A 281,900-nucleotide genomic window follows, 5' to 3' on the forward strand; every position below is an offset into this window, starting at 1 on the left:
CTGTTGTGTTTAACACTAGAATAAAGAACATGGTTGACATTGTACCTACTAGCATTAGCATGTTAGCATTGCCATTGAGACCATGTTGTCATTCCAATGTTGGCATTTGATTTAAAGCACTGTTGTGTAAATATAGAGCTTCAAAGAAATGCAAACATTGCTAAAGAAAAATTGGAAAACTTCTCAGGCTGTTTTGTTTAAGCTCACTAATACAACCTGGTAATTATTCCGTCAACATCAGCCATAAAGAAATTATGAAAAGAAGCCATTTTCTCACAGCTGGTACAGTGTTACTCATGCTGTTAATGATGATTGTTCAGTATCACTGATTATGTGCGTGTGCTGCTACTAGGTTAACTGTATTGATCCCTAATACCTTCCCAATGGTTCTCAGTTTGAAGCCATTACCGCTTTATTGAACAGTATGTCAATAGCTATCAGCTCACATCTCTGTTTCCTGTTATATCTCACTATTGATCAGCCTGACCTCTGTCTGCTCCCATCATTAACAGTCCTATGTGCCAAAGTTGAGATGTTTAGTTCATACAGTTAAAAAAAAAGATAAAGTTCATTTAAAGTGTAAGGTTAGGAAGTGAGATTTGTTTTTATTGAGCATCTCAGCATGGATATTAATTATTGACCTTGGGAGTAGTACATTTAACCTCATCCAACAGTCTTCATTGGCAAATAGCTTCAAGTGTTATCCCTTGATCTGGAATGTGGGAAGTCTGTAATGTGATAGTAAGTGGTCAGAAGCACCCATTCATAAAGTGTAAAGGCTAGTGTATGGACCCTTTGGATTTGAGACTATTTTGTCACAAGGAATGATTTAATAATGATTGAACAAAACCATTTTTTTTCCAGTTTTAACCATGATTGTCATAAATACAACGGATCTACAAAGAATAACATTCCCTTCTCTCCTCTCCAGGATTCCAAGAACGAGCAGAAATCCACGATATCTTCCAGACAGAGTTTCAGATGCGTCTCCTTTGGGGCAGCCGCGGCTCCGAGGGCAGCCAATCAGAGCGCTACGAGAAGTTCGACAAGGTCCTCACTGCGCTCTCATACAAGCTGGAGCCTGCTGTGCGCCACAGCGAGCTATAGCACCTGCCCGAAACCCAGCATGGACACTGAGAGGAGAGTGAGAGCAAATGAAGAGGCAGCTAACGGAGCATGTGCAGTGAGCAAAACAGAAAAGAGGGTGTCACATATAGCACGCGTTGCACTCACTGTGGAGTTCCTCACTTAGCGCTAAAATATTCAAATGCCATCGGAGAAGACAAGCTAAGTGGAAAAGAAGATGGAGGAGATGGGTGACGAGCTCATCTGAGTGATACGAACAGTAACATGATGCGTCCCGACGGCCAAAAGGAGCTTGGCTTTGCTCCAATAAAACACCCTCTTGTTTCAAACAACGAGAGTCTGTCACACACTGTCGCAGAAATGCTAACAATAACTTACATGGCTCATATATAGATGTTTCGTCTGCGTGAGTGAGTGAGTGTATGTGTGTTTACATTCCTTCATTTTTGTACTTCATTCATGTTTTATGTATTTTTAGTTTTGTCTTATTTATTTGTTGTGATCAAAGGATATCTAATCATCATGGATGTTGCTTCACCAGATGTGAATCTGTCAGTCCTCATTCTGAAGGAGCCATGTTCATAAAGCCTCATTAAATATGCATCAAGCAGTCCCATTGAATCCTATTAATAAATGTATCAGGCATGCATTAATAAATGTATCAGAAATGAAACATTTTCAGAAGCAATGCAGCAATATGAGGACTTTGTGAATTGTTAAAAATGTTAAAAGAACAAAGCAACTTCCCTCTGTTGTAGCTGTTTGACTATTACATTTGATATTGTGTGTTTTGTGCACATAATTTAGCTTAAAAGGACACCAAGAGACCGAGAGAAAATGGGATATATACTCTTTAAATTTTGTTTAAGCAATGTTTCACTTAGTATTAAAACATTTAAGGACATGTGGCTTCAGCTTGTAAAGTTGCAGAAATATCTGAAATGGTTGATGCATGCGGCTATAAATGTTATACCAAGCAAAATGTTGCTTTAAACTAATAATTTAAATGTGTGTCAAGCTTGATAATATGCAGATGATACAGTGAAGATCCTTCAGGTCTGTGGATAATCTTGAACGACACCAAACGTAGAGAAATGTTTTCTTTAAGCTTTATTTTTCCAGTTTCAAAATCCAATGATTTACTTTCTCCAAACTGAGTCAAATAATGACATAGCCCTGTTTTAGAAAATGTCTTTTGATTGTATGTTTTGAATTTGTGTTTCAGCAATAGAGCTAATCATTTTATTGCTATGGAATTACATTTTGGTTGCTGTTTTTACAGCATGTGGGCTTGGGAGGGCTGCAGCCGACTCTCAGAGCTATGCAATCATTTCAACTAAGGGCTGAGACCCCTGCGGAGACACACAGAAAAATATTCACTGTTTTCCCCCAACATCAATCTCTTTAAAAATGCATATCCTTCTTCTTCCTGAACTTAGCCAAACCGATAATCAAACTGATATCAATGACTCGGATATCATTCTTAAAATAACCTGGCCCAGAGCTGCATAGCAGAGATTCTTTAATGGTTGTTTGATTTTCCCACTTTCTAGTCTGAATTTGTACATATGAGGTGGGAGCCATTTGCCAGTTTCCACTGCTGTCCAACAGGGGGCGGTCTTAAGTCAGCAAAACACACTTAATCATGAATTGTAAAACGAACAGGAAAACACATACAAAAACACATGTATTGTGTGTATCAAACCAATGTTTGATATCAATGTTATTAGGTATCATACTAACTGGTTTAGGTTTGGTATCTGATATCACTGAAGAGGAAAAATTTATGATGTAAACGTTTTTTCTTTGTCCTCTGCTGAATGCTGTACAGGAATGCTCTCTGAAAGTGTGTGGATTCTCCTGTTTTTTATGACGGGACTGCGTGAGATTAACGTGAAAAGCAAAAAGGCAAGAAATGTTTCAGGAATGATCTCATGTTTTTTTACGTACTGTATATAGCAATTCACTTTTTTTCAAATAAAATGATTGCTCGTGTGACTTGTCTAAAGCTTTGGTTTGTTTTTTGGGGGGAATTGATTAGTAGAAAAGGTGGTAACACTTTTTGGTCACCATCATTACTAAGTAGTAAATCAAAAGTTAATTCAAACATAGTTGCTACTTATTTTAACATTATTATCTTTTGTAATGGTTTATAATATATTTGAAACCAACTACTATTATTTCCTGTTGCAGTGAAACAATTTATAGATATTTTACAAATCACGTTTAATAGTATTATGGATTCAAAATGTTGGTGATTTGTATTGTGTATCAGCTATGATTCAATATATACTTTTTCAAATGAATTGTCATATTACACAAAATAATAGAAAATAAAACGTAAATTAAAGCAATTATAATTCTAAAAGTAAAAACAATAACCTTAACAGTGAAGTCATTTTTAAACCAGGGTTTAACATACTTTAAATTGACCATTTATTAATGATACAAATTAGTTTTTTGTAAAGTGTTAACTTGAAGAGCATTTTCCTCAAGGAGTCAGTATCTTGCGATGCACATTGGCAGCCAGTAGGGGGCCTCATTTGACTGTTAAATCAAAGCTGACCCTTCTCATATACACTGTGTACAGTCTTACCTTCCCCATTTAGCTGCAATCATGAACATCCTGGTTCCTGGTTAGGTGGCTGGCAGTCCTGAGTGTTATTGGTTCTGGTCCAGAAGGCCAGAACATCCTTAATCTAGTAGTTGTTTCAATCACGGACCCCCCTTAAGCTACTATTAGTGTCTTTAATTTTCATAATGCATATCAATATCTCATGCTTAACTGAAATTGCACCCTATAAATTCAGCACGCGTGTTTGATGCACCACACATGGTTGTGCAGACCGACCCACCGTGATGGCAATGGGAGGGAGACAAAGACAGATGGACTGTGTGTGTGCATGTGTGTACCCATACCCGTGCATGTGTGTGTTTTCGTTTAAACGTGTGCTTTTGTCAATGTGTGTTGCAGGTATACTGCTGTCTCTCTTGCCGCCTACCCTCTTCATGAAGGAAGCAGTCGTGCGGCCTAGCACCTGTTTTACGGTTTGGGGGGGTCCTGTTTATTCCAGGTGAAACATTTCATGGGGAAACACAGAAAGTAGTGAATTTGTGACATAAGGAAAGTGAAAACGTAGACCTGAAAATACAGTAGAATCAGACAGAAGAGAAGAGAATAGGATGCTCTGTAATCTGCTACGACAGAAAATTATCATTCGCTCTGCTCTTTGTCTCCCCTCTCCATACAGTTCCATAGGCGTAGCATGTTATGGATGTAATCTCTAAGAGGATTCTCCCTGCTTGGTATCAGCTCTTTATGTTCCTCATTGAAACAGACCCAAGATCTCAGAGGCCTGCCTGCCAGCCAGCCATCCAACCAGCCAGCCAACCGTCATCAATTCTCCCCTAATCTCTCCCCCCAGTCCTTTTATAGCTAATCCATTGTGTGGGTCATTGTCATCTGATCATGTGTGACCCTGGCTACGCTATAGCTGGTGCCTGGCAGCGTAGCAATGACTTTGGACGTCCATCTACAAGCAGATATGACACTCTCTTTATTTGAAGAAATGTCTAAAATCACATTGACCCTTGAATATAGAAGGTTCTGATTAAGATGGCTGAAATGTATGATTTAGGAAATCCAACCCGATAAAATGAGAAAACCTTGTATTTGTCATTAAATAGTAGTCAATAAAGAAATAATCAAAGAAAATAGTTTGGATTCATGAATTAGGAAGTGTTTTATGTTTTTATTGAGTCCATGGAGGATACATTTAATATATAAATATTGGCAAAAACATTTCCTTTCATCGTGTGTTCAAATTGTACAAACACATGACGATTAAGCGTGGCCACAAAGGTTTAATGGGTATTTCAAAGTGTCTTCAACTGAATACATTTAAAATATTAAAATATCTAAAAAATCCTCACGATTTGAATCGGAATATGTACACCTGATCAAATCATATTAAATATAAGTATTGTAACTATTTGTGAACACTTATCCAAGTCATAAAGGCTACAACAAAACAACAGAAGCATGGCTTACTATCGGCAGCTACTTGAACCTCAAAGCAGCTTAGCAAATATGATGTGACACCCAGTGACAGTGAGATCATTCCTGGGCAACTCATGCTCACAGCCATGAAAATCCCACCCACAGCCCATCTTCTGCCCTTTTGCCTCCCTCTGAGCTGCCTGTATACTCCTCATCCCAGAACGAAAGGCTGGTCATGTCTTCATCATCTTTCAAAACTACAACTGCGGCCTCCACAGTGAGAGGACCCCCTAGTTTTCCCGCCTGTCTCCCCACCCTCGCCTCATTCTCCCCTCACCCCTGCCACGCCAGGCCCCTGGTCGATCTGTCTATCTGCCCCTGCACTGACTCCTCATTACCACATGAATGAAGACAGGAAAGGGCCCGCAAAGGCTTGGACGCCAACAGAAGGCAGCGGATTTGCAATTCAAGCCTCTGACCGACCCCCACCTCATCCTCGCGTCCCTGTATACTGGGACTGGGACTGTCACCAGTATGATTGAGCATGTACGTGAGGAGGGAGAGAGGGACAGAGAGAGACAGATGTGTATTCACACACTCATGTCATGCTTCTGCACACTTTCATTTTGGCAAACACTATGCAAATACATGCAGACATGCACATGGCGTGTGTGTGTGTGTGTGTGTGTGTGTGTGTGTGTGTGTGTGTGTGTGTGTGTGCGTGCATGCGTGCGTGTGTGTGTGTGTGTGTGTGCGTGCGTGCGTGCGTGTGTGTGTGTGTGTGTGTGTGTGTGTGTGTGTGTGTGTGTGTGTGTGTGTGTGTGTGTGTGTGTGTGTGTGAGAAAGAGCACTGTTCATAGGTTACTAATGACTTTCCAATATAATAATTTTCTAAAATAAAGTTAAGTCCAGGGAAATATCAGTTCACAAATGGGGGCACCTTCACACATTATCAGTTAAAGCGTCGCTTACTGTTCCCACAGTGCAAGGTAATATGAACAAGTAGCATTTAGTTATGCACCACAGAGTTGGAACAAAGGTCCAGAGGATATTAGACTTGCACTCATTTTGACCCCCTTTCTTCTTTAAAACTGAACATCTTCTTTTTTTTCATATTCTGTCATTCTGTCTAAGATTTTTTTAATTTGCATTTTTATTTCTTTATCGACTTTTTTTTATTATCTTGTAAAGATAACAACCAACATTTTTTCTTTGAGGACTTCCTAATACAGAATTACAGTTTTGTTTATTTTGTTAGTGTTTATAAATTTGAAAGTCTCAATAAATTATTTAAGTTCAAATAAAAATAGGTCTACATAAACATTGGAGCTAAATCTTTGTATTTCACAGGTGAAATGTAATCATGTTATCAACTATTTCACAATGAATTCGATTTCATATTTATGATGTTCCAAATCCATAAAGAGAGTTTCGGATATTATGATTAAGTTTACACAATAATCTTTCTTTTAACTGATTTCATAAAAAGCTTCCCCGTGTATGGAAATGATATCAAAATGCGTCACTTCCGACTCCCCGCCACAACTTCCTGCATGTGCCGACAATATGGCAGCGCCCGTAGCTATTCACCTGGAGTTTGGGTAAGCACATTTAAAAGCCTTTATGATGGTTAAGAGTGCCTGTTTTAGCAGTCTTTCAGCAGTTTCAAGGAAAAAATACATCGGGTGAATGCTGCTTTAAGTTTGCTTTTCTTTCGTTTGCCTTTTATCATTTAAAAAGCAAATCACTTCCGGGTAACAGCTAGCTCCCTGCTAGTTTTGAGTTTGTTTATGAATCATTATCCACCGTTATGTTGTCTCTTTCTTTCTAATTTAACAAGACAACGAGAGGTTGTGTGATTGCTTAACAGATGACGTTATTTAAGATAATAAGAGATACAATACTTCTCTTACGCTGCACAGCAACAGAGCTGCCTGACGAGTTTCTTCCTGGCTATGCTAACGTGTGCAGCCTGTGAAACTGTAAAGCTATTTCTCACTCCTCCATGAGAAGCTCAGAGACTGTCCCTCTGCAGCAGCTCTAACCCTGTCTCCTGGCTCCTCCTGTAGCTCAGCCAGATGTACAGTCTGTCTGCAAAACATGCCAGAGATTTGACTGAGCACTATCAGAGACCAAAACAAAAAGAGAACCACCCTCCATGGAATCTATAGACCTTAGACTCAGGTTAGATCTGCATCAGAAAGATGACAGTAATCCATGGGAAGGGTCTTTCCTTATTCAACAAGCGTACAGAAGGTCACAAAATGTGTAATTTGACAATAGACAATCCCAACATTTAAGGTGTGGAGAATGGATTTTGTAATAATAATTAATATTTTCTTCGATTTTAAGTTATCTTTGTAATCTTTTCCAATCATTAAGACTTTTTCCAATTATTAAAGCGTTTTAATCTGAAGTGAGTTCTTTTTGACTGACATTGAGACATTTTGGTTGATATAAATTTATAGATTAAGCAAATTCAATTAATTAAATACAGACAACTCGGAGTACTGTTACTTGTTGAGTACCTGTTCAGATCAGCCTATTTATTGTAGTGCTACATGTCCCCTGTTACTGTCCTTTTTTACTTTTCTTTATTTCTTTGAGAATATGTTTTGAATTGTAAGGTGTCCTTGGGTGCTTTGAAAGGCAGCTCTAAATACAATGTATTATTATTACTGTATCACATTAATGCAAATAAATATAAATGATGTTTGGCTAAAATCGTTGAGAAAAATCTTTCAATTATTTTTGACTTATTTCTATTACTATACGATTTGTCATGTAAGAGGGAATACACATTTTTACATGATTTTTCTCAGTTTCATTGAAAAACACATTAAACCTATGCTATGTTTTGGTGGCATTTGTGTTGCTCTCTACTGAACAAGGATATTTTTATGTTTTCTCAAGTCTATAGAATATGATGTATGGGCCAGAACATCTCTGTAGCATGAACATATTACATTTGTGATGGTATTTTGACAAATACCACAAAAACTGATAGTTGACCAATCTGACTGTTTGTTTGTGTAGGGGTGGAGCAGAGCTGCTTTTCAATGGTGTGAAGGATCATCATGTGACCCTTCCAAGCCAACCTGATCCTTGTGAGTACCACCTGTCTGTGTCAGAATAAGAGTCTCAATGTGATGAAGTGACAGCCACAAGATTTAGATGTAGAGACACAATGTCAGATAGCTGCGAATCAGGAAACCCAAGTATAAGAAAGGCTGCTAAAGAGTGTTTATTTAGAATTGCCATAGTTTGTGTGTGGTATGTGTTCATCTCAGCTGCCAAGTTACAACTTTTTAATGCATATTCCTTTGCATTCAACCAAAAAATCATGTTCGCCCCATCCATCCTTTAATTTTATTTGTCTTAAGATTTTTTTATTTCCTCACACAAATCAACACTCAGTCCACCATCATTTTGAAATAAATGTTTTTTAGCTGCTTTACCATTTTTTGGTGAAGTAAATTAAACTTAATATGAGATTCACTGCGATGGTTTACGTATCATCTTTACAGTCTTGACTAGGTAGAAACGTACCAAAGAATCCCTCACACTGTCGATCACTTGTATTAACTTTATTTATTACATTGCTATCCTTTATCTGATCAACAGTGTACAGGATTCTTTGGTCCTATCAGTTATTTTAGTCAATAGTTTGTAATACTCAGTGTCGATGTGTAACTTAGGGAAAGGGTTTTTATATCACAATGGCTAAACATGTATTATTTTTTACCGGGAAATACTTGAAGACTGGCCTACATTATTTCCTTTTAAGAGAGTCATTGTAGCAATAGCTTAGACCAGTGCTTCTCAAAGTATGGTCCGTGTCCGTGAGCGCCCCCTAGTGGTCCGTGAGTATGTTGGTAAAATTTCACATTTAAAATAAATAAATGAATTTAAGTTTTCCGCACTCTCTCGGGAATATCTCCGCAATTGAGCGAGCTTAAGTTTCACTTTCGATCGCATGATATAGCCCAGCGCAACACCTTCATCACACATGTTGCCTCTTGTTTGTACCATGTTCAGGCGATTAGTAATCTGTTCTACAAAAACGATGTGATTTTGGATATTTGTGGAGTTAGGTGGTCCGCGAGTGTTTTGTTATTGGTTAAGTGATCCTTGGTATGAAAAAGTTTGAGAAACACTGGCTTAGACCTATGGCAGTGAAATATGATTAATCAAGTATTTGTGTATAAGTGGAGACACGTGTTTCAGTATGTTTGCTTGTGATAGATATTTTTGCATTATATTTTGCGTAATTTATTTATATTAATGTAGTGTAGCGCTCATAGCACTGGTGCAACAACATATTACATGTATTGTTACAAAGCAGGCTTTATTCCTCAACTTAAAACATTAGTATTATAAGAGCTGATATAACAACAATGTAATGTTAAAACTTCAGATTTTTTAATATAATGTATTTTGCGTTCCATGTTTTGAGGCTTTGTTGGCACTATGCTAGTATCATATAACACGAACATCTGCCAGTTGAATGGTCGTTTTTAAATGTTGATGCAAGCTCTATTATAAATCTTTTATCAGCATTTAAAACTTATTTAAAAAAGCCTTTGTAATAGCCTTCCCTTTGGACTTCCATCATAACCCTAACCCTATTCTTCTCTCTCCTCCCTTTCATCCTCACCCCTAAACTGACCCCTTCTCTTGTGAATGTTGCCCCCTGCTTAGTAACATGTATGTGAATTAAGGTAGTAAAGGGTGTGAATGTTTAAGATTTGTTTCTGTGGGTTGTAGAAGAGCAGTCGGGTGGGTGATTCGGCATTGTCTTGTCTTAGAGCATGTTGACTGACTCAGCAGGCTGTGCTGGTTTCTCAAATCATAACGTTTTCCCACCTCAGGATCCAAATTGATTAGATTTTATTTTGCTGTGGGATCCAGGCTCCCTCCAAAATGGGTCACTAACTCGGCATGGAGGAGTCGAGGGAAAACCTGCCTGAAGCCCAGTTTTATTTCTGAAAATAAGGAGAGGGAAAGGGGTGTGTGTGTGTGTGTGTGTGTGTGTGTGTGTGTGTGTGTGTGTGTGTGTGTGTGTGTGTGTGTGTGTGTGTGTGTGTGTGTGTGTGTGTGTGTGTGTGTGTGTGTGTGTGTGTGTGTGTGTGTGTGTGTGTGTGTGTGTGTGTGTGTGTGTGTGTGTGTGTGTGTGTGTGTGTGTGTGTGTGTAATATGTGTCTTTGGTATTTGACTAAACAAAGGGTGTTCATGCATGGCGCTGGTGTAACCACGACAACAAAAAGACAAAAGTTGACCAGAACGGGGAATGTCAGAAAGATGTGACCCTGCTGCACAGCCGACCTGTGTGTTTGTGTCTGTCCATAAGGTTTGCCATGTTATGCAGGAAGTTCATAAGTTTTACGTCACATTTTGACATTACGTTTCCTGGGCCTATTCGCTCGTTGTGATCTTAAGTCTGCCGTGTTTGCTTATCCTGAAAATGTCGCTCCAAACTAATTTTGCCTTGTACATCAGTGTGTGTGTGTGTGTGTGTGTGTGTGTGTGTGTGTGTGTGTGTGTGTGTGTGTGTGTGTGTGTGTGTGTGTGTGTGTGTGTGTGTGTGTGTGTGTGTGTGTGTGTGTGTGTGTGTGTGTGTGTGTGTGTGTGTGTGTGTGTGTGTGTGTGTGTGTGTGTGTGTTTCTACGAGTGTGTGTTAGTATAGAAGGGGTGCAGTGAAGGCAGATATAATTGGTTCTGAATCCTTCGTATTTCTCTTTGACCCCAGCCGGTGATTGATGACCCTCGACTGAAAAACCCCACCCCCACTCTCTCTTTCTCTATCTAACTCTCTCCCTCATCCACACACACGACAAAACCCCCGTGGTCTAAGGATCACACAGTTTTTACCCCTCGCATCAGCAAAAAGATGGATAGCTCACACCCCCCCGCCCCCACCCCTCACATGGCTGTCATAATCGCACAAAGACAAAAAAGAAGAAGAAGGGGGGGGGGGGGGGGGGAAACTGCGCGCACAAAAGATAAACGGGCACTTTTTTTGAATCGGCGTCAAAATGGCGCCCTTTCCTCTCCATGCCTCCTTTCCCCCCACGCATTGAGCTATCCCAAGATGCTTCAGGAGCCTGTGACGCATTTTGCCCCTTTCCTGTCTGTTGGTTCCCTCATTTTCGTTTCCCCCTTACCTGGACTGCAAAGCGCCACCATTTTTTTTTTACATTGTCCACCATTCTTAAAACCTTTCATTTACTAGCCTGTCCTTTTGCTTCTGGGTGATTTAAATGTGCAGCCATATGTGTAACCTTTTACGAGAAAGCCATTAAAAGGGCAGCGCCTGATGACTGTTTCTCTTATTAAAAAAGCTTAAATCATAAAGTCTGAATTATTATCGACCTGTGTATTGAGCTTAGACATCCTATTTATTTTCTATGTGCAACTTTTAACATGTTTGCTTGTGACTGGGTCTCTAGGGAGGGAAATAAAAAAGAAGGGGAAAGATGGAAAGAGATGAAGAAGGGAGGAGAGCAGGTTTTACGAGACGGTGTGAGAGAGAGAGAGGAGAGAGCAAATGAAAAGTAAACGGGCGAGAGGATGAAAGAGCGAATAAGGGGTAATGGTGGAGAAAAATTACCAATAGTTAAAGAGAGAGCAAAGAAAGGAGTCGCCACAAAGGAGTTATGACTGCTGGAGTGATTAGTTCTGTTTTTAGCCCTGCAGAGGTCCAGGTGTGTGTGTGTGTGTGTGTGTGTGTGTGTGTGTGTGTGTGTGTGTGTGTGTGTGTGTGTGTGTGTGTGTGTGTGTGTGTGTGTGTGTGTGTGTGTGTGTGTGTGTGTGTGTGTGTGTGTGTGTGTGTGTGTGTGTGTGTGTGTGTGTGTGTGTGTGTGTGTGTGTGTGTGTGTGTGTGTGTGTGTGTGTGTGTGTGTGTGTGTGTGTGTGTGTGTGTGTGTGTGTGTGTGTGTGTGTGTGTGTTCGTGTGTGTTCGTGTGTGTTCGTGTGTGTTCTGTCTTTTTATATGGAGGCCTAGAACCGTAGAAAATCAGCACTATCATTATACTACTGAGCTGGCCGACAGCACTGCAATTATCCTGAGCACCACACACACATATCATCCAGACAGTCTACAGGCCAGGCAGGTGTCTCAATACATCTATTTTTCCAAGCTAAATGCTGCTAGTAGGCCTTTTTAAATATTTCTTTCAAAACACGTTAATATTTATTAACGTGGATTTTTGTTGCGTCTTCTGGGAATTTGTTACAAGTTTTTTGTAATCAGTAAATTAAGCCTTGAATTATATAAATGAAATGTATAAAGTCTTCAGAAAACCTTTTTTGAATGGACCTAGTTTTAATATAATCACTCTTTCAGAATCATTTTATAATCTGAAAGGATTTTTTGAAGACAGTGTCTCAGTTATTTTAGATATGCACAAAATGTATACCTGCATTCTCTAATAGAATAATTCATTGTAAAGCAAAGAAAATCCAAAATGTGCAATATTTTTCTCCCTTGAATTCAATAATCTTTCGAATGTATGTCATGTATAAAACTGTAGTCTTAGCCCAGATATGATATTGTTTCTGCCCTTGATCCAGCTGAACTCCTGAATCCCATGTGGTCAGACGCCTACCTGCCACGGCCTCACCGCCCTCCTTACACCTGCTCTGGAGGACTAACTGTCGTCCTCGTATCTGCTCCATCTGCTCCTCCTTTCTCCTAACCCATTTGCTATCCTTGTCTCTCCATTTTCACCCCCCATCTCGTGTGTGTGTGTGTGTGTGTGTGTGTGTGTGTGTGTGTGTGTGTGTGTGTGTGTGTGTGTGTGTGTGTGTGTGTGTGTGTGTGTGTGTGTGTGTGTGTGTGTGTGTGTGTGTGTGTGTGTGTGTGTGTGTGTGTGTGTGTGTGTGTGTGTGTGTGTGTGTGTGTGTGTGTGTGTGTGTGTGTGTGTGTGTGTGTGTGTGTGTGTGTGTGTGTGTGTGTGTGTGTGTGTGTGTGTGTGGCTATGGTAGTGCTGCTATCAAGGGTCGTCGTGCGCATGTACATTAAGACCCCAGCTGTGATCATACACACACTCGAACACACAACCAGGAAATGGTCAAAAGAACATTTTCTGTGTTTTTCTGCATTTATCTGGTTTTTGTTATGTTTGTGTATCCCTGTAATTACACTGTTCCCCATTTCTTAAAAAAACAAATGTACTAGGAAACGTACCACACACACACACACACACACACACACACACGCACACACTCAAAAGCCCTTACACCACCTTGAGTCTTAACGGTAACAGCGGTTAATATATTCATAGTTGGTTGTTTAGTGGGGATTTATCCTAAAACCTCTCATTGTCATCGCCTTTGTGGCTTCCTGTCAGTCGGGCGGAGTGAGGCTCAATCTATTGTTGAGACAAGGTCACTCTGATTGTTCAGGAGGTCAGACTCATAGAACATTCAAGCATTATTGATAGTCAAGCTCAAGCCAGAAGCAGTGCATTTAACAAAGAAAATTATTATTATATATATCTTTGCGTTTTCTGATCATTTTATTAGTCCCGCATTGAGAAATTAAATGTTCTATTCAAAGAAAATATAAGTGCATTTTGACAAGCAGATGCTTAATATTCTTTTGAGCTGCAGATGGGTTTTTTTTTTACTCGTAATTTTTTCAATTTACACACACAAAATCATTAATTGTATTTCTTTGTAGCCAAGGTGAACGACGCCGCTCTTGGCCGTTGACATCAGTCGACCCTCCCCCCATTTCCAGTGTCCTCTCCTTTCCCCCCCAGCATACACATACACTCATAAATATACATGCACCCAGACACACACACACACACACACACACACACTCATATACACCGCCTCGTCCCGCCTGGTGCTTCTGTCGCGTCACATCGACCAGGAGGCTGGAACCCTGCACCTTGACCCTTAACCCCTGACCTGTGACCTCTGTTGTCTGACTGTGTATGGGCTTTGTGTCTGTGTGTGTGTGTTTTGTAGGGGACGTGAAGCAGCTGCTGGTCTGGATCCAACAGAACCTGCTGAAGGAACGGCCCGAGCTCTTTGTCCAGGGAGACTCCGTGTGAGTGTGAGCGTGCACTTGACATACACTTGGAGCTGTGTACAACAATATGTCCTGAAAGACCACTGGAAATCAAACCCTAACTGCCAAATATGACTGTAATATGTGATCAAAATAGCTTCATAAGAACGGTTGAAAACGAACGTGCAGTATTGTGCGTGAAGCCGCTTTCTGAAGCATTTTCCCTGCAGTTCAAATCTGCTGAAATGCCGGAGAGAAAAAAAAATCCGTCTAGCCTTCAGGTTAGTGTGTGTGTGTGTGTGTGTGTGTGTGTGTGTGTGTGTGTGTGTGTGTGTGTGTGTGTGTGTGTGTGTGTGTGTGTGTGTGTGTGTGTGTGTGTGTGTGTGTGTGTGTGTGTGTGTGTGTGTGTGTGTGTGTGTGTGTGTGTGTGTGTGTGTGTGTGTGTGTGTGTGTGTGTGTGTGTGTGTGTGTGTGTGTGTGTGTGTGTGTGTGTGTCACACAGCATCGTTATAGGACTGGCTGACTTTTACAGCTGCCTTTGTGCAGGACTATTTATAGCTCCACCTATCCAATGAATAGAGGAAAAAGCTGGCCTACCTATAAACCTTATAGATTAGATGTGTGTGTGTTCTTTCTGTTGGCAGCACACAGGTTTTTAAAGCTAACCATCATTAAGGTGTTTCTTCATTATCTAAAAGGAAATCTATTGGTGCTGTGTGTGATGGGTTGACAATCTTTACGTTTTTGATTATAATTTTGTTCCTTTTCAAAGCTGTTTCTCTGTGTGTGTGCATGTCACTGGTGTGGCCGTATGTTTGCTCTCTCACATGGCCCTTTTTGCATTGACGTCATAGAGCATCTACAAGGTGCAGAGGAGCTTATTTGACCTGCTTGAGGCATTATCCTCCCATCGACATGACCTAAACCGCTTCCTATGCGGCTTTCAGAAATAAAATGCACCAGCGTATGTTAAAAACACTGCACCCATAGGTACTTAATGTTACCCTCCTCCTTTGCCCTTATCGTCCCCCTTTGAAGGGTGGGGATTTTTTTAGGGTTTATATGCATGTTATTTTTGGGCGCTCATTAATCTTCAGTGACAGTTTGTTTTCCCCTATCATCACTGTCCTCCGTGACTTACTGTATGTGCCTTTTACTTCAAATATGTATTATATATTTTTTGATTTTGATAACCAGAAGAAAAAAGGTGGAGTTTGTGATTGCTAGTACAAATGCAAAATGCATATCAGCAGTCTATAATTGCATATGGGCTGTAACATGGACATAGCACACATGCAGTCACATATACTGTTAGATCTACTGTCATATATATATATATATATATATATATATATATATATATATATATATATATAGACCAGTGTGTGTTCTCAAACATTACACTGGTGTTATATTCATTTCAAATAATATTACAAAAACACCAGATCTAATTTCCAATCAATCATCATGCTTGCAAATAAATAACCTATTTTTCCTAATCCACCATTTCAAAAAATGTCATTTGTATAAATGAAATTAGTAATGCTTTTAAATTGTTTTATTCTACCAGCTTACATTTAGAGAATGCAAGAAAAATGATATTCCTCTTTAGTGAAATGTTTATATTTTTTGTGGCACTTTTATTTAAACTCATTTAATAATATTTCAATTGAACGTTGGTACTTTTGTGTTGACTTTTGTATCGTCTTTTTTTAAAGCAGGACGCAGACACTTATTTTAGTTTGTTTACATGCATCTGCCAAGACATTCCTGCTCTAACTGTCTGTATCTTTTACACACGTGTGTTTGCATCTGCATTACCTTTGGGAAATAAGTCTGACTCAAAACGGTTTGTTTTCCCACAGGAGACCTGGGATTCTGGTGCTTATCAATGATGCAGACTGGGAGCTAATGGTGAGCACTGGGAGGTGTGTGTGTGTGTGTGTGTGTGTGTGTGTGTGTGTGTGTGTGTGTGTGTGTGTGTGTGTGTGTGTGTGTGTGTGTGTGTGTGTGTGTGTGTGTGTGTGTGTGTGTGTGTGTGTGTGTGTGTGTGTGTGTGTGTGTGTGTGTGTGTGTGTGTGTGTGTGTGTGTGTGTGTGTGTGTGTGTGTGTGTGTGTGTGTGTGTGTGTGTGTGTGTGTGTGTGTGTGTGTGTGTGTAAAAGAACAAGCTTTATTTGTAGCTCTTTTAAACCTTGTATGCCTGTTTTCAGGATGTACTATTACATCGAGAAATTGTTTGAAACCACACAGCTGTTTTTGTGTCTTCATGCATAGATCCCTCTAGCTATATCACATTTCATTCAGCAGTGTGGATGTGAATGTTAGCCCGTATGCTCACTGATACCGTGATTGCTCGTTTTCTCAGTCAGTTAATGTTTCATATAACGTGAAAAAAGCAGCTGCAAGAGAAGTTTGTCCTTGGGGTCTCATATGTGAGCTCATATTTACATGCACACACAGTATGAGTGCTTCAATTTCAATCCATTGATTAAATGACAGGACGCAACACAGGATGTAAATGAAATGAAAAGTTTGTCATTGATTGGACCCCGATGGGAACACAGGAGCAATACACATATTTGTATTAGTAAAGACAGAGATCTCTCCTTTGACTCGCAGATATGTTTGAATATTTGTGTGTTTTCTAAACCTCAGGGGGAGCTGGAATACCAACTACAAGACCAAGACAACGTTGTGTTTATTTCTACTCTTCATGGAGGGTAGAGGAATACAAACATCCCTAACATCCCTGTAACAGCCTTTTCTCCAGTTCCTCTGCACCCCCCGCCCCACATCTCAACAACACGCCAGCCCATTGGACGCTGGGGATGTGTCGGCCTGCCTGCACCCTGAGGTCTGACCATGATGGATGTTCGTTGCAGGAATGAGTGGAAATTCAGAGATGGTCACTGAGAAAAATGTCGAAAACTGTGACATGGGCCTTCTGTTGACATTTTAATTTTAAATTGGATAGGTGTAAAGGGAAGTCACCTGAAGCTCTGGTTACCTGGCCTACTATTGGTGCGAGTGTGAATACCTACAGATGAAGTGTAAACCTTCATCTACCTACATCCTCTCTTACAGTGTGACCGTGACTGATATAAAGACCTCATCTTCCATGACCAAGTCTATGACAAAATAAAGCGCTTTGTTTTAACCCCCACTAATAAGCATTTGTTAGCAGTATATAAAGTGTGTGGTACTGTAAGCCGATATAAGGACATCTTATGTGGTAAATAATGTATTCATCAACTATCATGTCTTATCCTATAAAGAACATATTTATCAGTTTTTTACTAAGGATTACAGGTAATGACAAATAAAGAACAAAAATATCCTTTTATCTGCTTACAGGCACAATAGTGTGTATGTAATGGTTATATAATGCGTAGAATAAAGCTGTCAAAAGAAAGTAGTTTTTTTTCAGTCCAATTTTGATTTGAGAAAAATAAATGTTTCTTCTAACTGCTTTTTACATTTTGCTCTCAAAATAGAAACGATTATTAAAAGTGTTCTGTTTTTCAAAACAGTCTTGTCTGCTTTTTTACCACAATTTCTGTACTGAGTTTTTTTTTTTCTAAAATGTTAAACAATTTACATATACTTAATTTTGCCTTAATTCCTGACAGGGGTCAACATATGTGTGCGAGTGTGTGATCACACACACATATATACTATATATATATAGTAAAGTTATAAACACAGCTGTGACAAATTAAATAAAACTAAAGTAACGAATTAAATGTATATTCAATTGCATTTGTATGTACTCTACACTTTCATTTATTAAGTAGGCTATGTATTAAGTATGTAAATGAGTATTTAAATGACCCTGTTTGGCGTTCTTCTCCGCTATGTTAAATGTTTACTCCCCAGATAGTGCTTCTGCACTTTACAAACTGCAGCATCTCTTTGGACTTTATCACTATTAAGTGCAATTTTGGCTGAAAGCCCCCTGCAGCGCACACAGGGGCTGATAGCCAAACACGTTTCTCAATTAGGATTGTACATCACGTTTCGATAATTTCTGGTGATAGCTTATATCTGATCGATTTAAGCCTAGCTCTGTGATCACACTGCAGTTTTAGGCTGATTAGACCAGACTTTGGGGACATTTCACCGTCCTGTAGCCCCACTCAGCTACAATATGCATACAAAGTGGGGGGTGTAGCGTGTGTTTGAGTATGTGTGTGTGTGGGGTGTGAACTACAGGACCACTGCGGGAGGTCGAGGTCTTGCCTCCGGGCTGCCCTTCCCTGAACGCCCGGGGCGACCTTAAACCTTTTCTCGGTTGTGGAGTCCGATTTGCAACGGGAAACCGGACAAGAATGGCTGCTAGAAAGGAAATGCTAATGAGGCCGGGGGTTACAGAGAGGAGAGAGAGGGGCTTCTGTGTCAGCTGGTGCAGGCCTAGGACACTGAGCTACTGAGAGTGTTTCACACAGAGAGGATCAAAGACATGGTTCTGCATGGGCTCCATGCCTCCTATAGGCCTCCATTTGACATTTCTGGAGCAACTTTCAAAAAAGCTTTAGATTATGATCTTTTAAAAAAAATGCTTGTAGCCTATTGTGTCTATTAGATCCTATAGATTATTCTTACGTGAGGCACTTTTTTTTCCTTAATTCGTGTCTGTACCCACATTCCCTCTTTGTTTCCATTGCAATTTTCACAATTGATGCAGGGTTGGACTATTGTCTGGGCCTGTACAGTTTACAGATAGTTCCCCATCCTGCACAGCACATGAGGAGACGTGGTGAGTGGATGTATAATAACGAATCATTTCAGGGGGAATACAATAAAACAATAAAAAAATCGCATGTGATCTCCAGCCTGTCATTAACAGCCATTCAGTAAACTCTAGTCATAAAAACAAACTACTAGATTATGTTTTAACATAAAAGCATTGATTTTGTTTTTTATTTTAAACCTGTCACAGGAAGAACCTTTCGTTTATGTTTTTTTATGTAAGGAGAGAAGGAAGAAATGCATTACTGCACTAAAGAAAACGTATAGTAGCCCTTAGTATTTTCGATTATGTTTGCCAAAATAACCTTTTTTTTCTTTCTATTGCACTCAATTATACACTAACTATGCAACAAAAACATAGTAGTTAGAGATTCATTCTCTCTAAGCTTATTATGTCCAAATAAGTATTACGTATTTCATAAAAATGTAATTGTTAATACGTATTTTTTATTCTATTTTCATAAAAGGCTGAGCTTTATTATAAACCTGGTGATTATTAATTTAAAAAAACGTAGTCCTTTATTTCTGAGAAAAATGCTCCTGTTGTGTTAGCACGCAGAAAAAACACGTTCAAGTATCCTTGCATTTGTGCTTCACATTTTAAAATAGATCAAATGCGTTTGTAAGTTAGAGGCTATTGATGTTTTATTAAATAAATAAAGACAAACAGTTGCAGAGTCCATTTCACACAGAGGCATTTTCTGCAAGAGCAAACAGCACTGATCCCTGGAATTAAGAAAGGTTAGCCTTTAATGTGCAACAACAACACACGTTTTCTGTGTGTCTGCTGCTGTTTTCAATTCAACGTTGAAGCTAAACATTTATGTTATTTTTAAACATTATTTTAAATCATAAAATGCATTTTTGAATTCAAATATTTGTACACTAACCGTTAAAAAACGTCAAACGTTTCAATTAGGCCTATTTGATTCATTTTGGTTGAAATGTTTAATTTTCTCTTTAGAAAGAAGAATAATTGGATACAATTTTAGGCAGTAAATCCGTTAAATTAAGAAGAAACTAAAACGATAAAAACCCAAATGGACCAAAAAGTGCCCCAAGTGATTTTTCAGTGACGCTGTTTGGCTCCAGAGATTTGGCAGCATCAGTCATCAGGCCTCTGTGTGTTCTCTGTTTTTACAGCCCTTTAACATATTAATATGTAGTAATTCTGCCTTAAAAGCACTTGGGAAAATTGTGTTTTGAGTAATATATCTGTGGTTAAGTGCCTTTATGCAGGATGCACTTTAGGATTTGCCTTAATTGGCTTTAAATATGCTCTTTAGTAATACATTATATAAAATGATCTAAGAAGCTATTTTTACAACCAAATGTAGCTTGTAACGAATTTATTTTCTAAATTCTATTTAATCTGACTTGTTCATTTGTATTTATTCTCCTCGTTTGTGCACACATGCATATTAAGGTCCAGTTTTGTAGCTTTGCTCATCTCACGTGCATCCGGTGCTGCATGCAGGCCTCACTCTGGGAGCACTCAACTCACTGCTTTCTACTATTTGCCAAACACAGTCGATACATCAATGCTTTTAGTCGATATTTGCCATTTAAAACAAACAGTCTTGATTAGATCTTCGACAAAGTGTAAATACCAATCGGGCCAACCACAACGTGCACCTCAAAAAACACATTACACGAGGCAGAATAAGGTTTGCTCCACTTTATTGGCCCAGTCCCGCGTCTTTCTCCTCCATAACATGCCAAATGTGCTCTGTATCTTACCTGAAATGAGACAGTTACAAAACAAACCGAGACTAAATGCCTTTCAGTCGCCTCCTTTGTGGTTTGGAGGCCTACATTCTTGATGAGGCGTTTGGCCAAAAGGCAGCAGTGATGAATGTGAGTCTGCAGCAACAGATGTCCATACACAATTCTTGGGGTTGAATTTGAGTTTACTCAAGAATTGCGTTTGGACAATCAGTCGCTAAAGACTCTGTATGTCCTCTGCCAACATTAAAAAGAGGAAATTAAGCATGTGGTTATTTAAATAGCTAGTGTTCAGGAGCAGTTATTGTATAGGCCTCGTGGCTGCACCTGCTACGACTTCCTAAATGCCCTTTGACAGTGTTGGCTGCGTCTGACACTGCAAACAGTTTACTTTCCCTTTTTACAGGATAGAGAGTTGCAGTACTGTGCATTATTTTTTGACATTCTCTTTGCTCAGCATTGCCTCGAATTCGGTTCCCCTGTTGCAGCAGAAAACTAAACATCAAGATTATTTTTTGATTAAAAACATGGAAATATAGTCTAGTGCAACCTACAAAAGTACACCCCAAATGCTATACTGCTGGACTGATTATAAAAACATATAATTTGTTCAATTGTTTAATAATGCTAAAGAATCATTACTGCACCCACAACCACTTTGTGACAGTCTCTAATGCTGTTCAAAAGCATCACTATTCCTACATTTTCTCAAAGCTGCCTTAATATCTTATTTACACTGGTTGCTAGTTTAAAAGTTAACCCCAAGTCTCTTCAGATCTCTGGGCCATTTTTAAGATGGCTGAATGACCATGGCATCTTAAAGTAAAATGTCATCTCCATTGCTCAAGTGGACTTGCACCTGTGTACTGTCATCGATTTAAAGGAAACACTGTTCAGTTCTGGTGCTTTAGGATGCACAATGGTTTTCCACGAAAAAAAAATCCCCTCCTATTTGAAGAAAGGAACTTCGATTATCTTTCCTGTGGTGATGAAAACGTAATTTTAAAAAATAGGAAGCCCCTTTAGTTCCCGGTGGTGCGTCCTTGGTTCAGTTCCCACGACGTGCGTTCTCTCGGGTCCGCCTCGTCGAAATGCCCCCCAGCGAGCACCGGAGGATGCGGGGGCTGAGGAGCCGGAGAGCAGTGGGCTTCGTGCGTTCATTCCCGGACAGACGCTGCTGCCTTCCTCCCATCCTCCCTGTACGGGTCTCTCGGACTGACTGGATGGATGTGTCTCTGCCCTCCTGGCTCTCTCTTAACGCTGCTCCAACAATAACGCTGCGGCCGCGACGCAAGGCGGAGAGAGGAGTGGAGAAGGTCCTCGCTTGGTACTGAATTTGAATAACACCACGGGGTGATAAATGTCCATTGTACTGCTTAAGTAATGAATCTCCGCTGTCCTCTATCACACACACACACACACACACACACACACACACACACACACACACACACACACACACACACACACACACACACACACACGCACACACACACACACCCCCACACACACACACACACACACACACACACACACACACACACACACGCACACACGCACACACGCACACACACACGCACACACGCACACACACACACACGCACACACACACACACGCACACGCGCACACGCCAGCAGCTGCGATGAGGGACCAGCAGCCCCTCTTAAAGACACAACAGCCCTATTTTCTACCCAAAAAGAGATTACAATCCCGACACTGTTTACTCTCTGACCGCACTGCATGACGTTTGCTGTTTGTCTTGTGCCCCCCTCTCTTGTGTGAGCAAACTAGTGCAACGCCGTAACCAGGCACTTGGACATAAAGCGGTGCCTTCAGCGCCATGTGCAGCCATTCTGCTGCAGAAAGGGCTGCCTACTGTAGGCCTGTGTGGCAAAGGGTGGTCCGGAGTGGCAGAAAATGAGTGGATTATATGATGCTTATGTGACAGGCCATTGAAGGGGCAACAGAGACCATGCTGTCTTATATTTTAAATAATGGCACATCTTTATTTATATAGTTAATTCAAAGATTTGTAATGGAAAACAAAGATTGTTCAGAACTGTATTTGGCCGTTTTGCACATTATTTTGCACATCTTATAATTTAAACTCACATCATGCATTTGTTGAGCAATTCTTTTTTATTTAATAAAAAAAAAAAGATTCAGCCCCCCAAGAGCACGTGATCATACCATGAAAACTGTGCCTAATGTCATCGGTCTATTACTTTTTACACGCTTAAAAAACAGAAATGGAGATGTTTTGAGGGTTTCCTGCTCCTATACCCACAAAAACTGCAATTTAAGCACACTTAAGAAATCCAAATTAGAGACTTGACACGCTTTTGTGTTTTGCGCAACCTGGTTTTGGGTGTATGCCCTAATATGTGAGTTTCATTCAAGAGGTTAAGAAGTGTTAAGCTTGTCTCTTTCTGGAAAATGGAATCCCATCCTCATGTCGCGCATATCAGCAGTTTTGAATGCTGCGTTTGCTCTGCAGCTTTTTGATGCTTACAAACATCTCTCTCTCTCTCTCTCTCTCTCTCTCTCTCTCTCTCTCTCTCTCTCTCTCTCTCTCTCTCTCTCTCTCTCTCTCTCTCTCTCTTTCTCTAATAAATCATCCTGTCTGATCCCGCCCCAGGCGCATAGGGGATCCTCCTCTTTAAAGCTCAATCCGTTTTTTGCCCTTTTCATCCTTCTGAAGAAGCCGAGTTAACCTCTGCTGATCAACAGGGCCGGAGCCCCTCTCAGACCCAGCCCGCCTCTCATTCATTCAGCCAGTCACTCATTCATTGCTCTCACTTTTTGTTGGGTAGTGAAAAGCAAACCCCTCTGTCTCACCTCCCCTCTCTCCCTCTTTGCCTTTTCATGCCCTGACTCGAAGAGGCGGGAAACCCAGTTAGAAGTCAAGAGGGTCCACTTTCCCTCTCACCTTGACACCCCTCGCTTATACTCAAGATCTGGAGAGTTTTCCCTCTTAGTTTTGTACCAGCACCAGAGTGCAAAGATGTTTTTGTGTTACCTTGAAACAATGAGCATATAGCATTAACATAACTGACAGTTGTTGTTATTTGTATCTGAAACTGTTGCCTATGTGTTTGGCAAAAAACCCAACAGCTCAACAAGTGATGCACATAATACATCCTTTTGATTAATGTTGACAAAAATATATCTGTTAAACCGTAAAAGATATCAGAGAACAAGATGTTAAAATTATTATATTTTCCTTTGTAAGTGTTCTATCACTTTAAGAACAAGCTCTTAAAGAAGTTTGTCCATTTAATATGTTGTTCCTTTAGTTCCTTTAATGGGAAAATTTGCAATTAAAAATCTAATCAAGACAATTAAAGTCTTAATAGAAACGCAAACAACATTTTAAACGCTGTGTTAACCATCTTCAGTTGTTAAATTAAGGCCTTTTAGCTCAGTAGCTTTCATGTTGGCTGTTAGTCTTGGTGGTGTATAGTAGGGGTGTGTGTACACACAGAAACAGTAGGGGACTGCTGCACTCCACGCAGGGGCCACTGTGCTTCCCTCCATTCACAAATCAATGTTTAACCCGCTGGCTAAAAGGCCTGGCAGGGGAGAGGGAGGCCCAGTCGGCGGGGTGGGCTATGAAACCATCCCGGAGAGAGATGGAGAGGAGAGAGAGACAAAGGGAACAGGGGAATCCTTAAAATAAACCTCCTCTGGTGAAGGTACCTCCTCCCCGCTGTTGGAGAGCATGGCTAGAACGAGAGCAGAGCAGAGCGAGGCAACGATGTGGCAGGGAATGTCATTTCAATTTAATGTAGGACACGTGTTATGGCAAAGCAGGACTTCAACGATCAAACGGTCAAAGATATACATTTGGAGAGGAGCTTCTGAACAGGACAAACACAAGTCCATCTACCTGCTGGACTGTGCCCTTTACAAAAGATCATTATAAAAGCAGCACAGTATACATTCATCCATGCAGCCATGATAAAAGTGGGACTTGTTAATCTTTACTTAGGCTACAGGAAAAAGGATTCACACATTGGAGCATTTAAGGAGAAAGCAGCAAATGCAGGAAGCTTATTATAGAGAGGCAAATAAATGTTAAGGCTATGGCACAAAAGAGACATAGTCAGTCAGTCATGCAGTGTCCTATAGTTTCATGCAGATCATCTTTTTTCATTTTCGCACATTCATTAACTTTCTGAAGCTGTTATGTTGCTTATGGGCGAATTATTTATTGAATATGACTGAAGAAGTATATACACCACTTGTTACTTGACTATCCATTGTAACTGACAGTACGTTGCTTCACAGTGTTGTTGGGGGTCAAGAATGTGAAAACACACTTCAAACATCAAAAACTAAATGTGAAGTATTTCACAGTGTGTGTGAGAAAAGTTAACTCATCAGAGATCAGAGAGGTGTACGGTGTGAAACTGATGAAAGGCAGGATTGCAAAATAAATCTTTGCGAATCATCAAATTGCATAACAGCTGAGATTAAAAGAAAGTTCACATATAAATGCACACATGAGTATTCTCTGCTTCTCCTCTGACACACACACACACACACACACACACACACACACACACACACACACACACACACACACACACACACACACACACACACACACACACACACACACACACACACACACACACACACACACACACACACACACACACACTCCTTCCCCCCAAGCATGCCGCTGCCTAAACATCCCCCAGAATTCTTTGACAGTGGCTGCACTGTTGCTTGGCAACGAGGCGACAGACAGCGTCATCCGGGGAGTAGCAGCGAAGATGGGAAGCAGAGACACTAATCTTACCCTTTACTTTGTAGAGATCACAGGGCTCCTCTCAAGGGTGTTCACAAACATCCTGTCATTTGTGACTTAGAAAATACAAACGCACATTTAAATTTGATTAAATGTGAAAGATTTTAGGTTTCTGTGAGTTTAAAAGTTAAAGACGGTTAAAGTCCTAAATCCTGCCTCGCTTGGCAACCAGAATTGACTCTAACCTGTAGCAGTTTAGAGATAGAAGATGAGTTAAAGAGAACGTCCAAACATCTCATTATTTCGAGGCTTTTCTTCACCACACTGTAAGACTCATTGTAATCATATACTGCTAAATCCATTTAATTGTTTTGACAACACTAAAATTAAATATACTTTTGATAAAAATTATAACAAAAAGTTTGTTGATGTTCTTTTTCATATTCATGAGAGCAGATAATGCAATCACACTTGTATCACTGACATCATCATCTCATTATTTCAGGCATGGCTGGTACATTCGGTGCGAGCATCAGTTTTCTTTGTGCTGACTAAGTGGTGTTGAGTGAAGACTGGACTTGATGGGCAAAGGTCATTTTTTTTACTGAAGCAATTCTGTTTAAATGCTTGAGTCAAACAGCAGTATTGGCCACCTGGGGTAAAAAAACGCCCAGCCCTCCGGCTAGTCAGTCAATGTATCTATACTGCTGCCTCTTCACACTGACCACACCAGAAACATGGCGACTGGAAGGGTGAGTATTGGCAATTAAACACAAGTTTATTGTAAAACACTCTAGTTTACTGTCAAAAACTTTAATTTAATTTAGTGTACTGTAATATTTTTTACAGTAATTTGTCATATTTGTACTGTTTTTTTTGTTTCTTGTAGAAATGCATGTGTGTGTAATGTGTTTTTTTATTTGTATTTATTTTCTTCCAGTATTTGCTCTTATTTCTCCATTTCATTTATTCTCACTGTGTTAATCTATGCACCAAAACACCAAAACAAATTCCTTAAATGAGGAAACCTATTAAACTGAATTGGTGGGAGTGGTGGGAGTGTTTTGAACTAACATATTTAATCACAATTAAACAATTTACCATTACTTGAGTTTAGTGCTAAAAAGATTTGCAAGCAATTTCACGATGCAAAACATGAAATGATCATTATTATGATAAATTACTCATGTAAATGTAACACCATGTTGGATAAATAGATAATTCAAAAATCCTCAAGTCCTACTTGAGTCACTTTAGATTCTCACACTGAGCAAAGAAATCAGGTACGGTGGCTCAATTGGACATGAGTTTAAATAAAACACACGACTCCTTAAATTGAGAAAGCATCCCACTCCTGAGATACATGAGAAGAGATGGGAGGAGGGGAGCAGACAGAGGAGGCTGCTGAGTAAGAGGGTATGTGCCACGGCTCAGAACCTGAGTGACAGATATTGACCCGCCCAGCCAACAGACGTCTCTGTGGAAACGCTATTGATTATTGCCACGGCAATAAAGGTCCCGGAAGCTTGTGAGAATGTCACGACTCTCTGCTGCCTATACCAGCCGCTGGTCCCAACACACAAAGACAGAAACACTTTCTCACTGACACATCCTCACCTACAACCACTCATTCTCTCACGCTAAGTAAAACATTCTGCCTGATGAGAGAGAGATTAGTGACACAGTGACTGCCAGGCGGGTTGAGATGTGTGTGACTGTGTGTAGGTCATTTTTGGTAACTCATCTTCAGTGGCATATAAATAGTTTTGGCTTGTTTTGCTTAAATATTGAGATATTTGTCATTTTGATTTATGTTGCTAATTACAATGGAGGTGAAGGGAATACATTTTTTGGTGCTCCTAATATTACTTTTATTGCAGTACTTGTTGTTGTTCAGTTTCAGTTTACTTATCTCACAGCAAAAAAGACAAATTGTCGGATTTCAGTTATTTGATGATTGATGCAGACACAATTCCATGTACCTCTATTGAATTGGGAGGTAGACATCTTGGAAAAATCTCAGAAGACTCAGGGTTTGAAATTTGAAAACCTGCACAACCTTCCACTTCATACTCATCAAGATTTATCTGCACAACAGCAACAGCATGGGTTTTGGCAATTTAAGTCAACATACGGCGTACTTCAGACATAAAAGAAAGTAAAGAAACAAAGTAGTGCAGTAAACCTATGATCACCTATTACTATAGAGGCTTGGTGGCTCCATATGTAAGTCAGAATACATGTGTCTGATCCAACTGTTTATGACAACTTCACATAAGCTTCAACAACTGCAGTTTATCGACTTTTCTTTCACCCCCTCTCCTACAATCTGGTCAAAACAATGAAGATTTCTCCAATCTATCGCTTTCCTTCTCCCTCTGTCTTTGATTCACACACCCCCAAACACAAACGCCATCGCCACCCTTGACCTCGCTGTGAAAACTTAGTGCAGCCGAGGTTGAACTCTCCCAGATCTGCCATTGCCACAAGCGCTGGGAAAGTGCCCCTGACATACGTATATGTGTGTGTGCAAGTGTGTGAGTTAGGCAACACTCGGGGTGTCATGAATAGGAGGGATTTGACCCTCAACCCAGCTGACCTGTCCACACAAAACGACCCCTTTAACCCAACTCCGCTATTGTCAGCCATGACTGCCTTCGTTTATTCAGCCAGCCCGCCAAAGGAGTCAAAATTCATTATATACCAATTGGCTTATTATTTTCCTCCCACGTTTATGTCTTTATGCCTCTCCTAATTTCTCAACCATTCTTCCCCTCATCCTCTTCTCCGGCGTCCAGCTCTTTTTTCACAGCATCTGTCCTGTCGACTTCAACTTCTGATTAATGAATTCCCCCTCTAGAGCTGAACAGATTGAGCATTGGTAATAAATTATTTGCATCGCTAAATTCACACAGGTTTAGCCTAATTACTCAGATCTCATCTAAAAACCGTACTGTTTTCAAAGATTATTTTTCAACTATGAGGATTTAAATGTGTGCTATACTTGTGTAAGTGACTGTTGAACCTAATAGACCTGTAGTTGTAATAGTTATAGTTGTCTAACTTAAAAAATAATAATAATATATTCACAGTTCATGAATGAATAGGATCAAAGCACAGAAACGTTGCAAGTACATTTTTAACATGTTTCTACGTACCTGTACAGATGTGTAATCAGTTTGGACATAATAGATTTTACATTGTTTATACAGTATAAATAGGTGTGTTTGTTTAGTGATACTATATGTAATTTATCTAATTTAGATTATTTGTTTGTATTATGTTTACCCACACATGTAATTTGTTAAAGAGCGATGGCACACATTATACAATAATTGTTTTACAATGTTCTCTACAAGCTGAGAAGATGATTCAAACTTGCTGGATGTACTTTGTGATGTAAGTAGTTTGTGTATTAATTACTTTCTTTTGACAACAGCTCCAACAACAGCTGTCAAATGAGTTTCTGAAAATGTTCCTCAAGGACCTCCAGGGTTCACTGAGGAGGTTCAAGGTGGTCCGCTGCAGCAAAACGTGGACTGAACACTTGTCTGCAGGAGGTACCAGTTCTGATCTCATCGGGAAGATACTTTTTAACAAGAGAATGTTGAGCCTTGGACTGAAATATACCATTGGGTATTTGTTTAACTGTGTAATGGAAGCGAACTTGCAAGTCCCATCAGTTCCCTGTTTTGAGATTTCTGCGTGGGTTATTGAAAAAATACTTGCAAAATGCACTTAAAGCATCAAATGCAATCACTATGCAGAATGTCCCCTCTTAATTGAACTGTTTTATAATGTATGAACTGCAATACTTAAATGCTTGATTGATCATGTATTGTGTAAGAAAAATAAAATACAGTACTATTACTTCACTGATTAGTAACAGTCTGAGCAATGGAGCTTCTTTTGGATCAAATCCTCCCTCTGCTGGTGAAACTCTGAAACTGCTGCCAGAAAGAAACCCAGAAAGAAACCATCCACTGTTGTCCTTCCGATTAGTTATACATCTCTCATACAATTGATATGCCATAACAGTAAAGAACAGTGTTTCTGACATGATAAACTATTTACATTTAAACTATAAAAGTATACGTGTTATGATAAACACAGTTAAAAGTTATTGGGCCTACAATACAATACACTGATGTTTTAGTGTAGAGGATAGAGTGTCTGACTGCATGATGACTGATAATCTTTATAGTGTATGTCACAGTTGTCTGCAGAGATTTACGAGTAACTACAATTGGGCAAAATCACGCCTTCTCATTCACCGATGCTCAACGTTGTCAGACTTTTCCTGATGCTTAGCAAGCGGAAGTTGTAATGTTGCTACGCTTGGATGTGTTCATGGAAAAAGCCCAGCTCTTACAAAACGAAGGGGGGGGGGGGTTGAACATTTGGGAAAAGCCTTTTTTTTTTAACTTGGACTGCTGACGCGTCCACCGGCTGTGTAGCTGGAGCACCGTGGCACAGCTTCCACCATGTTTCTCCAGTTTTTGGTGTTAGGGGCCTTTGTTTTGCATTCTGAATGTTACTTTTCGGAGGAAATATACCCGGAGGAGTCGCAGATTCAGCCTCCTACGGTGGTGATTGCGATCCTAGCCCGAAACACAGCTCACTCCCTGCCGTACTACCTCGGGGCTCTGGAGAGACTCAACTACCCCAAAGATCGCATCACCGTGTGGTGGGTTTTCCTGCATGCTGCTGGGCTGTTTGTGGAGGGGGTCCTCCTTTTATCCGACTATAGCAGCCGTTCAAAAGGTCAATAGCATTTAAATTAGTTTGAGGAAGCAGCAGAGTCCTACCCCTCCCCTCCTCCTTCTGTGCCTTTCCCAGTCCTGCTGCCTATTTCTCTATCACTCCGCCGCATGCATTTCCTACTGTGTGGTCTATGACATTTTATCCTAGCTGTTTGTTTATTACTGATTTCTGAGCGAACTTTTTTTTAATACAAATGTGACTAACAATAGTGATTGTATGGAAGTGATTAGTGCCAAATGAGAACAATGTTTTGGGCATTTGAAAACAAATCTGAATTCTGAGATTTAAGTCAGAACTCAAAACAATAATCTTTTTGTCAAATTCCACATTTTTATTTGTCATGTGGCCCTAATCCTCTTCCATATAATTTACCCCAGTTTATTTAACTGTCTTTTCAAATATGCTTCTGTGGGGGTTTATAATTATAGTTGTGTCATAAAGTTGTATCATTTAACATTTCGGCTTGTTTGATAAGATTAACCTAGTTCCAGGAAAAAATACAGTTACCTGGTTGCAGTTACCTGGTTGCCTTGCAAAATAGAGCTGGGATAATCCAGACATTATCTAGGGTGTACTAGAAAACTGTTGTAGTATGTTTACTTCATTGATTTATATATGCTTTTCAAAAATAGATATTCTATACAGTAAATGTTGTCACTGTACATTTTAGAACGTTAACATATTAAGCATGTCAATGTATTTTTCGATATTGGTGTTATAAGAGTGTATAGGCAGCATTTTGAAGTACACTTTCAACATGGAAAATCTGATTCACAGTGTGAGTCATTCCATATCAATATCATGACAAAGTGCCTTTTCCCAAAACATATTGAGAAGTTGAAGTTGGATAAATTAGCAAGAAAGGGGTAACTGTTTTCAGATAATAAAAAAATGACATAACTGAAAAATCACATTTCATCTATTTGATGCAAAAACCATAAAATACAGTATTGCAATGGAGAATCATTGCTAAATGATTTATATTTAGGCCCAAAATGACCTTACATAACCCAAATTATTCTGGAAAACAACTCTTTTGAAGAATGCTCTCTCAATTTTGCAATAACTCTAGGTTACTCTACCAAATCAAGATGTGCTTAAAAAGAAAAATGAATCACAGAGATCCGACTAGAAATTCATTGTTTGTGTTAAAGTTGTTGTAATTCATTGTCCCTCAATGAAACCACAAACATTTGAAGCTTCAGTTCTTCTGTCATCATTCTGCATTCATCTCACACCTTGCCTTCTCTGTGCTCCTCAGGGCAGCCACGGATCACAATGTGGATAACACCACAGCAATACTGAAAGAGTGGCTGACTGTCATGCAGCAATTCTACCATTATGTTGAGTGGAGACCAATGGAACAGCCCACGTAAGTACAAATGAATGAATGTATTGAACCTTATTTACATTAGGGATCTGGGTAAGCAAAGATCCTGCCCTGTAGGTCATGATTAGATAGAAGTACATCTTACCCAGCACACTTCAGCTATTTTTATTTATTCCGGATAAGTTACATTTAGTATTTTACATGTTTTGTCTTTTTTAAAAACACCTTTATAGCCTCTAGTTTACATACAGTATAAGTCATAGTGGAGCGACTGTGTTCCCAAAAAAGAAAACTGTTTACGTTGCAAAATGAGGAATGATGCAGCACGCCCCTGCTTGTCCATACAACCTGACTGTGTGGACGTCGGTCTGAGTTGAAGAATGCATTAGTGGAATTTGTTTGTGCATGTCAAGTATACACTCTACTCTGCTTAAAGTCACTTAACTCTATAAACTGTCAATAGTGGTGTGCATATACTTGACATACACAGAGTTAGCTATATGTAGTAGAAACCATAAAGCCTTAACATAATTATAAATGCTGAAGTATTAGAAATGGGGAAGCAATGCAACTAACAACTTTTTTATAATTGATTCATCTGGTTGTCTTTTCTTGATTTATTCTTTTGTTCTATAAAATGTAAGACATACTGTATATATCCATCCCCGAATATCAAAGTACAAGGTTATGTCTTTACAACTCTGGATTTGTCAGTCCAAAACCACAAGACATTTGATTTAATATGATATAAATCAGAAGGGCAGGAAATCTCAAGATTTGAGAAGCTGAAAGCACCATTTTCTTCCGCTTTAGCTAAAACATATGGATATCAAAAATGTTGGCAATTATTTATCCGTTTATCACCTTTTCATTACAACTTTTATGAGGATTAGGCCAATTAGTTCCACAATAACCTACAGTATATCGTCTCTTTATTTCCCTCTCCCTTAGGTCCTATGCAGGAGAGATGGGTCCTAAGCATTGGCCCAACTCCAGATATGAGTATGTGATGAAGCTGAAGCAGTCAGCTCTCGACTTCGCCAGGAAGCGCTGGGCCGATTATATCCTGGTACATAATAAGATATCCCTTGTGACAGCTCTATAAGAATCCTTTCAGCTCCTTCCCTTGATTTATCCGATGAGATCTTGTCCCTCTTTGTTATTTCAGCCAAGAAAGAGATCTGGCAGCGGCCTGTTCGAGAGACACAACAATAATTCTCACATTTTTTTTCTCTCTTTTTTCCTTTGTGTCCTTTCTGTGTCTGTCTCAGTACGCTGACACTGACAATATCCTCACCAACCCGGAGACCCTCAATCTTTTGATAGCCGAGAACAAGTCAGCTATCGCTCCCATGCTCGACTCTCAGGGAGCGTACTCCAACTACTGGTGTGGTATCACTCCACAGGTGAGGGTGAAAGGAATGGTGATTAATTATCCACAAGAAAGGAATGAAAATACATGGGGAGAAAAAGTCAGTAGGACTAATAGGCGTGAATTAGTAAGAGAAAGTTTTATTCTAAATAACCATACTTTAAGAAAATAGATGTATGTATATTCCTTACACATAGGATCCATAGGAAGCATACAACAATGACTACCAAAAAGATCCCTTCCTAAAAGTTGTTTTCAGGAACTTTAAAATAACATAATACTCCATGTCTCTCTGTCTCTCTCAGGGATATTATCGGCGAACAGCAGAGTATTTCCCCACCCGGCACCGTCACAGACTGGGCTGCTACCCTGTGCCCATGATCCACTCCACCTTTCTGCTGGATTTAAGGAAGGAAGGCATGAAGAATCTGGCCTTCTTCCCCCCCCACGAGGACTACTCATGGCCCTATGACGACATCATAGTGTTCGCCTTCTCCTGCCGGGCTGCAGGTTTGTTTGTAGCGTCAGGTAGAATCATGTATGTTTTAAAGGGGAAACAAACTAGGATGTAACGGAATGAATGACTCATACTTTCTTTTGTTATGCTTCTCAGAGGTACAGATGTACCTGATTAACAAGGAGCGATACGGGTACGTGAACGTACCGCCCAAACCTCAACACACCTTGGAAGATGATCGCCTCAATTTTGTCCACGTCCACCTTGAATCCATGAGTAAGAGCTGAGACTGTTTTCACTGTTTTTAGTAAAAGAGAGATATTAGCTATGAAAATAGGATAGAAAAAATAAACTGATACACCGTATTTATTCTGACTGCAGTCCTTTTTAAGTTCATCCTGGTTTTTTTTCTTCCTTTGTCAAACAGTTTTTGGTCCTCCAATGCAGCACTCAAAATACGTCCATATGTTCCAAAAACAGAGAGACCTCATGGGCTTTGATGAGGTAAGAGACATCTCCTTGTTTTAGTACATTCTCTCATAAACATGTCAATGAAATAGCCGAGGTCTAGTAGTAAAAAATAATACATATCAAACATGGTTTCTGGCAAAGAAATAGCTATGGCTTAAGGAAAACACCATTTCTATATATTTATATATTGTTTAAATTGTGTACATAGAGATTCAATTGCCTATAGTAGATTTAGCATCTGTGAAAAGAATATACTCCTAACTTTTAAGAAATGAAAGACTTGTATAAAGTCAAAGCTGGGAGTTAATGGTATTTGTCCTCTCTTCAGATTTATCTGATTAATCTGAGACGGCGTGAAGACCGTAGGGACCGGATGTTGTTCTCTCTCAATGAGCTGGAGATTGACGTCAAAGTGGTGGACGCTGTGGACGGAAAGTGAGCAAACTCTCAGGGAATCACTGGCTTTAGGGAGAAAACTCAACTGGTTTAGAGTATGTTTTAATTGTTAGTGTGTGAGAAAGAAAAAAGGTTATAGCAGAACAGATATATTGGAGGATAAAGAGAATTCCTCACAGAAATGAACTGATGAATTGGCTTGTGATTTGGATCAATTGTACTATTATTTAATGATGATGATTTGAAAATATCTTGATTATGGCCATTTATTTCAAAAGTAAAGTTTTAGCATACTGTTCACTGTACCTGTGCACAACATTTTGAAGGCAGTGGTTGCATTGAGGTTGTCCGTGGAATGATTTGAATAAAACAATATTCAATAATATATTAATGAATTTGTTTGTGTGTGCAGTGCACTGAACAGCAGCGACATTAAGATCCTGGGTGTTGACCTCCTGCCAGGATACTACGACCCGTTCTCTGGACGCACCCTGACCAAAGGGGAGGTGGGCTGCTTCCTCAGCCACTTCTTCATCTGGAAGGAGGTGAGAAGAGATGCCAAGTGTACAGACATGAAGGTTTTTGTTGACATGACCCAAAGTGGTTTGTAGAGAACTATACAGGTAGTATGACCATCAGGACTTAAATTGAAATTACGCTGTTGGGTTTCACTGAATATAATTTCTCTGAATGTTTTAACTTTTCTTAGTTTTCTTTTAAAGAAGTCTATGAGAAAAGGACCATGAAAATGAAAGTAAAACAATTCTTAGTGCAATTATTATTTCAAAAACTAATTTGAAGTGTTCTTCCTTAGAGTATGGTTTTCAAGCATTTAATTTATGGGCACATTTAGAGTAAAATAGACGATACAGAATGTATTTTTTGGTTGTACTTTTGGTTGTGAACCAAATAACTTGATGGAATTTTCAGGTTACAAATCATTAAATTGTTACAATATCCTTACACACCGGGGACACATATTTATGTATTAAAGACATGAAAAAGTGAATTTTGCATAATAGGTGACCTTTAAAATATATTAATATTTGGTCGACTGAAATTCACACTCAGAGTATTTTTTTTTACTGTTTTTGAGTCTCACCCCTATTAGTCACTGTCCAATCTTTGTTTCTCCCTCGTTTTTTGTTTTTGTTTTTCTGTATTCCTTAACCCTCTCTTGGTCCTTCTGAAACTGATGTATTCCCCTCTTGTCGTCAGATCGTGGAGCTGCAGATGGACAAAGCCCTTGTGCTCGAAGACGATGTTCGTTTCCAGGCCAACTTCAAGCGACGGGCCCTCAGACTGATGGAGGAGGTGGAGCAGGAGGATCTGGACTGGGACATCATGTAAGAAATGATGTATTGATGCAGTTGTTGTTCTGGCAGGGATGGCTAAGGTTATGTTGAGTCAACAAAGTCTCCTTAATGGTATGTTGTGTGTGCCTTTGTAGAGGAATGAAGTAAGAAGTCATTGAACATTTTTATTTCTAGGAATTCATTCCACACAGTGTTTCAGGTATCTAAAGGACATAGAAACACATGGTTTTAATTGTAGTCATATTTAGATGATCAGACGCAGATTGAAAATAGTTTATTGGCAGGAACATGTGAAGTGTACAAGCATCTTCTTTGCGTTGTCTGTATTGTGGTTGCCATGACTTTCTGAATTTGATTCAAAACACATGCAGAACAAATGCTGCAAAAAAAAACGTTACTTCTACCCTGATAACCAACACATGGCAGCAAAGAACAGCAGCACATATCAGGACTCAGTTGTTTGGGACATTGCGTCCTTCACTATTGTTTTTGTTCTTTTTTGTTCTCATTGTTGCTTAATCCTGCTACAGATACTTTGGCAGAAAGCAAGTGAATCCCGGAAAGGAAAAGCCGGTGGAGAATGTTCACAACTTGGTAATGGCCGACTACTCGTACTGGACTCTGTCCTACGCCATCTCCCTGAAGGGAGCGCAGAAACTGCTCAACGCTGAGCCGCTGTCCAAGATGCTTCCTGTGGATGAATTCCTCCCCATCATGTACGACAAACATCCCAAGTATGTATGATGACGAAAATACGTTGTACCTTCTTTTTTACTTGTTTTTATCTTTGCTCTTCACATTCAGCGACTTTTAGGACCAAACCTGTTTTTTGTACTTTACAACCTCCGTGCACTGTCAAACCCATAAACCCAAAACCAGCTTCATAAAGGAAACATGCATTCTTTCCTATGGTTGCCTAGACTTGCGTACACGCTATATACTGTATTTAGTATAGTTTTTTGTGGAGTAAGTAGATTAAAGACTGAAGTGAAGTATGGTTTCTTTAGGGAAAATAAGTCTGTTGTGGCCATAATCTCTATTCTTGTTTTTTTAATATGTAGTTATTTTCGAGTTAAATGAGAACAATACATCTCTTTATGAGCTGCAGGTTACATTGCAGTATGTCTTTAATTGAATTATTATCTGTATTTGGAGCAGTATGGGGGCCAGATATGCTTTAACAGCCAGAGTTGATTTAGATCTGTTTGTGGCAGACTTGTACTGATCTTTTGGAAAATAAATTCAAGTTCTTTTTTGGCATGGTTTTGGAAGGAAATGCTTGCTTGTATGACAGTCGTTTCAATACTTGCCATGGAATTTTTACAAGACATTTGCACAGTCAGTTTGCCCAGAGGATGAATCAAATATTACATTTTTCATCAGTCAAATACTCGCTATCTTCCCTCCATATTTTTCAGAATAATAATAATCACATTCCCATCAGCATTGGCTTTACTTTGTCTTGAGTGCTAATAAGCAAATGCGAGCATGGTCACAAAATCAACTAAGACGGCAAACTTAGTGAACTTTATGTCTGCAAAACAAAGCATGTAAGCAATGTCTTTTTTCAGATGTTAGCATGCCAACAGTTGCATTTTTCTTAGAACAGCAATGTGCGTAAGTATAGCCTCACAAAGCAGCTTGTATGGCAGTAAAGTAGTTTACGTTCTTTCATTCACGTTGGCTTACCTCAAGACTGTTGTATTTTTCGACTACATCTTTATGCAACCCTGACCCAATTTCGAACCCTAATCTTTTTGTCATTAGCCCTAAGCAAATGAATTTTCTCATCACCCCACAGTCATTGTCTAACAGAGTAACTGAGACACATATGGGGCACTGACTGTAGGAGATGAAATGCACCTTGGGGCTGAAGGGCCTGCAAACCAGAAGGCTTGGCAGTGTTTGTGTGCTCCATCATGTGTGCAAAACTGGCTCAAAGCCAACCCACTTTCCATATTCTCTCTCTCACCTCTGTGATTCTAATTCGATATGCTTGACTGGTCCGCTAAGAATGCACAACGACTGCACAACGACCGCACGCTATACATCCGTCCTGCTGTCGCCCTCTATACTAACACTAACTGAAATCAGCCTCTGTCTCTATCTCTTGTCAAAACGGTGTATTCCCAAAAAATCAGGACATACTACCAAAAGCAGAGATGGCAAAAGTAAACACATCCTTTACAGATACTCGTGTTTAAAAATACTATGGTAAAAGTAGAAGTACTGACTAAACTTCTTTACTCAAGTAAAAGTAAAGAAGTATGGGCTTCAAAATGCACTTAAGTAAAAAGTAACCATAACTACCAACTGTTTTAAAGAGTAACTGACCTCCCTTTATATTAATAGAACAATAATGTCATTGATAGCTAATGAATGTTTCGATGCTGAACAACGGCAAAATGACAACGTTTTCATTGGTCCCTCTTCTTTAGAGAAGACCAGGGAATGAAGGATACACGGATCGTGTTAAAATCCATAGGCACGCAATGACTCTAAATAATAATGATCACGCCACCAAACACAGATTAAAACTAAAGCAACTAACCTGTTTTGAAAATGTAAGAAGTAAAAGTAAAAAATTGTCAGAAAAATAAGTAGTGGAGTACTGATACCAGAAAAATGTACTTAAGTACAGTGACTAAGTATTTGTATTCCACTACTTCCCACCTCTGACCAAAAGTGATAACTGAATTGTTGTGAAATAAAAATCTGAGATGCAGTTTTCCTTCTGTTATTAGGAGTTAAATATATATTAAAAGGAAGTCTAATCTCTTTCACTGTTCTCTCTCTGCAGTGAGGACTACAAGTCCCATTTCCCAAACAGAAGCTTACAAGCCTACAGCACACACCCCCTGCTGGTCCAGCCGTGTCAGTACGCCGGTGATCCTGATTGGGTGAGCGACACGGAGACGTCGACTCTGTGGGACGATGATGCTGTCCGCACAGATTGGAGGGGCTCCCACAAGACCCTGAAAGGGGCTTCGCCGCCTCCACTGTCTGCCGCCTACAAGGATGAACTTTAGAGAGAGCAGACGTATCGGCCGAGATCCTGCGGGTCAAAAGGCCACGAGGTTAGAGAGACAGATGCTGAGGGGATGAAGTGTTACAAGACTGTGTTTCAGTCCACTCTGTGTCACCACACTGACACGCTCATGTTTTTTTGACTGGACTTTTCAAAGCATGCGGCAAATGTGTGGAAAATGGATGGAAACAGTATAATGGACAGTGTTAAGTGAGGCTGTTTTGTAAAGACGTGTAAAACCTTTGGTGTTTTAGTTCTCGTATGAACATCGACACTTTTAGTCAGGCATTTTTTCTACTTGCATTCTGTTGGGTGCTGACTGAGGCTCCAGAAGCTGCACTGCTCTAAACTCCAGGCATGTTTGGACAAAATATGATATTCTTTTTTATTTGTACCTTGTTGGTAGATCAATCTTTCTATCCATTCCTCCATTGGTGCATGTCTTTCATTGGAACTGTTAACAGTTATATTTAACACAAGGCTTGGCTGACCCTAATTAATATTTCCATTGGCTTTATTATTAGTTTTGAAGCTGATGTACCTGATGGTTTCTAGGGACAGTGTAAGACTGAATGTTGGCATTTGGCAATCAAAGCATTTTTTATAAATCTTTCTTTATATAAAGTCACAGTGAGATTAACTGAAACAATCTCAAGTACTAAGACCAATTCTCCCCTTTGACTGTCTTTTAATATTTTTCTCATTTCACATTGAGTTACAGAAATTGGATATCAATTTTGAAGTTTGCACAATATTTTTCAAGCACTCCATTTTTTTGCCCAATATAGTTTATATTGTCAAACCCTTAAAGTGGTTCATACATTTCATTTGAATCAGCAGTAATCACAATTCCTCTAGCTGTTTGCAGGCTTTTCAAATTACAGCTACATTTTAAGTATTTTTTTACTTATGGTGACATCTTTATACACCCTACTCTGAAATTAATAGTATTTTGGGAAGTCATTTTATGGAATAAATTCAGCATGTTGATATGTTACCTCCATATGTTGGCAGTCTAACTGTTATATCTTGTTAAAAAAAGACCAAAGAAGAAATCTTTGAAAGCCATATCACGACACAGCCTTAAATAACCTATTTGTAACATCCTTGGGATTCTTAAATCTAGAAGTGTTTTGACATTTGTCTGCACAGCAATGCAAGTAACTGATATGGTAATTTAAATGGATATATTTCAATTAGGATCATCAAGTTACTCTAAACTTATATTATGGATTTCCATATTCATAAGCAAGTGCAATGGCCTAATTTCATGTATTACTTTTCTATCTGTTATTATGAGTGTTGCTTTTCCTTTATATGTCTTAATTTATTTTTTGATGCAGAAAATGGATGAGTAACAAAACATGATGTAAAGCATGAAATCAAAGTGCAATGGCTTTTCTGACAAAGCCTCTCTGTTCGTCTTCTAGCAATACATTGGTATTTCAATGTTGTTTAACAGAATGTTTGATGTACTGTAAAGCAAACTTTTAACATTTTGAAAACATGAAAGTGTAGTTTTGATGTAGGATGTTATTTTACTGTCTGACTGTGATGAATATTATGTTTTATAATTTAATAAACACCAAACTTTCTGATAAAGAATTGTCCAAGTATATGGTTATTCAAAGATGATGTACTGACAGAAATCCACCACGTCTTTTTTATTTTTTGACTGGAAAACATCATCCAAATGAAAACAAAACAAAGGGGGGACTACTTCTGCTTAGCTTTTGTTTCATTTACAAACATGCACATAGGCACATACACTTAGTTATGCAATTACATCACAGGGTTTTAAGAAGTCAACAAAGTTCAAAGGTTGGTGTAGACAGATTTTTTATCAGTTTCAGACGTACAGCCACACACAGAGATAAAGCACAGGGATTGACTGCAGCTTTGAGATTAAGCAGCTCTCCTGCTCAAAGCTGTATTAACTGGAGAGAACCTCCTCTCACAGGAGGGGACCCAAACTCAGTGCCTCATTGGCTGTTGGCCTGGAGGTGGAGATTCACGAGGTAAACTTGCACATGGTTCAGGGCAAAAGCTCCTGAGGTTTCATAATGGTAAGGTACGTAGGCAGGAATATGTCTGGCTTTAAAATTGCGTAATATCTCACCATTTAGTTCCTTACTGCAAGATTATACGACTAGGCATCCAATGCCTCACATCTAACTACATACATGATGTCTTGTGCATATCCGATGTTCCACTTCTGCTCATTTGGTCTCTGGACCGTAAGGACTCTCAACAACATCTGCTATCCTGTTTCCCCCCCCACCCCCCCACACATATACACACCTACAGTTTACATAATTCAATGTAAATAGAACAAAAAACAAATTGACTGCTTCAGTGTAAACATCTCATGTAAATACTATTACCTGGATGTAATTCCGGATCTATGAGTACATGTATAGCCCTCTCTAACAGATCCTATTGGTTTACTCCATCCTGAGGTAGATCAGGTTATAACATAGCATGCATGCCTTATAGAATAGCGGCACAAACGTCTGCTCCCTTTTTAGCACAGCAAAGGCGGGAGGGGCCAGCTGGGCATGCAGTTAGAGAGCATGTGTTCTTAGAATGAATGTTACATACTATTATTACTATAATGTATATGCTTTGCCTTATAATTGGCTTTGCTATTGGTAAACCCCTGAGCCTAATGCTTGATGTGCTCCCAGCTGGGACACAATCCATGCATATAGCAGCCAAGACCCAGCTGCTGACCGAGCAAAACAAATGTAAGCGGCCAGGCCACTGAAAACTGCTCGCCTGAGAGTCCCAGAGCCAAGTAAAGTGTGTCAATCACTATCAGATGGTCGCCACACACACTTTGCACCAAGCATGAGTGAGACATACATCAAGGCATCATATCCCAGTAGAGGTTGGTTCAAGAGGCCATTGGCTACGGCTCTGTACCATTAAAGGTCACCTATTATGCAAAATCCACTTTTTCCTGTCTTTTATTCATAAACATGTGTCCCCTCTCTGTCAAGAGATTCTGACATTTTCAGGAAAAAGGATTCGCTCACTTTTTGTCCTGATCCATTTATATAAAAACCTGTCTGAAAATGAGCTGATCAGATTTTGGCCACTTTATGATGTCATCACGATTTTTTTGGGTTGTGTGACCATTGGCCAATAACCAACCAAGGTAACACCCGCCCACCTTATCGCCTGTATCTCCTCCAAAAGCAGGGGTTCCCAAAGTGGGGGTCGCAAGATGATTACAAATTAAAAATGTAATTTAAAGACTTAATGTATTATTATATTTGTATTATTATTATTATTAGTAGTATTATTATTATTATTAATAATAACGTGTGCTTATTTTTATGTAACAGACAGAGAATCAGCACTTTTGAAACAGGGCTGAAACAGAGGGGACTATGGGATGCTACGATCTGGTTGGTATTTCGATGCCAAACACTCCAGCAGGGCCGAATTCACCATATACATTGGGGAGACACACATCCCTCCCAATATTCAGATACGCTCAAAATGTCTCCCCCAATATATAGCCTAAATGATATAAAGCAATTAAAATAAAATTGCTATTCTATGTATGAGACTGACCGTTGAGCGGCCCGAGCAAGCAAGGAGGCAGAGGCAGAGAGTTCAAATACAACCCGGTGTGGGCATTTATTCAAATCATGGGCACATGATTCACAGCCTCAATTGCTGTCCACCTGAACACAGTCAGCAGCCACAAGGATCTCACACCAAAATCAGAGAACACACAGAGCCTAAATTCCCACAGACTAATCAATCAACAAGACACAGGTGAGGGGGGAGGAGACAACACAGGGCACCAGGTGAACACAATCAGGAGCAACAGACAAAGCGGGAGGGGAACACTTCCAAACTAAACCACATGTGCGATATTACAAGGCCCGAAGCCATCAGTCCACAGTGACCTTCGTAACACTATGACTTTTTTATTTTGGCTATTTGTATACTTAAACATCTTTATTTTCTTCACCAAAATGATATTTTCTTTACATATGTAAATTGGGTCCGCCTTTGTTTGTTTATGCATACTTTTATTTTGTACCCGGGGGGTGTATTTCGCTGTCGCACGTCCGAGTCCAGCTTCAGTTAGCTTTGATGCTCCAAACAGGCCAGTCATGTTTTAATTTGCCCTCCGTCAGTTCTGGTATCTTTTTCTAGTTAGCCCTAAACTATATTATTTTATTTCGTAATGTTAATGTTAATGAACCCTCCCGTTTAGCTTCTTTGTGTAAATAACTTATAGTTCTGATGTTAAAACCGAACTTTTCAGGAATAGTAGCTAGGGGACTGATTTGTAAAATATGCACAAAGAAAAGGTAAATCTGTTTACAGTTCTGTTTCATATGGATGTTGAGAGATGTATCCATAGATTTAGTCCATAATGTTGCTCTCAAAGTGCACCACATTGATGCATTTAACTTCAACATTTAAAAAAAAAATCTTCCCGGGGGAGCATGCCCCCAGACCCCCCTAGAGCAGGGTAGGTCCACCACCTGCCCACACCCCCTGTCAAATTGTCCCACCGACATTGAGGATGCTTCCTACTCCCATGCTTGAGACACAGTTTTGTGAATATTGTTGTTTTTTGCAACAACAGGTTTTAAAGTATCCCATGTGTTAGTGAAATTTTATATATTTTCCTTTAGAATGGCAGGAAATTAGTATTCAAATTTGTATTTAATTTTTGCCCCCCCCCCCCCCCCCAAAGTTGACTCCATGGTTACGTCCTTGCACTCCAGAGACATGTTTTGTATCTGAGACCTATAATAAAGTAATGGCAAACAGTATAATAGGGGACCTGCTTTATTAGCAGACTAAAATGTGCTTGAGTCGTGTTGGGCTTTAAAAAAATATTTGATGTTTTTGCCCAATATCAGCAATATTGTCCCTATTTGACTCCCCAACTGTGTAGGTTGTGAACAAATTGCACGCTCCATTTAGCACACTTTGGGCTTTCCATAGTATACGGGGAGGGGTCAACACAGGAAATACAACTGCACTCCCACTGCTGCTCACGTTTTCTGACAGCTACTGAACTGCACACTTTGAAACGCTGTCTATCTGCACTAGTATTCGGACATTTCCCAAGACTGCAAATCCCGTCTTTCTGCAAACTGTTTGTATCGTATTTACCGGAACCGAGTGTAAGTGGAAACAACTGCCTTTATATTAGGTGGAAACCGAAGTGTTCTCGTGCAACAAAGTTACTTTATGATTGAACGTGCATGTTTCGTAAAGCTGTTTTGAATGCCATGCGTGTGGCGTGAGAGATCACATGGCGCGTTAGTGCCACGTTAGCTTGCAGCTGTTCAGGCTGTTGTTATTTTTTTTTTATAGGACGTAGCGTTTACATGTATTGCATATAGTCTATTCAATGGGTTTTCTGTTATGTACTTGTGTGTGCTAACGTGCTAGAGTTTATCCTCAAGTTGTGCACAGGCTATATAACTTTACAGTGCGTAAAAAGCGCAAGACGTAGCGGTTGCCAATGCAACAACGCTGTTTATCTCAAGCAGCCACTCTGAAATGTGTTGGGATTTGTTTTGCTTTTGCTATTAGATTTTGCACAAGTAAGACAGGCCAAATAAGGAATTAGCATAGAAGGATAAAGTCCACAGTTCACTTAGCTAAAACCTTTTTCTCTTCATATTGAAGACAGGTTTAATCCAGCTAGTTCTCGCCAATTCACAAACCAGCTAAGCAGTGTGGAGGAGAGGGCATTTAACCTAGCAGTATTTTTACAACACTGTATTTGATTAACCGTGTTGTTTAATGCAAAGCTTAATATAATTATATTTGATGAAGTGGCTCTGTGAACCTTAAAGTCCACAAAGAATATTATAGTCTTTGCTGCCTGGAATAACATGATCTCAAACCACCTGTTTTACAAGTAAATGGTTTTACTTGTACACACTAAGCACACACTATTTGCATATGTATATTTAATAACTATAAATAAGCTACATATTCTGCAACCATAACATGCTGATTTAGGATATGCATTTGATTTGTGTAATGTCATCACTTATTTGTATATATAACATAATAAGTCCAGGCAGGGAAATTATCTATGATTTCATACACAAATACACACAAAAACATACACAATGTAAAATCACAGAAAACAGAACAAATATCTCTCAATTCTTACAACAAGTATTGCAATCAAATCCCTGCTGAATATTCTACGCTCCCTTATGTAATTGTACTGTTGTTTGTTGCCCACTCTAAATGAATTTGGGATAAAAGGACCTTTTGTTAATCTTATCTCTTTGGCAGGAGCATTCTAGAGCGTCACCCTGAGGGGAGCAACCTGAAAATCAAGTTTCATCACAAAACAATATGATTCATATACATAAAGATTATTTCGAGAACAAATGAAGACATTTGCTGCAGCTATATGATTGGGCCTTGCGATGACAATTTAGTGTGCCCATTCCTTAATCACTGAATCCATTCATCCATCTAGATCCAAGGGTTGTAACATGCTTATCTTTTATGTAACCATGAAGTTCACGCATGTTTTACTGTAAAACTATTATGAAACAGGTCATAGGATATACAGATGATACAATACTTGACTTTGACCTTAACAACACTGCAGCCTCACACCTTGTTACTCTCCCTTTTAGGTCCCTTGACTGACCACAGGGGCCATGGCCTTCCTTGGGAGTGCAGTTAGGAGGGTGGTCTCTGCAGTGCGGCCCCCTCTCTCTCCATTGAGCCGGACAACAGCTCGATCTTACAGCTCAGAGCCCACCTCGGAAAAAAGTGTTCCCTATGAGAAGACACTCAAACAAGAGGTCGGCAAGTCCTCTGGACCAACAAAGCCTTTACCCAAGTAAGCTCAGGGGATAAATAGATAGATTCTGTTAATTAATCATTTCTATTGTTCTTCAAGTATACTTCTTATTAAATTCTTACTTCATGTTGGGATGATTAGGCATCAGGAATACGCACATATGAGGGTTTGTGCAATTGATCAATACATAGGACCAGTTGATGTAAGAATAATAGTCATGGTGGCCTCCGCAAGGCCTGAACAGATCTCAGGTCTGAAAATGTAGATCGTTTAAACAACTTTTAAAATTCAGGCAAGAAAACTACAATTTGAAATCATAAATCTATATTTTTGTAAATGGTTTTATTTGCTTATTGTGGCAAGACATGACTAGAAGATCAATAACACTGTTGAGTATGAAACTACAGCCATTAGCCAGCTAAGTGTTAAGACTAGAAGAGGAGTAAACAGGCTAGTGTGGCAAAGTTCCACATAAAACAAGCCGCTGTTTTTACACGTTTTTTCCTTGTTATTTTAAAGGTGCATCTAGGAAGACTTTGTTACCTCCAGGCTGATTATTTCCTCCCGTTTCAGGTCTTTATGTTTACAGTAGCTGAACTAATCAGATTCTTGCTAACTCTTAACATAACAGACAATGTGTTACCCCCAAAAACTTTTCCTCAGCTTAAATGACCTTAAGGTTTGTCACTTGGTTTGATTCAGTGAGTGGTGTGGCTGGCATTGTCCTTGTCCCACTTTTAAAGTCGTGTTTTCAGCTCACCTGTAGTTTCCTGCCACCTGCTACAGGTCAGCAGAAGCAGTGGTGATCGGAGGAGGCAGTCTGGGCTGTCAGACCATCTACCACCTGGCTAAGATGGGGATGACCAACGTAGTTCTGCTGGAGAGAGACAGACTGACTTCTGGCACCACCTGGCACACTGCAGGTAACACACTAAGTTCACTGTTACTGTTTAAACAAGTCACTCTTACTCTATACTTGACTCAGAGTATCTTCACTCTCCTTATGTCAAGTGCTTAAAGTTGTATGTTCAACTGCAAACTGTACACACATCTTTCTCTCTCTGCTTACTAGGCCTGCTGTGGCAGCTCCGTCCCAGTGATGTTGAGGTGGAGCTCTTAGCCCACACCAGAAATGTGATCAGCAAAGACCTGGAGGAGGAGACGGGCCTCAACACGGGCTGGATCGAGAACGGAGGACTCTTTATTGCCTCCAACAAACAAAGGCTGGACGAGTACAAGCGCCTCATGTCGGTATGTAGTGAGATTGCTAATTTGAAAATGCTAAGCTTTGAGGTAAAATATTTAGGGCTGAATTAGCAGAGGTGGAAAAAGTACCCAGATCTTGTACTTGAGTAAAAGTAGGAGTACCAGAGTTTAAGAATACTCTGTTACAAGTTAAAGTCCTGCAATCAAAATGTTACTCAAGTAAAAGTACAAAAGTATGTGCATCCAAATATGCTTAAAGTACCAAAAGTAAAAGTACTCATTATGCAGATTGGCCAATTTCAGAATAATGTATATTATATGTTTTGGTTATAATTCTTGATGCATTAAAGTGTTATCAAAGCTGGTAGAGGTACAGCTAGTTTTAATGACTTTGTATACGGCAGTATACTCCAGGTGTAATTAAAGTCTTATTAAAGTGTTGATTATATTTCACGTTATAAATCCAAATCTGCAAAGTAACTAAAGGTATTCGATAAATGTAGTGGAGTACTGTAAAAGTACACCATTTACCTCTGAATTGTAGTGGGGTCGAAGTACAAAGTAGCATAGGATTGAAATACTCAAGTAAGTAGTTCAACATTTTACTTAAGTATCGTACTTGAGTAAATATACTTAGTTACTTCCCAGTCCACCTCTGAGAATTAGTATAACTTGTGTAACTGGTTTTCATTTGAAACAGCATTTTGAAGTACTGCATTATAACTTACCCTCCATGAAGTGTGGCATTCAGAACGAAAATCATAATATCATATGAATAAAGACAATGCAGTTTGCTCACTTAACTTTTTTTCAAGTTGGCAATCAATTAGTCTGAATATTGCTTTGCACAAAGAAGCCATGGTAAGAGATAATATCATTAATGGTCTGCTGAATTTACAACACACTCATGCATAAGAGCAGGGATAAGGCTGTGTTTACCCTGATTGTGTGTATTTGAGGTTCAAAGTTCACTGGAAACTTCACCTAACCATTGCATGGTGTGAAACAAGGAAAAAGCAGCACACATGTTTTAGATAAACAATCTAATTAATATCATGCTACTAGTTACTGTAACTTAACGCCTCCACCATATGTCTCCGGAAATGTTATGCAATATGTTCTCATATTATGTAAAATAAATGTGATTTTAAACTGATCAAAAATCCATGAACCATGCCTTGTCCCCTCGTTTCTAGCTGGGTAAAGTTTATGGTATCGAGTCCCATGTTCTGTCACCGGCGGAGACCAAGGACCTGTACCCTCTGATGAACGTTGATGATCTGTATGGAACCCTGTATGTACCTAAAGATGGCACCATGGACCCGGCAGGCACCTGCACCACCCTGTCCAGAGCGGCCACCGCCAGGGGGGCCACGGTAATGGGCCCTGTTTATAATGCTGTGTACACAAGTTCTTTTAATTGATAAGTATCTGTATACTAAAGTAGTGATGGGAATTACGGCTCTTTGAAGGGAGCCGAATCTTATTGCTCCGTTCCTTTCCGAGAGCCGTTCAAAAGAGCCGTTTTTTTTTTTAAGGGAGCGGGGTTAATAGGTTTATCTGCAAAAGAATCACCAAGATAATGATTGACTGTATTACCAGAAATCTACTTTTACTCACAGAAAATGTATAACTTGCTACATGTCTCAGCCAGCCAAACTACTACTCAAGCAGCACGCGTTATGCCATCATATATGGCAAATTTGGATTCAGGAAAGCAATTTCCTTTAAAGGCGAGTGGATTTATGACAGGCAGACTTTGTTCGTACCAAAGTGCCGTTCAAAAAAATCAGATCGTTCGCGAACGTGACATCACTATACTAAAGGGAATGTTACTATTTGTAATTGCAGTCTCGTCAAACAAATTAAATATTCTTTGTAAATTGTAGCGGGATTTGAGTTTCAGTTAAGTTTTGCATACTTTTACGTGTGTTTTACGTCATGGTAATTGTTCACATTAGGTAAATCCCACTAATCTCTCTGCAAATAGCTTGATGAGAAATGCTAGAAATAATAATAATTTAATGAGGTGTAACTTTTCTGTTTGGGAAATTTTGGTAGATCTTTGTCAAAGTTGGTAAAGAATTCTACTTTAGTTCAGCCCGTCTACCTGCCACTCCCGTTTAGCAAACTTTTTTCTTTATAGCACCCTTATCTGAACACGAGAGAGCAGTGTAGAAATCCATGTCACAACCTTTTGTACAGCTAAACATGTATTGCTCTTTGAACATATTACGTCTTGAATAGCAATGTGTAAATGTAACGAAACACTGTTTTAAACAAAAAATAGAGTACAAAATGTAGGTTTAGGCTTTATGTTTACATGTACATTAGTTAGAGGCAAGCCTTTTAGTGATTAGATTCTAACTTTAAGCTTAAAGGGAGCTACTTGTGGGTACTTCACAACGATAACACAAACTGCACAGCTTTCCAGGAAACCTCAGGTCACATGTACTTTCAGATAACTACTACATGTGTGTATAGCATTTTAAAAGTATTTTACAACCTACAGTACTGTAGTAGTTCTAACCTGTAAGAAACGGTGATAATATGAAGTGGACTATGGCAAAATGGAGAAGAGTGATTGATTCAGTAAATTGAACCCCTGCCGCTGTAACTGCAACATTGGATAACATAGAATATAATTGGGAGGGATGAAACCCTCTTTAATGGTCACACATGCAGAGCACACAGCACACAGTGACATTTGTTCTCTGCGTTTAACCCATCCTAGTACCAGGAGTCTAGTACTAGGAGCAGTGGGCAGCTATTGTACAGCGCCATACGTGAATATACGTAGATATTAAAGGGCTCTTATATTAATGTTTCTTACAGAAAATTTCTACACTACAAACAGGGCTTGGTGCAAATCGGATTAACTCATTATCTTTATTGTTTTTCTTTACATCAGGTGATTGAGAACTGCCCTGTGAGTGGTATCCAAGTGCGGACTGATGACCTCGGTGTTAAGAGGGTGAAGGCAGTGGAGACCCCTTATGGGACCATTGAGACATCTTGTGTGGTCAACTGTGCAGGTGCCTAACTATTCATCCAAATTAAAGATTAAAAGCTTTTTGGTTTTATTTGACATGTAAATTAAACATTTGTTAATCTACATTTAAAAGGAGCTTTTTCTATTAAATGTTTTCTCTCTTTGTGTTATATGCAGGTGTGTGGGCCCCCAAGCTGGGAGAGATGGCTGGAGTAAAGGTTCCTCTTGTTGCGATGCATCATGCCTATGTGGTGACAGAGAGAATTGAAGGCATACAGGTAGGTTCATGATGTACTGTATTATAGTAAGAATAAAACAACACAATTAGCACAATGTTCTTTGACACAGAACTTGTTCCACATAAAGTGGAACCAAAAAGTTCAGCAAGTCTGTATTTATGCTTCTTGTGTTTGTTTACTTTTATTTAACTTGTAGAATCTGCAAAGTGGGTTTTATTAACCAAAGGAATTTATACTATGATAATTTGTGTACTTTCACTTTATGGGAGACACTTGTATTAGTATGTTAACCAGGGTGCCTTTTCCTTTTTCCAAAATAAGGCTACTTGGATCTTTCTGATTATTTAATTCCTTGTGGTAGCAGGAATACCTTCTTCTGTCTGTATCATGTCAGTATGACCAGCAGGGGGCACTGTGACCTAATAGGTTTACACCTGTAATGGTACAGGATGCTTTTTGTGAGTGCTGGAATGAGATGTGTGTGTTTCTACGAGAGGGAAAAGGATAGTGTCCTGTTTGTGTACTTTAATGCTGAAAACGTTTGCCTTGGGGAGGCAGATATACATGATCCACTGTACCTCTGATTGTTGATCTAGCGCATGTTAGTTTTAGTTAGTGTACACACACACACACACACACACACACACACACACACACACACACACACACACACACACACACACACACACACACACACACACACACACACACACACACACACACACACACACACACACACACACACACACACACACACACACACACACACATACTGTGCTCATCCTCTAGAGGCCAGTGGTTTTAGGGGGGCTGTCAGAGCTTCTCTGTGGTATGTAGTTTAAGAGCAGCTTAACCAGCATTACTGCTACATCATGTACACACAGACATCAGCCCACACACACAGAATGACACACTCACACACCATACCCTGCCGTCAGAGAATCTGTTCTCATCGGGGTGTCCAACTTGTCGGATCAAGCATCTCTGCCGACCACATATCTGTGTGTGACTAGATGAGTTACTGTGGAGGGTTTACATGTATGTTTTTATCTGTGTGAGTGCATGAAGGACAGTGTATGGATCACAACAAGCTGCCTGACTGTAAGCATCGCTAAAGAGAGGAAAGCAGCAGTTTGGATATTATTACATGTAGAGGGCTCTTTTTAAATGTCAGCTTGGTATTTTGTTTTTGTACCGAGAGAGCCAATTGGGTTTAGATTGACAAGCACTCGTGACAAGATACAAAACCAAAGGGTACAACATTCTTAAAGGGTACCAATTCATTATACACTTCTACAAGAATATGTATTCAGTCTGGAGGAGGGTGAATGCTTCCCCCTTTTGAAAGAGGATTTCATGGTGTGTCAGTATCTGACATACCATACATAAAGAAACTCTATGGTTTGTTAAGGCATGTCATTGTATATGGCACTGAGGCTGTTAAGAATGTTTACGGTTGTTATGTTGCATATTTTATACCCTTTCTGTATGTCTCCGTAAAGTACCAAAAATACTAGAAATCCTCAGAGAATTTGGTAAACAGCATGGTAATTATCTTGTTTGTTTCAGCAGATTTTTTGTTTCGGTTTCCTTGTGATAAGCAGTTATGTTGAAATTAGTAGTCCAGTTAGTTGGTTGACATAAAGTCATCCAAGAATGTTGGTTCCAATTTTACTATAATTGTAATCCATTACCTGGAAGGATATGCTGTTTTTGTTTTACAGTGTTTTATAGTTTTAGCTGCTATAAAACTAAATATTGAATTTCTTAGATACGGAAATAATCCACCTCTTGTTCATGCATATGAATCTTCCCATCATATTGTTATTACATCAGAATATGAATAGACTAATCCATGTTTTAAATGTTTCCATCTTTATCTTTGCTCTGTGCAGAACATGCCGAATGTCAGGGACCATGATGCATCAGTGTACCTGCGCCTCCAAGGTGACGCCCTTTCTGTCGGTGGTTATGAACAGAACCCCGTCTTCTGGGATGAGGTGAGCTTCCATATTATTTCAAATGTTAACCGTATTATACCAATAGCTTTGAGACTTCATATTGACTGTCTATGTGCGTGATTGAGATTGATGGCACACATTTGTCTGGTTTGACACAAAATCAAATACTTTAATCAGGAAGCTAAATAGGGTTCAATCAATGTTTATTTATATAGCCCAATATCAGAAATGTTACATTTGTGTCTCAGTGGACTTCACAGTTTGTACAGAATATCAGTATGACAATACGACACTCTCTGTCCTTAGACCCTCACATCGTACATGGAAAAACTTCCAAAAAAAGAAAACCCACAGTTTAAAGGGGAAAATGGGAGAAACCTCAGGGAGAGCAACAGAGGAGGGATCCCTCTCCCAGGACAGACAGACGTGCAATAGATGCCGTGTGTAAATCGAAAAGATAATACATTTAAAACATAGGTAGACCAAATGTTTGGAAATGCATGTGTCTATAATAAGAAGATGAATCCATGAGGATGTCATCAGTCCTGTGGGAGCCATCAGGGAAGTAGTATGATGAGAGTCAGGCAGGACCACAGTGACAGGTTCAGCCACGACTCGAAGTCCAGGACTCAGATCAGGACTCAGGATCAGCCACGACTCAGGATCCCGCTGTAGATAGACACCAAAAAGAAATTTGGGGAAGCTGAGTTATTCGGAACATGAGAGTACACAGGTACAGACAGAGAGAAGGAAGAAGTAAGATGTCCCCCGACAAACTAAGCCTATAGCAGCAAAACTAGGGGCTGAATCTAATCAGCCCTAACTATAAGCTTTATCAAAAAAGGAAGGTCTTAAGCGCACTCTTAAAAACTGATAGGGTGTCTGCCGCCCGAACACAAACTGGAAGGTGATTCCACAAATGTGGAGCTTGATAAGAAAAGGCTCTGGCTCCCATTGTACTTTTAGAGACTCTAGGAACAACCAACAACCCTGCATTCTTGGAACGCAATGCCCTAGTAGGACAGTAGGGTATAATGAGTTCTTTAAGGTAAGATGGCGCCCGCCCATTAAGGGCTTTGTTGGCGAGAAGAAGAATTTTAAATTCTATCCTGTGTTCTATAGGGAGCCAATGTAAGGCAGCCAGAACAGGAGTAATGTGGTCCCTTTTCCTAACTCTGGTTAGTACACGAGCTGCAGCATTTTGAATCAGCTGAAGCGACTTGACTGACTTCTTGGTACACCCTGATAATAAAGAGTTACAATAATCCAGCCTTGAAGTAAAAAATGCATAGACTAGTTTGACTAGGGTTCAATCCTTTTTTACACTTTGACAGTTTAACATCATCTTTTTAAGTCTGTTATTCGTTCTCTGTCTTCATCAGCCGCTGCTGTAATAGCTTTGAGATCAAACTGTATTATAACATGACTCATAAACTGTGAGGGTTAGTTCACTAATCTACCAGCGGTTAAGAGAAGAAATACATTTCCATTGTTTCAATATCATAGTATCATGAAAAAGTATTACTCGATTTCAAGTAAAAGTCCTGCATTAAAATGGTTTCTTAAATATATTTTTAAAAAGTGTTGCTGCCAAATGTAAATAAAAGAAAATGCGTCACATTTTGGGAAATGAGCTTTGCTTTCTTGCCAATAAATGGATACAAATATTGATACCGCTCATCTCTGTAGCATGGAGGCTAGTTAAGCTATAAGACTGGAAGTAAGGGCAGCTAGCCTTGCTCGCGTTTAAGTAATCTATAAAGTTCACTAAGAGAACAATATTTCCCCTTTTGGTGTAATCAAATGTCAAAAACTGAAATGTAAAAGTCATGTTGTGGTTTTTACATTTTAGAGGATTTCTTTGTGCAGTAGCAGCTCCTTTTGTTCTCGTTCTGCAGCTGAGCGTTACTTTGATGTCTTGAGGCGAATGGAGGAAGAAAGAGGAGATACAGAAAGGAGAATTAGCGGGGAGACAGAGAGAATAGAGAAAGCCTTCCGAGTGAAGATGAGCAGGATCGATGGCTTGGGAGGCTTTGAGAGAAGTGGGAGGTCTAGGACAAAGAACTCTGCTCCTTAGATACTCCGCTTGAGTGTCAGACCTTGGTAATAATGCAGAAATTCTTTGTTCACATGAAAGCGGTTACTGTCAGCTCGCACATCCCTGTGACATTTAAGTCTTAATCAGAACTGAAAGTGAACGCGCTGACGCTAATTGTAAAGCCGTAGGAAGTGTTTTCTTGCTCTACCTTCCTGTCTAGCTCCTGACTTAAGGTTCACCTATATTTAGCAGTGTACGTTGCTGTTATTTGGTATGATATGTCAGCAATGACTCAGAAAGCAGTCACCCTCTGAAAGTAAAAGCTGAATGACTGAAATTCCAGTGGAGAGGCACTCGGATCATTGCCAGTGTACATGAAGATATGCATGACTGATAAAATCATTGCATTGATGTGCTGCAATTTTATTTTGTGCACCCTAAATCAGTCAGATTAGTGTAGGAGGGGAACATTTGAAGGCGAGGCGGTCATCACTGCCCAGTATGAGATGTAAAAGCATTTGAGCCAGGCTGCAGGAGGTGAAGTCCAGATGGGAGTAAATTAACGCTTGGACAGGAAACAGAGAGGGGTTTGACAGATGTCTATTCCCTGGTGGGAAAGAGTCGATTCAACAGATGCTACAGGACTGTGCTGACTTACTCACACAGTCGCTGGTCTACAGGCTCATGCCGTCACTTGGACCAAAGTCACAGTGTTCTTGTCACCAGTGATGAGGAAGAAAAAGGGAAGAGCACGTCTTGGTGATGCACCAACATTACACATCCAACCATCCACTGAAGTAGAGTAGAATCATTTTGTGGGGAAATAAACCAAACAGCTAGACCTGAGTATTTTGTTTATATATATTTTTAAATGGACCTAATCAAGATTTCAGGACATGTCGATGTTCCAAATAACAATCTGAGATGGAGTTCACCCCTAGTTATGGACCTACAGGGAAAGGTGGTGACCCGTCAGTGTTTACAACTTGTTTACTACTGCCCCCAAGTGGTCAAACAAATCAGTTATTCCAGCCTGGACTATATCTATTTTTTTTAGTCAAATCTGAAGAGAAAATGCACAAATACACAATCTTCTACACATGCACTCAGTAATCAACCTGTGAGTGCTCAATCAGTTGCTCATTTACATTTCCACAAAATGGATCTCTTGATCTTTCTTGATGGAAGATGCACCCCCTTGCTGGAGCACCTGTTTCTGAAGATCACTGTGTTCCTGCAGGATGTCATTAACTTGAACAGTGATTCTTAGAAAAACATCCAAACATGGGCAGATAAAATGGCACACTTATGTTTGGCCCGAATTAGAAAACTAAGTCCTCACGTACATTACTGCTGTTTTATTTCCCAGGTGTCCGATAACTTTGTCTTCAGCCTGTTTGACCTGGACTGGGATGTATTCACGCAACATATTGAGGGTGCCATCAACAGAGTTCCTGCTCTGGAGCAGACTGGCATCAAGTCCACCGTCTGTGGACCAGGTACTAGCACACACACAGACACACACAGATACACACAGTAGTTCCACAAAATCATCATTTTTTAATAAAAAATCCTGCATGCACATTTTCTAACAGTAGGTTTCAAAACCAGGATCAAGCAGCCTTCAATGGTCGAATTAGACGCATTAAAATGAATAGAATGTGTCCATCTGTGGAATACCTTATGCACCGCTGTACTGTATTTGCTCATGAATATCTAACCTAGCAGGCTATGAATGTTTGAAGAGGAGCCTGAGTTTTTATCCAGGCAATATCAGGTTTCGAAAGTGGTTGAGTAAGCCAATCTGTGGCTAGCCTGAATAGTTTCAGTATCGAATTGGGTTTTTCATCATCATAGTGTGATGCAGCTGTTTTCGAGGGACAACATTACAACCAATTGTAGGGATGAATGACCAGAAGAAGACAGAAAAGGAAAAAAGAAAAGACAATTGAAAACATTGATGCATACTTAAAGGAATAGAAAAAACATAAGAAGAGGAGAGGGGAGAGTTGAAAATGTAGTGAGTGGCGAGAAAAACAGAAGTCAAGGGGGAGAGAGCTCCGATGAAAGAGAAACAAAAATGATGGATTTTATCAAAGTTGTTGCTTCTCCTTGGGAGTGGCCCTCGCTTTGAGGCCGGCTTTTGTTTCATTTGAAGTTTTGAATCATAATAGTGCGCTTTCTTCAAATCCTGCATTGATATTGAGTCATAAGGTCACATGATATGCTATCCAATAAAGAAGTAGCTGAAATGTTATAAAAATATTCATATAAAATAGGAAAACTTAAAATAATATTTAAAAAGGTGTGTAGAAACACATTATGGTATTTTGTTGGAGTCACTTGGTCAAATAACCATGAAGCAATTGAAAGAAATTCAAACTTTTCAATGAAAAACAAATGTTTATATAAAATAATACGTGGACGTAATTCCAATTAAGAGATGTATGCTGCTTTTTCAGTGTATAAAGAATATATTGTTTAGATTTGCAGTTATATGTTCATATGATATGAATGCTATTGAAAAGATCCAATATTAAGCACATTTTTTCATAAAAATATTACAAATAATAATGCTTAAAAAATTGAATTCGCATACAAATGGTTTTCTCCTGCCTGTCTAGTTTTGTAAAAAAAAAATGCTGCTTTGATTTGTAGCCAGTAGGTCAAATTACATGGTAGCTATTAAAAAAACTAAAATGATCTTCTATTAAAACCTTTATGCGAAATCAATAGATGACACATCAATGTAATTATGTAATGAAATAGAACAGTCTTTCTGCTGACATAAAAAAAACAACTATTAAACTTATAGCACAGGAAAGACTTTAGGGACCTGGACAAAACTGTATCGCTGTCACTCATCTTTTACACATAGTAGAAAAATGTGTCATGTGTGGTCAACCAACTTTCATACAACGTTTTTCTTGCTTCCTTCTGTTTTCAGAGTCATTCACAGCCGACCATAAGCCTCTGATGGGAGAGGCCCCGGAGGTCAGAGGGTTCTTCTTGGGCTGTGGCTTCAACAGCGCTGGTAAGTGCTGCAGGGACGGAAAAATCAAACACGGAACAGGGGAAGATTGTTAAGTAGAGAAAGGAAAGCAAAGGGAGAAAAAGAGCGTACTTATATCTCCAATACACAGTTGTAAACAAACGATAGATACGTGTATGAATGACACTTTCAAATACTTAGTGTGTAAAGCTTTTCCTTAAGGGAACCATGAAATGATAGAGATAGAAAGGTCGAAGCAATCATCAGTACTTGGCAATATAAGCAGGGAGGAAAACAAGCAAGGAGAAGCGGCCGAAGAGTGTTTTCACCCATACTTTGACCCAGCCTTCACCAATCTCTGTGCACACTCTCAAGGCACAAATGAATAATGTAGGGGAGCATACCTTTGACATTAGCTGGGGGAGGAATGTAAGTCTCTCAGATGTCTGAATACCAGAGAGAGAGAGGGGGTGTAAAGGGTAAAGTAATCGCCATCAGTGCTAACAGACGTTTGAGAACAAGCTTAATAGCTAAAGATCCCGGGGTCGAGAGGTGGAGCGCTAATGAGCGAGCATACAGTCGTTTTTACACTCATACATAACAGAGACCATTGTTTTTTGCTTCAGAAGTGTTTTTTTCCACGTTTGATGCAAACTGCTGATGGATCCCTGCTGCTGTTGAAAAGCGCCTCGTTTGCTCTCTTATGCCCTTACCACTTATCCATGAGACACTCGTTCTGTCCATTAGCCTGATCGTAGGTCAGTTAGCAACTTGTTATCCATTGTCAGGTTAACCAGGGCGCACACACTGCGTTCCCTGAGCCGCTGGTTCCTTTTATAACTCTATTCATTAGATTGCATAAGGTTTTTACATAGGATTGGAATAAGGTGATTTAAGCAATTTGTTTATTTTGAGATCATTAATCATCAAGGACATTATGGTACATTTCTGTAACTGATTTGTTGTTTAAGTCCAGACAAAACAAGTGATTGACTTCAGATTAGGCTTTTGGGAATTGTATTCGGAATATCCTTGGTAAAAATGAATAAATAAATACCTTTTACTTTTTTACATGTGTTAATAATAACCTTTATTTGAACATTTAGAAATAAGAATAGAAAGGGATAACAAACAATAAAAGTCCCAAGGTCAGAATCGAACATGGACGTTTAACCCTCCTTCTAAATCTTTATTTTATTTCTACTTGACGCAAATAGAAATGTCACATTCCCATCTGAATCCAGGTTGATAAAATATTGCATTCCCCTTGTCCTCTGGCTTTGATGTGCCAAGCTTTCACCAGGCTCATTGAAATGGGCCCAGCGTCCCCCAGCTATCACACCATCGGTAACGGGGACTTTATTCTAATAAGGAATTTCTTCCTACCATGCAAAGCAAGGGTATTCTAAATGCCTTTCACTTGCCTGACACACACATATCTGCATTCAGCATGCAAAAACACAACAAAACATCAGAGTCCGATCAAAGCAGGAGCTTAAAAACGTCCACCTTTCCTCATGTAGTCCTTTATTTACCCTTCTCACTTTAATTTCTTTCTTTTCCCTCTGCGCCCCTTTGTCTTCTCTCTATTACATCCATCACAGAATAACTTTTAAAGCCTCCAGTTGTTTCGGCTATCTTGGTGTTCATTTTAGTTTCCAAGCAATCAGTAACTCTACGTACTGCAAGTTATTTTTGTTACCTGAAAACATTAAGTTAGTTAATTTGTGTCAGAACAACCATGCTGAACTTTTAGTTATTTATTTTCATTATGGTTCTTTAATTACTTTGAACTGCTGAACCTCTTACATGTATTACCAAGTTGCTTATAGTCATTATGGCAAGCAGAGTTAATTTACAGGTCTGGTTGCTTCTTATTTTACTTTACAGGTTCCACAAGTGAGATAGATTGTGTAAAAAGTTGTCTTTACAGATGCTGGTATTAAACGTTTGACATAACCTTACTAGCAATCTTTATGCTAACAAATCCTCCAAGGTGTTGGAATGTCGGACCTACAACTCATAAAAACGTAAATATTTAAATCAAATGTATCACAGTTCGTCCTAAATAGAGATTTAATTTGTTTACGCTACTATGGCAGAGAAGGATAAATACAATTTGGCATGTCTGCTTCGTCTTCAAAAGCATTGTTTTAATCACTAGCGGCATCACTTTAAATGTCAGAAGAGAGCAACTATCTAAAAAGAATCTGATGGCAATACAGAAGAGGGGAGAAGGGGTGATATATAATGACATGGAAAGGAACAAATGTTTGCGCAGCATAAACGAACAATCATAGAGCGAGATAGCGATAGCGGGGAAGCAGACAGAGAGTACAAAGGCAGGAAGGAGGGGTGATGAGATGAGTGGAAGCACCAGCGTAAGGGTTCACACGCAGATCCGCGCTCACACATCAGGGCACTTATCTCGGGTGACATTTATCAGTGCCACCTCGCCTTCTTGGTTGTCTCCACGTTGTCTTGGGAGAACTCCATCATCGCCCTACCGCGTTCCTCCTCCCTCCATCCCTCTTCCTCCCTCTCCACCATTCAAACATCCACCCCGGCTTGGCCCGGAGTGACAGTGTCCGCAGATGAGTGAAGCGATGAGAGATGAAGGGAGAGGGCCTGCTGTGAGAGATGGGGGTGAAGGAGGGATGCAAGGACAGTGTGTGTGTGTGTGTGTGTGTGTGTGTGTGTGTGTGTGTGTGTGTGTGTGTGTGTGTGTGTGTGTGTGTGTGTGTGTGTGTGTGTGTGTGTGTGTGTGTGTGTGTGTGTGTGTGTGTGTGTGTGTGTGTGTGTGTGTGTGTGTGTGTGTGTGTGTGTGTGTGTGTGTGTGTGTGTGTGTGTGTGTGTGTGTGTGTGTGTGTGTGTGTGTGTGTGTGTGTGTGTAAAAAAAAAAAAGTATGCAGATGACCAGCAACACAAGAAGGTTTTTTTTGGAAGAATGCGGCTCATTAACCCAGCTGTTTTTGGAACAGACGGATAAAATATTGAATTGTCGGGTTGAAAAAAAACAGCATACTTCAACTGATGAGTTCAGATTGCTCAGAGGCGAGGGTCAAATCACTGACATAGGTCAAAACCATCCTCTGTATGTCGGATGACCTATAGAGGCATTTCTTCTCTTTTCCAAACTAATGAGACATACTCACAGCCCTCCAGGTCCTTTATGTTGTTCACATCTTGTTTTCTAACCAGTAATCTGTGACAATTGGATGTGATTTGGGTAGAGATTTTGAAACCAACAATCATTTTCATTAGCAGTTATTTTTCTCTATTCGTTTGATATTTCATCGACTAAACAATGATTTCAATACAGATAAATGCATAGCTAGAATTGTTGAGTTGAGAAGTTCTAATGAGTCCGATTGTGTTTAGCTTTAAGTCGTAATGTGGAAACAACATCGATGCTTCAAAGAAGATTATTGTATTATTATTTAAGAAGTATTGTAAGTTATTCCTCAAAGCGTTCAAAAACTTGTTTATAGTAATATGATAACTCTTTATAAATCGCTTTTCATGCCTTGATGAGGCGTTCACATGAATTTACCCAGTAGAGAAACAACATTTCCAGTTATTCCAACAACACATTCAACCTAAGTTTCAGGGCCATTCGTTTTTCATTGAATCCTGCCGATAAAAGAAGAAGCAGACAGACAAATGGAGATGAAAACACACCATCCTTGGTGGAGGTCATGAATATTAGTATTGTTTAGTAGTGCCCTAATCCATAACCAAAGACATTCAATCAAATCCTCACTTTCAAATATTAGATAAAGCTAAATTGCCCTTTTTTTGCTTAATTGACTTGTTTAAGTTATGAAATGTTTTATATAAGGAACTGAAAATGACATCTGTGTTATCATTTCTTTCCCTTTTTGTATTTGTTTCTGTCAGGCATGATGCTGGGAGGTGGTTGTGGACAACAGCTGGCTCACTGGATCATACATGGCCGCCCTGAGAAGGATATGTACGGTTATGACATCAGGTACATCCAGTAGGCATTAGGATCATTTATAATGGGGGCTGCACCCTGTGTATTTTGTTAAGGGCCACTAAAGGATGGAGAGAGAGAGCAGGTGGCAGGTTAACCCTTTTGAAAATGTTGCTAATCATGTGAATGACACCCCGCCCCCCCCTTGAATCACCTGCAAGGCACATCAAATGCAGACTAAGCCTGTATTCAAACAAACAGTGATTAAAGTACGTTTCATACAGATGGCGCCACCCTACGAAGCAGAAACATGCTTTTAATAATCAGCTGAGCATTCTAGCAAAGGACAGCAGGAACCAGAATAAAAACGTTTTAATGAAATCGGAATGCGTGTGACTTCTAATGAGCGTTTCTCTCTTGAATTCGTCTCCCTCCCGTCTCAGGCGTTTCCATAACTCGCTGACAAACAACCCAAAGTGGATCAGAGAGAGGAGCCACGAGTCGTACGCTAAAAACTACTCTGTGGTGTTCCCGTTTGATGAGCCGCTGGCCAGCCGCAACATGAGGAAGGATCCTTTTCATCAGGTAAATGAACGCCTCAGCGGTGTGTATTGAAGAGTTCAAGGAAACATCCAGTTGTGTGTCTTTCCTTGTGCGATCTAATCAAGCTGCTTTCAACTGTGGTTTGATGAGTCATTTAAGTTGACTCACCTTGGGTTTGAAAGCAAATACATATTTTTCTCTTAACATGTTATAAATGATGCAAAAAAGGGATACTCTAACATTGACAATACTGAGCACTCAATAACTCCACTTTGTCTGTCCCTGTTATATTTGTAGACTGTTGTTTTTTTATTTATTTATATTGTGACTACACACAGTTTGTGTCTTTATTGGAAGAGTATCATTAGTCAAACACATTTAATTTTTTTCTCCTATTCTGGCTTATTTCCCCCGAGATGTTACAAAAACCATATTCATAAATAATGTTCCTCCATCTGGTAAACATTAAGTATAACCTTGGCTCTATTCTAACACTCTCAGTTAGGTAAGCACGGCTTTGACTTTCTGCGTAAAAGTGTAGGCAGAGCTGTGAATCTTTCAGGATTTACACCTTTTGGCTTGAACATAGCTGAGGGGGAATCTTTCTGGACCCATATTGACTAGGTTTCCTAACATAGATGAAACCTGCTTCACTCTCTAAGTCTTAGGAGCTTCTCTGCTGCCATATAACCTTCCTGGCATCTTCAATCTCTTCCTATATTTGTAGAGGTCGCATGACTCACCTCTTTTTCTCGTTTTCTTCTCAAGCCATTTATTCCTCTCTCTTTCCCCCATGCATCTACCCACGGCATTCAATTTTATTTCTCTCTGGTATTCTCTTTTTGACGTCCTCCAAAATCAGTTTTCTCTCCTATTCATCCTTCTATTCAGACTTAATGTCTGCTTCTCCCTCTCTCTCCTCTGGGATCGCCACTGTCTTTGTTCTCGCTCCAATTTGTGTTTTTGTTCGAGAAAAGAAGCGGTTACGGCATTTCCCTCCCTCTTCTGACCTCTTTAACCGCAGCATCTGATTGGATAATTGAGACAGTAATGAGGCGAAATCAATATAGTAACAATGCCACTGAACCCCAGGTTCTGCAGGCTTCAACAGTGCAGAGAACACATTGAATTGAGTTCATTTCAGCTGCAAATAGGATTGTAGAACTGAATGTACACTTTCATGTCTCTATCCTTTAATATTTTTGCCGAGCTCGTCTTGAAGCACTGTTGATGTAAGTGTTAAAAAGATATCATCTGTCAAACTGTGACCCCTTCTCGCTCGTTACTCTCAGTATGTTTATATGTGTCTCTCCTCCTGTCTTCTCTGCACAATTCTGGAGGCAAAAAGCTGATTCTGACTCTGGCAGACAGCAGTGTAACTTATCCCCTGCAGCTACACTTATTAATGCCATCCTTGCCAACATGAGTATAAATGATACACTTAGCTTCGGTTACCGGTTCTCGGATGTCTTTCTGCTTCCTTTCTCTCCTTAGCCAGACACAAACTCCTAATGGGCCTCGCCGCCATATTTTATGCATTAATGACCCACATACCCTTGCTTTCCTGTTCCAGACTTTATTTACCTGTTATTTAACTGTTGCGGTTTTCCCCCCCGCTTACGCATGAGGGCATTCTTTCAGAACGGATTACTGTCAAACAAATTGCATTAGTGATGCTGTCAATGTGTTTTGTAGATCATGCTTACTGCTTTCTTACAGCTTGTTTTATTAAGCTTCTCTGACACCTTTCATGCATAATCGACCAGATTTCCCAGAAGGTTCTTTAAGATGTTGTAAATAATGAGCACTAACATTACGTGATGTTGATTTTTATTTAAATGTTTTTCAGTAAGTAGATTGTGTCTTCATAAAAAGTGTTTGAATGTACTTCTGTTTTAGATTCATAACTGTGTGCTTTATTTTTTGAACTGATTTTAAAAACACATGTTGTACTTCAAAAGGATGGACTTAATTTGTATGATTGACAGCTCACAAGAACTTGAGATAAAACAGATGGACTGCTTTTTCTTAGAAAGCCTTACTTGCAGCATAATCCAAGTATTGCTGTCAAGGTCACTTTGTATCCCCTGTGTTTTCCAAAAGAGAGTACCATCTGTCTTGAGAGAATCACACCATTAACGTATGACGCGCGTGCAGGCAGCAATAGAAATACGTGAAAGATGTACCGTGGCCAGAGTTTGCTTCTGTGTTCCACTGCAGTTCAAACTTAATCATTACAAAAATGTGTAGGCCACATTTAATTGGTGATTTCCATTTGCAATAGCATTTGAAGATACTTTTGAACATAGAAATTGGTTAACACTTCAAATGCTCAACAGGTTGTCAGCATGCAGTGTTATATACAGGCATATCTTCCATCCTGTTGTACAACACTGTATCAGTATGACTCAATTTCTCACTATTACAGATCCCTCTAGCTAGCAATGAATATTTACATTTGCATAACAAGTGCCGGTTCAGGTATTATCATGTTATGTTCAGTATAATTATGACATCAGATCTTATGCTAGCCGGCTACAGTACAGAGCACTGAAAGGACACAAATAGTCGCTCTCAGGTAGACGGACTGTTGCTTGAAGGAGAGCATGCTCCCTGTGAGAGTGGGTTGGTCCAACCCTAGGCTGCCAGCCCATTAGACCCCTGCTAATCATTCGTCGAGGGCCATCACCTAGCAACTAGCCTTCCTGCTGTCGGAGTGCCTCAGATAAATGCAAGGGTGGCTGAGTAACTCAGAAAGAAAAATACAAGAAGTCTAATTATTATTTTTTAAATGAGCTTTTTGTTAAAGATACTCTCTCTTGCTCCTCATCACGGCGCCATGTATTGTGGGTAAGAGCTACTTAAGGAGTTTGATCCGCCAAGGGAGCTCTGCAAATAATGAGACTGTCTGCTTTTAGGAGGCAATTCGAGATTATTTCAGAAAACAAACAGGCCAGCTCTGACACTGCTGCTTCCACGTTTTCTCCACCTCGGTAGCACAGAGGGTAATTATAGCTCGGTGTGGGAAGTTTTGGCAAAAGACAGCTAGCTGCCTGCTAGGAGGAGAGCATAGCAGTACATACCTACCAACTGTGGGCGACTGTCAATTTTAACAAGGACGATGGGGAGCGCGGAAATATCTTGTTTTAACACTGGTCAAGAAATCAAGGATTAACAACTGTACTATATTTGTTGTGTTGTAATCAGTTAAAAGCTGCACTTCCTCATCATCATTGATTGTATATATTTTATCTTAAAGGTCCCCTATTATACTGTTTTTCATCAATATATTATAGGTCTCAGACATATACAAAACATGTCTCTGAAGTGTTTGGCTCCAAACACCAAACAGATCATTGTAGCATCCCATAATCCCCTCTGTTTCAGCCCTGTTTCAAAAGTGCTGATTCTCTGTCTGTGTCTTTAGATGAAAATAAGGAGCCACTCCCCTCTGAGAGAGATTTGGTTAAAAAGAACACAATGGTGCTCTAGGAGGAGATTCAGGTGATCAGGTGTGGGGGGGGGTTACCTTGGTTGGTTATTGGCTAATGGTTACACAAGCCAAAAAAGACCATTAAGTGGTCAAAATCTGATCAGCTCATTTTCAGACAGGTTTTTATATAAATGGATGAGAACAAAAAGAGAGCAAACATTTTTTCCTAAAACTTTCAGAATCCCTTTCCACAGAGGGGACACATGTTTATGTATAAAAGACATGAAAAAGTGGATTTTGCATAATAGGTGACCTTTAACATGGGATAAAATCAGTATGCGTAATGTGAAGGGTTGTAGTGTTTGAACTTTGAGTGCCTTTCAGCCCCACGGAGCGTTTTAGTGTCCTTCAGCTAAATGTTTTGGATCAATGTTACTCGTTGGTTATGTACCGATTCCCGATTTGTTAACGGTTGTATATATGTCAGCTGCATGTACTGATTTTAAGTCTTTGTATGTGTGTTGTTGTTTGTCCTAGGTGCTGACAGAGCAGGGCTGTGTGTTCCAGGAGAGGCACGGCTGGGAGAGACCTGGCTGGTTCAACAAAGATGGGGCCGCTGCTGTGAGACACTTTCACTGCACTCATTTATTGTACACAAGCATGTGCACGCTAATGATTTATTCACATCTGTGTATTGACATAGGCACTTGGAGAAACATAAACAATTAGGATGCAAATTCTCCCACAAGGCTTGCCAAAAACGGACGACAAAGAAACAGAATCTGGCTCACTGCTTTGTCCTCTGCTCACATGGAAACAGGGATGATTAATTAGCCTCTAACTGCTTGTTTGTCTGTTTCGAAGGTTAAAGACTACGATTACTATGGGGCTTATGACGTTAAGAAGAATGAAAACTACAAATACAACGAGTTGCTGGGCAAAGAGTACACCTTTGACTTCCCTCCGCATCATGAAGTGGTGAGATATCAAGCGTAAATGTGTGAAGATGAGTGTGATTCAGTAGAGTAATGTTTTTTGATTACATGACGCTTCCTTTTTTGATAAACGTGAATGGGTCAAAAAAGAAACTCATGGTCGCCAGATGAGTGTGAAGGCTCCCGTGAGAAAAGGGCACATGTGTCCTCATGGGAAACAATCATGATAGTGACGAGAGAATAGTCAGAAAGGCTATTGGTGCATCAAGTGCAAACAAACACATTAGCTCCACGCCACAGAAGGAAATTGGCAACCTTAACATCAGCACCACTCTGTTTTTCATTTAAAATCACAGTTGTAATGAAGTTTTCCTTCAAGGATCTAGCTTTAAAAATCTTTAAAAAGTCACGGACTGTTGATTAAATGTGTGTTGGATTTTTTCTTTTATGATTGCAGATTAAGAGTGAGTGCCTCACGTGCAGAAATGGCGTGGTGGTGTTCGACATGTCCTACTTTGGAAAGTTCTATCTGACTGGACCAGATGCCAAGAAGGCAGCTGATTGGCTGTTCACGGCTGATGTCAACAAGAAGTCGGGTCAGTGTGCTGCAGCGAGAACACACACACACACACACACACACACACACACACACACACACACACACACACACACACACACACCCACACCCACACCCACACCCACACACACACACACACACACACACACACACACACAGATGGGCGAAAGATTGACAGAATGAAAAGGGCAAATTCATGGAAGGAAGGACTTAAACAGATGCCAACTTCTTAGGAAAACAGTAATCTTTGACAAAATCTCAAATACAAAAAATATTAAATGCTTGTTTTTGGTTTTTGTAGCTGTTCCTGTTTTCTGCAATGACAGCTTTGTACGAATGGTAAAAATAGTTATGCGGATATTCTATTATTTCTCCACTTTTTCCTCCAATTTCTCACTTCAACCACTATCTGTTTTTATGCCTGAATAGGATACCTCTCCTCTGTGTTGACAGGGATGTCAGAAACTCAAGTTCTGAAAGAATGCCATGACAGATATATCTTTTAGTTTTAAAGTCTCTTTGTCTGGGATTGGAAAATGTCTTTCAAAGGTTCCACCACTAAAAGGAGACCTGCACATGCCACCCTACTTGTCATGGGGAGCACTTAACTTGTAAAAGCAGTTGTGTAATATCAAAACAAATTCAAAGGGAAAAAATTGTTCCAACAGTATTGTCCCCTGTCATGCAACAGTGTAGCGACATGGTTTAAATGGAATCTTTAATCATTTAAGTCTTCTTCTTTTTGAGCAAAAACTATTTCAAATGTAAATAAATACATTTGATGACTGAATTATGTCGTAATCTTATCTTTGTTATAATAGCAATTATTAAAGGGACCAAGAAAAACATAGGTATAAGAGGTGATTCCAGTTTTTAGCAAATTGATCAATAACATCATAACGTTATTCTGTGTCTCTACAGACACAATATAATCGGTTTCAATTTATGGATGTGAAGTTTTTGCCATTTTTCAATTTTAACTATTAAACTCAGCAGTGTACAGTTTTGAAAATACAGTAATAACCAATTTAATAGCATAACATATAAAAGGTAGACATACATTTATTAAATACAGCATTATTCACTCTCAAAGATAATAACCGCATATTCCCAATTTAGGAATATGCGGTCTATGGAAAAGTTTTTCATAAGCCACCGCTTTTCCATCTTAAATTACATCTTAAAAAGTGCATTCAATTGTTTGAGTAACCATTTCAGCTTGCACTGCTGCTGTTTATTTTCTGTAAACTGTTTTCATATTTTCTTTTGTGCTTACATCTAATACCACTTTGTTATCCTCCACTCATTATGCCATCTACTGTAGATCTCACCCCACCTACGAAGGTGGTTTTTCAAATGCTTTCTCAACATCTTAAATGACGCATCATTTGACCTTGCTTTCCCACTTACAGCAATCACAGTGGTCACACTTGCTCCGAGAATATTTAATGTCTCAGCGGGCCGACTTATGCTACGCTAACTAATTCACACAGCCTTTCCTTTAGTAGCAGTGACAGTTTACTTGTAACATCAATCATTTATTTCAATGAGTGATGACAGAGGGACAGACACACATTATCACATCACTGAAGATCTCGTTGGCCGTGGATGACGGGAATGTTATTATTTGTCTTCTGTAAATAAATACAGACTTCTACCATAAGTGAAATATTTCAGTCATGTTGTCTTTATGAATATGTTCATTAAGCTATGTAATCATGTTTCCTTGGTACTATTTCACAAAAAGGAAAAGGTTGAATTGTTGTGTATTTCTAAAGGCAGAGGTTTACAATTATTGCCCCTTTAAAGCAAGTTGTGAAAGAAGTAAAAGAACACTTGAGTTTATTAAAACATATTATATTCCTACTCAAAGGTGGGGGCGGGGGAAATGCAGACAAAAGGTCAGAAGCTGGTTAACTCACAAAGAATGGGTTACTGAAGATTGACCTAAAGTTCGGGTTTATTTTTCGTTTTGAGATTACGTTCTGTGAGACTGCACACTTTAAATTGGCCCACAATTTCTGCCAGAGGAATTCATTGTTTATTTGTGTGTTTTAGGCTCCACTGTGTATACCTGCATGCTGAATAAGGGAGGAGGGACGGAGGCTGACCTGACGGTGAGCAGACTGGAGCCTGGTGCCGCCAACATGCCCCTGGCCCCACAGTCCAATGGTGAGCCACAGTGTGTTTTCTCTGTGATACTGCTAGATCTGTTGCTCTCTCCATTGTTACAGTTTTCTCTTTATCATCACATCAGTGTTGTTTATTTTAATTTGAACAATTTATTTATCTGTTGTTGGAAGTATCTGTCATTGCATTGTATCCCATTTTGGATTTATGGTTCTTTAGCTCTGTTTAACGTATTGTTGTGTATTTATCCACCATTTTGCTCCTACCTGTATCTCTTTTGTTGTGTTTAATGCCATCTTATTTGTCATTGTACTTAAATTCCCTCTCCATTTTATAATGTGTTTTCTTATTTTTAAATCCCCTAAAATCTACAGTATGAACCTGTCTAAACTGAATAATACATGTGCAGAGAATATCACATTTCTGTGCTGAAAAAGGGCGATGCCTGTGCACTCTCCTAAAATCTGTGTTTCAAACACAGCTAGATTTGGTATGTCATAACATTGAAAGGCAATCGTTGTTGTGTAGCTGTTGACACAACATCGGCAAAGAAACAGGAAACCTTCAGCGCAGAGCAGTAGAGAGTTTACATCAATCAAATCTTTGACAGCAAACGTTGTAGTGTGGCCGGTTTTTGCATGTAAACCAGACCCTGAAGCTTCCTTCCAACAACTACCAAAACATCCCACTAGAGATACTTGGATATGTTTAAAACCAATAACTAAGTAAGCTACTGCAAGCAACAAGCTAACAAGCTAACCTACAACATAAGCAGGTAAAAAATGGTTATTACTTTCCACTCTGATACTGTTGCTTGTCGCAGATGTCTCAAAACGGAATCTTCTCCAGACATGTATTACTGAATCTCTCTGGAGTTCCCTCTTATGGAGAAACAGAGACCAAAACTTTCGGGAGCCGGTTGCAGAGCTCTGTGCTGCCATTTTGATGCTATCATCGTACTGTAGCACAAGTAGTGTTTGGGAGGGAGAGGCGAAATAAAGAGTAAAAAATAGATGTGGTCCCAACCCCTTTTTTTGGAAGCTATGTTCAACAAAATGTGTAACAGCAGAATATGCCATAGTATTTGTATTGTTGTTCTGTGTTTCTTCTGTCAGCCGTGTTTACTCCACTTAACCAATTTTAATGTATTTCCTGTCTTTGCTCCAGGTGATGTATACTACCTGGCCATTGGAGGAGGCGTGGCAGAACACAACTGGAACCACATCAGAACCGTTCTTCAGGATGAAGGCTTCAACTGCCAGCTAACGGACCACTCTGAGGACATGGGGATGATCAGCATCCAGGGACCCAAGAGGTGAGGAAACAAAAGAGTGATGGAAGACGGCTACGAATGAATGGAGACATTTTTATGATTCATGGATCCAGGTGAAGAAAAGGACAAAAGAAGAGGGTTGGAGAAGAGAGTAAAAGAATAGAAGGGTTATGATTCACATCCTAGACACAAGCAATTGTGAAACAGAAAGGAAGAGCTGAACGATCAATAAGAGGAAAGCGGGTTAAGTGCTCATTCTCGAGGCCATAGGCGTAAAGGTGAGAGGCAGTGTGCAGGGACGGAGGGTGATTGAAAACAGGAGACAGAAACATGGGGGTTAAAGAGTACTTCTGCCGCTTAATGGAGCCATTGGCTGCTTCCTGATGCTGTAAACCGTTCAAAGCTCATTTAAATCTATTTCTCATCTGGGTGAGTGGTAATGATAAAAATCAATGGCGCTCTATGTGTCAACAACAGTTTGCATCTTGGGTTAGAGGTTCATGGGCCTGACTCGTCAATATTTCACCTGAATCATGCTAACGCGAAAAGTTAAAGGCATGAGCAACTACATGGCAATGTTTGTCTATTAGTAAGTCACCTACTGTAGCAAAGATCTAATACTATCATTTGTATTAATTCGTTTTTTCAATTGCGGCATCATTTCATCTGCTGTAAAGAATTACTTTGTTCATTTTCTGTTGTTTACTCAAGGAAGAATTGAAAGAAATTCATACTGTCTGCTTTTATAGGAAAACAACTGGAACCAATTCTTTATAATCTATATCATTTATTTTTGTTTAAACCAGAAAAAACATTGTTCGGTTTATTTTTTCCAAAAGGCCATTAAGTTCCATATTATGACAATATTTGTCACTGCTAACTCTTACAGTTTTAGCTTAGGTTTATGTTTGTTTGTTTGTTTGTTTGTTTGTTTGTTTGTTTGTTTGTTTGTTTGTAGCCTTTATTTAACCAGGTAAAATCCCATTGAGATCAATGATCTCTTTTTCAAGGGAGATCTGCAGCACATTATGATTATAACCCTGAGTGGAATATCTTATCAACCATCCATCATTTTATGAATTGTAATACATTTGGTGATTGCTTAACTTCCCCTTCATTTGTCTAATACTCTGCGCTTCTCTGGGTTATGACCTTTAAAATGACTCAGCTTTATTTATTTTGTAATAACTTTTTCCTCATGACCAAAGAATTAATCCAGGAATATTATAGGATAACCATTATAGTAGACACTGGTGATGTTATCTTAGGCCTCTAATCCGTACACTCTACTGTTCTCTTCATGATATTAGTAATGAAAGGTAATCCTATAGAATCATATCTCTTATCCCCCATCCCTGCCATAAGGACTCCCCTGTGTTAACACTACAGTGATGACCTTCAAAGTATAAATGTCAAAAGCTCTGTTTACTGAATTTATATTACACCTGTGACATTTTACAGCCTGCTGATTTTACTGATGGAGGACAACCAGGGACTGTGATGTCTTTTCTCCATTTAACTTCAGTTTTTTAAATGAAACATAACCGAACATAAGACTCACAGTTTCCCTTTTACCCTCATCCATCCGAACCATCATCGATTGATTTATTTGTCAGGAGGAGAAATCTTGTTCTGTACGTGGGAAAACAGTACCTCACATTTGGACATGGGCTGTAGTCCAAGCTCGTCACTCTCTTCTTGCAGTTTTCCTTTTGTTGTACTCGGATAGCAAGCAGGGCCACCTTTTACCTCTGCCCGATCTCTGTCTCTGAACTCCTCGTCTATCTTTTCCCCCCCTCTCACCTCGTCTGCCCCCCCCCCCCCCCCTCCATGCACCCTGCGTCTTTGTTCTTCCCTCTCCCCAGCAGCAGGGTTAGGCCACACTGTTTTCTGTGTGGGCTATGTCGATTTCTTCTTCTCCTTGAGGCTTTTCTCTCATCTTCTGTTCTCCTCTGTTTCTTCACTGTCAGACACATGTCTCTGTAGATCTTATCCAGCTCTTTTTTAAATCTCTCTTCTCAATCGCCTATTCTCTGTGTCCTCTTTCCCTTTGTCAGATTGTTCTGTTACTCTTGCTCTTATTGCTTACGTCAAACCAGAAATCAGTGCGTCACTAGCAGCAGAAAGCCAATATATACTGTGTGTGTGTGTGTGTGTGTGTGTGTGTGTGTGTGTGTGTGTGTGATTATGACTTCTCACATGCTCATAAAAGGTTGATTATGTAGCTCATTAAGTTTTTCTGAACATCCAAAGTGCATTTAGCTTGTGAGTGTCTGTATTAAAATCAAATGTTTGCGTATATCAGTAATATAAACAAGATTAGCGTCTGTATTGCATCTCGTAATGAATCCCAGCTACCATGTTATTGTTTCTGCCACAAATGAGGATTTGCTAAAATCGACCCTCTAATGTTTGGGGTTTGTTTTCTAAGATAGCCAATTGATCTCTTTAAAGTTTGAGGAGATGGAAAATTGCTGCGTTAAAAAAAATTCATTTCTCCCCCAGAGAATTCCAATTCTCCGGAAGAAGGAGTATCTGGATTTGCAGCTTTTTGCTCGCACAGCTTGCAACAGGGTGCTCGTCTGTTGCCTTGTAATTATGAACCATATTGATAATATATTAAATCATGTGAGAGAAGACATATGTGTGTCTGTACTGTATGTATTCATAATCTGATTCACAGCTGAGAGCCACAGTTAAGTGGCAAGTCAGAGAAACAAATTGGTGGTTTGCTAGACTCCGGCTACACACACACACACATATACACACACATATACACACACACACACACACACACACACACACACACACACACACACACACACACACACACACACACACACACACACACACACACACACACACACACACACACACACACACCCGGTCACTGATTGCATATAGCTAATTGGCCTTGCTCTTGGTCCTGGGAGTTCAGTGAGTTACTCAAGGGAAGACAGAAACTGGAGAACAGCCCGAAGAGAATATTAGCCCGTGCATTATACAGTACTGGCTCACCCATGCATATATGCAAGAAAGGTTTTATTCACATACGAACGTCCCCGTTTCTACATCCAACTATGAACACATCAATTGCTGTAGGAACAAAAGTAGGACGCCCCCACACAGATACACAAGCATGTACATCACACGCAAGCATAACCTGGACCTCCTCCCCAAATATCTTCAGCCTTGGCTTCATGCCACACTGTTTCAAAAATATTGCCTGTATACCTGCCCACTCACAAACACACACACGCAGCATAGGAAGCTAAACTTAGTGTTTCTTTCTGTTGACTCATCTTTATGTAATATTCATTCTTGGTGTGTTTGTGGGAGAGGGGAAAATGGTTCTATAGCAAATATAATAAGTGTTGGTTTTTTTTGCTTTCTTGAACATCTGATATTTGAGTAAGCAAATCTAGTATCTTTCTCCACAGCAGTTGCACAGGTGCCGGTGCTAAATATTTTTGACTGAGCATCTCTGTTTCTGTGTTTCTCTGTATGTGCAGTCGAGAGGTGCTGCAGGAGGTGTTGGACGCCGACCTGAGCAACGAAGCTTTCCCCTTCTCCACCCACAAAGTTGTCAGTGCAGCAGGGCATCAGGTGAACACACACACATTAAGTGAGCTGAAATCTGAAACTATGTGCATGCATGTGTGTGATGAATGTCTGTCCTGACCTTTCTTTTCTAACCCTCACTGCCTTCTATCTCTTTCTACTTCCTCCCCTCAGGTCCAATAACTCCAAACTCATAAATAGAGTAACTGCACAGCTGTTTACAAGCACTTGGAAAACCATATATTTATACTTTATTCGGTTTTCCAAACAGTTGGGGGAACGGTCCAATAAGCCAAATTAATACTGGCAACAACCTCCCGTTAAATGACGCTCTATATGTGCGAAGGGGCGAGTAAAGCATTTGCTTCTGGCTGCGAAGCAAATTCTAATGGAGATGTCTTAACTACAACCAAAGGCAATATATGGTTGACCCCACTTCTTACTCAGAATCACAAGAATCAGAAACAGGTATATTAACACATACGAGTAATTTGACTTGCTGTTGTGCTGCAACAAAACAAAAATGTAAAACACAGATAGAAAACTATTTTAAGAAAACTATAAAAATGTAAAAAATATATATTCCTGCACAGTTACTGCATTCAGCATTCTACGAAAATGAACGAAGGCATACAACAAATATTTGTTTGTGTACTGTTTGGCCTTAAACTGAGAATTTCTTTGCCAGCCACCATGTTGGAAACAGTCCAGCCAAAAGCAAGCAGTTTGGCTCCAGCATGCGGTGGTCACTCACTAGCATGCATACACCATCAGGTGCTGTAAGGTACTGAAGCCTTGGCCGCTCAGTTTGACCTCCACATTGTTCCTGGCCTTGGATCAAACGGAGCATGTAGTACCGGCCCATGCAGCGACGCATATGTCGACACACATTCGCTCTGTCTTAGTTGCTTTTGAATACATTTTTCAACGCTCCGGTGATTGCAGTCAGCATCTTCTCACAGCTCTGCAGAAGTGTTAGTGTGCACGCGTGTGTGCGCTGCTTGTGCTGTGTTCCAGCTGGTTGCTGGCTTCGTCCGGGTGACATTTTAATGGCTGCACTCCTGCGAGAGTAGAGCGCTCTTTCTCTCTCTCTCTCACCCTCTGCCCCATGCCCCCCTCGTATCTCATTAGACTCTCTCTCCTCCCAGTTGATGCAGTGTGCTGGCATGCGTGTTCGGTGATTAATTCATGTTTGTATGCAATATTTTACTTGTGTCTGTGCTCTGAGTCTATATTTCATGTTTGCCTGGTAGATGTATGTGCATAGGGTTTGCGTGAGTTTATCGACTGTGTATCTGGCGGAGAGTTTTTTGTTGCGTGGGCCTACATGTACTGTCCTCCCCAGAGTTTCATGGCGTACATATGGGGCCCAGGGTGATCCCTGGCTGGCCAGATGGCCTGGCTGTCACAGCACCCACTGGGGAAACTGTTGGAGAGTTTTCTCTCTTTTTCTCACTCCCTCCCACATTTTCTCGCTCGCTTCCTTTCCTTTTTTTTCTTAAGCATTCCTACTTGTTTTAAATAAATAATTTTGCATCCTAATCATTCTGGTATCCTTGAACCTAGGTGTTATTCTCAGTGTTTGTATTGTGATTATATATGCCTGACACAGAAGTCATCTTCAACTCTTGAGAAAAGATTAAGCACTCCCATGGAAATCCACACAGCTGTTGTTGCAAACTGCATGACATAGTGGATTATTTTCTATTCACTAAAGTCAAGTTTCAGCCTGCCTTTGATTCAACGTTAGTGAGTCCTATAGATGTAGGAGAAACACAAGGAAGTCGTTTTTGTTTCAGAAGTGCAAAAACAAAAAGACAAGATACTCTCTCCTAATTGATTGCTTCCATAAGTTAATTGCAGTATCTTCAGCTATTTCCATCCTTTTTGTAGTTTACTTGTAGTTTTAAATACACCATTTTGCATTGTTATATATTACATTTAGTAGTTTTGGGGGAAAGCTTTGCCGTATTTAACACTGTTTGTGCTGCATTCTTCAAAACTCTACAATGGAAGTGTTGAGTAAAATGTTTCCATGCCAAATATTCACAATGGAGTAGTTTTTGATGATAACATTCATCCTTTTTCTTTTTTGATCTGTAGCATTTACTTTTCTTCCTTCTCAGCTGTATTGTTCATTATCTGGTACACCTTTTCCCGCCTCTCAGGCCCTGCCAACTTCCCTGCTCTTTCTGTTTGTATTCTGTTTTCCCTGTCACCTCCATCCCCCTTAGTCACTGCAGTCATTTCCACCTTTTATCCCCATAAAGGTCTTTTTTACGATTCAACCTAATTGGACATTCAATTCTAAAGGGAGATTACACTTTCAATGTGTTTGAACCTTATCTTATCCTTGCATCTTTTTCTATTCTATTCCATGTATTCTATCCTGATGTATTGACTTTCTCTCTCCAGTTGCTGCACATGGTGGCTGCTGTTTATATTAAGATTCATTACCGGTAGATCTGCTCATTTAAAAGTAGCGTGTGTGTGTGTGTGTGTGTGTGTGTGTGTGTGTGTCTGAACACAAGCAAAGGCATGACAGCCTCTACCAGCCTCTCTCCATCTCTCTAAGCCTCCTCTCTCTGGTCCAGGTGCGGGCGATGCGTCTGTCGTTTGTCGGAGAGCTCGGCTGGGAGCTGCACATACCCAAAGACTCTTGCCTTCCGGTCTACCATGCTGTCATGGCTGCTGGGGCAAAGCACGGCATCATCAACTCAGGCTACAGGGCCATAGACTCACTCAGCATAGAGAAAGGTAACTATTTAAATAAATCACTAACCCCTAAAATAACAGTCCCTTGGTGCCTCTCATCCCTAATGTCTACCTTTTCCCCCTAATAATCAGGCTACAGGCATTGGCACGCAGACCTTCGCCCCGATGACACACCCCTTGAGTCAGGGTTAGGCTTCACCTGCAAAATGAAGAGCTCCATCCCATTCCAGGGCCGCGATAGGCTGGAGAAACAGAAGGAGGAGGGGCTGAGGAGGCGCATCGTCTGCTTCACCATTGATGAGTAAGTAAAGACTGAGATTATATGCTACTAGGAATTAAATTATCTTTACAACAATCGCACATTTGAGCACTGACGTAAAAAAAAAAAGTTAAAATAAAGCTTCCTGCAGCCACTTAGACTTCCTCCATAAATATATTTCTTAACATAAGCCTAAAATAACTTAAAGAATTGTCTTACTTTACTTACTAATACATTTAACAAATGTGCAGTGATACTGATTTTGAAGAAGACCATGTGTACGGGTATATTGTGTGTCAGGATGGAGATGCAGTTTAATTTAATATTTATAGAGTTTCCCTTCTGTGGTTTCTGTTTTAAGACATTTAACACTCTGCAAATAATTTTATTCCATTAGATCTTTGTCCGAAAAAAACATTAACCATTCAAAATGTTCCACTTGGTTCAGACGCTAGAATGCAATTATACCAAATCACGGTTCGGTTGATATTCATTTTTAATCTTCAGCTGGAGGTTTACACTCTCGAATGAGTTGTGGGAAGACAAATCTTACAAACGCATGATGGTCAAACAAAAACAAATGTTTTCCCTCTGATCTTGAGGAGATTTTCTGAGATGAAAACATTGCTTTCTTTACGAGAGAGACTTTTTATCAAAGTGGGCACATTCTGTTTGGTCCCGACAGATATAATTAGTGTGAATATGCGTATTATAATAGTATTTGTATAAGAGGGATTTTGTGTATGTGTGTGCATGAGCGAGTCAGTGTTGGAATCAGATAAAATTAATTGTGTTTTTAAAGAAACATTCCAACATGACAATAAATTAGCTGAGTGTTAAAAATGAATGTGTATTTGTTTGACTGTTAAACACTCTCCTCCTCTGTCTCTCCCTCAGGAAAGTACCCATGTTTGGTTTGGAAGCAGTTCACCGTAACGGCACTCCTGTTGGTCACCTACGTCGTTCAGACTATGGCTTCTTTATCGACAAAACTATCGGATATGGATATATCCGCAACCCTGATGGAGGAGTGGTAAAGACCTTAAACACACAACACATGAACATATACATACACATTGTACACACTGTTTACCTATCATCACTTCCTTTTTTATGTTTTATGCCGTTGTTTTTTGGGCTTATTTAATGTATTTTTACTTAATTTTCTTCAAAAAACATTATGTCAGTATTGTGAGATAATCCCATTTGAACACAATTCTAGGTTTTGAGTAGAAGTGTGCATAGAAATCCTGACAACAGAACTGATTTATGTCAAGCATTAAGAAACAAATTCTAGAAATCCTTTTTTTAAGATTGAGGACTGATTCTTTTATCAATAATAGCCTGCGACTGAATCATAAGTGTTATCGGCCAGCATACAGGTTTTTTTTGTGTGTTTCTCTCATTAATAATACAGACGCATACAAAATAACAGCAGGAAGAGAGAAACACAAAGTTATTGGTGGAAGTGGTGTGCTCCAAGGCAAAGCACCTATTTTAGTTCATTAAACAGAACAATCCTTAGTTTTTTTGGCTTTATATAGATCCGTATCTACAATTCTGTGCTCATGGACGCACAACGTTAGACACACACTGCGTTGCGAGCACATCTGTGTGATCGAATGTGTGCCCTTGTGTGTGCTCATTTGGTTAATATCCATCCTTGAGTCGTGACCAGCAGTACAAAACAAAGCGGAATGACTCCTGGCTTTGACGAGCACTACAGTTTGGAGATGCACTCACTCGAATGCAGACATGTGTGCACACACACACACACACACACACACACACACACACACACACACACACACACACACACACACACACACACACACACACACACACACACACACACACACACACACACACACACACACACACACACACACACACACACACACACACACACACACACACACACACACACACACACACACACACACACACACACACACACACACACACACAGTCAGACAGGTCTGAGCGATCTAGTGTCCTGTCACTCAGGATTGCAGAGCACATCCCCTTCAATCACATCACTGACTTCAACAGAAGTAACTTTGTAAGAGTCTTCTTTCATTAAACAGACCCATGTATAGAGAACAATATAAATGTCTGCTCTCCACGGTACGCTTGATCGCTCTCTTCTCTCTTTCCTTGCTTCCTACCGTATTCTTTTTTTAATTCACTGTTTCACTGCTTTGTGGTATTAAGGCAGTGGGTACACCATTAAAATGTATCAAAATATTTCACTGGCTGTCAGACTGAGTTCTGTACATGCATCAGTGGTTTGACAAGTGAATGTACTCCTTGAAAACAAAGCAGTTATACTTCTATGCCTGTGTGCAGAATGCCATCAAATAATGCCTAGCAAGATGGAGTATGAAGGTAATTCATTTAAGTTACAGCCCAAAAGCAGTTTAACGTCTTTAAAGAGGCCCTATTATGCTTTTGGGAGGTTTCCATTTCCTCTAGCGTGTTGTATAGGTGTTTGGTGCATGTCAATGGTCTGCCCCCCCCCTGCCTGAAACGCCTCGATTGGACTCCTTTGTTTAATTCCAAAATACAATGACATCACTATGTAACACGTGCGCTTCAATTGGCTAGCGCTCCAACAAACTGTACGTGATTAAGTTGTGGGACTAAGCGGTTGACAAATCCCAACAGAGCCGGCCAGCTAACCAATCAGAGCTGAGGGTGAAAAGAGATGCTGCAGCACACATTAAAGTGTGAAAACACGTCACAGTAGAGACACAAAATAGAAATATGAACCTAAAGATTAGCACAATAGGGACCCTTTAATTGTTTTCGTTTTTTATTTGAGCGCTCAAACGTGGCAGAAATAATATTTGTAAATCCTTCTGTGTTAATGTATTCATTATGATACTGTTCTGAAAATGCCAGTGGGAATTGCATTATCCTTAACAACTTGGACTGGGCTTTGAAAATTACAGTAGAAGACTCTGACCTGCAAGTTTTCATATACATGTCTGCAACAGGTGCTTTGAATAATTTGGACCCGCACACTGTTATTTCATTGTGTGGTAATAGGAGCACCTGGCTAGAGCTTTGGATTTAAATATACTGTGGAGTCACTTTAGAAACCTGGGGGCATTCATCTTTGAAAGTGCTGCATGGTTGCTTTTAAGAATCATGGTCTAAATGCAGCCAAATTCAGGTAAATAATGGATCTGGCAAGTGTGTGTAACACTTCACCATTCCAAGTGAGACAAGGGCATCAACGCCATTCCTGGAACATGGAAGTAGTTGAAATTAAATGGTGATGAGAGAGAGAGAGAGCTCTTTTATGTGTGTGTGCTGCGGCAGGGAGGGAGAAGGGAGTCAGTCTGTGAAAATGTGCTCTTACTGTGGGTTACGAGGATCTGACATTGACTCATGAGTGACTGGATTGCTTTCAGCGTTTTATAACTCCAGCGCCGTTCTCTTCTGTCAGATACGACTGCTGTGAAATTGTCTGCTCTGGAGTTCTCCGTCAGCTGGGAGAAGTCCATCTTTTTTTTTTACTAAGAGCGTGGATTAATTGGTCGTCTCATTTCCTCTCTGTTTTAATCTCCGTCATCCTCCTCATCTATATCAAATGTAAATTCCCTCCCCACCTCATATTTCCATGCTCTGATCTCTCTCTTCCTTTCTTTATCAGGTGAGTGCCGATTTCATAAAGAGCGGCGAGTTTACCCTGGAGAAGATGGGAGTGACGTACAAGGCCAAGGCCCATCTTAAATCTCCATTTGACCCTCAGAACAAACGCGTCAAGGGCATCTATGATTGAGAAGGACCACACATGTGAAAACTGAAGAAAACACACTGGTTGGAGAAGTGCAGCTTCCAAATATTATGCATTATAGCTTAGATTCAATGTGATAGGAAATAACTGGTGGAGATAAAATAAACTTTTTTAGGTCTAAAATGTAAATCAAAATACAAAAGAGGTGCTAATTTAGTTATTATTGTACAAATGTTGATTGTTAAGCTTTACATTTTAAGCCTGCTCTGGGTTTAAGAGTAACACTTGTGAATGCTCTCATGTGAGAAATATTAGTATGAAAACAAACTATTGAGGTGAACTAAAGTGTCTTTGCTCTAGTAATCAAAGATGTTTTTCCAGTACACCTGGATAAGTCCCTCGCGTGATCCTGCTATCTTTGAATAAGCCTGAGCTTTTTTCTGGATCACTTTTTAATTACTAAAATAACCTCACGTGATTAGGTCGTTTTTAAAAATAGAAACTAAAGTGAACAATATTTGCTCTTTTCAAACTATCAGAAGTATGTTTTTAAGCCTTAACACTAGATAACTCAGGGAATCTATTTACATAGTTAATACTGTGAATTCTCTATTGGCAGCACAAGCTTTGTGTACTGGTGCTAAAAAGTAAATAACTTTAAATATTTAGGCATGTATAACTGTCAAGCTTTTCCCTTTTTTAAAGTGCTATATTTTAGATATTAAAATAAAGAATTTCATTTATCCTATGAGGCCATATTGGGGAATCAAAGTGTTTCCAAACCATTCACAAGCCCTTCTGGCAGTTTGAGTCAGATTACAGTGACTGATGCTGTTGTTGACAACAGTGACTAAAACTGATTTTCACTCTGTAGTATGGTATCTAAATCTTAGGCAGACAAGAGTGTTTATCAACAAAAAAAACCCTGAGGCATAGTTGATCCAGCCAGGGAGGAAACACTGCTGTAGAAACAAATACTGGATAAAGACAAGTTATCAGAAAGCAGCTGTTACAGATAGAGCCTTTGTTTTCTGAGCCACCCCCTCCCCCCTCTCCGTCATTGCTGTCCTCTTCTGCTCTATACTGCCGTCGCTGCTGATTGCAAACTCAATTCTCTTAAGTTTGTTTCATACCAAATGCCATTGTCATTTAACAAGAGTTATCTTCCAATCCAGGCACTTATTTGCTGTTGTTCTGCTGCTAAATCAAACTCAACCATTTGTACATCTGCATAAGGCGACAGCACATTTACCATCGCCTTGGCCTTTTGACATTTCAAAATGTGATCTTGGTAAAATGGACTAGTGAGTTTGACAGGACTGTTTTGTAGATTTCTTGTAATTAAAATGTACATTTTGCTAATACAACTAGCTTCATCTGTCATCTCACTCAGTCATTTAGTGTATGCCACATGTATACGCTGTGTGTACTGTATAGATATACACTGCTAACTAATCAGCTATTATTTTATTTGTCGCCATTTCATGGTTGTTGTAAGGAAAAGTCTTCAAAGTAAAACTGACAGAAAAAGAGAAATCACCAGTCAAACTCTTTGATGGCATAATCATGTCTTAAATGCAAGTATGTGCAGTAATTCAAGATACTAATTCTGCTAGTTATGTCTTAAGTCTAACAACAAAAAGATTTTACATTCAACACCTGTGCTTGTACCCCCTTTCACTAACAGTTCAGGCCAAACAAGAAACACATACAGTGTGAACAGCACATTAATAATTGTGTGAAAGCAGGAAGTCCTCTGTGTGTACAGTATGGCTACTACTCGCCTCTCCAATGTGTGTTGCTGCACGTTCACTAATGTGGAATGATTCATTGATTTCGCCCAGAAGGCCATTAATCATTGAAATGGTTGTTCTGTGCAGCGGCTTAGGTTAATAACAAGATTTATTTGGGAAATGTTAAACGGACTGACATAAACTATCACTACTGGTCCTCTACACAATATGTCAACAGGTATTTGTTCCTAATTCAGTTTATAGAATGTCTCTCTCCATGATGGGAATACTACAAAAGTACTGATGATAGAAAGCAGGTGATTCTTATACTGTATGCAACATGTCTTAAGTGAATTGTTAACCAGTTAAATTAACAGTAAACGTGTTAAATGATTGTTAAACCAGACTTATTTAATCTGTCCCAAGGAATTTGTGTATTAATAAATCCCTTTTATCTGCCAACATTTTTGTGACATTTATTATTCAACACACAAAAACAAAGCAAATACACACAGGACACAAAAGAGTGGGAAAAATACAATGCTGAACTGAAGAAGTGGTTAAAATAATAAGTTATTTACTTTTGAATAATGTTACACTTTTGTCCAAAGCACTAATTAATGAGTCACATTTTTGTGTTACATGACCATTTCCATTTCAAGTGCTAAAACATTACATAGGAATCATCATTGGGAATACTCATAACATATTTTATAGATATTATACAATAACAGCGAGTAGAGAACATCATTCATCCAAAACTATCAATTCTTTAACTTTCTCCAGGTTAGCAGCCCTCTTGTGGGCTGAAGCAGGCCGTGGTGACCCCCTCGCTCAGACTTGGGGTGTGGGGGGTTTGCTGGTGGGGGGCGCCCCTCCCTCACAGGGGTAGCGAGGCTTATCCAGGATAGAGGTGACTACTGGTACAGGCTTCTTGTCCCACTCCCCCTGGAGAAACAGATATATGATGTTGGTCACATTTGATCGTTGTTTGGGGGGGGGAGGAAGTGTTTTGTCCTTGATATTTTGCAGGTTTTATTATGTGACAGTTTTTAATGTACAGTTCATCAAACCTGCCCAAAAAAAGTATTTGTGGTTTCTAGTGAACTTTCTTTTACGGCACATAGTTGTTCAACTTATTACAGAGTCGAGTCCAGTTCCCCCCATAAACAGTGTTTGTGTGTATAGTTTTTTATTTCAGTTCTGTGTTTTGTCAATTCCTTCCTTTTGCAGTGCTTATCTTTGCCTATAGCTACATTTAGTTAGGTGACCCTCCAGCAATTTGCCAATGATTGCAGTATCACTAGATGCTGAGAAAGCTTTTGACCAAATAGAATGGGCATATCTGTTTTACACGCTCCAAAAATGTGGCTTTGGGCCCAAGTTGATTAGCTGGGTTAAGGCTTTGTATAGCGCTCCCTTCTCTTCTGTTAGAACTAATGGGTTAATCTCAAAACCTTTCCCCTTATACCGTGGTGTGAGGCAAGGGTGTCCTGTTAGTCCCCTACTTTTTATTATGGCTCTAGAACCATTAGCCTGTGCAATTTGCGCTAATGGTGACATATATGGTGTGAACATTCATGGACACGATTTCAAATTAAATATGTACGCTGACGATATACTTCTTACTTTGAGCAAGCCAGCACTCTCTATACCCGCAGTTCTTGATATTATACATTTATTTGGCAGCTTCTCTGGATATAAGATAAATTGGAACAAGAGTGAAGCAATCCCACTTAACTCATATACATATAAACACAACCTAATGAGCACCCCCTTTATTTGGAAAACAAATGGAATGAGGTATTTGGGAATTAACATCGTCTCTCCTATCTCTAAAATCTTTAGCCTTAACGTCCCTGCTATTTTCCAGTCCATTAAGAAGGACATCAACAGGTGGATGGCCATACCACTTTCTCTATGGGGCAGAGCAGAAACCTTGAAAATGAATGTTCTCCCAAGGCTTTCTCATATTATCTCCTCTATCCCTCTTGAATTCCCTCTAAAATGGTTTAAAGATATCAAATCCCTATTCACTCAGTTCCTTTGGAATAATAAGAAACCCAGAATCGCACATAAGTTGATCATTCCAAGATCAATGGGAGGTTTGAGAGTCCCAGATGTATTCCAGTATTATCTGTCCTTCAATGCAAAGTATCCATTATCGTGGGCGTACAAAAGTGCCTCTTCGGTAGGCAGTTGGCAATGGCTGGAGCAATCCATCATGTCTGTAAACCAAAACATATCTCTGGCATCAATATGGCACTGCCCAAAACCACCACCCTCAATGGATAATACCATCATCCGCTTTTCATGCTCTATTGTAAAGCAACTGCACAGGAGACTCAACATAGAGGGGCTCTCTTTACCATCTTGCCCCATTTGGAGTAACCCCTGTATTTCTGCAGGAGGCGGCACTTTAAGTAATAATATCTGGCAGAAGGCTGGTATTACTACAATTGGACAGATATATAGAGACCAAACCCTTCCATTTCAACAACTCAAAAATCAGTATGGTCTCTCAGGCTCATATTTTCTATCATATGCACAACTAGCATCTATTATTAGTACAAAATGTAAGGAGGGAGCCATGCCTGCTTCATGTATGGAAGAGGACCAGCGCCTCAAGAAAGCAATCATATCATCAGGTGTGGTCTCTAACATTTATAAATTATTATCTAGGGCTGCCCTGATACCTATTCTCCTGTCCTACTGTCCTGGGAGCATGCCTTGAATATCTCTCTGTCTGCTTTGCAATGGAACTCCATTTGGCAGTCAGCTATGTTCTCTTCTAAATGTGTAAGATTCAGGATCATACAGTTCAAAATTCTCAATAGAGCTTACATCACCCCTGTTACAAAATCCAAGATGGACAATAAACACAGAGACTTATGCTGGCATGAATGTGGCAAGCGAGGTACATTGTTGCACCTACTCTGGGAATGCCCAGCGGTAAAAAAACTTTGGTCAGAAGTAATATCCTTATTGTCTGAATCTTTAAAAGTTAATTTCCCTACATGTCCCATCGCATGTCTACTGGGTCTCAAGCCAGATGGCAATCTTGCAAGGACTACCGATCGGCTCTGGACATTGGGCTGTTTAGCCACAAAAAGACTCATGCTATTAAACTGGAAGGAACGCAAACCAGCCTGCTTTACTAGGGACTCATGGCTGAGGGAGTATCTGGACCTACTGAACATGGAGCGTGCAGCTTCTCTGCTGGGGGATTTTGAGGGGATACAGGAGGATTGCGGTTCACTGCCCGCAGCTCTCCTATCTAACCCTGTCAATATGGCATGTCTTGTGTAATGTATAATGTATTGTGTATTGTAATGTCCTGTGTATGTCACAATCTGCTGTCTTAGGAAGTCATTCTTGCATCCAACCCCCCCCCCCCCCCCTGTTGCGTTTTGTTTAGTTGTTACATGTTTTGATGTACGGTTTGTTATCTGGAGCAATGTCTGTTTATTCATTTTTTTTAATTAAAAAAAATAAATAAATAAAAGGATGGAGGTGACCACTGGTACAGGCTTCTTGTCCCACTCCCCCTGGAGAAACAGATATATGATGTTGGTCACATTTGATCGTTGTTTGGGGGGGGGGAAGAAAGTGTTTTGTCCTTGATATTTTGCAGGTTTTATTATGTGACAGTTTTTACTGTACAGTTCATCAAACCTGCCCAAAAAAAGTATTTGTGATTTCTAGTGAGCTTTCTTTTACGGCACATAGTTGTTCAACTTATTACAGAGTCAAGTCCAGTTCCCCCCATAAACAGTGTTTGTGTGTATAGTTTTTTATTTCAGTTCTGTGTTTTGTCAATTCCTTCCTTTTGCAGTGCTTATCTTTGCCTATAGCTACATTTAGTTTTCAGCATTTATTAAGAAATCTAAATTATTGCTTTGTTAGACAATGATTGTCATTCTTTAGTGCTTGTTTTTAATTGAATGTATGTGATTAATAGCTGTACTCCAGGTTGATTTGATTATTATATAGATCACCTGTTGCGCAGGGGTTGGCTCATAATGAATAATTTAGAGAAGCTTGGTGCATTTACCACACAACGCCCCTTGTATTAGGGCTTGAGAGAGGCGGGTACACCCAGCACTTTTGATCTTTTACCAACTTATCCTAATTTTAGCAGATTTTGTCACGTAGATGCTCTGATCTTTAGGTGTTATTGAGACTTCTTTGCCGTCTTAACTTTTCTGACTGACGGTGATTTAGAGCATTCTGAAATGCCAGTCACTTGTGTAGAACAGGTTTCAGGCCGTGGCTTTCGATTGTGGATTTCAGCTTTCAGATGTCTCTGTTGAACTTCACAAGTTTAATTAAACTCTTCTTTTGGACAAACTCCAAACAGTTGGTGTTCATCATTAATTTCTAAGCTTTCCCCTGCGTTATATTAAGAATCGACACCACAATGACGTTAACACTGAGAGTCGACTGTAACCTTGGCCGCTAAATTACTTTTAGAATATTTCACGCTTGACGGCCTCACCAAAAATATATTGTTAACAGTCTCTCAATTGCCTTCCAGTGGTGGCATTGATAATGAAACACATGCCAGTTTTGTCGTAATTAAATACACCATAATAAATACTCTTGCAGCTTTGTAAAAACATCAAGCCATATGCTATCTTTCAAGAACATGAGCCTAATGTTTCGAATGAGGTTTTTGATATTTTTTCTCCCAGACACTGGACCTGATGTTAGAAATCAAGGAGGACGTTTTTTGCTCTTACATAAAACCTTGATCAAGGCCTCTAACCATGTTTGATCTCGGATTTATTTATTCACTCTGATCCAAACATACTGTGTGTGTGTCTGTGTTTTTGTTATAGGTTAACAAGCGGTCCGTTCAGCCGATCTGACTATCTTGTCCGACTGATGCCTGCCTTCTGATCTGGATAATTGGCGGCTTGGCAGTCGATTGCATTGTGTGTGTGTTAGTGTGTTGTCTGGGACTTACAGGAAAGAGGCGTGCACTCGACTGGTTGCAGTGCATGGAGATGGGGGCTGTGTTATAAAGGGAGTCCAGCACTTCTCCACTGAATGCGTCCCACTGTAGTTTAGAATACTGCTCCGTCACGTCCACATCACACACGCAATGGTCATCTCCGTGGAACCTAGAGGGAGGGCAGGATGGAGGGAAGAGAGAGGTTGAAGGAAAGTCGATAAAGAGGAAGGCAGGGAGATTGAGAAAGGAGGAAGAGATTGAAAAAACACAGTTTCACTTTAAAGGACAAAACATCAGTTTTGTTTACGATTAAAAGGAGTAATCACAACTCTGGTTCCCGGGAGCGAAGGACAAGAGTGACTGTTGATGCCAAGAATTGCTTAGTCATACAAGAGATGAAGGGGAAGATGTAAAATGAATGAAGGACGAGGGGCGCACGCAAGTGATTTCCGAGAGAGATAGATGAGTTTGTGCTAGTGTTACCTGTTAATGAAGTTAAAGTATTTCTGCAGGTATCCCGAGTCAACGTGGCTTTTGCAGAGCTCCAGCTTAGTTCGAGGGTAGTAGTGAACGTAGTTAACACACATTTCATCCATGATGCCAAAACCTCCCTGAGGATAGAAAGAGATTTAGATGAAGATGGAGGAATGTGGAGTATAAAGAGCAGATGTAGGTATTAAGGGGGGAGATATGGAAGGATTAAGAGAATAAAGGAAATGTGTTGGGGAAAGAGAGATTAGAGAAGGCAATACTCAAGATTATTCCTTATACTGTCGCCCAAGGTGAATTTAAGCAATATAAAAATAGTGTGCCGCTCACCAATGTAGGCTTGCTCCTATCTTCTGTGTTATAAGTACACTTAGTTATGAGGACATCACCCTGCAGGATTAAGCAGAAACACAACGCCATGTTCACCATATTTCATTTCTAAAAAAGCGCAATTGGACAGTTTAAGGTTATTGACAAAAGCCACAGATCCAGTGGCCAGTATTTGTTTTTTGTTGTGCTATGTGGAGCTCAGCTGCTGTGTTATTGTCTCCAGAGAACTTCCTATCACATCACACATTATTACAGCCTGTCCCTACAGTATTTTCACTCCATTTAACCTGTTAAACCCCACGGCGCGGCGGGAAGGGGGAAAACGCAACATCTTGCAAGAAACAGCGTCTGAGGGCTTCTTCACTATGAATGTGTCATACTCGCTTAAAGGGAAGAAACTCAGCTCAGACAATACTAACCATGTTTAGCTAAACGAAACAAAAGGGTAATAACAAAGGCTCTGAATTAGCCCTGAGCTAAAAAATGCTAACGCAATTAGCACAGAACTAAATGTAAAATACCCTTATTACTCATCAAATCTGCACAAACAAGATATCGATTAGCAAACTGAGATTTCACAGATTCCAGACATATAATTATCATCACTGAGTGATCTGAACTCGCGACAGGGGAAACAAAAACAGACATCACACCACGTAGCATTACGGAGCAAACACGGGAGAAATTCTTACCTATGCTGTTGTTCGGATCAAAAGTTGTGTTCAATGGCATTAAAACGATAAAAACGCTGCTGAAGGTTAATCCATAGGTTAATCCAATGTGTCTGTGTCACTTTGAAATGGTACTGATAATCCATCTTCATATTTAGATCAATAACGGAGATTTCATATTAGCTGCTACGAGAGTGTATGACAGCTTCCGGTTTTGGGCATTCTGGCTACGCATCACTCATTCACCAATGGGTAATGTTTAGATGGATTCTAGGAACTTCCCCTCGATTCTATTGGCTCTAACGGTTCAAAAGAGATGTCAATCCTCAAAATCGACCAAGGGGGGCCATAGATATGGAAAATGCACCCAAATGACCCCAGAAGTGTTTGTTTTTTTCAAAATCTCTCTAAAAAGGTCAAGTGTCAATTGTTTTGCATCAATCTTGATACAGGGTACTTATTATATGTTATAGTTTGGATTCCTATAGCTTTTAGTCTACTACCTCATCATTCAAGGGTGGTTTTCACTATAAGTAATGTTTTTTTGTTTGGACAGACTATAATTTACATTTTTGTTACTATGTTCAATCTGAATTTACTTTAAAATAAAACAATTATATATTGATTCTGACTTTTCTACATCCAACTCACAGGTTTATCATTGCTTTGAGAAAAAATATTATTAATTTACCCCTTTTAGAAGTGAAGTTATAGTTAATTGTTCTGGGAATGTCATTTTCGAGCCTGAGGCCTGAAAAATAGGCTCGCAGTTCAAGCGTGGTACTCTAATTCAGAACTTCAGGAAAAATACACCTGGGGCTTGACCGTTTAGCCTTCATTCACCATTTACTGTGAAACATTAAATAATCTAATCTTCTCTGAAAACAAATTCTGCACAGAGAAAAACTAAAATAGGCAATGCTTTATTAAATTGCAAGCGTAGTGATCAACATGTATACTTACAGGTAAAACATTTGTCATTTTCCTCAGAACTCGGATTGTCTAAAGGCAAGAAGAACAAAAAACAAAATTAAGTAATTAAAGGGAAAATCCACCAAACATTTAATTGTGTTCATATCTTTTTACACCACATTTCCCTCTCCATCATCTTGAGTTTGGACATAATCGTAATTTATTTAAAATATGGAAAGATAATGTATTGATTTTGAGGATTTCCTTGGAGGCAGCTTTCATAGTTATTAGCTGTGTTGTATGTGTTTCTATAAGATTTTCAGAAAGCGGTTTGTTTATACGTCTATAATGATGATGCAGGGTTTGAAACAACACTTCCACACAGGTACAGTACACAGATTAGTCAGACATCAACAGCAGCTGGAGATTTTATCTGGCAGTCTAGCATATGTCCTTCTCTGCCCTCATTGTGTGTGTGTACCTGCCCCGGGATATTTAAAAAAAAAAAAAAACACAACAGATGTCGTCTGCTCTCTCCCAACAATGTTGATGTTGTTGTTTGTCAGTTTTGATGTTGTTTTGACTATCAGGAAGTTATTTTATTCTGCTTTGAATGGAATTATTTACTGCTATACCTAATGAGGCTAAATCCAGGTCAGAACAATTGTGACTGATAAGAAATAGGTTATAACTTTCTGTAGAAACACTGCTTTCATTAAAAAGTAATCAGTTATCTGCCACCTATTAACACCTGTTTGATTAAATACTAAAACACTTTCTATGATAAGTAATTCCCTTAATTAGCAGTATTTTAAAGAAAGGTTTTAATAAATCATTTGAAACTCCTCATTTGCAGCAAGTACACAAAAGACCATCAAGCATTAGCTTATCATTTTCAGCTAGTTATAAAACATGCAAAATCAAAGACCCTTTTTGAGCCTTTATTGTAATGAGGTGGCAGCTTATTATTTTAAAAGGTGCAGTAGAAGCAGAGGATAATCTGTGGCATGTGGCTCAGTGAGATATGAAGTGCTACTACCTTTTTTCAAATCTAATGAAGTATAAGATACACTGCACAAAGAAAGTTCTGTGCACAGATTTCCTCTGGGTAAACTGAGCTCCGCTGTGTCTCACCTGGTAGTGTGTACTGAAGTGCTTGTCCTCCTGGACCACCTCCAGCTCTTTGCCTGCCCTCACCAAAACAGTCCTTACCCCCCGCCCTGCCAGGTGGGTGTGCAGCTGGGATGCAAATATATAGATTCCTCCTGAAGGCAAAGCCTAGATATACAAACAGACGGACGTAGAAACTTTCAAGGTCAAGTTCCAACTGAGATGTCTGTGCTTAAGGGACCAAAACTTGAACAAAAATATGTGGCATGCTAGATGAAATATTTATCCATAATTCTTATTTGAACGTTAAATAATGCAGTGAATATGGGGGAAATGTATACATACAGTCTGGGTACACTCGGAGGTGCAATATCCACTGAGGTAGAAGTTGTTTTGTTTAGGTGGGACAGCCATGATGGGAGTATAAACAAGACCCAGCTCCATGATCCCTGCATCGTACCGCCTCAGACTTGGGGTGTAATGCAAGCGTATCCCTGAAGAGTCACGACGGCCTACGAGAAACAAAATCATGCAATATTTAAATATGTAGCAAAGTCAGTTTACTTGTAGGTTAAGGATATGTTCGGAACAATTAAAAGGAAGTGTGCATAGAAGAATAAGAGTAAGTACAGTGTTTCAGAATGTGGTAAAATGTGTGAGTCTAAGTGTGTACTTTATATACCAGATATAATGAGAGGGTTGTGGTAATGGACCTCCAGACGAAGGAACCTTGAGGAACTTGGTCCACCCAGAGGCATCCCTGCATCAGGAGGATAGTAAAAAGCCTGCAAAACACACACACACACACACACACACAATTTTTTACTGTGAAGAAACTATAATCTGCTAATTTCCCCAACTGAAAAACAGATTTAAATGTTGTATTTTCTGAGGAAGGAGCTAAAATTCATTAATGTTTCCATCCTTGCTCATTTTGTTTAAGACTGAAAATGTCAGAGGATGATAAAATGAAATCACCCAGATGTAAAACTACTTTTCAACCATGTGCCAAGAAAAGGTCGAAACACAAAACTGGTTATTTGACGGTTGTATCTCAAACTTCCAGACTTACTTCCATTCTGAAAATGTATTACAGGATTACCCATCCACCTCAATTATTTGCATATTAATTACTCGCCCAATTTTCTCCTTCAAAATGTGATTCTATCTTGGTAATCGCTACTATATTAATCTTATTGATTTTTCTTGCCCACCCTGCAGAGATAATAGATTGTCTCTCTAGCTCTACTAATGTGGTACTGATAGTCTTCCTTTTCTTCTGGGGTCCCTCAGGGCTCACACCTGGGCCCCCTTATCTTTCAGGTCATCATCATTCACTCCACAGTTCACTCCACAGTTACGCAGATGACACTCAACTAATTGTGTCCCTGGTCTTGGACAATTGAGACCAATGCACCAACACTTGTCCTAGCAAATGTTCTTTCATATTTCTTGCCGTTTGAGTTTGTATATAAATGTTTTTTGCACTTATTGTAAGTCACTTTGTAAGTAATGTAATGTAATGGTTCATTCCAATGTTGGAAAGTTGCCACTAAAACATGCCTTGGCACAAACTTACATAATCAAATATTTTCTTTGCATCAAATGTATTCCTTGAAAATGACTTTCAAATGTCTTCATGGCCTTTTGGAAATGTATGAGCTGGCTAAAACAATGCTTATTGATTATTTCTACACATCGAAAGGTTGTCTTCTCATATGGACGCACACTTTGAGGCACTGGTTGAACGTGTGATGTATTTATTTATTTATTTAATGCTCGTTGGATTCTGAGATATTCTGCTTAGCATTGGCAAAAAACTAATTTTCACTCACTTCTGGCCCCATGGGCGTCAAACCTCCTCGCTTTTATCGAGAAAAATTGATTTAATCTTCATTCATCATCGGTCTTTTAATTTTTCAGACCACTTGAAGACTCTGCTGATACACACAGTTTGTAACGGAAAAGAGAATTGTTTTATTTAATCTTGTTAAAGTTGTAACAGTAAAATCCTTGGAGACTTGCTTTCTCCACTACAAACACACCACTTTTTCTCTGCCATTTCTTTTCACTTCCCATTCTGGCAGTGGAGTTCATTACTGTTTCTCTCCCTTTTCAAACTTCCCTCCCTCTATTTTCCTGCTTTCTCTCTTGCATTGTTTACGCAGGGCCACGTTTTCCTTCCGATGCAGTCCCGGGGAGAATGAGACAACACTATTAGGAGGTGATGAAAGAGGCCTGAATATTTCTCACCTAATCTTGTCTTCACAGCTCAAAGCCCACAGAAAGCATCCTGCTTGTTTTTGTTTGGCTGGCAGATAATCCAATCAGAGAGGGGCCAGGCTGGCTGTGATACAGTGGGGAGCGGAGCAAAGAAATATGGTGACAGGCGCGCCGTTCCCTGTCCTCTTTGCTTTATGTGACCAGCCGGCTGCCTGCCTGCTTGGTCAGCCGGCTGGTTGGTAGCTGTGGTACACAAGTGGACTGAATTAATGTCTGATAGAGGACCGACTAGCCGCCTGAAGACACAGGCGCCATTTTCTCTCCCTACTATTTCAATCAACAGTTTTCCCTAAAAAAAAGAACTGCAATGTGTGTGTTTCTTATAGAATAAAAATTCAAGGAAAAAAACAACTGTGATTTTTTACTACATTTTTAGCAGGCTGACTCATAGGCTAGATGACTGTCGGGGATGCAGCCATGATGTTGGATATATTCGTCATTTTGCCCCCTTGGGGACAGAAAAATAAGATGTCACTTCACACTGACCTAAAAAGCGCTCACAGAAACTTTATAGACTAAGGTTAGCATTGGTTTTACAATTATAGAATGCAATTGTCCCTGTCATTACCAGAAAAACTATCTTGCACACAATCTTAGTTTCCTCAGTAGTGTTCAGTTATTCAAGAATATCAGCCCATGATAAGCACTTGTTTTTAGGCTACAACTGTAAATATTCATGTGGTTTTCATTCTTTGACTTTGTGTCAAGTGTCGACAAGTTTGTGATTATTTGCATCATGTGAGCGTGCTTCCCACATACAGACTGTTTCCCAGCTCTTAATAGACGTGTGCTGTGTGTGGGATCCTCTTTACAAGGTTTTTTGCTCAAAGTGGTAGGCTTGGATATTACTTGCGTAGGAGTATTTGTTTATCTCTCATAATAGGAATGAGGACACGACCAAAATTAAGATTTATTCCAACTTTTTTCAATTAGACACACTATTATGTGTAAAATGTGTCAATGTATATGTGTTTCTGCTTTATCTAAAACATTATTTGACTTTGACTTGTAAGTGTTGCGAATATGTTTGTAGCACTGTTGTTTTAAGAGTATAAGGAATAAACGTAGTCAGTGGAAGGTGCCAATGAGGACTGATGTAAGAAGATGTGTGTGGGTGTCTGTTTCCCATCATACCTCAGCACCCATAGCCCATGCAGCGAGCACATGGCGGCAGAAATCGAGCTTGTTCGGCTTCATCTTGTCATCGCAGGAGCCGCTGTACTCTGGAACGTCGCCTTTATCTGCAGAACATTCGAACACTTCCATGTGGTGCACGATGGCCTCGTTACCTGGAGTTATCACTGACTCATACTGACAGCAACAGAGAGAGAAGTGGAAAAAAGAAAACAAGTCATGTTGTTTTATGTGTTTCTACTTCTAAAAGCTTTTACCTTGGACAGGTACATCAAAAATGAAAATTCTGAAATAATTGTATGCAACATAATGTGTGAAAGCTTCCATATCTTGTAATTCAAAGGCATTCATACCATAACAATGTGATTTTTGGGCATATTTTCAGGCAGCTTCTGTATGTAGCACCAGTAGGTGGTCTCCTGATGTGGGATGATGACGTTTGGCGACAAGACATCCAGCGTCCGTACATCTGGAGGCAGGATGGGTGGCAGCGTGTCGGGGCGCAGCATCAGCACAGTCTGCATCCCCGTGTGGATCCGGGACAGGTTCAGCTGCTCCAGAGAGGCAAGTGGTTCTTCCAAAAATCCATAGATGACGTGCACGGTTCCCTCCTGACAAATCCCACCCAAAAAACAGACTATGTTTAGTTGATACTAAGCAGAAAACCAACATCAGTAAATTAATAATCTTGTGGGGTTATTCATTGGTTGAATTTTCCTATGAAGGCAAAAAGAGAACTTCTCTCATTTTGTTGTCATGGTAATGACCATTAGTTTTGTGTCTGCAACTTGGAGGTTTTATGCGGCACCATGGAAACCATAATCAGTATATTAAATTTGAAGTGAAACGGCAATGAAACGCACACACACACATGAATAAACTTTCACATACAGGGTAAATGTTCTGTGCTGTTATGTTCCACACGTGTGCACTCAAATGCCCTCTTTACCGCCTTAGTACTCTCTCTTCCTCGCCACCTGCTAACTGTCAGGTTCCCTCAGTTCAGGACTGACTGACTAAATCAACAAGTGTGCTCGCTCTTTACATGACCTCTTGGAGAATCGACAAGTGACATAAATGTAGAGGAGAGGATCATCTTGTAAATCAGTCAAATATTTATCCAGCTCAAGGTTTCCTACAGGTTTCAAAAGGTGACAATGGGAGACTATGGACAGCAGAGCACTGCATTGGAGCATGTATTCTACTGTACTCAAGTACAATTTTAAGTACTTATTATTATAACTAAATAACTTATTAAGTTATTTACCTGAAAAAGCTCTTCCATCACAAGCTTCCAACACATTAACACATCAATAATATAATGTGAATGTTTCTGAAAAAGGAACCTTGTGCAGAAAGAGTACTTTTAGTATATTTTGATGCTAATACTTGTGTACTTTTACTCAAGTACATTTTGAAATGCAGGGCTTTTTCTTAAAAAAGAAGATTTCTGCAAAAGTATAACCAAGATCTAAGTACTTTATACACCTCTGTAAGGAAGCCAGTAAGGTTAAGAAAACCAGAGCTTTATGCTTTTGTTTGTACAGGATTACATAGAATTATCTTCACATTTGCATAAACACACACACACACGCACGCACGCACGCACGCACGCACGCACGCACACACACACACACACACACACACACACACACACACAGTCGAAAGTCTTCACACACCTCTATGAGGTAGTCTCTGGGATCACAGGTGCTGAACGGTCTTTTGAAGAGCAGGTGGAATCCGTCAGGTTTGTGTTTGGCATCCAACAACTCGTAGTCTTGTTGGCTATCCAATGAAACGTGGCCCTCACTGTCACTCCACGCATCCTGAGGGACACATGTTGACTTTTAAAAAAATCTAACCTGCTCAAAGTATTTAAAAGCACATTTTTATGAGCCAATCACATTTAATCAACCCTTCTTTACCTGAGAGTTTGAACAGTTGAACAGCTCATTTCAAAAGGAGGGGATCAGGTTTCGCAATGGAAAAACTCATTATTCACCCATTACCTTAAGACATGTTGTCAAATCAAGCAGAGAAATAATAAAGTGGCTGTTCTTTGTTTATTTTCAGATTGACACAAACCTACACGATTTTCGCAAAAGGAATCAGTGTACCTTCCCCACCTGGTGTTCAATATTCCTGTTCTCTGCCAGGAGGTTTTTCAACAGCTCCGTCTATCCGCTCCTGCTATGTTTCTCACATTCATATCTGTCCAGAATAACACCTAAGATCTCGGTATTTCTGTCTCCCTCTCTGAACATCTTATATAACCACTCAAAACAAACGGCAACATATTTTTATACATGATTCTAAAAAGAAAGAAGTGGGCAGTATACAGTATGTGAGTTGCACGTCTGTGTAGAGAATTTCTAAGACTTGGAATTGTTAAGTTTGTGTATAAAGGTTATCTTTTGTTATGTTTAAGTTAATGGCAGTTGGGTCCACTTTGTGTAACCATTTTTGGTCACTTTCGCCTTTAAAATCCTTACATTATGATTCAATTGTTTTGCCAATATCAAAGTTAGTTTATTATGGTAATGGTATAATTACAGTTGATCTATATTGTAGTATTAGCAATGTGGAACGTGTTGCCATAAAAGACTGCTTATGGATTTGTGAGACAAAAGTCTCAGCCATCCCTTCTGAAGTTGAACTGAGAGCAGTGTATGGAGTCCTGCTCGCCTCAGATCTAATCTCAGCAGAGAATCACAATATGGTGTATGTCTGCACAGAAAAATCAATAAAAAGGAGTCAACTGCCCATTTTCTGTAAAAATAAAATAAAAAACAGCATAGATAGTGGTAATGTTGGTTTTGGGTGTTATGTTTTATTATTCAAAAGAATGGTGTTGGTCTAAGAAAGTAGAAGAAGAAATCTGTGACCTTTTACTCCTTTTTCATTTTTAAAACCATCAAAACTTTACATTAACATTCCTCAGTTCATATTACATTTATATAAAATAAGATTAGTTCTAGATTCAAGTCCCTTTCTGCTGATTACTTCGACCGAGGAACAATTTTTTATAAAAGTTTAAAATGTCCTTATTTCTCGGCATTGACGAAAGGAACTATTTAACTCTGCACACATTGCTTTTAGTTGTGAGGGCTTGCTCAGCAAGACATATGGACAAAAAGAGAATGAGATGTAAGAGACATTTTATACTTTAGCCTTCATTTAAGAGGGAAAAGGTGTACTTCAGAAGCTGTCCCTGCACTTTATCCCATGTATGACCTGATAACTAACCTGCTATTCATGGTGAAATCACAAACCCTACATAGCAAACAACTGAAGTCTTTGTTTGCTGACCGATCCCATTTGGCAAATACTTTAACAAACAGGTAGTTTTGTCCACACAGGATCCTCAAAGGTTGAACGCAAATACACTAACCGACCAGATGTTAGTCCTACTGCCTACAGTATGTCAATAATATAAGACAAATGATAAATTAGTCAGAAAAGTTTTTTTCCAAGGAACAGTCAGAACTGCTGCTCAAAAATGTATCTGCAATTTGTATTCACCCTGCTAACTTTTATTCATATTTCCACATAACCCTTGTGGACAAAATGTAATTTCAAAAAAGATAAATTGAAATTTACAGCAACATAAATTCTAAATTGATTAATTTATCAGGGAATTTCATTTGTTAAGGAGGCTTGTGTTTGGCAAATATAAAAATGAGACATTTTACACATCTTAATCAGCACAGGATTCAATTTTGATATGCTAATACCTGCTAATGATTCCCCAGTGAGCTTCAGCTATTAGTGACGTTTGAGTGATTTCCAATTAGCTAGGGCCGATAGCATCCTTTGTGACTCTGTGATCATGAAGCAAGCAGTCCGCCGGCTCCTCGTGCAAAAAACACCAATCTCACGCCCCGGGGACCGCAGACAGATGAGGGAGACCTCCTTTCCTCGAGGACCTCATGTAATCCATGTGCATTTATGAATTTGACACAGAGAGGAAAATGGAAAGGGAGACTGAGAAAGACTGTACAAATATCTGATTCAACACCTCCTATTAGAAACCTGCTGGATTTCCACACCTTTTAGGAGACGAGCCTTGTGTCATTCTAATGTGTTGTAGCTATAACGACAGCTAAAGACACATCATTTTAGCAACCCCCCACATTAAATGTTCTTTTAGTCTTTATTATTTACCTACCTTTATAGTTTTTTTACCTACCTTTATATTTTAAACATATATATATATTATTTATTATTATTTATTGTATAGCTCTATTTGTATTTCTGTTGTACCTATATGTTCACTTTGTGTTATGGGGTTTTATATTTTATATTGTTGCATCGATTCAGTTGTCTTGTGTCTTATCTGTCAGAGAGAAACCATTATTTATTTTATTTTATTTGTATTATCATACATTTCACCTCCTTGTGTCTATTAACCTGATAACATGTTATATTTTGCTGAATGTACCTTTTAAAGTTCTTAACAAATAATCAGGGGGAATTCTTGTTGTTTGTTTTTAACTTTACAAAGTTAACTTGAACTGATGTGTCATGTTGTAAAGCACTTTGAGCTGCATGTGTTGTATGAAAAGTCCTATATAAATAAAGCTTTATTATTATTATTATTATTATTATAATTCCCTAAATTATTTGAAATTTGTTGGACAGATTATATAGATAATACACATTCCGGTTTACCCCAAAGTAGCTGTTAGTTCCAGAGTCCCACAACACCACCAGGTCAGCGTTGGTCAGCTCCCCGCGGTCCGACATCCCAAAGACCACGCCGTGTTTGATGTCTGCGACCGTCAGCTGAATGTAAACCTCCTGGTTGGCGTAGCTGATGTTCCAGGAGAGCTGGACATCCCCGCGGGGGTCAAGGCTCATACGGAAGGGCATGGGGAGCGGTGGTAGAGGGCCGGAGGGGTTTATTTTAAGGTCTGAAACTTCAACAGCATTGGTGGGGCCCTGGTATGAAGCCACCAAGATGACCATGAGAGCAGCGATGGCGGTGAAGTACATGATGGTGAAGTCTTGAAGCCGAATGTTCTTTTTGCAGATCCTCATAGCCGAAAGGTTCTATTGTGGCAGCAAGTTGTCGTCTTTTTTCACCTCTTGTTATGTCTTCCTCAGTCTTCCCGAAGTGGAGTTCAATCAAGAAAGTTCTCCAAATGGTGGATTTCTGTGCGAGCTCCACCTCTACACCTCTTTCTGTCCCTGTAAGCCCTGCCCTTCGTTCTGGACTAACTTGACTGTATCCGTCACAGTAGTCAGGTGAGGTTGTTTACCCTCTTCTTCCCATGTTTTCTTTCATCTCAGTCACTCAAACTTAATGTTGAGTTTTCCTAAACTTTCCAGTCTTTAGGTTTCTCTGATTCCAAGTCCTTTGCGGGAACTGTCTCTTCCCTCTGAGCCACTGTTCTGTCTCTCTCTTTCCCATGTCCCCCTCCCTGGTTTTTAAGAGACTCCTCCCTTGTGACTTGTCTGTTTTTATCCACGCTAATAGTATTACATTTGTTGAGGGAAATTGGATTGTATCCTTTAAGCCCTGGGGTAAACCATGATTCTTCACATCTGCCAGACCCTAATTGATCCAAATTCAACCATGGACATTATCAACGACAATCTGCTCAGAAAAACTAAACTGTATTGCTCACTCTATCTCTGTCTTTTTGTGTTACTTTAGTGAGCATGATCAAACATTTTCATATATATTTCCTGACAAAAAGTATTTATCACACTATAGCTCTCACCTGGCTTGTTGGCTATTTGATTCAAAGTGGATTTAGGGTGCAGCAAGCACATGTGGAGGCGGAAACAAGGCATTAATGCATTAGGCCCTTTCCTTTAAGCCACTGCCTCAGGCTTCAGAAGACCTAATCAAACTGTCAATTATGGGTTTCAAACAAAAGAGGGACACATTCAGGGTTGGTTTGAAAGGTTAGTGAAGTGTGTGTGCTCTTTAGACTGTCCCTAACTTTTACACACATTTAATAATCAAACTGCAAAAGGTTACAAACAGGGAGCTTGACAGAACAGTGCATTCGTAGTTACGGGAAACATATTTTTGTCAGTGGGAATGAAATCATTAAGGGTTATAATAGGGTCTACGGATATAATTATTTATTATAAAGACCCTTACCCACTGTCAGAGTCTACTGAGAAAGAAAGAGGCGTTCATATTTTTTTTAACACCTTTGGTTTTCCTATACTATTACAAGTCAAAATATCTGTGTTGTAAAACGCCTATAATTATTTCACTGACACGTTCTTTACCTCTCCTTGTAGAAGCCGGGCTATCAGTTGGTCTACTCTCAATCAATATAAATCAAATGTTGTGTTTAATGAAAGATTATAAGAAAGATAGTGGTTTAAGTTATGGAAACAGCCAATAGGATCCTGTCCTCGGTTGGTATTAGGGAGCGTTTTTTGTTTGTTCAAAGCTAGAATGGGTAATGTTTTAAACATTTTTGTTAGACTTGTTGAAATTATTTTTACATCCCGGGGCAAGGCTGGAACAAGTTGTCTACTCACATGTTTTTGATAATTTACAAGTAATGTAAAAATAAAAATGAATGATTAACATTACAGTTGTCCACTCCTAAACTAAAGGGTTGCCTATGGACAAAATACCAAACCTTATGTTGCTACCCCTGCAAATCTTGCTTTAGCTTACCTACCTCCAGTGGTTCTTCTCACCCTGCTGCAGTAAAGTAAAGGTGTAACAAACTGACCACACCCAAGTGAAACAGGCTCACAGCCACAGAGGGCAGTGAAGCTCTGCTTTTCAGCCTGGTGTTATCACTCTTAATAGCAATAGGGATAAGTACAGGATGGATGGACAGTTTACAGAAGATGGCTGCTACACATCTCTGTCCACTACTTTCATGTAGGGATGATTCACTACATTTAAAATTCCTTTGAATTTCAGGGCATGCTCGTCATCAAAAGTGCTGTAGGGTAAATGCAAATGCACATTTGCTCATGACGTCAAACCATTGCATTTATTTTCCAGAAGAGGCTCATAAAGGGAAAGGTTTACTTCTGAGCAAAACTAAACAGAGAGGACAAAAGATAAAGGCACAGACTGGTGTTGTGTTGGTTAATATAATAAAGCCCACCAGGCCCACAGGCCAAAAAGAGATGTGTGTGTCTGTGGCTTCACATGAGGCTAAATAATCTTCCATTTCTCCATGTGTCTTTCTCTTTCTTTTCATCTTTTACACCACCTCACTTACCTCTCCTCTGTCACACTGCTCTCCATTACTGGTGATCACCCTCTCACTCTCTTCCTGCCGTCTCATTTCTCTTACATGCATACTTATCTCTCTGCTGCCATTACTGAGGTGTCAGCAAACCTAAACGCCGTAAAGTCGGCCGTGATCTGGATGGAACGACAGAAAAAGAGAGGGACAGAGTGGGGGATGGGTGAGGAAGAACAGATTTAGGGAGAGAATGATGGTCCCTTTGGGTAATCGTGTCATGTTGTGTGTGGGTGCCTGGGGGGCTATCTGACATTTCCCTGCCTAGAACAAGTCAGACATTGCCCCTACAACTTTCCCATGATGCTTTGCTGTCAGTTTAGGAGAGGCTTATGCATGGGCACGCAGATGCCAAAAAGAATTAGGAATCTCACTGACAAATGATCCATAACTTATGAACATATGTTTTGTATTATGCATAGTTAGTATTGCATGTATTCTCTGATTGAATTATATGAAATGTATTACATAAAGCAATACTATCGAATAGTCCTACTACAGAGACGGCATCAGAGAGATTATTAATGTATTCACAATGATTTTAAAGCCCTTGGATATTTTGTATTCATTTATAGTGTTGCTCTTTTATCAGGTTTGATAGATACTGTAAATTGCCCATTTATTAATACATACATTTGATACAATCAAGTAACACTTTTTAATTTAAAGCAGTATACAAATAAACGACAGAAACTACAGTCGCAACTATTTTTGGATACATTCTCAAACTACCCAAGCACTTTATCATCGTTTGCCAAAAGAGGACCATACAGTACCAACAGAACCTGACCCAGTAATAGTTTGCAGGAATTCAAACTATTCAGACTTTATTTGGAGTATTCAAATTTGGAGTATTCACTATATGGCTGTTACAGTGAAAGGTCTTAAACTTGAAAACATTGTGCCACCTTGCTACAACATCTGTCTAAGTTAAAGCCAATGTAGAATTTGCTGAGCAGCAACCCTTGTGGCCACAGGCGGTAACCACAGAAACATCTAAATACAAGTAGTAGAGTCATAAAGTTATCACATAACACAGATATATAAAAGTAAAGTTTGCTAACAAAAGCTAATGGAAGTCCCCATAAGCTAAATGTCAAGAAGGTTCAAACCTGAGTGTATATAACTGAGCATAGATATAAATGTGACTTTTCTACAAAATATATATTATGTCACGTCATGTTTAAAGATCCATATTGTTTTTTCACTTTTACTGGTGCCAATAACTTACAAGTTTGCAAACCACCAAAACCAATTGACATCCGTGTAGTTAACCCGGAACATCTGCGGCCCATAAGGGTCTGGGGCCCCAAGGCGGTTGCCCACTTTGCCTGTTTGGTAAACAAGCTTTGACTAAAAGATTGTCTTTAATTGCAGTGGTTAAAGCAATTATCTATTCTACACCCCGCTTCATTGATATAGTAAATAAAGCTTTATTTAAATTCTGCAATTGACTCTTATAGGTCGAGATGCCTCTTAGCCACTCTGATACACCTCATCTTGTATGCATGCATGCACAAATGCACACACAAATGCACACACACACACACACACACACACACATACACACACACACACACACACACACACACACACACACACACGCACACACACACGCACACGCACACGCACAAAAGGCAAAAAGGAGAGAAAGTGGAATGGATAAAAGCTGAACTCCCATCAACATGACAAATGCAACCATCTCAATCTCTCTCAATATAAATATTTCAACGCGGCACACTCTCAAAGTGCACTAATCTCCACTTCTGCCTGTTTGAATAATGAATGCAATAAAAACTCACACTGCTACTCTTAACGTTGCCTCAAACTGCCCCTCGTCTGATCCGAATGTGAGAGGCTAGACGTTGTAGGGCTGGATGAGTAATTAGAGGAGACGATGAGTGAAGAGTAAAAGAGGAGAAAAAAGACAGATGAATAACGAAAGAAAAAGAAGTTGTACAACAGTGGCGTTTAGAAGTTGACAAGATGGGAATACTGTGGCACAGAGAGTGTCTCATGGATCACATGAAAGGGAATTAAAAATAGAAAACAATCTCATATACGGGTGGACTTCCTGACATGTCCTCAAACAGATCAACAGAGTGAAATGACAAAAGACAGAGGGACAAAATGATCTTTCAAAGGGACGAATGTGTCTCTGGTCCTAATGGACTTTAATGGACGTTTTGTTCCAGACAGAGGGACAGTTTGTTTTTCCACCTTGGTTGAACCTTTGGCAGAGGATAGGTGTAATAGTTTAATTATCGTTATAGTGTTGGTTGTCTCATGTGGCTTGGGTGATTAACTGCTGCAACTGTAAGTGGGAAGCTTAATGAATCTTCTCTGCATTCTGGTTTCCAGTATGAAGAACTCTGATTTATACAGTTGGCTGTGTGCTGGTTGTAAATTTGGAGAGTTTGTTCAAGGTTCGAGGTTCAAGGTTCAAGGCTTTTATTTGTTATACGTACATAGCTACAGTATAGTTAAAAAATCTTAGGTTGCTGGCTCCACCAACGTGTCTGAGGACATGCACTTTTATTTTATTTCTCCACACTTGTCATGGTGACTTTGGCGCGTAGCCTAATTAAAATGTCTACAATTACAGCAAACTTGCATCTCATGAAGTCCCACAAAAAGGCACACAGCTGACAGACTTCTGCTTGGAAGTCAGAAGGGACTTCATCAAGCATCTTGTCCCCCTCCCCTCCCTTCCCTCTCTCTTGTCTATTCTCTCTATACATTAGCACCCACCGCCAAACTGTGACTAAAGCGCCATCTCTCAGGCTGCACACTTCAGGCTGCATTCACTCACTGGGTCTGCAGGCAGTAAAGAGACACCTCTGAATGAATTTCACTCGTCTCCGCGCAGCGCCGGACCTCTCTCAGCAAATATATGCGGAAATCCAGGAACCGTGCATGTAAATATACAGCAGCCGGTATTCTCGGAGACACTTAGCCCGAGAGGCGAGCAGCTGGCTAGTTTTTCGCCAAACATGCGGCGCAAAGAGACAAACACACAAGAGAAGGGGAGGAGATAGATAAAAAGATTAATAAGGAAAAAAAGCTTCGCGTCGATTTGTGTGGAAGCGCTTCAGCAAAAATCTGACCTCGACCTCCTCGGACGGTGGGAAACTGGTGGTTGAAATGGAGATGTCGAGATTTTCTATCACCTCGTCTCCTCCTCCAACACACATGCTGCTGAGGCTGATGATGATGTTTGCGTAGGAGTGCTTTATCTGAGAGCAGTGTTGGTGAAGCGGTCTCTCCTGTTCAAACAACTCCAGACAAGCAGTGGTGTGTGGCTGACGCGTCTTTCCGGAGGCATTGTAATTACTATTGGAGCGTTTATTGGAGTGCTTTTCGGGTGTCTTTCTGCGAGTTTGGAATTGGACAGAAAACGTTTTGCATGCGAATGAAAGGACTGGTGTGGAAAAGTAGTCCTACAGCAAAGAATAAGGACACATATATGTTGCCTTTTTTTTTTTTAACTAGCAACTACACAGGATCAGCCAACCGGTTTATTGTTGGACTAAAGTCGATTGACTTACTGGCACTTCAGCGTTTTGCTGATTACTTTGCTGACATTTGGGCTTTTTTTGCCATTGGTTTCACTATTCAGTGACTGAAGTCGACACATTCTACAAACAGCAGAGGACGCGACCTGAGCTCCAGGGAGCCACCTCTACCCTAGATGTGACCCGGTGAATTCCTCTTATCTCTGCAGGTAAGAGTCCTCATCCTATAAGTAAATAAGATGTTCTTTTATTATCCATACACTCTTTCCTATGTTGGATTTAACATTGGTTGTATAGCAAACCGGGTACATCTTCTTGTTGAGTCATGCATGCCATTTAGTAGTTAGTTTGGAAAGGAGATGAGATAGATGGATAGATGGATGGAGATGGGGAAGCAGAGTGCTACATCACTTTCTAATGTCAGCACCATGGACAGATCCACACTTGTCTTCTAGCAGGATGGGTAGCTTTTCTTATTCAAACCACAACATTTCTAATTCAGTATGGTCCATACCCCCCTCTAAGTACAACAAATAGCATAGTGTGTTTTCAGCAGCTTAATCTGAACCATGGTACAGCTGTGGATATATATTACAGATATATATAACAGAGGGATAGATGAGAGAGGGTAAAGGCAAAGGGAGAGGTTCAGTGATTCTTTTGTATGACCGACTTCCTGGCTGGCCGGCTCACCACATGCTGACAAAACAGCATGGCTCGTGAGCCACTGCTACTGTCACCAACTGTTAGCCATGGTCACATCCAAACTGTTCGCTTCAGATATTTTTAGGCAGGGTGGAAATGCATCTCAAGCAGCATTAAAGCAGTGCAACACGAAAGCAGCCCACTGAATTCAGTTAAAATGCTGAAAATATTTCAGGCAAATGGATGCAAATGCAACCAACCGCCTACGCTGTGTTTCGGAAAACACTGTGCTGGATGAAGTCATAGCTAACCAGCTTAACTGTGTAGGTATGATAATGAAAATCTAAGCTTATGGAGTGTTTAGATAGTTTGAATATTTGGTGGAACACAAGGGGAGAAGAAAGTTGGGCCCCAGATGCTTGTCTTAAAGGCAATTGGGGTTATTTTTAACATAAACCCTTATTCTGTTATGGTGAAGAAATGAACCATTATATTCTTGGGGATAGCTTGCTAAGTATTTTAGGGGTGTAACTATACATTGACATGGATCAATGCACTGATTTAATGATCAATCATCCAATAGCATCAATGCAAAATGTCAATACATATCATTATCTTTAAGAAACGCCTTTTATTGTGAAATTCCCATAGCACATCTATGTCATCGTTTCCAACCAAGCTCATCTCCTTCGCACACATTCAAACAGGTTACATGAGAACAATGGCATTTTATTGGGAAAAGAGATCATTCTATTTTAAGTCAAATAAAAAGAGGGTTTTAACCCAAGTCTCAAAGAGCCCAGCAAATTACATTTTGTTTTCTTTTTGTTAATAGATTAATTGAATGGGCACATGATAGTCTTATACTGACCTCAGGCCCCTGAATTGAATCAAATAGAAATTGCATCGTTGCAGACTTTATATCATCGGATATCATACTGTTGTCTATATCATCAGATCTGTATAATATTGTATTGTGTTGAAACTTGTAATTAAGACCTCATGTATTTACTAAAACCCACTATTTCATACTGTCCAGAAAGTAACTTCTTTGAAAATAACTTCACTATATAATACAGCCTCATTAGCTGTTGGAGTATCAAAACGCTAATGTACTCTTTCAGTCCAAAGTTCAGGCAATATTCTGTTTACCAGAGGATGAATACTCTTCATTATTTTCTTCTCTGCTTGTGTATTGGCAGATGTGATTTGGAGTTATTGATTCCTACATTTCTGTTTACCTTAGCTAATCTCCCTCAATACTTACCTCCTCCTCATTCATTGAAACGTTTAAGAAGAGTGCAGTACATTTCAAGAATAAACCTGAATAAATAACTCCAGGAAACAATATGCCTCCACACAGGGCACGAAGGGTCACTGAGCATATGATTAGGATAGACACCAATATTCTTTTGCTTTCCCAATCACAATATCTCAGTGCTCTCCAGCTTCATCATCAAAACACCAAACGAAGGAACATGTGTTGGTGCTATTCCTCAAGTAACAGAGAGGCTCTGAGGTGGTGTTCCCACATGTAACTAAGATGGTTACTCTAGGTTTTTACTTTAATTTCCCTGGGGCAAAGAGAGTTGAAGGTTGCACACTTACTCAGATTGATACCTGTGACTCCTTTGCTGTATGACTCACTGAGCTACCATGAATTATGTTATGATGTTGGTGCTGATATTTTTCCAAATCACATCAATTCTGCCTTTGTATTAGCACCACAGTGACTGGTTTTAAGCACTCGATATTATATTATATTGTAAATGCCAGAGCTAATGGTAAAATGTTTCTCAAACGCAGTTATTGAAATAGTACACTATACACATACAGGAGGTTAAATATGTGTTAAAGCCAATTTTGATTGTAAGGGAATCTTACAACCATCTATTAAACTTGAACAACTAAACATAAAGGTTTATAGACACTGTTTAAAGCACTGGATAGTGGTGGTTTGGAAATCTGGTTTTCCATCACCCCATAGATATATGCTGAATCCCACGCTGTAACATCACATGTACTTTCAGAAAGATTTGGCAACCCTATTTGACCTCTATGCACACCCTGCCAACGTCTATATCAAAACAAAATTATCCACATTATTTTTCTGAATTAGCCAGGATTGTTTAGATTGCCTCTCTTAATTTTATATTGTATTCATTTATATTCTATATATTAGTTTAGTTAATTAAAATGTTGAATACTACCTACAGTAGTAAGGTCCTCTTTCAGTGTGTATTTAGGTGGGATGTGGTGGATGATTTAGATCCATGTTCATGTGAGATTACGTATGTATTCTGTGCATTTAATGAAATCATATAATGTTTTGTACGTTCTGAAATATAATATATTTTTAGGCAGGATAACTGAATGCTAGTATAGGAATGACAACTGGGACTAAACTCATGTTGTGTACTGCGAAGAAAAAATAAATTGAGACACAAACCCATACTGTGCTCTTTGAGGGCCATAACAATGAAAGACAAGGCAGGGCTTATGTTCCCATGGCGACTTCCTCAGTGACCCTCGTAACAACCTCGGCCCCCTGGGAGATCAGTCATACTCCTGCATGCTCACACACACAAACACACACACACACACACACACACACACACTCACAAACACACACTCACAAACACACACTCTGAAGCCCCCCTCTGAGCGTGGCCATGAGTGACTGTGTGTTTCTGGTCTGGTTGCTGCTGCTGCTGGTCTATCAGCCTCTCAGCCATTACAGCAGGAGGGAGACGAGGAGAAGGAGAGAGAGGGAGAGGGAGTTGAAGGACAAGCAGATGAGTAGGATGGAAGAAACCACATTTCAAAGACAGATGGGTGATGAAAGAAGACGAAGAAGAGGGCTTGTAAAATAGTCAGCAGGGGAAGTAGAAGACAAGGAGGAGGGAGGGTTTAACAACAGGCAGAACCACCTAAGAGTGAATGCAATTACAATGGCAGCATGTCCACTGCCTTTTATTTCCTGGGCATTTAAAGTGTACTCACATATCAGCTTGATTACCTTTTAAAATGCTCAACAGGGAGGCGAGTCATGATAGATCTGCTGTGGTGGAGATAAAGGGGAGAAGGGAGAAGTGGAGGGGATGGATTGAGACTGGGGGAAGGGAACATGGCTGCTCAATGATCATGTTAAACAATCACCACCCGTTCCTCCCTTCCTCCACCCATCTCTCCTCCCCTCCCCCTCGGCCCCACACTCCGCTCTCCCCCTCGGCGGCTTCGCCATGACATGCTCACACATCACGCTCACGCGCAGATGAGTTCCCACACCGACACCGGCACGCATTCCTGGTGCGAGCACGCGCTTTGTTCTGCTGCCCTCATCCCCAAGAGGGATTGTAAAACTGAAGCTCATTGCAAAAGAGTAGAAGGGAGGTGGGAGAGGCGGGGAAGACGAACAGGAAGTGGGTGAAGAGAAACAGCAGCAGAATAAAACAAATGATTGTTCTTCCCTTCATGTCCCTCATACTGTACATGGCAGCTTCATTAGCAAGGTTGTATGTGTGTTGCCATGCTAACTTGTCATGAGTAGTATCAATAGTTGTGTTAGTGAATATGACAAACAGTGGGGCTTTTTTTCCAAGAACAGCTTACACAACAAATTACACTTGCTGAGGTCAGGAGACACAAAGACATTACTCCACCATAAGGTCAAGCAAAGTGAGCACTCAGAACATCAGGCAGTTTACAGAAAAACTGTATGCTCCGAAACATGGTAGAAGTTTATCCTGGAAGTAGCTCTGCAAAGACTAATGAAGTAATGTTCCAAAGGTGTAAAAGTGCAATTATTTTAAGATTTGATTTCTAAAAATGTAAGACAAATGTTGAAACTGGTGATTTAGGGTACACCCACATCTCAGTATTTGATAGAAGTGAATACAATGTTCAAATAATTATGGAATTATCACTAAGGTTCCAAAATATAAATAACAAACTTAATGAAAAGTGTAATTTCCCCTATAATCTGGCTCGCTATATATAAAGGCAGATGGCACACTACTCAGACCAAGTTTAATTTGCAGTTTTTCTTTATGAGTATAACCTACGATATTGGGTATTTTTCAAAGCAGCCTAGGGGCCTTCTCATTACGAACTTTATGATCCAAAGCCTACTGACTCATTATGAGAACAACCAAGTTTAGCTGCATAGTGTTAAATCTGAGACTAAAAAAGTTGCACACCTCGACGACAAGGTCCTTTTAGAAAGTGATGAAGCGAAAATACATTTAGGAACAAGCAAGCTCAGCAAGGTCGTGACTGACTCCGCCATAAGAGTTGATCACAACAGAAATGCACATGAGACGAGAGACTCTCATTCATAAATTCCTGTCTTTTCAATATATCGCATCTTATTATGCATTACTGCACTTCTGCCTGACTGAAATGTGCTTTCTTTTTTACCAGCTTAGAGATTAGCATACAGTGAGTGAGTGCTGGGGAAAAGTTGGTTCAAGTACAAAACGGATAGAACTTTTAAGAGTAAACCACCCACTCAAAAAACAAACAGAAAAGACGGTGGTTAAATGTCAGTCTGTAATAGCCCTGTCGCCATAGTAACTGGAGACCTGATTTTAAACAGCACTGACCATTAGCACTAACACCGAAGCAATCTTCCTTTTTATTTCCTTCGACAACCTTTACATATATTCGAGGGCGTCTATCCTGTCACAAAGTGTCCTCTGATGCCTTTTCTTCTTCATTTGTTCTCCGCATTATCACTCATTTAATTCTTCTCTCGCCCTCTACCTTTTTTCCTCTGTTTACTCCACTTATCACTCCCACTCATACTGTCTCCTTCAATCTGTACCATCTTCCCTACCTCTTTCGTGTCACCATGCATTGCTCCTGCCTCCTTTAGACCTCTGAAGACACACAGTAGACACGTGTATCTTTACAATACTGGAGATGTAATGCATTCAATATTTAAGTGTCTTGTTTCTTACTCTGACTTTTTCTTTATGTTACTGCATATCATTATACATGATGTATATGTTTCTCTTCTTAGGGGATTCAAATGTAAGACAGAAATAAAAGCAGACAGGAGCTCTGTAGGGTTTCATATATTGCACATTTCTGTAAACTGATTTCACACTGCAATTACAAGTCAAATAACATTTACATTACAGTATTTGAAACCTTGCTATTGAACTTTTGAACACAAATCAAATGTGGTTTCCTCAGGTTTGGACATTGTAGTGTTAGTCACAGAATGGATGATATTTTTGTGCCAGTTTTTGTGGGTATTGTATTGTTTTTCACAGTGCATTTTGTCATATGCCACAGTTGTGTGATTATTTCATCAGTGCAGCAGACACGTAGTAACGTCTGACTGTTCGGAGATTTTTGTCAGTTGAGTGACTTCTTGTGAATACCATGTTTGCTTGACACGCTGCGCTTAAAACACAAAGTGACGCACAGCAGGATCTATCAATCTCTTGAGTCAGAGGCGCTGTCTTTGCTTGTGAGTGGCACTGCTGCTCAAAGTGATTTTCAAAACCGAGTGCTGCCCTTGCTCCCTGAGGAAGTGTACATCAGCTGGACAGACAGAGAGAACAAGTGGTGGAGAACAGAGAGGCCGACAGAGACAGCAGAGCAAATGGGAGGAGAGGCTAAACAGACAGAGAAAGGGATCAGGGAAAAGGAAAAGAGACAGAAAGTGGAGATAAAGAGAGGCAGTGAATGCAAACGCAAGGTAAAAAGTGAATGACGTGTCTGGCAGGGTGCCAAGGGTGTTATCTTTTCTGGGTTGACAGGTTCTAAATTCGGAGTGTTTACTACAGTTTTGAATATAGACTATTACTGTTAAATAACTCTAAAGGAATACAGAGATGTGCCTTTGTGCACGTTCCGTATAGAAAGACAACTGCTGTCACAAAGTGAAACTGCCCTGTCACTTTCATATAGTGAGGCAACATGTGTCCTCCGGAATATGCAAAGGTACATACTCATAAAAAAAAATGACATTGCGGTAGATTTCTTTATGGAAATTATTTGATCCCAACTTGATCCTTTGTTCTGAAGCCAAATTGGTCCAGATGTCATCAGAGTTTATATAGGCATCTTAGCTGGACAGATTAATAAACTAGATACATCTTCAAACAAAGTCATACATTTTTAAATGCCTTTAAGCATCTCAGATTATATCATTCACAGTTTTAATATTTGGATGCTTATTGGAGACATATGGAGATGTTTTAAAACACAATATAACCAGTCAACCTGGATGGATTAATCAAACTGGTTAATCCTAGGGGTCAAGGGGCCTGAATAACAAAATACCCCATGCACCCTAAAATAACAGCAAAGAGACACTTGACACCTAGAAACATCACAAAGACACCAAAAACATATACATAACAACCCAAAATAAGACACAAACTACCACACAGAAATGTAAAAGGACTAAAAATAAATGCTGGACAATCATAGAAATGGACAATGACTGCAGAACAACTGAAAAACCACTGCAAGGAGATGCAACACCTCTACAGAAGGACACAAAATGACTGAAATGATACTTTTTAGAAAGTACTGTCTTGTTTTATGGAGACACGGTGGGAGGAATCTGACATAGTGTTACCTAAGGGCCCATTGTCTCACAATCTGTACATGTCAGTCAAACTAAAACTATCTAAGCTATGCCCTTCTGAGGGATACAATGACATGTGCCATGCTGTTGCTTGGGGAGAGAAGGCAAAGTGAGGAAAAAGTCTATAATTAGAATGATATCATTGTCAAGTGTCAAGGAGCAAATGTAATTTAATGGTGTCTTATCTAATTCAGGGAAGGGAAAAGGAATTATATTCATTTGAGGCCAGTGTATTACCCTGAACAGAGCCTGTAGCCAGAGTGTGTGTGTGTGTGTGTGTGTGTGTGTGTGTGTGTGTGTGTGTGTGTGTGTGTGTGTGTGTGTGTGTGTGTGTGTGTGTGTGTGTGTGTGTGTGTGTGTGTGTGTGTGTGTGTGTGTGTGTGTGTGTGTGTGTGTGTGTGTGTGTGTGTGTGTGCGGTGTTCGTAATATTACACTTTTACATGTTTTTCAATAATGAATTAGCTTAGGGACCGACTCGGGATAGAACTGTCTGCTTTTTCGCACCATGAGGTCCAAACAGACTGTCTCCTCTGTCACTGCAACTTTTCTTGACTGTCACTGAACTTAGAAACCGGGAGTGAGCCAGCCGCAGCCAGCAGCTACTGTTACGATCCTGTTTAAAGTTGTGTGCACACTACACACAAACAAACATGGGGAGATTATTTGTGCCAAGAGTGAGCGGAAGGTGCTGAGATTTTCATTATTGTTATTGTTATTATTCAAAATGAAAGAGTTTGCATGAATCTCTCTCGACTGACTAATATTCTGTGGTAACAGCAGTTTATTTCTGAGGGGCCGTGAGACTGGAGATGCTGTCGAGTTGTATCGCCGCTCTTGTCTGTTAAATTTATGCAGCGCTAAGCAGAAACAGTAACTACTACTCATGCTATTAGAGGGAAGTTGCTGGAAGTAAGTGTGTGTTTTAGAGTGGGGAAGAGATGTTGGAATAGTGTGCTCTAAAAGGCATTCATATTTGCTTTCCCACTTAACAATTGTATGTATTCACACCAAGAAACACACACAGTATGTACACTTTCCTCCACTATGCTGTAAATCAGACAGCGGCCAGTTTTACTCATGTGTTAGTTTTAATTATGCTCGATTACTGTGTGTATCGAATGGCCTCGATGCACCAAGCTGACATTCATCCATCTGGTGGCGCTGGGCCATTATTGAGACCCTGTAGCAGACTACTGTGGCCTGTGGTTTTTGGTATGTGTCCAGAACTGCTGGCACATGTCATGACTCATCAGTGCCATACCGTAAACAGACCTAACTGGAATATAATATGTTTGGTTCTAACAACTGTTGCAGGCTTTTGTCAGGATTACTGGTTTTCTTCATTACTGGATATATTCAGAAGCTCATAAACAATGTACACACTCATTTATTTATCACTTTTGACCTATTATACATTTTTGGTCATGTCCCTCTGCCTTGCTTTTTTTCTCATTTCATTTTGCTGTGTTCCGGATGTTCTTGGCTGTTTTTCTTTCCCTCGTGCTGCTGCTGCCTCCAGCTGTCACTCCTCTGGCTCTTCTCCCATGAGTCTCCGTTCTGTAAATCACTAGTTTCACAAGTTTTCTACTTAGTTTTGTTTGTCATAGAACTTCAATCCTTTTACAGCATGTGTTTTTTTCAGTTCATGAAAGTGAATTCTAAAATGTTTGTAGTTATGTCCCCGCTGATCTATTTCACAATGACTTAACCACTTTGTATATGCTGTCTATGATCAAGCACCAGTCTGAATGCTCTCAAAAAAAGGATTTAAGTGATACAATTAGCTTATTATGTCAGGCCAAAAGTAAAGATGAAGGTCTACAGTAACTGTCACTGAATTTAAAAAACCTTAATCACTTTTTAAGTCCACCTGTTACCATGACAAGAGCTGAAGTGCTCTAAGGATACATTTTTACCACTCACAAAACTCAGTTTCAGGGCCCTTCAATCCATCAGCTGTGAAGTTCAAAGCACTGTAATATCTCTGAGCTAACTTTAGCTCCTGCTGGTGCCAAGATTATAGCCTGTCACACCCCGGCTAGTGGTATTATTTTCACAGCAGAGGGTAGAGCATGGCATGGCGGAGGGGAGGAGGAGGAAGTGCAGTGGCAGTGATTATGTGCAATTATGATAAAAAAGTGAAAGCCCATTCCTTCAACCATTCAGGGCAAAAGACAAATTTGGAAGAAGATGCTCACATAATGACAGATAGATAGATGACATTCTTTAAAAATATTTCTTTGTTGGATTTTTATATAGTTCAAAGTGAAAGGCATTGTTTGAAACTGCAGTAAAATAAGTTTGTCTGCTGCAACATGACACACACCATACACAATTTGAACTTATGAACGCTTTTTTGACACTGACATGTTGAGAGCCTTTATCTGAGCACAAAAGCAAAAAAAGTGTCCTCCAAATGAGCCAATTACAGTACTCGACTGTGACACAATACATGTTCCATTATGTTTCTGTGCACATTATCAAAGCTGACTGCTTCCCGCCACAGGCTCGAGTAAATACAGGTGACAGCTTTATTAGATCCCTTTTGGGTTAAGCATGGTAAAGTTCACTAGTCAAAAGATATTTGTAGCAATAAGGAGAGGAGAGGTTGATCTAAAGGAGAATTGCTTTGAGAGAACCATGTTTTTTCCCTGAAACATGGAAATGGGAACATAATTAGCTTTGCCTTTGTGGTTATTTCTTGCTTCAAGGTTTAATTTACAAACTGCGCCAAAACCCCGTCTTCTTGTTGAGCAACATTACAGGTGCTTCGTTATCTACAATTTGGCCACGTTATAGTGCCACAACATTCTCAGATAATCCTAAAAATGTATTGGGACTCCAGAGGAAAACCTTGAAAAACTACCACTGTCTAAAAATAAAGTATGTGTTGCACAAGGAAGGGCATGCTTCGTCATTTCCAGTGCATGCACACCGCGTGTAATGTTACATTACATCAGCATGCAATCTGAACTGGAACAGCGACTAAGCAAGGTCATTCAGATGGATGAGAGACATTTAGCAAGCTATGTAATTAAATGAAGAGACCCCCAGGTCACCATTAGGTCTCTCAAACGCCCTCATGGTGCTCTATTCCTACAAGCCGAGAGCAATCTTTATGATATATCATCCACAGAGGGGTACTTATAACAGAAATATTTTCTGGGCAATGCAGTGGGACTCATGAGAGGAATAAAAACTATTTCTGGTTTCCAATTATCGTTGCATATAAAGAATAGTTCCTTTTTTAATTCTCCCTCAACCCCCAAATCTATCTCCCCACTGCCTTCTGGATTTCCCTGGTACCTGATTCAAGGTCAGAGTTGGGGGCGAGCCAGGCTTGTCAGTGCCTTTCAGCGGAGGGATGAGGTTCGAGTTCAGGGACACAAAGAAACATTTGTGTATGCCTGGTGAAATGTTACGCTGGAACAGGGTGAGCCAGGATCCTGAGAGGGAGAATCAAGTAATGCAGCAGTCAGGGTCAGTGCAGCCAGACGGGGAAATATTATGACAAGGCTTAAAGAGGAAGTTGAGGATATATTTCTACTTGTATTATGGCTTAATGGAGATAAAAAAATTAATTAATAAACATCCAGTCAAATCAATTTTGCACCATTTCATCATCGCTTAAACTCACTTTCATTCAGTTAAATTATTCATAATGTTAATGTTTAGTGAACTTATCGTCTTCCTCATGGGGGAACATTTGAACATGTAGGCTTCAGTATCATTTGAATTCTAACTTGTATTGACACAGTGACATTTCATGCATCTTCAATGTAGCCTCAAAAGGGCTTTTTAAACAAACCAATTCAATTTGAATTCAAACATTGATTGCAATTTCCCTTTTATAGAGGATTAAAGATGTACCTCTACAGAATATGTTTTTGCTGGTGAAAACCCCTTTCTCTAGACACACACTATACTAAAATATATGAACATTTCTATTGTTCAGGTGTTACAATTGACTCAAATGAAATTAATTGACATACTATACAATCTTTCTATATTTTCCTCTTTGCAACTGCAAAATTACCCGTGTTTGTAAGTGACTGTTTATTTATTCTAACAAAAAGGCATTGCATTCAATTTGAAAAACTCTTAAAGGGATAGTTTAACATTTTTAGAAGTACGCATATTTGTTTTCGTTCAGAGTGATAAATAAGAGGATTGAACGCCTAGTTAGTTTAGCATAAATACTGGTGCTATGCAAAAATGTGAACTTTAGAGAAAGCTGGGCTAGCCATTTCTTCCTGTTTCCAGCCCTTATGCTAAGCTAACTGTCTCGTGGCTGTGGTTCCATATGTAACTCACAAACCCTAAAATCTAGTCTCAGCTAACTCATGGCAAGAAAGTAAAAAAAAAGAAAAAGTTGAAGCAATCCAGCTATACAGCAGGACAGGTTGTGCTCCAGAGGAAAAGTAATGAAGTGTACTAAGTGGATCACAGTGGCGCTTCATTATCTTAATGATGGTGCATCACACATCAATGTAATGTATGTGAAGGTAGTTGTGATAAATGTTGCATTAATAATTGCATTCATTTTCTTCCGATAAGATGATACTGAAGGTGAAAGCTGTAACTACTTTTCCAAACACTAGTTGAATGCTCGCTGATTGCTAAGTTTATAAGAGGGTAGACGCCGACTCATCGACGACAGAGAGCTATAATCAAACAGATTATGTCACAAAGAAAGGTTCATTGTGTCTTTCTTTTCATTATCAAATCGGAGTTCTGTTATCTAAGAGCTTTTTGTGACGTGAAAACACCTGGCATAGGAACTTTAGCACTCAGAAGAATGTCAGTAATTAAACATTTTCAAACGTTATGTGTCAATGTGTCAGAGAACCATGCACTGTGTTCTTTGGATATGGCTGAAAATACATGACGGAAATCACTCTTTGACAGCTACAGCTGTAATAGGGCTCATCCCATTGTTCTCGGGCATGTTATTGTCTCTTGTGTATGACTCGAATACACCACCTACTGTGTACTTCTCCCCCATTCCACTGAAAGCCTGTCAACAGCCATTATTCCTAGCAAGACCTCTGCTGTGATCCCTGCCATGTTTTATCAAAGCGTGGCACTTTTCCAAAGCCCACTGTCTGAGCATGTTAGCTAGTGCTAAAATTATTACATGTGATTGTTTATGAGTGCTTGTGTGTGTTTGTGTGTGGGTGTGCCTGCTGCTATTCTCCTCTTTGCCCCTAACCTCTTGTCACTCGTGGGGACGAATACCAAAAAATGAAGCTGAGCAGACAAGTATGCCTTTCACCAGTACTATTTCACAATGTGTGGATGTGTGAATGTCTGTGAGTGTGTGTGTACGTGCGGGTGTGTTTGTGTAGGGTTAAATAATGGACAGTGTTCATCGCCTCACTGCAACACATCCCTCACACACTGCTCTGATTAATGGTGCCCCAGGAGATACACACTGCCTGCACAAAAAACGAGTGTGTGTGTGTGTGTGTGTGTGTGTGTGTGTGTGTGTGTGTGTGTGTGTGTGTGTGTGTGTGTGTGTGTGTGTGTGTGTGTGTGTGTGTGTGTGTGTGTGTGTGTGTGTGTGTGTGTGTGTGTTTATCTATTATTATCTAGAAATGATATGTTGTTTATTATTAAATGAATACATTGGCTGAATGCACAATAGGGTCATGGTACTTAGTATACCATAAACAAGCCGAATAGATTTTATGGCTGCATGGGGCTGTATAACAAGCTGTAAATACAATATTGACATATTATCATTTGATATACATTCGGTGGACAAAGAGGAATAGTCATTTAGACATTGAGTCATTGAGAATAATATTTGGAGGGAATGATCAGGCTTCTTAGCTGGTTAAAGCTTCCCTTTAATCACCAGCTAGTTGCTAATATCTCTCTGCTGTTTGCTGCTGAGCAGGTGGCAGAAAACTGCCTGCAGCAATCAGAAACAACAGTGATAAGTAAAGAGTGAACCAAAACAATAGATTAGCAGGATGTAAGAAACTAAACAATGAGCTGGAAGATACCGAAACACTCAATTAAGATCAGGGGAATTGCAGAGTTGGGGGATAATTCTCTGAGGCTTTTTTATCCTTTGTTATTGATTCAAACAAATATTAAAATATTGATTAGTAACACTTTAAGCCCATCGTTATGATCAGATAGATTTTTGATATTTAACAAAGCTCTAACTTAAGCAGTGCTGTTAGTGAAGATTTGATAAAAGGCCTGCAGTACATTACATCACTATATCTCAGCTTAAAGGTGGGGTAGATAATTCACTTCAGAAACACTTTTTGTTATATTCCATGGAATGCTCTTAACATCCAGATAGCAATGAATATATTAAATGCTTTGACAATAAATACATTTAAAAAATTCATCTGTGGAAGACGTGGCACTGTAAAAAGCACGACCATTTTAGCCGCCCCGGCTAAAATAACTGGATGGCCTACCTGCCTGTCAGCCTTCCATCTGTGTACAAACTTATCTCGTGCCCTCATTGGTCATGTGCGTTCGTGTGTGTTGGAGGAGGGGCTCTGTAAGGAAGTCTGAAGGAAGGGGCAGATTTTTTTCGGCTACGTAGTTTCAAATTCTAGCGCACTCGAGCTGGTTTCTCCATTCTTACCTACCCTACCTTTAACCCAAATTTCAGACAGACATTCAAACTCCTCCATTTTTCTGTTCTCTGTTCCTGAAAAGTCCCAAAATCACCACATGTATCTCTTCGATTTAACTCTAAGCCTAACACTCTGTTCCTGATGTTCCTTCATATTGATTTGGTTGGTGGTCTGTGTGGCCTGGAGATTGGATTAGAGTCCCGCTGTACTCCTGCCTGAGGGGAGTAGCTGTGTTGTCTGTAGATAGGGCACATATACTGCAGAGACAGACTGATCTATTCTAACTTTATAGAGCCTCCATGGAGAGAAATATCACAATGAAAGCTAATGGGGTTTAGACAAGATATCCACAGAGGAATTCAACATGGTTTAAAGGTGTTTCAGGGTGAGAAGGTCAAAGCTGTCAGTCAATAGTACACACATAGACTTGTGTAGTCCAGGATGTACAGACAGGCACAAATTCAATGTAAATTGCATACTGGGATAGCAGTAAAGAGCATGACTCTTTGCATTTACCTCACTATTGTTATGTTTTCATCATTTCAGGTTGTGTTCGTGTCACAGTTGAGTTATATCTTGACAACGTCAGGCTATGCTGCTGTGTGCTTGCTGCTGGTAATGGCTTGCATCATTGAGTCATAGCTTAGCAACAAGCCTGCTGTCCTATTTTCGGTTTCAGGCAATTATCCACAATGCAGTCAGTGTGATTGTGTGGTCCAATGACACTTCCAGATTGTGCATGTAATGAAGGGCGAAAGGTCTGTTCCCACATCTGTCAAGTGTCTGCAGGGTTTTCCCCAAATATACAAGAATGTTGCTAAACCTGGAAACTGAGTCACAACTTTTTCCACACTGACAGTAGCACGCTATAAGAAAAGGTAAAATAATATATATATTTAGAAATGCAGAGCTGATCTGTACTTGCTAAAACTGGATCATAGAGATAAAGCCAAAAGCATCACCAGGAACATGATTTACAGATGATGATTCTAACTCTTAATGTCAACATCTATTCCTATATATCACTGTTAGAAGGTCATACAAATGTCCTTAAATGCATGAAATGAAATGCAATTTGAGGATTGGAGAACCTGTTTCCTATGATATTTGCAAGATTATTCCAGAAAATCTCCACTGATTATAAAAATGCATCTTTAATGTGCAAATTCTGAGCTAGCAAAGGCAAATATGTTTTGCATTAATAGTAACAACTGAAAGCCCGTTAAGCTCCATATACATCTTGCATAGTGCCTCAATTCTACATGTAAATGAACGTCTGTGTGGAAAAAGTTCAGTTCAGCGATTAGTTTTGTTTGATTTAGGTTGCTGTTGTTGTGTAACAGATAACTGCCTCAGTGAGCAGGTAAGGGTTCAGATATTGTTGATGGCTGCTGCGGGGCTCCAACTCTTTAGTTATGTGACAGCCTCAAATTCTTTACAATGTGAGGAAGGCAGAGAAAAGCAATTACTTTTGACAACCTGAATGACATTACAATGTTTGTGATTAATGCGAGTTACTTTCAAGAGTAAAATGAAAATTTAAAGCCTCCATGCCCAAGGCTTCTTCCTGTAATCCAGCTGCTGTGGAGACTGAAAAGAGGTAATTAAAGGGAAGCATTGATCTAATAAGCTGAGAATGAGGTCAGTTCAGTTTCAAGTCAATCATACTGCTGCAAATGTTCTTATGACATTCTGGATCATTCAGCCGAGTCATTTCTACCCGCATGGAAACTGTAATATAGACTACCTGAATCTACAAATTAATTAAGACTGACTGTCTAAAGGACTAGGAAGATCATAATTTTGGTATTGTGAAGCACACACAAAGATACGCTGCTTAAATGAATTACATGAAACAATTAAATATTGAAAGCAATTTTTGCATATAAGCAAGTCAGTAAACGATACAATGCAATGCAATGGCAAAAAAGCAAGAGAGATAACAGTAGATCCACTTGACAAATCTGCAGAGCTCAATCAGCTAACCATAGATCAACATCTCCATTTGTTTTTGCCTTGACCTCTGACTTATGGGCACAGATCATACACATATGTTTCCTGCTGATTGATTCTTCATTAAGAGATGTCTCTCATTAGGGAAACAATGCTCTCAGAATGCTGATTCATTGTGAAAACCCTCACTTAGCCCTTCTTCCAAAACATAAGCTAAGGTTCTTCCTGAACCACTTCTGGTCAGGGTTCTTGGAATCTTTATGCCAGTTTTAAGCTCAGCCGTGTATCAATGATGTGTCATTAACTTAGGGTGAACAATGTAGAGCGTAGTAAGTAAAAGAAGAAAGATGGCGGATGGCATTGACTTAAACCGAAAAACAAGTATGGACCTACACTTACTAAAATCATTGAACATTCTTTTTTTAATCAGGCCATTTCTCACTTAACTTCTCTCTTTGTGCCTTTTCAATCCTCTATTTCCAACCTGTAAAACATGACAAGCCCACTGAAGATTTCATAGTTCACACTTCAGGTCAAGTGCTAATGTTTGGTTTCTGCCGTTAACAAACTTTCGGATTGAGCACCAATTTATTTTTGGTCACAATGGTTCAAACTGTTAAAAACCAATCAACGTAATGTTGGTGGAAAAGATTGTATCACAAGTGCACATTTTTTTAGTATTGCTTTTATAGTATTATTGTGGTGTTCTGTGTAGGCTAGTATTAACGCAAAGACAGCATTTACATTTGTTTTTACTTTTGTGACTATTATTGTCACCAGAATTATTTCCTTCCCAAAGTTGGTGTCATAGTACCTGCGTTTCATATTTCTATTTTTAGATTCAACCATAGACTTACGGATATGTATTTTATTACTTTTAAAGCAGTGGGCATGAACAAAAGTCTCTGGGTTATAAATGCATTTGGGGTCCTGGCTCGGTGCATGCATAAGAGATTATATATCTGTTTTCATTCAACCGTGTGCTCGGCTTGAATATTTCACATCTCAAAATCTCAGCAAAATCCCTTCTCTGTTCATCTCCCTTCTTCTTATGCACACTTTCCATCTTATTAGTCATCCAAAAACCCTGTTTTCCTTTGTCTTCATCCCTTCATCCCCTGTTTCTCCCATCCATTCTTCATTTCCATCTGTTTGGGTATCACCTTTCCCCGTCTGTCTTTCACACCACCTTCTTCATCCACTCCATCACTTTGTATCTCCATTTCACAATCATTCATCAAATCCCTTCCTATCCCTATTCCTCAACTCATCTTGACCTTTTTTTCCCTCTCACTCCATGTCAATTAGCCACTCGCTCTGTCTTTGTTTTCTATCACCTGCTCAGTCACTTCAACTCTCCACACTACCACAATCCATTTGTCTCTTTGCACTCCTGCAGCTTGTTTCTGTTGCTGCTCTGCTGTTGAATGCTTATTTCCTTCTCTCTCTCACACTTCTTTTCCTTATGTGTTTCAGCCTGAGATCCCATCTATAATATGAGCAGCATTTGTGGGATGATTCTATTACATGTTTCCTAACTGCTTGATAATTCAATAAGCACCACTGAGATGACACACAGTTATAATCTACTTAATGAGGCCACTGTGCTGATTAATTGTGTGCTTTCTCTTCCGCCATTTCTTCTCTCCCTCCTCTTCTCTTTTCCACTCTTTCTCTCTGCCCCTCTTCTGCCATCCTTCTCTCTTCTTGCTCTCTGCAGGGTGTTGATGGAGAGCCATTCGAATGACAGCCGGGACAGTGGTCATCACTGGTGGAATTCTAGCTACGGTTATATTACTCCTTATCATCGCAGTACTGTGCTACTGTAGGCTACAGGTGAGGCCACAGATGCTTTCAGACAGTGTTATATTCCCTGTATTTTCTCAGAACGTTACCATGAGCTGCGAGTTAAAGGTGTCCTTCAGAACCTATTCATAAGCATAGCTGCTTTAATCAGGGAAATTGTGTTTGCGACCTCAAATAGCAAGGTTAATAGGCGTGTTCCTTTAACCCAAAAAATGTAATTGATGAGTGTAGCAGCATTCTTTGTCTGTGTCTGCCAAGGCTTCACAAGCTTGGGTTTTACTGCAGTAGAAAATGTTTCTAGATCTGTGTTTAGAATTGCATAAAAATACAGCGATAGACAGGCATGTTCATCACGGAATAGTGGCCCTGATTTGTTTTACTCTTAAAGACAATTTCATCTTTGTAAGGATAGGTGCCCTTTAAAATGATCATGTTCCTTTAAAACACACTGATATAGGTTTCAACAAAAAATAGACTATTTATAGCCATGCTAGCAGCTATTCAATGCTCAGCTAGATGCTACTGTCCGACATGCTAACAAGGACATCTCTAACGTTCTGGTGTTCAGTAGTTTTTATCTTGATAGTGTTGACCATTTTAGTTTAGCATTTCAGCATGCTAAGATTTGCTCATTAGCACTACACAGTTGTTATGATCCTAAACCACAAATGAAAATGATGATGGGATGTGAAAGAAAGTCAGGGTTTTACCAAAGTTAACACGATTCATCCTGAGGGTAATATAAATGTCTGTTCCAAATGTCAGAATGGCAATGATGAGACATTGCCATTCCTTGGGCCATTCTGCTAGCGTAGCTAAAATGTACATTTATGGTAATGAGGCAAACACTCTCTGTGTGTCAGTCATGGTCCTGGTCTTTGGCTGTCAGAGCATGTAAGCTTGTACATTAAAGACAGAAAGATCTTAAGGTAAATCATCTCTTCGACAGTGAGTGGAATAGGAAAGGTCCAAGATTGCTACAACACTGTGAAGAATAAAAGCCAAAAAGAAATAGCCATAATATCTTTGATCTTTATGCATCGTCATGCATGATCCATCTTTCTAAGGGGTTGTGCTCGGATATTCGGATGTATTTAGGTGAAAAGAACCACTTTTCATGCTTGAAGAACTCCAGATAGTTTGAAATATCACACTAACAACACCACCGGGAAGCATTACAGTTTGTGGATTGCTATTAAAGCATGTGGGTTTATTTCTGTTTTAAATGATGCCGTTTCCATTCTGTTAAACTGAACTACTCCCCTGTGCATTTCACTGCTTGGCCTTTCAATAGTGTTAAAAATATGTTTGGCAAACAAATTTGAAAAAAATTAAACAAAGAGCCTCATCATATCAAGTTTTAAAATAGTTTAATATTTCTGGGAGTATGCTTAATTTATGACTGAGATGAGTTTAATAAAAGATTGATATCTATCGTTTGAATTTAAGGCTACAGACAGTTAACAGTTTGAAACAGCTAGCTTGGCTCTGTCAGAAAGTGACAAAATCCAGCTACCAGTAACTGTAAAGCTAACTAATGATCTTGTTTCTTTAGCTAGTATAAAAACTTGTGGTGGGACAAAATGCTGTTATTGGCGTTATCTTAAAGGTAATGGGCACAAATGTATCTTTTTGTGAGTCAGCATGTAGAAAATTAATGGCAGGGTTGGTGCGTATCCAGCTCCTCCCATGTGTCGAAGTATCTTTGAGCACATCACTAAACTCTAAATTGCTCCCAAATGTTTGGCCAGGGCCTCGTATGGCAGCTCCTCCATATGCACAAAATCTCAGGATTTGTGGCGGCAAGCTTTGTCAGACAGTAGCCTACTGGAAAAACATTATTACTAGAATATAGATGCTGACCTATACCTTAATGGCTTTAAGTGCATTTCAATGAACTTGCCAAAGAATGTATTCTGCTGTGCTTCTGCTAACACCATGGCCATGCAGACTTTTCAGTGGAATAAATGCCTTTCGCTTTCTCTTTATTGATCATTATCTTTCTGTTATGCCACTTTTGAAACTCTTCTTTTGCTCATCTCTCTATTTGACATAATTTGGTCCCTAATATTCTCCCTGTCTCTCTATTCCTTCTTCTTCTGTCATCTCTGCTCCCCATCATCTTTCTCGCCATCTCCTCCTCCATCCAGTATTATTGCTGCAAGAAGGAAGAGTCTGAGTCGGAGGAGGAGGAGCCAGACTTCGCTGTTACGTCCCGCCTCCCTCCGGTCCACTCCAATCACAACATTGTGGCGGCTACGGCCGCCGCCTCCTCCATCTCCAATGGCCCCGCCCTTTTCTCCACCCCTCCCCTGGCCAGGAAACTGACACGCTCACAAACCTTCTGTCCATCCTGTACGCACTATGACCTGCCTTTCTACCTGCAGCCGCCCCCTCAGCCGCAGATCCACCATCAACCTGATGGCTTGAGGAACGGAGGCGACCGGATCAGCTACCGCAGCGTGCATCAGCAAGATCTGGACCTGCCAGTACCTGTGAACATTTCAAACTACCGGAAACCAAACCTGGCCCGGTCGGTCACGATGAGGGACATGTTCACTCGCAGCTGCAGCATCAGCACTGATGTTTAGCTGGGTGAGGTTTGAACTCGTTGTCAGTATGTGCTCAGATGAATAGGGATAGCCTAAACAAGACTCTGTTTTTGTCGTCTAGACCAGTTTAGTCCATAGTTTGGTCTAATCTTGTCTCCTTCTACTGGTCACCTTTCGCAGACTGAAGGACTCCGATGGCTCTCAGGACAGGATTTCCCAAGGTACTATGCTCAGGTCCAGACCTTACACTTGAGCCACGATAGTTTAAAGTATTGTGGATTTACCAATAACACAGACGTCTTGTTTTTGTTTTGTTTTAAATAGCTCTTTTTTTAACAATGAAAAAGGAATTTGTTTAACCATTTGATAAAGTTTGTGTCTTTTACTCGTGGCCTGAAAGACACACAGATTCCCTTAATCCATAATCGGCAGGGATTCTCTCTGTCATAGCTGCTATACTAACAAAATATGATTAGGAGAAGTCCAGTGTTTCCCTCTCCCGTGATGGGATGATCTGCCTGTTCCTCCATCCACAGATTATAAAGATTATAAAATATCACTCACCACCAGTGGAGGAAGGGGGGATGTCAGGTTTTAGCTGCCATCCAATGACATTTCAGATAACTTAGGCCATAATATTTTAAGACATAAATGGCTCACAGAAGATGGAAATCCCTGCTTGTTTTCCACAGAATTTCATAGAGGTCTCCATTTTGACGGTAGACTGGTTCCTCTGAGTGTCTGCTGACACAAAGAGTAACACACTTCAGCAGAGACGGACCTCTGTGTTCATGCAGGCGGAGTGACTGTAGGTGCCAAAGGGGGGATACTTTAGGTTCTTGCATTTGTGTGACTGTTCTTGCATGTGTGTGTGCGAGTGTGTGTATAACTTGATCAGTTGTTATACCGAGATTATTATTCCATTCACTTCAAAACAATCTTTCACCCCCCCTATGTAAACCAAACCCTGTGGTGGGTTGCAATAACATTTTAGACATTTCTTGTAATGGGTGAATGCATTAGTTTGCCCTTTAAATGTATGCTAATGTGAAGAGTGCTCCAACCAGATGACAAAACTTATTTTGTAAATGTTTATTTTACAGATTAAGGCTAAAACATACACTGAAGTTGTAATTGTGGCAGTCACAGGACATTTTTAAGGCAAGGCTTTAGTTATTTTAGTTCTTCTAGACTTCACTGAATTTCTTGTGTTGTCTCTGGTTTAGTAAATGGATTCATGGGCTAAAGATTAATTCCCATTTGAAGGCACATCTTTAAGTATTTAACAGGTCATAGTACACGCTTTAGTCTCTCTCTTCTCTCAACTCGATGGACTGAGAGACATTTGCTCTTCTCTGAGGTACTCAGAGAGTTCCTTCACGGGATTGTTTTTATTTTCTGCACTTGGCTGACCAGCCTATAGCTGGAGGAGCAGTTTTATGGACACAGAACACACGTTTCACGAATGAAATGATTTACCGCTTGATTTCATGAAGAAATGCTTGTGGCTTTGTGAGGGGCCTAAAGCTGATTGGATCGTCCCTCGCCCCCCCTTTAAAATGGATGGTATGCTGTTGTACCCACACTCCCTCTCTCTTTCTCTCTCTGTTGATTTTATCAGCGATTATACTCATTAATATTCCCAAAGGGTGAAACAGTGAGTGATTTTGTTATAAGTTTTCCTCTTGTGACATGTGTTTTCCTGCAAATACACTACAACACGAACACACACACACACACACACACACACACACACACACACACACACACACACACACACACACACACACACACACACACACACACACACACACACACACATATTCACACAGTTCTCAATGCTATGTTTTCCTTCCTTTCCTTTACAGATGTGACAGTTGCACAGGAAACTTTGTGCCATAAAGATTTATTAAAGAGAAATGTATTATTATTATGATTATTATTATTACAATTGTATATTCAAATGCAGTGTTGCTTTTTCCCTACAGTATATGAATTACTTGCTTTATTTTATGATCCAGCTGGTTTTTCAGACTCAGTACAGTGAAGCAGAAACGTTTCTGTCCTTGTTTCTAATATATAACTAACAGACACATTGTTGCTAATAAAATGGTGTGAAAATCTTTCTGAACTGTTTTGTTGTAATTTCCTTAAATTAACTGTTGTGTCAAATGGTTCAAATTCATGTTCTAATGTTTGTGGATGAATAGCCTTGGAATTCCTTTTGTTATATTTAAGTGTGTTAAAGGGGCCCTATTGTGCTTTTTGAGGTTTTCCCTTTTTTGTTATATTATAGGTTTGTGCATGTAAATGGTCTGCAAAGGCTAAAATCACAAAGCACCACTTTTTGAACATGAAATCAAGTAAACATGTCACGGTACAAAATACAAATGTGAACTCTGAAAATGTGCATACGCTGACAAAGCTGAACCGTTTACTTTTTATTTAATCTATTATGTCAACAGATTTCACATAAATTTATTAGGTTAGTTGAAAGCAATAATATTAAGTTTAAATTAAAAAAATGAGGTTCAACTTAATATTATTATATGAAAATTGTTGACATAATACATTTAATTAAAGTCAACCTTTCAGTTTGTTCAGTGTAATAGGGCCCCTTTAATTATTTGGATTGTTTGTATCTTGATGTGCCTTTTTTTACTGTAATGTGTATTGAATGGGCTCCTCAGAATCTTTTTTTCTACATATTTCTGCCGGTTGCCAAATGTTGAACAGTGGATTCAACCAAAAGCATGGTGCATCATCCTGGATTATCTTATTTAATCAACTGCTAAACACGGGCTAAATATCACCAAGCTAGAACATACTGTATGACTTGGTCAATGCAACGCAAACAGCAGAGCTATTTAGTCCGGCAAGAAAATAAATCTGAGGTAGTATTTAGACCATTAGGTTTTTTCTGATCAATTAAGTTTTTTGTTTTAATACTTCTTCACAGCAAAATGATCTAAACTAGATTGAAAACAGCAATCTCTGTTTTTTTTTTCCTGTGCATATGTTGGTTGATGAAGTTAATAAGCCAACATCTGTTCATCATCTCAACTCCTAGAGGAGAATCAACTCTAAAATGCATTATAAACGTACTAATGACGCATCACAATATGAACTATAACATGCTTTATAATGAGCTGTAGAAGTTGTGAGAAAACAGAGATGAAGAACTTCTATCTTTGAGTTCACAAGGTGTGTGTCGTTTATTTGCTATCAACTTAACAAGAAAAATCATTGGAAAACGGTACTCTCAATGTTTCCGTAGGAACGCTGACGCTCTTTAACTGTGCTATAGTAGGAAGGTAAAACATCAGAAAAAAGGCATATAAGATTGCTTGTGTTGAACCACAGACAATGTTGAACTATTCCTTAAATGATTATGGTTAGAAAGCATTATGAATATGAATGAGGGCTCATAAGTATAATGATACAGTGCTATAAGCAGATTATGATGTATTATATGGTCATAATACATTATAGGCATGACCTTCATAGAAAGTGTTAACAGCAAAATGACTATCATCGCTCAGGTGCCTCAGAGAGAAATCAGTGAACCTACTATGTTTCTGACATACTCTAACAGATAAAACATTGAAGCCTACCAAACTTCTAACCACAGTAACAATGATAAAGTCTGTTTGCACACAGATCCAGTCCGCCCGAGGCTACGGTTAAAGTCATGACAGCAAACATGTTTGAATTGGGAGCCTGAGAGACCAAAGTGGGACGCTTAAGTGCGATGATAAACCAACCTGACAGTCAGAGGCGAGGAGATGATAGCCACAATAAAAAAAGTCATCCGCACAGGAAAGCTAAAAGACGAAAATGGGGAAGCTTTATTCTGACAATAAATTGAATGAGTCAGAGAAGCAAGCAGGCTAATCATACAATAGAACAACAGCGGAAAACTATTTCATGGAGGAAATAGAGGTAGTTATTAGAAAGATGAGTCAGGGCTAATGAATGATAAATAGCACATACCACAGAATACACAGACAGATGGAGGCGTATAGAGGAGCTCATATCAAACCGAGGCCTTCCTGGCAGAGATATGAATAGCAATTTTGTGATGGCATTAATACAACAGCACTGCATTAGCCATGAAAAACCTTTCACAATATGATGAATTCTCTTTCATGTGAACTCTCATTTATTTCTACAGGAATTGCACTGTAACCAGGAATTCCTGTCACACTGGCGAAAAATGGATGGAAATGTAATTATTCTCTTAGCAGTCACTTAATTTACATGTAATGATATTTGGAATACATAGTATTTCTAGAATATGTTTACCATACAGTACCTAGCTTAGAGATGAGTATCTCTGTCAGAAGTAAAGGCATCTGTAACATACAAACAGCTGATCGATACTGTTTTGTGATTGAGATGTTGTTGTGAAAGTGAGGTTGCAGATTTGTGGCTGCATCCTTCCATCACTTTGTCCAGCTCAGCAGGAGTCTGCCTCACAACCAACAATTTATCGGCTCCTTCTTTTCAAAGAGTCCTTCAAACTGGCTCGGGGTACTGGTCTGAAAAGCTAAATATAAAAACCAATCTTTCCCTCTAAGTCTAACTCAAGCCAAACCTCCATAATGTGTGAGTACTTCAGTGAAAACACTGATTTGTGTGCGTATGGGCTTTTGTATCCATGTCTGTGTTTTTGTTTGCATAGAAGTTTATACTGTATTTGTGTGCATAAGTGCTTGAGCAAGCTTTGTGAATTATTTAAAGGCATAATCTCCTCCAGTGTAAGCAGAGCTCGTAGCGGGGCATTTCGAGGTGTATCGATGTTTTATGACATGCTTTGAATCATCCCCTTCATCTACCCCTTCATCCTGCAGGAGGGTGCTCACTCTCACACCCTGCTGTCTGCTGCAGCTCCTTTGCACTCTTTCTCAAATCTATCTTCTTCTTGTTCCTCTGCTATCTTCCCCCCTCCTTAGTATAGTAAGTTTGTGTGAGTGTGCATGTGTGTATGTCTTTTTTATGCTCGCTGGTCATAATTCCCTAGCAGTGAAATGTAGATGCAATACAGAGGAACGGCTGGTCTTCCATGAATTATGGACATGATAGATACAAGGCTTTCCAACTAACATTACAACAGAAGCCTCCTCCCCGTTCTCCTCCTCTCCGCTTATTGTCCTGCTGTTTCACCCTCTTGCCATATTCATATTACCATTCCTTGTGCTCTTCCTGCTCCTTCTGCTTACATTTCTAACCAAATTCACCATCTCCCTCTTATGTGCACTTTCAATTTCTCTTATCTATAAGCCTTTTTCTCATTTATCAACAGTGAAAGATAATGTGAAAAGTTATTTTGTTTCTGGAAGATGGAAATATCTGTTTTTGTCTATCAACATTAGAAAAGGAAATGTGTAGCTGATTTTTTACTTTCTGTGTGGACTTTGGAAAGAACCCACAAAGATCACTTAAGAAAAATGACATCAAATTGTAAAAGTCAAAAGAAAATATAAATGGTGCACAGAAAGGTCATTCTTCATAGTTGCAAAAAAGAAAGAAAAGTCAAATCCTTGCCAATACTTAAGTCCTTTATCTTGGCGTTCTTGAGACCCCTCACCACACACTGCCAAAAATAAACACAGGCAGCCCGAGCTTTGATGCACATTAGAGAGGAAGGAGCACTTTATACAGACTATAGTCTCAAGTGCAAACAAGATCACAAACACACAATTGCTCACATTAACAATGACAGCAGATGATATAGTTGAGAGTCCCTGTCTTTGCTGCACTCACTAAGGACACATATGACTTTGTGTCCTTAATTAACAACCCGCAGTGATGTGTGTAAACATTCAGACAATGTGCACACACACACACACACACACACACACACACACACACACACACACACACACACACACACACACACACACACACACACACACACACACACACACACACACACACACACACACACACACACACACACACACACACACACACACACACACACACACACACACACGAAGACACACATGGATGCTTACTGCTGTGTCAGAGTTGTGGAGGAACCGCCATCCTCCACAAATCTCTTCCTATCTGTCTCAAACACACACACACACACACACACACACACACACACACACACACACACACACACACACACACGCGCGCGCGCACGCACACACACACACACACACACACGCGCGCGCACCCACGCACGCACACACACACACACACACACACACACACACACACATGCACATACACAAACACACACACACGCACACACTCACGACTGCGTGCAGGAGCCATTACCACCCAGTGTGTGTAATCTTGTGATTTCTAAAAGGAGAAAGGCCATGCATCCTGTCTAAATTTTTCATTCAAGACCCTCTCTGTCTCTGTATAACAACTAATAAATAAGTAATGAATCCTGAGGACATAACGCAAAATGGACTCGATTTTTATGTCCTCCACACCACAAACACACAACAACCCCCTCTGGATACACATTCTGTCTTCCCTCCTCTATCCCTCTCTATCTCTCTCTGTTTTAAGAGCTTAATCTTTCGCTGTGTTTCATTTCCTTTAGTTTGTACCCAGTGAACTGTACTGGCCCTAATATGTGGGGTGGAAATGTGAATGTGTCTGTGTGTGTGTTTCTGTGTTTGTGGACTGGACATGACCTTTTCCTTTTTTTGAAATCCGATTTAGATTTAGAGCTCTGACTGCGGCTTTGAATCAGTCTGAGAGGCATAGGTTTGTGAGCAGTTTATATTACCACATGAATAAATGCCACAAAATCACTGTCAGATTATGCTATGATTTCCCCAATCAACAAGTGAGTGGGTTGTTTCAGACAGACAGAAAGAGGTATATGCAATTTGTGAGAGGGAATCAACAGAGAAATGTGATGAAGGCAGGAAAAAAAAGTCACATTAGATTGTGCTATTTCGCCATCTGGTGGTCCAAAATGAATAGTGCCTTCTCTGACACATGCCAGCTGAAATAGGGTTTAGTTGTCCTTCAGCTAGCCAATACATTTATGTTGACAGTTTTGATTGATCCTTTGTGCTCAAAAGAGGAAAGCTAGAACACCCAAAGCAAAGGGGTTTGGAGATGAAACGCTAAGTGGTCCGTTTACATTTTAGCGTAAGTGCTGATTATCATACATAACAAACAAATTCGCTATTTTGGTTATGTTGAACGTGTTTGCTATTTTGAGAACACACAAGCGTGGGTTATCTGTCACTCACGGTTGTTACCAGGGTAACCAAATCGTCTTAAGGCCCGCCTCTTGGTTTCAAGAACCAATCCCTTCTTCAGAACGAGTCTGTTTACCATCAGCCGCGAAATGCGAACGTCCTATTTTCTGTCCATATCATAAGGTATTCTTTACTTCATTAAAAATACCATTACACACCTATTATTACGCTATTTCCATAACATTTAAGGCAGTATGAACACTGAGCAGTCTGCTGAATCCAACTGCAGTCCAAATAGGTGTTCAGTTTCAACACCGGAAGGGAATGATTTGAAGAGCGGAGCACTGAAAAGGTAACTTGTTAGCTGTTAGCATCAATGCTAGCTAGCCGACCTGTCTGCCAGCATCGAAGACAGCTTTATTATCAGGGATTGCTGAATCGTTTGTTGGCAATTTAAGACATCATGTGTGTCGTTGATGTTTCTTTAAAATCCTAATGAGATGTCATGTTATGTCACTGTAGCATTAACCGAAGGGAAGTTAGGTTTACATTGAATATTCGTCAGATATTCACTCCGGCTTGTCTGTTCTCAGTGGCCCTCGCTTTTGACAACATTTCCCTTAAGGACCATCAATGTATTACCGTTTGAATAACCCAAAACCTTTGTTCGTGTCAATAATGAATTGCTAGCTTGCTCATGTTAGTGAAGATGATGCTAATCAACTCGGATAAATGTGTCTAATGTGGCACAGTTCTTTAAAAAGATGTCCATGTTTTGTGCTCCAGTGACACGCACTTCTTTTATAGTATTTTAGTATTTTATTTTATTTAATAGTAATGATAATTTCAATAGCTTCAATGTAATGTGATCTAGTGAATCATTGCACAATTGTATTGCTAGACTGGACAAGTAAGAAAATAATAATTGTATTAAATTGTGTTTTTTGTATTTTATATAAATAATCTTTATGAAAAATCAGCTGTATTTTTTTGTAACATTTTAAATAAGTAGTTGTTTTTACCAAAAAAAAGCAATACATTTGTTATTTTATTATAGTATGCTGAGTAATGCTTGGTTTGATAATCATCATTATTAAGCCATAGAAAAGAAACAGATAAGTGCTTGGCTTCAAATCTAAAGTTTATTTTGACTAGGGCTATAATCTAATAAATAATATTCAATATTAGCTTTTATATATTTCTTATCAAGTCAAACACATTGTGTCCCTAACAATAGATTTCCTCTTGTCTTTCCTTAGAACTCCATTCTCAAAGTTTAAGAGAGTAAACTCCAACTTCAAATCACCTGTAAGTAAACCCCCTCTATGTCGGACACACACACACACACACACACACACACACACACACACACACACACACACACACACACACACACACACACACACACACACACACACACACACACACACACACACACACACACACACACACACACACACACACACACACACACACACACACACACACACACACACACTAGTAAGTAGTGCCACAGGTGTATCCCAGGATCATGGTTGTTGGTTTTGCACCTGACAGCTTCAAGTCCCTGAGAGTGCTAAAGTTAGCCCTGCAGAGGAGGTGGCAGAGCTGGAGAAGAGGAGAGAGCAGCTGGACACAGAGATAGCACAGCTGGAGGCTGAGTGAGTACAGCTGTGTGTGTTTTCCTTCCTCAATTTCTGTCTTCGAGGTCCATCTTAGGTTGAGAGTAGGCATGCTGTGTTGATGATTCCGTTTAGTGTTGGAGGGAGGGAATCAACAGGCTTGATCTCCACTATTTATAGCGTAAAATACCTATTATGCATGTGTGTGTCCTAAGGCTAGGCAATATATTGATATTGTGATATGAGACTAGGTATTGTCTTAGCTTTTGGGTATTGTAGCATGTCTAAGTGTTGTCTTTCCTAGTTTTAAAGGCATCATTACAGTCAAATCGGTCATTTTCTGAACTTCCGAGACCACTGTAGCTCGTTTTTTATTTCGTTCCACTCACTTATTCTACTTCTACTTACATGCACATTACTCATAATTTATCAAAATTCTTATCCAACAATAGTGTCCCAATAATGGTATTGAGGTATTTTGTTCCCAAAAAGATGGTGATATTTGATTTTCACTATCTCACCAAATCCCCAGTGTGTCTTGCCTTCATATAGTTTTATTAATCTAATTTAAGATGTTTTAATTTTGTGTTAGCTGTTATTGTGTATGAGCATTTTTAAATATAATTTTTTGTGTGAAATGTATGTGTGTGTTTTAGGGGATGCAGAGTAGAAGAGCTGGAGCATCATATTGATATGCTGCATGAATACAATGACATCAAAGACATTGGACAGTGTCTCCTTGGCCGAATAGGTAAGAGAATTGCTAATTAATTGCCATTTTATCTTCACTCCACTGGCTGCCCGTTCATTCGAGGATTCATTTTAAAACTCTTTTATTTACTTTTAAAGCCCTCAATGGCCTGGCCCCGCCCTACCTCTCTGAGCTGTTACACAGCTACACGCCAACTCACACTCTCAGGTCAGCTGATCAGTTGCTCCTGAGGGTGCCAAAAACAAAGTCTAAGCGCAGAGGGGACTGTGCTTTCTCTGCTGCCGCCCCTAAACTGTGGAACGACCTGCCCTTGTTAATCAGACTGTTTTTAAATCCCGTCTTAAAACCCCCCTCTTCTCCTTAGCATTCGTAAACAAGTAGATTGTTGCTTTTATTTGCTTTCAGTGGTCTATTGTTTTTATTATATGGCTGTTTTTAATTTTTTAATTATTACGTTTATTCTGGTTTGTTTTGTGTTTGTATCTTTTATTTTAAATGTATTTATTGTATGTTTTGTGAGCTTATCTCTCTGTACAGCACTTTGGTCTGAAGGTTTTAAAGTGCTATATCAATAAAGTTGGATTGGATTAGACATTTCAATACACTACTTAACTAGCATTTTACAATTAGTAAAACTAATTCGGGAACAAGTTATATTATTCAATAGCGTGATCATTATTTTCAGCACTACTTTTAGCTCAATGATTTTGATCCATTAAGCACAATGCTTTTCATATTCTGGGGCACAGTCATAGGCTTCCAAGCTAACTGAGGTGTGGCAATTTGATAACAACATGAACAACCTCCAATATTTAGTTATAGGATAATATAATGCCCGACTTGTCTTCTAAAGCAGCCATTTTATAGGACGCATCCTCTCTTCCCTCCAGTGTTGGCCTTTTTTTATCCACGACAGATCAAATACATTTTTCAGTTATGACTAGTGAGTAATCTTTTTTATTGTCTGTTGATGCGACTCATGTTTTACTCCCCATAATTCATTTTGGAAACATCAATGTAAACTCTGTACAGACCAGATTCAACATACAATATGTCTCTTTTTGGTGTGATTTGGACCCAAGGAACACAAACTGCACAAATCGGTGTTTAAAACCTTTACAAAAATTACATTAGAATGGCACTCGCAGACTTCTTACATATATGTGCTCCTTGGAAGATCCGTTCTCCTGAATTGGGAAGTAGGTCTTCTGACTGTTGCGATTATGAGCCATTATGTAAAAACAACACGGAAGCTACAGAGAAGATTTGCTTGTTTTTATTGCTAAGAAGGTCTAAACAACAACTTATATAGCTGTTGTAGAGTTCCCAACAGGGTGCGTTCACATGCACTTCTACAATTATTCCAGCACCACAATCGCATCACTATCTTGTAAAATGTAAACAAAAGTGAGACATAAATAATGTGCATCTGTCTCGTGAATCGAATCCTGCTGCCAGACAGAAAAACAAACCAAAACTAAAACATGACTTCCTTAGTGAAGGTAGTAAGATGATTTGTAAATCTTTATATGCCAAATAGTTACATTTAAGTTACTTAAGCATACATGATCAAAAAGATATGTGAATACACTATTATCTAAATAGGTATTTCAACTATAGCTCATAGTAGTCTGATTGCAGTACATTGAGATTGGTAAAGATGTAGGTTGTTGGACATTCAGCCACCAGAGGGCAACATAGCAGTGTCTCTGTTTCCTCGGTGTCTAAATCAAAAGCCCAAGTCTTACATTTATATTCTAAATGTAAACATAACTATTCCATAGTGTACACACAATGTAATTGGCATGCCTCTTAACCCTTAAAATCAATCTGATTATTTCCAAAAATGTCATTGGGTAAAGTGCGAGCTTGTTTAATTGCCATTTCATCCGGGGTGCTTTGTTAAATAGTCACCATAATGTCAAATCATTGATCAGATAGCAGCTAGTACAACATTTGCAGGCCCGTCTCTTTCTCAGAGGGATCAGAAAGTTGTGTTGACACTTCAGCTTTTCCCTAGGACTTGTGTCATACCTCCTGCGACACCGCATCACACTGTGTCAATCTGACTATCAGGGCACACACTAGTATAAGGAACTACGCTACAATGAGTGTTAAAACTATATTTGTGTGCTTATGGTGCAACTGCATGAAGTTGTGGAAGTGTGTGGAAGTTCACACCTTGCACACTGTGAGGAAAGCTTTGGTGAATCACAGCCAAGTCACATTACAGTATGTGTGTGTCAAAACAAACATGACTTTTTACCTACTTAACTTGCCCCTGCTTGCGCATGGTGTCAAGTTATTATTATGGACCTGATGCAATGTTTAATTCTTTGCGACACAAGCAAAACACAGAGTTCTGGTTAATAAGTAGTGTCACTTATTTTGCCACTTCAGCTGACGAACTGGGCTGTCTTTTATTTAAATATAACAATATTATTAACACAAAGGGAATGCAATTAACTAGAAGCCGAAAACTAAATGCATTAAATCACAAACAAACTGTTTTAATCTCAAATAATTCTTTAAAAAAGGGAGTTTTTTTAAAGTTGTTTTCAAGAAGAGACACACCTGAGGCCTGTACTATGAAGCAGGATTTTCGCTGAGCCGGCTAACTTCAGGGAAAACTCCGGGTTTCCGGTCCTACGAAGCTGGTTCTCTTTTTAGCAGGCTAGATCTCCATGGTAACTAAATGCTGAGCGGCTAACCTGCTCCGGAGCAGGTTAGGTTGCAGGCTAAGAGATCAACTCAGTGAAAGCACTGCCTTCTGACCAATCAGAGCTCAGTGTGCGGAGTTTAATAAAGCGATCAAGTCATATTACAGGAGAAAGGAAATACAGAAAAGCTGCCGTTGCAGGAAAGATGGCCGGCAAAAATCACGGACTGTGTGAACGTGAACAGGAATAGAATATCACCTCCTATCTTCAGAGCAATCTGACTATTATAACATTAGCGTTAAGAAAGCTTAGTTAAATATCTACCACAACATAAGTAACCGGATCAGAGTAACATTACGTAGCCTACAGTCCACTGTGAGTGCAGAAGTCAATGTGTCCCATTATCATTCATATCACATCATAATGTATCATATATTTCCTTATCTGAGTCAGCTTATTGAGCCGTGTCTGGCCGTGCAACACTCACAGTGTCACATACTGTATGCAGAAGTATTATTTTAAGCAACACATTAAGTTGACGAAACACTCGAGTCAAATGCAATTAAAGTCAGATCGTGTCTTAGACGGGGCAGTGATATCATAAACCTGTTAATGTACGCATTCAAACACTTTTTCTGTTACCAGCTGTATTCACCTTGCAGGTGCAGCTATGTGGCTTTGATCCTGGATACAGTATTTAAGTCATGGATGTTTAAAGTTTAACTTCTTCATATGTCTAATATTATAGTTGACTTTTCATTCAGGAAGTATGACGCTGTGCTGTCAGTATGCTTGTCCACGTTTGTGATTGGTCGAATGCTCCAAATACCACCCCTCTGATGTGAACGCTAAGAACCTAACTAGATAGGACACGGCTGGCTTGAGCGATCCACTTGATAACCCGCGTCGTAGGACCGTTTAGCGAGAGCGCGTATGTTTAGGATTAGGCCAACCGGCTAACTCAAACATATCCAGGTTAGGTTGAACCGGCTTCGTAGTACAGGCCTCAGGTCTCCTCATGCAGGTTTTAAATCTATACTGTGAGCTAAAAGCTTGCTATCTCTTTAAATGATCTCTCCGTACAGTACAGTGGAGAGTCAGGATGATAATGACCTCTTAGTGAATGGAGATGGTGTTTCCCCTCTGACACAATGGCAGTCTTTCTCATCACACACACGCACGCACACACACACCCACACATAAATACAATCCCTGTCTGTCATGCAGGCACATGCATACACTTTTACATGCTATCACTCTAATCCCCTCTTCCTGCTCTCTCTCTCTCACTCTGTCAAACACACACTCACACTTTCACAAAGAGTCTACACTTAAACAGTGAGTTGCTCTTCTATGCTGTTATTCTGAGAGAGAGGGGCTGTGGAGGGAAAGAGTGGACACCCTGCAGTACCCTCTAAAGACAACTGTCCCTTTGTCTGTCCGTCTGTCTCTCTGTCTTTAGGTCATTGTCACCCCCCCAAGAAATGTCTATTTTTGCCTATAGTCTTAAAGATTTACAGACACATTTTCAAACTGTTAAATCTAGGAGTTTTCCTAATGACACATTTGCCAGCATTGTCAGCTCAGCTTGCTGAATTTTAGAAAGGTTTAAACTATTTTTTAAAAGATGATCTTATATGTAATCAATGAGAATGCACATAAATACAAGTGGTCTGTTTTTATTTTTCAGTAGCGCTTTAAAGCTTTGTATACAATGTTTTTACCAAGTACAAGCCCTGTGTTTAAAGTGAGTCATTTGTTTGGTGCTGCGATCGTGGTCTGCTCAGTGTTTTGAGGATTGTTTGAAAAGTAGACGAGAGGGAGTTGACCCTGTAATCTGCTGAGGGGTCTCACCCTGGCTTTGCTATGTTTTGCAGCTGCTGTGAGGGGGACCACCACGCGAGAACTCTACAGCCAATTTGATCTTGAACTGGACGACTGAAGACACAAAGTTCAAATGAAGGTGGTGAGAATGATTCCTAGGAATAAGAGAGGAACTCAAGACACAAAGGCCAATTGTAAATAAGATGATGGATTGGACTAAAGATGTGTCTGTGTTGAACTCAAGCGGCTCCTTCAGACAGACAGTTGTACAGAGAGATCTCAGTAGGAATGGATAGGATAGGAGGATAATGACACTGGGTCTGCAGTCAGGCATGATATTTTGTAAAAGGCCATTTACTCACAGCAATAACTTAAGGCTTTAATTTGTTTTGACGTATGTGTTTATGTAAATACTGTATTATAGTTAGTATTAAGGTATGCATGTTGGCTGCCTGAATGTTAATTACTTTTCTGACTTTGGTTTGTTTTTAAAGGAAGGAAAGGAATGCTAGAGTAGTTACTTAGAGTGTAAAAGATAATTACTAACTCCTAGTATAAAATGCTTTGTAAAATGACAATAACTTGTAATAAAAAGGGCACACGGACCCCCACAGACAGCGTGTTCCCATATGCACTATTAAAGTTCAGGAGGTACAGATGCATCATTGTTATAGCACCCTTTTTTTTGGAACAAACAGCTATGAACTTTGCCAGAAGGCGTCACAATACACTGACAATATTTGATATTTATCCGTCCAACTATTTAAGTAAATGCATTTAAGTGTGTGTTAAAATGAATACATTTTTGTTTATTTTGGCCTGACTTTTATAACAGGCCTGTCTGCTGAATTAAACCCAAAATATGACACACATTTGGTAACATCTGAACCAGATTCTTAAAACAATTCTAGTAAGGGAAAGAGGGTATTAGGTAATCTACGGTTTCCTGTATGTCCCCACATGTTCAACTAAAAAGAAAGGGTTGGGTACATGCTTCCTGTATTTATAAAAAAATCTCCAAATGTCTTCTTCTTGACAGAAATGTCCAGTATATGTACTGTACAAACAAAACGCTGACTAGCTGCATAATGTACCGGGCGTGCCCTTATCTGTTATGAGAACCTCTGATAGTGGGTCTTCTCGAACTGATAGCGGCAGATGAGCTTCACAACCCTGATGATGTTGTGTTGTGTGTACAATTATGAGAGTGAATGATGAAAACGTGTGTATATGCATATCAATCATTTGCAGGTCAAAGCTCATCTTATCATTCTTTTACCATCTCATATACTGGGGTCAGTCTTTAGCATTGTTGCAAATGCAGACAACATATTGCAGGAGTTTAGAAATGTGTCCCTAATTTTGGCTCTTTACACCACCTGGGAAATGACCTCTTGTTAACCTGCAGCAGTGACCTACAGCACTCTTGTAGTATCAGTCTCTTTGGAAATCTTCCCTGGAAAAGCCATGTGTTTCATGAAATGGCTGTTGTGATCACTGTGTGATATGTCAGCCTCCTTCTGTGATTCAAAAGCAGGTCAGAGTTTTTTTCTATCGTGTCCTTGTGGGCTTCTACAAGACTTATTTGCTTAAATACACAATGCGTATGATTAGTCGGTTGACTTGACAGATATACACACAAGATTCAAAGTTGGGCCCTCCTCGGCTCAACGAAGGTTACAGTGCTTGCAAGCGAATGAAAGTCAACCTTACTATTGTTTGGGAACAAGCTTTGTCTACTTGTGTTTCGCCCTAGCTTTGGATGTTTTTCTTTCTGCATTTTCTCCCTCTAGGATGCTTGCTTAAGATCTGGCACCTGTTCACTTTTATAGAAGATGACACCCAGAAATGTCACAAAAACAGCTCAATCAGAAAATATAGACATAGTGCTTGAGAGGGCCACACACTTTTATTGGGTGATAAGTGATGATCGAGAGGGATTGTATTGGTTTGAGCCTAGATTTACATTTATTTCTAAAGAAATCCTACAAAGTGCCTTTTCAAAGTTTCCATAATCAACACAATTGTCAATAATTTGGCAACAACCAATGTTTGAGATTTTTTTTTACAGCTACTGAATTGATTACTTGGCCTGATTATAATTAATGATGCAACTAACAAATATTCAGAATAAATATGTGGGGGTTTTTTTCAGTCAGAAAAACATAGTTTTAAAAGACTAACAAAAGCTACAAGCTAAGGCTCTATCTATAATCATCTTTCTGCCTGGCCCTGCATTCGGCATTTTTGAATATGTGAAAGCTACTGTTTCTTTTTGCAGGTTTTCCCTTGCACAGTAAATTCAAGCAATCGCCTGAGGGGCGTTCGGTTGCAGCTCGCTGGCTAACGAGCTTTAGCTTTTATTGTAAATCTTGGTCCAAAGTGATTATCATAAAAATAACTGGTATTTCATGATTTGGTTTGACAGCCTGTCCCGATTCTACAGGGATCCCTTCAGTAACATATATTGTAGCTGGGTCGTAGAGATCGATGGAGCTTGTGAGGCTCATGTTACACTGTTCCGCATCAGGGTCTCGTTGTCACTACCGGGTGGAAACCGCTTTACTAGCCTGCCTCGCTTTCTCTGTTTCCGTCGGCAAGCAGGCAGCGCCGCATTTCCTCTCCACCAGTGCCGCAAACCCCGCCCCCACCGGATGGGATGTGTGAATAATCGCGATCCCCCATTGGCCCAGGCTCCTGTCCGTCACCGCTTATTCCTGATGCACTGATGGGACGCTGACGGTGGTGGGCGGGCGCAGCTAAGAAAATTATAAGGTCATTTGAATTACGCTTGCTAGCGAGTTTATCGGCAACAATGAACCCAGAAATCATATCAATGATTGTGACAATGAACGGATGATGATCGCGGGGTCAAAGTCGACGCTCACAGTCAGGAGTATTTGACTCCCGGCCCACCGGAGGAGAGGAGAGCTCGTTGTGGTATTACAGCAGGAGGGGATCCCGGTGCGTGTGACTGTCTCTGCGTGCGTCTCTGTCAAGCCAAGCGAGCGGCAGTGAGCAGCGGACAGGGCGACCAGGCTGGCCTGTAAGCCGATCAGGAGAGGAATCGCACACAACGAGTTTCACGTTCGGGATTTCATGCTGTGAACGAGGGGTGCAAGGTATGTACGCAAAATGCATTCGATCATCTCAGGGGCCACGTCCCGAGTAGCTCCCCCCGCGAGGTTCGACTCCTCGGATGATTATTATCTGCTAGAGAAAGGGAAAGAGCCTGGTTATTGTCCTCTGTCAACCTTGTGGGCGATCGACCCACTGGCGGGACACGAGAGGCGGCTTTAATATCAGGCAGCTCTCTGTCCATGAAAGGTAATTTATGTGAACGAGGACTGCATATTCAGCATGCGTCTCCTTGCTAAAAGAGACTGCTGTCACACTGTCCATCCGCTTAAGCCGAGGCGCACTATGTGCTGCGCATCCAACTTCCCAGGCGCGCCTATTACAATGATAACCTACATCAGGCTAGCACCTTAAACATCGTCCAACATGGTACCGATTGAAGGCCTTTCTGAAAGCGCACATGGCACGGTTGGCCGAGGCGTAGTCTAACGGTGGTTTGAGCCTCGCTATCATTTCCCCGTCCACTACTGCAATATGATGCTACGCGCTTTTTAAATTTCCGGGTGTAGCAGCAGCAGCAGCGGATGATGAAGCTCTTTTTTTTATCTCCTGCTCTCTAAATGCATTATTTCCCCTTGACGTATGACAAATCCCATCATGTCGTACATTCCGAGTATTTGTATTTGTCACATACCGTTGTGTTTTAGCAGCTAGCTGACCTATGCTATCCTATTGCCATCATCACATTCACATTACAGCCACATGCAGGGAGAATTATCAATAAATATACACTCCGCATCTTGGCTCTTGGAAAAAAAAGGCTGCCAGAAAACAGATGTCCTATAAATAAAGGCCCAGTTGTTGTGAAATGACATGCCTTTAGCTTTATTTCTACATAGACCGATAAATAAATAATAAGAAGTCATGTCAACCTATCGTTTACTGCTTTGGGATCATTTTCCTAGCTATCAGGTGGCACTGGACACCAATGTCAACACATGCTATTCTCTGCTGCTCTCAGCTGACACTACAGAACATTTGCTTTGAGTTAGGGCTGTCCCAAGGTCTTCGTAGCCTTGGGTTTTATTCAACTGCACAGGAAAAGAATACTCATGTGTTATTCTTCAAACATGTCTGATGTGTATTACCACTTACAGATTCCATGACAACATACACTTAAATATAGGTATTCTCTTCCTCCTTTACTGCAAGCCCTGCACTGGGCCAGAGCTGAGTCAGTCGATTGGATGGGCGCGGGGTGTGTAAACAGAGTTATAGTAGATTACATTCTAAAGTGGTTGGCTTGAAGATGTTCAACATCCGTTGTCTTTGTTTACTTTAACCGCATGTAACCTTACTCCTACTAAACTGATGTTTGGTCTAAAAATATTTGTGATCAGTTTCTGTGGTCTGAAGCTATTATCTGTATGTATTTAATTGTAAGTGTGTGTGTGTGTGTGTGTGCCTTCTTCCAGGATGATGCGTCTAGCGTGTTCCACAGCCCTGCTGTTTGTGTTGAAACTGCTGGTGGGCTTGCCTTGGTACCAGGTTCTCCCGGCCATCCTGATCTTCTACCTGGGAAGCGGAGGATGGAGCTTCCTGCATGTTTTTGCCAAAACAATTGGCAGAGACTTACAGTAAGCATGGGGGTGTTGTGTATGTGTTGGCATGCTTCTAATGCTTAACAATGTGTGCCCACAACTGCAATTCAAAATGTTCTTCTCCTGAGTTGTTGCCTCGAGAATCCTCGTGTAGTGTTCTCACATGTTAAGCCTTGCAAAAATGTAGCCCGACATCTTATAAAGGCAACTTTTAAAGACTCAAGACGATGAGGTCTCTTTCTCCTCAGGCCTGTTGTACACGTTTCAAAACCCGACATGGCAGATAGTCTGAAATATTTTCAACATACATGTAGGACAAAAGAGAAAAAGAAGGAGAAGCAAAATCTAATATTAGCCTTACCTACAGCCAATATTTACAGTTTGGGGTAACTATAGTAATTGGTTTGTGATTAACTTCCTTATTTTACCTTTTATAGGTGCAGTAATGCTAAAACAGGAAATTGTAAAACTTTTATGACCTCTTCTTGACCTATAAGCCAAAGTGATTAAACATAATTAGCACTCTTCTGTGGTTTTGTGTAAATATGCCCTCCTTTATCTCTTGGAGAGATAAAAGTATCAGTTTCCAAGGGTTTATTTTTAGAGCCTGACTTTACTAATTCTTCTACTTCTCAGTACCGATGCTTCAGCTACCTAGTTATGTGCACTTGCTCGTATAAAATATATATAGTTTTTTATTTTATTTGAATCTAATGATGTTAGACTGCGAGATAGGCTTGAGCTTCTCTTCTGTTGAGGCAGGTGTAAAAGCAAAAAGCTTTATTAAGTTATTTTTGAAAAGCTAAACACTAACAAATATGGATTGAAGCAGAACAAAACATGTTTTGGGTTTGGAACATTATTACATATAGCCTTTTTTAGATACATTTAGACTTCTCCACTTTGTAACCCTATGGAAACTCAACCTTAGTATTCACATTTCAGTTTTTTTCAAGGAGCAGTTATTTTCACTTGGTGGTTTAGTTGTAAAGCATTTGTGCTAGAATACGTTTTGAACAGCATTGTAGAGAAGTTTTAGAAAAATAAATAAATATGAGATCTCAAAATAGAAAATAAAACAGTACTAAAAAGCAAATGTATATTCAAGTTGACCTTGAAAGATTCTAATCTGTAGACCTTCAGACAAATAAACGCTTTGAAGGGTGTCTAGAGAAGGACATTAATAACATAGAGTAAAGTTCATGCAGCTCCTTGGTTGAAAGCTTTTATTGCAGCCAGGTGTGCTTACCAAATGACTGCAACAGCATAAATAGATGAAGTTTATCTGGATCAACAGGATGCCAATATGTAGAAACAATATCATCACTGCCATGGCCTACCTAGCTCATTAGACTTTTATGATATTCCTGAAATTACACTCTGCCCAGAACAATGCCCAATATCTCTACCTTTACACCATAAATGTAAATGATCAAGTGATATCTTCTATCTGAGCAGACTTTGCCGTGTGGAGCCACCGAGACATTTGCATGTTTAATCTGTCGTGATGTTTTATGCTTCATGTCATACATTTGGCGTAATATAGGTAAAAGATGACCTTAGCCATTTTACTGTAAATGTAGCCGAGCTTTAAAGTGTTTAGCTTTTAATATCAAAGTATATTATGAATGACAATTGTAGTTCTGCTGCAAATTGACTTTTAATGGTGCACTATGAATTTAAAATTTAAATTAATATCAAGGCTTACCCTTATTAGTTAGTAAAACAGCAAACAAATCAGACACTTATTGAGATAAGTGATGCGACTGTAGCAATGAACATTAAGCTAGCTTTATCTTTTTTGTGAAAGACAGCATATATTTGCATGTTTAATGTTTGCATTATAGACTGTTTTAAAAATGTTGACATTGGACCAGGAACAACTAAAAACTTGTGTTCCTTGGAAGATGGCTTCCATTAATGAAAGCATATGCAGTTTGTATATTATGTAGTAAAACATACTAAACCAAGGCAGTTTCAGGTCAACTTCATTGACTTTTCCATCAAATAAGAAATTATCTTTAATCACACCAGGAAACATTTTTTACCCAGCTGCAAAAAAATCAAATAATATTTCCTCTTGCTCCTTCAGTGCGGCCGTTGTGCTGTTGAAGGTGAAGATGAATGTCAGACGTCACCTCAAAGAGAAAAACACCATTCCCAAGATCTTTGCTGAAACTGTGCAACGCCACGGGGACAAAACAGCTCTGATCTTCGAGGGGACCGGGGAGAAGTGGACCTTCAAACAGTTGGACGAATACTCCAACAGAGTGGCCAACCTGCTGCTGGAACGGGGCTTCAGGGTAAGTCCTGCAAAACAATATACACCAGAGAAACTGGGGAAAAGATATCCGTTGCAAAATAAACATCTTTTACCACCACCTTTTATTTTTCCGGGTTGGACACTTACAGAAAGAGTCAGAGATAGTCTCCTTTTATTAAGGTTTATTTTGGTGTTTTTTAAACCTGGATATCAACCCCTATTTTCGCATGACTTTTGTTTTTGTCTAATGGGACAACACTTTTTTTAATTGATCTAGTTTTAAGTGAGTGCTACAGCCTCAAATTGGGCTTCAATGTAATAGCAAAAATGGTGAGACACTTAAATAACAATCTGAGCCTGTCAGTGGCAAAAAACAAGCACTTTTAGTGGTCATACATTGACATTCAGAATTTCCCTCAATAAGAACAGTGTTTGACGTTTAGTGGCTGAGTGCTCGCACCCAATACTGGAGTAATTTCAAAAATGTCTCATTATTGACCTCATCTAGTTACTGAGAAACAAAAACACGTAAAAAAGACAATTCATAATTCTTCAAAATGTCTAAATGTCTCTCAGATTTTTGCCTCTAGGAGAAAGCATGACATGACTGTTAAAGAGACTGATGTTGAATAAAAATACACTTTTGTCAATCTGTTGTTGGCAATGAGCTTGACAAGCCCCTACTTTTGTTGTTTCTCTGTTCAGGATGGTGACGTGGTGGCCCTTTTCATGGAGAACAGGTCCCAGTACGTGGGCCTCTGGCTGGGCATGGCTAAGATCGGAGTGGAGGCCGCTCTCATCAACTTCAACCTGAGAATGGAGGCCTTGGTCCACTGTTTCACCATCTCCAATGCCAAAGCTGTGGTGTATGGCTCAGAGCTGAATGATGGTAAGATCAGAGGGGTTGTGTAGAGATAAGAGTGTGGGCAGAATGTATTTGTTTTAGTCGTAACATTTCCAAATGTATTGCCAAAATCTGAATTTGTCTCAGAGGGCTTACAATGTGCACAGCAGTGACTTCTGCTGCTGAGTGCTCTTGTGTTTCCGCTGTGATGAGAGAGGTGAGTGGTGCAGGGAGAAAGCAGAGGTCATAAAAGATAGATGGGTTTCAGAGGAGGTGTCTCTTCAATATTAGTCAATGGTGCTTAAATGGCTGATGGATGGAAAGAAGAAGGAGAGGTAATGAAGAGGGAAGTGGAGAAGAAATGTCTCAGAGAGGTGGTCAGAGAAAAGATAAATGATATACGCTAAAACTAGGTGTATATGGGGGAAAAAACAACAAAGCTGATAAACCCAGCCCAGTTGAGTCACCTACATTAGCGATTATGTTAACAAATCCCTTGTTTGTACGGAATAATAATTACAGCCCATAAAATAATTAATTATCTCGGTTTGCCTCCTACCCAGTTATGGTCTTGACCTTTAATAAGTGATGTGTTTAGTAATAAAAAAACACATTAGATGTAACATTTAAATCAACAATTGCATAATCACGTGTGTTTTTATATCCAAACATGAAATAATTGCTTGTACTAGTGTCTAAACCTACAAAAGAGCAGAAGGGTCAGGCATAAACATTTTAGAAGATTTATTTGTATCAAGCTTTTGGAGAATAAAGTCAAACATTCAATATACTGTATATACGCTCTTGATAGTACCGGTAGTTTAATTCCCATTTTCAATTTATCCTCTCCTTTTCCATTATGCCTGGCCCTAATATTCATCCATACCGATCTTCTTCCCCGCAATGTATTATTAAACATGGCTCGTGATCATTAGACTTGGAAGCCACTGCTAAAGTAGCATTGCAGCAGCTCAGTTGAATTGTCAAACATAAATTAGGGATCTATTTCAATCTCCCCAAGACATTCCTTTTGGGTCCCTGCCCAATCTGAAAAGCCCTGATCTCAACAGCTACTGTATAAGGGTGAATGAGTTTTAAGCTGATCACCCTGGGATTGATGGATCAGTATTTGGATCCTGGACTTTTCATAGGCTTTTATGCCATCAAGTAATTGAAAATACAGGCTCTTTGCTACAGAGCTGGCCAGCAGCATTAGTACTGAGCCAGCATGAAGTAAGACTTTTAGATCAAGACAAACTGTCTTTCTTTCAGGGGGAAATATGGTCGCTGTTTCAAATGTGTTCTGCTTGGCTCACAGTCATATTCATAAGATTTCTCTTTTCTTTCTCTCTCCCCCACCTTGCAACGGACAACCCAAGTTATTTTAACCTAATCTATAACCCTATTCCTTGTCTTCTATCACCCCATCTTTCCTCTCTTTCAAAGCCAAGTACTCCAGGTTTGTGGTGCTTAAAATTTGTACCACATAAAGTCCTGTTCAATTAGAATAGTGAAATGACACAACTAACTCTTATGTGTTCCTCTTGTTCTTACAGCGATCTCTGGGGTCCACAGTTCAATGGGGAAGAAGGTGCAGATGTTTTGCTCCGGAGACTGGGACCCCAAGCGTGTCCCTCAGGGAACCGAGTGCCTGGAGCCGCTGCTGGACGCCGCGCCAACTCACCTGCCCAGCCTGCCGCAACGCTGCTTCACAGGTGAGTCTCCCAACATTTTAACATTTTAAGTGATTTAACATTTTTCCCATGCTTCTGGGAGTCATTTTAAATAATATTAGTTTAGATGTCCTGGTCATCAGTAATGAAAACTCTCCCTACTCTAACCTACACAACACAGAAGTGTCCAAAAGCTTTTTTTGCATTGACTGAAAGTATGGCAGCACAGACCAGTTGATAAGTGATGATTAACACTTTTCTGGCAAAGCAATTACTCAATCCCTCATACTGAAAATGAAACTCTTACACACTTTTACTCTTTCATTAAGACGGTGTATTAATAATTAGGGATGGGAACGATTAATCGGATATTCAAAATTATTCAGGTATTTGAATAATTATTCAGGTATTCGAATATGAGTTATTCATTTTTTTATTCATTTTTTTTTTTTTTTTTGGGAGGGCTGATCTCTCTCTCTCGCGTCCGGTTATACTTCACTCGCGTTTATGTCCAAATCCATCAGATCTAGCTAGTTCTAGCCAATTATATGGCTGCTGCCCCTCCCTACACGCAGATCACGCAGACTTAAACCTCATTTTATGCCCAAATGCGGCGCAAATGCGCTCCGCAGCCGTTGCGAGGTTCCGGCGCTAACAGTTCATCAGCGTGCTCCCCCGCCCCCTGTCAACACTCGCGACACATGAGTGGCCAGCCTAAACAACAATAAACGCTGCTTGGCAACCGTGTGTGGCGGCAAAGTACATAGACATTTTGACAGGAGAGATTTAGTTTTGACGGTATTCAACATATTTTACCAGTCATAGTCCGGTAATTATTTACACTCTAAGAAGAGTCCTACACAACAGAACTGGCGTCAAAAAGGAGTAATGTGTGGAAATATTTCGACTAGGTTAGTGAGTGCGGTGTAAAGTGCAAACTATGCCAAATTAAACTTATATACATACTATACCTTGCTATACCCGCAACCTCCGTTCCAGCTGAGAGGGTCTTCTCTACAGCTGGCCTGCACCAGTTCAATACATTTGACAAATTCGACTTGGTTTCTATACGTATTTGAACATGTATTTATTTATTTAAAAATGTTGAATTTTTTTTTTACCCAATTTTTTTATTTTTATAGGATATGTACATTTCGGTTAACCGGTTAACCGTTTTTTGGGATGTCGAATATTCGAATATACATTTTCTTTCAAATTCCCATCCCTATTAATAATACAGTGTCAGTGTTATCTTGTTGATAAACTAGTAAGAGAAGTTGTCGTTAACCAGAATTCTCCACTCGTTACTTAGTTAGTTATTAGTGTCATCACCTGAGATTATGTTGGTTTCTAAGGCAACATGTATTAATAGGAGAACAAATGGAATTGACGATATTAGTAATAGTTAGTCATTTCATTTATCTCTCACATTGGCTTTAAAGGGCTCCACAATTTGTACAGCATACAAATAACTTGACAGGAAAAACCTGGATTCAGATTTTCGATAACCTAATATGGCAATATATATTATTTTATCATTTGTGTTCCCATTGTTTAGCATCTTACATTTTTCCTTCTATCCACAAAGCAGATTGGTGAACTCTTACTCCATGAATCTAGTCCCACCTGCACCCTCGCTTTAGCCCCTAAACACTAAACTATATGTTATCACTGACAGCTATAAAACCTGTAACCTTTGTTCATGCTCTCACCTCATGTTCACCCACACAGCTGATTTACTTATGCCAAGCAACCCACTCAGTGAGGGTTTCAATATTGTATGTGAACTAAGATAGCTCCTAGCCAACATAATCCAGTTGACATTGCATTCTTCTGAGTTTATTATCTTAGCCAGGTGTCCTGTGGCCTGATCGTGCGTTTTATCGTGTATATCTGACTCTGTGCACAGATAATCTCACACACTACCGACCCATTAGCCTAGTTGTGTTCATTTATGATTGTACGCCAAATAACCTCCCCTGGTTCTTATGATCGGCAATTTCTTCAAAGTCTAAAGAAAGACTTACTTTTCTGTTTTAGGCCACATTTAGGCCTTTTAAAAACTGACATCCATAGAAAGTGTGTTCTCATATAATTGAACCTGAGCCTCTGCAGATTGAATCCATACCCAATATGTTCCAACCCACTAAAGTTAGGCACAATACAAGATTCATAAATCCCCATTTTCGTTATCTTCATTTGTATTGGCATTTGACTGTAAGGGGCTGGGAGGGACCATTGATTGAAATTCAACTCCTATTTGTTTGGGAGAGGGAGACACACTTGGTGGAGCCCTGCACTCTACTAAGTGCACCTTTCTAGTGCACTCCTAACTGGATATATTGCCAATTTGTATAGATATGGATGCAGGAGTTTTGCTATGCTACCACATTGCACTGAATCCCCGGACGTAATAGTAATAACTACCTTCAAAATGGGATTCTTCTTGAATCTGCATCTATAAGTTGCTAACCAGCCCTTGCCAGAATGAGTTGAGGGACATTTGCTTGTTGTCTTTTTATCTCACGGTCCACCTGCTCTTTGTTTCAGATCGCCTGTTCTACATCTACACGTCGGGAACCACTGGGATGCCTAAAGCTGCTATTGTTGTGCACAGCAGGTAGGAGGACACACAGGGACTGCAGCTGCTCTCTTTGTTGATCCATGTCACTTTCATAGCATTACAACTGTTTGAAGAGACTTGTTGGCTTTCTTTCAACTTGTTTCCCTTTCTTCCCTTGACCTTCCTCACCTGCTTTTCAGGTACTACCGCATGGCAGCTTTGGTATATTATGGCTTTAGGATGACTTCAGACGATGTGCTCTATGATTGCCTTCCACTCTACCACTCTGCAGGTACCAATATAACTGTTTATGATTAAAGTTCATAATACAAACTGCAAATGTGTCACCTTTTAAGAATTAAACAGTTGCTTTTTGTCTTATTTGTGCAGTTTAAGCATTTTGTGAATTTTCCCATCAGTGTTCTTGACTTCTTCTGATGTTTCCGTGTCAAAGCTAGAAAATGTAAATATTCCTTTTCTCCACAGGTAACATTGTGGGAGTGGGCCAGTGTATAATCCATGGCATGACTGTAGTCATCAGAAAGAAGTTCTCCGCCTCACGTTTCTGGGACGATTGTGCCAAATACAAGTGCACCGTAAGTATTTTGTGGATTACGATTCACTACCTCAGATTTAATGGCAAAGCAGCGCACCACAATCTCACAGTGGTGCTAATAAAACGTATTCCCTGTCAATTTCCTTAAAAATAGTGTCACAATTTTATTTTATTCTCCAGTTAATTCCTTTTGAATCCACTTTTTATTTATTGTAATCTTGATATTAAATCAGTAGCTCTTCTCTGTTTTCCTTCTTGTCACTAAACTTGTTTTTTCTCCATCCCATGTTGATCCACTCTCGTCCAGATTGTGCAGTACATTGGTGAAATCTGCCGCTACCTGCTGAACCAGCCGGTCCGGGACATGGAGAAACAGCATCAGGTGCGCATGGCACTCGGCAACGGCCTGCGCCAGTCCATATGGGAGGAATTCATGAACCGCTTCAATATCCCGGTGATTGCAGAGTTCTACGGAGCAACAGAGTGCAACTGCAGCCTGGGGAATTTTGACAACAAGGTGGGAAGGAAGAAACAAATTCAGATCTGACCAAATAAAGATTTTCTTTGTGTTTTTTAACTGTAGCAAAATACCCCCTTTGGAAATATTTCCAATTTCCTCCACCCCACCTGTTCACATTGTGTTCAGAGGCTTTTCTTATCTGTTCTGCTCTGAAATACTCCTAAACATGTCGTTATTGATACCCATTTGTTAACATGGCACTGCAGCTTTGTGGCCGGTTTAAACTAGTTTGCTTTGTTGATACTTGTTGTCTGTGCTCTAGGTTGGAGCGTGTGGCTTCAACAGTCGCATTCTGCCCTTCATCTACCCCATCAGACTGGTGAGGGTGGACGAGGAGACAATGGAGCTCATTAGGGGACCTGATGGCGTCTGTATTCCCTGTAAACCCGGTAGGTTTACTCTATACACACTTATCAGTTTTACACTTGGAAAGCTTAAATGTAAAAAAATCCATATACTGATATTTATCTGTTTATATAATAACATTTCATATCTAATACTGCCAAAATATCACCTTGTTTTCTTACCTCCTGACTGTGCTTCATGTGTGATGATGGTCATTTGATAAGCCATAATAATTGCCATTCATAAATTATTCTGTCCTCCTCTCCCTCTCCCTGTAGGTGAACCTGGGCAGCTTGTGGGCCGGATCATCCAGAATGACCCTCTCCGGAGGTTTGATGGTTACGTCAACCAATCAGCAACCAGCAAGAAGATTGCTCAAAGTGTTTTCAAGAAGGGGGACAGTGCCTATCTCTCCGGTTAGAGTCACACACACACGCAAAGTTAACTTTTACCTTAATCCTATGCTGACTGACTAAATTAATACAATCTTCTGCCCTCTTATTAACAGGTGATGTGTTGATCATGGACGACTACGGCTCCATGTTCTTCAAAGATCGCACAGGAGACACTTTCCGCTGGAAGGGAGAGAACGTGTCCACAACAGAGGTGGAGGGGACTCTCAGCAGGCTGCTAGACATGAAGGATGTAGTTGTCTATGGCGTGGAAGTACCAGGTAAAAATCCGTATTCATGTATGCTTTATTATGTATTCTTTTTCTGAGATTTTCCTCAATATGTTTCTGAAGAAAGTTGTTATTTTGGAGCTGTGCATGAGTGGGCCCAATAAATAGGTCACTGCAGTGTGTAAAGGAAGATGGATTGAATACTGAGCAGATATTTCACAAGCACCATGCTGTGTTTAATACTATCACAGCTGCAGGGTCTTGGCGTACTCTTGATTTATTGGGACATGAATTATACAATTTTGTAAGGTCATTACATATAAAGCTGAGCTGTGGTTGATGCTGTGCAAGAGAAACATACATATGCCACTTTTCAGCCACTGTGATTAGATTAGATATTATTTAAAAAAAGATAAACGTTATTAAACTACAAGGGCAGATCCTAGTATGCATGGTGTCGATTAGCAAGAGCAATAACACTAACACACAAACAGATGCTCAACACGAACATTAGGGTTTTAGGTTATTGGGATCCACATTAGCTACAGCATCGCAGCAGCTGTTCTCCCTGGTGTCCACAAAACAGACTCTACATAGTGGGAATGCAATGTGATGACTAACATCCCATAACCATAAAATGACACAACAAACACACACACTGACACACACTGACAAGACCACTCCTGGTAATTAAAGAGTCAATGATCTGTTTCTCTCGAGTTTTTTGAACTCATTGCGATTAATGGTATGGTCCATTTCATCCTCAAATCCAAATGCATAAAAGTTTTCAGTTTCACTCTGTATTTCAGCCACAAAACCTTTGACATTTCATTACATTGTATTTGGGTGACACTTTTATCCAAATAAAACTGTACATTTCGATACTGTAGACATGCCTACGGTAAAGATATGTGCTTTTGTCATCCTTAAAATTAGTTTTATGTTCATGTTTCTAAAGTACACATTTGTATATGAAAAGATGCATTTTTACAAAAAAATGTCAATCAAATTGAGCTGTTTCTTTGTGTGATATGTCTAGACGCAGGGGTCAGCAACCCCTGGCGCTGGCACGCGGCACCGTAACCAGTGGCACACTAGGAATAAGTGTGCAAAATATTTTAATTGTATTTTCGGATCCTAAACGAGACCGCCGTCAGAGCGCGTCTCCCCGTTACCTGCAGAAGGAAGCCATGCACGCAACGCAGCCCCGCTCTCTTTAACTCCAGGTGACTTTCTGCCGTTTTCCTCCGTGGTGCAGCGCTGATCGTTTCACCACGGAGGAAAGCATTTCACAAATTGCAGTACCCATAAGGAGCTGTACAAATGCCGCAGTTTTTGCAGTGTCTTGAAAGCCCAGTGGCGATCTGCTCATCTCGCATCAAAACTACAAAGGGGCGGACTGGCCATCTGTCTGTTGAACTTTCCTGTCGGCTCCCAGACCGTAGTCGAGGAGGGCAGAAGCAACAAGCTTCAGGTTCAATAACCCACTTAAGCTTAAATGACTGGAGAGAGGCGAGCTCTTCTTGGGAGGCCTGCTTCCTCGTTTCACTTCCAGAAACATATACACGTTCCCTCACTGTCGCTCTACCATCCACAAACACGCATGCAAAAGCCACACCCCTCTTTCTCTCTCTCTTAAAGGGACAGCGATCTCATCTCACTCTGCATGACCCTAATACATTGTTTCTCAAACTTTTTCATACCGAGGACCACTTAACCAATAAAAAAAAAACTTGCGGACCACCTAACTCCACAAATATCAAAAAACACATCGTTTTTCTAGAACAGATTACAAATCGTCTGAAAAGTGTACAAACAAGTGGCAACATGTGTGACGAAGGTGTTGCGCTGGGCTATATCATGCAATTGAAAGTGAAACTTAACTTCGCTCCATTGCGGAGATATTCCCGCGAGAGTGCGGAAAACTGAAATTTATTTATTTTTAATGTTATTATATACTCACGGACCACCAGTGGTCCGCGGACCACACTTTGAGAAGCACTGCCCTAATATCATAACGTGTGTTCTGGAGAATCACAGAACGGACGATCGTCCTTATTATTATGCCGTTTAAACCAATAATTGAAATGTTTGTTAAATTCGGCATCATAAGTTGCGCTGTCAGGTCCACACACTGCTTCCCCGCAGCAAGGCTCCTCCCCCCCCCCCCCCCCCCCCCACGTTGATAATTCCCGATCGTTGGCACGCTGATAACAATTAATTTTTTTAAATGGCACTTCATATCAAAAAGGTTGCCGACCCTTGGTCTAGACCAGGGGTCGGCAACCCCTGGCACGCGTGCCATCGTTGGCACGCGGAACCGTAACCAGTGGCACGCTAGGAATAAGTGTGCAAAATATTTCAATGTAGGATCCTGAACGAGACCGCTGCCAGAGCGCGTCTCCCCGTTACGTGCAGAAGGAAGCCATGCACGCAACGCAGCCCCGCTCTCTTTAACTCCAGGCGATTTGCTGCTGCTTTCCACTGTGGTGTAGTGCTGTTCATTTCACCACGGAGGAACGCACTTCACAAATTGCAGTAGCCATAAGGAGCTGTTTTGGGGAAAATGTTGAAGTGCTTTCTCATCTGCATGCCAAATTTCCTCTTTCACAGCAATTGGGAGATATGCACGACGTTTTATTTACGGTAAATTGATTTACGACTCCTGCCTAAAGATTGTTTTAATCAGTGACGGAGCAGGCCCGGTAGACAATGGCAGGTCCGCTACCTAAGAAATCTAAAATAAATATTCGGACATTCCAGCCCTCGTGGACAGAAGAGTGGGGTTTTGTGTTTCAGAAGGACCGTGCTGTGTGTACTTTATGTCTGGAAAATGTTGTCTGTCGGACGTCAAGTGTCAAACGGCATTTTGAGACCAAACACAAGACAACTTTCAAGGATGAGGCAGACAAGGCTGAATCCATAAAATGTGCCGTGTCTGGTTATGGGAAACAGGCAAACACTCTCAAAGCCTTTGCCACTGCTAACAATGATTCTACCGAAGCAAGCTATCGCATTGCTCATTGCATCGCGAAACATGGAAAGCCATTCACTGACGGTGAATATATTAAGGAGGCTTTCCTCTGTAGCTCAAAGGTTTTGTTTAATTCCTTACCAAACAAAGAGACATTAAAATCAAGAATAAAACCAATTCCAGTGTCAGCCAGATCTGTTGAACGACGCATTGAGGAACTGGCAGAAAACGTTTGCGCGCAGCAGACAGCTGGTTTGAAAGAAGCCACGGTATTCAGCGTTGCACTGGATGAGAGCGTGGACGTGAACGACATACCACGCTTGGCAGTCACGGTAAGATACTGTGATTCGACTGTAAGAGAAGAGCTCTGCTGCTTAAAACCAATGCCTGAAACAACAAAAGGTGAGGACATAGCCAAAGTTTGTATGGAGCATTTTGAGGAGCGAGGGATTGACATAAGCAAGATTTTTGCAGTGACAACAGATGGCGCTCCCGCCATGGTCGGGCGAAACAAGGGAGCGGTCACATTAATTGAGAAACAAGTCGGTCACCCCATCATGAGACTCCACTGCATAATACACCAAGAAAACCTCTTTGCAAAGATGTCAAATTCAGATCTTAACGAGGTTGTGGCCACAGTGATGAAGATTGTTAACTTCATAGTTAAGCGATCTGCTCTGACACACCGACAGTTCCAATCCCTGCTGGAGGAAATGGAAAGCTCATACAAAGATCTCCCTCTCCACTCGGCAGTTAGGTGGCTAAGCTGTGGAAAGGTTTTGGAGCGGTTTGTTGGAGCTGCTTTGATGCCATAAAGGCCTTCCTGGCTGAAAAAGGCCAAGACTTTCCAGAGCTCGAGGACGAGAAATGGGTCGTGAAACTTATGTTTCTCACAGATATTACTGGACACCTCAACGAGCTCAATTTGAAACTGCAAGGCGCAGGTCAAACTGTTTTGGACATGTTTGACACATGGAAGGCTTTTGTTGGAAAGCTGGCAGTTTTTTCAGATGATGTGGCCACCTCCACTTTCCGCTACTTCACCCACTTGAGGGAGCTGTCCGCACAGCATCAGCACAGCTGAAATATGCAAATACATCAGCGAGCTGGAGTCGGAGTTTACAACACGATTCGGGGAATTTCAGAAGTATGGACCCATGTTCTCTTTCTTGATCAAACCCGAAAGCTTTGATGGACATGAACTGGATGTATCTGTGATAGGCTGGCTGGACGTGATGATGCAGATGATTGAGCTGAAGAGTTCAACACTGTGGATGACGAAGTTTGCGGAGTTGCGGAAACAGCTGGAAACCACGGCAAGACATGATCACAGCTCTTGCATCTTCACCTGTTGGATATCTCTACCGGAGAAGTTCAGCTGTGTCAGGAAAATTGCATTGGCTTTGCTGACAGTCTTTGGTTCAACATATCTCTGTGAGCAGATATTCTCGCACATGAAGAGCGTGCTCAGCCCCTCCCGCAGTCGTTTGACAACTGACCACTCTGAAGCTTGTGTGCAACTTAAAGTGACAAAGTACGATCCACAGATAATGGAGCTCAGCAAAGGAAAGCAGGGCCAGGGATCACATTGACTGGTTTATTTGTAGCACACATGACTCTGTTTATGTGTAGCACACATGGTTTTGCCTAATGGAGCTCTTTGTCCCGGTCTCTTTTTTCTTCTTCGATGTAGATATTTTTATAAGCATAGCAGCATTGTTATATAGTGCTCATATTTCTGTTTGTTACATTTAATTCCATTTTTTAACATTTGCTGCCCTTGCAAAACGTTGTATATGAGGGAGTCTCATTGAAAGCAGTATGCTGAAATGGCAACTGTGCATGTCATTTGTTACCACAGGGCTTTAAACAAATTACATACAGAGATTTGTTAAGTTTATTGCTGAAGCATTGTTGTATAGTGCTCATATATAATTTCAATGTTCTGATTATGGGAGAAAAATGTTTATTAAAAATGTTGCTATGTAGGTTGCCTATATGGATGGAATAAAATCCGATGCAGATAAAAAAAAATGGAAGTGGTGTCATAATTAAGGTTAATGTTGATATGGCACACTTAGGGCCGCCCCTCCCCCTCGCAGAGGGAGCCTCATCTGATGTGTAAATGAAGCGCACCTTTATATATATATATATATATATATATATATATATGCGGATATAAGAGTCCGGTGTGCGATGAAAATGATGGGCACGCTGATTAACAAGAACATTTCAAAATGGCACGTCATATCAAAAAGGTTGCCGACCCCTGGTCTAGACTGAGTATATTTCAATTATGCTTAGCTCTGTACACGACCCTTCCGTTTTTAGAATTCTGTGTAAAATAGTAATTATTTTTATAAATAGAGAATATCAATCAGTTTTCACAATGTCTTTAAGAACTAGCAGTACATGAGGGGAAGTAAGATCCGGTTGAAGTCATGAGGGTTATGCCCAGGCTTTATGGCCCAAACACAAGCATATGTGTGACCTTGAACCTCAGCAGTCCACAGATCTAATCCCCCCTCCCCGCTGTCTGTGTGCACAGGAGCAGAGGGAAAGGCTGGAATGGCCGCCATCGCCGATCCATCTCACTCCACTGACCTGGAGAAGTTTGTGAAGGACATGGACAAAGCTATCCCTCCGTACGCCAGACCTGTGTTCCTTCGCTTCCTGCCAGAGGTCGACAAGACAGGTAAAAAATGACATTTTCCGAAGCAAACAGTTTTATTTTTGTGCAATTTGAAAACAGGCTGGTATTAAAGGGTTTTCTCAAATAAATCTCAAACCTTTTTAGCTAGTTTTATTTTACTTTTAAATAATTACAATACCATTTTTAGCTGACACTTTCCAGTTTTATTTAAAACTGTCCCAACAAGGAGTCAGAAAACAATGTGGTGCATCCCACCTTTCATTTTCTGTGCTTCTTTGGGCCTTGGCAAGGTAGTCCACATGTCCCTCTCTCCAAAAACATTTCCAGAGGCACAGAATATAGGGTATAACTACATATATAATATGAGTATAACTAAACTGCTTTGTATATGAATATATTTCAAATAAAACATGTAAGTTGCTTGTTTTAGAGCAAATGTTAGATAGTGGTGCATTTTTATAACTTTCTTAAAGCAGTGAAACAGTAAGGTAAAGCAGCTAAATGGTAGTCTAATCATAATGTAATATCTTCATAATCTCTCCATCTCTTTCTCAGGAACATTTAAGTTTCAGAAGACGGACTTGCGTCGGGACAACTTCGACCCCACATTGGTGTCAGACAGACTGTACTTCCTGGATTCCAGGAGAGGTTGCTATGTACAGCTGGACGAGGAGCTCTACCGCTCCATACTGTCAGGGGAAAAAAAATTGTGATGAGCAGGCTGACCACTACACAGGCACACACACACACACACACAGAAACACACACACACACACACACACGCACACACACTCACAGACACACACACACTCACAGATACAGAAAAGAAGTGAAGTGACCAGGATAGCAGAATGCAGGACCTTGTCCCCATAATAGAAAACCATTTTCAATGAACAGCCATACACACTCCTTGCACCCGTACTCAATTGCCAACACATTTACACACACATTGTATTCCCTCAAAACACTCTTTCAAAAATCTCTAAAAGCAAACTCATGCACGCCACACACACGCAGCATTACTCCATCCGTCCCCGGCAACTCCTCTCGCTACCTCAGCAAAAAACAGAGAGGCACAAACCCAGGAACCCGGTCTCTTTGGTAAAACGCCACACCACCCCCTGTCCACACCCTTTTCTAACAGACACGCCTCTTCATCCCTGTCCGTCAAACCACCATGTGATGCTGGGGGACAAACGGAGCACCTGGCATTCAGAATGCAAAAACTTTTAAACCACAGATATCAACAGACTTTGAGAATGCTGAGAAGGACCCTGGATAGAAAGTGTGTGTGTGGGAAAGCAGAGGGACCTATGAGGACTTACACTGTCTCTCTGTTTGATGTTTTGTGAAAGACTGGAGACACTACCGTTGACTTCACCTGCACAATCAGCCAGAAGTGACAAACCTGTGTGATTTAAAAACAGCTTTTCTCTATCCTAGATTAGCTTTATGAAGGTTTTTCTCTGGGCTATTGTCTCCAATTCTCCCAATCGTACTGTAGAGCTTGAGTTTAAGGGAAGAATTTGATTGGAAAAGCCTTTGACAGCGACAGAAGTTAAATCAGACCAGTGAAAGATTCACTCAAGTGCAATAGGACTCCAGCGTTTGCAGTGCAATAATCAGCCGCACCACGGGAGAGCTGATATAAAAGCAAGCTTTGTATTTAAATATGTCTGCATCACACCAAATATATTTAAGTTGTAGTGTTTGTTTACATATTTAAGAGAATTTGATCTTTAGTAATTTATGTTGTTGCAAGAGCTTTCTCTTTTTGATATAGTGCAGATGTATCAGGTATTATTTTTGCTTTACGTTAATCCAAATCGTAACTGTTGGGAGTCCTCAAAAATGAAGCTGCAGAATTTATTTTCAGTTGCTGGAAAACAAAGTGATCTGATTTAAATCCTGGGCTAAAACCATGGAGCTACTGAGCCTACATGCAGGGTGTTTGTGCGGCTGTATTGTGCAGGTTTGGTCCTTAAAGGTAGACTATCGTACGGTGTGTGTGTGTGTGTGTGTGTTCTTCGGGAGAGGACTTGACTGAAGATAAGCACCAAATCGCCTGATCAGCGAGGACTTGTGTTTTCAACTTTGTTCTGTTGCTAAGAGGGATGTTCTGCCACATTTCAAAAGAGCCGAAAGATCCAAAGATATAAAGGCGGGAGTGGGGGACTCATTCACGGCGGAGGATGCATTTCAAATGGAACTGTAGAAGAGGGGGAAATGTGCTTCGTCATCAATGTTTTGTCTGTTGTCTGCGGTAGCTGTCATCAGAGGTTGTAGCAGCATGAATGAGCATCATCTACCACACGAGCAGAGCACTGTGCCTTACTGTGAGTTCTCCTCCCAGATCCACAGGCCCTGGCCCACAGATTCTCAAACTTCTCCTTAAGTTGGACTATTTCCTGGGGATGCACGATATGGATTCCTTCCCTGCTGTTTATGGCCGCTAACGATGAAATAATCTATCATTTCAAATGTTTGTATTTTAAAAGGATAAGGCTTGATAGGTGTAGAGAGCAAAGATGACTTGATATTAAATCTCACCTAACCAAATCACTATTTTTAACACAAGAAAACAATGAATGTTTATTATTAGTGTAATTAAAAAAAAATACAAATGAATAACAAGCATAAGATATCTAAATAAATAAATATTTAAGTTCGTGAGGTTGAGGTCTTTCTAAACTTGGCTTTAATAATGGAAAACATATATTATAGAACATAAAGTCAACGTATTTAAACATAAGCAATTGGGCTTTTTAGGATTAACTAATTTAGTTATAGGAACAATACATAATATACGTTTTCTATTATCTGCCAATCATTTATCGGCCCGACATATCATGCATCGCTGCTTGACTTATTCAGCTTCTAGCTACCGTATTCTCATTTGTCCCTCTTGAAGTTCCCAGAAAAGTAGGCCTAAATCAAGGGAGCACATGCTTTTATTTTGAAAATCCAGGGCAGTCCAACAACTGATGCCTTCATCCTGCCATCTTCTTTTGGTCTATTGCTCATCCAACTATCCTTTTTGCTTAGCACCTTTTTTTCTAAGCCTTTACCATGTGTCTGCCAACCGCCCCAATCCTCTTTAACTCATCTATCTCTTATCTCTTCCCGCTCTTTTTCCGTGACCTTTCACCCCTTCTCTTCAAGCTGCACCCCCTGTCAGATACCAGTCCTCCATTATCCACCATGTATGCTCCATCTTGCTGCGATCCTGTCAGACTTTGGTTTAATCTGTCGCTATTTCAGATGTTTAAAAGTGGAGTTTGATGGAGGATTTTTTGGTGAGTTATTGGCAAGGTCTGGTAACATGAATGCTCCAACTACACACTCCAAACTTTTCTGAAATATCTTTTGTGTGTTATGCGTAGTCTGCCATTACCCTGTGACTTCTTGTTTTACTTTTGCACCTACAGTACAGCCAGGCTGCCGTAGTGTAACTGCAAAACGTTGGCTTATTTTGCTCGTGCAGGTTGATTCTCGAAATGTTCAAACTGCTATTCTTCATTCATACCTTGCACTGACACCGTTGACCTTGACGGCTAGTCGTGAATGTCGCTCTGACCTATAATTTCCCTGATTGGGGGGGAAAAGTCAAATTTAGCCGTTTGACCGATGAGACTCAGTCCTGCTTCCTCTGTTGTGCAAAGAGTCCCTCTCTCACTTGTATTTATTCTTTAACGATGAGTGTGAAATGTCCTTTCATGAATGTCTGAAAAGGCGAATGAGAGACCAATGACGATGATGTTGTAAAGTAAAGTGTGATTTACGTATCCAAGGGAACACAGTTTGACTGTTATGATGCTTGTGGCTGACCCACGGCAGAGCACTCTGAAAAAGATGTTTCAATTTCCCACTTCTTTATTTTTTTTAAAGGAGTTTTAAATTATTATTTTTATTATTAAGGAGCTGTTAATTATACTTTGATTGTTTCACTGCCTATATGTGTTTGATTTTGTTTTTCTTTGCATAAAAACAAAGCTTTTGTGATTGGATAAAAAAGAAAAGCGGGAGCATGAGTGTAAGACAATCGAATGGCAGGAGTTTCTATCTTTTTATAAAAGGCAAAAGGAACCAGCCAGGGGAAACATAATTCTGGATTCAACTGGTGTGGAAATAGATCAATCTTTCTCTTCTCGGCTAATGCATATTGATTTGAAGTAAGTAGATAAATCAGTTTAAGACCTGAAGGGAGCAACATTCTGTGGTGTATTGAGGACTTGAGGCCACAGGGGGGTGCTGTGCTCTTTCTCAGAGAAAAGGAGAGTGAACGCGCACACAAGTTTCCATGTCATCATTTTTGTTATGCAGCCTTCGGACGAATAATAACAGGACGTAAAACTGCAACCAAAACTACTGTAGATGGAAATGTAGAGGTCAAAATGAAACCTTACATGAAATATTTTTAGAATGCGGGATGTTTTCCTCAATTGACCTTGAACAGATTTTCATTAGAGACATGACAGCTCCTCACCTTTATTTCTTGACCGATAAAACCAATTTACTGCCAGCCCCCTAATACACTTTGACTCATAAATCACCTTGAAGGTCAATGTTAAGTTAGCAATGCAGATATCATAACACACCAGACAAAAAAGGTGATCTAGCAGAAAACCCTGGCTGAGTAAAACATTTCTCGGCCCCTCATGCCTCTGATAAATATTTTCTCACGCTTGCACTTCCTGTTTCTCTGTTTTTCCCTGTCATGGTCCTCAAGAACATCAAGCGTTGCTCAAGAAGGAAACGAGTTTGAACACGTCTGCCTATGTGTGTGAAAGGTTTTTAAAATTATTATTTGATTTTGTTTTCTCGTTGCACAGACGGCGGCTTGTGCAGAGTGTGTAGTGGAGGTCTGTGAGGTGTACTGTGTGTGCGAGACACACACACACACACACACACACTGATGTCCTCTTGTCCACTGAAGGCTAGCTGTATACATCATGAGTTTCAAGAAAACTAGATAAAAGCAAATGCTGCATCAAATGGAAAATCATTATTAATAAAAAAACTATTTAAATTGTTGACTTAGGCTCCGATTGTTGTAACTATTTTTTGAAATCGTTCAGATGCTGTGTATAGATAATCCAGACAATTTACAACCACAACCGTTTCAACACTAACAGCATGGTCGTTAACCCTAAAACGTTGTGTTCACTGTACCAAACGTCAGGTTATGCAGTTCACTTTGGGTCATCCCCGGCCAGCTTCCTATAAAGTAACATTAGGCATTAGTCAAAAAGTATGAATGGCCAGTTTTTTTTTTTATCAACTAAACGATTCTCTGTAAATAACAGTACTGTCACATGTTTATGTATCAAATAAGAAAAAAAGAGATTTAACAATATTTGAATCTGAGAGGAGATCAATATCAAAAGGAGATTCCTGCACACTGTGGTAAAACATATGAATCATCTTAAACTAACATCAGAAATACAAATTAAGATTAAGTATTATATATTTTTATTGTATAGTGTTGAGCCTACTTATTTTAGTAAAGGATCTTTAGTGTTATTACGCTTTACTCATCTGTGCATTTTGGGACAACACAGCCAACTATCGAAACAGAAATAGTGAATAATAAATGAGTCAGCCTGAAACTGGAACTCAAAAAGGAGTTTCAAAATGAACCTGGGGACTTTTGTTACAGAAACGTATGACTAGTTTATCTTGTCATGACATGAGTGAGTTTTAACACTTCATACTTTAGTTGTGCAAACTTGTCCTCTTTAATATGCAATTATTACACTTCAATTCAAGCCAACAGATGAGACAGTATTGTTCTTGACAGGTGTGGGAAAAGTACTGAACTTAAAGGAATACTTGCACACCAAGACAACAACAGAAAAACATTATTAACAAACTCTCACGAACAGATAATGCAAGTCTTATTTAAAGTTTAACGATCACTACTTTCCAAACATGCATTTTTGATTAACCTCACAATTTCAAACACTTCTACATAAACATACTGTATCTATGCTTGTGTAGGTGCACTACTTGTAGGTGTGAAGAGTATTTTCCCTTTTATTGGGTAATTGATATACAAATATTAAATTGGGGGATGAAGTATTCCTTTGAATTATGAAGTATAAACACCTTTCTTTTTCTGCCAGTTTGTACTTCTACAGTACTACAATCCATAGGAAAACGTTGTACCTTTTTCTTTACTACATTTATTAAACATCTACTAGGCACTAAGAGTTAGATTTAATATTTATCAATTAACCAGAGCCATTACTTTTAATACTAAAATGACACTTTGTTACTAATTCTTTGATATTTTTAAGTTAACGAACGCCCAGTTGAGAACCTTTACTTAGAACTGAGTGTTTATATTGTGATTTTGCTTATTTGACTAATGTTGGTTATTTGAAGACATCTTCCACCACTGTTAGGCCTTTAATGGAGGACCTCTGACCTTCTTCTTGTTGTGGGACAATGTCTCGTGTCAGCAGTGTGTCTGTGCTTGTGTGGGAAGCACATGAGCTTCATGATGTTCACAGACCACAAGCATACTGCTGCACCTTTAGGGAAGGGAAGTCTAAGTTTGGCTTGTTTTGGAGCCACACATCTTCAACGCTTGGCCCCTGTTCCCCTGCGGCGATGATTGGCTGACAGGCAGGTGGGTGGATCAGCAGAAAAACAAACATTGCCACAGGCTCTGCCACTCTGTACCTGTCTCTGACTGACTGCAGTTCCCTTTAGGCTCGGGTCAGATACCCTCTCTCAACCTTTCAGACACCTCTCCTTTTCTCGACGCAGCCATGAGGACCACTATGCTCGCTGTTGTCATGGTGACGTTGTGCGTGATGATGGTGGACGCAGACGTGAAGCCACAGAAAGATTTCAACCTGCAGAGGGTAAGAGATCACACTTCTTCTCATGTTTGTTTTTCAGTAGTATTGTGTTTGAACCAGTCAGATTTATGATAAAAAGTATCTGCTCTCGTTAGTTATTATTTATCAAGTTTCTCCATTGACGAGGGAACGCTGTGTTCTGTGTGTGTTTGCATAAGAAAGACTGAGAACATGTCCACATGTGTGTGTAGTCAATGTTTGAGAACAGCTAACCAGTTGGCGGCCAAAAACAAACCAAGTACAAAGCCTCAGTACAAAGAACAAAGTGGCATGATTAATTGATTTGTGAATCCTTGGCCTTCTGGTTTCCTCAGGTTGAGAGAGGTCAGTATGACTTTCCCCAGGGTAAACACATCATGAGAAATGTCTTCTTCATTTATTTCCTGTTGGTATTCATCCCAGAAGCATTTCAAAGAACCCTATGATGGATACTATATGTACGTTAAGGGTTCATTGCCAATGTGTGGGTACAAGTAAGATTCAACAGTCACACCTCCATCCAGTCAGTGTTTGAAAGGCTCTAATGCAGACATAAGGAAATTCTGTGGTTAGAGGAAATGTTTTCAATATTTACCAATAAATCTCACTTGTTTTCCTACTGGGGGCTTTCATGCTAAAATAAACCAAATACATACAAAAATAAAAAATAAATGATCAATTAATAACAGCTGGAAAATGGTGCATGTGATATATAGAATGTAGTTCTCCCAATGCCCATGTTTGGTGACGTTGTGTGTTGCTGACTAGAAGAAAAAAAGTTGATGGACAAGTCTAGATATATTTGGGGTTTATCTTACTTACAAGTTACAACAAAACTTTTATTATTAAAGAACATCAATTGGAAAAACTGAGGTTCTCTCTTAGAGGTTCTATAAAGAACTTTAATAAAATGTGGAGCCCGTTTCATATTATGCCTAACAGATTGGACGACTGAGTCCTTTTGGTTCATAGTATTCTTATTGTAAGAATATTTTTTGCTTACAGTTTCCCTTATTATTATTATCATCTTTTTATTTAGAATTATTTTTCTTTCTTTCTTTCTTTTTTTTGTGTGCTTAATTTTGTTTTTTACCTGAGGTGGAGGCTGGGTGGGATGTTTAAAATAGAAAACTGAAAGTGAGCATTGTATTTCTGCCCCTTTCTTATTCTATAAAATTATATTTTGTACTTTTAATCCCCAATAAAATATATGAAAAAAAAAAGAAAGAACATCAAGTATTAACCCCTAAATACCGAAATAGTTTATTCCTCTGTCTTAAACGTACATGTTGGTCAATAAACTAATAAGAACGTAGATGAGCTTTAGAGTTGCATTGTCTGATATGTACCTCCATTAAATAGGGCTTTCTAAATCTGGCAGAGCTGGTTGTTTGACCAAAATAAAGCAGGTGAAACATGAAATGGGGCCTTCTTAATCTGGCAGAGCTAGTGTTATGGCTGCGGGATTTGGCACCACCCCTGTAACTTCTGCCAGGATGGTCATAATCTCACCGCAATCACAGCAGTATTGGTTTGTCCCCTTGAGTTCAAGTAAATACAAAGCAATTCACTCTGAGCCCATCAGGTGAATCCGGCAGAGTTGGTGTTATGGCTGCCTGATTTGGCACCCATCAAAATCTTTAAAACTAACACCTAGTCTTGTGTGCCTGTTTGTGTTCAGTTTGCAGGGAGATGGTATCGGTTAGGCCTGGCCTACGATTCTCCGAGTTTTGTCCCCTTCAGGAGCAAACTGAGGGCCTCCATGGGCGTTGTCACAGCGATGCCAAACGGCAACGTTAACCTCACCATGTGGGAACTCACGTGAGTCTGTATTCAAATGTAAATGCGTGTCAAAGAAGAAAGGATTTAAAATAAAAAGTAGACACATTGTGTTTCCTCTGTGTGCCTCAGACCTTTAGGTTGTGTGATTCAGGTGTACAACTACGAGAGGACCAATGTAGCCGGACAGTTCTCCTACTTCAGCACACGTAAGTCTCTGACTCATCTTCACATCCTGTACAACAAGGATGTTAAGCATGATCTTTGATCTAGCTTTTAGTTACAATGTCAATATTTGGCCGCATTAGAACAAAGTTTGATTTTGAACCATACGGGCAAACAAACTCAAACAATCGCGTGGATAAAAGCTGCATTGCCAACGCAAGGCATGTGACTATTACCAGTCAATGTGCATTTTAATTTAACGATACAAGCAATACATGAAAGTAGTTAGCAGTGAAGCTGTGGGTGCAGACAAATCTAACATTAGGTTTATTTTGATAGCTTTTTGTAAGAGAGGAAGCTCAAGGATGAACATGATTGGAACATGTATTGAACATGTGACTATAGAATGAGCAGGACTACCGTTAGGCTCCATTTCCGAGTGCTCTTAAACAGATTTAATATAGGGTGCAGGAAGTATATATGTTTGTATCGTTTTTAATACATTTTGTTTTGTGTATATGATGCACTCATGCACCTTTTATGAATTTAATTGTTTGTTTGTCTTCCTTTTTTTTAAATGTTTTTATTTTAGGGCATAAACTGTATAATGCAAAAAGAAAATGTATACATTTTTAAAGATGTATTTGCAGTATTATTGTAATATGGTTTGGTATAGTACATACATAACATAAATAGACACTCTTTGTTGGAAGTCACGTATGTCCAATACTTAATCACAAAAGTCAAGTCATCTAATATTGTAGGTTATTTTATTTTACAGATTTTACTAATTATTCTTGATATAGCATTATAATGTCAGCCTCATGGATTTCTATTCATCCTCATACTTCTTAGGTTAAGGTTATTTTTACTACATGACAAGTGACAGCATTACTGTGAAGCACTTTATAGTGAAAGGTACTTTAATAAATAAACGTATTATTATTATTAGTCCCTCACCTGTGCTGTGTGTACTTTCAGGCCATAACATGGTGAAGGACATCACAGTGGTTGACACAAACTACAGTGAATACGCTGTGGTTCTCAAACACAAGGTTTTTAACAGGGAGTACACGCAGGTGGCGCTTTACGGTGAGACACACAAACACAGATATACACATTATTTCCATCACATGTGAGCTGCAGAGCAAACACCATCTTTCTGTGTCTCTGTTTGCAGGTCGCGCTCAAACGGTCAGAGTTGATGTCCTTCAGAAGTTTAAAGCCTTCGCCTTGTCCCAGCATTTCCCCAAAGAGTCTATTCTGACTCCACCTCCAGCAGGTAAGGTATAGGGAACACACACATACACATATTAATACAGTTTATTCACATCCACACAAATATTAAAGGATAATTAAATGACCATAAATGTTTTCTGGCCAACAGAAAATTGCCCCTCATCAAGATCTGGCTAGGTGAGTTGTTTTCTTTTCTTTAAATGACTTAAACCATGTCCTACAACAGGTTTTTGAATGGTTCCTGCACAACAAATCTTCAGTCAAAATGAGTTTCTGTGTCTCCCTGCAGGTTTCCTGAGATGATGCTGCTCCACCTCTTTGTTCATACACTGTACCATGAAGTGTTGCAAAAAGCTCTATCTCAGCAAACTTCCTTATTATGGCTGAAAGGATGATAATAACATATATTTCCAATGTAATGTATACATCATGCTCATAGTGTTTCACATTATTTTCATACTACTGCGCTGACATTAAATAAAGGATATAAACCTCAAGGCTATTTAAAAAAAAAAATCTGTGTTTTGTCTGTTTTTCTTAATCACCAAAGTGTGTGTGTGTGTGTGTGTGTGTGTGTGTGTGTGTGTGTGTGTGTGTGTGTGTGTGTGTGTGTGTGTGTGTGTGTGTGTGTGTGTGTGTGTGTGTGTGTGTGTGTGTGTGTGTGTGTGTGTGTGTGTGTGTGTGTGTGTGTGTGTGTGTGTGTGTGTGTGTGTGTGTGTGTGTGTGTGTGTGTGTGTGTGTGTGTGTGTGTGTGTGTGTGTGTGTGTGTGTGTGTGTGTGTGTGTGTGTGTGTGTGTGTGTGTGTGTGTCATGTGACCACTAGGGGGCAGAGACAGGGCTCCACAACACTGTCCCTTCTGTGGATAATAGCTCTCTAATGTGCAATCTAGTGACATCACTGCTGCGTTTTTCACTAGTAATTATCAGATATTAAAGGAAAAGTGGAGATTTTTTAAAAGTGAGGTTGTTTGAGGTACTTATCTATAATCACTTTATAACCTACAGAAGATGGTGATCGATATGCCCCACGTTCACAGACAGGAGTTCTGGCATTGAAGCAAAGCAATGTACTGCCATGAAGTGGGGCAGCAATACAACTTATTTTAGACACTATACAAATCAATATCAGTGTACACTATATTTAACTGTTCTTACAGTTTATCTGGTAAGTACCTCATACAACCCTTTCAAAAATGCAGCTAAGCCTTTCAATTCTGACAGGTATTGATTTGTTTGTTTTAGCCTCAAATTCTAAAGTCCAGTGATCCTCTGCTGATCATATCGAGTGAACACACACGCTAAGATAAAGAGACAGAACTTTGCTCTTTTAGTTGTGTTTTTTTTTTTGGTAGTGTTGAGGGAGGGAATTTACAAAAAACCCATTGAGTCAGTTTGAGGGTCTGACAGGATGCAGGGAGCGGTGAGTCTGGGGTCTCTGCTGGTCCTGGGGTTGGCCTGGATGCTGCAGGCCGGCCCTGTACTCCAAGATGATCTCATTCCCATACAGGAGAACTTTGACCTTGGCCAGGTAAGTGGACTAAAGTACAGATTTTATTCATTCGTAGATGACAAAAAATTAGGTTATCCCTTCCTCCTCCATCTTTTTTGCCATGGGAAATGCTTTGCTCTACATTATATTTGTCTCCTGCAGTTCATGGGGAAGTGGAACGAGGTAGCGGTGGTTTCCTCCTGTCCTTACTACATGGAGGACAAGAGGGAGAACCCTGTCATTGTTGCACTTGATCTGCAACAAGTGGCTCCTGATGGGAACTTCATCATGACGTCTGCTAGATTCAGGTCGGACTTGCAAGCATTTTGGGTATTTTGAAGTGTGCTGTATTTAGTTTAATCTCTGCTTTTCTTGTGTGTGTGCCTGAATGTAGTAGGAATGGCACGTGTAAGCACAGATCCACAAACTATCGTTTGACCGACACTCCAGGACGATTCTTCAACCATGTTGCAAGTGTGTATCTCTAGCTTCCTTCCTCTCCTCATCCTTTGTTAAATGTATTGTGTTCATGTCCCCGGACCCACATTATTAAGTTAATTACTAAGTTGTAGTAACTTTTTTTGAATTTATCGAGCAAATTTGTCATTTTGAATCATGACAACAAGCCATTTCAACCTGGTTTCATTTTTGGTTTTCATCTGTGCAAGATTATAAATGTACTTTTCATGCAGTTTTAAGTCAAGTTTTCACCATATACTCTTTAGATCTGGGATGGTTTACTATTATGTTAACAGGGTAGAGAATGTATTTAATCACACATTTGGGTCTTTAGTTATCACACACATTGATACACATTTTAAAAGATCAGGTCCATTTTATCTGTGGAGGGGGAGACCTCTGCCGGCTCCAAAATGTCCTGAACGATAAACAATAATACATTCTAACCAGGAGAAGCCGACCAATGATCCTTAACTACTTTGTGACGTCCCCAATCTCACTTTTGTTATTGATTTAATTGAAACACCCTTTGTGGCATGAAATTACATATCTTTCACTTAACAGGCTATTGTTAATGCCAAAGTAAACTCATCATTTCAACACCTTTCTGTCCCCAGGGTTCGGAGCAGACGTTGATTCATTCGTGGTTAACTCCAACTATAATGAGTACGCAATGATGCTCCTGCTGAGCACTGAGCAACCTTCAGGAACTAAAACCTCCAAAATCAAGCTATATAGTGAGTGACAAGTAAATATATGAATATGTGTTGTCTTTTTTTGTGAATTAGTGTTTTTTCATCAAAAAATGTATCAGTTTGTGTAATGGTAGTGATGTCCCCATCAGGTCGGAGTAAGAGTGTGAGTGCTGCTGTGCTGGAAGACTTCAAGACGCTGGTCAGAGATCATGGACTGAGTGATGACGCTATCATCGTGAATCAGAATATAGGTAACGCCTGGACTACTGATCATACCTGGTCATTCTTAAAACCCTGACGTTTCTTGACAAACAGAAATAAATGAAAGTATATCTCACTATATTCCCAGGTCAGTGTTCAGGTGAGCAGGAGACGAATCCCGTCTCAACTCAGCCCCAGGTACGAACTTCACCCTCATATGCTGAAATCTAATTTGGATACTGAAAAACCCTTGTGTCATGCGCTCTGGATACCTTATGTTGAGACGTTTGTTCCCACCAGGTTGGAAATAAATGAGGGGCCACCTTTGGTTCCAGGACGCTGCTAATGTTTGACCAGGTGAGGACAAATGAATCGAGAGATGAAAAAGAATCCATGGAGTCTAAAATAAACAACTCTTAATAGAACAGTATTTGACTCATTTACAAGAGTATCACTGTTTGATTCTTAGTTGCTAATGTTTATCTCCATTTACTGGCATTCTCACTTCTTTGCTCAGCTTGGGAAAAGTTCTTATTAAGAACCTTTGTTGCGATGTTCTTAGTTACAATCTATGAACATGGACAATAGGACCTTCAACTTCAGATGAACTATGAACAATGCACCTTTCCCTACATTGTCGCTAAGCTTAAACTGCCCTTTTTCCCTCTGTGTTTAAACATCCAACACAAACTCTATTCTGCATCTTTTACTCTTTTACTTTTACTGCAAACTGTACTTCTTGCAAGAATTAAATACAACAAAGACAATTGAATGGTTCATTCTTTATTTATGTTTGATAAATAAATCCCCTACACAACAACATGAGGCCTTTTCCACCCCAACACTTTTTATTTCACATCCTCACACATGCCAGAATAAGCAATGTATGCCGACTCATATTTAATAAATAAAAAATGGTTTATATGATATTTTGTGTCTAATATAGGCAGATGTGTAAAGTAACTAAGTACATTTTTCTCAAGTACTTAAGTACAATGTTGAGGTATTTGTACTTTACTTGAGTATTTCCATTTTGTGCTACTTTTTACTTCTACCTGAATACAATTCAGAGGTAAATCGTGTACTTTTACTCCACTAAATGTATTTAATACCTTTAGTTACTTTGCAGATTTGGATTTATAATGTGAAATATAATCAACACTTAAATCAGACTTTAGTTCCACCTGGAGTAAATTCACAAGCTACAGGACCTGCAGTATACAAAGTCATTAAAACTAGCTGCACCTTTACCAGCTTTGATAACACTTTCATGATCAGTCATTAGAATCATATCATATATATATATATTATTCTGAAATGGACCAATCTGCATAATGACTACTTTTACTTTCGGTACTTTAAGTATATTTTTATGCTAATACTTTTGTACTTTTACTTGAGTAACATTTTGAATGCAGGACTTTTAGTTGTAAAATAATATTCCTACATTCTGGTACTTCTACTTTTACTTAAGTACAAGATCTGAGTACTTCTCCCACCTCTGAATCTAGCCATATTAAAACATATCTGTTTACTGTTACAGGGTGACTGATCCTGTGAAACAACGGAAAAGGAGGGTCATCTCACAAAGCAGACTAAGATGTAAAACTATTTATGTTGCTGATTGTGAAAAAACATTTTCCGAAAAGAATAAACACATTTTTGTTATTACTGACTTTTCACAGCACTCACTGTATGAATGTTACTATATCACTACCAGCCAACCTTAAAAGAACCTTTTTTCTGTTGGTGCTTCATTTCTTTTTAAGGACCAGTAGCAATTTAAATGTCTCCTCCTGTTTATAATGTAATTAATTCTTGAGAGCAATATACATAAGATCAAAGAAATCAAAACCTGAAAATAAAATGTATGGGAAAAATATAATAAATTAATAATGTCACTAAAATGCTTATTGGTTTTCTGTACATACTGTATTTTAATATATGCAATAACTTCCAAAAGAAAACTGTTCATGGAAAAATGACTCATTCGTTTCTCAAATAGTGTGATACATATTGATTTCTTGTTTGTTGCCAAACTGTCACAGACAGGGATCCGAACTTTGCCTCTTTCCTTGTTTGTTTTTTTACTTTGCTCTGGGTGGGAGTGAGTGCATGCACAGCACACAAATCACAGGTCAATGCCCCCTCCCCGTTTGAAGAGTGGAGGGTGGGGGGTAAGAAGGAGTGAGGAGGTGGCCCTTTTCCTGGATTCAGGGTCTTGGATCATTCCTTTCAGAGACGAGTGAACTGACGCCCTGATAGGATGCATAACGCTGTGATTCAGGTTTCCCTGCTGCTGCTGTGCTGGACATGGACCCTCCAGGGGGTCCCGGTCCTCCCAGACCCTCTCTTCCCCTCGCAGGAGAACTTTGATCTGGCCCAGGTGAGCTCTGCAAACTTCATGTTATTTTTAACTATGTTATGTATAGTCTTCTGTAGTTTAGAGTGTATTATTTTGTTTGGTCAGAAATGCAATACTTAATGTGATCCTTTTTCCACCCTTTTATGTCTGTTAAACAATTAATAACATTTACTTAATATTTCAGGGATGAAATGTTTAATCTTACAGGCAGTTGGAACCTCCCTATATGACCTATACATAATGAAAATAACGTAAAACCTACATTGTATTTTTGTGTCAATTGTTGAGCATTTTTAAGCAGTTTTGGCTAGAGACTACATTTTCTCAAACACAGGAAAGTGGAGTTTAAATTAATTAATACTAAGTACACTTAAGTAATAAAACAATTAATATTAAGTACATATAAGTAAGTATAACATCGTCTGCATAAAAATAGATTTTCTTGTGTAACTTTTTTTTGTTTGTCGATATTATATATTTTTTGCTGCCCCTATCGAGTGTTCGGTGAAGTGACAGTTAAAGCAAGCAGTGCAAATTTTGTTGCATCTTCATTTATATAGTATAGTATAGTAAATGTGAAGTTGATTTTGCTGGGGTTAGGCTTTTGTTTTTAGTTTCTTGGTCTGGTTTTTATATGTATTATTATGAAATATGTAAAATCCTAATGTTACCGTTTGCTGACAGTTCATGGGAACATGGCATGATGTTGCCAGTGCCAGTTCATGCCCCCACATGCAACGTCAGAGGGGGGACTCAGCCGTTGGTACACTGGTTCTGCAGAGCGGCACCACTCAGGGCAAAGTCAAGGCCACTCAGAGGGTACTCAGGTTTGTAAGGAGTTCACATGTACACACACAAACATACTAATACACTGAAAAATGTTATCCTTAAATATTATTACAAAAAGGTTCATCCTAGATAATCAGATATCAAGACCATTTCATTAACAAATATATTGATATGTGTTTTACATTATAATGCACAGACATCGTAGTTTATCCTATAGTTAGAATATCACAAAAGTACCCATTTCACCAGAGTATTTTCATTTTATTTCACTTTCTACCGGTTTACGAATAATCTTCATGGGGGAATATTTACTTTTTACTCGGATAGATAACATTAATAATAAAAAATATGATCTACTAAAACATGATGAAAAGGTTTTTAATACACAAACAAGAACAAATAATGGAATTACATTATTCTAAAATGTGTCTTTCTGCATACTAAATGTTTAAACTGTAGGTATTCATATCCGTTATGAGGCTAATTCTGTTTCTTGCAAAAGAGAATTGCTACACTGCGGCATTGCAGTGACAAAGCCTTCTGTGTACTATAAAACAATCCTATCTTCTGAGCAGGTGAAGCTGTTGTGGACAGTTTATATCTAAAAGTCTTTGTTTGTGTATTTGCAGACAAGGAACGTGCAATGAGATGACTGTGGATTTTGAGTTGACCACCACACCAGGACGATTCTCCTACCATGTTGCAAGTACGTCTCCCTCTATTGACTCCTGCAGTGATACAGCTTTAAGGTCACATTTGGTCCATGAAGTTGTTGCAGGTTTTAATATTACTTCCTGTCTTTTCAACAGAGTGGGGGGCAGACGTGGATGGCTATGTTGTTCACACAAACTACAATGAGTATGCGATTATAATAATGAGCAAACAGAAGTCAGGAGGGGATACAAGCACCTCACTTAAGCTTTTCAGTGAGTGACATTTCTCAAAATACGCACTGCATCTTGTTTATTTATTAACTTCGGTACCTTGTTTATATTTATTTTACATCTCAACTATTCGATACAATTATTTAAATGAGGATTTCCCTCTCATTTAAAGTTTCAGTTTAGTAATTTCCCTTTATTATTAATGTTTAGGTCGATCCATGACGGTGAGAGACACGGTAATGGAGGACTTCAAAACACTGGTCAGAGATCAGGGAATGAGTGATGACACTATCACAATTAAGCAGAACAAAGGTCAAATATAGATTTTCACACATCATTACTGGACTTATAACTTCTCACTGTACATTTTACATTTATATTTAATTGAATATGTTATTTTTGCACACTTAATGTAAATAATATCCCACTTTTATATTGTGTTGGCTGTAATTTAGCCCGTCGATAGTGTCTTACAGTTTACATATGTTTTTCTCTCATCACCTTTTGTATTTTCACTCATTTAGTTCAGCTTCATCTTCTTTTCTGAGATGTATATATTGTATAATTGTTTATTTTCCACTCTTTTTTAATTGTAATTATGTACAATACTTGCTTTGCACAAACACAAGCACAATTTAAAATACAGTCAGACTTTGTTTGGCTATAAAGTGCATGGTTGTCTTGTATTAAATGTCTTAATTTAAAATGTTTGCAGGCGACTGTGTTCCTGAAGAGGTGGTGGCGGAGCCGACAGGTCAGCCTGAGGCTCAGGTACTCAAAATACATTCAACCGATCTAACCTGAAGGGTCTTATTGAGATTATATATTTAATCTGAAGGCCATTCAATTAATACTTTTAATATAGTTCTTGTTTTATTGTTTTTTAAAGAGTGATTTAACTCTACTGTGCTTTAATTGAATAAAATAGTTTCTATATTCCTTTGAGCAGTATTTGGAGTAAAACTACAGATATGAGCACCAAAATGTACCTTCTATATATAATAAATAAAAGCACTCATTGTCGCTCTCATGGGAGTTTAGGTGGACACTGCATTTGATGTTGTGGCTTCACATGGCATCTATAACTGACTATTATAACAAAATGCTGCAATGTAGTTTTAAATTGTGTTGCCGTCCAAATGAGTTTCAAAGAGTTGTCTTCATAGCTTTAATTCTGTATAGATTCAACAACTTTATTGTCATACTGTATTTACAACAGCTAAAGAACTGTTATTGTCAATTTCAAGTCCTAGGCTCTTCCAACAATGCAACCTAAAAAGAAATCAATAAAAAAGGGCAATCAAATAGTGGAGGGGACATAATGTTGCAAGTAAAATGAAGGAATAAGTCATATACTGTATGTACATGTTATATACATTAAGATACCTCACAGTACAATAAAAAGCTGTATGCTGTTGACATATGTGTTTTGCTATAAACATGATAAGTGATGACATTTGTGTCTGGGCTGTGATGCAGAGGAGGAGGAGGAGAGACGTGGTGCCTTCTCTGGTTCCAGCAGATGTCGAGGGTTCTGGTGATGATACACCTCTTTTCAATGGAAGCGGTAAGATCAGCTTAACCCCAAAACGCTAAGATGTTATTGCAAAACAAAGGACATTCGTGAAAATGAATGTGTGTTGAATGCAAGATAAGAGATGCTGATTCTGGTGTTGAAACTATAGAAATATCCTCCCTTTACTTCTCCACGTAGAGTCCTGTAAAGCAGCACCAGAAACAGGCCCATGTTTCGGGCTGCACCAGCGTTACTACTACAACTCCTCCTCCATGAGCTGTGCACTCTTCCATTACGGAGGCTGTATGGGCAACCAGAACAACTTTGAAAACGAGAGAGAGTGTCTGCAGAGATGTCGCACTGAAGGTCATGATTGAATTAAACACATATTTGATCGACTTTTAATTCACTATCAATGTTTACTATTGTTCTTATTGTTGTTTTGTTGTATTCGATTGTGCAGCACTTTGGTAAACTAATGTTATTATGAATGAGTTTGATTTTAAATACTAAACACAACCTCTACTTATTGAATGTATTTTACAAATCATGCAGTATCAATATTTTTTGCACAGTGCAATATTTATTATATATATATTTATTTTCCTCTTTTTCTAATTTGGAATGGCCCTTACTCAGAGAGGATGACTACCAAACCCACCCACACTTACCCACAAAACCCTTTGTTGGGATTCCCATTATTAGGCCAAATTTAAAATGACTAACAGATTCAGATTCAAAATGAATGAATGAATAATTAGGCTATAAACAGATGAAGTATGTACAGTATAAATGGTATTAACAGTATAGTGATAGTATGGTACTGTATAGACAGTATAAGGATATAAACAGATGTATACAGTGTGGTTATATTACTTATGTACATATACATATAATAAACACTACCCAATGCTAAGATTTGAGCTGTGAATAATACATTTAAAAAAAGGAAAACCCTAGAATATGGGTGTCATAATGTATAGGTATTGGCAAAATCCTTTGTGTTTTAAATAACACAATAAAAAAAAGTGAAATATGATATTGTTTTCTTTCAAATATTCAGTAGTCGTGTAATATGGATGGCCTAGCCCTGCCCTGGATATGCATGACAATATGAACTCTCCTCTGTTGTGTCTTCAGCTGTGTGTCGTCTGCCAATGGCGGCCATGCCGTGCACCGGCCAGCCGCCTGTCTGGGCCTTCGACTCCACCGCGGGCCTCTGCGTGCCGTACAAACAGGGCTTCTGCCAGGGCAACGCCAACAAGTTCTACAGCAAGGCCGAGTGTGACGAGTACTGCGGGGTGGTCAATGATGGTGAGGGGTTATTAAATACACACACAAATGGAAATATCCACCCACATATGAGGAAATAATTATGTGTTTTTGGTCTTTTACAGAGGGAGAGCTCCTGAAAGCAAACTGAGCTAACTGCTCATCATAATACAGAGAAGCAACTTGAATCAGCATCCCAATAAAGAGTCATGCTTTTGTCTCATCTCTCATGGTATATCTGAAGTGTTGGGAAGGTCAATTTATAAATGTAATATGTGACAGATGACTAGTTACCCTTTTTAAAAACGTAATAAGTTATACAACTTATTATATTTGATTTATTTTAGATTTCTCTAACAAATGTAAGAACAGTATTCAACACTGATATCTGTCAATATATTTTTGTAATAGTTTTCTACAGACAAACATTACATTTGGTTGTTACCCATTTGTCACTTCAATTTGTTACATAACTGTCATTTCATTACATTCAACTAACTGTATTGACAAACACTTTCATATGGTAATTTAATCACATTACACCGTTCCATATTATCGGTTTCTCCCCAACAGTGGAAGTTATATTACAGCAGACCACCAATAAAAACAATGGATGACTCTTGTTAGTTGTTTCTTGTTTGTTACTGCTATCTGCTGAGGTAGTGCTTCTTTGCTTCTTGAACAAATAAAATAAAAAATAGACAGAGTGTAAGGTACGGTCAAGTAAAGTTATTTGTATTCATATAGCCTTATGTCACGGAAAGGACTTTTTGAAAGACTTGTTACTCCTGATGTGTGGTGTAATCAGATCAAGCTGTATATAACATGTTCTCATACTGTATATTGTGTTTATACTGATATTTGAGCATTTCACATTATATTGTATGGTTACAATATGTACTGTCTGTAGCAGCAGCTGTATACAGTTGTAAAGTTTTATGTTTTATTGCAGCTACAATTAGGGACACCTTGCTTCCTGCTTCCACTCATCACACACATGATTGAAGAAAGTTTACCGTTACACACCTTTTCATGTTTGATTCCCTTACATTGATGTGTATTCATGTGTTTAAACATATGAAGCCCTACTTGTGAAGGACACATTTGTTGTTTGGTTTGTTTCATGAAGAAGGACCATTCTTGACCATTTTTTTTAAATGGTCTTCTGATAGGCTGCCACACTGTTTCTTTATAGCAATGCCAAATATGTTTATTGATTCAGGCCGTTCCCTGATTAAATACTATTTTGTAAAGCATTTTAATGCTGTTACTGATCCAGGTTGAATAAATAAATATACTTAATAAACAGAAAACAGCACAAGTAAAATGTTAAACTTTATTATCGTGATACAGACAGTCCAAAAGCTGAGACAGATAACATTCACACAGTGTTTAACACTTGGCAGCTGTAGTCTAAATTGGTGTGTGTTTTCAAAGCAACATGGGACAATTAATCAGACCCCTTTTTTGTGTCATCCTCATCTTCTGCAGTGTGACAGCTCTCCATACACTTTGCCTTTTCTTCAAAGTTGTTCAGGTTGCCCAGACATCCGCCATAGATGAAGATCTCACAGTTCATTGAGGAGTGGTTGTAGAAGTACTTTTTAACGTGTGCCCTACAAGGACCTGCCTCTGGTGCTTTTGTACAGTCCTCTGCAGGAGAGAGAGAGAACAGGGAGGGGAAGACAACATTAGTTAGTACTTTAACATCAGATTCAGGATCTCTAATCTAAGATCAAGCACTCAGTTAGCATCACTGCACATCAAGTGTACCGGGCTAAGTAAATTAATCTCTTACCTGTTGCATTGAACAAGGATCTCTTGGGTATACTTGAAAAGAGCAGAGTTAGATTGAAGTCTTCCACGTTTGCAGGATCCACCGGATTCACAGGTTTCTCCGCCTGTTTCCGAGCCAAAGACAGACAGTCAGACAAGACATTTGAAAACTTTTATACAAATATTCCACTAAACATTCAATTAAACATGTTTTAAGATAAGGGTAAAACACGTTATAAACATATCCTATGTTTGCACAGCAGATCATTAATATAAAGAACCAACAGCCATACAATATTCCACAGAAATGTAACCAACATGATGTTTAGTAAGAGGTCAGCCAGTCACCTCATCCTCATCAACGTCTGCCTGGACGGTCCACGTGCACCCCAGCAGCAGCAGTAGCACAGAAAACACAATTGTTTTGTTCTCATTCATGTCTGTATTTATGTCCAGCTGTCTCTTGTAGAATTTATGGAAATAAAGCCCCCTTGTATTCTTATTCTCCTTATTTCAGCCCAGGCAGTGCATTGACCAATGACTAATGGAAAAATAAATACGTGAGTAAAACATCAACCTATTGTGTAATGGCCTGGTTGAGCAACTACACACATTGACACTGGACTTCGGACATCAAATATCTAATCATTTGTTTTTCACTGGTAATGTCAACAGAATGTTTCAAGGAAAATGTGTTTTTGAGGCCACCCAGTTAGCCAACTATCACTGTCACTGGAAACGCACCTACTTTTTATTGGCTTGTTTTAACAATTTGATCGCATTAGTTAGTTGGAATGCTTTTACTAAACTGTTATTCTACGGACGAAAAGTTTATTATTCCGCTCGTATTTTGGCCCTCTTCTCCTCCCGCATTGAACATCGCAGAAACTCCGTTCAAACATCAAAACGTTCAGCTTGGTCGGAAATCGATGGCTATTACTTTTCTCATTCATAACTTTCATAATTCCAGAGATACATCCCATAATACATCACATTTTTAACATTGAAGTCAATGGAGAAAATCTTCAGACTTCAACAAATCTTCATGCAATTCAACTACTAACTGTTCATTCATACTTTCACTCAGACACCTCATTCCAACTTTAAAATCATGATACACATCTTTCTGGCATTATTCGTGTAAAACAACTTTTAAATCTGATTCTTACTTTTAGAGATATTAAACATTGTTCAGACCTTGTTTTAGAGGTTTTCTTCAGATTTTAACATTAACTAGAGTGTGTGATGTCACAGCTAGAGTGGAGGACAGCTTGAAATTCGCATTCATATTTCTTTTTAAAACTGCCATAATTCCCAAACCCTACATTCTTGAGACATAATTTTTCATGATAAACGTAGGAAAACATCTCGTAGCTTGAAAAATGACAAATAATTAAGCAAAAAATAATTAAACAAAGTGCCTCTTGAGGGCATGAAATGACAAAAACATTCAACATGTCTCCATTAAAGCCCATTGTAATTTAAGGCAGATATTTCCTCACAGCAGCAGCCGCACACCTTTAGTTAAACTGCCAAAAAGGCCACATTATTAACCCGAAAGTACACAAAAATTATACTTCAGATACTCAACTTCATTGACATGCTTCATGTTTTGAAATTTCACAGATATCTGTTACGGTTCTTCCACAAAACGTTCACATGTAAGAGGTTCATCTCTCATTCAGAACAGTGAAGCCTTTGAAGTCTGGGCACCTTGTTAGCTCAACTATAAACACCTGTGCAATGGAACACGATGATGTCATCACTCCAACTGACATGCTCAGAGCAGCAGACTTCAGATAGCAGTGTGCTAACAGTCCAGCCTTGAAGACATCTACGGGACAGTTTTGAGATTTTTTCAAATGCCGTTGCCATGTCAACACAATGCTCGCCTTGAAACACGGTTTTCTCATAACTTCAGTGAATATTAGACCCTCCAGAAAAACGCGGGCAAAAATCCTTGATTATGCGGGCTAAAATCCTTGATTATGCGATTAAACATGCGGGGGTTTTATGTGATTTTATGCGTTGAAATTGCGGGAAGTTGTGAAATATGCAGAAAGTTGCGAAAAATAATAGATTTTTTTTAAATATTGGGCTGTCTTATTTATTCTCTCTCACACACAACCTGCCACTAACGTTAAACCCCTTTCCTATTCAATTAAACACATTCACTGTTTATTTATTGTAAAAGCAATGGGGCTATTTTAATCACACTCCCTCTCTCTCACACACACTTCTCCGCCTCATTCTGTTTTCATTTACTCGTTCGTTATCTGACCAGCTTCAATCTTGTAGGCTACTCACTTCGTTTCTTGTAGCCCTCAAAAGGGTTTTGGAGGTTGATGCCTCGGTGAACGTGAGTTGTTTGGCTTTCTTGTCCGCAGCAGCAGAAAGCATTTTCGAATGTTTGAATGAATCAAAGTGGGTCGTCACCGTCGACTTTCTCTCAGACGTAGGGCCTATGCTCCAACACAAAGTTGCACGGGGTGCAGAATAGTGAAAGACATCGGGGTACTGCTTTGCCCAGTCTTTAGCAGAAATGTTCGTCTTGTGAGTTCCACACGTTCACTCTACGGTGTTGTTTACCTTCTGTGATGTGCGAGCTGATGACGTCACGTCATCATCGTCACTACTTCACGTCAAGACGAGTTAACTTTTTTTTTTCTCAATTTTGTGTGGAAAAATGCGGGGATTATGCGGCCTTTTGATAAATATGCGGCCTTTTAAAAATCTGCGCCATTTTGCTGATTATGCGGTAAATTCTGCGATCGCAGGATCGCGTTTTTCTGGAGGGTCTAGAATATACTCCAAACAGCCCAGAACTTCACAGGTTTGGTAACGATGCAGCCATCAACGCATCTAAGCGTAGTATGGGGTGTCATCAAATGCTGTTGCCATGGCGACGGACTACTCGCCATGAAACACGATGTGGCTGTAAGTCCCATCGACACGGTCCGATCGTCCCCCAATCTTCACTTGTATATCACCGGTCCATGCCTCAACAGCTCTACGCCAAATCTGAGATCTAACCATATGCCGTTTCCATGGAAACGCGTCCCTCGCCATAAAACATGATGTCGCTATAAGTTCAATGGACACGGTCCAATCGTCCCCCAATCTTCACTTGTAAATCACCGGTCCATGCCTCAACAGTTCTAAACCAAATCTGAGATCTAACCATATGCCGTTTCCATGGAAACGCTTCCCTCGCCATAAAACATGATGTCGCTATAACTCCTATGCAAATGATAAAAAAGTGCTCTAACTTCACAAGTGTGCTAACAGTCCAGCCGTGAAGACATCTACGGGACAGTTTTGAGATTTCTTCAAATGCCGTTGCCATGGCAACACAATGCTCGCCTTGAAACACGGTTTTCTCATAACTTCAGTGAAAATACTCCAAACAGCCCAAAACTTCACAGGTTTGGTAACAATGCAGCCATCAACGCATCTAAGCATATTATGGGATGTAATCAAATGCCGTTGGCATGGCGACAGATCATTCACCATCAAGTTAGTTTAAAAGTTTGCAGTTCAAGTATTCTGCTGATATTCCAAGCCTTTTCACTTTCTTTTCTTCTATCATCAGACATTCAAGCCCCCAGTGTTCATGTATCATTTCAATCTAAATTATTCACTTTTGTTCTTACACATTACATTTCAACATAGCAGTTTAGCGTCAGATTTTAAGCATAAAGCATTCCCACTAGCAATTTCTTCAGGAATTGCATTCTCTAGTTCTTTCTGATATCTTTGCAGATCTGCTGTGAGCTAGCTAGCTAGCGTAGCTAACCTATTCACTTCAGATATAATAACAAAACACTTCCATTTATTACAAAATAGACTTTGTCTGCCAACATTGACAGTTGGCCAACTTTATAATCCCCAAAAGTCATCATGCGCTCCGGTCCCAGATGTGTGTTTCACTTTTTGTGTGTGTCCCTGTACTGTATCTGTTGTGTTATCAGTTTCTTTTTTATTTGCAGCTTTTTGTAATTGAAAATGTCTTCTTAATACTGCACGTGTTGTTAAGTTAGTAAATAAGTCCTCATTTGGATGTATTTTGGTCATTTGTGTTTTTTTACATTTACATGGTTTTTAAATTGCAGCAGGTTTCTCCTAATCGAAGTGATTTGGGCCGTTTTTAGCGTGTTTGCACGAGTCGGCCACCGCATCTCACTCTCAACAACAGGGTTCTTTGGAATGAATTCCATAAAATGTTCACACATTCAACTTAGAGCTGTTTATTTATCCACATTTTCTACAGCTATCGTGAAGATATTGTTACCATGAATTTGTTTGGCAATGATATTCAGTGAAAACCTGATACTGTGATAGCTTTGAGGTACAATAAGACACAATCATGCAGGATTAACAATAATTGATATGTTACTGATTAGCTACTCTTTCGTCTGACTCATTAGTCTAATGTTATGTGTACAGCCAAGTCAAAGGTTGGGCTGAACTTCCTGAAGGAGTCAAATAAGGACATGCGGGGTAACCACAAAACAAACAAGTTACACATCAATGCCTTATTTGGGCGGAAATGAGGGTATAAGAAACAGAGAGGAAACAAGATAGATGTATTGCCTTTGATTCAGACATTTTACACACAGGCTAACACAACATATTGTTAAGATGGAGAAAGCAATGATTCTGATTTCTGTGCTGCTGCTGGGATGGACCTGGACTCTCCAGGGTGTCCCTGTTGATATGGATCAGGTGAGTGGCCTCCTGGGACCCGAGGGAAAAAAAGTGTCTTTCAATTTCCTTTTTTTTGTGATTTCCTACCTATTTAGGGTTAAAAAAACATCTTGCAATTTAGACTTTTTTTATTTTATTTTAGAATGTTACAGTATGTCCACTGTAGAGGACGTCAGGTCCATATTAGTTTGAAAGACAGCCAAAATTAACAGATAGACTATGTAACGTATTATGGTTATAGAGTGATATTAATACAATAATACATTCACCTTTATTTAAAACATGAATAAGTAATTGATCTGAACATTGATGTTTATTTGGTCACTAAAAAACTAGTTTGGTTTTTGGTGAATCCTTCCAGATCTTCAAAGACTTTGTAGTCAATGTAGTGGGAAAAGTACCTCATTGACTCCAGTCGGCACGGGCTGTAGGGTCATCTTGACTAGTTGTATGGATGTGGTCTCCATTTGACCATGCCCGTAGAAAAAAAGCTGGCATTCCTGAGGCAATTCTCATTTTTCATGGCTCCACTTAAAATAAAAACAACAACAAGACATACGTGCTACTCTTGGCCCACAGAGGGCCATGTCTTTCCAGCTCGTCCCTATCTGTCTCTCTGTCTGTATCTGTGCGCTCATGGAGCCTCCTGCATCTTTCCTGCATCTTTCCTGCAAATGTCCACTACAGTGGACATTTTCAATGGGCTGGGTCCCAGGAGGTTAACTTAACATCTGTCCATAGAGGATTTTCAATCATTCTTTCTTTCTTTTTTAACTGTCCCTTGAGGTTTGGCTTTGTTGTTTTATGTTGATACATAGCATCAGTGAAATGACATATTTGTGATGCTGCTAATCAAATTGGAGAACGAATTAGAGGCAATCTTGAAGCAGGTTCCACTGAATGTTATGTTTTTCATCTATAAGGGTTTTTAAATGTCTTGTCTGGCTAAGTCTGTCTGTGGCTGTGATACAGGTGGATGCTCCTGTGCAGCCTCTTGCTACTGTGGAGGTTCCTGTGGAGCATAATGCTACTATGGAGGTTCCTGTGGAGCATAATGCTACTGTGGAGGTTCCTGTGGAGCATAATGTTATTATGGAGGTTCATCTGGAGCATAATGTTACTATGGAGGTTCATCTGGAGCATAATGTTACTATGGAGGGCGTTAAAGCAACTCTGCCAACTCTCCCTCCGTTCAATGCTACAGGTAAGAGATCAACTCAATTGTTTATCTGTATACCATTGTATTTGTTGCAGTGAGCAATGAAAATGTGTACTAAATGGAAGAGAGATCATGATACTGATGTTAGAGTCGAGTTACTAATATGTGTCTTCCTCGCTCTGTGCTTCTTCCTGCATCTCTCTCTTCTTGTAGAGGACTGTAAGAAAGACCCAGCGACCGGTGAACCCGAAGCGATATGTTTGGCGATAATCGAAAGACACTTCTACAATTCCTCCTCAATGAACTGCGAGATCTTCATCTATGGAGGGTGTGGGGGCAACCTGAACAACTTTGTAAATTACACAGAGTGTATGCATAGCTGTCACTCTGAAGGTGAGGAGTGAGATACAAAACATATATGGGGCGAAGCCTGCGAGCTAGTTCAGGCAGTCAACTCGAGCACCAATGATACATTAACACGTGACGCACCTCGTCCCTCTTACAACCAACCAAACACATTCTCCTAAACATGCCGCTCTATTTAAGCTGCCAGGTCTTCCTGCCTCTACCTCGCTATGCTGCTGCGGCTACTGCTGTGTTCACTTGCTATTGCTGCGTTCATGCTCCTGCTGCTGTGTTTAATGTTGCTGCTGCTTGCCTGACCCACCACCACCCCAGCTACAACCTGTAGGCTCGGGGGATAGTTATCTAATCATCACTCATGTTCTTTGTAAATCTGTGGAGTGATGAGGCCCGAGCCTAGCTCAAAAACTCAAACTATATGCTGCTATAATAAACATATTAAGAACACATGAGTTGTCTGACTGAACTGAATACATTGGATATCATTTTTTAGATTGTCGTTTTCTCTCGAGGTTTGTGAAGAGGTACCCAGAAATGTTGCATATTATCACATATTTAATTATTATCATAAAATAAAGATGTACTGTGAAGCTTAAAGATGCATAGCAGGGCTGCCATATATGTTCAATATGGTCCCCCAGATATTTGTAGATAGCAAAATATGCTTAATATATTTTTTCCTTTTCACAGCAGAGCTCCCAACGGCAATATGTCTGGACTGTTAAACTCATTTTTGACTCGGACCAACTGGAAGCAAGTGAGAGGAAGAACGCTTCTGCACTCAGAACATGTAAACTTGTATTAAAAAAAATCACAATTAAAACAAATGTTTGCTTACTAATTATGTTTTGTGTATGTTCTTTGTTTATAACTCAAATTAATATGGCTGAATATCCAGTCAAAACTTAAGGGTGGAGGTAATGAAATCTCCTAAAACTTAAATTGGTAAAGCCCCAATGGAAGAATATCTTCTTACAATAGTTAAATCTCCTTAATTCAATATACTGTATAAAGTACTCATTGTAAACAATTATACACAACCATATATGCCCATGCTATAGCACTTTTAATGTTTTGTATTGTTTTACTTTAACTGCAAGATGCTCACTGTGAATAGGAGACATGAACACTGACATTAGAAATCTGCCAATGTAGAACTATTTGAATTGAAAATGTAATCTAAAACTGTCATATTATAACTTTTCAAACATATTTTTTGTTTGGTTGTTATTTTTAGATTGCATTTTCGCAATGAAATCATAATATTGGATGAAAAGGACTCAGATATTGGTTAGGTAAAAATGAATTGAGTGATCCAACCAAGTTTTACGATCATGCCTTAGTTAACGACCTGAACACTAAGTGATGACTGTTACTTTAATATTATAACAGGTATTAGTTAAATACAAAAGTACTGCTGCAATTCTCAATATACAGATCTTCTGTTTCCCAACAAAATACCTTTGAGAAATACTTTAGCTTAATTTATTTACAGCTCTAAAAAGGCATAAGAGAGATAGGCTGAAATATAAATGTCAACACTTGTATTGAACATTAGTTGAATCAATTCACACAATAAGGTGGCAAACATTTAGGCCACTGGTCTCCGCACTGCTTTTCAAAAGAAAATTCTCCCCTGAGATCTGAAATCTGGAGTGCAGTTCTTGGAGAAGTCTTTGGCCACTGAAGAGCAAAACCTGGAGATGGTGCTTCCCTTCTTTGGTGGTTTCATGAGGCGGTTTTTGAAAGTGGAGACAATATAGTCCAGGGGTATTCAACTAAAATGCAACAAGGTCCAGTTAGAGAAAATCTCCCCATGCAAAGGTCCGGAACATCAACATGTCTAACTTGCTTCATGAATTAGTGTGATATGTATTGAAGTAGCCTGTAGCTTTATCAACGTCTGCATGTAATCAACAACTGACTGCCAATCAAATAAAGAAAGTACAATTCATAAACAACAATATTTATTGTCAATTAACATCAAACTATACAGATATACAGTAAATACTGTGGATATGTGTAATGTTCCTCTCGGGCTGCATTTAAAAATAAAATAGAGAAAATAAATAAAATAGCTTTTGAAAATATGTGCATCTTAAAAGTGTTTAATTTTAGATAAATCAAATAAAGTGTAGCAGCAGCTTGAGTCTCCCTTTTTCTTTGTTAACCGTTTCACATCATGACTTAACAGTTTCAGACGATTATAGAACAATATCAGTCTTTACACATCATAACAATTGAACAGTTTTAAAGTTTCTCTTTCTTTCCCTCTTATATTCCATTCCCTCACTCACTTTTTTTAAATTCAGTGCGAGAATGGAGCTCGAGCTTGTCCTGCCAGGAGTTTGTAAATCTGGGCTGAAATGGAGTCAGGGCCATTCTCATACACACATGCAGGTGCTCATTGGTTACAGTGGTGCAAACACAGGTATGGTGAAAAAAGAGAGAACTATTCGAAGCAGAAAAAACAGCGTAATATACAATCTGACAAAGGCCTGTGCTATAATGCTTCAATTAACTGACTATTCTTTATAATATATTCAGATAAATAGGAGACAGAGATGTTAAGTTATAAATCAAGGGTTTTTATTATTTACAGCAGGGGTGGGGAACCTTTTTCCTTTCAATTTTTACAACATCCTCCGAGGGCCGTACAAATGATTGAACTCAACCTCTGCTTAAAAAAACTAAAATCACTGCCCATTCATTTCGCCTTTCTTTCATGTTGTGCAAAGAAAAAGCAACCTCTTAATCCAGAGATCTCACCATGATGACTCACGTATGCATAAACGTGCACAGTTGTGGCATGACCACCAAAACAGAAAGATATGGACACAAGATGTATGCAAATGTATTTAGTATCCTATCCATGTGAACATGATTTAAGTGGGTGTGGGGGACCTAACCTCCTCTAGGAGGGTCCGGGGGCATGCTCCCCAGGGAAGATTTTTTTTAAATATTGAAGTTGACGGCATCAATCTGGTGCACTTTGAGAGCAAAATTAAGAGATCTATGGATTCATCTTTCAACACCCATATGAAAAAGAACTGTAAGCAGATTTTTATTTTTTTCGATATTTTACAAATCACTCTCCTTTTAAACTCGTTGTTATTTTTAACAACTTTTTTGTTACTGTCATATAGTATTTTATACCTGTTTTTTATTTAGTCTCATTAATAACTATAATTAAAACTGCGGTCGCACTTGTGCGCGCAGTGATGAGCGGGCCCCCGCGTCCGTGCGCCTGTTGTGGAGGGCAGCCGGTCGTCCCGACGTCAAGCAGACGCGAGCGAATCCTCGGAAAAGAGCCGTTTGTCATTTCTCTAATTTTCGCGTCCCAGACTCCCAGGTCCTCGGTTATGGCTAGAAAGGATCCGTCTTGTGTAAAACTCTCGTGAGAGTTTGGCTGAATGTCACGTGGCTGAATGTTTACGTTTGGCAGGCAGCCTTTCAGTTACGATCGTTAACATCAGTTGGCCACAGCAAATGATGGTGAGAAGCAGGGGTGGACTGGGACAAAAATTCAGCCCTGGCATTTTCTGTCCAGACCAGCCCACTACATTTTCAGCGGACACTACATAGAAGTCCACTAAACTTGCGGCATCTTCTCTCATGCATACTACAAAGGAGAGTCATATTCCTTGATAGCAGTTAACAAATAAAGCACTTAACTATGAACTCAAGGACTAAAATGGACAGCTATATCAATCAATCTTTATTCATTATAGTGTCAAATCACAACAGAAGTTATGTCATGACTAGGGGTGGGACGAGACTAACGGGAATAACCCTTATGCTACCCTTTCAGTGTTTAGTCTGTGACTGTGAAAATCTTTTGGTGTAAGCCCAGTATTAGTTAAAACCAGACTCGGACAATAATAACAAAAAAATATCCTGACAAATAATCTAAATAGAAACATATTACAGACAGTAGCAGCATTAGAGCTGAAACTCACTCACTCACTAATTATGAAACCATAAATAGAGAATTGGAAAAAAATATATATATATACTGTAGCTGTGTGAAAAGTCTAAGACATGGGTTACAGGTCTGAATAGATATGCATTCTCATATACGTGTATGTGCACAAGTATGTATTGCTCTATACTTCCTCGTCCGCAGCCAACCAGCTCCACTCCTCACCAAATTCGTGACCTGAAAGAAACAGCAAACAGAACTTGTACTCAGTATCTGTGTACTGACAAATATATGTAGCCATGTAGCCTTTTTGTGACGTAGTGACACTTAGTCAACAAATGTATCTGTCATGAAGGATGACTTAAGTCTCAAAAGAGCCCTAAGGCCTACCTGCATAACTGTTAATTGAACTTAAAAGATATGCAGATGTTTGAAATTAAAACCATCAAAATGAAAATCTTCAGCCAGGAAATAATCATAATCAAACCTTTTGTTTCAATCTGAGACAAAACAAGTTGCATAATAAACTCACAAAGTCAAGACGAAGCTCTCAGATATGATGGATGACTCAAGCATCATAGAAGAACTTCTAGCAGGTCAGGAAAACCTGTTTGACAGGAGATAATGGTAGCAGAGAATATAAAGAGATATTTATGAATTACCAATTGTCATTTTATCGCACATATAGTATGTTTCTTCACATAAACCTTTAAACATAACCTTTAAACATACACATATTGCATTCCTCTCACCACATGAAATAAGCTCAGGAACTTAAAAGTGGCCCAGTGAATGATGGAGGAGACAAAGCAGGTCCTCAAAAGGGGACAGAGGGAAAACAACTCCTTAGGCTCTCATATATAGGGTGGTCCACCTAAAAGAGACATGGAAACATTATTAAGTCTCTCATCATCACAAATCAAGTATGAATTCATATAACATTATAAGACACATGACATACTCAACAAATCATAGACTTCTCAAAAAGTGGTGAAGTGGTAAGGGAGCGAATCCTTGAAAATGGACGGAGGGGGAACAACTCCTCAAGCTCTCACATGTCAAGTGGTCAACCTGAGAGGGAATCGGATACATTATTAAGTCTCTAATCATCACAAATTAAGTATGATTTCATAAAACATAAAAAATGATAAACTCACCATACTAGAGGAGACTCAACAGCCAAACTTTGGTGCAGTGAAGGTAGAGAGTGGAGGCAGAGAGAGAGCAAGTCCTCGAACATGGACGGAGGGGGAACAACTCCTCAAGCTCTCACATGTCAAGTGGTCAACCTGAGAGGGAATTGGATACATTATTAAGTCTGAAAAAATAAATTAAATATTTTCCTCTGTCCTGCACCTAGAGTTGAAAACTTTTGGGATGTGCGTTTCTTTCAAAACTTTTTTAAAATTATGAAGTATGAATTTATACAACATTAAAAAATACATGATAAACTTACCAAATTCTAACAGTGGTCCTAAATGAGAGAACAAGTCCACATATAGAACAGAGGGAGAACGACTCCTCAAATATATCAGAACAACCTGTAATGGAGAATAATTGATAATTTAGTGTACATGATCACAGCATTAAGGATCAACACATAAGCACAATACAACTTCTGAAAATCATCATTAAAATGACAAATAATGAATTACTACATCCATAATGTGTGATGTGTGATAATAACAATAATATTAAATATTTCTCGCCTTATCAGTGGAGCAGCTTTTTAAGCAGCTCACTCTTCTCTGCAAGTCTGTCTATCACAGAGTCAGAGTCCAAGGACATGAGGATGTCTTTCTCTGTGGCCATCAACATAAATGCCTCCAATTTATCAGATGAGAGGGTGCTTCTGAGTCTGTTTTTAATAAACTTCAAAATTGAAAATGTGCGCTCACAAGCCACCTGTGTGAGGGATAATGTAAGCAGGTATTTATAAGCAAGGCCTAGGACAGGGTATGCATCTGTTAGCATGTTGAAACGGCGAAGTATCTGGTAGCAGCACAGAGGGCATTCTTTGCAGGAGCAACAGCTTATGGGAGTTATCTCAACCTCTTCTGTGTTGTCCTCCTCACCACCTGATCCATCTTCTACTGTTCTTGCTTTGTACTCTGCCAATGGGGATGCCTTCAGCCTGTTCCACTGGAGTGCAAAGCTTTTCAACTCGGCCTGCATATTTTCCTTGGTTGCCCTGCTGTCAAATCCTTGCAAGCACTTGCTTAAGTCTTGAAGGGCAGACTGGGGAAGAGCACTGGTGCAGAGCTGAGGGAAGTTTCTGGGATCCAGACATGCCAAGTCAGCATATAGATTGCCGTGTGTTAAAAAGCGCCTATGAATGGCTTCAATTGCTGTGTCCATGATCCGGTTATGCACATTCACCTCATAGGATTTTTCTGCATCATCCAGGGTCTCATCCTGAGCCATCTCTCCAGGCAAGACTTTCTTCATCCTCCTCCTCTTTTGTGGCAGTGTGGCCTCCACTTCAATGTCCGTGTCATCTCTCTCTTGGATTTCTGTGTTTGTCCAGTTGACAAATGTGTCTGCTGCTTTTTTTACAGATTCAAAATCTCTTCCCAAGCTTTTCAGCGTATCCTGTGTCGATGCCACCATTCTGTGAGCAGAGAGGATGTCCAATCCTGCCGTCTGAAGGTATTTAGACAATGGAGAGGTATGTTCAAATATGCGGAGGAAGATTTGAGCCGTCAAGATCGTCTCATACTTGAGCAATGACTGCATATCCTCTGGCCATGACACAGATACATGGTTTCACTGTTGCCTGTTTCTGTATAGCTGATAATGTCAACAGCACATCAACGTACAGACCATCTTCCGGTTTTCCAAAGAAGCCAAACACCTTCTTCAGGGCCTCATGCTTGGCCCACCAGCGTGTCTCGCCAATAGGAGCAAGGCGTCTACGTCTCTTGTTTCGGCCTGACTCTTCCCACACATTCATCCTTTTATATGACTCTTTGATGAATACCGCAATGCCATTGAGGAGCGCAAACAGGGACCCACTCTCAATAACAATCTGGGTTGTGTTTGCAAGCACCAGATTTAGTACATGTGCGTAGCACCATACATGCACCTGGTTTGGAGATTGTGCAGACAATAGTGAGGAGAATCCTTTGTATTGGCCTTGCATGTTTGATGCCCCATCAGTCGCATTTCCAATGCACATGGTCTTGCTGAGGCCCATTTTGTCCAGAACTTCTGACAGCATGTTGACAAAGGCCTGTCCAGTGGATGAACTGCACTTCAGCACTGCAACAAGCCTCTCATGAACAACATCACTAACATACCTCATAATTATAGAGCATTGATCCTGAGAGGTGATGTCCTGTGTTGTGTCCAGCTGCACTGAAAACATTCCTGCTTTCTTGATATCACTGGAGATGTTTTCTTGAATCAGATGGTGAATTGCATCTATCATTGAGTTGACTGTGGTTTTGGAGAGTAAAGTTACAAGGGAGCCTCTGCCTCTCGTGCCACCAGACAAATGCAACTTTTTGCTGTTCTCAATGCAGCTGTCCAGGTGCTCTTTTAAACAGAAATCATACTTCCCCAGTAGAAGTATGAGTTCCAAGAAATTATTATGATCAACTGTGTGGTCTTCCAGAGTATATGCTGCCTCATTTTCTGACCTCCTGTATGCAAGCCCCCTCTTCCCAAGAACCTTGAAGACATCTATGATGCGCTCCAAAACCTGCCGTCTCTTTCTGACCTGCTCTCTGTGCGCCGACATCTGACTGCCACCAAACACACTGCTGATATCAGCACTGGCGGATTTCAAGAGGTAAGCTTCAGCACAGTTTCTGTGTCCACTGCTTCTCTCATGCTCCTCTGTGCGCTGGTGTATATGCCTCCAATCTGACATTCCACTGATGAACAGACTGCTATCAGTTCTCTTACCGAATGCCATGCAGATGAAACAATACAGCATGTGACGCTCTGGACAGTATGTCAGCCACCTTCTAATGGTGCCGTCTCTGCTACAGAACACTTTCTGCACCACTGGATTGCTACTTTTTTGCTGAGGATGGTCATTTAAAAATGACTGGAGATTTCTCTGATCAGGTTGTGAAAACAAATCTGTTATTTGACTGGCACACTCATAGCTCTCAACAGCTGTTTCCCTCTCAGGTGATCCTGTATTTGGGCTGACACACTCCTCACTCTCTCCAGCCTTTTCCCTCTCAGGTGATCCTGTCTTTGGGCTGACATACTCCTCACTCTCTACAGCCTTTTCCCTCTCAGGTGGTGCAGTCTTTGGGCTGCCTGAATTGGTCTGGCTCTCTCCCTGAACTGACCAGCTGGACTTGCCCTGAACCTGTCTGGGCTGGACATAGGGAAAGCATTTATCATTAGATGGGGAAATAACTCAAAACTACAGAATAATGTACAAGATAAAAGATTAGTTCATATTGAACGAAACGTTCGCGAGCGTAACAACACTAGTGGCTTTGCCATGTTTTCATTATGACACTTAGTGTTTTCCAATGCAAAAAAGTCAGATCTTTGTGACAATACCTGAAAATGCTCAAGACAGCACTATACACAGCCATTTGAAAACTACAGTAAAAGTAACACAAATACAAAGAAATTAAAGTTACACACAAATTATGAAATAGTTATCACCTCAGTAAACAATAAATGAATTGAAAGATTACAATAAATTCAATGGCAAATATTGCAAATTAATCTAATTATTTCCTATAGGTTTACTTATATTTTTTGCTAAAATTCAAAGTATCTCATCTGTATTTACAATACAGCTTGATTCTGCAGCTTCATCTCTACTTACAGCTCGTTGGTCCATGTGAACGTTTACTGTTGCTATGGCTACAAGAAACCGCTGACGTTAGCAGCTCTTAGCTAGCCTAGCTAAATCATCTGAACAATAAAAACCCATAATATCACAATTCGGCATATTTAAACAAAATCAACCACAACTACCAACATTCACAGCCCTTCAACTCTGGGCTAATATGTTGTCACAAGTAGGACTATGCAGTTAATTAGGTCACATCACATTCAATGTAAAAACGTTTTCTACTTTTTTTTTGGACATGTCTCAAAAATGTAGCCTAGCCAGCCCAGGCTAACATTACTTACGATGTATGCCTCCACTCGCTCGTCTCCCGGCGCAGAAGCACCTGCTGGGGCGGTGACCACGGCATCAAATAGGTCCGTCAATTTAGAATATTTAGCAGCCTCCACCTCCAGAGACTTCAGCTTTTTAAGTCGCAGTTTTTCAGCACCACCCGGGCGTTTCTTCTGCTTATCCATTTTCAGCTCAGCAGCAGGCAGCCCGTCCCGCGACTCCCACCCATGCCATGAGGTCCCGCCCCACCCTGGTTTGTGTTGTGATTGACAGCACTGTCAGGGCTCTCTGAGCTTATCAGCTCATGATTGATTGACAATGACAAACAATAGACCAATAATATGTGTCGATGCTGGCAACACACTGCTAGCCCTCTGTAGCCAATTGGCCGGCCCAATTGGAGGGAATTTAGAGGGAAAAAAATGAAAAGAAAAAAAAAACATTGCGGACCGGCCCACATTGGGTCAACGGCCCACCGGGACGATGCCCGGTATGCCAGATGGCCAGTCCACCCCTGGTGAGAAGCAAAACTATCTATTAATTATGTCAATGACAGGGAGTGTGATTATTGAAATAGGGTGTTAGCGGTCTTGTTGGTGTTCAAAGAAGAATGACAACACAGTAGATCACCAACACTATGGTTTATTTTTTATTCACAGGCAAGTCAACGTTGTCGCAGTAAAAGTCCCAAGATAGCTCCTGGTGCAATACAATGTTCCCTTGCAGTGTTTTACTATTAAGTCTGATGTTTCTCTATTAATATTGCTGCTGCATTAATGTGTATGTTGCATCATTGTACTGCTGTAGATGTGTTTCCGAGCCGCTCCGATTACAGCGAGAGTTACAACGAGAACGTGACGTCATATTTACACTAGACGGATCCTTTCTAGCCATAACCCAGGTCCTAAACGGATGTCGGCGCGCCTTCTCGAAGGAAAACAAATTTCTCTAAAGGCTCGTCGAGGATCGATTATCGAGGAGGCTGTCTGGAGAAGCCGTAACCGAGGATACACTGATTTAGTACCCTGTACCCTGTACCCTGATATTTAGTATATGCTTTAGGAGCTGTGTGTGACGCGTGTGTGTGTGTGTGTGTGTGTGTGTGTGTGTGTGTGTGTGTGTGTGTGTGTGTGTGTGTGTGTGTGTGTGTGTGTGTGTGTGTGCGTGCGTGCGTTGATGTGGCAGGCAGACAGGCAGGTGTCAGTAGGTTATCTGACATATAAATGGTCAAAAATTGTACATTCTCCGTTAGCCTACGAGCTCCCCGTTTGAGCGAAGGACTATTCCATCTCAATGTAGCATGACATTGGACATGCGCTTAATTTGTCCTGGATTGGAATTTTTCCAAACATTTCCCTAGGACAGGGGTCTGCAACCTCTTTGACCAAAAAAGCCATTTTGCTCGTTTTTCCCCAAACATTTTTTGTCTGGAGCCGCAAAACATATTTCATAGCTTGATAGCTAAGTTGTATTTATTGTTATATCAGACAAAAACTACAGTTTTTTTTCATTTATTAGGCTATTTATTACATTATATAAAACTGTTAACCTCTAATAAGAAACAAATAACTCCTATAAGGAGAATTACAAATAATACACAGGCCTACTTTAAAATAAATTAAACACAGCACTTGGGGAGTCCTCTGCACATTTGAAGGAAAAAAAAATATTATTAAAATGGGCCCACTTTGAAATAAATAAAACATATAGCTGCATCCGAAAACGAGTTAAAGGTAGGGTAGGTAAGAATGGAGAAACCAGCTTGTGTGCGCTAGAATTTGAAAATACACAACAGGAAAAAATAGGCCTCTTCCTTCAGACTTTCTTACAGATTCCTTCCTCCAACACACACGAACGCGCATCATCAATGAGGCCACAAGATACGTTTGTGCACAGATGGAAGGCTGACAGGCAGGCAGGCCATCCAGTTATTTTAGCCGGGTCGGCTAAAATGATTGGTCGTGCTTTTTACAGCTCTACGGCTTCCAGAGATTAATTTTTGTATGTATTTATTGTCAAAGCATTTAATATATTCATTGCTATCGGGACGTTAAGAGCATTCCATGGAATATAACAAAAAGTGTTTTCTGAAATAAATTACATACCCCATTGAATTATGACTGAAGATTTTCAGCTGTCTTCCTCTCCCTTGTTGTTCCTCGATACGTAAAGGCTGCAGCACCGTTGACAACTTCTCTCTACATATCAAACGTACCGGTAAACCAGCATCGTTTGCTGTGAAAGCATATAACTGTCCACACAGAATTAAATCCTGTGTTCCTCCGGTACTTTTCTTTGATTTATCCATAGTTCGCTCATCAAGCCGGGGGTCCCCGCGCGAGTGCTTCCAAGAAAAGGCGCTCGCGCGGGACTGTAGCAGTATGTGACGCATATTTTAGTTGATCTAATTAAAACCTTTTAGTTTTTTATTTATGTGTCACAGTATCACCTCAAAATACAAGATACAAAACATTTTCAACCGTGCAACAAAATATAAATAGTCCTACAAATACTTTTATTTTATTTCCTTCTTATTTTTGTCTAAACTCAAGGGAGCCAGAGCAGAGGGCTTAAAGGGCCGCATGCGGCCCGTGGGCCGCGGGTTGCCGACCCCTGCCCTAGGAGGAGTTTGCAAAAATGTGCTTAAGATGCATGAGAAACGCACATATTTGAAAATTGCCGAGTTTTTTGGGGGCGGGGCTAATGGAAAACAATTTGAAATATGTCCAGATTCATAAGAGCAATGTGTATACTGCTTTTCCTGAATATTGGAAAACCTATATGCGAGTAGCTGGATTAATTTGGAGACATTTTAGGCGTGTAAATCGTCAAAAATGGTTTATTCACTGTTAGCTTACGACCTCCCCAATTGAGCTAGCAACTATTTTCTTCGCAATTTAGCATCACATTGGCTATGGGCTGAATTTGTCCTGGATAGGATTTTTTTTCCAAAATGTCCCTATGAGGAGTTCGCAAGAATGTGCTTAAAATGCATTAAAAACGCAAATCTTTCAAAATGGCTGACTTTCTGGGGGCGTGGCTAATGAAAAGCAATTTGAAATATGTGTGAAATTATAATCGCAATGTGTATACAGCGTTTCGTGAATATCGGAAAAACTATGCGAGTAGTTTGTAGTAATTCTTGACATGTAAATCGTCAAAAATTGAACATTCTCCGTTCGCTTACGAGCTCATCATTTGAGCGATCGATTATTCCTTCGCAATTTAGTATCACATTGGATATGGGCTGAACTTGTCGTGGATTGGAATTTTTCCGATCATTCCCCTAGGAGGAGTTTGCAGAAATGTCCTTAAAATGCATGAAAAACGCACATATTTCAAAATGGCCGACTTTCTCGGGGGAGGGGCTAATGGAAGGCAATTTGAAATATGTCCGCAATCATAAGAGCAATGTGTATACAGCATTTTGTGAATATCGGAAAAACTATATGCGAATAGTTTGGAGTAATTTGCGACATGTAAATCGTCAAAAATTGTGTATTCGCTGTTAGCTTTCGACCTCCACGATTGAGCTATCAAACATTTTCTTCTCAATTTAGCATCATATTGGATAGGGTCTGAACTTATGCTGGATTGGAATTTTTCCGATCCTTCCCCTAGGAGGAGTTCGCAAAAATGTGCTTAAAATGCATGAAAAACACACATTTTTCAAAATGGCTGACTTCCTGGGGGCGGGACAAATAAAAGCTATTTACAAATATGTCCGAAAATCCATGGGAAATGTCAGTGCCAAAATTCGTGAAGTTCTGAGAAAATATGTGACTACCACACAATAGGGGGCGCTAGTGAGCAGTTTTTTGAAAAATTGCGGGGTTTTTTTACATTCTCGCAAAGGTTGTGGGCTTTGACGTGTCTCCCAAGTTTTGCATTCTGAAGCACATTTTAGCACATCGTCATAAAAAAAAAAGTACAGGCCGCGCCCACATTTGTCATTCGTTGTGACACTTTAAATATAAGTTGATATTCATCCCCAAAGTATGTCTAAAAAAAAAAAAATGTATTTCGTCCCTCAGTTCCTGAGTTATACATTTGTCATGTTATTGGCGCCCCCTATTGTCCAAAATGAAAATTACTTGTTGTGCATATTCCCCAATACAAACTGAACCCTACCACCAAAATGTGTGTTTTTTTGGTACATTGTTGATGAGTTATGAGCATTTCTATCTAAGTCCCGCTTTTTTGCAAGTTTAGAGTAATGACGGCCACATTTATCGACTGAACATGCTCATTTCCTACGATGATGTGTCTGACTCTCCAGCGATGCTGTATACTGAGTTTGGTGTTGAAATCTTTTTTTTAAATGTTAGTGAATATTTAACTGTTTTTGAAATTATCCTAATTTAAAAAAAAGTAAAGTAGGCGAAGCTTAGGGGTTCAATGAGATTATATGTAGAGCAGGTCCACCCGAATAAGTGTGCAAAATTTCAGGTCATTCGGAGTTACGGTGCGACTTTGTACATCTTTCCAAAAATGGAAATGGCCATAGGTGGCGCTAGAGAGCATGCTGGACAATTTGAAAACATTGAGTCCAGAATATTGTAGTTTTCACCGATTCTGGAATCCGTGCAAAATTATACAACTTTTGAAGCATCCTAAAGATCTCAAATACTGGAAACGCCAGCAGAAAAATAAGAAGAATTCCTCCAATAACAATAGGTTCCTTGCACTTCGTGCTAGGACGCCATTGGGTCCTAGCGCTCCGTGCTCGGGTCCTAATGATCATATCAAGGTGTGCCTGAACCTCACTGAGCTGAGGTTATTTGAGCCTCTCAGAAGAGAGCTCTCTTCCACCTGGTTGTAGAAAAGCTCTTTAAATTCGTTAGCATAGCAAGCTAACCAGATGCTGATAACAACAGATCACCACTGTGCTTACAACTAAAGACACAGCCACGTAAACACTGCGGCATGGCTCCTTATGGGTACTGCAATATTTGAAGAGCTGGAGCGGCGTTGGTGCTCTTCGTTAGCACTCATTTCAGACGAGACATATACCACGTGAAGCCACGTTACGCTCGTGTTGTGTTCAAGGAACCTGTCCTTGGCCAGGAAAAACAGGTACTCGCTTGTTTAATTATTTTTGCAGTCTAGATTTCTTCTTCTTTTTTTTGAAGAAGTCGGGCTGACGGACGGACTCCCCCCCCCGCCCCCCGCCCCCAAATGAAAACTCTTCGGTTCTCCACGAATTACACAAGTCACCCAAATCAGCGTTAAAAAAGCGGGAGGCGCTGAAAAATCTCCTATTAATGTATTGATTATAGCTCCGGGTCCTTATAGGTCGGCGTCTGGGTCCGGGTCCGGACCGCGGTCCACCAGTTGCCGACCCCTGATATAGTCTATCACATCTGGTCTTTCTAGACACAATGCGACCAGCACTACTTGCCCCACTTCTTGCACAGGTCCTTGTGAACGGCCTTGTCGTGGTGTATAAAAGTGTCAGAGGTGATTTTGAAATCTGTTCCTTCCACTGCAGCCCACATTTTTTTGAACAGGAGCTCAGTGGTGGTCTCTGTATTTCCAAAATCACTGTTGATCTTTGCTTTTCTGAAGTTGCGGGAAACCAGAATCTCCACAAGTTTCCTGACAGACTTTTTGTGGTTCTCTGCATGTGCTGCTGCATCCTGCACCGATCCGGAACCTGTCTTCTCAGATACTACGATTCTGGGTGTTTGTAATACTGACATGGTGTCTTTAAAAGCCAGTGTGACCCTGTCAATGTGGACGGCAGCCTGTGTATTCAAACACAGCCACATCTGTACCTGGAAGTGCAACAGTTCTCATTCATAACAATCCGTTCGATGTCTCACTATGGGATGCGCCTCAACGCGTATGCAAACAGAAGCATCAATCTCATTACGCCAATCCTGATTGGCTGGTGATCTTGACGTCTATGTCAGGGAATCCACCCACCCTATAAGTAGCTTGCGTTACGATGCAGCGTCATTCAAACACCTCTTCTCGCTTCAGAGCACATCTCGAATTATCAGTAGCCGGGCTAGCTTAACGGTCCAAAGACTGAACCCAAAGCTAACATTTGGTCGACGGGCGCTTGCCGGTTACTTTTTTGCTTTGCAAGAAGACTGAACAATATTAACAGACCAGTTAATATTGTAATCTGCCTCGCCGTTTCTTTCTTTCGAAATTACGGTAAGGTTTGATTTTTTCTTCAAGCTAGTAACATACCTGTTGCTAGCTTTTCTTCCCTCCACACCGACACCGACGTTCTCTTTTCTCTCTCACACCAGAGGAGACGGAGATAAAAACAAAAGGTATTAACACACCAGTTAATATTCTTTAAAGAATAAAATCTACACCGTCGCTTTTTCCTTTCGGATTAACGACAAGGTTGGATTTTTTTCTCAGTAACGTAACTGTTACTAGCGTGTCCACTCCACGCCGACACCCCGGCGAACAAAGATGGACCCTTCTCTCCCTCACACCAGAGGAGTCAGGGACTCGGAGGCACGGCTATGCGGCTGCGGGTTTAAGATCTCAGGCACAGACTCACACCAGGTATGCTCATCCTGCCTCGGGCTGGAACACACCCAGGAGGCTATCGATAACCCCGGCTCGTGCGGGCATTGTGCCCGCTTCACCATTAAGAGCCTCCGCCGATGGCTAGCACGCCAAGCTAGCTTGTCGCGACAAGACCCCCTCATGTCCGCTGATTCGCCGGCCGGCAATCAAGACATGGTGGCGTCCGCCGCAGAGATTGAGCCCCGCGCTGTGTCAGGCTGGGGCTCAATAATAGCAACAGCCGCTGAACCTGAGCCCCGCGCCGTGTCAGGCTGGGGTCCGGTGGCGGCAAGAGCCGCGAGAGCGGAGCCCCGCGCTGTGTCAAGCTGGGGCTCCCAACTGGACCTCACCATGGTTCCACCCGCGGAGGATGTCCTGGAGTTGGACTATATGGAGGAAGAAGAGGATGCCTCTGAGTTCCTCCTGTCCGACTCGGATGAGCACGAGGATGACATCTTCGTTTCATCGGCTCAGGCTGCAAAGCCGGGAGCGATGTCCACTCTCCCGGGCGAAAGCACACCAGCTTCGCCCTGCCTAAGTATGGACTTGCAGGCCGTGTGTCAACGCGCTGCGTCCAGGCTGGACATCCCATGGCCTGAAGTGGCCAAGGAGACCTCCAGATCTCACTACGAGGGGAAGCAATTGCCCCAAGCAGCGAGGACGAAGAGGCAGCTCTTTCCAGTCTTTCCGGAGATGCTGGACGAGGTGTCGGTCTCGTGGAGAGACCGCCCTTTCAGCAACAAGGCCCCAATCCAGGGTGCCTCCTCCCTGGACTGTGACGGTATGGAGAGGCTCGGCCTGCTCCGCATGCCGCCCATGGAACCGCTGGTGGCAGCCCACCAAAAGGCGGACATTAGACGGGATTGTGAAGGCACCACCGCCACGCGCATGCGCAGTGTCGGCCGGGGTTGTCAACCTGGGGTACCACCGTGTTCAGACACTAGAGGGCCCCATAACACAACAAATAAAGACACAGAGGGCAGACGACAGAGATGTGACATCTCCGCTCGCTTTAAGAAGCGAAAAGTGGAAGATGCTCACAGATTCTGCTTGGGTTTTCAAGACAGTAACACAGGGCTACAGGCTACAATTCGCTGTCACCCCCCCTCGCTTCTCTGGCATTCTGTATTCACAAGCCCGGGGAGAGTCGGCCCATATTCTGGAGCAAGAGATTTTCTCGCTACTAGAAAAGAAGGCTATATCGATAATACCCGCCGAACAGAGTCAAAGCGGCTTTTATTCCAAGTATTTCCTTGTTCCCAAACGGGGAGAGAACGGAATTCGGCCTATACTAGATTTGAGAGCTCTGAACAAATATCTCAAAAGATACAAATTCAGAATGCTCACTCACACATCTCTGTTGCGTCTCTTGCGCCAAAACGACTGGTTCACATCAGTCGACCTGAAAGATGCGTATTTCCACATCCTAGTATATTACCCACACAGGAAATATCTGAGATTCGCCTTTCAGGGTGTCTGTTACGAGTACAGAGTCCTTCCCTTCGGTCTGTCTCTCAGCCCGCGAGTGTTTGTACGGTGTATGGAAGCCGCGATAGCCCCGTTAAGACAACAGGGTATTCGCCTGACAACTTATCTGGACGACTGGCTGCTTCTCGCACAGTCGGAGCAAGAGGCTACTACGCAGACGAATGTCCTCGTAAAACACCTGCTCGATCTGGGTTTCGTAATAAACACAGAAAAGAGCATGTTGTCCCCAGCCCAGATTGTACTCTTCCTGGGCCTACACCTGAATTCGGTTCCTTTTACAGCCCGCCTGTCAGCAGAAAGAGTGAAAAGCCTTCAGAGCTTGCCTCGCTCATTTCCGGCTACGCAAATATGTTCTCTTCAGATCATGTCTGCGGTTACTGGGGCTCATGGCATCAGCCATCCTGGTGGTACAACTGGGACGCTTAAATATGAGTGAGTTTCAGCGCTGGGTAGCTGCCCTCAGACTGGACCCCGCGCGTCATGGCGCGTGGAAAGTGATGGTCACTATGAAATGCGTAATGGCACTGCGCCACTGGCTACACCCGACTTTTCTAGTACGGGGCGTGCCTATGTGTGCTGTCCTATCGCGGTCATGTCTGACGGGCTGGGGGGGTATATACGAAGGTCGACCTGTGAGGGGTCTCTGGAGCAGAGGGGTCTCTGGAGCAGAGACCTCCAACGGTCATACATAAATTATCTGGAGCTTTTAGCGGTGTTCCTCACCCTAAAACGCTTTCTGCCTTTTCTCAGAGGACATCATGTCCTCGTTAGGACAGACAGCACGAAAACAATATCGTATATAAACCACCAAGGGGGTTTGTGTTCTCTCCAGTTACACATGCTGGCACGCAAACTGATCTTATGGAGCTGCGGACGTCTCCTCTCTCTGAGAGTGACGCACGTACCAGGAGTGATGAACCTCGGGGCAGATCTGCTGTCCAGAGGTGCACCACTATATGCAGACTGGACTCTACATCCAATGGTTGTGAGTCAGCTGTGGGTGCGTTACGGCCGAGCCGCGGTAGACCCCTGGCTCTGATACAGAAGGGCAAGCCCGTTACCAGGCAACGACTCTCCCACTGGATTGTGGAAGCGATTGCTCTGGCTTATACGAGTCAGGGTTTGCAGGCACCAACGGGCATGCGTGCTCATTCTACTCGTGGACTGGCTACATCCTGGGCTTTGTTCAAGGGTGTTTCCATCCAAGACATTTGTCCAGCAGCGAGCTGGTCCTCACCGCTCACTTTTGTCCGCTTTTACAGGCTAGATGTCTCTGCTCCAAGTGTGGCCCGCGCAGTGCTGGGCCCCGTGTTGAGACAGGGTTCTACCTGTTAAGTTCTGGTTGTTTTGGTGATTTTTGAGATAAGCATGTCTAGCAATACGGGAGTTTCAATATCCCATAGTGAGACATCGAACGGAGTGTTATGAATGAGAACTATAGGTTACTTACGTAACCCCAGTTCTCAGAGTAACATGAAGTGAAATGTCTCACCAGGCGGCCCTTCTTGCTAAGGCGAAGCGAGAAGAGGTGCTTATTTTGAATGACGCTGCGTCATAGCGTTTGCATACGCGTTGCGTCATAGCATTTGCATACGCGTTGAGGCGCATCCCATAGTGAGACATCTCACTTCATGTTACTCTGAGAACTGGGGTTACGTAAGTAACCTATAGTTACTAACTTTGACTCATGTCTGTAAGTAGCTTTGTTTACAATTTGTTTCTTAGCAACATTAGTTTTTCTGGACACAATGAGCCCACGGGGTGTACAATGATATCATCAATCTTGTTTCACGTCTGTCGGTATGTTTCATTTGGATAGAAAGTCCAAGTTGTACTCAATTCTGGAGAAGGAATTGACATGCATCAACGCTTTAACAAGAAATGCATTTTGCAAGTGCTTGTACTCTCCTTATTTTCGAGATTCAGTCAAAGCACCTGTTGAAAGGTTTTTTAGCTCCAACAACCAAATACAAAAGGAGAGAAGTACTTGTAGGAGAATGTGATGGCATCGTTCTAGTGGAGTTAGCCCACTCTCTGCCAAGTCACACTTAAGCTGTTCTGGTGGCTGTAGTGACACCAAATGCCCCATTTATTGATCTTTGTGTTTCCTTTATTTTGGCAGCTGCCTGGCAACAGGCAGTTATGCCCGCTTGTAGATTTAATGTCTGTCAAATTTTATTTAAATGTATCTGTCACTTTTATTGTTTTTTCAAGAGCTGGAGGATAGGATAGCTTAATAAATAACGTAAAGCTAACAAAATACAAATGTGGATTTACTAAAACCCGGTATTTTTGCATACTTGCTGTTAAAGATAGGTTACACTTTCCTTACTCTTTTTATATATTCAAGTGGTCAGTGTGTAGTTTTGTTTCTGACTCGTGTGATCCAAACATTCTCAAAAACCCCATGGCCTTGATGTTATGTAATTTAAAAATGATACGTTACATTTTTTCTTCAAATGTTCAATAGTCGTGTAATATGAATTCCACAGCCCTGCCCTGGATATGAATGACAATAATCTCCTCTGCTATACCTCCAGCCATGTGCCGCCTGTCGACGTCTGGGCCTTCGACTCCACCGCGGGCCTCTGCGTGCCGTACAAACAGGGCTTCTGCCAGGGCAACGCCAACAAGTTCTACAGCAAGGCCGAGTGTGACGAGTACTGCAGGGTGGTCAATGACGATGAGGGGTTATTATACACACACAAAAATTGAAATATCCACCCAGATATGAGGAAATAATTATGTGTTTTTGGTCTTTTATAGAGGGAGAGCTCCTGAAAGCAAACTGAGCTAACTGCTCATCATAATACAGAGATGTAACTTGAATCAGCATCCCAATAAAGAGTCATGCTTTTGTCTCATCTCTCATGGTATATCTGAAGTGTTGGGAAGGTCAATCTATAAATGTAATATATTACAGATGACTAGTTACCCTTTTAAAAACTTAATAAGTTATGAAAGGTATTATATTTGATTGATTTTAGATTAGTCTAACAAATGTAAGAACAGTATTCAACACTGATATCTGTCAATATCTTTTTTTAATAGTTTTTACCGAAAACATTATATTTGGTTGTTACCCATTTGTTACTTAAATGTGTTACATAACGTCCATTTAATTACATGGCATGCAACTAACTGTATTGATCACAAACACTTTCATATGGTAATTTAATCACATTCCACCGTTCCATTTTATCAGTTTCTCCCCAACAGTGGAAGTTATATTACAGCAGACCACCAATAAAAACAATGAATGACTGTTAGTTGTTTCTTGTTTGTTACTGTTATCTGCTGAGGTAGTGCTTCTTTGCTTCTTGAACAAATCTAAAGTTCTTTCAAAGCTCCTTATTTCAGACAGGCAAATAGATGGTATGGTACAGTCAAGTCAAGCTATTTGTATTAATATAGCCCTATATCACAGAAAGGACTTTTTGAAAGACTCGTTTCTCCTAATGTTTGATGTGTGGTGTTGTGTCCCAGTAGTCAGATCAAGTAGTATATAACATGTTCTCATACTGTATGTGTTTTATATATTCTGGTATTTGAGAATTTTCGAGTACATAGTTTATCTTTACATTATTTACTCTCAGTAGCAGCACATTTGTAAAGTTTCATGTTTTATGTTTTATTGCAGCTATAAGAACACGTTTGTCAGGATTTTTATGTCATGTCACGTTTCTATCTCTAGGTGTGGGTGTTTTTCCGTTCTCCTTGTCATGTTTCCTCCCTGTATATTGTCTGGTCTTTTTTCCCTGTGTTTTCATGTCTGTCGTTAGTTCCCTGGTGTGTCTAATTTCCTGATTGTTTTCACCTGTCACTCCTTGTGTGTCTCCTGTGCTCATCAGTGTCAGCCCCGCCCCTGATTGTTCCCACCTATGTCTTGTTACCCTGTGTTTAAATTCCCCTGTTTCCCAGTGTTCAGTGTCAGTTCGTCTTGTCTATTGTCATGGTAAGGGCTATGCTCCTGGTACTCTTGAAAGGTTTTTGATTCTTTTGTTCTCTGTTTTTTGTCATCTCGACTAGAGTTTTGTTGTTTACCTTTTTGTTCATTTTTGCTGTTTTGGAAAATAAAGTATCCAACAAATACTTTACCTCTGTCTCCCGGGTCTTGCAATAGACAAGTTTACGCGCCAAAACACGGGTAGCGCCATGACACTACACAAATGCACTTCATTTCCGCCGGAAGTCTTTTGCACAGTGTCTGTCGGTGTAAACCGATGTAAACAGTCAGACGGGCACTGGTGTAAACACAGCGATTTCGATGCTAACAGTGATGCTAGCTTGGGAACACGATTCTACTTCTTTGACTGGAGATGGCGTTACTCTCCCCCACCCGAATTCAGTGCAAAACTGGGAGGATAACATGACGACGTGGCCCAGCATAAAACCAAAATAAACTGCCTTATTTAGGTCATGCCCACAGGAGCCAACAGTTGTCTGTTGTTTACATAATGCACAATTTACATGATCTCTTTATGCTGTGCAATATATCATATGTGCCTGTACTGTTTGAGTGAAAATAAAGTTTGATGTAATTTAATTTCATTATTGCACTGTTATTGCATTATTGCATTTCATATGTTCCTTAGAGTGCTACAATTTCTTTTAACACAGTTCATCATTCATATTAAGCTCATACTGTACATAAATAACACTGAATGAATTAATTGTTGAGAGGAAACTAAAGAAATGGCTTCAACAAGAAAGATCACATGTTTAATCCTAACGGGTATTACAAATTAAAATATAAAAGCAGCCCACACAATTACATCACTATGAAAATATTCATATATAATATTAAAAAATACAATGCATGCAGTATTTGTTGTGTTTATCTGTATTTAATGAACAACATGGCTGGGTGCTGGGTGCTGGTTTGTGGTCGTAGCACTCTCTATCTAACCACTCGTTCAGGTGCTTTCTCGAGTGATTGCAACCAACTACCGCACACGTAGTTCCCGAACCACTTTTCTTCATGTTGTAATTGTTATATCCTCTTTGTCTCTGCGATATCAGTGCTTTGTCGGCACAACGGAGCTAGCTAGCAAAACAAACCCAGTCCGCCAAAACGGAAGTGCATTGCATCGAAGGGAGGAGTTCAGGATGTAGAGCGGAAACGGCTCAATAACTTGTGTATTGGGTCCTACCCCCTAAGTGCCTGAGTTCGTAACAACGTTGCTTCCTGCTTCCACTCATCACACACACGATTGAGGAACATTTACCGTTACTCACTTTTTCACGTTTTAATTTTTTGACATTGATGTTTATTCATGTGTTTAATACACAGTCTATGGTTTAAAAATATGAAGCCCTACTTGTGAAGGACACATTTGTGGTTTGTTTCATGAAGTATGACCATTCTTGACCATTTAAAAAAAAAAAAAAAAAAGGTCTTTTGATAGGCTGCCACACTGGTTCTTTATAGCAATGCCAAATATGTTTATTGATTGAGACCTTTCCCTGATTAAATAATATTTTGTAAAGCATTTAATGCTGTTACTGATCCAGGTTGAATAAATAAATATACTTAAAAAACAGCAAACAGCACAAGTAAAATGTTAAACTTTATTATCGTGATACAGACAGTCCAAAAGCTGAAACAGATAACATTCACACAGTGTTTAACACTTGGCAGCTTTAGTCTAAATTGGTGTGTGTTTTCAAAGCAACACGGGAGAATTAATCAGACCCATCTTTTGTGTCATCCTCATCTTCTGCAGTGTGACAGCTCTCCATACACTTTGCCTTTTCTTCAAAGTTGTTCAGGTTGCCCAGACACCCGCCATAGATGAAGATCTCACAGGTTGTGAGGAGGGGTTGTAGAAGTACCTTTCCATGTGTGCCCTACAAGAACCTGTTTCTGGTGCTTTTGTACAGTCCTCTGCAGGAGAGAGAGAGAACAGGAAGGGGAAGACAACATTAGTTAGTACTTTAACATCAGATTCAGGATCTCTAATGTACTGCCAGCACTCAGTTAGCCTCACTGCACATCAAGTGTACTGGGGTAAGTAAATTAATCTCTTACCTTTAGTATTCTTCGGTTATATTGGGCATACTTGGAAAGAGCAGAGTTACATTGTTGTGTTCCACATCTGCAGGTGCCACGGGATTCACAGGTTTCTCCACCTGTTTCCGATCCAAAGACATTTGAAAACTTGTATACAAATATTCCACTAAACATTCAATTAAACATGTTTTAAGATAAGGGTAAAACAAGTTCTAAATGTATCCTATGTTTGCACAGCAGATCATTAATATAAAGAACCAACAGCCATACAATATTCCACAGAAATATAACCAACATGATGTTTAGTAAGAGGTCAGCCAGTCACCTCATCCTCATCAACGTCTGCCTGGAAGGTCCACGTGCACCCCAGCAGCAGCAGTAGCACAGAAAACACAATTGTTTTGTTCTCGTTCATGTCTGTATTTATGTCCAGCTGTCTCTTGTAGAATTGATGGAAATAAAGCCCCCTTGTATTCTTATTCTCCTTATTTCAGCCCAGGCAGTGCATTGACTAATGGAAAATAAATACGTGAGTAAAACATCAACCTATTGTGTAATGGCCTGGTTGAGCAACTAAACACATTGACACTGGACTTCAGACATCAAATATCTAATCATTTGTTTTTCACTGGTAATGTCAACAGAATGTTTCAAGGAAAATGTGTTTTTGAGGCCACCCAGTTCGCCAACTATCACCGTCACTGGAAACGCACCTTAAGTGTACGTTTTATTGGCTTGTTTTAACAATTTGATCGCATTATTGTTTCTGATATTTTTGCAGATCTGCTGTGAGCTAGCTATCTAGCGTAGCTAACCTATTCACTGCAGATATAAAGACAAAACACTTCCATTTATTACAAAATAGACTTTCTCTGCAAACTTTGACAGTTGGCCAACTTTATAATCCCCAATTAGTCATCGAGCGCTCCGGTCCCAGATGTGTGTTTCACTTTTTAGTGTCCCTGTATCTGTTGTGTTATCAGTTTCTTTTTTATTTGCAGCTTTTTGTAATTGAAAATGTCTTGTTAATACTGCATTTTTTTGTCAAGTTAGTGAAGAAGTCCTCATTTGGATGTATTTTGGTCATTTGTGTTTTTTTACATTTACATAGTTTTTAAATTGCAGCAGGTTTCTCCTAATGGAAGTGATTTGGGCCGTGTTTAGCGTGTTTGCACGAGTCGGCCACCGCATCTCACTCTCAACAACAGGGTTCTTTGGAATGACTTCCATAAAATGTTCACTCATTCAACTTAGAGCTGTTTATTTATCCACATTTTTCTACAGCCATCGTGAAGATATTGTTACCATGAATTTGTTTGGCAATGATATTCAGTGAAAACCTGATACTGTGATAACTTTGAGGTACAATAAGATACAATCATGCAGGATTAACAATAATTGACATGTTACTGATTAGCTACTCTTTCGTCTGACTCATTAGTCTAATGTTATATGTACAGCCAAGTCAAAGGTTGGGCTGAACTTGCTGAAGGAGTAAAATAAGAACATGCGGGGTAACCACAAAACAAACAAGTTACACATCAATGCCTTATTTGGGCGGAAATGAGGGTATAAGAAACAGAGGCAACAAGATAGATGTATTGCCTTTGATTCAGACATTTTACACACAGGCTAACACAACATATTGTTAAGATGGAGAAAGCAATTATTCTGATTTCTGTTCTGCTGCTGGGATGGACCTGGACTCTCCAGGGTGTCCCTGTTGATATGGATCAGGTGAGTTGCTTAACTTAACATCTCTCCATAGAGGATTTTCAATCATTCTTTCTTTTCTTTTTTAACTGTCCCTTGAGGTTTGGCTTTGTTGTTTTATGTTGATACATAGCATCAGTGAAATGACATATTTGTGATGCTGCTAACCAAATTGGAGAACGAGTTAGAGGCAATCTTGAAGCAGGTTCCACTGAATGTTATGTTTTTCATCTATAAGGGTTTTTAAATGTCTTGTCTGGCTAAGTCTGTCTGTGGCTGTCATCCAGGTGGATACTACTGTGCAGCCTCTTGCTACTGTGGAGGTTCCTGTGGAGCATAATGCTACTGTGGAGGTTCCTGTGGAGCATAATGCTACTGTGGAGGTTCCTGTGGAGCATAATGTTACTATGGAGGTTCATCTGGAGCATAATGTTACTATGGAGGTTCATCTGGAGCATAATGTTACTATGGAGGTTCATCTGGAGCATAATGTTACTATGGAGGGCGTTAAAGCAACTCCAACTCTCCCTCCGTTCAATGCTACAGGTAAGAGATCAACTCAATTGTTTATCTGTATACCATTGTATTTGTTCCAGTGAGCAATGAAAATGTGTACTAAATGGAAGAGAGATCATGATACTGATGTTAGAGTCAAGTCCTTACTAATATGTGTCTTCCATGCTCTGTGCTACTTCCTGCATCTCGCTCTTCTTGTAGAGGACTGTAAGAAAGACCCAGCGACCGGTGATACATTAACACGTGACGCACCTCGTGCCTCTTACAACCAACCAAAGACATTCTCCTAAACATGCTGCTCTATTTAAGCTGCCAGGTCTTCCTGCCTCTACCTCGCTATGCTGCTGCTGCCACTGCTGTGTTCACTTGCCATTGCTGCGTTCATGTTCCTGCTGCTGTGTTTCATGTTGCTGCTGCTTGCCTGACCCACCACCACCCCAGCTCCACCCCAGCTACAACCTGTAGGCTCGGGGGATAGTTATCTAATCATCACTCATGTTCTTTGTAAATCTGTGGAGTGATGAGGCCCGAGCCTAGCTCATAAACTCAAACTATATGCTGCTATAATAAACATATTAAGAACACATGAGTTGTCTGACTGAACTGAATACATTGGATATCATTTTTAAATTGTCGTTTTCTCTCGAGGTTTGTGAAGAGGTACCCAGAAATGTTGCATATTATCACATATTTAATTATTATCATAAAATAAAGATGTACTGTGAAGCTTAAAGATGCATAGCAGGGCTGCCATATATGTTCAATATGGTCCCCCAGATATTTGTAGATAGCAAAATATGCTTAATATATTTTTTCCTTTTCACAGCAGAGCTCCCAACGGCAATATGTCTGGACTGTTAAACTCATTTTTGACTCGGACCAACTGGAAGCAAGTGAGATGAAGAACGCTTCTGCACTCAGAACATGTAAACTTGTATTAAAAAAAATCACAATTAAAACAAATGTGCTTACTAATTATGTTTTGTGTATGTTCTTTGTTTATAACTCAAATTAATATGGCTGAATATCCAGTAAAAACTTAAGGGTGGAGGTAATGAAATCTCCTAAAACTTAAATTGGTAAAGCCCCAATGGAAGAATATCTTCTTACAATAGCTAAATCTCCTTAATTCAATATACTGTATAAAGTACTCATTGTAAACAATTATACACAACCTATATATATGCCCATGCTATAGCACTTTTAATGTTTTGTATTGTTTTACTTTAACTGCAAGATGCTCACTGTGAATAGGAGACATGAACACTGACATTAGAAATCTGCCAATGTAGAACTATTTGAATTGAAAATGTAATCTAAAACTGTCATATTATAACTTTTCAAACATATTTTTTGTTTGGTTGTTATTTTTAGATTGCATTTTCGCAATGAAATCATAATATTGGATGAAAACGACTCAGATATTGGATAGGTAAAAATGAATTGAGGATCCAACCAAGTTTTAAAATCATACCTTAACGACCTGAACACTAACATATGAGGGATGACTGTTACTTTAATATTATAACAGGTATTAGTCAAATACAAATGTACTGCTGCAATTCTCAATATACAGATGGTTCTGTTTTCCAACACAATACCTTTGAGAAATACTTTAGCTTAATTTATTTACAGCTCTGAAAAGGCATAAGAGAGATAAGCTGAAATATAAATGTCAACACTTGTATTGAACATTAGTTGAATCAATTCACAAAATAAGGTGGCAAACATTTAGGCCACTGGTCTCCACACTGCTTTTAAAAAGAAAATTCTCCACTGAGATCTGAAATCTGGAGTGCAGTTCTTGGAGAAGTCTTTGGCCACTGAAGAGCAAAACCTGGAGATGGTGCTTCCCTTCTTTGGTGGTTTCATCAGGCGGTTTTTGAAAGTGGAGACAATATAGTCTACCACATCTGGTCTTGTAGACACAATGCAACCAGCACTATCTCTGCACTGCCCCACTTCTTGCACAGGTCCTTGTGAACGGCCTTGTCGTGGTCTATAAAAGTGTCAGAGGTGATTTTGAAATCTGTTCCTTCCACTGCAGCGCATATTTTTTTGAACAGGAGCTCAGTGGTGGTCTCTGCATTTCCAAAATAGCTGCTGATCTTTGCTTTTCTGAAGGTGCGGGAAACCAGATTCTCCACAAGTTTCCTGAAAGACTTGTTTTGGTTCTCTGCATGTGCTGCTGCATCCTGCACCGATCCGGTAACGATCCGGCAACTGTCTTCTCAGATACTACGATTCTGGGTGTTTGTACTGACAATAGAGGTTTCTCAATACTCAAATGTCCCATCCTCGACTCCTATCCTCGACTCCTATCCTCAAGACTTAGTGCCGCCCACAGGAGATGCGAGCGGAGGACTGAGGAGGGGAACCGAGGAGAGAGGAGAGGAAGCAGCAGGCAGTTAGAGAAATGAGAACTCCTCTCCTCTGAGCGGTCATTTTAAAGAGACGTCCATCGATGATGACAGGAGGCACAGAAGCCCTCTGTCTGATGGACAGATATCCATGACGATTTATATATTTACTTATAATTCATTGACAGTGCGGTATAATGAGATAATAACAGGCTACAGATGCGGCCATATACACACACATATATTTATATTTTATATACAATTTCAGAATCAAACAAGTATGAGAGCACTCTCATAATAACGTAACACAATCAGAGACTGGATATATCCCCCCCTCTCTCTGGTCGCTGAAATGGGGAATTGAAATTACGGGCCAAAAGTAAATGTACAAGTATAAAAAGTAAGCATAGCTAGGATACTAAACCAACTAAGACCCGTCTGTCCTCCGCATCTACGCACTGTACAACCAAATACCATTTGGTTTAGGAGCTGTAGGTGTGTGTGTTCTCCAGTGCGTAGATGCAGCGGACAGACGGGTCTCAGTTGGTTTGGTATCCTATGCTTACTTTTAATACTTGTAAATACAACTTTTGGCCCGTAATTTCAATTCCCCATTTCAGTGACCAGAGAGAGGGGGGGATCTCCAGTCCCTGATGTTACTTTATTATGAGAGTGCTTTCACACTTGTTTGATTCTGAAATTGTATCTATTTATATAAATATATGTGTGTATATGTCCGCATCTGTAGCCTGTTATTATCTCATTATACGACACTGTCAATGAATTAAAAGTAAATATAAGTCGTCATGAACACATCTGTCCATCAGACAGAGGGCTGCTGTGCCTCCTGTCATCATTAATGGACGTCTCTTTAAAGTGACCGCTCAGAGGAGAGGAGTTCTCATTTCTCTAACCGCCTGCTGCTTCCCCTCCTCTCTCCTCTGTTCCCCTCCTCATTCCTCCGCTCGCATCTCCTGTGGGCGGCACTAGGTCTCGAGGATAGGAGTCGAGGAGGGGAAATTAGAGTATTGAGAAACCTCTTGTGTATTCAACCACAGCCACATCTGTACCTGGAAGTGCAACAGTTTTCCATGTATTTCACGGGACATAGTATCACGTGGTGGGTGTACTAAACTCCTCGTTACTCCTGGAACAATATCAGAAATCATCCCCTCAGTGCAGTGCAGAGAAGATCGATGAGTTCTTTTCTCAAGACTTTGCTGTTGGAAATATCCTGCAATCTGCGAAACACAATCTCATTTCCCTGTTGTTGTTTAGTAGCCTACCATCTTCTGTCAGAGGGAGAGAGTCAACCTCAGCAAGCAAGGATTGCATTGAATCCTTGCTTCTCACTTGGTATTCGGGGAACAATTGAGCCTTATATTGTGCCGCGATTTGATGTATTGCCAGTTTTGCAAACCACGTGGCAAAGAAAGTCTTTAGCCTCATCTCAATACCCCTCCTCGACTCCTCCTTTCCCTCACTCGCGTCTTAGCTCCGCCTCCGTAAGATGCGAGCGAGAGACACGAGGAGGAGACGCGAGGACAGAGGAGTCCTCAGGTAATTGGGATGTCCTCTCTCAAACGTCACTTTTAAACGACGTCTGTTAATGATGACATGTGCACAGCTGTATCCCCTGGTTATGGCTAGAAAGGACCCGTCTTGTGTAAATATGACGTCACGTTCTCGTTGTAACTCTCGTTGGAGCGGCTCGGAAACACTTCTACAGCAGTAACATGCAACATACACATTAATGCAGCAGGATAATAGTGAAACACTGAAAGGGAACATTGTATTGCACCATGAGCTATCTTGGGACTTTTACTGCGACAACTTTGACTTGCCTGTGAATAAAAAATAAACCATAGTGTTGGTGATCTACAGTGTTGTCATTCTCCTTTGAACAGCAAGACCGCTAACACCCTATTTCAACAATCACACTCCCTGTAATTGACATAATTAATAGATAGTTTAGCTTCTCACCATCATTTGCTGTGGCCCACTGATGTTAACGATTGTAACTGAAAGGCTGCCTGTCAAACGTAAACATTCAGCATTATTGCAAACTCTCGCGAGAGTTTTACACTAGACGGATCCTTTCTAGCCATAACCGTATCCCCTCTCATCGGGCTTAACTGAATAACCCTTTAGAACCGGCCCATTTGTTGTTAAATATTTATTTAAATGAATGAATATTTATCTTGTTCGTCAAGGGATTCAATGTATGATGACGTTTTGGTGTAAAATGTAACCTACATTTAAATAAAAATATAATTATAGTAATGTGAAAGCCTTTACTCTGAAAATGTGTGTAGATCCCCACATTCACCACAAACCCACATTCAGGACTGAATATCTTAACACAAAACAATACAAATAATTGTATATCTAGATTTAGCCATTTATGAAATAGCTTTCTTAATAGCTAGCCTATGTTTTAGTGACGTTCAAGATCATTAAACATGACTTAATTTGTTATAATCATAAGAAATGAATTGCCCATAACAATTCCCACGGAGCTGTGAGCACTTATACATTTATGTGACGCTTTTCCACTCATCTTCCAGTTGTCGGTTTTCCTCTGTTGAAATCGACCAGCTGTGAAAGTGAGGGCACGGCTTTTATACGCCAGTTGTGAAAACACTTCCGCGTAGTCTGCTCTCGTGTATCTTCCCTTTCGTCTCCTCCCGCACCCTTCCTCGACTCCTCCGTGTGCATTTGAGCTATTGGGACGTCCTTCAAAATAGCGCGTCTTGATCGATTTCCGGGTCAAGTCCCGGAGGAGGCGAAGAGAGGAGTCGAGGAGGGGTATTGGGATGAGGCTTTTGTCTTGTGCCACTCCGTTCAAGAACAGTTTCTCTCTGTTTTCGCTTGTCTTTTTTGATGTTGGTCTGGTGCTTGAAGCTTTCTCTTCCAGACTTGTAACATCTTCAACAATCACATTGGCGATTTCATCTGAAAACATTTTTCTTTTCAGTGAGATTTGATATTGCAGCAGCTCACAAGCAGAGTCCGTCATAACATTTAGAAAAGGTTCTGTAATTTCAGTTAACTCTTTCCTAATTAGTTGCTTGAGAGTTTTAGTTGTTGTAATCAAAACTAGAGCATCCTCCTCGGATCTTCTTGAGGCCTTATTGGGGGTTTCTGGTTTCACAAATGTGGCTGACTGGCAGCAGCCATCAATGTTTTCAGCCTCCTGATCTTTCATTCTCAATTCTCCAACAGTGTCCACTTATATGGAGGTGTCTTAACTCGTTCTAGATATTTGTGTTCAAGGTGTTTCAACTGTTCAACTCCTGCAGTAATGTGAACCTGGGCTGAATTATTTCCCTATCATTTTCACAGCCATAGAACCGTAGAATGATCTTATACTAGATCCATAGAATGTTCCTCTACATTCCAATCCCGAATGACATTCCTTTTTTTTAGACACATTTTTTATGAAACATAGAATTTACAGTTATTGACCGAAAGAACGAGATCGCGGGTACAAGCGGCCGAGATGGGTTTTCTCCGCAGGGTGGTTGGTGTCTCCCTTAGGGATAAGGTGAGAAGTTCGGTCATCCGGGAGGGACTCGGAGTTGAACCGCTCCTCCTTCGCGTCGAAAGGAGCCAGTTGAGGTGGTTCGGGCACCTAGTTAGGATGCCACCTGGGCGCCTCCCTAGGGAGGTGTTCCAGGCACGTCCAGCTGGGAAGAGACCAAGGGGTAGACCTAGAACCAGATGGAGGGATTATATCTCTTCTCTGGCCTGGGAGCGCCTTGGGATCCCCCAGTCAGAGCTGGTTGATGTGGCCAGGGAAAAGAAAGTTTGGGGCTTTCTGCTGGAACTGCTACCTCCACGACCCGACCACGGATAAGCGGGAGAAGATGGATGGATGGATGGACTAGTGGGGTATTTAGAATTTGTTGGAGAATTAAATGTTTAATTCTCTTTGGCTTGTCTTAACCGATGACCTTTTTTTAGGCCTCCAACCAACAACCCATTCGAAAACACTCAAGACAAGGGAACCCAAAGTGCTAAAATGCGTACTCCTTTACGGGTTTTAGGACTCATTCCTACATAACTCTGCCTTGTTGCGAAATGTTCTTTATAAATAAAGTTGCCCTGCCTTGCTTTGTTGTGCTAAGCATGGGTAGCACCCTTTGACAGCTGTTTTGGTTTCGTCATCATGATAATGAGTCGGAGACATTCACGTCAAATCAATCGGATGCTGATTAAAATTCTCATTGACAGTTATCAATCAACCGCAAAAACGTACTAAAATAAAATGCATGCTTTTAACTTCTTTTGTCTCTTTTCCACTATTATTAAGAACATGACTATTCTGAATTGGATACAATTTGTGTAAACAGCACATTTGTGTTTGGATATTCTCAATAAGGCCAATATGCTGGTTTATGGATGATTCTTAAAGTATACAGCACATTAGAATATGCGTATTTGAAATAATACGTAGTATTTTTAAATAAATAAATCAATAGGGAAGAGTTAGCTCTGTGGCCAGTTTTTTACTGGTTCACCAGTTTTCACCCCAAATAAGTAGGCTTCTGTAGCCTACACCAGTGGTGAAAGAAGTTCTCAGATCCTTTAAAAAAGTAAAAGGGGCTACGGGTGGGGGGAATATTTCATCTTTTAATTATTTTTACCATCAATTTGTAAAAGACACATCACAAACATTTGGTTTTTTTCTCAAAAATGTAATCCATCAATATGAATTTGTTATTTGAATGAAGTCCTTCAAGATGTACATTTAGCCAGCCTTTCTTTTGCAAAAAAAGAAGAAAGAGTTGTGATACACAAATCGGAAGGCCTATGTTTTTGTGGATTTTTCTTTGATCCTTCTCTTTTGAAAAACGAAATCATAAACTAATCATTTCAAATGTTTAATTTTGTAGGTTTTGTGAAAAAAGCCTAAATATTTCCCTTAACCAGAGGATGGCAGTAGTGCACTTTCAGCCTGCAAAGACAGCTTCCGCTGAAAACAAGCAGTAGAGTAGAGCAAGAACTTCCAAAGGGTTACCTCAGAGACATAATATTATATTATAGATACAGTAACTGTATTGATCACAAACACTTTCATATGGTAATTTAATCACATTACACCGTTCCATAGTATCAGTTTCTCCCCAACAGTGGAAGTTATATTACAGCAGACCACCAATAAAAACAATGGATGACTCTGTTAGTTGTTTCTTGTTTGTTCCGGTTATCTGCTGAGGTAGTGCTCCTTTGCTTCTTGAACAAATCTAAAATTATTTCCCAGCTCCTTATTTCAGACAGACAAAGAAGGTATGGTCCAGTCAAGTCAAGTTATTTGTATTCATGTAGCCCTATATCACAGAAAGGACTTTTTGAAAGACTCGTTACTCCTAATGTTTGATGTGTGGTGTTGTGTCCCAGTAATCAGATCAAGTAGTATATAACATGTTCTCATACTGTATGTGTTTTATATATTCTGATATTTGAGCATTTTCAAGTAAATATTTTATGTTTACATTATTTACTGTCAATAGCAGCAGCTGTATACAGTTGTAAAGTTTCATGTTTTATGTTTTATTGCAGCTACAATTTAGAACACGTTGCTTCCTGCTTCCACTCATCACACACACAATTTGTGGAAAGTTTACCGTTACACACTTTTTTGACATTGATGTTTATTCATGTGTTTAAACATATGAAGCCCTACTTGTGAAGGAAACATTTGTTGTTTGGTTTGTTTCATGAAGAAGGACCATTCTTGACCATTTTTTAAAAATGGTCTTCTGATAGGCTGCCACACTGGTTCTTTATAGCAGTTCCCAAATATGTTTATTGATTCAGACCGTTCCCTGTTTAAATACTATTTTGTAAAGCATTTTAATGCTGTTACTGATCCAGGTTGAATAAATAAATATACTTAAAAAACAGAAAAAAGCACAAGTAAGATGTTAAACTTTATTATCGTGATACAGACAGTCAAAAAGCTGAGACAGATAACATTCACACAGTGTTTAACACTTGGCAGCTGTAGTCTAAATTGGTGTGTGTTTTCCAAGCAACATGGGACAATTAATCAGACCCATTTTTTGTGTCATCCTCATCTTCTGCAGTGATACATACACTTTGCCTTATCTTCAAAGTTGTTCAGGTTGCCCAGACACCCGCCATAGGAGAAGATCTCACATGTCATTGAGGAGGGGTTGTAGAAGTACCTTTCAATGATTAACAATGGCTGACAAGGCCCGTGTTCTGGTGCTTTTGTACAGTCCTCTGCAGGGAGAGAGAGAACAGGAAGGGGAAGACAACATTAGTTAGTACTTTAACATCAGATTCAGGATCTCTAATGTACTACCAGACAGCACTCAGTTAGCCTCACTCCCAGAAGAAAGGACGTATTATTGGCTTCCCCTAATTTTTTCCCCACGCCACGCTACTGGTTATATTGGGCATACTTGAAAAGGGATTGAAGTCTTCCACGTGTGCAGGATCCACAGTCGGATTCACAGGTTTCTCCACCTGTTTCCGAGCCAAAGACAGACAGTCAGACAAGACATTTGAAAACTTTTATACAAATATTCCACGAAACATTCAATTAAACATGTTTTAAGATAAGGGTAAAACACGTTCTAAATGTTTGCACAGCACATCATTAATATAAAGAACCAACAACAGCCATACAATATTCCACAGAAATGTAGAGGTAACCAACATAGTGTTTAGTAAGAGGTCAGCCAGTCACCTCATCCTCATCAACGTCTGCCTGGATGGTCCACGTGCACCCCAGCAGCAGCAGTAGCACAGAAAACACAATCGTTTTTTTCTCCATCATGTCTGTCTTTATGTCCAGCTGTCTCTTCAAGAATTGATGGAAATATAGCCCCCTTCTTATTCTCCTTATTTCAGCCCAGGCAGTGCATTGACCAATGACTACCCTGCTTAGACCAGCTTAAGATGGTTGCTGGTGCTAGACTGGTTTAGTTGGTTTACCAGGCTGGACAAGCTTGCCAGGCTTGTCATGCTGGTTCAAGACCAGCCTGGCCAGCTAAACCAGCATAGAACCGCTCTGACAGCTCTGTCTACTGGGAAAAGCGCTAAAAGTCAACACTGCACAATTTCACCCAGTCTGAGAGTAAAAGCTTTCTTGAAGGTTCGTTTTGCTTTCTTGCAACGTTACGTTAATGTTAACTTAACCTTAAGGAGGTTATTGTTACTTCCCTAGCTCTAATTGTAAAACACATCTTAACACCCATCAGCAATCAATAAAACAAATCATCCAACACAAAATAGAAGAAATCTGGACCTATTCTATTTCTTTTTATACAACAGCATCTATTGGGACTGCTCATTGATGTCATCAAGAGCCATTGAGTCTACCTTTTGTAGTCGCTCTCTTTTTTTATGTTATCGTTTATTTAGCAGGGACAATGCACATTAATGAACACTCAAAACAAGAAAATGCAAATAGTGTAAATATGCCAGATTTTAGCTTGGAGCCAATTTCCATCCGCAGTCCCTCACATAAAACATTTAAGAACATGACAATTATACACATAGCAAAGACAAATACATGATGTGCAAAAAGTGCAAAAGAGCAAGAGCAGCACACACAAGTATTTATGACATGGTAATACAATATAGCAGCAACGACATATAAAGTGCAAGAGAAGATAAAAGAGATACATAAAGTGCAAGAGGAGAAACCCCACTATTAAAGTGCATTTAGCGGTGATTGCACTTCTGTTTGTTTCTCAACCATTCTTTTAGTTGACCTTTAAAACTATTGAGAGTGGGACAATCCGTATCTCAGTTGGGAGGCTATTCCTCAATGAGCTGCCTTTAATGGAGAGAGTACATTTTGTCCAAAAGTGGTCCATCAACGGTGGACCTCACAGTCTCCTCTGGTTTCTGACCTAGTGCCGCATCCAGTGTGTTTATTGTGGATCAATTCCCCTAAGGGAGGGGGGGGCAGTCCATGTAAACATTTATAAAAAAGAGCACATACTTTTAAAAGACTTACAATTGTCAAAACTCAAAGAAAGTCTTTGTCTTGTATGCCACTACGTTCCAGAATAGTTTCTCTCTGTTTTCGCTTGTCTTTTTGGATGTTGGTCTGGTGCTTGCAGCAGCTTTCTCTTCCAGACTTGTAACATCTTCAACAAGTACATTAGCGATTTCATCTGAAAATATTTTACTTTTCAGGGAGATTTGATATTGCAGCAGCTCACACAGCAATTTGAACCTGGGCTGAATTCTTTCCCTATCATGTTCACAGCCATAGAACCGTAGAATGATCTTATACTAGATCCATAGAATGTTCCTCTACATTGAAATCCCAAATGACATTACTTTTATTTTTAGACATCTTTTTTTATGACTCATAGAAGATACAGTCATTGACAAGTGGGGTATTTAGAATTTGTTGGAGAATTAAATGTCTAATTCTCTTTGGCTTGTCTTAACCAATGACCTTTTTTAGGCCTCAAACCAAAAACCCATTCGAAAACACTCAAGACAAGGGAACCCAAAGTGCTAAAATGCGTACTCCTTTACGGGTTTTAGGACTCATTCCTACATAACTCTGCCTTGTTGCGAAATGTTCTTTATAAATAAAGTTGCCTTGCCTTGCTTTGTTGTGCTAAGCATGGGTAGCACCCTTTGACAGCTGTTTCGGTTTCATCATCATGATAGTGAGTCGGAGACATTCACGTCAAATCAATCGGATGCTGATTAAAATTCTCATTGACAGTTATCAATCAACCGCAAAAACGTACTAAAATAAAATGCATGCTTTTAACTTATTTTGTCTCTATTCGACTATTATTCAGAACATGGCTATTCTGAATTGGATACAATTTGTGTAAACAGCACATTTATGTTTGGATATTCTCAATAAGGCCAATATGCTGGTTTATGGATGATTCTTAAAGTATACAGCACATTAGAATATGCGTATTTGAAATAATACGTAGTATTTTTTAATTAAAAAATCAATAGGGAAGAGTTAGCTCTGTGGCCAGTTTTGTACTGGTTCACCAGTTTTCACCCCAAATAAGTAGGCTTCTGTACACCAGTGGTGAAAGAAGTTCTCAGATCCTTTAAAAAAGTAAAAGGGGCTACGGGTGGGGGGAATATTTCATCTTTTAATTATTTTTACCATCAATTTATAAAAGACACATCACAAACTTTCTTTTTTTTTCTCAAAAATGTAATCCATTAATATTATTTTGTTATTTGAATGAAGTCCTTCAAGATGTACATTTAGCCAGCCTTTTTTTTTGCAAAAAAAAGAAGAAAGAGTTGTGATACAAAAATTGGAAGGCCTATGTTTTTGTGGATTTTTCTTTGATCCTTCTCTTTTGAAAATACGAAATCATAAACTAACCATTTCAAATGTTTAATTTTGTAGGTTTTGTGAAAAAAGCCTAAATATTTCCCTTAACCAGAAGATGGCAGTAGTGCACTTTCAGCCTGCAAAGACAGCTTCCGCTGAAAACAAGCAATAGAGTAGAGCAAGAACTTCCAAAGGGCTACCTCAGAGACATATATTATATATATATATATACAATAACTGTATTGATCACAAACACTTTCATATGATAATTTAATCACATTACACCGTTCCATAGTATCAGTTTCTCCCCAACAGTGGAAGTTATATTACAGCAGACCACCAACAAAAACAATGGATGACTCTGTTAGTTGTTTCTTGTTTGTTACTGTTATCTGCTGAGGTAGTGCTTCTTTGCTTCTTGAACAAATCTAAAATTATTTCCCAGCTCCTTATTTCAGACAGACAAAGAAGGTATGGTCCAGTCAAGTCAAGTTATTTGTATTCATGTAGCCCTATATCACAGAAAGGACTTTTTGAAAGACTCGTTACTCCTAATGTTTGATGTGTGGTGTTGTGTCCCAGTAATCAGATCAAGTAGTATATAACATGTTCTCATACTGTATGTGTTTTATATATTCTGGTATTTGAGCATTTTCGGGTAAATATTTTATGTTTACATTATTTACTGTCAGTAGCAGCAGCTGTATACAGTTGTAAAGTTTCACGTTTTATGTTTTATTGCAGCTACAATTAAGAACACGTTGCTTCCTGCTTCCACTCATCAAACACACAATTTGGGGAAAGTTTACCGTTACTCACTTTGTCACGTTTGACTTTTTCGACATTGATGTTTATTCATGTGTTTAAACATATGAAGCCCTACTTGTGAAGGACACATTTGTTGTTTGGTTTGTTTCATGAAGAAGGACCATTCTTGACCATTTTTTAAAAATGGTCTTCTGCTAGGCTGCCACACTGGTTCTTTATAGCAATGCCAAATATGTTTATTGATTCAGGCTGTTCCCTGATTAAATAATATTTTGTAAAGCATTTTAATGCTGTCACTGATCCAAGTTGAATAAATAAATATACTTAAAAAACAGCAAACAGCACAAGTAAGATGTTAAACTTTATTATCGTGATACAGACAGTCAAAAAGCTGAGACAGATAACAGTCACACAGTGTTTAACACTTGGCAGCTGTAGTCTAAATTGATGTGTGTTTTCAAAGCAACACGGGAGAATTAATCAGACCCATTTTTTGTGTCATCCTCATCTTCTGCAGTGATACATACACTTTGCCTTATCTTCAAAGTTGTTCAGGTTGCCCAGACACCCGCCATAGATGAAGATCTCACATGTCATTGAGGAGGGGTTGTAGAAGTATCTTTGAAAGTATGCCTGACAAGGACCTGTTTCTGGTGCTTTTGTACAGTCCTCTGCAGGGAGAGAGAGAACAGGAAGGGGAAGACAACATTAGTTAGTACTTTAACATCAGATTCAGGATCTCTAATGTACTACCATACAGCACTCAGTTAGCCTCACTGCACATCAAGTGTACCGGGGTAAGTAAATTAATCTATGACCGATTGCATTGAACAAGGTTATATTGGGCATACTTGAAAAGGGATTGAAGTCTTCCACGTGTGCAGGATCCACAGTCGGATTCACAGGTTTCTCCACCTGTTTCCGAGCCAAAGACAGACAGTCAGACAAGACATTTGAAAACTTTTATACAAATATTCCACGAAACATTCAATTAAACATGTTTTAAGATAAGGGTAAAACACGTTCTAAATGTCTGCACAGCACATCATTAATATAAAGAACCAACAACAGCCATACAATATTCCACAGAAATGTAGAGGTAACCAACATAGTGTTTAGTAAGAGGTCAGCCAGTCACCTCATCCTCATCAACGTCTGCCTGGATGGTCCACGTGCACCCCAGCAGCAGCAGTAGCACAGAAAACACAATCGTTTTTTTCTCCATCATGTCTGTCTTTATGTCCAGCTGTCTCTTCAAGAATTGATGGAAATATAGCCCCCTTCTTATTCTCCTTATTTCAGCCCAGGTGGTGCATTGATGAATGACTACCCTGCTTAGACCAGCTTAAGATGGTTGCTGTTTTTAGCTGGTGTTAGGCTGGTTTAGTTGGTTTACCAGGCTGGACAAGCTTGCCAGGCTTGTCATGCTGGTTCAAGACCAGCCTGGCCAGCTAAACCAGCATAGAACCGCTCTGACAGCTCTGTCTACTGGGAAAAGCGCTAAAAGTCAACACTGCACAATTTCACCCAGTCTGAGAGTAAAAGCTTTCTTGAAGGTTCGTTTTGCTTTCTTGCAACGTTACGTTAATGTTAACTTAACCTTAAGGAGGTTATTGTTACTTCCCTAGCTCTAATTGTAAAACACATCTTAACACCCATCAGCAATCAATAAAACAAATCATCCAACACAAAATAGAAGAAATCTGGACCTATTCTATTTCTTTTTATACAACAGCATCTATTGGGACTGCTCATTGATGTCATCAAGAGCCATTGAGTCTACCTTTTGTAGTCGGTCTCTTTTTTTTGTTATCGTTTATTTAGCAGGGACAATGCACATTAATGAACACTTAAAACAAGAAAATGCAAATAGTGTAAATATGCCGGATTTTAGCTTGGAGCCAATTTCCTTCCGCAGTCCCTCACATAAAACCTTTAAGAACATGACAATTATACACATAGCAAAGACAAATACATGATGTGCAAAAAGTGCAAAAGAGCAAGAGCAGCACACACAAGTATTTATGACATGTTAATACAATATAGCAGCAACGACATATAAAGTGCAAGAGAAGATAAAAGAGATACATAAAGTGCAAGAGGAGAAACCCCACTATTAAAGTGCATTTAGCGGTGATTGCACTTCTGTTTGTTTCTCAACCATTCTTTTAGTTGACCTTTAAAACGATTGAGAGTGGGACAATCCGTATCTCAGTTGGGAGGCTATTCAACAATGAGCTGCCTTTAATGGAGAGAGTACATTTTGTCCAAAAGTGGTCCATCAATTGTGGACCTCACAGTCCCCTCTGGTTTCTGACCTAGTGCAGCGTCCAGTGTGTTTTTTGTGGATCAATTCCCCTAAGGGAGGGGGGGGGGGGGGGGGGGGGGCAGTCCACGTAAACATTTATAAAAAAGAGCACATACTTTTAAAAGACTTACAATTGTCAAAACTCAAAGAAAGACTTTGTCTTGTATGCCACTACGTTCCAGAATAGTTTCTCTCTGTTTTCGCTTGTCTTTTTTGATGTTGGTCTGGTGCTTGCAGCAGCTTTCTCTTCCAGACTTGTAACATCTTCAACAAGTACATTAGCGATTTCATCTGAAAATATTTTACTTTTCAGGGAGATTTGATATTGCAGCAGCTCACACAGCAATTTGAACCTGGGCTGAATTCTTTCCCTATCATGTTCACAGCCATAGAACCGTAGAATGATCTTATACTAGATCCATAGAATGTTCCTCTACATTGAAATCCCAAATGACATTACTTTTATTTTTAGACATCTTTTTTTATGACTCATAGAAGATACAGTCATTGACAAGTGGGGTATTTAGAATTTGTTGGAGAATTAAATGTTTAATTCTCTTTGGCTTGTCTTAACCAATGACCTTTTTTTAGGCCTCAAACCAAAAACCCATTCGAAAACACTCAAGACAAGGGAACCCAAAGTGCTAAAATGCGTACTCCTTTACGGGTTTTAGGACTCATTCCTACATAACTCTGCCTTGTTGCGAAATGTTCTTTATAAATAAAGTTGCCTTGCCTTGCTTTGTTGTGCTAAGCATGGGTAGCACCCTTTGACAGCTGTTTCGGTTTCATCATCATGATAGTGAGTCGGAGACATTCACGTCAAATCAATCGGATGCTGATTAAAATTCTCATTGACAGTTATCAATCAACCGCAAGAACGTACTAAAATAAAATGCATGCTTTTAACTTATTTTGTCTCTATTCGACTATTATTCAGAACATGGCTATTCTGAATTGGATACAATTTGTGTAAACAGCACATTTATGTTTGGATATTCTCAATAAGGCCAATATGCTGGTTTATGGATGATTCTTAAAGTATACAGCACATTAGAATATGCGTATTTGAAATAATACGTAGTATTTTTTAATTAAAAAATCAATAGGGAAGAGTTAGCTCTGTGGCCAGTTTTGTACTGGTTCACCAGTTTTCACCCCAAATAAGTAGGCTTCTGTACACCAGTGGTGAAAGAAGTTCTCAGATCCTTTAAAAAAGTAAAAGGGGCTACGGGTGGGGGGAATATTTCATCTTTTAATTATTTTTACCATCAATTTATAAAAGACACATCACAAACTTTCTTTTTTTTTCTCAAAAATGTAATCCATTAATATTATTTTGTTATTTGAATGAAGTCCTTCAAGATGTACATTTAGCCAGCCTTTGTTTTGCAAAAAAAAGAAGAAAGAGTTGTGATACAAAAATTGGAAGGCCTATGTTTTTGTGGACTTTTCATTTTGTAGGTTTTGTGAAAAAAGCCTAAATATTTCCCTTAACCAGAGGATGGCAGTAGTGCACTTTCAGCCTGCAAAGACAGCTTCCGCTGAAAACAAGCAGTAGAGTAGAGCAAGAACTTCCAAAGGGTTACCTCAGAGACATAATATTATATATATATACAATAACTGTATTGATCACAAACACTTTCATATGGTAATTTAATCACATTACACCGTTCCATAGTATCAGTTTCTCCCCAACAGTGGAAGTTATATTATAGCACACCACCAATAAAAACAATGAATGACTCTGTTAGTTGTTTCTTGTTTATTACTGTTATCTGCTGAGGTAGTGCTTCTTTGCTTCTTGAACAAATCAAAAATTATTTCCCAGCTCCTTATTTCAGACAGACAAAGAAGGTATGGTCCAGTCAAGTCAAGCTATTTGTATTCATGTAGCCCTATATCACAGAAATGACTTTTTGAAAGACTCGTTACTCCTAATGTTTGATGTGTGGTGTTGTGTCCCAGTAATCAGATCAAGTAGTATATAACATGTTCTCATACTGTATGTGTTTTATATATTCTGATATTTGAGCATTTTCACGTAAATATTTTATGTTTACATTATTTACTGTCAGTAGCAGCAGCTGTATAGGCCTACAGTTGTAAAGTTTCATGTTTTATGTTTTATTGCAGCTACAATTAAGAACACGTTGCTTCCTGCTTCCACTCATCACACACACAATTTGGGGAAAGTTTACCGTTACTCACTTTGTCACGTTTGACTTTTTCGACATTGATGTTTATTCATGTGTTTAAACAGATGAAGCCCTACTTGTGAAGGACACATTTGTTGTTTGGTTTGTTTCATGAAGTATGACCATTCTTGACCATTTGTTTGAAATGGTCTTCTGATAGGCTGCCACACTGGTTCTTTATAGCAATGCCAAATATGTTTATTGATTGAGACCGTTCCCTGATTAAATAATATTTTGTAAAGCATTTTAATGCTGTTACTGATCCAGGTTAAATAAATAAATATTCTTAAAAAACAGCAAACAGCACAAGTAAGATGTTAAACTTTATTATCGTGATACAGACAGTCCAAAAGCTGAGACAGATAACATTCACACAGTGTTTAACACTTGGCAGCTGTAGTCTAAATTGGTGTGTGTTTTCAAAGCAACACGGGAGAATTAATCAGAGCCATTTTTTGTGTCATCCTCATCTTCTGCAGTGATACATACACTTTGCCTTATCTTCAAAGTTGTTCAGGTTGCCCCCACACCCGCCATAGATGAAGATCTCACAGGTCATTGAGGAGGGGTTGAAGAAGTATCTTTCCATGTATGCCTCACAAGGACCTGTTTCTGGTGCTTTTGTACAGTCCTCTGCAGGGAGAGAGAGAACAGGAAGGGGAAGACAACATTAGTTAGTACTTTAACATCAGATTCAGGATCTCTAATGTACTACCAGACAGCACTCAGTTAGCCTCACTGCACATCAAGTGTACCGGAGTAAGTAAACTAATCTATGACCTATTGCATTGAACAAGGTTATATTGGGCATACTTGAAAAGGGATGGAAGTCTTCCACGTGTGCAGGATCCACAGTCGGATTCACAGGTTTTTCCACCTGTTTCCGAGCCAAAGACAGACAGTCAGACAAGACATTTGAAAACTTTTATACAAATATTCCACTAAACATTCAATTAAACATGTTTTAAGATAAGGGTAAAACACGTTCTAAATGTTTGCACAGCAGATCATTAATATAAAGAACCAACAACAGCCATACAATATTCCACAGAAATGTAGAGGTAACCAACATAGTGTTTAGTAAGAGGTCAGCCAGTCACCTCATCCTCATCAACGTCTGCCTGGATGGTCCACGTGCACCCCAGCAGCAGCAGTAGCACAGAAAACACAATCGTTTTTTTCTCCATCATATCTGTCTTTATGTCCAGCTGTGAGCTGTCTCTTCAAGAATTGTTGGAAATATAGCCCCCTTCTTATTCTCCTTATGTCAGCCCAGGCAGTGCATTGACCAATGACTACCCGGCTTAGACCAGCTTAAGATGGTTGCTGTTTTTAGCTGGTGTTAGGCTGGTTTAGTTGGTTTACCAGGCTGGACAAGCCTGCCAGGCTTGTCATGCTGGTTCAAGACCAGCCTGGCCAGCTAAACCAGCATAGAACCGCTCTGACAGCTCTGTCTACTGGGAAAAGCGCTAAAAGTCAACACTGCACAATTTCACCCAGTCTGAGAGTAAAAGCTTTCTTGAAGGTTCGTTTTGCTTTCTTGCAACGTTACGTTAATGTTAACTTAACCTTAAGGAGGTTATTGTTACTTCTCTAGCTCTAATTGTAAAACACATCTTAACACCCATCAGCAATCAATAAAACAAATCATCCAACACAAAATAGAAGAAATCTGGACCTATTCTATTTATTTTTATACAACAGCATCTATTGGGACTGCTCATTGATGTCATCAAGAGCCATTGAGTCTACCTTTTGTAGTCGGTCTCTTTTTTTTTGTTATCGTTTATTTAGCAGGGACAATGCACATTAATGAACACTTAAAACAAGAAAATGCAAATAGTGTAAATATGCCGGATTTTAGCTTGGAGCCAATTTCCTTCCGCAGTCCCTCACATAAAACCTTTAAGAACATGACAATTATACACATAGCAAAGACAAATACATGATGTGCAAAAAGTGCAAAAGAGCAAGAGCAGCACACACAAGTATTTATGACATGGTAATACAATATAGCAGCAACGACATATAAAGTGCAAGAGAAGATAAAAGAGATACATAAAGTGCAAGAGGAGAAACCCCACTATTAAAGTGCATTTAGCGGTGATTGCACTTCTGTTTGTTTCTCAACCATTCTTTTAGTTGACCTTTAAAACTATTGAGAGTGGGACAATCCGTATCTCAGTTAGGAGGCTATTCCTCAATGAGCTGCCTTTAATGGAGAGAGTACATTTTGCCCAAAAGTGGTCCATCAACGGTGGACCTCACAGTCTCCTCTGGTTTCTGACCTAGTGCAGCGTCCAGTGTGTTTTTTGTGGATCAATTCCCCTAAGGGAGGGGGGGGGGGGGGGGGGGGCAGTCCATGTAAACCTTTATAAAAAAGAGCACAAACTTTTAAAAGACTTACAATTGTCAAAACTCAAAGAAAGTCTTTGTCTTGTATGCCACTACGTTCCAGAATAGTTTCTCTCTGTTTTCGCTTGTCTTTTTTGATGTTGGTCTGGTGCTTGCAGCAGCTTTCTCTTCCAGACTTGTAACATCTTCAACAAGTACATTAGCGATTTCATCTGAAAATATTTTACTTTTCAGGGAGATTTGATATTGCAGCAGCTCACACAGCAATTTGAACCTGGGCTGAATTCTTTCCCTATCATGTTCACAGCCATAGAACCGTAGAATGATCTTATACTAGATCCATAGAATGTTCCTCTACATTGAAATCCCAAATGACATTACTTTTATTTTTAGACATCTTTTTTTATGACTCATAGAAGATACAGTCATTGACAAGTGGGGTATTTAGAATTTGTTGGAGAATTAAATGTTTAATTCTCTTTGGCTTGTCTTAACCAATGACCTTTTTTTAGGCCTCAAACCAAAAACCCATTCGAAAACACTCAAGACAAGGGAACCCAAAGTGCTAAAATGCGTACTCCTTTACGGGTTTTAGGACTCATTCCTACATAACTCTGCCTTGTTGTGAAATGTTCTTTATAAATAAAGTTGCCTTGCCTTGCTTTGTTGTGCTAAGCATGGGTAGCACCCTTTGACAGCTGTTTCGGTTTCATCATCATGATAATGAGTCGGAGACATTCACGTCAAATCAATCGGATGCTGATTAAAATTCTCATTGACAGTTATCAATCAACCGCAAGAACGTACTAAAATAAAATGCATGCTTTTAACTTATTTTGTCTCTATTCGACTATTATTCAGAACATGGCTATTCTGAATTGGATACAATTTGTGTAAACAGCACATTTATGTTTGGATATTCTCAATAAGGCCAATATGCTGGTTTATGGATGATTCTTAAAGTATACAGCACATTAGAATATGCGTATTTGAAATAATACGTAGTATTTTTTAATTAAAAAATCAATAGGGAAGAGTTAGCTCTGTGGCCAGTTTTGTACTGGTTCACCAGTTTTCACCCCAAATAAGTAGGCTTCTGTACACCAGTGGTGAAAGAAGTTCTCAGATCCTTTAAAAAAGTAAAAGGGGCTACGGGTGGGGGGAATATTTCATCTTTTAATTATTTTTACCATCAATTTATAAAAGACACATCACAAACTTTCTTTTTTTTTCTCAAAAATGTAATCCATTAATATTATTTTGTTATTTGAATGAAGTCCTTCAAGATGCACATTTAGCCAGCCTTTCTTTTGCAAAAAAAAGAAGAAAGAGTTGTGATACAAAAATTGGAAGGCCTATGTTTTTGTGGATTTTTCTTTGATCCTTCTCTTTTGAAAATACGAAATCATAAACTAACCATTTCAAATGTTTAATTTTGTAGGTTTTGTGAAAAAAGCCTAAATATTTCCCTTAACCAGAGGATGGCAGTAGTGCACTTTCAGCCTGCAAAGACAGCTTCCGCTGAAAACAAGCAATAGAGTAGAGCAAGAACTTCCAAAGGGCTACCTCAGAGACATATATTATATATATATATATACAATAACTGTATTGATCACAAACACTTTCATATGATAATTTAATCACATTACACCGTTCCATAGTATCAGTTTCTCCCCAACAGTGGAAGTTATATTACAGCAGACCACCAACAAAACAATGGATGACTCTGTTAGTTGTTTCTTGTTTGTTACTGTTATCTGCTGAGGTAGTGCTTCTTTGCTTCTTGAACAAATCTAAAATTATTTCCCAGCTCCTTATTTCAGACAGACAAAGAAGGTATGGTCCAGTCAAGTCAAGTTATTTGTATTCATATAGCCCTATATCACAGAAAGGACTTTTTGAAAGACTCGTTACTCCTAATGTTTGATGTGTGGTGTTGTGTCCCAGTAATCAGATCAAGTAGTATATAACATGTTCTCATACTGTATGTGTTTTATATATTCTGGTATTTGAGCATTTTCGGGTAAATATGTTATGTTTACATTATTTACTGTCAGTAGCAGCAGCTGTATACAGTTGTAAAGTTTCACGTTTTATGTTTTATTGCAGCTACAATTAAGAACACGTTGCTTCCTGCTTCCACTCATCAAACACACAATTTGGGGAAAGTTTACCGTTACTCACTTTGTCACGTTTGACTTTTTCGACATTGATGTTTATTCATGTGTTTAAACATATGAAGCCCTACTTGTGAAGGACACATTTGTTGTTTGGTTTGTTTCATGAAGTATGACCATTCTTGACCATTTTTTTAAAATGGTCTTCTGCTAGGCTGCCACACTGGTTCTTTATAGCAATGCCAAATATGTTTATTGATTCAGGCTGTTCCCTGATTAAATAATATTTTGTAAAGCATTTTAATGCTGTTACTGATCCAAGTTGAATAAATAAATATACTTAAAAAACAGCAAACAGCACAAGTAAGATGTTAAACTTTATTATCGTGATACAGACAGTCAAAAAGCTGAGACAGATAACATTCACACAGTGTTTAACACTTGGCAGCTGTAGTCTAAATTGGTGTGTGTTTTCAAAGCAACACGGGACAATTAATCAGACCCATTTTTTGTGTCATCCTCATCTTCTGCAGTGATACATACACTTTGCCTTATCTTCAAAGTTGTTCAGGTTGCCCAGACACCCGCCATAGATGAAGATCTCACATGTCATTGAGGAGGGGTTGTAGAAGTACCTTTGAAAGTATGCCAGACAAGGACCTGTTTCTGGTGCTTTTGTACAGTCCTCTGCAGGGAGAGAGAGAACAGGAAGGTGAAGACAACATTAGTTAGTACTTTAACATCAGATTCAGGATCTCTAATGTACTACCATACAGCACTCAGTTAGCCTCACTGCACATCAAGTGTACCGGGGTAAGTAAATTAATCTATGACCGATTGCATTGAACAAGGTTATATTGGGCATACTTGAAAAGGGATTGAAGTCTTCCACGTGTGCAGGATCCACAGTCGGATTCACAGGTTTCTCCACCTGTTTCCGAGCCAAAGACAGACAGTCAGACAAGACATTTGAAAACTTTTATACAAATATTCCACTAAACATTCAATTAAACATGTTTTAAGATAAGGGTAAAACACGTTCTAAATGTTTGCACAGCAGATCATTAATATAAAGAACCAACAACAGCCATACATTATTCCACAGAAATGTAGAGGTAACCAACATAGTGTTTAGTAAGAGGTCAGCCAGTCACCTCATCCTCATCAACGTCTGCCTGGATGGTCCACGTGCACCCCAGCAGCAGCAGTAGCACAGAAAACACAATCGTTTTTTTCTCCATCATGTCTGTCTTTATGTCCAGCTGTCTCTTCAAGAATTGATGGAAATATAGCCCCCTTCTTATTCTCCTTATTTCAGCCCAGGCAGTGCATTGACCAATGACTACCCTGCTTAGACCAGCTTAAGATGGTTGCTGGTGCTAGACTGGTTTAGTTGGTTTACCAGGCTGGACAAGCTTGCCAGGCTTGTCATGCTGGTTCAAGACCAGCCTGGCCAGCTAAACCAGCATAGAACCGCTCTGACAGCTCTGTCTACTGGGAAAAGCGCTAAAAGTCAACACTGCACAATTTCACCCAGTCTGAGAGTAAAAGCTTTCTTGAAGGTTCGTTTTGCTTTCTTACAACGTTACGTCAATGTTAACTTAACCTTAAGGAGGTTATTGTTACTTCCCTAGCTCTAATTGTAAAACACATCTTAACACCCATCAGCAATCAATAAAACAAATCATCCAACACAAAATAGAAGAAATCTGGACCTATTCTATTTCTTTTTATACAACAGCATCTATTGGGACTGCTCATTGATGTCATCAAGAGCCATTGAGTCTACCTTTTGTAGTCGGTCTCTTTTTTTTTGTTATCGTTTATTTAGCAGGGACAATGCACATTAATGAACACTTAAAACAAGAAAATGCAAATAGTGTAAATATGCCGGATTTTAGCTTGGAGCCAATTCCCTTCCGCAGTCCCTCACATAAAACATTTAAGAACATGACAATTATACACATAGCAAAGACAAATACATGATGTGCAAAAAGTGCAAAAGAGCAAGAGCAGCACACACAAGTATTTATGACATGGTAATACAATATAGCAACAACGACATATAAAGTGCAAGAGAAGATAAAAGAGATACATAAAGTGCAAGAGGAGAAACCCCAGTATTAAAGTGCATTTAGCGGTGATTGCACTTCTGTTTGTTTCTCAACCATTCTTTTAGTTGACCTTTAAAACTATTGAGAGTGGGACAATCCGTATCTCAGTTGGGAGGCTATTCCTCAATGAGCTGCCTTTAATGGAGAGAGTACATTTTGTCCAAAAGTGGTCCATCAACGGTGGACCTCACAGTCTCCTCTGGTTTCTGACCTAGTGCAGCATCCAGTGTGTTTATTGTGGATCAATTCCCCTAAGGGAGGGGGGGGGGGGGCAGTCCATGTAAACATTTATAAAAAAGAGCACATACTTTTAAAAGACTTACAATTGTCAAAACTCAAAGAAAGTCTTTGTCTTGTATGCCACTACGTTCCAGAATAGTTTCTCTCTGTTTTCGCTTGTCTTTTTTGATGTTGGTCTGGTGCTTGCAGCAGCTTTCTCTTCCAGACTTGTAACATCTTCAACAAGTACATTAGCGATTTCATCTGAAAATATTTTACTTTTCAGGGAGATTTGATATTGCAGCAGCTCACACAGCAATTTGAACCTGGGCTGAATTCTTTCCCTATCATGTTCACAACCATAGAACCGTAGAATGATCTTATACTAGATCCATAGAATGTTCCTCTACATTGAAATCCCAAATGACATTACTTTTATTTTTAGACATCTTTTTTTATGACTCATAGAAGATACAGTCATTGACAAGTGGGGTATTTAGAATTTGTTGGAGAATTAAATGTTTAATTCTCTTTGGCTTGTCTTAACCAATGACCTTTTTTTAGGCCTCAAACCAAAAACCCATTCGAAAACACTCAAGACAAGGGAACCCAAAGTGCTAAAATGCGTACTCCTTTACGGGTTTTAGGACTCATTCCTACATAACTCTGCCTTGTTGTGAAATGTTCTTTATAAATAAAGTTGCCTTGCCTTGCTTTGTTGTGCTAAGCATGGGTAGCACCCTTTGACAGCTGTTTCGGTTTCATCATCATGATAATGAGTCGGAGACATTCACGTCAAATCAATCGGATGCTGATTAAAATTCTCATTGACAGTTATCAATCAACCGCAAGAACGTACTAAAATAAAATGCATGCTTTTAACTTATTTTGTCTCTATTCGACTATTATTCAGAACATGGCTATTCTGAATTGGATACAATTTGTGTAAACAGCACATTTATGTTTGGATATTCTCAATAAGGCCAATATGCTGGTTTATGGATGATTCTTAAAGTATACAGCACATTAGAATATGCGTATTTGAAATAATACGTAGTATTTTTTAATAAAAAAATCAATAGGGAAGAGTTAGCTCTGTGGCCAGTTTTGTACTGGTTCACCAGTTTTCACCCCAAATAAGTAGGTTTCTGTACACCAGTGGTGAAAGAAGTTCTCAGATCCTTTAAAAAAGTAAAAGGGGCTACGGGTGGGGGGAATATTTCATCTTTTAATTATTTTTACCATCAATTTATAAAAGACACATCACAAACTTTCTTTTTTTTTCTCAAAAATGTAATCCATTAATATTATTTTGTTATTTGAATGAAGTCCTTCAAGATGTACATTTAGCCAGCCTTTCTTTTGCAAAAAAAAGAAGAAAGAGTTGTGATACAAAAATTGGAAGGCCTATGTTTTTGTGGACTTTTCATTTTGTAGGTTTTGTGAAAAAAGCCTAAATATTTCCCTTAACCAGAGGATGGCAGTAGTGCACTTTCAGCCTGCAAAGACAGCTTCCGCTGAAAACAAGCAGTAGAGTAGAGCAAAAACTTCCAAAGGGTTACCTCAGAGACATAATATTATATATATATACAATAACTGTATTGATCACAAACACTTTCATATGGTAATTTAATCACATTACACCGTTCCATATTATCAGTTTCTCCCCAACAGTGGAAGTTATATTACAGCAGACCACCAATAAAAACAATGAATGACTCTGTTAGTTGTTTCTTGTTTATTACTGTTATCTGCTGAGGTAGTGCTTCTTTGCTTCTTGAACAAATCAAAAATTATTTCCCAGCTCCTTATTTCAGACAGACAAAGAAGGTATGGTCCAGTCAAGTCAAGCTATTTATATTCATGTAGCCCTATATCACAGAAATGACTTTTTGAAAGACTCGTTACTCCTAATGTTTGATGTGTGGTGTTGTGTCCCAGTAATCAGATCAAGTAGTATATAACATGTTCTCATACTGTATGTGTTTTATATATTCTGATATTTGAGCATTTTCACGTAAATATTTTATGTTTACATTATTTACTGTCAGTAGCAGCAGCTGTATAGGCCTACAGTTGTAAAGTTTCATGTTTTATGTTTTATTGCAGCTACAATTAAGAACACGTTGCTTCCTGCTTCCACTCATCACACACACAATTTGTGGAAAGTTTACCGTTACTCACTTTGTCACGTTTGACTTTTTCGACATTGATGTTTATTCATGTGTTTAAACAGATGAAGCCCTAATTGTGAAGGACACATTTGTTGTTTGGTTTGTTTCATGAAGTATGACCATTCTTGACCATTTGTTTAAAATGGTCTTCTGATAGGCTGCCACACTGGTTCTTTATAGCAATGCCAAATATGTTTATTGATTGAGACCGTTCCCTGATTAAATAATATTTTGTAAAGCATTTTAATGCTGTTACTGATCCAGGTTAAATAAATAAATATTCTTAAAAAACAGCAAACAGCACAAGTAAGATGTTAAACTTTATTATCGTGATACAGACAGTCCAAAAGCTGAGACAGATAACATTCACACAGTGTTTAACACTTGGCAGCTGTAGTCTAAATTGGTGTGTGTTTTCAAAGCAACACGGGAGAATTAATCAGAGCCATTTTTTGTGTCATCCTCATCTTCTGCAGTGATACATACACTTTGCCTTATCTTCAAAGTTGTTCAGGTTGCCCCCACACCCGCCATAGATGAAGATCTCACAGGTCATTGAGGAGGGGTTGAAGAAGTATCTTTCCATGTATGCCTCACAAGGACCTGTTTCTGGTGCTTTTGTACAGTCCTCTGCAGGGAGAGAGAGAACAGGAAGGGGAAGACAACATTAGTTAGTACTTTAACATCAGATTCAGGATCTCTAATGTACTACCAGACAGCACTCAGTTAGCCTCACTGCACATCAAGTGTACCGGGGTAAGTAAACTAATCTATGACCTATTGCATTGAACAAGGTTATATTGGGCATACTTGAAAAGGGATGGAAGTCTTCCACGTGTGCAGGATCCACAGTCGGATTCACAGGTTTTTCCACCTGTTTCCGAGCCAAAGACAGACAGTCAGACAAGACATTTGAAAACTTTTATACAAATATTCCACTAAACATTCAATTAAACATGTTTTAAGATAAGGGTAAAACACATTCTAAATGTTTGCACAGCAGATCATTAATATAAAGAACCAACAACAGCCATACATTATTCCACAGAAATGTAGAGGTAACCAACATAGTGTTTAGTAAGAGGTCAGCCAGTCACCTCATCCTCATCAACGTCTGCCTGGATGGTCCACGTGCACCCCAGCAGCAGCAGTAGCACAGAAAACACAATCGTTTTTTTCTCCATCATATCTGTCTTTATGTCCAGCTGTCTCTTCAAGAATTGTTGGAAATATAGCCCCCTTCTTATTCTCCTTATGTCAGCCCAGGCAGTGCATTGACCAATGACTACCCGGCTTAGACCAGCTTAAGATGGTTGCTGTTTTTAGCTGGTGTTAGGCTGGTTTAGTTGGTTTACCAGGCTGGACAAGCCTGCCAGGCTTGTCATGCTGGTTCAAGACCAGCCTGGCCAGCTAAACCAGCATAGAACCGCTCTGACAGCTCTGTCTACTGGGAAAAGCGCTAAAAGTCAACACTGCACAATTTCACCCAGTCTGAGAGTAAAAGCTTTCTTGAAGGTTCGTTTTGCTTTCTTGCAACGTTACGTTAATGTTAACTTAACCTTAAGGAGGTTATTGTTACTTCCCTAGCTCTAATTGTAAAACACATCTTAACACCCATCAGCAATCAATAAAACAAATCATCCAACACAAAATAGAAGAAATCTGGACCTATTCTATTTCTTTTTATACAACAGCATCTATTGGGACTGCTCATTGATGTCATCAAGAGCCATTGAGTCTACCTTTTGTAGTCGCTCTCTTTTTTTATGTTATCGTTTATTTAGCAGGGACAATGCACATTAATGAACACTCAAAACAAGAAAATGCAAATAGTGTAAATATGCCGGATTTTAGCTTGGAGCCAATTTCCATCCGCAGTCCTTCACATAAAACATTTAAGAACATGGCAATTATACACATAGCAAAGACAAATACATGATGTGCAAAAAGTGCAAAAGAGCAAGAGCAGCACACACAAGTATTTATGACATGGTAATACAATATAGCAGCAACGACATATAAAGTGCAAGAGAAGATAAAAGAGATTAAGTCATTAATGTACAGTGAAAAAAGTAACGGTCCAAGAATGGAACCTTGTGGAACCCCAACAGAGTTGACAAGGTAGGGCAATTTTGCACCGTTGACCAGAACACACTGTTTTCTGTTTGATAAGTAGGACTTTAGCCAATGTATAGAAACTGCAGAAAAATTGAAATAAGTCAGATTTGTAAGGAGCACTTGGTGGTCAACTGTGTCAAATGCCTTCCTGAGGTCAAGGAAGACAGCACCTACAAATGGGCTGGTAGCCCATTCTTAGGGCTCTTAGAATGTTTATAATTTCTTTGTCTCTTAACATTCCTATAATAATTTGTTTTTTTATTGTTGTTATTGTTTTGCTCTTTATTGTTGTTGTGAAAATCACTTTGCAATTGTGTAAGTGCTATATAAATAGTTATACTAATATTAGTGTTGTTACCATCATTACTATTATTAAAAATGTTTTTTTTGTTTTTTTAATTTATCGCTGCAGAAAGGATCATGCCAGCCCACAACAAACACCTGATCAAGAAGTTGTGAATCTTCAGGCAGCAAAGATGAAAACACCTGTTCAAAGTTCCAGTTTCCTGTACATCGAACCATGCCTGTCTGGGACTCTGTTCCACATGTCTTCAGTCAGTTCTGGACCCCATGACTCGGGACACTAGTTCTACCAAGGCTCATTAGAGGTAAGAGTGGTAGGAGAGGAGTGGAGTTATCTTTGTATTTAGGCTGCAAGTCGACAAAGGTGATCAAATGCTGATGCTAATAATGATCCCATTCATTTCATATTGATTGTCTGCCAATACTGAATCCTGATCCGATTCTTCTATTTCCCAGATGATACAGCTGCACCGTGTAGACTAGCTCTATTTGTTTTTGCCATTGTAATTCACCATAAGCAATTGTTGACTGTAACGTCTATGCCAACCAACTGTAATTTGTAATGTATTCTACCATGCTTTAACGATCAAGTTCTGGCAACCACAGCAGCCCAAATGTTAACGTAAATGTCAAGTTTTCTTTTTACAGTGTACTTATATCTGTACATTTCTTTTCAGTTTGCTTCAAGAAGTGGCTTCAACAGACAGAAATGCAGGCCAGATTGGGAAAGGCTGGACGCTACACAACGGGAAACATTATGGACATGAACAAGGAAAAACAAAAAACACTTTCTTTGTTGCATTTTTCTTATCATACATAGTGTTACTGTTTTTGTCACCATTTGAATATTGAATTCTATTTATTACTTTTATTTTTAAATCAAATGCACCTGTTTTAGATCATATATTTATTTTTTGATGTATAGGTTGATTTGCAGGTTGGTTGTTATTTGTATAATTATTGTATTGTTACTGTGTATTTTATTACATTAACTAGCTATTTATTGCTATGTATTCAATTAAAAATACTGTTATGAGCACTTTACAATGTCTTTATTTTGGTAGATACCAGAATACATGACTCAATCAATCTTTGTAATATATTTATGTTCTCTGGTTTAAATAATCATACCAGTATTTAAACAACATATGCTGGTCACCTGGAATCCTGGTAAGCTTCCAGCATGGTATATGTAATACTATTATTAAACATAACTTTTGATAGACAGATGCTGGTGACCAGCCCAGCATACCAGCATACTATGGCATTTTTTTAAATTGTTGTTTTTTTTGAAGAGGTTGAATGGTTAAATTGGTAAAGCCCCAATGGAAGAATATCTTCTTACAATAATTACATCTCCTTAATTCAATATACTGTAAGGTGTTGTTTGTTTTATACAATGTTAAATAGAATACTTGATCTATGAAAATCAAAAGTACTCATTGTAAACAATTATACACAACCTATATATATGCCCTTGCTATAGCACTTTTAATGTTTTGTATTGTTTTACTTTAACTGCAAGATGCTCACTGTGAATAGGAGACATGAACACTGGCATTAGAAATATGTCAATGTAGAACTATTTTTAATTGAAAATGTCATCTAAAACTGTCATATTATAACTTTTCATACATATTTTTTGTTTGGTTGTTATTTTTAGATTGCATTTTTCGCAATGAAATCATAATATTGGATGAAAAGCACTCTGGATATTGATTAGGTAAAAATGAATTGAGTGATCCAACCAAGTTTTACAATCATGCCTTAGTTAACGACCTGGGGCCGTATTCACAAAGCATTTTTATCTTACCGCTAGGAGTGCTCCTAACTCGCGCTAAAACATTTTACGTAGGAGTTTTTTCTTAAAAGTTATTCACAAAGCCGCTGAGACCTACTCGGATAAATCACTAAGAGTGAACTAAGAGTGACGCGCCGTTGCTATGGATTACGTCGATTCTCGTGCATGAGTTTAGAAGCGGTCAGTACGGTGATTGGTTGTTCAGAGCAGGCGGTCTTGGTGAAACTCATCCGCAACATCCCACAAACGAGCCCACTAAAACAAGGAAATAGCCTAGGCTAGAAATGTATTCCTATCAAATAGTTATGGACAGTGCAGTTAGCAGAATACACGCATGATGACAAGTTTGTGCAGACCACGATAATGACGTTGTATGCACGTTAAAGAGAGAGAGCAAACAATAAAAATACGTAAATTGCATTAAATCAAGGAGGCAATTAAAAGCACCCTGCAAATTATTATCCAATGAGCATATTTCCAGCACTTAAACACTTTCAATAACAGCCCATACCACCGTTCAAGTCCCCCTATCATGATGAATGAAAACAATCTGCGTGTTGATGGAATGTACTTTCTTTCTATTGACGAACACGTCCTTATCTTTTGATGGCGCAATTATTTTTATGTGCGTCCCGTCAATAGCAACGACCACATGGGCATACCTGCAATTGCCATGAAGTTGGCTTTGATCCTGTGTAGTTGTTGATTGTCCAAAGGAAACCGGATAAACTGTTGGATGATATGTGGTCTAGAGAGCGCGTTGATGGTTTGGTTTATGGCACGGCTGACTGATGGTTGCGATATTCCTAAATCGTCGGCATTGCAAAGTTGCATTTTCCCTGTTGCTAAATATCGTAGTGTTGCCAAACATTTTATTTCCGGACTAATAGGGTTATTCCTGTTAGTCGGGGATGTTATTGCATCCCGCACTAATTCCACAACAAGTTTGATACTGTTAGAAATTAAAATCAATGTTTTTGATGGTATAATGTAGCTTAAACATACCGTCAGTTCAAACGCTCTTTTATAGTGAAAAACCAGAAATTCTTGTGCACAAGCAGTTAAGCTTTTATTCTGAAAATCCTTCATCTACGGTTAGCATGTAGCATGTGGCTAATATACGATTTCCTAAAGAGGTGAATTGAGGAGCGAAATGACTTGGTGTGGTGAAAACCGAAACCTACTGATTTAACACTACAACGATAGATGTCGAGATATTACCATGCTGAATATTAAATGAAGGTACAGTTTATTTGAATACATTATTGTTTACAGACGAGTAGCATGTGACAACATCCGGAATGACCGGCAACCAAACGAGCCGAGAAGTATTGTTTAGAGTATTGATTACAGCGTTTAGAATGTGTTAAATGAAAAGTGATGAAAGAGAATATGAGGAGAAACGGCGTGTTAAGCATATATTGAATGTGAAAAGAACCTATCCTCTGTTTAAATGCAATAACGGACATTGGAGACGAGGTGAGCCGGCTGGCGGGGAGGAGCCAGCAGAGGATATATATAGCAGCGCCGGGGGAGAGATCCGCTGTCTTTCTTGCTCAGGAGAACCGGACCACAGCTGTTTGTCTGACGGAACAATATTCTGTCTGTAACACTACCGCGCCTTTTTTAATTAAAGTATCCCATTTGAATCTTTTCAGAGACTCCATTTAGTCTCATTTTAAAGCTTCTCTCCTGGACGCGAGAATAAAGAACACATTTTAACAATTGGCGAGCTAGCCAGGATCTCGCAAAACCGGGAGAGACTACAGCAGGCTGCTTGCTGGACCCGCTGGCATCCGTTCAGCACACAGAGAGCTCAAATCAACTAGGTATGGAGAAACCTGTTATATCGAATTCTTCAATAGTTAATGTAGGACAATGTTAGTTCTGTGTGTTTGACGGCGGCCAGCGGATCCTGAAAATAGCTGTGCAATTTAAGTTAAAACAAGCCTAAATTGATAAATATTGGTAGCCTACCACGTGGCGTTGCTTTGTTACAGGCAGGGTGAGTTCAATTTCTTTTTTTCTATTTAACCCTGCATGCTATTCGTTTGTCTGTTAGTACATGTCGGCTAGAGGCCAATCACTATATGTGTCTTTTTTGGCGTTTTACGTTTTACGTGAATGGTTTTAGGCCATTAAGCAGTCGGGACTGCTTGAGGGAAAGACACAGCCAAAGTTTGAAGCTAAGGTTATTGGAGTGAGTGTTTTGTGTAACAACAGCGTGAGGCTGTTTTAAAAAAGTCCTATTTCAAGGAAAAGGCCTGAGCAGTTTGAAGCTCTCAGTGGTTACACCATTCTGTTTTTCAAGACATTGCGTTGTGGATTACGGCAGGAAGTGCGACATTCGTGCGTTAGATAGACGATATTCTTCTAATTGTGTTTGCTTAGCGTCCTATTTGTCCCATAAATAGCGTGTTTAAACAGAAGAAATGACCATACTGGCTCTTAAAGTCAAAACATTTACGTACATGGGTAGAGGGCTATGACGTAAGGGTATGAGGCCCATTTATCATTGTAAACTAAATGGAAATGTTATTTTAAACTACAGTGTTGTGTGTTGAATTTACTAGACAAAATATCACCTCACCAATTTCAACTCCAGGTGTTTTCTCAAATCCCTTTGTTCTTCAGGTCAAAGGTTGGAAAACCAGTTGCCATTTTGTCTTGACCTCATGTTCACGGTGAGCCACGGCAGTCACCATTTCATGAAATGCTAATTGAAGTACTCTGTTTGCTTTAACACACTGAGGCTGGGCATTCCATCTTCTAAAGAACATCATACTTCTTGTTAGAGTTAGAACTATTGGAAGTACTTCTGCTGGCAAATGTGTATTGGCGGTATTGTGAATATTCTTCTTTGCAAATGTGTTTTGGCGGTTATGTGTTGTGTTGTTTAACCATAGTGTAAATTCCTATTTTAAAGATATTTTTGAGGAAACTACCGTTCTCCTTTGTCAAAAACGAGTCAGTTTTGAAACAGCTATTCCCTAGTGGATTAAGCTGGAATTTAAAATAGCGCACTCTGGTGGTAGTACAGAATTATTACCCAAATAGCGGAAACACCATAACATTGTGAATATTCTTCTTTGCAAATGTGTTTTGGCGGTTATGTGTTGTGTTGTTTAACCATAGTGTAAATTCCTATTTTAAAGATATTTTTGAGGAAACTACCGTTCTCCTTTGTCAAAAACGAGTCAGTTTTGAAACAGCTATTCCCTAGTGGATTAAGCTGGAATTTAAAATAGCGCACTCTGGTGGTAGTACAGAATTATTACCCAAATAGCGGAAACACCATAACATTGTGATTTTGAACCAAATTCATATTTCAAAGTCAAAACCATACACGGTACAACTTTATTTTAACATTTCATATTTTAATTTTGCATATTTTTTATATATTAATTAACTTTATTAATATTTTACCTTAAACTTAAAAAAAAAAAAAAAGACATCTATAAAAATAATAAAACTTTGAGCAAAAAAAAAAAAAAAAAAAAAAAAATTAAAGTTCGGACGAACAGCAACGACGGTGCTAGTCAGAAGATTAGTGCTTCATCTTTGATAGGTTAATAAATAATTAGAGAACATGTCACCAAAACAAACTAAGTTGAGACTAGACGCAGGGCCAGGCTCAACTGCAGATATCAAGGAAAGGGTAAAAATCAGATCAGATGCTTTAACAGTTTCAAGAATCAGTCTTTATTTATTTATTCTTGAGTAACTTTACTGATTTGTGGTGTTGTGCGTAAGGCAATATCTCATTTGAGTGAGGGGCACCAGCCCTTCATGCAGGTCACTCTCTGAGAGAATAGTTCATATTTTCCCTCCAGTTTGGAGAAATATTATTTTATCATATGTTAGTTCAGCAGTGTCAACCAATCCTCTAATCCTAGAGTTATTGAGACGCATTAGCGACACCAGGGGTATTGTTTTTCGCAGCAACGATGACGCATAATACCATTACAAAAGCCATTATTGAAACAAGTAAACTATTAGAAGTGCTAATTGCTGATTTTTTTTATAGTGAATATGCATTTATACCATCAGAAAACCATAAATCATACGATATTTTTGTACCCCTTGTGGGTACACGGAGAAGTTATATTTATTTAATGCAACGTTATGAGTTTTACATGTCCTGTACAGAATAGGGTAATCATTGCAATATTAATTGAGCATTTTATGCTCAAAGGAGGGAGTGTCATGATTATACAGAGATGTTGATTTCAGTGACGTTGTAGTTAATAAATAATAACATGTAGTCAACAAGAGGTATGCCGAAGCTCGGGCCTTCTCCAAGGAGGGAGTGGTCCAGTTTTAGATATTAGACAAATAGAAGTGGATGAATATGTCAGAACTCTGAGTAATATTATGCAAGTTTTGTCTACACAGGCTAGGAAAACTACAGAGATACCAGACGAGACACCAGAAGAGACTCCTGTTCGGCCAGGTGATTGGGTGAGGGTGAAAGTTCACAAAAGACAGTGGGCTCATCCCCGGTGGACGGAAGCGTGAAAGGTTGTAACAAACTTCACACGCGCTCCGGTTTAAAGGTAAAGAAAAAGGAGCAAATTGACACCACCTCACACATTGTCACCCTTCACTGGCAACTTCCAGAACATTATTGGGAGTTAGGACTGATTTGGCAGAGCTGGAACAAAACAATAAATAGAAATAAGATAAAGATAGAAACAGCTCAAAAGACAAATTGTCTATAGATTTTTATAGATTGTACATTAATGTGAATACCTATTTTTTGTTTTACATCTGTAAAAAGAGTCCAATTTGTTATGTTGTTTTTGTACTCATTATTTAAATTCTGTAACGGACACAACCAGGTTTAAAATAGAGATGATGAGAACAAAGCCAAACCAATTGTGGGGTCCCCTAGGGATAAGAGTCAGAATAGCATTGTTGATTGTGCTCATTACACTTGGCACCTTTCTGGTTGGAAGGGGAGTACAATATTATGTAAGGCATGGATCCATTAGTTCACTCATAGAATGCCCACATCACTAACAAGACTCCAGCTGGGTTTCAGAGACTTTCACTTATCCCCAGAGCCAAAAGATCAGCTGAGCAATAAGAGGAGGAGTTAGAAATACTCGGTCCCAAACAAGAGGCGGTTATAATCAAGATGATTCACCCCCTTATATGCAGTTCTTGTATCAAATGATGAGATGGGTTTAAGTGATTGGGATATGTAAGTGATGGGGATTTACAGATTAGGGGAATCTCTAAATACACTGGATCCATGTTTTAGTCTGTACCAGAAACACCCCCTGTTAAGCTATGAACAACCGATCGGTGACCTGAGCACAATTATTGAAAATGATTGTTAGACACAGGCTACTAACCCACAAGTACAGCTTTGTACGTACAAACTCTATGAACAAGATTCCCCAGCAGATAGTGGCGACATTGCAGATATGTCCAGTCACAAAAGTTACTACGGTTCTAAATAACAGTGAGATTTAAAGTGATGGAGAAAATATGGAGACGTTCTTTTATAGTGTGTGAAATATGTGGTGCTTGAAACATCTAGGTATTTAAATGTATAGAAGAAAATGGTTTCCTGAAAGAGTTAATTGGAATAAACATGTTACAGTGGGTGAAGGCAATGTTTAGGGATATGGTAAAATTATTAGTAGACATGAATTGTGTTTAGATGGCATTTAACAACTAAGATGGATAGTATGGTTAGGAAAATAGAGTGGAAAAGGTTGGATTTATTTTACCTCAGTGTGTTAGAATTTAACTATACGTAATGCCTCCCGAGATCTCTCTCTCTCCACCTGTCAGAACGCTACGACCCCATCGTCCAAGCAGACAAAAGACCTCACCACGGAAGACTCCTCCTCCTCCATCGAACAGACAGAGAAGCAGAGCTGAACCAACAACTCCAACGCTGCATCCAGAACCATCTCCACCTGAGGCACCAAGAACCAAAACCAGGTGACATAAAAAGGCACACTCTCATCGGTCCCCCACAGGACATGAAGTTCCAAGCTGAGCCACAAGATTTGGGCACAAGAGCAGAGTGTGGGACATGAGAGCGGAATACGCCCTCCATGCAACAAAGTAGAGACTGTAAAGGAGGAGATGAAAAGCAAAGCAGATGGGACACTGAGAAGAGTTACAGCGGAAGGATCCAAGAGCGGATGGACTGAGGAGAAGGTGGACGGAGGAGAGGAAAGAACGGAGGAGTTGGCATGGTCCGGCAGAATGTGAGGGGGTCGTGGCGACAACCAGAGGGGGAGAGAAGGAAAACGGGAGTGAGTGAGTTTACACATAAACACACTTATTCACCAACGAGAAATACGTAAAGAAAAAGATTTATCAGCCATGAATTAATCAATTGGTGAATTTATAAAGAAAAAAGAGGAAACTATTAAATAACCCTAAAAACACACTGAGGGTAGAACATATTATTCAATCTTTTCATCATATCAACAAATTATTCTTTAAGAGTTTTTTTATTCATGTGTGAATTTGGGGAAGATTTAATTTGTTACAGTATAGACCTACAGTTTAAAGGGATGGTTTTAGTAACCACTCTATAAAAGCAGACAAATCTTTATTTGTATGGAAAATGTTAAAGGTAGAGCTAGTACCAAGCCAAAGATGGTGTTCCAATCTAGAGTATTGATTTCTCCATTGTAGCATGGTTATTACCTCAGGAGGGAAGATTAAGGTGGAAATAACATTTGTTTTTCGTCCAAGATGTAGAGTTTTAAAATGACACTGGGCAAAGAGCGAAAGCAAAGTTTAATTTAAAAAAAAAAAAAACTAATGTAGTTGGGAGTAATACATGCGGGGCCTTGGATCACTCATTGTGATGGTACATATTTGTTACAACAAACATCGTTTAGGGAGAAGGGGTTGCTCAACCCACTCTGCAGATGTTTTAAATCTTACTTGCAGCTTCAGAGGGAGCGCACGGCACCAGAGTATGAGTTTTAAAAGACAAGCGCCACCAGCTCCTAAAGGTCATCCATTCACCAGATGACCTGACATTTAGAGATGTTATTTAAAGGAGAAACATATCTGCCATAGGTGTAAATTCCTGAATTAAACTACAAACCATTAATGAAATGACTTCTGTTTTTAAAATCCTTGTTAAAGGAGGGAGTAATTATCACATGCTCGGGCACCCAAGGTTCCACACACTGTAAAAGGGGTTAGCATAGCTATTTAAGTAGACCATAATTGAAAATAAATTAGTATGAGTTATTGATATTCCAACGGTTTTCACACCATTTCAGGGACTTTATCACTGCATTAGAACAGACCACCCAAAGGTAATGAGTAGGAACCTTTAAGTGATGAAACTCTACAACTGTTGTAACTGACCAAAATCTTCTCCCAGAAATGACTGTCTAGAATGCCGTACCCCAGAGTAGAACGCACAACGGCCCCCTCTAGAGAACATATTACTTTCATACCTTAAATGGTACGAAAGGAGGGAGGGTAAATTTCTCAGGAGGAGACGGTTACAAATGCTAGCAAAACAAGACGACCCACCCCGTATACAGATGTGGATGACAATGATGAGTTAGTTTAAATGATATGGATGTTCGGAGATGAGATTGATCAATGAATGTCCAGCCGATGTGATTCTTTAAATGATGAAATCATGTGAAGAAGTGAGCAAAATTAAAATGGAGTGAATCCATTTCAATTTACTTCATACTATTCCAAGATAGTATATTTTTATTATTCCAATTAATTTTACACTATTCTAAGATAGTCCATTGTATTTGACATTATTATTTTATACTATTCTAATATGGTAGATTTCATGTTGTATAAATCATTGCTATTCTAAAATGGTTTGTTTCTTTTCACTTTGTAAAAACAAGTGCCTTAACACTGAGCGTGGTATGAGAACGGTTTCTGTGAAAGGAGGGAGGAAGAAATGTTCTGATACCAAGCCATTGCTGCTATTTCGAAGAATGATATTGAATGTAAACACTAGAAGTTATGCACAAGGGACAACTTTTATGTTTGAACACAGACAAGAATTTATTTTGTATTTTTGTAAAGCCGGCTGTGAAACCATTCCATTTGATTGTATGTTTGTTAATATGAGATATGTAATATGCAAAGTTCAGATGAAGAACTCATTGATTTCAGTATTATACACACCTTTTAGGTGTGTAAGGAGGGACTGTTAGAAATTAAAATCAATGTTTTGATGGTATAATGTAGCTTAAACATACCGTCAGTTTAAACGCTCTTTTATAGTGAAAAACCAGAAATTCTTGTGCACAAGCAGTTAAGCTTTTATTCTGAAAATCCTTCATCTACGGTTAGCATGTAGCATGTGGCTAATATACGATTTCCTAAAGAGGTGAATTGAGGAGCGAAATGACTTGGTGTGGTGAAAACCGAAACCTACTGATTTAACACTACAACGATAGATGTCGAGATATTACCATGCTGAATATTAAATGAAGGTACAGTTTATTTGAATACATTATTGTTTACAGACGAGTAGCATGTGACAACATCCGGAATGACCGGCAACCAAACGAGCCGAGAAGTATTGTTTAGAGTATTGATTACAGCGTTTAGAATGTGTTAAATGAAAAGTGATGAAAGAGAATATGAGGAGAAACGGCGTGTTAAGCATATATTGAATGTGAAAAGAACCTATCCTCTGTTTAAATGCAATAACGGACATTGGAGACGAGGTGAGCCGGCTGGCGGGGAGGAGCCAGCAGAGGATATATATAGCAGCGCCGGGGGAGAGATCCGCTGTCTTTCTTGCTCAGGAGAACCGGACCACAGCTGTTTGTCTGACGGAACAATATTCTGTCTGTAACACTACCGCGCCTTTTTTAATTAAAGTATCCCATTTGAATCTTTTCAGAGACTCCATTTAGTCTCATTTTAAAGCTTCTCTCCTGGACGCGAGAATAAAGAACACATTTTAACAATACCCTCACGATTTAGCCTATATCTCTTGATCAATTCACAGTCTTCCATTGTCTCCAAAACATTTAGTCTCGCAGCCATTTTCAGATTCTTTGTGAATAGGTCTTACTGAGTTAGGAGTCCTCTCGAGGACTTTTAAGCTCTCCTAAACTTAGGTGCTACTTTTAGGCCTTAAATACTTTGTGAATTGCTCTTAGTGAATAAAATTAGGAGTCCTAAATATGTAAGACTGACACGCCCATTATGTTTAGGAGTTTCTCCTAAATTCGCCAGTTAGGAGCTACTTTTAGCCCTAAGATCCTTTGTCAATACGGCCCCTGGTCTTTGTAGACACAATAGAGGTTTCTCAATACTCACATTTCCCCTCCTCGACTCTTTTCCTCGACTCCTATCCTCGATACTTAGTCCCGCCCACAGGAGATGCGAGCGGAGGACTGAGGAGGGGAACCGAGGAGAGAGGAGGGGACGCAGCAGGCAGTTAGAGAAATTAGAACTCCTCTCCTCTGAGCGGTCATTTTAAAGAGACGTCCATCGATGATGACAGGAGGCACAGCAGCCCTCTGTCTGATGGACAGATGTGTTCATGACGACTTATATATTTACTTTAATTCATTCACAGTGCGGTATAATGAGACAATAACAGGCTACAGATGCGGACATACACACACATATATTTATAAATATATACAATTTCAGAATCAAACATGTATGAGAGCACTCTCATAATAACGTAACACAATCAGAGACTGGATATATCCCCCCTCTCTCTCTGGTCGCTGAAATGGGGAATTGAAATTACAGTATGGGCCAAAAGTTGTATTTACAAGTATTTAAAGTAAGCGTAGGATACCAAACCAACTGAGACCTGTCTGTCCGCCGCATGTACGCACTGTACAACACACACACCTACACACTGTACCACACACACCTACACACTGTACCACACCCACCTACAGCTTCTAAAGCATAATCAGGCTACAGCCGTTGTGTATTTTATTATGTGAAGCACTAAATGGTCTTAGAAAGATATCGACTCTTTGTTTGTATATATCTACTAAACTAAAGCAAATAAAGAGAGTACGCCTGTTATACTGAGTGATATATATTTTACACACTGCTCTGCTTTCTGCACGGACCTCACAGCTGTTCTCACTGTAAACATCGCGTCGCGATGAAAGCAGTTCTCATTGAATCCTTGCTTCTCACTTGGTATTCGGGGAACAATTGAGCCTTATATTGTGCCGCGATTTGATGTATTGCCAGTTTTGCAAACCACGTGGCAAAGAAAGTCAACAAGTACATTGGCGATTTCATCTGAAAATATTTTACTTTTCAGGGAGATTTGATATTGCAGCAGTTCACACAGTAATTTGAACCTGGGCTGAATTCTTTCCCTATCATGTTCACAGCCATAGAACCGTAGAATGATCTTATACTAGATCCATAGAATGTTCCTCTACATTGAAATCCCAAATGACATTACTTTAATTTTTAGACACCTTTTTTATGACACATAGAATATACAGTTATTGACAAGTGGGGTATTTAGAATTTGTTGGAGGATTAAATGTTTAATTCTCTTTGGCTTGTCTTAACCAATGACCTTTTTTTAGGCCTCCAACCAAAAACCCATTCGAAAACACTCAGGACCCAAAGTGCTAAAATACGTAGCCTACTCCTTTACGGGTTTTAGGACTCATTCCTACATAACTCTGCCTTGTTGTGAAATGTTCTTTATAAATAAAGTTGCCTTGCCTTGCTTTGCTGTGCTAAGCATGGGTAGCACCCTTTGACAGCTGTTTCGGTTTCATCATCATGATAGTGAGTCGGAGACATTCACGTCAAATCAATTGGATGCTTGCTGATTAAAATTCTCATTGACATTAATCAATCAACCGCAAAAACGTACTATAATAAAATGCATGCTTTTAACTTCTTTTGTCTCTATTCCATTATTATTCAGAACATGACTATTCTGAATTGGATACAATTTGTGTAAACAGCAAATGTATGTTTGGATATTCTCAATAAGGCCAATATGCTGATTTATGGAGGATTCTTAAAGTATACAGCACATTAGAATATGCGTATTTGAAATAATACGTAGCATTTTTTTTATAAATCAATCAATAGGGAAGAGTTAGCTCTGTGGCCAGTTTTGTACTGGTTCGCAGTTTTCACCCCAAATAAGTAGGCTTCTGTACACCAGTGGTGAAAGAAGTTCTCAGATCCTTTAAAAAAGTAAAAGGGGCTACGGGTGGGGGGAATATTTCATCTTTTAATTATTTTTACCATCAATTTGTAAAAGACACATCACAAACATGAAAAAATGTAATCCATTAATATGATTTTGTTATTTAAATTAAGTCCTTCAAGATGTACATTTTGCCAGCCTTTCTTTTGCAAAAAAAAGAAGAAAGAGTTGTGATACACAAATCGGAAGGCCTAGGTTTTTGTCGACTTTTCTTTGATCCTTCTCTTTTGAAAACGAAATAATAAACTAACCATTTCAAATTTGTTAAAAAAGCCTAAATATTTCCCTTGACCAGAGGATGGCAGTATCGCACTTTCAGCCTGCAAAGACAGCTTCCGCTGAAAAAAAGCAGAAGAGCGAGAACTTCCAAAGGGTTACTTTTTCCCAAAGTACTGAACTACAGGCAGCTTTACCTTAAGTGTGTTTCTATCTCCCGATAAACAAAAGAAAATCATTGTCAGAAAAGTTTGAAAGTCATGTTAAATGTTAAAGGTATGGCATTTTGCAGAAGTCACAGTCCTCAGATCGGCGATTAAATCTGCATTTGTGGACAGTGACGGCAATGTGAGCCTTGGATTTAAACTCAGGGCAAAGAAAGCAATCATCACATTGGATCCAATGTTGCTCACAAAGTAAAACTAGCAAGGTAGCTTTCATACAGTCCACCTGACGACAGCTAATTGAAGAAAGTAGCACATGGTGAGTTCATACGCATCAATAAAATAACTTAACATTAGCGTAATTAAATATATTTTGCTTGTCTGAAACATCAAATGTACGGTGTACTGGGAAGCAACATGACAGTGACGTTTTAGCTAGGCTAAAGTGAGTCACCAGCTAAAACAAAGAACGACGTCGTCCAAACTACAAGCATTATGTTAGCATTGAATTAGCTCGAGCAGTAATCATTTTACCGCACGTGTGGGTGTCATTAGGTAGTTAGCTGTGTCAGACAAGCTAATGTTTTCTAATAGAAAGTATGACAACAAACACTAAGGAAGTAGGGTGTGTGTTGTATTACCACTAGGTGGAGATAGAAGATAATAAAAACAGTCAAGACCCAATATTCTCATCCTCCACTATCCCCTGAAAACGTGCTGTTGCCTGGATAGTGCTGCGAGCTAAAGCCGGTCTGATAGAAACAGACTTCAGGCCTAAAAAACATCCTCAGCCTAAAATCAAGTCTCATAGCCAGCTGGCCTCTTGCCATTTCTCAGGCTGCTGTTCCCACAGGTTTCGGTGTGTGTGCAGAAATGATATCATGAGCGAAACTGGTTCATAACCCCTACAGTTTTCCTTGAAGTTTGGTTTTAAACTGCTGCATTAATAACACATCTTCTTTTTTCTTGGTTTGATTATAACTAAAGCTTTGACATAATTCAAGACAATGGAAAGTTGTTGCTGAACAAAAATGAGAGCAAATACATAGATGAAGCTATTTGTAGGGTGTCATATCTTGACCTACATACTTTAGCTTCTTTACCATATCATTGTGTGGTGCACAAATAAATACTTTGCAAACAAAATCTCATAACTGCCTTTATTGTTATTCAAATTTGTGTTTTTTTCTTCACAAGTAAGGTTTCAAAACATGGTATTTCCAGGCTTCTCATAATATTTCTTTTTAAAACAGAAGAAAACCATTCCAAATAAAAGCAAATAGAACAATAAGGGAAAACGATAATAATCATAACAAACTAATCAAATAAAAGTAGTACAAAGCAAATGGATTTGAGCAATTGTGGGGTTTTTTTTAACAGCGTTGTGTTGTGTGTCTTCCTCAACAGAGGGACAGCAGCACACCTTTCATTGGACTGAAATGGACAACACTACTCCAGAGACAGTGTGTATGTATCACTTAGTTTAAACGGACAGTTCTTTCATTATTTACATCATATATATATATATATATATATATATATATGCCTAAAACAAAATATGTTTACTGACTATAAACAAATCCTAGGTCATTTGATAAATTACATTTTAATTTCCAACCAACCGTTTTCAGCACTTGTTCAACTATACATCTTTTTACAAGTCATCTCTTTTATAGTGACAGATACATGTGGTTCCACTGTGTAGTTACTAACTTTGACTCATGTCTGTAAGTAGCTTTGTTTTCAATTGGTTTCTTAGCAACATTAGTTTTTCTGTACACAATGAGCCCACGGGGTGTACAATGATATCATCAATCTTGTTTCACTGTCTGTCGGTATGTTTCATTTGGATAGAAAGTCCAAGTTGTACAAAATTCTGGAGAAGGAATTGACATGCATCAACGCTTTAACAAGCAATGCATTTTGCGATTACTTGTACTCTCCTTATTTTCGAGATTCAATCAAAGCACCTGTTGAAAGGTTTTTTAGCTCCAACAACCAAATACAAAAGGAGAGAAGTACTTGTAGGAGAATGTGATGGCATCCTTCCAGTGGAGTTAGCCCACTCTCTGCCAAGTCACACTGAAGCTGTTCTGGTGGCTGTAGTGACACCAAATGCCCCATTTAGACACTTGATCTTTGTGTTTCAGGCAGTTAGGCCCGTGTGTGGATTTAATGTCTGTCAAATTGTATTGAAATGTATGTCACCTTTATTGTTTTTTCAAGAGCTGGAGGATAGGATAGCTTAATAAATAACGCAGAGCTAACAACATACACATTTAGATTTTGTAATTTTTTTAAACCTGGTATTTTTGCATACTTGCTGTTAAAGATAGGTTACACTTTCATTACTATTTTTTATATATTCAAGTGGTCAGTGTGTAGTTTTGTTTCTGACTCGTGTGATCCAAACATTCTCAAAACCCCCATAGCCTTGATGTTATGTAATTTAAAAATGATATCATTTTCTAAATTCCCAACATTTTGGTGTTTAACAATATATTCTGCTCCAATACAAATTTAGCCTCAGAAAACTATTTTTGATGTGGTTAAAAGACAGTTTTCTCTCCGGCTGCCTGCACACAATGGGAGATAGGACAAGTTATATCATTAAGAGATTGCCTTCATAAAAAACGCAAGACTACTTCATATAATCTAATTTCTCTCTTTATTAAGATTAATGATTTAGTTTGAATATGTCAACTGCCATTCAAAGTTTTATTCAAAAACCTCAATAGAAGCTTCTAAGGTTTAAAAAAAAAAAACGAATTCTATACAGCCGTAATCGAGACTCAATTCATGAGTTGTAAATGCCGCATTTGTTTTCTCATATTTCAAATGAATACATTCTCACAAAAAGGTGAATGAGTGCATGTACTGTATGTGTGTCCGTGTATTTATACGTGGTGATGGAGGTTATTATGTCGCAATGAATGGGGAGCCTCCAGCTCTGTCATTCATCCAGCAGCCTGGACTCTAAAGAAGCTACATGCTCCACATTCCTCACCCAAACAGTGAGACTGAAGTGAAGTGGGCTGTGCTGTTTGTGTTTGTGTGTGTCCCTGTGCATGTACGCATGGTCGTCAGTGGGATGAATGGGCTGGAGTGGGGTGTATAACAGCAGAGAAGCACAAAAAACAGCAAAGGAATCTGTGTCGCTATTCAAATGCTTGAAATTAAAGGACCTCTCAGGGGACCATTGCAGGGTTTTTGCACATCTTAGCCCAATTACTACACTGGTGCAGTGCACGTTCAAAACATGTCTGTTAGGAAAGGGCTGAATGCCTGACCCTGGGGTGTTGCTGTTTGCAGCTTTCTTGAGAATCTCTCTTACAAACAACTTCACACTCAGGGTGCCACTCATCTAAAGGGTCAGAACAAACATAGGTTTATTTCCATGTGTAGCTATTACAAATATTAAATGACGTTACTATTCTTTCCCGAAATACCTTCCAAAGAGCTTCCAAAGCACCTAACAATATATATAAAATGTAAGTATTCTATTTACTAACTGACTACTTCTGCTTCAGAGAAAAACATTGTACTACTACATTTAACTGACAGTCCCAATGTCTGTCTTCCTTGAGTGTACTTCATTGTAACAGTCCCTTGGTTAAATAACACTTAGTCGATCATTGAGTTGGCAGTATGTAGTCCGTTGCCCCCGGGAATACACCCACCGAGGGTGAAGTAGATCGGATGGTCAGTTCTGGAGAAATGTGAGATGCAGGGATTCCTCACTTTCTAGTTAGATACCCAGCCTCCTTTGCTGTTGACCGTCTTCCATAGCATGTTATCATGTTACTGTCAAAGCTGGCCCCATTGTGAGATAATAACGTGTAGGTCCATTGTAAAAGCCTGTGCTGCTTTACCATGCAACTGTTACTCATGATTCAGTTATTATAGTCATTAAAGTGGTTTAAAAGCAACTTTTAAGTAAATGGAAACAAACATATTTTCTGGATGGTATCGTAAACTGTTGTATATTTTGAAAGCGCCTGCCACATATATATAGAAAATGCAAAAAGCATAGCATGACTGGAATTTTGTAAAAACGCAAAACGGATAATCAATGTATTTTTTGGTTTTGGCAAGGATTATTTATTGAGTCTCTGTTTTAATATGAGACAAAGAACAGAGAACCGTCATCAGGAAAGATGGCAAACTTAGAAAGAAGTGATACTTACTTAAAGTGATACTTAATGCACATGGTTTTAAGATAAAGTGGGTGAAGCACATGGAAGCATAGGGACTGAAAAACAATCTGAAGTAGAGAGGGTGCAGCTAGAAGATAAACATATATTAAAAAAGATTCTCAAGCAAGTAAAGTTCTTTAAGAGGCAACATGAAAGAGACCAAAAGTGTCAGCAGGGATCGAGTAAAGAAAGAGGGCCAACACAGAGAGGGAGGGGCCTTCTGCTTTGCTTTCCCAGGCTATGCATCAGGAAGGTTGTCTTTTTTACACCATGACCACCGCATAGCCCTTTCCTGGGGAAATCCGAGACACAATCCAGAGAGGCTGCTGCAGGGAGTGAGAGGAGAACAGGAAAACTAGCCATGGGAAGAGGGAGGGGGGGGGCAGGTATTGGTGAAGCCCACACAGCATGAGCGACAGAGAAAGAGCTTTTTCTAAGTGGAACACACCTTCATGCAGTTAGACACTGACAAGCACACAATCTTACATCTCCTCTCTTTTCTAGAGTGTTTCACCCACTGTGTCCTTCCATAAAATGTGCCCTGAGTTTTCCTCTGGAGTATTTTGGCTGCAGATTCAGCTGGAATGCAGATCTAATGCCGGGTTCCTCCACCATCCAACCAGCCTCAGCTGTTCATCCCATGTTATGGCTGCTTTGCCATGCCTGTTATAGAAATAATATTTGACGTTATGGCTACTCAACTTTGCCTATTTTCACTAACAATAATTCCAGGATATCAGATTACCTGAATCTAAGATTAAGGTCGGACACTAAAGAAGGTGTTTCGAGACTATTTTGACTTTTTTATGAACATCACCAGTACAGCAAATCAGCATTGCGTATTTGCAGAGTAGAGCTGCAACAATAAGTCAATGTGTGGGTTAGTCTATAGTCAGAACAATTATTACTAACTGTTTTGGTAACCAATCAAGTTATTTTTCATGCAAAAATGGAAATGAATTGGCAAGGTAATGGCAATTACAGCCTGGGGACATTGTTTAAAAGAATTGCTAAACATTTGTCCATGCAGGTAATTGTTGTTACTATGTAAAATACTTTGTCAATGGACGCTTTGGACGAAAGATAAAATGGGTTATGTAAGCAAAACAACCCAGTTGCATAACTGATTTGATTTTGAGAATGAGACGATAAGATCTAGACTTATTCAGTTTGAATAGTTGTATTTTCCCAAATCAGAACTCTTTACTGTCCACAACGGAGCGTACACAAGGCGGCGTGCGTTGAAACTTGCCGGCGGGCATGTCTGACGCTCGACCAACAACCAATCACATGAATCTCCGCCCCGGACACCCAAGCAGCGTTTTTTATTGGCTAGAGCTTGTACTGGCATATGATTCAATTGGCTGACGCTTCCGTCGAAGCTTCAAAAGTAGAACATTGCTCTACATTTGCTCTACGCTTTGCTTCCACAAAGCAGTTCGGCGAAGCGTGACGTCACCCCATTCAAAGTGAATGGGTAGAAGCGCTGAAGCTTCAACGCACGCCGCCATGTGAAAGCTCAATAAGACCCTAATAGAAGCCATCAGGTGCCTTGCATGGTCAAAAGAAAAAAGAAACTATATAGGCTGGGGTTTGACAGGTTGATAGAGGTCAAAGGTCAGAGTGAAACCCCACCTCATCTATGGTGTGTGTGTGTGTGAGATCCCCTCAGGTCTTGACCCCGTCGTGCTGAGAGACCAACTCTTCATGCTATGGAACCAGAAAGATCTGCAGACGGTGAGTCACTGTGTGTGTGTGTGTGTGTGTGTGTGTGTGTGTGTGTGTGTGTGTGTGTGTGTGTGTGTGTGTGTGTGTGTGTGTGTGTGTGTGTGTGTGTGTGTGTGTGTGTGTGTGTGTGTGTGTGTGTGTGTGTGTGTGTGTGTGTGTGTGTGTGTGTGTGTGTGTGTGTGTGTGTGTGTGTGTGTGTGTGTGTGTGTGTGTGTGTGTGTGTGTGTGAAGGAACACAAGAGAGAGCTGGGCCTGTTTAGCTCACTAGTCTGTATGTGTGTGTGCTTGTGTGTTGATGAGGAAACCAGAGTGTCTGTCAGTAGGAAGGAAGGAATTTGCGTTGCACTGAATGAACTCGAGATCTGTGTGCGGAGGATATTGAGTGAATGACATCTGTTTTGCAAATTAAGACACGGCGCAAGACATTCTCACACAGATATTATTTTCTAGTGTAGGAAGTTTCTCCTGGCAGAGTTTGCATTCTTTAGCTCAGACTTCAAATGTGTCACAAGCCTCTGGGTCTGCTTGGTGCAAAAAGGGAAGTTAGCCGTTTATCTCCTCAGGCTCTAAAATAATTCACATGTCAGTTACCAACAACTTTGACTCATTTATTAATAATATTTATTAAAAACAATTAAGAGTTTTTATTCATTTAAAAATCCACAAAAACAAGTGTGGTTAGCACACACATTTAATTGTTTTTTTAAAGTTCCACCCAGAAACGGTATTAAAAAGACGTTTAAAGTGTAATGTTTTAGACATTTACCTTATCCTCCCTCTCCTTTTAGTTTTAAATCACACCACTTCCTCCCCTTTCTGCCCCCACAGCTACATTTGGCGGCACTCCAGGGATTTTCAAAGCTGTCTGAGCCTCTGGAGGCTTTACTAACAATCCTGGAGGGCTGTCCAGGCAGACAGAAGGGCCGCAGCCACACCCTCGGACACCACGTCCTCTTCGAGTTCCAGACATGGATGAAGGAACTTCCTCAGGTAGACGAGCTTCATCAAACAAACGTTAAAGTAAAGAAATAATGTTCTAGACGTGGAGTTCTAGACACTTTAGCTGCTTCACCTTAGTGGTTTAGTGACCTCTCCAATCTTTTGGCAGAAAAACAACTGCAGACAGTTAAAGGTATCCCATTTAATTTAATTTAATTTCAAACCTTTATTTAACCAGGTGAATCCCATTTGAGATCATCGATCTCTTTTTCAAGGGAGACCTGCTGCAATTAGGTTCCACATGAAGACATAAAAACATAAAACAACAAAAGGACATCATACAACATAGATACATGGATTTATAATTTACATACCTAACAAAATGTAAAGGTACCAACAGTGTCAGCTTGCATAGTATCTATCCGAGCTTTAAAGACATGTAGTCGAACCAAATTGCTCAGTTTCCATTCTTTTTGCAGACTGTTCCAAGTTAGAGGAGCTGCGCATCTAAAAGCTTTCGTCCCTAAGTCAGTCCTAGCACTTGGCACATTTAACAAAACCACATCATGAGATCTCAGGCAATAGCTACCTGCAACCCTCTGTGTGATCAGAGAGCAGATGTAAGATGGGAGTTTACCCAACATGGCTTTGTAGATGAACATGTACCAGTGACTGAGCCTCCGTACAGTAAGTGAAGGCAGACCTGCCCTGGTATACAGGGTACAGTGATGAGTTAATACTTTACAGTTAGTAACTAATTTTAGTGCACTGTGATAGGAGGCATCTAACTTTTGCAGGTAATGGGCAGGTGCATTCATATAGATCAGATCACCTTAGTCCAGCACAGGTAAAAAGGTCACAGTGACTAGCCTTTTCCTAGCCTCCAGTGAGAAACAGGACTTGTTTCTGAAAAAGAAACCTAGCTTCACCCTCAGCTTTCTAAGCAGATTATCGACCTGAAGTTTAAAAGAGAGGCAATTATCAAGCCAGATACCAATGTATTTATTACAGGCAACCACTTCAATTACAATATCCAAAGTGGTCTCCGGTGTCTTTTTGGCTTTTGAAAATAGGCATTACCTTAGTTTTATCAACATTTGAAATACGCTTAAGCCCAGAGAGCTGAGTCTGAATAATATTAAAAACTGCCTGTAATTTAAAGGTGGGGTAGGTCATTTGAGAAACCAGCTCGAGTGCGCTAGAATTTGAAAATACACAGCCGGAAAAAATCTGCCACTTCCTTACAGAGCCCCTTCTCCAACACACACGAACGCGCACATGACCAATGAGGGCACAAGATAAGTTTGTGCACAGATGGAAGGCTGACAGGCAGGTAGGCCATCCAGTTATTTTAGCCGGGAAAATGATTGGTCATGCTTTTTACAGTACTACAGCTTCCACAGATGACACTTTTTTATGGATTTTTTGTCAAAGCATTTAAGATATTCATTGCTATCGGGATGTTAAGAGCATTCCATGGAATATAACAAAAAGTGTATCTCGAGCCGGTTTCTCAAACTTACCTACCCCACCTTTAACAACAGCCTCCTTAATGGAGGGACCTGCACAATACATCACGGTATCATCCACATAAAAATGTAAAATGCTCCATCCACATTTTGACCTAAACTGTTGATGTAGATGGAGAATAATAATGGACCTAAAACAGAACCTTGAGGAACACCAATAGTAATGTTTAACCACTCAGAAGACAGCCCATCAAACTGAACAGATTGGGACCTTTCAGAAAGGTAGTTCACAAACCACCCACTGCATGGCTGGATATGCCAATGCTGAGTAGCCTCTGCTTCAGGATATGATGATCGACAGTATCGAAAGCTTTGGAAAGATCAATAAACAGCTGCACAACTCTGCTTTTTGTCTAAAATATTAGACCATTCACCACTTTCATTGTCGCAGTGATGGTGCTATGTTGCTTTCTGAAAACTGACTGATGTTTACATAGGATGTCATTTTTACATAAAAACACCTTTACCTGCTCACTCACTAAGCTTTCAAGAACCTTGGCCAGAACTGATAATTTAGAGATGGGTCTATAATTATTTAATAAAGTGGCCTCCCCTCCTTTTAGTAGAGGAAGGACACAAGCTGACTTCCATACTTTTGGAATTGTGTTTGTGCTGAGGGAGAGGTTAAAAAGAGTAGTAAGAGGTGGTGCAATCAAATCTGCAGCTATCTTTTAAAAGAAAGGTTCTATGTTGTCCGGACCAGCCGGTTTCTTAGGATCTCACTTGGTTAAGGCTCCATGAACAACATCAATTGTAAAAGGAGAAAAACTGAAAGGGTTTTCCAAACCACATTTATTTCTTGATTTATAAGTAACAACAAGGATATATCTTTTCTGTGTGCACATTGTTATTAAGCTGAATATAAGAAACTTAGAATGTTAAACACTGCCATGTTTCTGGACTGGTAGAAAGCATTCATCATACTGTATAATATGTGCACATATACAAGTATTTATATCAATATATTGTGTTTACTGTAGCCATTAATGTGAAATCAAATATTTCTGAGACAAATGTAGCCCACTCCTTATTTAGCCGATTGCATTTACAGAAAACGAGCAGAAACTATTAATACTTAAACTTTGTGACTGTCCTTTTTTTCATATTGTTTATGTTTTCATTTTCAGTATAGAGGAGGAGGACATATTTTTCTCTTAATGTTTTGAGAAATTGTTTACATATATGTGGTTGATTCGTCCATCAGGTGACGCTGAGCTCACTGTCAGAGCAGCAAGCTTTGGCGCTTCAACGTCGTGCTCTGAACTTACTGATAGATACCCACGCCAGCTTTGTAGACGGCCTCATAAACATCTACCAGCTGAATTCCCTGGACCCAGCCATACTCGTACTCTACATTATGAATTTGATGTCTCTTCACTGCTACAAAGAGGTGAGCTCCCCATTTGCTGTCAACTTTAATTTTAAAAGCCAAAAAGATTTCAGACATAATAAACCACATTTTTATACTTCATTGTATTTCAGGCTGCAGTGCTTAGTGTAAAGCTGAAATTACAGAAAGATCTGAATATGGAGGAGGTGAGACAAAACATTTTTTCGCTGGAAATGACTGTCACTTTTATTCATAAGCATTGAAACCATACGCATGCTTAAGATGCATTAAATATTTTATTAAAATGGCCTCTCTACAATCTTCATCAACTTCAAAGGTGTGTAATCTACGATCTTCTTCTGCAGATGTGTGTACCACTGATCTTGCAGAATAAGTTGCCTTTGGCAGAGTCCTTCGTCACTGGCCACTATCATCTGGAACAACAGCTGGTCATACTGCTGGACTCCTGGTGCCACGCTTACTTCAGTGTGGACGAGATAAGCAGGTATGGGACATGTATGAAGGGCTTTCACTTAAACACGGAACACATTTAATGCAATTAGAGAGTCAAATGAACTAAAATCCAGAACACATTTTAAAGCACAGAGAGTATAATAAACAGAAATGATCAAACACTAATAAAATAACATGAAAGCAATTCGAAAAAAGTGTTTTTGAGTAATTTAACAGTTCAATGCCGGGGCCCGATTCAAAACCAATTTTTTATGTTTCCACTGAAGCGGCTCTGGTTCTCGGCTCCGAACATTTTTGAGTCAGGGTTTATTTTTATTTATTTATTTGTATGTATTTATTTTAATCGTTTATTCGGCAGGGACAATGCACAGTAATGAATACTTAAAACATGAAAATGTGTCAAGCGTAACAGTGCCAGATTTAGCTTTGAGCTAATTTCCATCCGCAGTCCCTCACATAACACATTTAAGAAGATTATATTTTACAAACATAGCAAAAACAAAATACATGATATGCAAAAGAGCAAGAGCAGCATACACAAGCATTTATGACATGGTAATACAATATAGCAGCAACGACATATAAAGTGCAAGAGGAGATTCCCCTTTGTTAAAGTGCATTTACGTGTTCAGGACAAGAGTAGAACTTTGTTACAAAAGCAGTTTGTGCCTAGATCGCCATACAGCTGGAACCTGACCAAACACTTATATATAAACATTGCCCAACATTAAATAATTAAATGTCTGACATATTATTTATTTTTCAACATACCTTGAACGACAACCTGTTTGCTATGATTAACAGTTTAAAAAGGGCATAGTGCTCACAAAAAACTTTTTTTTTGTTTTGTGTTTTCAAATCACCTATCAGGTGTGATCAACACATACACGAGTATCATATATCAGGCTGACATCAAATAGATCGTAGTGAAAAACACGGCAATAAAGGAGTCTGATAAATAACTAGGGGTAACGCATCTCAAGGCTTTGTAATGAATTCAATCTTAATATGAATTCCTTAAAGATAAACAGATGGCCAGTGTAAGGAAGCCAGGCATATGAGCCCACGGTGTGTTCAGGGTGCGGCTGTATGAACTCATGGTTGTGTTTCCTCAGGCGCTACCCTCGCCTCTCTCTGACCAAACACTGCATGAGCCAGATCCAGCCCAAATTGCTCGCCAAACATGTCTTCAGACTCATGGTGAAATTCAACATCGACCAAGGTGTGTGTGACTGGGCATGTGTCTAGTTGTTCATTTATTTGTGTACACGCCGCAGGCAGAAATGAAAGTGTTCTCATCTTTTCACTCAGCACTGTGTCCCAATGCTCGGCACAAGAGGAGGCTGGACTCTTTACGTTTCCTCATGTACAAAACATTCGTGGAGGTAAGTGATGCAGCAGGGCTTTGCATGTATTAATTATCACAATATATAGATAAGATAAGACTTTATTAATTATTTTATTATGATAATACCTTTTAGATGGAAGACAGACTTCCAGACCTTTATGTTTGGTTTCCAAAATACACATTTTCCCAAACTTTCTTCCATCACCTGTGTAGTTCAGTTTTGTTTCCTTAAATTAACAAACTGATATCCTCATACTATAAACGTTTCTGGATTGACTAAATGTATGTGAAAGACAAGTTGGGAAGTGGCCTATTGCGACTTCCTCAGAAGTATCGCTAAATCTCCATGAGTTAAGACAAACATAGCTGGCTCATAAACTGCTATGGAAAATGTATAGCCCATGGGTTTCTTTCATGTGATTTTAGCACAACATTCAAAACCCCCTTGTGTCTAGAAAGTATTTGTTCTTCTTTCCAGATAATTTTCTAGTTTTACTTTCACATATTCCAACTTTAATCCGGGATACATTTGTAATTCTGCATTTTTAGCCAAAACAAGCAGGTAACAAATCTCTGTGGAATCTCTGTTGATTTTTCAAAGTGAAGAATAGTAGACTCTCTAAACATGAGCAGATGGCAGCATGCGAAGCTCTCTTTCTGAATGATAACTTACAAAAGCCTGATGAGAACAAACACTAATCAATACCTAATTCACTCATGATGTCAGAACTGATGGGAAGAACCATGTTTGTTTGTTTGTAAATGTGGTTTTTATTTATTAACAGCACAATAGTGTAGATTCAATTTTTGGGTCGGCTTACCTAGTAGAATAACTGATTAATAATTAATAACACTTTTGGCTATGGCTTTTTTTCTTTTTAGAAAGGCATGACGGAGGAGATCTGGAGTGACCATGTGCAGGTTGGTGTTAATGGATATGTGGGTGGTGTAGTGGTCTAGTGCGTTGGTGTTCGGATCAAGGGGGGCATAGGTTCAAACCCCACTGCAGTCAGCATGTCGTTGTGTCCCTGAGACACTTCACCCCAAATTGCTCCTGCGGGGATTGCCCACAGTATTGCGTATGTTAGTCGCTTTGGATAAAAGCGTCTAACATGTAATGTTTGTGTAGAGATGTATATACTGTATGTTAGTATCAATAAGGTATTTATGATGTGTTTTACGTGATGACGTTTTGACTCCACTTGTGTATTATGTGTGTATACAGTACGTCGTGGCAGATGACCTTGAGCTGAGGATATCATTGGTGGAGTTGTTAGTGAGGTACTCTGATATTCAGAAAGCCGCTCAGTGGGCACTGCGATACAACATCCCCAGGAACAGACTGCCCTTTGGGGTCTGGGAGACGCTGCAGAATCTACCGCCTGATCTACAGTGAGTTGGCCAACATATGCATAAACATGTTCTATAGGCTCCAAGTAATATGCACAGGAGGCGATTAAAGATGACCAGTTTCTGCCTGTTTCTCTGCTGTCTTTCTCTGTCTCATTCTGCATCGGCTGATGTTGTGCTATTCTCTTTTCCCAAACTCCTTTGTTCACACTCTTAAATAATAATAACACACATTTGTTGCCTCTTCTCAGACATATTGGTGGTTCAGCACAAACTGAGGACTGGATACCGTCTCAGTCTCACTGTCAGAAGTTCTACCAGGTGCCGCTTACCGAAGACAAGGTTCATTTCGTGGATTCGCCTGAAGCTCTTCAGAGATGTCGAAACATTGTGCTAAAGGTACAGAGAACAAAAAAAAAAAAGGAATTGTCCATAACTAATGGGTTTCCAAATGTCACAATATCCTACAATACAACACCATGGGGATACAATGCATACGACACATTTACAATACCTATGTCCAACACTTAATTTGCTCCACATTCATCTACAGCTGTTGCTTAAAGGACCTCTATTACAGACACTACAGTTATCCCTCTCCATATATTGTCTTAGACCAGGGGTTTTCAAAGTGTGGGAAGGTGAGCCTCCCCTCAGAGAACATAAGAACAGCCGCACCCGCCTCCCAATTATTATTGCTATTATTATTAACATTGTTGTTGTTATTGCTACAATGCAGGGGTATTCAATTTCAAAGAGGTCCAGGAAGAGAAAATGTCATTAAATGCTCTGTTTTCGCTGTCCACCTTTCTCTTTTGTGAGCACGCCATTTGAAATGACTCCGACTGTTTCTCTCTTATCGTCTCGTCTCTCTGTGTGTTTGAATCTATCGTGCTGACTCACTGACTGCACCGATTTGATTGGCTGAGTAGCGTCTCCTCCTTAAAACATTAAACAATCACTTTTTTAAACCTTTTTATCTTTGTTTTAAACATATTTTAAAAACATTTTTAACATTTTCAACATCGTGGATAAATCCTTATATGCTCCCGGCAACACACTGAACGTCAACTTTGCCTCCTTATTACACTCACCCCTGCTTTAGTGGGAACAATGAGTCTGCGTCTTTGATGCGCACAGGCGGATGATGCGGGGATGCAATGTAGACGGGAATAAACGCAGATCATCCTCCGGCTGCAGCCTTGACAGGTACTTGCTTTTGATCAAAGTCAATCACACAGGTAGGTGGAGGTGAAGGGAATGAGCACTTTTACAGCCCTTTTGGTGAGGTGGGGGAACTCGGTCTCCACAAGGCGGACTGGGACTAAAAATCAGCCCTGGAATCTCACCCAGCCCACTTGAATTGTCAACGGGGGGGGGGGGGCTAGTGAACTGTAAACGGAGGGGGAGCCGCGCTGCGGGGAAACGGTGGACCTCTGTCGCCTGTCAGCGCAACTTCAATGATGCCGTTTAAAAACATACAAAATTAAGGGCGGTGCCGGCCGCCAGCGAACCGAGCCGGCCGTCAACGGCCCTTGACGACCGGCCGTTCTGTGATCCTCCAGATTCTACAGAGCACCAGTCCGCCCCAAGTGACACACGTTTTCTTCCAGACGCTGTCTCCTCTCTCACTTTAGGTAACTTCACTAAAAATCAATCCATGTTGCCGCTCGCATGAAGTTGGCTGAAGTTAACTAGCGAGATTTCACTATTTCTCGTTATTTTTTTCTGACGCTGCGCCTCCCCTGAAGCTCTCTGGCGCCCCCCTGGGGAGGCGCGCCTCACACTTTGAAAACCGCTGTCTTAGAGTGTATATATCCTTTACTTTTTGCATTAATTTAACTTGTTGCTGCAGTCTTAACCACCCCTGTCTTTGTTTACCTATGATTTCTCCAGGAGGGTGGTGTGGTAGGAGTTGACATGGAGTGGCAGCCCACCTTTGGCTGTATCTCCACTCAGAGAGTGGCCCTGATACAGCTTGCTGCTTTGGATCAGGTTTTCTTATTAGACCTTTGTGTAGCTGGATTCTGTCAACACCCTGGGACTGTTAGTTTCATCAGGAGCTTGTTCTCTAACAGGAGCATCATCAAACTGGGTAAGAAACATACTTAATTAAGGTTAAATCAATTTCATGTGAGGCATTTCTGTTTATAATTTCCATCTCTGACATTCTTCCTATTCAGGTTATGGTATGTCAGGAGATATCAAGTGTCTCCTGGCCACTTGGCAGCAGCTTTTAGAGGAGCCATTAAAGATGGAGGGGGTGCTTGATCTTCTTAAAATACACCCAAAGGTAAAATTCACATACATGTTCACAATATATTTACATGTTCTGACATAGATAGAACAACCTGTCAATCGATAAATCTAGAGACTACTCTGCAGATTCGTTGTAGCCCTACTGTATTGTTTTTACTTTATTTGTTTCAAAACAGCAAATGTGGTTGCCTATGAATTGGGTTTGTGCTTCTATTTTCTTTACTTTTTAATTAGTATAACATTAAGCATACTACAGTGTCAGGCAAGATTTTCAGCCAAGAGAAATGTGTCCCAGCAGTAGGTGTACAGAAGTATGGCGTGGGTTTTGATACTTAAGAGTGTCTGGAACTGAGTAGCCTGGTTCAGCTTAGTAAGCACCAGTGTTGGCATTGCCACTGTCCCCCATCCAACTCGGGTTAGAGGACGAGGGGATTGTAACTTTTGGTTCTGTGTTTCATTGCATGGTCATAACTCAGGTACATCCTGCAGCTGTGGCCCAGTAGTTTGCCTGAGATATATGTAGCTAAGTCTCTGAGGTGGATAGGAATGTGGAAACGGCAACAAGGGTCTGTTACCCATGAGGTCACCTCACCATCTGCTGGAGTACGCTGCATGCTGCAGGATCTGAGGAATCCAAGAAATGTTTTTGAAAATCACAGAGAAAGGAATGTCTGAGTGAAAGAGGATGTTGTAACAGGACATTAAAGCAGTAGGCATCTGCCACTAAATGGATGTTAAAAAGTGGAGTGGTCCCACTTTCAAAATGAGGTGTTCTACTGACTTTGGTGTCACATCATTGCAGCAATGATTACATAATTAGAGTATCCACCTCCTAATACAGATCAGCTCTAAAATGTAATGCAACATACTTCACCCTTCCATCAAGTTTCATCAAAATCGAGCCTTTACTGGAGTTATTTCATAATCCTGTTGACAGGAAAACATAATCACCTTGGCCGAGGTCATTCATAGATTTGCTTAACAGCTCTTTAGTCGATGAATCTGAAGTATGGACCTAACCATGTTATTCTGACTTTGAATTTCTATAATGTTGTCTACAGATCCAGCGTCAAAAGATCAACAGGCCTCAGAATGGACCCAAAGAGGTGCTGGTAGGAGAGGGCTCCTCAGAGAAAGGCCTCAGTCTGTTGGTACAACAGGTCCTCAAAAAGCCCCTGGACAAGACCGAGCAGATGTCCAACTGGGAGAAACGGCCAATGCGCATCAGCCAAATTAGATATGCAGGTACGGTATAATGCACACGCAGACAATGACAGTGAGACAGATGGTTGATGCTCTTTTCACTATAGAACAGATTATTTCGTTATCCCCTGACGAGCTGCTAACCAATACATTCACCCTTCTCCCTCTCTCTTGTTTTTTTTAACGTCCATCTAGTGGCAGATGCCTGCTGTTTGCTGGAGGTGTACTCAGTCCTATCCGGCAATCCAGATCAATTTGGGTTACCGTCGGACCTGCGCAGCATCATGTCCCGCCAATCAGAGAAGAGAGGAGACAAAAAGAAGAATGAGGAAAAGTCCTGTGACAAAGAGGTCAGGAGTCAAATCTTACAGCAATAGTTGTTTTTGATGGTTTTCAACTGATACCAAATGGCTTGAGTAGTGGATGTAAGGACAAATGAATCCTTCAACATTTCGTCTTATACAGAAAGGCTGAAATCAAGAGCGGGATATTTCATCATGAGATTGTGGAAGAATCCATTAGGTAGCTGAGCAGTTCCTGACCCTGACATGTTCATGTTTGACTCTGAATACGTTTGATATGGTCCTCCTCTCACAGTTCTGTGCAACTTCTCATGAATAAACAACCTGAGAAAAAACCAGCAGGTAACTTTAGAAGGGCCTTGTATCAGAATAGTATTTGAAATGCTTCATGTCACGCCACAACCAAAAAATAATATTTACCAGTAGACCTCTTTTTCATTCTAGATAGTTGTTCTGTGTGAGTGGCAGAGTGTTTGAGGCATCAGCTGCAAAGGCGTCTGCTTCACATCAAATGCAATGGAACTAGATGGTACTTGGCTTGTGGTGCCAAAAATCAGTTTAAAAACCTCATCATCCATGTCTCCTTCCATAAATCATGACCCTAAGCAGATGCACACTTTATTCTATGCGGTGGTATGGTTGGCGGATGTAGTTTAGTAAAATTAATTGTTTCTTTGAGAACATTTTAGCACCAATATCAGTTGATCATCTTGAGTAATTGGGTCATCATTTCTGACACTGAGAGCAACACAAACAGAGTGCCATGGAGTTCCATTATTGAGCAGGCAGTCAACTCTACGGGCCATAATTCAAAGACTCAGCAACTCACACCAAAGTCAACAGAGTTATGTTTGATGTTTGTTTAACTTCACAAACTGCAATGAGTTGGATCAAACCCACTTAAAGAACAAACTGAAAAACCTAGATGTGAGCGTCTAACCTACATGGGGAGATAATGTGTTTGACCGAGAAACTTCAGCAGCTCCTCGCAGCTCCAGGGGTGCGTTTGTAAAGCTCTCCCTGTGCTTTGACCTCCCTGCACTGCGGTGCAAGTGAAAAGAAAATCCCCCTGTGGGGATCAGTTAAGTATCACATTATTGTCTCTGTCCATTTAGGAATGTCAGGGGGCTCAAAGGGTCAGCCCCCCTCGCTCCGACAGAGAGAAAGGCCTCCTGTGTGGCGAGAAGCCTTCTGAAGACGCCCCCCCTCTGCCCCCCCAGCACTTGCGGGTGGTGTGTGACAACATGCTGCAGGGACTCGGGAGATACCTGCGCTGCCTGGGAGTCGATGTGATCATGTTGGAGAACACTGATGATCACAGAGTGGCAGCAAAGGTTAGTTAGACGTCCCAGCTTAAGACACCTACCTTTTTATACTCATTCAACTAGATTGATCCTAAATTAAATATTTATTTTAAACTTCTGCTGAGGTTTACGAAAGGAAGCTTTGAATGTCTGTCATATTTTATGATGTCATCACCCTAAAAATACAAAAATGTAATTTATGTTGCTGTTAAGTTGCTTAAGGGCCGCCTTGTTAATACAGGTATGTTCCCCCCTAATGTGCGAGCAAACTGTTTTTAGAGCGCAGAAATAAAAGTGAAGTTTTTGAAGCACGAAGCGCTGATGGATCGATCGATAAATCATGCAAATATTGGAAATTGTTATATCATTGCCATTTTGTTTTTGATAAGTTTCATCTTTTGGATAACCTAGAATAAAATGAGTGTATATATTTGTTGTTTATGTTCTAATGTGTATTTGTTGTGTGTCAGTTAGCACAAGCTGAAGGCCGATTCATTCTTACGTGTGGACAACCGTATCAAACTGTGAGTACTTACTAATATCAACAAATCTGAAGTCTACAAACTGATGATGAACATGTTTATGTATGTTCCTTGTTTGCTTACACACTGCCTTTGTCTCCCCTCTTAGCTGCGGTCCCAGGTAGGAGAAGGTCGCTGTCTGTCCCTGGACTGTGCCGAAAAGGCCCGAGACCAGGCCGCTCGAGTCCTCCGACACTTCAATGTGCAGCTCAAGCACTGCGACATCTTCAGCCGCTGCCAGGTAAGGAAACTCACGCTGTTTCTCAATGTATTTATTAAATGAACTGTGTATAGTCTTTCGCATATAGTGGTCCATTCCTTATTATTTCCTGAAATTCAATTTTAAATTCCCAATATGTATCACCTTATTTACAGTATTGAATACATCACAATATATTGAAGTAATCCAAGTATCATAACATGCATCCTACTGACTTCTTTTTGCCCTGCTTTACTTTCAATGAGAAAGAGGAAAAGGTTCGCGTTTCTATATCAGGAAGTAGAACTACTAATATGAAAACCCATGCAATATTTCTGTGGTTATAAGAAAGAGCCGACGTTGAGAAAGGGGAAGTATTAAACATATAATACAAGGAAATGGAGAAGTGGGGCATTAGAATACCAATAATAACTTAACTTTTCTGAGAAGATGGTGTTAATGACTAAGATGGTGGCTAAGAGAAGGAAATGTACTGAAAGAATAAGATAATCGGCTGCACCTTCATGTGAAAGGTGCCCTGTTGAGGTATTCTGGGTATGTTCAGACCCCAGGGCTGACCCAGGAGACACTGAAAGGGATAGCGTATCCCATATGGCCTTAATTGCCTCGGGCGTCCCAGGGGAGAGTTGAAGGAGAGATGAGCGGAGAGATGTCTGGGTTACCGTGTGAGCATTATATTTCTAGTCTGGGTATTTGAGCCATATTTGAGTCAAAGGAAAAACATCTTCATTTTTGTTTTAAACAGTCAATATCGAATTAGTCTAATCGTGGTTAGATTTTTTTATTCTTTTCCGTCCTATCACCAACTTGTCTTGGTCGATGGAAAAAAGGGTTGTTGACAAAATTAAACTGGATAAAAACCTTTCAGTGTTATAATCTTCTTTCCTCAGAAACAGAACATAAACATTGTCTACAGACACACACACACACAAAGGTGCACTGCACTGCGTAATTCTAATCTGATGTGATCATGTTTGTGGCGCCGGGGAAATATGTTTGTTAGTCAGTTTGTTGCAACCGATCATTGTTGTACCTGACCTGTAGATATCTCCATGGGTGGCTGTTTGGGGAATTCTGTGTTTGTGTTTGTGTGTCTCTAGTGGAGGTTGAGATTTAGGGGGGGGGGGCTGGCTGGCTATCTGTAGGATAGTTTCTAAACTTGGGTGTTCTGGCATGCTCCTGGTAGGGGGCCTTAAATGTGTCAAGATACACCACTGGGTACATTTGTCTCACAGCCAAGATGTAAAAAACCTGGACCACCTTGATGCTACCTCCTGTCCTGATAATAAGATGATGACACACACACACACACACACACACACACACACACACACACACACACACACACACACACACACACACACACACACCCCATTTACACGCATACGAAAAGCAAACGAACCGAATGCGATATCAAAAAAGTATTCACACGAGAGCGCTCAGGAGCGCTGGAGACGCTGTAGTACATATGCCGGGCCTGTACGTGGCGCTGTACTTTCGCCACAAAATACACCAAAAGCAGCGAAGAAGACCCCCGATCATGGTTGCCATGGTTGCCCTTCTGTTTATGCCCCGCGGTGGCATAAAGTGTAGTTCAACTGTTCATGCAATCCTCCATGTCCACTTGTTGCTGATGGTTGTGGTAGAGGAGCTGTAGAGTTTGCACTAACATCTGTAGAATGGTCAGTAGCTACTGACCATGCTACAGCAGTGAGCAGCAGAGGTGGGGAGAGGTGGGGCTATGGCTTCATCGTTATCAGGAAATGATCGTATAGGGCGTACACACGGAGCCGTTAAGCCCGTCAGAGCGTTCGGTTTGCAGATCTATCCACCTTGGGACCCGTTAGCGTTTGCGGGGTCTGTTTCCGCGTTTCCGTTATGGCCTCGTGTGAACAAACAGGCTCTACGAAAGAAAAAAAGTAGCGGATACAACCGTTTGTGTTCTCGTGTAAACAGCACATCACTCTGGCCAAATGGTCATCACCTACCTTTCCCATGTATTTGTCACTCCTGATGCCACTTCCAGGCAGAGTCACTTTGATATATTATGGCCAAATGTGACTTTAGTGTTAAACGGCTCCAGTCACAGCTCGGTGCCTCAGATCTCCCCTTCACATCAGACGAGAAACTTGAGAAAAGTTTTGCCCTAGCATGTGGATAAACTTTTATGACTTATTTGGGATGGGTAACTTAGGGCAACATTTTTGGCCCCCCATCATTTTGTTTAATTGCAGTTTTAAAACATTTTTATCAAGGCCCTTCAATACAAAGTCAACAAGTTACTATATCAAATAATCGTGACCATTTCGATCAATAAAGAACACAAATAATTGTGATTCTAATTAATGCAAAATCGAGCAGCCCTATCTCTTCTCACTCTCTCTCTTTCTGTGTGTGTGTGTGTCACCCTGGGGGCTGCTCTCTGTGGCCCACCCAGGCGAAGTTAACCCCTTTGTTATCTGATTGTAAAGCTCTCTGATTAGCAATGGCTGGGTTAGTTTCTCTCTCTTTGTCTCTCTGTGTTTCTCCCTCATGCACATACACCACTGATCAATGTCATGAGGAGGGAGAAGTAACACACAAAAAAAAGACAGAGGAGATTAACTGCAGACTTGTGTGTGTTAAGATTGTGCAGGGAAAGGGTTAATGTTGGTATCTGTGTATCAATAGGCCCAACACAGATTTTGGAGGCATAGGAATGTGTGTCCACTATGGAGACCCCAAATGGAGAGAGGGACAGAAAAGGGCCTCCTGTGTAACTGTCTGCATACTTGCCTGTACTTGCTTACGATGCAAGGGTTAAAATGAAAAAGAAAAATGTATGTTTCAATCCCTATTCATGTTGTCGGATGGATTTATCTACAATCTGTTTATTATTAGTATGGCTCTGAGAGAACTTGACTCTCAGCTGAGCGTTTTTATTTATTATTATGTCATCACTCAGTGATGCAAATTAGTCGCTTTTCGGCGCCTCCCGCTTTTTTAACGCTGCTTTGGGTGACTTGTGTAATTCGTGGAGAACCGAAGAGTTTTCGTTTGGGGGGGGTGGGGGTCCGTCCGTTAGTCGGTCCGTTAGTCCGTTCGACTGACGGACAACTTCTCACTTCAAAAAAGAAGAAGAAATCTAGATCGCAAAATAATTAAACAAGCGAGTGCCTGTTTTTCCTGGCCAATGACAGGTTCCTTGAACACAACACGAGCGTAACGTGTCTTCACGTGGTTATGTCTCGTCTGAAAGGAGTGTAGACTAGACTAGAGTGCTTACGGAGAGCACCGGAACGCCGCTCCAGCTCTTCAAATATTGCAGTACCCATAAGGAGCCGTACACATGCCGCAGTGTTTGCGTGGCTGTGTCTTTAGTTGTAAGCACAGTGGCGATCTGTTGTTATTAGCATCTGGTTAGCTAGCTATGCTAACACATTTAAAGAGCTTTTCTACAACCAGGTGGAAGAGAGCTCTCTCCTGAGAGGCTCAAATAACCTCAGCTCAGTGAGGTTAAGGAACACCTTGATATGATCCTTATAGTTATTAATGAGACATTAGAGACTAAAAAACTGGTATAAAATACTATATGGCAGTAACAAAAAAGTTGTTAAAAATAACAAGAATAGAGTTTAAAAGGGGAGTGATTTGTAAAATATCCCAAAAGAAAAATCTGCTTACAGTTCTTTTACAAATGGGTTTTGAAATATGTATCCATAGATCTCCTCATGTTGCTCTCAAAGTGCACCAGATTGATGCTTTTAACTTCAATATTTAAAAAAAAATCTTCCCGGACCCACCTAGAGAAGGTTAGGTCCCCCCCACTTAAATCATGTTCACATGGATACTAAATACATTTGCACACATCTTGTGTCCATATCTTTCTGTTTTGGTGGTCATGCCACACCGTGCACATGCATGCATGCATATCTTACCATGCGCGAGTCATGGTAAGATATCTGGATTTAAGAGGTTGCTTTTTCTTTGCACAGCATGAAAGAAAGGCCAAATGAATTGGCTGGGATTTTACTTTTTTTAAGCAGAGGTTGAGTTCAATCATTTGTACGGACCTCGGAGGATGTTGTAAAAATTGAAAGGAAAAAGGTTCCCCACCCCTGCTGTAAATAATAATAAAAACCCTTGATTAACATCTCTGTCTCCTATTTATCTGAATATATTATAAAGAATAGCCAGTTAATTGAAGGATTATAGCACAGGCCTTTGTCAGATGGTATATTACACTGTTTTTTTCCTGCTTCGAATAGTTCTCTCTTTTTTCACCATACCTGTGTTTGCATCACTGATCACTCTATTACTGTTACTTTATTTTATTATTATTTATGTTTACTACCTTGAAAAGGATGCATGGGATGGTTAAATAAAAGTAAACCCGAGAGTTTCCTGGCCAAAATGATTCTGCCGGAAATTGCACAAATCATGTTATCTTATATTTTGTAAAGAAAAATATACTTTAATGGGACAAACAGCTTTTTTAACAACCTCTTTAGTAAAATCAAACTATCAAATTATACTCGAATATATAAAACATACATAAAAAAAAAAATGGCAATGGCAACGTTGTGCGACTCCGCTCTTTTCCGATTCGTGATAGAATCTTATATTATCCATACTTGAAAAAAGTATTTACTGTAAAAGAGGAAGAATCTTACTCACTTTAAAGACACTTCTGCCTACAGTAAAACTGGATTCTGTATTTCCCAGCGTTGACATGTGTCACGGTGTTAAACCTCTGTCTTCAGTCCTTACATTTCATCTTTGTGGATTCCTGCACCGGGTTGGGTATGAGGGTGGAGTTGGCTATTGGTCCATGACAGTTTCCTTATTCAGCTCTATCCTATCCCTACCACTAATGCCTGCTGGCCTCTATACTTTCCATGAAAACACACACAAACACACACACTACCGTTGGGCTATGCAGTTCCATCAGATGTCCCGTACTGGCCTTTTATAGACATGTTGGGATAGCAGAGATATCCTGAGAGATAGACATTAAGCCAGCCACACACACACACACACACACACACACACACACACACACACACACACACACACACACACACACACACACACACACACACACACACACACACACAACAGTGAACTTACCGGTATAAAACATACAGACACCATCATACACACACTGTCACCTCAGCACCTTAAAACACACACACTCAGAATCAGTACTAGACGCTATTGCAGCAGAAAATCGCTGGTTCCCACGCACCAGACTACTGGGGAAGTGAAAACAAGAGCAACAGGAACCGCCACACCGTGAGAGGGAGGGGTGCGAGAGATGGAGGGAGGGGGGGGGGCGGCGGTTAGGGAGAGGAAAAGGGGGGGGGGGAGAGGGAGGGAGGAAGAGAAGTGAGGACAGAGGTGATGGTAAAAGGGCAGACTGAGAAAGGGAATTAAATGAGAAGAAGTTCAGGAGAAAGACAAAAATAACGTGGAGTCATTGAGACGTGTTTACGAAGAGATTGTGTGAGGAAGTCAGACATAATCGGTGTGTGTGTGTGTGTGTGAGAGAGGAAGTCAGACTGTGTGTATGTGTGTGTGTGTGTGTGTGTGTGTGCGCGTAAGTGAGATGAGTGTTTGTTGAGTGAGGAAGAGAGAGTGTCTGAGAAAGGTGGCATTGAAGGAAGAGGAGGGGGTGAAGAAGGGCGAGGCGATAGAAAGACTAGTTGTCCATCCTTTGATCTACAAAGAGGGCCGCGGGCTGAGAGACGGGAGGAATGTGAGAGGTTGAGACACGTTTAAAGTTACCCTGCGGTGGAGCTGTGTGCATGTGAGCAGTGTTGGAAAGTAACTAAGTATTTTTTTCAACCTGTTTTATGTCTTATCCTCAGCACGACTATTTCCATTTTGTGCCATGTTCAACTTCTATCTTACTACATAGGTACCGTAATTTTCGGACTATAAGGCGCACCTGAATATAAGCCGCAGCAGCTAAGTTGAATGATGTGTACATATATAAGCCGCACTGGACTATAAGCCGCAGGTGTTTTAATGTTTAATTACCATAAGGGTTCGTGCACAGAGGGGATTGTCGGGAAAGAGATGGCTGTTTGAGGAAGCTCCCATTTATTAACATTTCAACAAACAAGTTGCATATTTGCATAACGTATTTAAGTGTTAGCATTTAGTGCAATAGTAGCTACAGAACATGTGCTGTGCTGTGTAAACTGTACTGTATCACATAGCGTTTCAGACACACAAACTTTTCAACTTTCAAACTTAAACGGTGCGCTCCCAGCGCACGTATCGGCAGTGATCTACAGCAGTGGTTTTCAACCAGTGGTACGGGGACAAACTGTCTAGCTCTCGTAATGTCTGTCTGTCTTGCTCTCGTTCTGTCCCTCGTACCACTCTCGGTTCCACTTTCACTTTTGCGCGCTACCTGTCTCACTCTTTTCCGGCCTCCAGCTTTTCCTGCTGGAGCCCGCCGCTTAAAGGTGGGGGTCCGCGGACCGGCCATAGAGCCCATAGAGTTAAAGGTGGTGGACTGTAACCTGTAAAATCCATAGATTTAGGAGGTCCCCTAGTGGCCGTTAGCTGTAAAAATCCATAGATTAGCCGCACCGTTATATAAGGAGCAGCGTCGAAAAATTGGGGAAAAGGTGCGGCTTATAGTCCGAAAATTACGGTAATAATGCACATTTTATTTCACTTTAATTTTTGAAAGCTTTAGTTATATGACAAAGTTGCACACTCAATTAATTTGCTCAACGGACATTGAAATGAATCGGCATTATTGCATTTTTTTTATCCCAATTGATTGAATTATATTAGCTTGTCAAGTGTAATTATGTGCTGCTTCCCTTTGTAGTTAATACTTTTATATACACATTTATATTATGAGGTTTTAATTGATAACTTTAGTAAAAAGGTTACATTTCAGATTTTGATTTAATTCAATAACCTCAAATACCTTTCCCATATCAAGAACTTTACATACTTTGATTCTTTTTTGATGCTAAATGTATTGATCTTTCACTTTCGTAAGACTTCGTATTTATTTATACACTGTGGAATTACTACCTTTTACCAAAATAGAAGTTCTAAATACTTTCATCACTGCGTGTGATTGATAAAGTCTGTATCAGGATGTACGTATTTGTTCAAATGCAGTGGAAAACAGAAGACATTATTTGTAATCCTCACCCCTTGATTCATATTTGTTTTGTTTAAATGCACACAGCATTTGTCGGTAACTACAAATACGCAGAGATTCACTCTTTGCTCACACGCAAGCTGTGAAACGACTTTGAGCTCTGCGGCTTCGTCTGCATCTGTGTGCCGTCTGTACTGTTAGTCGTGGGGACAAAATAGGTTTTATGTGGCCCGCCATTTTCCCACTCTCCGTCCCCTCTCCGGAGAAGGGGGGGAAGAGGACTGGGGAGGGGGGCATTCCATCGGCACGCCAAGACATTCCGAGGGAAACCATCCCAAATATTTCCCACTGTGTGTGGCGAGGGGCTCTGCGTCTCCTGTTACACACATACGGTTTGAGAAAGTGCTAAGAGGGAATACACACACACCCATGATAAAGTGTTGCTCACACACACCGTCACTATGAAGGAAGACAGTTAGTGGGTGCAGTTATGAGTGAGAGATGGGCAGCATGCTTGTCTTGTCTGTTTTCCTGTCTGTCTGCAGGCGAGCCAAATCTTTAAGGGCCATTGTAATTGTTGTGTCACTCCAGCGTGAGTTAATGAATGAGCGCGCTTTAAGACATGACCACAAATATTTAGCTTTCACTTTGCTGTTCTGGGGCGTCACATTTCTGTGGAGATGACTTCTTTACAGGAATGAGATGTTGACACATGGAGTGATCGCTCAACAGAAATATGAAAGCTTTCCTGTGAGCTTCACTGGAATTCATAAACAACTCATTTATAGGGAAAAAACTGTGGCTCACACTAATGAAGAAGTCTTATGCAAGTGGAACTGTCACTAATGGCACATTTCCACTGCAGCGGGGTAGCCTCGTTTTTAAGCGTCCCTAAGCGTCCTCGGGCTGCCTCGCTGGCCGTCCGAGGCCGTGGCGCATTTCCATTACAGTCTAGGACCTGGGGTAGCAACGCAGTGTAGGCGGGGACATCTGTGCAGAGACATCCTGGAACACTTTCACATTTCGAGTTGTTCCGTCGAGCTCCCGCTGGATTTTATCATCCCCAATGAGATGTAGGAACGTCGTCACCTCCTCGGTCGAACACGGTGTGCTTTTCTTTGACGTTGCCATTTTTGTAGCTCCACCGTTTACAAAAATGCTGTGTATAAAAATGCTGCAAGCTTGCTTCTAGATATATATGCGACGCTAGGGATAATCTCGCGCGCGATCTTGTGACGATTCTCTCTGACCAATCAGCAGTCGAGAGTGTTGACGTCACTAGTTCAGCCCTGGCCCTGGCCTGATGGAACCACGATTTTATGGAGCCCGGAAAAAGTACACGCTAGCCGGTGCTACGCTATATGGAAAGGCCACCAAAAACTGGCCTGGCCGCTTGAGGACGATTTTAAGGACGCTTAAACGGGGCCGCTGCAGTGGAAATGCGCCATAAGATGAAACGCAGTGCCGTGTGTATTGGTTTTGGACTATTAGGCTTAATCGCAATCTGTGTCGCATTATAGCATAATGATACTGCAAAAGCACATACTCTAAGAATCATAGAATATATATTTATGTTAAAATCACTCAAATGTGTTACAGGAGATCTTAGTCCCAGCTTTCTTTGTAGAGGTATGTTATCATAAGATCATTTCCTCAGGATATAATTTAGCTGAAATGCCATAAATAATGACGAGTCTGGAGCAAAACATTTGAAAATGATTTTAAACAATTACTGCACAGTTTGTACATAGTATTGCCATAATGATCGTCGGGTTAATCCCTGGCTTAATTTTAAAGTGTGTCCAAAAACTACTTTTCCCTCAGTGTGAATGTGTTTGGGAACAAATGCTGACATGTTGTGTAAAGGTGCTATATAAATGCCAGTCAAATCAATGTAGCTTCTTGACTGATCTGCAAGTTCATAAGATAAGGATAAGTCAGGAGCGCATACACAATCAATGTCTCTCGCTCAAACACACACTTGTTACGCTTGTTACTCTAATTTCACCATTTTTCCATTGAATTATCTAAATAGAAAAGCTTGGTGAAAGCAGCCACACTAGCAGAACTTCCCGTAGCTCTTTCAAACACAGCGTAGCACACGCACGCAGACTTCTGACAATAAATCAAGAGACATGTTCTCGGCATCTCTCTGTCACTGTCTTGCTTTGTAACAAATATGGTCTCACAAGAGCTGAAACGGAAGAACCTGCAGAACAGCAGAAAGGTCTACTGCCAAGAATTTTTTTTTTCAAAATTGGGATTAATAAAGTACATCTTATCTTATATTTGTCCATGTTTTTCTAAGCTGGGCGAAATGCAACTAATTCACATTTATATTTATTACCACATTTGAACGATTGGTTGTAATATTATAAAATATACTTATTGTCGAACCCAATAATTATGCAGAATGATTGCTGTCAGCTCAAATAATGGCATCAGGCGATTATGTTTTAGTGACGGGCCTATTCGGAAGGGGAAAGCTTACTCTGCATTTTAAGGAGCTTAAAAAAATCCCAATTCAGCTAAAAGTAAAGATAATTTGTTTTTGAGCTACACTAAATTGCTACAACTTACACTTACTCTGATGTGGTGAATAATTGTTGCAATTGTGAGAAGCAGTAAGCAGTTTTTTTTTAAGTGGTGTGAAAATCCCAACTGTGTGCATGTAACCTGTGAGACGTGTCTTCTTTAGTGTCCCTGACTCTTTCTGGAGTTGATTCTCATGTCTGTCTGAGCAGACACAATAGCAGCTACACACACACACACACACACACACACACACACACACACACACACACACACACACACACACACACACACACACACACACACACACACACACACACACACACACACACACACACACACACACACACACACACACACACACACACACACACACACACACACACACACACACACACACACACACACACACACACACACACACACACACACACACACACGGATAAGTACAGAAGAAGATGAGCCATCACTCACCGAGTGTCTGTTCTTTAAAAGAGATCATGCCTGCCTTTTTCCCACAGTCTAGTTGGCCCCAGGAAAGCATAGCAACCCAATGACACCTGTATTTGCCTGTGCATGCATGATGCGTATCTGCAAGTGTGGGTACATATTTGTGTGTGATTTTTATAGTTACTCCGAACCTTGAGGATTCACTTAGCATTTAGAGGGACGGATGAATGCATTTATGTTGTTTTTGTAAGACATTTAATTATAGATCTGGGAATCATTCACGTGGTAATCATTTCATAAGAAGCCGGAGCTCTGCTGCCTCCA

At 39.8% G+C, this 281,900-nt stretch overlaps 18 protein-coding genes and 1 long non-coding RNA gene across 36 annotated transcripts in view; 13 read left to right on the forward strand and 6 right to left on the reverse strand.

Moving 5' to 3' along the window:
- Positions 1–3,081, forward strand: part of sh2d3ca (SH2 domain containing 3Ca) — a 51,397-nt gene extending 48,316 nt beyond the window's left edge. For both annotated transcript variants that reach the window (XM_079660493.1, XM_079660494.1), the window contains one exon: positions 932–3,081. In XM_079660493.1, coding sequence (XP_079516619.1) covers positions 932–1,107 — 176 coding nt within the window. In that variant the 3' untranslated portion in view covers positions 1,108–3,081. The remainder of the gene's footprint in view (positions 1–931) is intronic.
- Positions 3,082–6,601: 3,520 nt separating this feature from the next.
- urm1 (ubiquitin related modifier 1) lies at positions 6,602–17,636 on the forward strand. The gene is made up of 5 exons (XM_079657311.1): positions 6,602–6,687; positions 8,123–8,193; positions 14,066–14,147; positions 15,974–16,022; positions 16,765–17,636. Exons 1-5 carry the CDS (start codon positions 6,653–6,655, stop codon positions 16,831–16,833), a joined length of 306 nt encoding a protein of 101 aa, XP_079513437.1. The 5' UTR covers positions 6,602–6,652; the 3' UTR covers positions 16,834–17,636.
- Positions 17,637–29,760: 12,124 nt separating this feature from the next.
- On the forward strand, positions 29,761–40,079 carry cercam (cerebral endothelial cell adhesion molecule). The gene is made up of 12 exons (XM_079658373.1): positions 29,761–30,027; positions 31,366–31,476; positions 32,386–32,503; positions 32,706–32,840; positions 33,112–33,316; positions 33,420–33,539; positions 33,691–33,767; positions 34,063–34,169; positions 34,543–34,675; positions 35,349–35,476; positions 35,977–36,180; positions 38,247–40,079. Exons 1-12 carry the CDS (start codon positions 29,825–29,827, stop codon positions 38,473–38,475), a joined length of 1,770 nt encoding a protein of 589 aa, XP_079514499.1. The 5' UTR covers positions 29,761–29,824; the 3' UTR covers positions 38,476–40,079.
- Positions 40,080–42,369: 2,290 nt separating this feature from the next.
- sardh (sarcosine dehydrogenase) lies at positions 42,370–82,025 on the forward strand. Of its 3 annotated transcripts, none has more exons than XM_079658375.1 (22): positions 42,370–42,600; positions 45,125–45,333; positions 46,081–46,217; positions 46,367–46,545; positions 47,697–47,876; positions 49,412–49,535; positions 49,670–49,770; positions 51,627–51,731; positions 55,100–55,229; positions 56,678–56,764; positions 60,623–60,713; positions 61,103–61,244; positions 65,173–65,256; positions 65,500–65,613; positions 66,028–66,166; positions 68,206–68,319; positions 69,445–69,592; positions 73,063–73,156; positions 75,706–75,868; positions 75,959–76,127; positions 76,983–77,118; positions 79,747–82,025. In XM_079658375.1, the coding sequence occupies exons 2-22, from the start codon at positions 45,149–45,151 to the stop codon at positions 79,873–79,875; spliced, it is 2,751 nt and encodes a 916-aa protein (XP_079514501.1). In that variant the 5' UTR covers positions 42,370–42,600; positions 45,125–45,148; the 3' UTR covers positions 79,876–82,025. The 3 variants fall into 3 exon arrangements, with proteins under 3 accessions (XP_079514501.1, XP_079514502.1, XP_079514500.1); XM_079658376.1 differs by lacking the exon at positions 42,370–42,600 and adding an exon at positions 42,675–42,808; XM_079658374.1 differs by lacking the exon at positions 42,370–42,600 and adding an exon at positions 43,478–43,636.
- On the reverse strand, positions 80,332–103,637 carry dbh (dopamine beta-hydroxylase (dopamine beta-monooxygenase)). Of its 5 annotated transcripts, none has more exons than XM_079658381.1 (14): positions 103,497–103,630; positions 102,487–102,557; positions 100,661–100,806; positions 95,129–95,275; positions 93,803–94,060; positions 93,450–93,626; positions 90,715–90,817; positions 90,378–90,544; positions 90,057–90,200; positions 88,974–89,012; positions 87,340–87,399; positions 87,004–87,131; positions 86,533–86,689; positions 80,332–82,511 (listed from the first exon to the last, which is right to left on the reverse strand). In XM_079658381.1, the coding sequence occupies exons 3-14, from the start codon at positions 100,739–100,741 to the stop codon at positions 82,398–82,400; spliced, it is 1,575 nt and encodes a 524-aa protein (XP_079514507.1). In that variant the 5' UTR covers positions 100,742–100,806; positions 102,487–102,557; positions 103,497–103,630; the 3' UTR covers positions 80,332–82,397. The 5 variants fall into 5 exon arrangements, with proteins under 5 accessions (XP_079514507.1, XP_079514504.1, XP_079514506.1 ...); XM_079658378.1 differs by having other exon boundaries at positions 98,121–100,806; XM_079658380.1 differs by lacking the exon at positions 102,487–102,557 and having other exon boundaries at positions 103,497–103,637.
- On the forward strand, positions 103,514–126,493 carry LOC307024326 (protein FAM163B-like). The gene is made up of 3 exons (XM_079658383.1): positions 103,514–104,408; positions 121,731–121,846; positions 123,967–126,493. Exons 2-3 carry the CDS (start codon positions 121,754–121,756, stop codon positions 124,405–124,407), a joined length of 534 nt encoding a protein of 177 aa, XP_079514509.1. The 5' UTR covers positions 103,514–104,408; positions 121,731–121,753; the 3' UTR covers positions 124,408–126,493.
- A 4,986-nt stretch (positions 126,494–131,479) lies between these two features.
- Positions 131,480–139,029, forward strand: swi5 (SWI5 homologous recombination repair protein). The gene is made up of 5 exons (XM_079659537.1): positions 131,480–131,901; positions 132,809–132,857; positions 133,107–133,210; positions 133,828–133,922; positions 138,421–139,029. Exons 1-5 carry the CDS (start codon positions 131,804–131,806, stop codon positions 138,483–138,485), a joined length of 411 nt encoding a protein of 136 aa, XP_079515663.1. The 5' UTR covers positions 131,480–131,803; the 3' UTR covers positions 138,486–139,029.
- Positions 139,030–141,080: 2,051 nt separating this feature from the next.
- slc27a4 (solute carrier family 27 member 4) lies at positions 141,081–162,085 on the forward strand. Its single transcript, XM_079659535.1, has 14 exons — positions 141,081–141,489; positions 142,921–143,082; positions 145,139–145,349; positions 146,015–146,198; positions 147,710–147,868; positions 150,377–150,446; positions 150,590–150,681; positions 150,876–150,985; positions 151,253–151,462; positions 151,728–151,854; positions 152,089–152,226; positions 152,319–152,483; positions 157,955–158,101; positions 158,615–162,085. The coding sequence occupies exons 2-14, from the start codon at positions 142,922–142,924 to the stop codon at positions 158,770–158,772; spliced, it is 1,932 nt and encodes a 643-aa protein (XP_079515661.1). The 5' UTR covers positions 141,081–141,489; position 142,921; the 3' UTR covers positions 158,773–162,085.
- A 2,645-nt stretch (positions 162,086–164,730) lies between these two features.
- ptgdsa (prostaglandin D2 synthase a) lies at positions 164,731–168,587 on the forward strand. The gene is made up of 7 exons (XM_079659536.1): positions 164,731–164,931; positions 166,589–166,728; positions 166,819–166,895; positions 167,833–167,943; positions 168,032–168,133; positions 168,239–168,267; positions 168,380–168,587. Exons 1-6 carry the CDS (start codon positions 164,836–164,838, stop codon positions 168,265–168,267), a joined length of 555 nt encoding a protein of 184 aa, XP_079515662.1. The 5' UTR covers positions 164,731–164,835; the 3' UTR covers positions 168,380–168,587.
- A 791-nt stretch (positions 168,588–169,378) lies between these two features.
- Positions 169,379–172,841, forward strand: LOC307025226 (protein AMBP-like). Of its 3 annotated transcripts, XM_079659853.1 has the most exons (8): positions 169,388–169,618; positions 169,742–169,887; positions 169,974–170,053; positions 170,656–170,775; positions 170,883–170,984; positions 171,083–171,132; positions 171,235–171,291; positions 172,478–172,841. In XM_079659853.1, exons 1-7 carry the CDS (start codon positions 169,499–169,501, stop codon positions 171,247–171,249), a joined length of 633 nt encoding a protein of 210 aa, XP_079515979.1. In that variant the 5' UTR covers positions 169,388–169,498; the 3' UTR covers positions 171,250–171,291; positions 172,478–172,841. The 3 variants fall into 3 exon arrangements, 1 of the variants encoding a protein (XP_079515979.1); XR_013804122.1 differs by having other exon boundaries at positions 169,379–169,618; positions 171,083–171,291; XR_013804123.1 differs by having other exon boundaries at positions 169,392–169,618; positions 169,977–170,053; positions 171,083–171,291.
- A 309-nt stretch (positions 172,842–173,150) lies between these two features.
- Positions 173,151–178,382, forward strand: LOC307025225 (protein AMBP-like). Its single transcript, XM_079659852.1, has 10 exons — positions 173,151–173,320; positions 173,984–174,126; positions 174,718–174,794; positions 174,898–175,014; positions 175,183–175,284; positions 175,688–175,743; positions 176,452–176,539; positions 176,687–176,854; positions 177,629–177,802; positions 177,886–178,382. The coding sequence occupies exons 1-10, from the start codon at positions 173,201–173,203 to the stop codon at positions 177,909–177,911; spliced, it is 1,071 nt and encodes a 356-aa protein (XP_079515978.1). The 5' UTR covers positions 173,151–173,200; the 3' UTR covers positions 177,912–178,382.
- Positions 178,383–179,082: 700 nt separating this feature from the next.
- On the reverse strand, positions 179,083–220,244 carry LOC307025227 (kunitz-type serine protease inhibitor B6-like). 2 transcript variants are annotated; one of them, XM_079659855.1, is made up of 3 exons: positions 220,134–220,244; positions 179,559–179,661; positions 179,083–179,413 (listed from the first exon to the last, which is right to left on the reverse strand). In XM_079659855.1, exons 1-3 carry the CDS (start codon positions 220,221–220,223, stop codon positions 179,211–179,213), a joined length of 396 nt encoding a protein of 131 aa, XP_079515981.1. In that variant the 5' UTR covers positions 220,224–220,244; the 3' UTR covers positions 179,083–179,210. The 2 variants fall into 2 exon arrangements, with proteins under 2 accessions (XP_079515981.1, XP_079515980.1); XM_079659854.1 differs by lacking the exon at positions 220,134–220,244 and adding an exon at positions 179,885–180,115.
- On the forward strand, positions 184,104–186,606 carry LOC307024783 (uncharacterized protein). Of its 2 annotated transcripts, none has more exons than XM_079659180.1 (4): positions 184,104–184,261; positions 185,216–185,447; positions 185,616–185,795; positions 186,456–186,606. In XM_079659180.1, the coding sequence occupies exons 1-4, from the start codon at positions 184,178–184,180 to the stop codon at positions 186,488–186,490; spliced, it is 531 nt and encodes a 176-aa protein (XP_079515306.1). In that variant the 5' UTR covers positions 184,104–184,177; the 3' UTR covers positions 186,491–186,606. The 2 variants fall into 2 exon arrangements, with proteins under 2 accessions (XP_079515306.1, XP_079515307.1); XM_079659181.1 differs by having other exon boundaries at positions 186,459–186,606.
- On the reverse strand, positions 189,263–195,297 carry LOC307024637 (uncharacterized protein). 3 transcript variants are annotated; one of them, XM_079658951.1, is made up of 8 exons: positions 194,800–195,297; positions 191,397–194,023; positions 191,144–191,228; positions 190,845–190,976; positions 190,649–190,758; positions 190,440–190,561; positions 190,220–190,294; positions 189,263–189,924 (listed from the first exon to the last, which is right to left on the reverse strand). In XM_079658951.1, the coding sequence occupies exons 1-2, from the start codon at positions 194,971–194,973 to the stop codon at positions 192,401–192,403; spliced, it is 1,797 nt and encodes a 598-aa protein (XP_079515077.1). In that variant the 5' UTR covers positions 194,974–195,297; the 3' UTR covers positions 189,263–189,924; positions 190,220–190,294; positions 190,440–190,561; positions 190,649–190,758; positions 190,845–190,976; positions 191,144–191,228; positions 191,397–192,400. The 3 variants fall into 3 exon arrangements, with proteins under 3 accessions (XP_079515077.1, XP_079515078.1, XP_079515076.1); XM_079658952.1 differs by having other exon boundaries at positions 190,654–190,758; positions 191,144–194,023; XM_079658950.1 differs by having other exon boundaries at positions 191,144–194,023.
- On the reverse strand, positions 208,368–209,407 carry LOC307024785. Its single transcript, XR_013803992.1, has 3 exons — positions 209,149–209,407; positions 208,842–208,942; positions 208,368–208,697 (listed from the first exon to the last, which is right to left on the reverse strand). It is a non-coding gene; the product is annotated as an uncharacterized lncRNA (long non-coding RNA).
- On the forward strand, positions 210,407–212,027 carry LOC307024784 (uncharacterized protein). Of its 3 annotated transcripts, none has more exons than XM_079659183.1 (3): positions 210,407–210,560; positions 210,824–211,082; positions 211,879–212,027. In XM_079659183.1, exons 1-3 carry the CDS (start codon positions 210,477–210,479, stop codon positions 211,911–211,913), a joined length of 378 nt encoding a protein of 125 aa, XP_079515309.1. In that variant the 5' UTR covers positions 210,407–210,476; the 3' UTR covers positions 211,914–212,027. The 3 variants fall into 3 exon arrangements, with proteins under 3 accessions (XP_079515309.1, XP_079515310.1, XP_079515308.1); XM_079659184.1 differs by having other exon boundaries at positions 211,882–212,027; XM_079659182.1 differs by lacking the exon at positions 211,879–212,027 and adding an exon at positions 211,254–211,638.
- A 3,597-nt stretch (positions 220,245–223,841) lies between the features above and the next one.
- LOC307025023 (kappaPI-actitoxin-Avd3c-like) lies at positions 223,842–224,759 on the reverse strand. Its single transcript, XM_079659604.1, has 3 exons — positions 224,632–224,759; positions 224,345–224,408; positions 223,842–224,164 (listed from the first exon to the last, which is right to left on the reverse strand). Exons 1-3 carry the CDS (start codon positions 224,719–224,721, stop codon positions 223,998–224,000), a joined length of 321 nt encoding a protein of 106 aa, XP_079515730.1. The 5' UTR covers positions 224,722–224,759; the 3' UTR covers positions 223,842–223,997.
- Positions 224,760–232,835: 8,076 nt separating this feature from the next.
- Positions 232,836–233,753, reverse strand: LOC307025270 (kunitz-type serine protease inhibitor PPTI-like). The gene is made up of 3 exons (XM_079659908.1): positions 233,626–233,753; positions 233,339–233,402; positions 232,836–233,158 (listed from the first exon to the last, which is right to left on the reverse strand). The coding sequence occupies exons 1-3, from the start codon at positions 233,713–233,715 to the stop codon at positions 232,992–232,994; spliced, it is 321 nt and encodes a 106-aa protein (XP_079516034.1). The 5' UTR covers positions 233,716–233,753; the 3' UTR covers positions 232,836–232,991.
- Positions 233,754–252,786: 19,033 nt separating this feature from the next.
- Positions 252,787–281,900, forward strand: part of exd3 (exonuclease 3'-5' domain containing 3) — a 51,720-nt gene continuing 22,606 nt past the window's right edge. Inside the window, exons 1-19 of one of the 3 annotated variants that reach the window (XM_079659860.1) lie at positions 252,787–253,096; positions 254,185–254,244; positions 258,636–258,710; positions 259,530–259,691; positions 262,374–262,559; positions 262,652–262,705; positions 262,865–263,004; positions 264,089–264,195; positions 264,285–264,358; positions 265,204–265,242; positions 265,547–265,713; positions 265,923–266,070; positions 267,568–267,766; positions 267,855–267,964; positions 268,992–269,175; positions 269,329–269,483; positions 270,551–270,769; positions 271,210–271,263; positions 271,370–271,501. In XM_079659860.1, coding sequence (XP_079515986.1) covers positions 253,094–253,096; positions 254,185–254,244; positions 258,636–258,710; positions 259,530–259,691; positions 262,374–262,559; positions 262,652–262,705; positions 262,865–263,004; positions 264,089–264,195; positions 264,285–264,358; positions 265,204–265,242; positions 265,547–265,713; positions 265,923–266,070; positions 267,568–267,766; positions 267,855–267,964; positions 268,992–269,175; positions 269,329–269,483; positions 270,551–270,769; positions 271,210–271,263; positions 271,370–271,501 — 2,268 coding nt within the window. In that variant the 5' untranslated portion in view covers positions 252,787–253,093. The remainder of the gene's footprint in view (positions 253,097–254,184; positions 254,245–258,635; positions 258,711–259,529; positions 259,692–262,373; positions 262,560–262,651; positions 262,706–262,864; positions 263,005–264,088; positions 264,196–264,284; positions 264,359–265,203; positions 265,243–265,546; positions 265,714–265,922; positions 266,071–267,567; positions 267,767–267,854; positions 267,965–268,991; positions 269,176–269,328; positions 269,484–270,550; positions 270,770–271,209; positions 271,264–271,369; positions 271,502–281,900) is intronic. The other 2 variants (XM_079659858.1, XM_079659859.1) reach the window with 2 other exon arrangements.

The sequence above is a fragment of the Notothenia rossii genome (assembly GCF_949606895.1).
Source record: "Notothenia rossii genome assembly, chromosome: 11".
In the NCBI taxonomy this organism is placed as follows: Eukaryota; Metazoa; Chordata; class Actinopteri; order Perciformes; family Nototheniidae; genus Notothenia; species Notothenia rossii.

Bases quoted from the DNA above. Each gene is read 5' to 3' on its own strand.
- urm1 (XM_079657311.1), top strand. From the start codon at position 6,653: ATGGCAGCGCCCGTAGCTATTCACCTGGAGTTTGG. The intron at 8,194-14,065 runs GTGAGTACCACC...TGTGTTTTGTAG, and splicing joins TCCAAGCCAACCTGATCCTT to GGGACGTGAAGCAGCTGCTG. The intron at 16,023-16,764 runs GTGAGCACTGGG...TCTAAACCTCAG, and splicing joins ATGCAGACTGGGAGCTAATG to GGGGAGCTGGAATACCAACT.
- cercam (XM_079658373.1), top strand. From the start codon at position 29,825: ATGTTTCTCCAGTTTTTGGTGTTAGGGGCCTTTGTTTTGCATTCTGAA. The intron at 33,768-34,062 runs GTAAGAGACATC...TCCTCTCTTCAG, and splicing joins ACCTCATGGGCTTTGATGAG to ATTTATCTGATTAATCTGAG. The intron at 34,170-34,542 runs GTGAGCAAACTC...TTGTGTGTGCAG, and splicing joins GTGGACGCTGTGGACGGAAA to TGCACTGAACAGCAGCGACA.
- sardh (XM_079658375.1), top strand. From the start codon at position 45,149: ATGGCCTTCCTTGGGAGTGCAGTTAGGAGGGTGGTCTCTGCAGTGCGG. The intron at 47,877-49,411 runs GTAATGGGCCCT...TCTTTACATCAG, and splicing joins CCACCGCCAGGGGGGCCACG to GTGATTGAGAACTGCCCTGT. The intron at 66,167-68,205 runs GTCAGTGTGCTG...TGTGTGTTTTAG, and splicing joins TGATGTCAACAAGAAGTCGG to GCTCCACTGTGTATACCTGC.
- dbh (XM_079658377.1), bottom strand. From the start codon at position 98,489: ATGAGGATCTGCAAAAAGAACATTCGGCTTCAAGACTTCACCATCATG. The intron at 90,201-90,377 runs GTATGTATACAT...TTGTATATCTAG, and splicing joins CCTCCGAGTGTACCCAGACT to GCTTTGCCTTCAGGAGGAAT. The intron at 89,013-90,056 runs GTGAGACACAGC...TCTTGCCTTTAG, and splicing joins ACTTCAGTACACACTACCAG to ACAATCCGAGTTCTGAGGAA.
- LOC307024326 (XM_079658383.1), top strand. From the start codon at position 121,754: ATGACAGCCGGGACAGTGGTCATCACTGGTGGAATTCTAGCTACGGTT. The intron at 121,847-123,966 runs GTGAGGCCACAG...TCCTCCATCCAG, and splicing joins TGTGCTACTGTAGGCTACAG to TATTATTGCTGCAAGAAGGA.
- swi5 (XM_079659537.1), top strand. From the start codon at position 131,804: ATGAACACTGAGCAGTCTGCTGAATCCAACTGCAGTCCAAATAGGTGT. The intron at 132,858-133,106 runs GTAAGTAAACCC...TGCACCTGACAG, and splicing joins ACTCCAACTTCAAATCACCT to CTTCAAGTCCCTGAGAGTGC. The intron at 133,211-133,827 runs GTGAGTACAGCT...TGTGTGTTTTAG, and splicing joins ATAGCACAGCTGGAGGCTGA to GGGATGCAGAGTAGAAGAGC.
- slc27a4 (XM_079659535.1), top strand. From the start codon at position 142,922: ATGATGCGTCTAGCGTGTTCCACAGCCCTGCTGTTTGTGTTGAAACTG. The intron at 143,083-145,138 runs GTAAGCATGGGG...TTGCTCCTTCAG, and splicing joins ACAATTGGCAGAGACTTACA to TGCGGCCGTTGTGCTGTTGA. The intron at 151,855-152,088 runs GTAGGTTTACTC...CTCTCCCTGTAG, and splicing joins CTGTATTCCCTGTAAACCCG to GTGAACCTGGGCAGCTTGTG.
- ptgdsa (XM_079659536.1), top strand. From the start codon at position 164,836: ATGAGGACCACTATGCTCGCTGTTGTCATGGTGACGTTGTGCGTGATG. The intron at 167,944-168,031 runs GTGAGACACACA...CTCTGTTTGCAG, and splicing joins CACGCAGGTGGCGCTTTACG to GTCGCGCTCAAACGGTCAGA. The intron at 168,134-168,238 runs GTAAGGTATAGG...TCTGGCCAACAG, and splicing joins TCTGACTCCACCTCCAGCAG to AAAATTGCCCCTCATCAAGA.
- LOC307025226 (XM_079659853.1), top strand. From the start codon at position 169,499: ATGCAGGGAGCGGTGAGTCTGGGGTCTCTGCTGGTCCTGGGGTTGGCC. The intron at 169,619-169,741 runs GTAAGTGGACTA...TGTCTCCTGCAG, and splicing joins AGAACTTTGACCTTGGCCAG to TTCATGGGGAAGTGGAACGA. The intron at 170,776-170,882 runs GTGAGTGACAAG...TGTCCCCATCAG, and splicing joins CTCCAAAATCAAGCTATATA to GTCGGAGTAAGAGTGTGAGT.
- LOC307025225 (XM_079659852.1), top strand. From the start codon at position 173,201: ATGCATAACGCTGTGATTCAGGTTTCCCTGCTGCTGCTGTGCTGGACA. The intron at 173,321-173,983 runs GTGAGCTCTGCA...GTTTGCTGACAG, and splicing joins AGAACTTTGATCTGGCCCAG to TTCATGGGAACATGGCATGA. The intron at 176,855-177,628 runs GTCATGATTGAA...TTGTGTCTTCAG, and splicing joins GCAGAGATGTCGCACTGAAG to CTGTGTGTCGTCTGCCAATG.
- LOC307024783 (XM_079659180.1), top strand. From the start codon at position 184,178: ATGGAGAAAGCAATGATTCTGATTTCTGTGCTGCTGCTGGGATGGACC. The intron at 184,262-185,215 runs GTGAGTGGCCTC...GCTGTGATACAG, and splicing joins TCCCTGTTGATATGGATCAG to GTGGATGCTCCTGTGCAGCC. The intron at 185,448-185,615 runs GTAAGAGATCAA...CTCTTCTTGTAG, and splicing joins CCCTCCGTTCAATGCTACAG to AGGACTGTAAGAAAGACCCA.
- LOC307024637 (XM_079658951.1), bottom strand. From the start codon at position 194,973: ATGGATAAGCAGAAGAAACGCCCGGGTGGTGCTGAAAAACTGCGACTT. The intron at 194,024-194,799 runs GTAAGTAATGTT...CCCTATGTCCAG, and splicing joins AGCGAGTGGAGGCATACATC to CCCAGACAGGTTCAGGGCAA.
- LOC307024784 (XM_079659182.1), top strand. From the start codon at position 210,477: ATGGAGAAAGCAATTATTCTGATTTCTGTTCTGCTGCTGGGATGGACC. The intron at 210,561-210,823 runs GTGAGTTGCTTA...GCTGTCATCCAG, and splicing joins TCCCTGTTGATATGGATCAG to GTGGATACTACTGTGCAGCC. The intron at 211,083-211,253 runs GTAAGAGATCAA...CTCTTCTTGTAG, and splicing joins CCCTCCGTTCAATGCTACAG to AGGACTGTAAGAAAGACCCA.
- LOC307025227 (XM_079659855.1), bottom strand. From the start codon at position 220,223: ATGATGGAGAAAAAAACGATTGTGTTTTCTGTGCTACTGCTGCTGCTG. The intron at 179,662-220,133 runs GTGACTGGCTGA...GCTCGGAAACAG, and splicing joins CAGACGTTGATGAGGATGAG to GCGGAGAAACCTGTGAATCC. The intron at 179,414-179,558 runs GTAAGAGATTAA...TCTCTCCTGCAG, and splicing joins ATCCTTGTTCAATGCAACAG to AGGACTGTACAAAAGCACCA.
- LOC307025023 (XM_079659604.1), bottom strand. From the start codon at position 224,721: ATGATGGAGAAAAAAACGATTGTGTTTTCTGTGCTACTGCTGCTGCTG. The intron at 224,409-224,631 runs GTGACTGGCTGA...GCTCGGAAACAG, and splicing joins CAGACGTTGATGAGGATGAG to GTGGAGAAACCTGTGAATCC. The intron at 224,165-224,344 runs GTATGCCCAATA...CTCTCCCTGCAG, and splicing joins AGACTTCAATCCCTTTTCAA to AGGACTGTACAAAAGCACCA.
- LOC307025270 (XM_079659908.1), bottom strand. From the start codon at position 233,715: ATGATGGAGAAAAAAACGATTGTGTTTTCTGTGCTACTGCTGCTGCTG. The intron at 233,403-233,625 runs GTGACTGGCTGA...GCTCGGAAACAG, and splicing joins CAGACGTTGATGAGGATGAG to GTGGAGAAACCTGTGAATCC. The intron at 233,159-233,338 runs GTATGCCCAATA...CTCTCCCTGCAG, and splicing joins AGACTTCAATCCCTTTTCAA to AGGACTGTACAAAAGCACCA.